The sequence below is a fragment of the Nyctereutes procyonoides genome, unplaced genomic scaffold, assembly GCF_905146905.1.
Source record: "Nyctereutes procyonoides isolate TBG_1078 unplaced genomic scaffold, NYPRO_anot_genome, whole genome shotgun sequence".
Lineage (NCBI taxonomy): Eukaryota > Metazoa > Chordata > Mammalia > Carnivora > Canidae > Nyctereutes > Nyctereutes procyonoides.
This window is the reverse complement of record NW_026575030.1, coordinates 21,064,952-21,353,309: the sequence shown is the minus strand read 5'-3', so window position 1 is coordinate 21,353,309 and position 288,358 is coordinate 21,064,952. Positions and strand designations below refer to the sequence as shown.

Below are 288,358 nucleotides of genomic sequence, written 5' to 3'. Positions count from 1 at the left end.
AAAATATGCTGACATAAAACATGGTGGCAAACTGACAATTAGTTTCCAATCTTTTAATAAATTCTGTAATAGAATATATAGTATTTGATACTTGTTTCAAAATACAGTATTTAAAGCAGGACAAGAACCATAAAAAACTATGTATGATGAAATATTTGTCATCTAAAAATAACTATCTCAAGTGTGTAATGTCTTAGAGAATAAATTGGTCTAATCTTATCTCAACATTTAGAATAACAGACTCTTTAGAATTAGAAGGAACTAGTTACAGATCATTTTGCTCTACGTGTATCCGAAAAGATCCTCCTATCCAAGGCCCCCACCCTTGTTTTATTTTTTTAATAATAAATTTATTTTTTATTGGTGTTCAATTCCACCCTTGTTTTTAGACTCTAAAATATTAGACACATTTCAACCTATTGGCAGTGCAACAAAATGAGGAATTATCTCAATTTTAACTTTTAATACCTTCTACCTAGGTCTCTGCCTCTGTGTCTCTCATGAATAAATAAAATCTTTAAAAAATATATTTTAATGTTAACTTAAACTAGACAAATAGAAAGTAAATCTGATATAAATCCTAGTATAAGAGACAACAAATTCCTCCTTCTTCCCCCACCAACCTGTTTTCTCCTTCTTACCTAATAGTATGGCTACCAGGTAAGACTCATTTCCCAGCCTCCCTTACAGCTGATTGTAGTCATGTGACAATGTTATAGCCACTGGAATATGAGTAGAAATAATATATAGAACTCCTCTTAAAGGGAAGGAAATGTGCTTCCTTCTCCCTGCTGACAGACATAACAGTAACCATCTTGGACCCCAACAGAGAAGCCGCATTTAACGAACAGCAGAGCAAGCCAGGGCGCCTGGGTGGCTAGGTCAGTCAAGTGTCTGCCTTTGGCTCAAGTCATGATCCCAGAGCCCTGGAATCAAGCCCCACCTGGAACTCCCTGCTCAGTGGGAAGCCTACTTCTCCCTCTCCCTCAGCTGTCCTCTTGCTTGTGCTTGCTCTCTCTCTCCAATAAATAAAATCTTAAAAAAAAATTAAAAAAAAGAATATCAGAGCAAGATAAAGATGTCCAGGTCATGATTCTGGAGCTTCTAAAAATCTCAGTACTGTTTACACATGGACTTTTGAGTAAACATATTTCTACCTTTAAAGCCTCTGTCATCATGGCCAAGTCTATATTTTAACTAATACCTCTAATATAAATGATTAATGAATTATCTACGTGACTACTTCCTTGGGGTAGACAAACTTACAATTATGTACAAATGTACAGTATGGTATGTTTTCTTATATTTTAAAAACTGTATGCCAAACACCATTAAATTTTACTAACAGGTCTAATTTCCCCATGTATGAAAACAGAATTTCCAAGGAAATTCTGAAAAATTTAATGTAGGTTTATATGTATTAATGATGGGTGGGTGAAAAATACAATACCCTACTGAGAAAAGGGTTAAAAGAGAAAACAACTTCCCACTTAAATTTCACTTCAGATTACATAATAAGCTACACATATTTTTCTATGCTAAACTTAAAATCTAAAATGATATCATTATTCCTCAATTTTCTCTTTAACACTGTTTTCTCAAGAAAAAAATTTAAAATCCCAAGTTTCTAACAGATACAAACACCAAACCATAAACTATACAAAAATCAACATGAAATTTTATCACCAAAAAATGGTTTCATATTTGAAAAACATAATTCATTCATAATTATGAAAAACAAGTGGTGACATTACCTGAGACTAAGGTAAAAACGAAGACTTCAAGGAAGGGAATGCTGTAGAGTTGAAAAAGAAATCATGGTTGAGTTTCTACCTTTCATAAGCTTCAGGGACCCTCAACACCACCTTAATCACTTATGCCATCCAAGTCCTGCAAAAGAAAAGAAGAGAAAAGAAAAACATACAACAAAATACATTACTTATGAAGGGAAAAAATACTGTAAAAATACAACATGGAGAAACTGGTATGAATAATGAAGTGATCATTTTTTGTAAAAAGGAAGCTAGGCCTGAATGACCAGTACAATAACTTGCTTTTAAGTCTGAAACCAGGAAAATAAAATAGGTAAGTAGTAACTAAAATAACCTTGATCTTATAAAGAATAATTTGCCTAGGTGCACCTGGGTGGCTCAGTCGGATAAGCAGTCAACTCTTGATTTTGCCTCAGGTCATAATCTCAGGGTCCTGGGACTGAGCCCCCGTCTCAGGCTCCATTGTCAGCAGGGAGTCTGCTTCTCTCCCTCTGCCACTCCCCCTTCTTGTGAAGGTATGCACGTAAGCTCTCTCTAAATTAGTTGTTTTTAAAAAAATTTTTAAAGAATAATCTGCCTAAATCTGGAGTCTACAGCTTCAGAAATATGTGACATTGAGGAAAGTTCAGAGGTTTGAGGACATATAAAGCTAGAAAAGAGAAAGCAAAGATTAAAATACCATTTAATAGTACTACTCATACCTGCTTTGCAAAGTCTATGAAAAGGGAAGCAAACACAATACCAAGCCTTACAAATAACAAATAGAACTAGTCATGTACAGAATATGTATTTATTCACCATAGAAACAAATAGTTGTAAAATTCTGTTAAATATTTATAGAAACATAATCAGCCAGGTCATCTCTGACAGGAAAAGGTGACAATAAGATGAAGCTACTCAATCAAGAATCACGGGGAGATGGTATACCAGATCCAAAAAATAAAAATAGAGAACATGAGCTATACACAATAAATCTTCCTGACAGTATTTCTGAGCACAGTAACAGACACAAGAGTTTATGGAATTTCCTACCATAGGTCTTTATTAAAAGTTATTAGATTCCTGGGGTGCCTGGGTGGCTCAGTTGAGTGGGTTAAGCATTTGATTTTTGATTTCCACTCAAGTCATGATCTCAGGGTCATGAGGTCAAGCCCCATGTCAGGCTCTGCACTTAGTGTTCCTCTCCCTTTTCCCTCCTCCATTTGTGCATAACTCTCTCTCAAGTAAATAAAAATTTAAAAACCAATAAAAAAATAAAAATATTAGGTTCCTATTTGTCCATAAGTTTTTTTTTTTTGTCCATAAGTTTATAATACTCCACAGGAAGCTTGGAGACCAGATGACATATAAAATATTCTATGACTTGAAATCAGTTTTTACAATAGTGTAAGGCAAGAAGAATGCTTTCTAACCTAAAAGAAGCCAGTAATATTTCTATCTTTGAACTTCTTGAAAGTATAATACTAATTCGTTTTTTAAAAACATTTCTACACTATATCCATATTTGTTTAAATGTTTACTTATTTGGGGTGCCTGGGTGGCTCAGTCATTTAAGCATCCAACTCTCGATTTAGGCTCAGTTTATGATCTTAGAGTTGAGAGACCAAGCCCCACATAGGGCTCTATACTGGGTGTGAAGCCTGCTTAAGATTCTCTCTCTCTTCTTCTCTCCTTCTCTGCCTCTCCCTCATCCCTCTCTCTATATATAAATAAGTAGATTTTATTTTGGCCAAAAGCCTATCTGGAAAAATAGACATGAGTATTCAGGAAAATTCTGAAATGGAACGATACAAAGGGATGAAGAGTCCCATCAGAATTTAAACTTTAGGGATCCCTGGGTGGCGCAGCGGTTTAGCGCCTGCCTTTGGCCCAGGACGCAATCCTGGAGACCCGGGATCGAATCCCACGTCGGGCTCCCGGTGCATGGAGCCTGCTTCTCCCTCTGCCTGTGTCTCTGCCTCTCTCTCTCTCTCTCTCTCTCTCTCTCTCTCTCTCTCTCTATCATAAATAAAAATTTAAAAAAAAAGAATTTAAACTTTAAAAAAATATGGATACAGGGGCACCTGAAGGCTCAGTTGGAAAGAGCATTCATTCAACTCTTGATCACAAGGTTGTGAGTTTGAGCCCCAAAAGTTCAGTGTAGAGATTACTTAAAAAATAAGGAAGGGGCAGCCCGGGTGGCTCAGCAGTTTAGCACCACCTTCAGCCCAGGGCCTGATCCTGGGAACCGGGATCGAGTCCCACATCGGGCTCCCTGCATGGGGCCTGCTTCTGCCTCTGCCTGTGTCTCTGCCTCTCTCTCTCTCTCTCTCTCTCTCTCTCTCTCTCTGTGTGTGTGTGTGTGTGTGTCTCTCATGAATAAATAAGTGAAATCTTTAAAAAAAAATAAGTAAACTTCATTTGTATTTAAAGATTTCAAAACATCTATAATGTGAAAAGCACATATTTTAAAATTTTTTAATTATGAAAATAAGAGATTCTCAATAAATGTACGAAAATTACATGGAAGAACAACACTGAAAGAAACCCTGAAATTGAAGAGTATAGTAACTAAAAAAAATATTTTCTAGAAGGGCTCAATGGCAGATTCAAAATGGCAGAAAATCAATGACCTTTAAGATGTATCTACTGAAATTATCCAATATGAAGAACAGAGAGAAAATAAGTTGAAATAAATTGAACAGAGCCTTGAAGACCAATTAATTAACATGCTGGAGTCCCAGAGGAGAGAACAGAAAAGGACAAGAAAAAAAATTTTTTTGATAAAATATTAGCCAAAACTTCCCAGATTTTATTTTAGTAAAAAGACATCAAATCCACAGGTCTTAGAACTTCAGTGAATCTCAGATAAATACAAAAAGATCCACACCTAGATATGTCATAGTCAAACTGCTGAAAGCAAACACAAAGAGAAAATAACACAAGCATAAAAAACCATCAACCTGATTAACAGCGGATATTCAATGAGAAACAATAGAGGCCAGAAGATGGTGGAATGACATATTCAAAGTAATGAAATAAAAAAGCTGTCAACCAAGAAAGTAGCAGAATCATCCTCCAATAACGAAGGCATAATAAAGAGTATCTCAGGCAAAAAAATGCTGAGAGAATTTTTTTGCTAGCAAACCTGCCTAATAAGAAATACTACAGGAAGTTCAGCAAGCTGAAAGTAAAAAGACAACAGATTTAGATACCCAGGAAAAAAAGAAGAGCACCAGAAATGGAAAATATGTGGGTTAAACTAAAGGACTCTATAAATATATTTTTCTCATTTCTTCTCTCAACATCCTTAAAAAGACCTAAGAATGTATGCAGCAACAATTGTAATATGGTATTGCTGGATCCACAGTATATATAAATATAAAATATATACAATAATAATGGCACATTAGAGGAGGGAGAAAATGGGGCTGTATTAGAGCAAAGTTTCTGTATTTTACTGACAGTGAATTAAAGTTAATATTAAGCAGATTGTTAAAATGCATAATGTAAACCCCATGGCAACCACAAAAAAACTATATTTGTATTTATATTGAATAAAGAAAAAAGATCAATGGTACACTAAAAAACATTTAACCTTGGGACACCTGGTTGGGCTCAGCAGTTAAAGCCTCTGCCTTCGGCTCAAAGTGTGATCCTGGAGTCCCAGGATCGAGTCCCACATCAGGCTCCCTGCATGGAGCCTGCTTCTCCCTATGCCTGCGTCTCTGCCTCTCTCTCTCTCTCATGAATAAATAAATAAAATATTTTTTAAAAATTAATGTAAAAGAGAAGCACTAAAGGAGGCACAAGGGAATAAAAATAAGAGACATATTAAAACAAATGGCAAGGGCAGCCCAGGTGGCTCAGCGGGTTTAGCGCAGCCTTCAGCCCAGGACGTGATCCTGAAGTCCCAGGATCGAGTCCCACGTCAGGCTCCCTGCATGGAGCCTGTTTCTCCCTCTCCCTGGGTCTCTGCCCCCCCCTCTCTCTCTCCCCGTGTCTCTCATGAATAAATAAATAAAATCTTTAAAAAAAAAAGGCAAATGACAAATATAAACCCAACCATGTCCATAATTAAATGCGAATGGTCTAAACAGCCCAATGAAAAGGCAAAGGCTGTCAGACCGGACCAAAAAAAAAAAAAAAAAAATGTCACCAAGAGATATACTTTACATTCACGACTGAAAGTTAAAGAGGGATGGGAAAGGATAGACTATAAAAACAGTAACGATAAAAGAGTTGGAATAGTTCTATTAATAGTAGATAAAGCAGGCCTTAAGACAGATATTACTGAAGACAAAGACAAATATTTCATAATGATAAAATATCAGTAAGTCAGGAAGATATAACAATTACAAAGGTGCACCTAAAAACAGAGCTCCAAAACAATGAAGCAGTAACGTTACTGAAAAAATAAAAAACTCAACAACAGTTTGAAATTTCAATATTCCAGTCTATATAATTGATAGGATAACTAGACAGAACTTTAGAAAAGATATATAAAACTTGAATCACAGTACCAACCAACTAGACTAGACCTAACTGGTATATACAAAAAAGTTCATAAACAACGGAATAATATTGTTTTCAAGCACACACGGAACATTCTCCAGGTTAGACCAAATACTAGGCAACATAACAAGTCGTATAAATTTCAAAGAACGGAAGTCATACAAAGGATGTTCTTGAACCAAAACAAAATTAAATTAGATATCAATTAAATTAGAAACTAGAAAATCCTCAAGTGTTCAGGAATTAAATTTCACACTTCTAATAATTTGAGTCAAATACAAAATTAAAAGAGAAAATAGATTATATTTTTAACTGAATGAAAACAAGAATCTCAAAATCTAAAATGCAGCTAAAATAGTATTTAGTAGGAAGTTTATAATTTCATATATTTGAAAAAAATTTCTCAAATCAATAATATAGGCCTTCACCTGAATAAAACAGAAAAAGAGCAAAACTAAATCCTGAAGTAGACAAAAGGCAATAATAAAGGTCATAGCAGAAATTAATGAAATACAAAACAGAAAATTAGAGAAAAACTTGGTTCTTTTAAAAGATCAACAAAATTGACTTCACAAAAATTAAGAGTTCTAAAACTGAAACTAAGATTATGTTATATGTTATTATACCTCAAAAAAAATTTTAAGAATTATAAAGGAAGGAATATTATAACAATTTAAACCAACAAAATTACACAACTTTTATGTAAAATGGACAAATTCCTAAAAAGACATATATTATCAAAACTGACTAAAGAGGAAATAGAAAAATCTGAATATAACAAATAAACAAACTGAATTAGTATTTTAAAATTTCCCACAAAGAAAAGAACAGGCCCAAATGGCTTTACTGATGAATTCCTTCAAATATTTAAGGAAGAAATACCAATCCCTCACAAACTCATTCACAAAACAGAAGAAAACAGTATATTCTAAAACTCAATCCATGAAGCCAGAATTACCCTGATATCAAAGTAAAGACATCACATGAAAACTACTCAGCAATGTCTATAATTATAAAATTAGATATAAAAATCCTTATAAAATATTAGCAAACATATAAAAAGGCCTATCTGTCTTGACCAAGTAGGATATATTCCCTGAATGCAAAGGTGGTTTAACATCTGAAAAACAAGTAAAGTTAATACATTATATTATGAGAATACAGGACAAAAACCACATGGTTGTTTCAAGAGACACAGGAAAAAAGTATCTGACAAAATTCAGCACCTATTCATAATAAAAACTCTCAAAAAACTAAGACTAGAGAGAATAGGTGAGTTCAACAAAGTCACAAGGAACAATTTCAGCAAGATCATAAACTATTAAAGCAATAAACAAAAATCAATTTTATTTTTGTAACGAAATAAGTTTAGTATCACAATTTACTACCATAAATTTGAATTGATTCAAGTTCTTTCTTATCCCTCAGTAGAGTCTCAAATGTTCTTCAAGTAGATTGCTCCCAGACATTTTATCTTTTTAGTTGTTATTATGAATGTCTACTTTTCCTTCCATAATATTAGTCCTAATGCCTATTATTTATATTAAAAAATTACTTGCGTAAATTAATTTCATAAGCAGTTCCTTTACTGGATTCTCTTAATACAGTATACAAACAAGCAAGCAAAAGAAAAAAAGAAATGATTTCAGACACATGCCCTTCAAAAACATGGAAATTCAGATATAAAAAATGCGGCATTTCAAATACACAAAAGAAATGCATCATTCAATGATTGGAATGGGGACAACTAGTTAGCCAGCTGGAGAAAAAGTAAAGCTAGTATTCTACATTTATTGTTTAAACCGAATATATTCAAAATAATATATTGAGATTTTAAGCAATCTAAACCATAAAAGGCAAGAGAAAACCTGTATCTCTTTTCATATCATAGTTCACTGAATCTAAAACTACCAATCTTAAGCTACATGGCTATTTTATGGATTATTAAGAAAGAAAATAATAATGTCAACCCATGACAAACCAGAGATTCATGTCTTTCAGAGATGTGACAACACAGAGGAAAAAGTGAGTCCTATTACCAATGGTGAAGATCTTTTATACTGTACACAGAAACCCCCAGCCCCAGCCATAAAAGAAAAGATCACTAAATTAATCATAAAAAATGAAAACTTCTAAAAAGGCAAAAATAAAATCAAAGAATAAGCAAAAATTTGGTGAAAATAATTTGCCTAACAAATGGCTAGGGGCTCAGCACATAACCAGAGATCACTGAAAATATACATATGGCCAATAATAATGGAAAAATGCTCAAGCTCACTCATGATGAAATTCTGGAAAGCAATACTAAACAACAAAACACTGAAAAATATTAAAAAGTTTGACACTAACTAGTGTTGTCACAGAAATAGATTCCTGATAAAGATTTTCCTGATAGAGATTTCCTATCAATAATCTTTAGTTAGGCAATTCATGCACCTAATTATCAAATGTACACACTCTTTGGCCCAACAATTTTTCCCTTAGGAATTTATACTGCAAATTTATTTCATTTAGTTTTGGTTTTTTTTTTCTTTTTGAGAGAGAAAGTGTATGTGAATGGGAATGGAGGAAGGGCAGAGTGAGAGGGAGGATCTTAAGCAGACTTCACACATGTAGCCCAATGTATGGTTTGATTTTATGACCCGAGCCAGAATCAAGAGTCAGACACTTACTTAACTGACTGAGCCACCCAGGCACCCCCTATAATGCAGTTATATTTTAAAATACATGCAAAGACATGCCCAAGAATATCGAAAATACTACCATTATAGCAAAAAAACTAAAAATCTAATTATCCCTAAATAAGTTAGTAGTTAAAAAAATAATAGTAAGTTAGTAGTTAATTTGATTATGGTATATCCAAATACTGGAACAATACACGGAATGAAATGAGAAAGAATGATATGCAAAAATATAAAGTTAACAACAAAAAAGGTATATTGTTTATGTATGGTGTAATCTCATCCATGTAAAGAATGTGTAAATACAGGTATACATATGTCTGCATATATATAGAAAATGTCTGATAGGATACCCACATACAACACACACACACGTTAACCCTGAGTAGGAATATGGAGGGTCTTTTTAAAAAATCTTGTAACATTCTCTATTGCCTAAGTGTGTAACCTCTTACAATAAACCTGGATAAGGAGAGATGTTGAACATGACAATTACTAAAATATATGGAAAAATAAAGAAATCTTAAAATATGGCCACTGTTAACTATTATTTTCACATTCTCATTTTTAAAAAAAGATTTTATTTATTCATGAGAGACAGAGAAGCAGAGACACAGGCAGAGGGAGAAGCAAGTTCCCTGCGGGGAGCCCAATGCAGGACTCGATCCCCGAAGGCAGATGCTCAACCACCGAGCTACCCAGAGGTCCCTTCACATTCTCATTTTTAAGGAATTCTCAAATCAAAGTTTATGAGAAACTTTAGAATTTTTATGATCATTAAAAACCGACATGAGACTATGTGCCATTGACAGATATGTAAATACCCTGAAAACTGTTAAATATTTAATTTTCTTTCATTTATCTGAAGGATAAATGCACAGGCCTAACATATGTACCAACATAAGCCAAACAGAAAGGAGAATCATCAATCTTCCTAAAATAAGGGAACTGGGGCCTAAAAAAAACACATGAAAGTAATCTAGTAAATAGTAAAGTAGGAAAGGATAATGATCTAAATCCTATAAAACCATTAACTCTTTCAATGTAGATATTCATTATCCATATATAGCAATACCATGCTCGCTCGCTGTCTATACACACACACACACACACACATATATATATATTATTCTTGCTTATATGTAAGTGGGTATAAAAGGAAAAGGGATTGTCCAATAGATACAGAGTACTATCCAACAGCTGTGATCAGTGCAGTTCATAAGCAAACACATGGGCATCTATCACAAGTAAAAATTAAATATTGAGTAAAACAATGTTGGATTACCCCTATGTTAGACAAATGCCCATCCCACCAGATTACTTGGCTCAAATTCCAAGCTTCTAATTCCACCCTCTATCCCATAAAAGGACAACATACAGGTTACCCTTCAAAACAATCAGGATTAGACATATTCTTAAAGTCAAGTAAAATAGCAGTATCTATATATGCTAAATCTAACAATTTCTTTCCATAGTAGATACTGTTGGAGTAAATAAAATTAGTAGTAAATGATATTCCAAGGAAATGAGGAGACACTAATTGGACTTTTCCTAATTTAATTTCTAGTTGAGGACTAAGATTTCTTTAAAACCCTGGCAATAACCCAGAATTATCTTAAACAATTTGAACAAGGAAAGTACAAGTGGATTGGTGGCTCGGTCGGTTAAGTGTTCGACTCCTGATTTTTACTAAGGTCATGATCTTGGGGTCATGGGATCAAGCCCTGTGTCGGGCTCCACACTTAGCAATAAGTCTGCTTGAGAATCTCTCTCCCTCTCCCCTTGCCCCTTCCCCAGTTTGTGTGTGCATGCATGTGCACACACACTCACTCCCTCTCTATAAAATACATATACATAAATACATAAATCTTTAAAAAATAAAAAGCACAAAATGTGTTTCATTAAAATCTTATGTTGATATTCTACATTATTCAAAGAGTATGTTTCCCAATGAAACCCCAAAGTAATGTTTCCCTCAGCTCAAAAGTCTAACTACATTAATATAGTTTTTAAAAATACAAAAACATTAAGTATTTAAACTTTCAAAGCAAAGGTATTTAATAATGCTGAAATGGTCTATACATATTTTTTAAATGCTATGCTATAATAAACCTTTTAACAGAGACTAATAAAGAAAGTTAATACCCTGTGTTGATACTGCATTGATACTGGACACATACAATTTCTTTTATGTAACTGTAGTATTTTTTCCTAGCATATGAAATGAAGATAATGAAGACTGAAAACTGAAATTTAATTAGAAACAAAGAAGAGGCCAAATACAATTTTTAATTCAGAAGTAATAAAATTTATATAGTAGCCCTAACACATTTTTAGGGATCCATAAATATCAGGAAAATCGATAAAAGCTATAAATGAAAGGCAAAACAATTAAAGAAACTTTAAATCTTTAGAAAATAACCAATATATTCATTCAAAGTTGTGTTTATATCATTTTATCAAGGTATCACAAACATGACAGCATTTTCTAGTCCCTCAGCCAGTCAGTAGCTTTGTTAGTAAAATAGTTACAAGCCAAAAAAAATCTATTTTAAAAAATTTATTTATACTAAGCTCTTAATGGCTGTTTCAAAGTTTTGTTTCCAAGAATTCAGAAAAGCATATATGCCACCTTCTCGATTATATTAATTTTTTGAATATGTATTTGCCATAAAACTATACTATTGTGGTAGACATTATTAAAAACAAGTAGAGCAAAACTCGTACTTGTACTACACTGTTATTCACTATTCTATGCTCTTCACTTTTAGAATTTTTAATTCAGAATTAGAATTTCTAAAGCTATAGGAATAGTGTAACTTGAATAGAAAAAGCATGGCAAAGTATATACAGGAAGTAAAAATCTCTTCAAATTATATATTTTAGCATTACATTATGAGTCTCTTTGAAAGTTGATTGGATATATTTACTTCACAATCAAGACATTATTACATATGCCATCATCACAGAATATGGTAAAATCTACAGACTGGACAAATGTTTTCAAAATGTTAATATTCTGTTGAAAACATTTTCACAAAAAGCCTACTCATCTTCTTGCATCACTTTTTATTGAAAGCCCTAAATTAAGTCTCTCATACATCAAAGAACATAACTAGACTTGTTAAAAGAGAATGAAACAAAAAAATAAAACAGTAAAGTGATAAGGAAAAGGAAACAAGTCTCTCTGCCACACATGCACGCACACACACGTATACACAAAATAATATAACCTCAAAGTCTAAATGTGTAAACAGAAATTTGGAGTATCATTCCCATCACCTTTCCCCTACCACAGAAACACACAATTTCCTCTAACTCACTTACCACAGTCTCTGTCTCTGGAACCCTAATTCATTTAGCATCATCTACCAATTTCACTTTTCCTTCCAAGTCTCTATCATTCCTCCTCCTCTTCCACACCTCTCCTATCAAGCTGAAACTAAGGCCCTGTAAGTACAAAAAGAGATAATAAAATAAAATACAGTTACTTGGACAACCACCTAAAGGTCAGTTATGATCTTCCACTTCCATGCTTCTCTCCCTCACATCAGGAGTTAGTGAATATTCCTTCATAGCAATTCCTCTGATTTAAGATTTTGCTGGCTAAATATTCTCTAATTATATCACTTGTGCAGATATAAACAGTGAAATTAAGACTAAAAAAATATGTTTTAAAGCAGGAGCATTATATTTATGCTGTCAATCAAGATATTTATTTTTAACCAGTCAATGACAGATGTTAATAAATCCATACTCTACTGTAAATAAGGATTTTTAATTTTACATGCTATGAACCCTCACACTTACTTAAAAATTAAGGTGATTTTTCTACCAATACCAATTTTAATGAGTATGGCACAGAAAAAAAATGAAATACTTTGCAGGAACCATTTAGCTATTGTCCTTCCATTATTTAGTTCTGAAAGACTGGCAGCATTCCTATATATCAGCAAGGGGACTGATTCATTAATTAAGCCAACATTTTGTCATTAATTGAGTTGGCATTCAACCACCCGATATGCATGTACAACATGCTACCTAAAATGCATAAGACATGCATAAACATCATGGTCTCCACTCACAGTTCATAATTTAGCAAAGATGGTAAGTATACATACAACAAAGTGTAATAATAACATGATATGGGCTATAAATGATGGTGAAGCAATTTATTATAGAAAAAAATCAAAGCAGAGAGCAATCACAGGTGCCTGGGTGGCTCAGTCAGTTCAACATCCAACTCTTGATTTCAGCTCAGGTGGTGAGATTGAGTTCCATGTCAGGCTCTGCAGTTAACCTTGAGTCTGCTTGAGATCTCTCTCTCACTCTGCCCCTCCCCACCACTCATGCTCGCTTGCTCTCTAAATAAATACATACAAACATACAATCTTTTTTTAAAAAAAGGCAGAGAGCGGGATCCCTGGGTGGCGCAGCGGTTTGGCGCCTGCCTTTGGCCCAGGGCGCGATCATGGAGACCTGGGATCGAATCCCATGTCGGACTCCCGGTGCATGGAGCCTGCTTCTCCCTCTGCCTGTGTCTCTGCCTCTCTCTCTCTGTGTGACTATAATTAATAAATAAACAAACAAACAAACAAATAAATGCAGAGAGCAATCAATTCTTCCTTTGTTACCAAATGAAAAAGAAGTAATCATTTAATGATGATTCTACATTTAAAAATGCAATGAATATATGCTTCAGACTTTGCTTAGTCCTAGTTTTTTGTAGGACTTTGCAGGTATTAATTTACTTAATCCAAACAACAAACTTATGAGATTGATACTATTATTACTCACATTTTAACAAGAGAAAAAACTGAAGGGTTAAATGACTTACCAAAGGTTTTAAAACTAGTTAGTGGCAGAACCAAGATCCTTATAATGATCTGTAAGGCCTTCCACAATCTGTTGTACTATGGTCTCCTCCTCCTCCTCCTCATCACCACCACCACTACCACTTTCACCACCTTTCAGACCTCATCTTCTATACTCTCCCCTCTGTTCACTCCACTTGAGCCTCACTAGCCAGACCTCTTTATCTCCATAGATCTTCTAAGCATGCTACTGCCTCTAGGCCTATTGTACTGGCTGTTCTAGGCCTAGTACACTTCCTCCCAGAGATACTCCTAATTAAATCTTTACCTACTTCAAGTCTTTGCTTAAACATTATCTTATTTAAGAGGCTTTTTCCTGCCATGCAATTTGAAACTGTAACCTGCCACTACATATACTTACCCAATCTCCCTTTTATCTGTCATATTCTTGCATAGTAGTTACCACCTCTTAATATACTATATGCAATCTATTTGTTTATGATTTTATCATTTTTCTACCCCCAACTATAAGCTCCACAAGGGCAGGAATTTTGTTTTGTTCAATGATCTATCTTAGGTGCCTAAAACAATGCCCTGCACATAGGAGACACTTAGGATTTTTAATGATTATACAAAGTTTAACTCCAACGCAGAAATCAAGCTCCAGAATCTTAACCACCACATGACACTATCATAGGTAACAAAACTAAAACATCTAGAAAAGTCACTTTAACCTAATGATGCAGCAGAACTTGGTATCAAAACCAGTCTAGTGAGGTTTTGGCAATACTGCCCTTCAACTTGGGAAACATCCCCAAAAGGGCTCGAAGGTCTTAAAAGTAAAGAGATTCAACCTACTAATGACTGAGTCTACTATAAGCTTTATGAAACCTTGTATCACGTAGAAAATAATTCTTAGCAATGTAAAGAACCATTTAATCCTACCTAATGTCCAATCTTTCTTTTAAAAGAATGCTAATAATGAATTTCAGAAGTACTGTTGGAAAAGCTACAAAAACTGTATGCACTTTACAATAGATAAGAAACTTTTTTACTTTTTTCATATACTTCACATTTTCCATGCTTAGTTCTACAAACCTAGGCAACTTCTACCTCATTAAGTATCTTCAAAGTATATCTGGATGTTGTTTGCTGCTGTATTTCAGCCTACCGAATTGTTTCAACTGTCATCTTTGCTTAGAAAACTAAGATTGCAAAAGATGAGGTTTTATGAATTAATGATCAAAATTCAGATAAGAAACCCCTTAAAAACTGTCAAGAGTATGAATTTCTAAGAAATAAAAATATCAAGAAATATAGTAAAAATTTAGCTCTCTTGTAAGTATTTCATTGTATCATGTACCTTAATGTTACTTCCAAATATAACCATTCCAGGAAAGCCATTCATTGATAAAAACTATAATTCTTGGTTAATTACCTCTTTTAAACCCCCCCTTTTTAAAAAAGATTTTATTTATTCATGAGAGACACAGAGAGAGAGAGGTAGAGGGAGAAGCAGGCTCCATGCAGGGAGCCCGACTTGGGACTCAATCCCATGTCTCCAGGATCATGCCCTGGGCTGAAGGTGGCGCTAAACCGCTGAGCCACCCAGGCTACCCCTAAAATCCCATTTTTAGTTTTACTGAAATGTGAATGCTTACAAGATTTTAACTATTGATGCTCCTATATTGTAAATATGGATTTTTAATTTTACATGGTTAGTCAAGTTCTAGTCTTACATTAGTTCTTTTGTGATTTAATGATACTTTCTGAATGATGTTTAAAAAAAAAAAAAAAGCTTGTCCAGGCAAGAGATTTCTATGAATATGATTAGAATTTCTACACAGTACCAAACCACAGACATACGTGTTTTTTAATTTACACTGGCTGCGTTAAAAATTAAAGTTATTAGAACTCTATGTGAATGATGGTCTAACTGTATTTTTCATCACCAGATCTTTCCCCAGTAGGAATGACAGCCCAACAAATTCAAATCAACCATCCTAGAAATTACCCTGTCCAGGTCCTTCTAGAACTTGGACATTTCCATTTCTACTCTCAACAAAAATGAGGACAAGATCTTATAAACTTTGCAATTAATGTAGCTAATCCACTTAGTTGAGGATGAAAATCCTACAAAGGAGTAATCAAATTCTTAAAAGAAAACTGAACAAAGTGAGTAAAATAAACCCATGAACTGAAAATGTTCACCTGCCCTTGACCTTTTCAAATTACCTAAACAATAAACACTTGTCAAACAAGAAACCAACTGTCCACCACAAGCATTTTTATAAACTCCTTAGACTATACATCGCTAAAGAGAGAGAACTAACCTAAATTACCTGTCGAGGAGAGACACCTCCCAAAAACTATGACAACTATCAAGGAACTATGTAATCTTTTCCCAAATTTTACTAAAAGAAATTCATTTTTAAGATTGGTAAACCACACTCTCAGTCGGTAAAGCCTCCAACTCTGGGTTTCAGGTCCAGTTGTGATCTCAGGATCCTGAGATGGAGTGGAGTGCTGTGTGTCAGGTTCCATGGTGGGCATGGAGCCTGCTTGGGATTCTCTCTCTCCCCCTCTACCCTTCCCCCTCACACACCTGCACAGTCTCTCTCTTAAAAAAAAAATTAGTAAGTAAAATTACGGGAAAGTTGCTTTTACTTGTACATAAATTTTTACTGAATGTACATCAATTTGTAAACAATCATATTTTATACAGTGATGATCAAGGTCACTCAAGCAAATTTTCAAATGATCTCCTCAAAGATGGTACAAGCATACTCTGATAAAGTACTTCATGGTATACTAAAGTGCTTTCACTTGTTGCATTTCATCTGACCCCCTATAGTTATCTAGACAGGTATTACTGTTTATCTCTGGGGTTCATGGGATTAAGTACCCAAGTCCTTCCCAAGTTAAAACATATTTAATGTTACCCTAAACAATATCCTGGGAGGGACGCCTAGGTGGCTCAAGCAGTTGAGCATCTGCCTTTGGTTCAGGTATCGAGTCCCACATGGGGCTCCATGAGGGGAGGGGAGCCTACTTCTCCCCCTGCCTGTGTCTGCCTCTCTCATGAATAAATAAATCTCTAAAAACAAACAAACAAACAAACAAAAATGTCCTGGGAGTAAAAAAAAAAAAAAAAAAGTGTGTGTGTGCATGTGCATGTGTGTGCATACATATATATAAACACACGTGAAGTATATAAATGAACATAAAAATTTAAAGTGCTATCTACAATAGTTACCATATAAACAGAAAATTAAATGCATCTGAGTTTTGTAACACAAAATTACTCCACACTAACTAAAGAAATCCTTAAAAATTATAGTATCCATTTAAAAATTAAAGTTTATTTACATTTGATTTTTTTGTTTTATAAACAAAAACGTTAAAATATTAAAAGTCAAAGATAAGAAACTGGAGTTATTACCTCATAAGAAATATAATTAAAAACTTTCATTTAAAAACTTGCAAAGGTCCACAAAAAGCCAGTTCATTCATCTTGACAATTTTCATCTTAATCAATACCACAATCATTTTTATCTCTGTCTAGAATGCATGCCCAGAATTACACTAGACACAATGTAGAGGTATGCCCACACATAAAACAAATGGGGTTTTTTTTGTTTTAAGATTTTATTTATTTATTCGTGAGAAACACAGAGAGAGAGAGGCAGAGACACAGGCAGAGGGAGAAGCAGGCTCCATGCAGGGAGCGCGACGTGGGACTCGATCCCCAGTCTCCAAGATCACGACCTGGGCCAAAGGCAGACGCCAATCCGCTGAGCCACCCAGGGATCCCCCTGTTTTGTTTTTTTAAAGGAGATAGAAGTTTACTGAATACAACACAAGGGAGCAGCAGGCAGGACAGCAGAGGAGAGGCTGTCTGCAACAAATGGCTTTTAATCTGATTAGGAAACTGATGATTTGCCATCAGAGTCATTCAGAGAATACCTCAAAAAGTGGCTGCAAAGGAGCACAGTGATTTCTCTGTAATTGTAGTAACTATATTAAGTTTGAACAATTCATGAAATATGTTTGTGAGGCTTTTTCTAAATAGAAGTCAATTTAGCAAGTCAACTCATCATTTAGAAACACAGGTTTATGCTAAAGTAGAATGGGCATTTTCTTATTTGGGCCAATTTACTCTCACTTAGAAAAGTCGGAAATTTCTGCCCTTTTATATCTACGAGTCAGAAACAGATTACACTGGTTGCATAATACAAGATTTTCAGTACTGCTCTGAAAAATGTAATATATATTTAATATAATATACCACTGGAATTATTAAACATCTTAGGTGCAAATAATTTATTAAACAAACACACCTTTGAAGAAAATATTCAGAATTTATAACCTCATTTTAACTAACTACATAACAAAATTGTTTATGTGACAGATGCCTAGTAAAATAGCACATATCTATTCCCTGGCACCGTCTTCAACAGGCTAGAGCTGACTTGCCAAAAACTTCTTAGGTGTCTGATATTCTGATTTATAACCAAAGCAAGCTTTAATATAGTGCTTAAAACTTCACAAAGCACATATCCATATACCATTATTTTCAAAACTGATATAACCTGACTGGAGATCATGTAGGTTCACAAAAATTAAGGAACTTGAACTCCCACTCTAGACAAGATGGTGCAAATCTGTTTTTCCCTGCCCCTCCTCACTATGCACAATTATAAACCACTGAAATAATACAAGAGACAACCAGAGGAAAACTGAAAATGGTAAGGAGGCAGTGAACCAGTTTGGGACAGGAAGACAAAAAAACAAAAAAATAGCAGGGTGTTTTTAGTCCCTACCCCCAACAGAAAAAGGCAATCCAGACTGGCATTTCCCGACCACCAACTTAGCAACAGAAGGCAGACCAGATAGTCACATTCCTCCCCCAAATTAAACTGGAGTCCCTCTACAATATAAGGAGGAGATCCAAGCAGAAGTCCAGCCAACAGCAAAGACCAGGGGAAGAAATTTTTCCTTATCCACTTGGCCTGAGCAACCGGTTTTCCAGCTAGAGATACAGAGACAAGCAGGCAAAACTGAGGAACACAACCAGAGCAAGCAGCTGAGTATAGGCCAAGCCACTCCTCTCTCACCCAGAGACAGGATGGCAGGGAAGAATGGGGAGACGCTGTATGAATAGTAGGAGGATCCTACCACAAACTTCTCCCATCTCAAGATACCAGAAACCCTGCATGGGGAAAACTCTTTTGCTCCCTTAGGCAGCACCAGCAAGGACTAGTGGGAGCCCAGCAGCATCAGATCAATTAAGGTGACCACAAAGGTTCTGAAAATTAAACTGCCACTGGAAACACAGCCTATAAAAGTAGGCCAAAATCTGTATGCTAAACCTAAATAGGGTATGTCTGCTAAAATAAAAATATAAATAGCACCCAGAGCCTCCTAACTAATAGATAAAATAGAAATGACTCAAGACGTCACAACGTGAGTGAGAAAAGATTATCAACTAAGGCCAACACAGAGATGAATCAGACACTGGAATTATTTGACAAGGATTTTTATTTTTTTATTTTTTAAGACTTTTTTTAAGATTTTTTATTTATTTATTCATAGAGACACAGAAAGAGAGAGAGAGAGAGAGAGAGAGAGAGAGAGAGAGTCAGGCAGAGACACAGGCTGAGGGAGAAGCAGGCTCCATGCAGAGAGCCTGACATGGGACTCGATCCTGGGTCTCCAGGATCACATCCTGGGCTGCAGGCAGCGCTAAACCGCTGCACCACCGGGGCTGCCCTGAAAGGATTTTTAAAAACTGTAATAAAAATGCTTCATCAATTATAAATTTTCCCAAAACAAGTGAGAAAATGGGAAACCTAAGCAGAGACACAGAGTTTATTTTTAAAAAGAAGCAAAAGAAAATTATACAGCTAAAAAATACAGTAAGAGAAAAATCTGAAGTCACTGGATAAACTTAGTACAAACGTGGAGATGACAGGGAGAATCATTGAATTTGAGGACAGAAAAACAGACCTTACCCAATGTGAACTACGAAAGAAACAGGAAAAAAAAAAAAAAAACCTAAATCCTGGGTAACTGTAGGTCAATAACAAAAGATCCACATTCATATCACTGGAGTCTCAGAGATAAAGTAGAGAGAGGAGGTAAAACAGTATCTGAAGAAATGATGGCTGAAAACTTCTCAAATGTGGCAAACACAAACTTACAAATCCAAAAACCTGAGCAAACCGAAGACAGGATAAACACAAAGAAATTTACACTAAGATACACTATAATTAAATGTTCAAAATTAAAAACAAAAAAACTTTGAAGGCGGCAGACAGAAACAACATACTACTTATAATAGAACAACAATGCAAATGACACCAGATCTCTCATCTGAAATCAGAAAGGCCAAGAAAAGAGGCATATATTTTTTGAATACTGGAAAAATAAAGAACTGCCAACCAAGAATTCTATATCTAATGAAACTATTCTTCAGGAATTATTAAACATTTTTTTTAAGATTTTACTTATTTATTCACGAGAGACAGAGAGAGAGAAAAAGAGAGAGAGAGAGAGGGGCAGAGACACAGGCAGAGGGAGAAACAGGCTCCATGCAGGGAGCCCGACGTGGGACTCGATCCCGGGACCCCAGGATCAGGCCCTGGGCCGAAGGCAGCGCTAAACCGCTGAGCCACCCAGGCTGCCCCAGAATTACTAAACATCTGTTTAACAATCCATTTAAGCTGCTACAACATAATACTACACAATGGGTGGCTTATACACAACACTAGTTTATTTCTCACAGTTCTGGAGGCTAGAATTCCCAGATCAGGATGTTGGTATAGTTGGGTGAGGCTCTCTTGCAGGTAACGGAATTCTCTTTGTATCCTCACAGGGCAGAAAAGGGCAAGGTAATTACTCTCTGGCTTCTTTTATAACAGCACCAATTCCAATCATGAGAGCCCCTCCCTCATGACCTCATCACCTCCCAAAGGCCCCAACTCCTAATAGAATTTCAGCATATGAATTTTAGGGAAATGCATTCAGACCACAGCAAGGAACAAATAAACCATTTTTACAAAGCATTCTCAAAACAAGAAAAACTAGAAGAATGTGTCACTTGCAGCCATACTTAGAAGGACTGGTTGAAGAAAACATTCCAAACAGGAAGAAAAGAACTATTGGTATACACAACAGATAATCTTTTCCATCATTAGTTTTATAAATCATACTTGATGACTGAAACAAAAATTGCAACACCATTTCATACCTAAGACAATTATGTTTAAAACTTGAGAAGATAAAGGGTAATATAGAAGTTTACACACATCTGTTGACGTTGTAATCTGCTGATATCTGCAGACTGTTATAAATCACCCGGGTAATAACTACAACAACCACTGCAAAAACTACACCAAGACAGACTCAAAAACATTTTAAGTAGATCTTCTACACATTAATAAAAGATGGGATCCTAAAGAATGTTCCAATAATCTGCAGGAAGACAAGAAAAGAGAAGCAAAAACCAAAAACCAAAGAAAACAAGCAAAAAAAAAAAAATTGCAGCCATAAGTGATGACATATCAATAATTACCTTAAATGCAGATACCCTAAGTAAACTCATCAAAGACAGACTGGCAGAGCAGATTTTTTTAAATGGCCCAACTGTATGTTGCTAACAAGAAATCTGATAACATATGCTGAAAATAAAGTAATGAAAAAGCTGTAACAATACTTTTCAGAAAAGCACAGTGGCTATATTAAAACACAACCAACCAACAGAATCTAAATGATATACAGTTGATCCTTGAACAAATCCCTCACACAGAAAAAAATCCATGCTTACCTTTTGACTCCCTCCAAAACTTCACTACTAAAGCCTACTTGTTGACTACAAGTCTTACTGGTAATATAAATAATACATCAACACAGAGTTTTTTATCTTACATGTAGTATATATTCCATTTTTACATAAAACTAGATAAAATGTTAGAGAAAATCATAAGGAAAACACATTTGCAGTACTGTAAACAATCCATATATAAGTAGACCAGCACAACCCAAGCCCACGTCATTCAAAGTTCAACTGTATACAGAATACTCTACCCAATGACAGCCTAACACACTTTTCAAGCACCCAGAGAACATTTACCAAGACAGACCATACCCTGAGCTACAAAACAAACCTCAACAAAAAAAAAATTTTTTTAAAGATTTTATTTATTTATTCAGAGACAGAGACAGAGAGAGGCAGAGACACAGGCAGAGGGAGAAGCAGGCACCATACAGATAGCCCGATGTAGGACTCAATCCCGGGTCTCCAGGATCACGCCCTGGGCTGCAGGCAGCGCTAAACCGCTGCGCCACCGGGGCTGCCCCAACAAAATTTTTTTAAAAAACATTTTATTTACTTCTTCATGAGAGACACACAGAGAGAGGCAGAGACACAGGCAGAGTTCAGAGAAGCAGGCTCCCAGCAGGTAGCTTGATGCACAACTGGATCCCAGGACTCCGGGATCACAATCTGAGCCAAAGGCTGCTTTTCAACCACTGAGCCACCCAGACGTCCCAACCTCAACAAATTTAAAAGAATTAAAATAATAGAGTGAATTCTGTGACCATAATGGACTTAAACTAGAAATCAGTAACAGAAAAACAACAGAAAAACCTCGTAACACACAGGAAAAAACCAAAACACTTCTAAAAAGTTGGTAGGTCAAAGAGGAAATCTCAAAGAAAAATTTAATATACACAGATACATAAAAATGAATGAAAATAAAAACATGTCAAAATTTGTGAAATGCAGCAAAGCATTAGTTTGAAGGAAATTCATAGCACTGACTGCTTACATTAGAAATGAAGATCTCAAATCAATAACCTCATTACCTACCACAAGAAACTAAAAAAAAGGGGGGGGGGGGCAAAACATAAACCCAAAGCATGCAGTAGGAAGGAAATAATAAAGAACAGAAATGAATGCAACTGAAACAGGAAAATGGAGAAAATCAATGAAGCAAAAATTTTATGTCTCTAATATGACTAACAAATAAAAACAGAAAAGATACAAATCACCAATATAAGGATTAAAAAGAATTATCTTTGGGCCACCTGAGTGGCTGAGTCGGTTGAGTGCCCAATTCTTGGTTTCATCCGACTCTTGGTTTTGGCTCAGGTCATGATCTCGCGTCATGGGATCTGGGATTAGACTCCATGCTGGGTGCAGAGCCTGCTTAAGGTTTTCTCTCTCTCTCTCTCTCTCTCTCTCTCTCTCTCTCTCTCTCTCTCTCTCTCTCCCCTCTCTGGCCCTCCCTCCATGCACACATGTACTCTTTCTCTATCTCAAAAAAAAAAAAAATTCCAAAATTGGTTTAACATCTGAAAATCAAGTAATATAAATATTATATTTATAATATATAAATATTATAATATATAAATATATTTTATATAGATATAAAAATAATATAAAATATTAAATTATTTTATATTTATTTTAATTATATTTATTTTATTAAATAAATTATTAAATATAATTATATTTATTATAAATTAATTATTTTATAATAATATAATTGTTAAATTATAAAATATAAATATAGAATATATACATAATATATAAATATATATTTTATATAAATATAAAATACACATAAATATATAATATAATATATAAATATTATATTTATAATATATTTATAATACATATATATATGTCCTATCAACAGAATAGGACAAAACCTTTATCTTTTTGTAGATCATCTCAGCAGATGAAGAAAAATGTGACAAAAATCTAACCTCTTAACAATAAAAACTCCCAGGACGTTAGGAATAGAAGAAAATTTCTTCAACCTGATAAAGGCCATCTATAAAAAATCTAACAACATTATACCTAAGGGTGAAATAATTAATGCTTTCCCCCTACAACTGGAAACAAGATGTCTATTTTCTCTTCTTTGATTCAACACTGTACTAGACATTCTAACAAGGAAAATTAGGCAAGAAAATTAAATAAAATGCATTCACAATGAAAAGGAAGCAGTAAAATGCACCTCTATTTACAGATGACATGATCTTATATACATAAAATCCTAAAGAGTATACTGGGTGGCTCAGCAGTTAAGCATCTGCCTTTGGCTCAGGGCGTGATCCTGGAGTTCCGGGATCAGGATCCAGTCCCGCATCAGGCTCCCGGCAGGGAGCCTGCTTCTCTCCCTCTGCCTAGGTCTCTGCCTCTCTCTCTGTGTTTCTCATGAAGAGATAAATAAAATCTCTTTAAAAAAAAATAATACACTAAAAAACTACATTAATCAAGACAGTGTGGTACTAACAGAGGGACAAACATATAATATAGATCAGTGCAACAGAAAACCCAAAACTAGACCAACAGATAATATAATTCAATGGAAGAAAGATAATCTTTCCAACAAATAGTGCTGGAACAACTGGACATCCATCAGCAAAAAAAGTCTTGACCTAAAATCTCACAACTTTATATAAAAATTAACTCAAAATGGATCATGAATTTAATGTAAACATAAAACTACACAACTTTAGATGAAAACACAGGAGACATCCTTCAGGACTTAAGGAAAAAGGTTCCTGGACGTGGAACCAAAAGCATGATCTATAAAAGAAACCAGACTTCATCAAAATTAAAAGCATTTCCCCTGTGAAAGAACTTGTGAAGAAGATGAAGAGATGAGCTGCGGACTGAGAAAATGTTTTGCACACCATGTCTGATAAAGTCTTTTTTTTTTCTTTTTTTCTGATAAAGTCTTATATCTGGAACATATAAAGAACTCTCAAAACTTACTAATCATGTATTTCAATTAGCAAATGAGAAAAAGGCATGAACAGACAGCAAGTAAGTTCATATGAAGATGTTCAATATCATTAGCCATTAGGGAAATACAAAATTAAAGCCACAATAAGGCATCACTATATACCTAATTAGAACAGCTAAAATAAAAAATAATGATAAAAACAAATGTTGGCAAGCATGCAGAATAAGGAGATCTTTCACACATGGATGATGAGAATGTAAAATGGAACAGCCACTCTGGAAAAACAGTTTGGAACTTTCTTATAAAACTAAATTTGCCCTTGCCATATAACCTAAAAAGCTCACTCGAGCATTTATTTCAGACAACTGTTTACAAAATCCTGTATATGAATGCTCATAATCACTTTATTTCTCAGTAGCAAAATAGTAAATATACCCAAAGTCCTTCAAAACATGAGTTTTGGGGAGGGGGAACCCCTGGGTGGCTCGGCGGTTTGGCGCCTGCCTTTGGCCCAGGGCGCGATCCTGGAGTCCTGGGATCGAGTTCCACAGTGGGCTCCATGCATGGAGCCTGCTTCTCCCTCTGCCTGTGTCTCTGCCCCTCTCTCTCTCTCTCTCTCTCTCTCTCTCTGTCATGAATAAATAAATAAAATCTTAAAAAAAAATGAGTTTTGGTTCAATGAAATATGTATTAATACATCATTCTTGAAATAACACTAAAGAGATGGAAAATAAGATTGCAAAGAGACAGAGAGAGGCTTTGGGGTGGGATGCAAACATAAAGGAGTAGCAAGAGGGGTTTTCTTTGTGGTGATGAACAGTTCTGTATCCTCACTGTGGTGGTAGTTAAATGAACTTTTATACATGGGGGGAAATGCAGAGAACCACACAGGCACACAAATGAATTCAGGTTAAATAGTGCAAAGTGAGTAAATCCGGCAGTTAATAGTAAGATTAATGTATCAATGTCAATTTCCTTGTTTTAATGTCTTACTAGAGCTTTATAAAATTTGTCACCACTGAGGGAAGCTGGGTAAAGGATACATAGGACTCTACTAATTTTGCAACTTCCTGTAAGTCTATAATTACTTCAAAATAAAGTTTTTTTAAACAAATAATATGAAAGGGGAGAAACAGGGTAGAGGTATAGATGAAACAAGAATGGCCATTAATTGCTAATTGTTGAAGCTAGTTATATGGAGGTTCACGATACTGTTTAATTTTTTATTTAAAATTTTCCATTATAAAAAGTTAACGAAAATATAAAAAGGTCATGTATCAAAATATTAACAGCAGCTTCTCCAGTATGGATTTCATTTTTTTTTCTATAAATTTTTTATTTAAAAGTTTTTAAAGAAATCTTTGTTTATAAAATCCTTTGTCGGGACACCTGGGTGGCTCAGTGGTTGAGCGTCTGCCTTTGGCTCAGGGTCGTGATCCTGGGGTCCTGGAATCAGGCTCCCCGCAGGAGCCTGCTTCTCCCTCTACCTATGTCTCTGCCTCTCTGTGTCTCTCATGAATGAATAAATAAATAAAATCTTTAAAATAATAATAATGATAAGATCCCTTGTCATTTTACTCATTTCAAAAAAAGTAACACTACCAAAAAACAATTTTTAAACATAAAAAGAACCCACTGATACATATTCCTCTGACAATACACTGCTCAATTTAAAAATATTTCATCTAAATACTCAATTTATATTTCACCCAATTACATTTCACCTGAAAGTTCCAGTATCTTTTTCTACAATTAAACCAAAGGATCCTGCTAGAACAGATTGACAATTAGCACAATAACTCATAGTTACAGGCAACACTTCAAGACACCCAAAGATGATTCCACTTTGGGTTTGCATTTGCAATGCTGCCTAAGAGATCATAATTAACTTTGAATTGTTTTAAAACTGTATTTGGTCCTTTTAAATTTTCCAAACACTTTTTTAAAAAGCAGATGCTGCCAAGTTTACAACAGTTACAAAACCATGCTGATGAATTCAACAAACACATGGGAATCTGAAAAAGTAACAATTCACTTAACTACTGAGAGTCTCACCATGCAATTATTTTGTAATTCAATTATTTATATGTATTTGTATACCAAGCAGAAATGATCAATACTATTTCTCTCAGTACTAAAATTTTAATTAAATAAATTATAATAGAAACGAGACTTGAGCTCTGCTTTATCCATGAGAACGTGTATAGGTCACAATCTCTCTGAAACCCCATTTCCTAATGTACATACCAAAAGAGTTAAATTTGTTAATTTTGCAGCTCCCAAACCCCAAGTACTGATGACCTAAAATATATTCATAACCTTTGACCTGTGATCATTCTAATGACAACTTTGGAAAAAAGTTTATAACAATGTGATACAGAGATTTCAATCACATTATAAATAACTTTTATAAATTTAAATTATTTGGGAGAATGTTATTCTCAACCTGAAGTCAGGGTTTCTCAACATCAACCTTACTGACATTTTGTACTACATGATATACTTTGCTGTAGGGCTACCATGTGCACTGTGGGATGTTTAGCATCCACCTGCTGGATACCAATAGAATCCCCCAGCACTGGCAACCAAAAATGTCTCTAGGGGTTGCCAAAATCACCCCTGGTGAAGAACTATCGTATTAAATTATTAAAAATGTCCAGGTTCTTTGGGAGATGGGAAGGAGGAAGAAGAAAGATGGGTTTTGTTTTTGTGATACAAGAGGAAAGGGATAAGAAAGGTTAGGAACGAACAAAACAAAAAAGTCCAACTGCAACTCCTATACTATGAAAAGGTAGTGCTTCGGGGGATCCTGGGGTGGTTCAGAGTTTAGCCCCTGCCTTCGGCCTAGGGCCTGACCCTGGGGTCCTGGGATCGAGTCCTGCATCGGGCTCCCTGCATGGAGCCTGCTTCTCCCTCTGCCTGTGTCTCTGCCTCTGTCTCTCTCTATGTCTCTCATGAATGAATGAACAAATAAATAAAATCTTAAAAAAGAAAGAAAAGGTACTGTTTCGTAAAAGGCACACCAAAACACCTGATAGCCAAATATTGTTGTGCGTAGCTAGTGCAGTAATAGGGAGAATAACAGAACATAAAGCTGAGAAGAAAATCCACAGGTATTCCGTCTCTACCTTTTCAGGCATCTTCAGTAAAAAAAGAGCCAAAAATTTTTGAACCAGAGAGTAATGAAGTTAACTTCATTCCTCTTCTCCCTAGCATTTGTGAGGCTGAACATTCACAAGCTACCTGCTATTCTCCAGCCACAGAGAATACCCACGTGAAAAAGTTAATTACAATAAGCATCTATCTATTTTAATCAAGTGTAAATGGGCTACAAACGCCGAGAAAAGTCAGCCTCGAGGAATATCCTAAGGTGCCTTTTGTAATTCAAAGAAAGGCCGAAGACCACGTGGAGAACTACCTTTAAATGTTGCAACAGAAAATCAAACGTTCACACATTCACTTTCTGGCTCTTTAATACTCGCTACAAAATCAACTCCGCCTGCATTTTGCACCAAACAGAAAAATACCGAGTTTCCTCAGTCTATTCTCGGATAGGTCACCAGGCTGGATATGAGACCCAGAGTCTATGCCCGGTTGCAAAACAGACTGGTAATCTCAAGCGAATTATTCACCCAGGTTAAGGTCCTGCACCCGAATCACGCTGACAATCCTGAAAATCTGCCCAGAAACAAGCACCGCGAAACCCAGGGCTTCCTCCTGCACCAAGGGACAACTGCAAACGTATTTTTAGATATATTAAATCTAAAAACCTGCATAGGATTTTATTTATAGCAACATTTAACATATCTGAAATTTCACAACTGAGCGGTGCCTTTACCATTACCCCCCAGATTAATAAATGCTTTAAAAAAAATCACGCCGTGCCCAATTTTGCAAGACTCTCTATATGCAAACTACACAATCATAATTATGTAAAACCAAAAAGAAAAAAAAAGCTGCTTTTAATGGACGGTCTGGGGACGAGGCTCCAACTGTTGCATTTCCGGAACGCACCCCGCGGTGGTTTCCCGACGCGGCAGGAAGTCCCGGGGGCCGGGCCGGGCCGGGGGGCGGGGGCGGCCGCCTCACCGCGGCTCGCGGGCCCCCTCCCGCTCCCCCTCCCGCTCCTGCTCGCTGTGCGAGTCCGGCCAAGGGCGCCCGCAGAGCACGTGCGGGAAGGGGGCGGGAGGGGGGGGGCGTGAGGGACGCCGCGGCACGCGCCGGCCGCCAGCTCGCAGGGCCACGACCCGGAAGGCGGGTGTCGCGAGGCGGGCAGCGAGGCCGCAGCGAGGCGGCCCTGCCCGCGGAGCCCGACGTCCCGCCGCCCCCGCCCCCGCACGCGGGCGCTCACGCACGCGCACACTCACAACAAAGGGAGCCTGCGAGCCGCGTGCGTGAGGCGGCGGGGCGCGGGGCGGCAGGGCGGCCCCCTCCTCAGGGCAGCGCCTCCTCAGGCCGGCGCCCCTCCTCCTCCCCCCCCCCCCCCCCCCCCCCCCGCCAAGGGAGGCCTGAGCCCCTCCCTCCCTGAACCACTGGCCGGGAGGCCGCGTCCGGCAAAGGCTCCTCACGGTAAGACACGATTCGGAAAACTCTTGCTTAGCCCTTCCGCCTGATTCTCCACACCGTACCTCACTCGTCCCAAGTTCTCCCCTGCCTTCCGGTTTTTGACCTTATTTCCCCCCAAAAAAAATGATCTCCCCCAAACCGCCTGTCCAATTTTACTCTTCAAGTTCACTTTTCTAGTATAAACAAGCTTCCTCACGAATTCCTTCCATTACTTCTCCCGCCGACCTATTCAAAACCTCTCCACAATCAACTTTTACAGTTTACATCAGCTCCCACCAAACCGACTCCTGGCTCTCTCAAAACTGCATTTCGCGGCGTTCCCTCATTCCCTCCGAGCTGATGCTCTCCAACTTAACACACAAATTTGCCCCCAAACTGCCCTCAAATTTTGTGAACCAATTCCAGAGAGGCTACTAGTCCCTGAAAAATCCATTTCCCAAGCATATACCCCCAATAACCTGACAATGATCTTTCCAAACATTCTCTACCACGCCACTGTTATCACTCCCAACTCAAGACTACCATTTCCATTTCCCCAAATTATAGAATCTAATCAAATTAACACTCTATATCATTAAATGTATCTACACACGCAGGCGTGGACGTGTTGACACACATATAAAGGCCCCTACAAAACATCAAGTGTGTAGTTCATCCTAATCTCTGGGATACCGTCTCTTGTCAAATTTACAAGGAAAACTCCTTGACGCCAACCAAGATTTTCAGGCATCCAACCTCTATCTTGTGAAGTCACTTAATCTGTGAAATTAATACAATTACCAGTAAAACCGTCTCTCTCCATTTCCACTACAATCATGCCCAATACCTTCCTTAAGATATCCATCATTCATCTAATCCGCGAACCCACTCAGATATTCAGAATATACTCTCACTCAGAGGCCAAGCTATGTCAGAGGCAGGTCCTGGAAACCACTCCAGACCAAATCAGGCAGGTTACAGCAAAAACATGAAATGGTCAAAGTGCCCTCCCTGGACTCTCTTAGGCTTTTCAAAGTTCCTGGTCTCCACAGGTCCTTCATTATTAACTTTGGTGACTGACTAAATGTAGAAGGGATGGAGGGGAGAGAGTGAAGAATGACCTAGGGCTAGATTCTGGAAGGAATCCTGAAGCAAAGCTGCACTAAGGTGGAACAGCAGTAACATGTATTTTGTGTCTTGTCATATTTGTCTCACTACCACTAAATATGCTCTCTCTGAAACGTGCATAACATCAAAAACAGGAAGGCTCAGAAAGTATTCTTTGTTCAGAGGGTGAAAGCATGAGTTAATCACATAAGGAATATAATGCAAATGCAAAGAGTTTAAAGAATACAGCGTTGGGCCAGTGAATGGTTTAAAATGTCAGCTGCCAGGACCACAGCAAGGCACTGGTGGAGAATCTCAAAAACCACAGTTGGGTCAGCACTGAGAGTCAAGCCTTTGAAAGTACAAGGGAAAAGTTGACAGACAACAAAGTGATAAAAATGAACACTACTGCAGAAGTGGACAAGCAAAAGTTTGAGAGCAAAGACAAAGCCAAAAAATAAAGAGCTTGGTCCAGGTCTTAAATACCATCAATGGAAGATGATGAAGGCTTCAAGCACTGGGATTTAAAAACAAATCAAAACAAAACAGTTTAACTATATTTTGTTTTTGGAATTGGCAATACAGCTCCTTTAAACATGTTCAATCAATAATAACTACAAACAAGCCAGGGAAGCATGTTTAGAACTGTACATCTGGGACTTAACTTCTATATAAGTAGTAAGTGAAATGAGAAAACACAACCAGCCTCCTAAGAACACTAAGAAATATATGGGAACTTTCCAGAACGCTTGGAAACGCGCTCCTTCCCGCTCTCCCACACCAGCCTCGGCCCTCTCACTGGCTGTAGAAAATGGTGAAAGAAACCACTTCCTATGATGTTGGGGGGGGTCAAACCCAATGCCACCCAGGAGGAATTGAAAAAGGCTTATAGGAAATTGGCCTTGAGTACTACCCTGATAAGAATCCAAATGAAGAAGAGAAGTTAAACAGATTTCTCAAGCTTATGAAGTGCTCTCTGAAGCAAAGAAAAGGAGGAGAAGAGGCAATTAAAGAAGGTGGAGCTGGTGGTGGTTTTGGCTCCCCCATGGAGATCTTTGATATGTTTTTTGGAGGAGGAGGAAGGATGCAGAGAGAAAGGAGAGGTAAAAATGTTGTATGTCAGCTCTCAGCAACCTTAGAAGATTTATATAATGGTGCAACAAGAAAACTAGCTCTGCAAAAGAATGTGATTTGCGATAAATGCGAAGGCCAAGGTGGTAAGAAAGGAGCAGTCGAATGTTGTCCCAATTGCCAATGTACTGGAATGCAAGTAAGAATTCATCAGATAGGACCTGGAATGGTTCAGTAAATTCAGTCTGTGTGCATGCAGTGCCATGGGGAACGGATCAGTCCTAAAGATAGATGTAAAAGCTGCGACGGAAGGAAGATAGTTCGAGAGAAGAATCTAGAAGTGCATATTGACAAAGGCATGAAAGATGGCCAGAAGACAACATTCCATGTTGAGGGAGACCAAGAACCTGGTTGAAGCCCTGTGTGGCTTTCAAAAGCCATTATGTACTCTTGACAATCGTCATCAACTCTCATCCAGGTCAGATTGTCAAGCATGGGGATATCAAGCATGTGCTAAAAACAAAGGCATGCCAATTTATCGTAGGCCATATGAGAAGGGTTGCTTCTTAATCATCGAATTTAAGGTAAACTTCCCTGAGAACGGCTTTCTCTCTCCTGATAAACTTTCTTTGCTGGAAAAACTCCTACCTGAGAGGAAGGAAGTAGAAGAGACTGATGAAATGGACAAGTAGCACTGGTGGACTTCGATCCCAATCAGGAAAGACGGTGCCATTACAATGGGGAAGCATGAGGATGATGAACATCATCCTAGGGGTGGTGTTCAGTGTCAGATCTCTTAATGGGACCAGTGAAGAATAACACTGCTGCTGGCATTTTATATGCAGTAGTGAATGAGTGAAGGACTATAATCATAGCTCACTACTTGCTATTGTTTTTGTTTTAATATTCAACTATAGTAGTGTTTTAAAAGTTAAATGAAGAATAAACTCATATATAAAAGCTCAAAAAAAAACACTAAGAACTATGAGATAAAAGTCATTTAGAAAGAAAGAAGGAAGGAAGGAAGGAAGGAAGGAAGGAAGGAAGGAAGGAAAGAAAGAAAGAAAGAAAGAAGAAAGAAGAAAGAAAGAAAAGAAAGAAAGAAAGAAAGAAAGAAAGAAAGAAAGAAAGAAAGAAAAAGAAAAAGAAAAGAAAAAACTATAGAGACTATTTGGATTTCTTAGGATACCTCCTTCTTCCTACCATCCACCCCATTCTTCCCACTTTTCACCTGAACCTCTTTATGTATACAAAAAGGACTGTCAAAGAGTGGCAAGGACTGTCCTTAGGTGCACAGAGAAGGAACAGGCTCCTGGCATTAGTTATTTCCTAGACAGAATTCTGTTTTCCCCATATTTTCTCTCTAAAGCTACTTAAGCTCTCCTCTTCATCTTACCCTTTACTCCTATTCAGGTCAACTTGAACCTCCTCATTCATTTCTGTTGTACCCTTTTACTAGCTTCTATCAGCTTATCCATGTTCTACTATCAACAAACTACTCTGTCTTTTGCCTTTAATGTTAATACACTTCTACTTTATTTTTTTTTTGCCTTGCATATGAATGGCTAGGATTTTGCAAGTATAATTTGTTTATAAATTAAATTAAATGTATAAACTTAAAAGAGCTGGTAAATGTTAACAAATCTGTTTATCCCCACGCTGTAAGTTAGACACTATCATCTCTTGCCACCCCTTGATCTTATCTCAAGCTTGGCTCTTCCTGGACAACCTATTTCTCTCATGACTTAGCTATCCATTCTCCTACTCCTTCAGCTTGCTACAACTGCTTCTTGCTCCCAAGGGCCACTACTATTACTAAAATGTATCTTGGCAGTTTACATTACTCACTTAAACCATTCCATCTGCAACATCTACCAAGGTCCAGGATACCCTCCTTCCCAAAGACTTCAATTCTACTTTGTCCCACATTCAGCCATTATTCTCAGTAACTTCAACAATGGATGCTGAAGTACTTTCTACAACCTGAGCTTCCTCAACTCCTAAAACCTTCAGCCGCACTTCAGCCACCCACACATATGAAAAAAGGAAAATAGGTCATCAATTGGAAGTGCAATACCTAGGATTATCATTCAGAGACCTTCTTTTTTGTTGTTTTTTAAACCACAACTACTTTATAGTTCTACACCTGCTCCTTATATCCTTTTGGCTTCCCTAGTCTCCCTTCACAATTTAAATCTGTCCATCAGCCATTTACTACTCTCTCTCAGAATATCATGACCTTCCATTACATTGACCATGCACCTCCCCAATGACAATCTTCACCATCTGTTTTCTTTACATCCGCACACTGGGTGTCAAGTGCCACCAGAAAGCTATGAAATCTTCCATGGCTGATTCATTCTAAATGTAATTCTCTATTTCATTGACTAATCCAAGTCATTTTCATATTTAAATCTTTAATCCCATCAAAAACTCAATCTCTTCCATAAAATTCCTTCAAATCACACCTTCTCCACCTGTAATCAAATCCTCTTTACAGCTTCTAAAATGCTGTTATCTTCATCCATCTGTTACTTCTTGCCTCTAGTTTTGGAAAAAGAGCTGTTGTTCCTCCTTCTTAAAATAAACTTAATACAATTCCTACATTCAACGTTTCCATATTCTCCCAACCCACTCAGTCCTTTACCTCCATGCACTGTGGTCTCTGAACTGCTCTCCTGAAGATCAAAAAACAATTGTATGTACCAAATCATATGACCCGCCACCCAAGTCCTTATCCCCTCTCTGGCAAGGACATGTGAACTACCTCTTTTGTTTTATGTCACTGTACCACAGGATTCTACTGTAGTCTCTCTAGTTGCTGCTTCTGTCTCCAAGAAGCACTGGTCCTCTACTTAGGCCAAATACTGGATATTTTCCCCAAGTTCTGTCCTGGAGCTTTCTCTAATTCTCTCCCCCTTCAGCGTCTCATCCCTTAACATTGCTTCTACATTTTCATTCCTCATATGGATATCCTCCCTCAGCTCCCAAAAATAACCTTTAAACCATCCCCCTCTGCTACAACCTAATGTATTCCTTAGGAACTGGAATATGTGATTATTTCTTTTTACCTGTATTCTTCAATCATTGCTTCAATTAATACCTTAATTATTAGTCCAAATAACTTCATTGCCATTATGACGCTACCAAATCCAGAATTAGTGGTAGCTTCAAACACCAACTCTAGGTACATATATTCCCAAGTCTCTACTGGACCTCCTTCCTCAGTTGAATCCGGTATTTCTAACTCTGGCTAAATAAGTCCCCTTGCATACTTCCACTGGTGCTTCACACACTGGTCATGTGTCTTAAAACCAAAGTAATTATTCTTCCTCACCAAAACAGTTCTGCTAACTGATCCAATAATTTTTATTAATGGCACTACCATCCTCAATTACCCAAGAAAAGCCCCAAAATTTCCCTTCTCTTTCTCTTTTCCTCTAGTTCCCCAAAAGCCACTTGCCATCAAACCTTCAATTCTTTCTTCTATGTATCTCATTTCTTTTATTCCCACTACCACAACTTAGGTTTTCAACACTTCACACTTCTGTCATAGCCTTTTGACTTGTCTCCTAGTCACAAGGTTCTCTTCATTGCAAAAACAAAACATAACGAAACAGGTCACCACATATGTCTTCTTAAATCACCTCATTTCCGCATCAAAAATCATCAATGGTTCCCCAATGCAAAGTTAAAAATCCTTAGACTTCCAAAAAATAGAAACTAGCCAACTCTCCAACAATCATGAAATGAACAAATACACTGTGATATGTTCATAATAGAATCCCACAGAGAAATGAAAAAGAATGAACTACTGCTATATGCATCATGGATGAATCTCACAGACATATGCTGAGCATAAGAAACCAGACACAGATGTATGATTCCACTAATAAGAAATTGAAAAACATAAAACTACTCTGTTGTGATAGAGATCAGAATAGTACAACTGACCCTAAACAATGCAGAGGTTGGGGAGCCAACTTCTCCCCACAGTGGTCAAAAATTCAGGCGTAATTTTTGACTCCCAAAAACTTTGCCAATAGCCTACTGTCAACCAGAAGCCTTACTGATAACTATAGATTAACACATATTTTGCATGTTATATGTAATATATACTGCATTCTTATAATAAATTAAAGAGAATAAAATATTAAGAAAATCATAAAGAAAATACAGTACTATGCTGTAATTATCAAAAAAAATTCCAGGGCAGCTCTGGTGGCTTAGTGGTTTAGCGCCGCCTTCAGCCCAGGGCATGATCCTGGAGACCCAGGATCAAGCCCCACATCAGGCTCCCTACATGGAGCCTGCTTCTCCCTCTGCCTGTGTTTCTGCCTCTCTCTCTCTCTCTGTCTCTCATGAATAAATAAATAAAATCTTAAAAAAAAAAATTCCACTTGTAAGTGGATCTGTACAATTCAAACCCATTGAATGTTGTTCAAGGGTCACTGTAGTTACTTTTCATTGAGCAGGACATCAACTTAGAAGTGACAAACGAGAGAGCCTTCCCAGGTTTTGGAAATGTTGAACTGGATGGCGGTTACATAAAGGTCTACCTACAAAAACTCACTGTCTTGTAACCTTAGGATTTCAGCACTTTATGTACATAAAGTTGTTAACTCAATAAATAAATGTTTAAAAACCCATTTAGACTAGATTGTGATGATTCCTCTACTTTACAGCCTTATTTCCCTCCATTCATAACATGAACCCTAAATTCCAGCTCATCTAGACCACCAAACCCTAAATGCATCCGCAACTTTTCTGTCACTCATTATCACACTCCCTCTTTTTGGAATACCAACCCTCACCACTTGCCTGCTATAATCCTTTAAGACCTAAGCTACACACCAACTCCTCTCCAAAGTCGAACCTGCCATAGGTACTTCTGTCATGGACAGATGTGTACACATTTTTGTCCCTGGATAAACTCCTGAAGAAAATGAACTGTGTCATTTATAAACATATATCCTTCACAATGCCTACCATGGAACCTTGTGCACAGTAAATATACAAAAATATTCCCTGAAGAAATTATTGCAATCCCTCAAAAGCACCCTTCAATCTCACCCCTCCTTCTCAAACCAATCCATTACTGTCTCCACTTGCAAATCACTCCTCTGTTTACATATTTAATCATTCAACAAATGATTGAGGACCTGCTATATGCAATAAACTTTAACTTCCCACTCAAACATCCCCCACTAACCTACCCCAACCTATATTCCAGTTTCAGTTGCTGCCTTTTGAACCTCAGACAGCTCTAAATTTCCAGTCATTCTCCCCTCCAGTCACCATCCAATCACATTCTCCCCCCCATCATTTCTAGTCCTACTGCTATCAAACAAATTCAAGCCCTTCTTAAGTTTCTCCAGTAGCCTCCTAACTGCGTTTCTCACCCCCCTCAATCTTACTATACCACCACACTGCCGCCAATCTCCCCTGTACAGTACAGCTATCATCAGATGAAGGTATTTAATATACAGGCTTTTATTCCATTCTCTACTCAAAAAAGTTGAGTAGCTATACGTTAATGATACATGAACGTACTTTAATCCTACGTTAGCATACTCTAATCCTCAAATCGTCACCATAACCCTTGCCAGAAGGTATAATAATTATCAATTTCTTGATGAGAAAGTGGAGTCTCAGAAAGGAAGTAATTCTCTCCATAATCATAGCACAGGTAAAACAGAAGGGCCAAGACTACAACCTAGCCTGTTTGCTTACTAAGCACAACATTAGATCAAATACAAACTACTTGGCTTAGCTTCCAAGGCCATCCATTTCCTACCCAACCCCACTGACTCTTCCTACCTTTTATCATATTATGGCCTATTCACGAACTCTGTGTTCCAAGCTATAAGTTGTGATCAATTGTTTAGTCATGAAATCAGTGTGTGAGCGACAGCCACCTTTTTTTATTTTTATTTTTTTGCCAAACAGAGCAGAATGGGAAACATACGCGTGCATCCAGCATGGTAAGGGATATGGTTGTTGAAGCTTTTTGTTTTATACATACACATATTCATACATGCATATTATTAGCTGAAGATGTGGATCATGGTAAAAAAAAAAAAAAGTTAAACACTAACTCACTATTTCCCATAAATCCTTGGCTTTCTCACCTCCAAGTCTTTGTTTTTTGCTAATCCCTCAGATTGGAATGCTCACTTTCCAGATATTTATACCAGCCAGAATCCTACCCATCTCTTCAAAGACTAGCTAAAATACCACTTGCATGCCATTAAATGTAGTCCCAGGTTTTCCCCTAGTCAAATGTTTTTTTCCTACCTTTTAACTTGAGTAACATCGTTTTCCTTCTATGTTGATCATAGTGGAGTTATTTGTGCACAAGTCCAGCTCCACTACTAGACTATAAATCCCAAAGGATTTATTCCTGACTATACTGAACAATGCTTTTACATATAGCAAATGTTCATTATCTGTTGACTGAACTCACCCCATCATTTTCTGAAAACTGTTACAAATCCACATCATAAATAAATTCTGCTATATTCTAAACTCCTGTTTATTCTTATCCTTCAAATTGTCTTACCATCTTCCTCCCAAAAATAACCATTTCAAGTAATCCTTTACACTTTCAATCTTCTTTGCTTTGCACTAAACATAAGCTATCATATATCAATAATCTTGTTCTTCTTTCATAATCATACTTTCCGTGGGATAACACCTTTCCTTCTCCATCTGGTTATCCTCCACTTTATTCCTAGTTTTCTAGCATTCATAATAATAGACCTTATATTTTTTAAACAGATTCTTCTTTCATTTTCTCTTCAACTAGACTTCCTCAATTATTTCAACTCATATTATAGCATACATTTATCTGTCAGCCCCATTAAATCCTTTGCAGAAAAAAGGCAGGTTATGAATAAATAAACTGAAACTATCAGAAACATATAGATCATTTAGAGCTCCTAAATTATCTGATATTTTCTCATTCATTCATTTATTCAACAAGCATGTGTCTACTAGACATATGCCCTCAATTCTCTGACTATTCTATTCTGTAATTCAGAAAGCAGATTTGAGAAAAGCACGCAGGAAAATGCCAGGATAGCAGAGCCAAGTTGACTCATGCTCTTCACTCACAGAGACCAAGTAATTTGTGGGGTACAGGCTCATAAAAGGAAAAACTAAAAGTTACACTAGACATAGATGGAAACAGACCCCCTCCCTTCATTGTTCCAGGGAGCTCAAAATCTACCCAGCAAAGGAGAATTTGAAGAGGAACAAACCAGTAGGAGTAGCTAAAATGAAATAGGCAGAAAGCATTTAGACAAAAATAGATCCAGACTCTAGGTTCATTCTAGGGCTGCAAGAGAAATTTGGAGCAATTTAGTTCCTCTCCTGAGATCCCTAAGGAATCCTTTCAGATATCTAGCTAAAGTATGGTACACTTAAATCCTTTCCCCAAACCTCAGCCAATATTCATTTCTCCATTCCCTGAACTCCTACAGCATTTACTGTCCATAAAACTCATTTGGGATCTTAACCATAAACCATCCTGTTCACAGTAATCAAAGTGTTTGTTAACAAATATACCCAGAATTTATTTACATATTGAACTCAGTGAGGCCCTCTGGGAGGTACCACTAGCCCATTTATTCACTCTAACCATCCAACCATCTGATGCACTTCACCAACATTTATTCGATGTTTGACTACCTACAAGTGAAACGATCACCACTGCTCAACATATTTCCAACTTCCAATCAGAGAGTGTTTTCCAAAATCAGTTAAGTCAACCAAGAAAACCATTCCTATTTCTGTGATTAGCTGAATTTAAACCAAAACTATTCTTTATTCACTCTATTTGCTATTGACAGATCTTCAGCATTTTTTTTTTTTAAGGACTTTAGTTATTTATTTGAGAGAGAGAGAGTGAGGAAGAAAAGAGAGAACACAGGCCTGGAGAAAGGGAGAGGCAGAGGGAGGAGCAGACTCCCCACTGACCAGGAAGTCCCCGTGGGACTCCATTCCAGGGTCTAAGCTGAACCCACTGAGCCACCCAGGGTCCGATCTTCAGCATTTCTAAAAATCAAATCTTTCAGACTAAAAAGATTTGTCACCAATGAGACTATTCAGAGTAACATTATGCCTCCTATTATTTATAACTGTGCCATTCTGAAGGGATAATGAACTCTGAGGGTAGGGACCATGTTTAACCCACCTTTACAAGTCCAGTCCCCCCACAGCACACAACAGGCACTAAATAGATAAATTCATAGAAGGTGCTAGAGGCTCAGAAGGGAATTCAGAAAAAGTGATCCAAAAAAGTTCTGAATGCTACTAGTAAAAATGACTACCAAAATACATAAATTCTCCTTTGGAGGCATACTTTTGATTTGTTTGTTTTTTTTTTTTTAATCAACTTTCTGAAATCTTACACTATTACTAAATTACTTCATAACTGTCTTTCTCCGCCTAAAAGGATAAAAATACTATAAATTCCTTAAGGGAGGAAATTTCACCTAACAGTTTTTTATTATCATGCCAAAAATGAATTAAATCAGACATATTCTTAAAACAGCAAAGTCTCTAAGCAGTCATTTAGGTAAGAAAATCCAAATTAAACCAGTCACCAACTTCAGATCCAGATTTAAAATTTACTCAGATTGGTGTGCCTGGGTGGCTCAGTCAGTTAAGTGTCCAACTCTTGATTTCCACTTAGGTCGTGATCTCAGGGTCATAAGACTGAGCCCTGTGTGAAGCCTGTTTAAGATTATCTCTGGGGCGTGGGCGCCTGGGTGGCTCAGTCAGTTAAGCATCTGCCTTCAGCTCAGGTCAAGATCCCAGGAGTCCAGGGCTCCCTGCTCAGTGGGGAGTCTGCTTCTGCTACTCCCTCTGCTCCTCCCTCTACTCCCACATTCCTTCCCTCCCTCTCCCTCTCTCTCTCCCTCTCGTCTCTCCCTCTCTTCCCCCCACCTCCTTCGCAGGTAAGCACATGCATTCATTCTCTCTCTCAAATTAATAAATAAATAAAATCTCTTTTTTTTAGAAAAAGATTATCTCTCTCCCTTCCCTCCCCGCCATGCTCTCTCTCAAAAATAATAACAATAATAATAATTTACTCAGCTTAAACTAGCCTCAGATCAGACAAGAATCTTTGGTCCCACCCCTTCAATGTTTCAGCAGGATTTTTCCAGTCCCATTCTAATCCATTCTCTCTTCTTCCCTTAAATCTAAAGGCTTCAGCAGTCAGCTATCCCCTTTGTCCCTCACTCTCTCAAACACACAACACACAATTTTGTCTACAGTACTCCCATGGTACTTAGCAATTTGACACAGTCCCATTATTTTAACTAACAGTGAACACTACTTTCTATCAGTCATTCAACAGGTATTTAATATAAGCACTTAAAAATCAAACTGTTTTGAGTTTCCCCACAGATAAAAGAAAGTCTGGGCTCCAGGGTAGGTTAGTAGCCCTTTCAAAACAAGGAGAGAATAATTCCCATAAGCAAATACAAGATTTAGCAGTATACAATCTGCATGTGAATGCTGTTCTTATCCAAAGTAAGGATTCTCCAGAGGTGAGGTTACTTAAACAAGACTTCTGAAAAGGGGAGCAAGTTTTCTTTCTATTCTCCCCATCTGTCGACAGACTTATTTTGTTGGTGACGTTAAACCTCACACCTAAATTTCAAAAATCGATATTTTATGAATCAACCCTAAAATATGAGCAGCATACTTTCTTCCACCATTATTCCCACCATATTAGTGACTTAAATATGCAAATTTCCTCGTAACTGCCACAAACCTCAGTCTCACCACTGTAATTTTAAATCTCTTTCACATCAACTATATCCAAATGTCCTCAGAATCCTTTACCCTTTCTTTAGCCTCCTACAAAATTATCACCACCTCCATCATACCCTGACCTTCATCCTCTTCCCCCTTTTATCACATTTCCCCAACCCTCCCTCCCTCCACAAAAAAGGAAACACATTATCCACACCAATTTATTCCTTCCTAAAAACTCCTGTAATAATTGCCACAGAAGCCTGGAAAGAACAATCAAGGGTCATTTTAATCCATTCCCAGATTCCCCACTCTAAAACTCTCCAGAAGACTGTCAAAGAACACTCACTGCACAGTCGACCTGTAACTAATTCCAAGATGAACAACTATCATTGCCGAGCAACTCCTCCTCAGATCTGTAACCAGTAACCCTTATGCGGCAAAGATGTTGTTTCCCACAACCCAATGTTTCTTACAGGTCCATCCCTTAAACTTCACTTTACCTTCTCACCCAGTCTATTTCCAGTCAAATTTTAAATGCTCTCTCTTTAAGCACATTATCTAAAGATGTAAAGAGAGCAAATAAAAAAGGTAAAATAATAACCATCAAAGGCTTGAAAGGAGAATGGGGATAACGCCAGCGACACAAATCCTTTCCATTCATAGAAGTCTTCTGACTCCTTCACAATGTCATGTTGATCAATCAAGAAATAACAGTACACGCACATTACTCGCAGACCTGAGGAAAAGCATGATAAGAACTACAAAAATTAAGCAGTAGCCTCTGGAAAGTGGGACCGCAACAGACAGGTGAGACAGGGGCTATTGCTTTTCATTATAAGCTCCCTCAGGACAATTTTACTTTTTAATTATGTATGTATATTATTTCATGCAATTTAAAAGGGAATAAAAATAATAATGACATGCTATATTTAAGTCTGTTAAACTTCAAAAATTAAGTGATAATATACAGTGCAGGTGAGGGGAAAGAAAACAGACCCTCTCATTCTGTGATGACAATAAAAGTGGTTATATCCTACTATATAATATGCTGAAACCCTTGAAGAGAGTAAACCTAAATGTACTGACAAAAGTTTTCCAAATTAAAAAAATATATATATTGGATTATTTCCATTAAAAAATTTTTTAATAAAAGCCCCTCTCATCTCTAATGCTAAATTCTCAACCTCCTTTAGATACATTTGCTAAACAAACCAATCACTGAATTTTCCCATCCCTCTCCCAAATTTCTTTCCATCTTTCCCATTAGTCCCTCCACCCTCTATCTACTTCCAGAAAATGATTTTTTTCATACCACCTTCCCCTCAGTTGAATTAATATCACAGTGTAATGTGTAGTCTTTCTTAATAATAAAAAGTGAATGATTTTTCGGGTAGATCTTAAAAGAGTACGGGTCTAGCCTCTATTTGCCTCTTGAAAATCTGGTCTGGTGGAAGCTCAGCAAATCCAAGAGGCCCTGGTTCAATTCCTGATGTGGAAATGCTAATACTCCCTGTAACCTGGCGCTCTAGAATCGTGCAGTCTCTTCAGGTTCCCCTAGACCTCGAGACAACCAGTCCTGACCTCCTTGCAACCTAAGACCCACACAGATATTCTAGGTCCTCCACTCTGCAGGCCCACACTTTGCAGGCTGATGCATTTTCCTCAACACCACAATGCCCGCCTCAGTGAGAGTACACATTCAGGAGCCGTGAATAGCAGAAGGTCTCCCACCGGCCTCGGAGTTAGGGAACCAATCCGTTCGGACTAATCTGAGCTCCAAACGCAGCCTCCAAAGAAAGGCCACCGTGCACCGACCCCCCAACCCCACCCCCCTCCACCACCACCACCACCACCACCACTACCACCACCACCACCATTAATTATAAGCCTGGGTACTGCGACCCAGGGCGGATAATATGGCATCAGTTCTCCTGGAACAGATAAGCTGAAGAAGAAAACCGCCAAGTCAAGTAATTTCCATTCCAGCGTTCCCGTTCACCCGGCCTCTAGCAGATGACAATACTTCCAAATTCGCTAAAACCTAAACTCCTCGCTCCGGGAGGGAATCCCCTGCAGGCCAGGCGTCTCCTTACCGTCTGTTTCAGGAATGCTCCTGGTCGCCGGCGGCGCAGGTCTGCGAGGTCCCAGACCACGACCTACGGGCTCACGTCGGATCGTCAGGGACCCCCGAGCACTGCGGGGCCGCCACTTACCAGGTGTCATCTACAGCGGGGCCCCAACAGGTCCAGAGCTAGGCCTCCCTGGCCCGCCTGGAGGAACTCCTCAGTCCCCGGGCCAGCCTCTGTTAACCCTAGCACTACATCTGTCTACGCTACCAGGCATTCTCCGCACAGTCTCCGGCGCCGAGCACTTCCTCTGGCTTCAATCGCGGTCCTCTCTATGCGCGGAAACTCCTGGGGTCGCCTCCTTCCCTCGCCGCGCGAGCGCCTCGGCTCCTTGCACGGCGGCAGGCCCGCGGCGGCCGCACAATGAGCGCCCCCGGGCTCCCCGGGGCACCGGCCGCGCCGGCCGCGGCCCCCGCCCCCCCGCGCCCCGGGGCACGCTCGGGCTGCACGGCCGCTGCGGCCTGCGGCGCGGAGGGCGCGGAGGGCGCTGCACCAGGCGCGGCGGCCCAGGCCGGCGGCGGCCCCCGGCCCTGCACACCCACGCCCGCGGCCTCGCGCCCGGGCCCGGACGCCGCCGCCGCCGCCCGCCGCCGCCCCCCGCCGCCCCCCGCCGCCCCGCCGCGGTCCCGGGCCTGGCCGCCCCCCGCCGCCCCCCGCCGCCGCCCCGGGCCGGCCGCCCCCTCCCCCCTCCCGGGCCCGGGCCTCCAGGCCCAGCTTTACCGCGGGCGGCCGCCGAGTCGCGCGGTCCCCGCCTGCCAGAGGCCGCAGCTCCAGCTTTCCCCGCGGCCCGGAGAGGAGGGCGAGGGGGGAGGGGAGAGAACTTCGGCTGTGGCAGCTCCGGCGACGGCTCCCACCCCTGCGCCTTTCTCCTCTTCCTCCCCCTCCTCCTCCTCCTCTTCCTCCTTCTCTTCCTCCTCCCAGAGCAGTCGAGACGCAGACATGCCGCGGCTAGAGCGCCGCCGCGGTCGCCGCCGCCGCCGCCCGCGCGGTGCATTGTGGGACGCCTCGCGCCCCGGCCGCGCTCGGCGCGGCGCCCGCCCTCGGCGGCCCTGGGGGCGGGGGGGGAACCCGGCGGGGAAGCCCCGGCGCCTGCGTGTCGCTGCGCCCCGGCCGCGGGGCCCCGGGCGGGCCGGGAGGGAAGGCGTCCGAGCAACTCGGCCGGGCCGGGCCGGGCCGGGCCGGGGCCGGGCGGGGGCAGGGCCGCAGCGGGCGAGGCACCGACTCGCGGGGCCTCGCGGCCGCCTCCTCTCTCGCTCTCACCTGCCGTCCCCCGGCCCACCTGCGCTCGTGGACCCCGCTCCGCAAACCGGCCAACGCCGTCGGTGCCCGCACCCGGGGAAGCAGGAGGTGAGAACCACCCGGCTCCTGGGCAGGTGCTGCGCAGGGCCCCGCAGGTGTGCATCCCCTCCCGACCCCCCCGCGCTTCACCTGGGCCACCTCCCCCCCCCCCCCGGCTTCACCTGGGCCACCTCCCCACCCCGCTTCACCTGGACCACACACCCCGCGCTTCCCTTGCCCCCCCCTGCGCTTCACCTGGGCCCCCCCGCGGCGCTTCACCTGGGCCACCTCCCCCCAGCTTCACCTGGGCACCCCCCTGGCGATTCACCTGGGCCACACACACCCGCGCTTCACCTGGGCCACCTCCCCCCAGCTTCACCGGGCCCCCCCCCGCGCTTCACCTGGGCCCCCCCCAGCTTCACCTGGGGGGCACCTCCCCCCCGCGCTTCACCTGCCCCCGCCCCCCCCCCCCCCCGGGCCCGGCCAGGGCCAGGCAGACGGAGCTGCAGTCGCACCGCCGCCCCTCCCCTTGGGGGTCCTTTAAGTGACCTCAGCCAAGCGGTGGTCCTCTCTGAGGACGCCCGCCTTCAGCTGAGGCTGAGCACCCGGCCTGAGCTGGGCCTGAGCTGGGCCTGAGCTGCTCGGCTCGCCTCGCCTCGCCTCGCCTCGCCTCGCCTCGCCTCGCCTCGCAGGGACGGCTCCCAGCGGCTCCTCTCTGCGTCCCCACCTCGGGCAAGGTGGACCAGGCCCGCCCGCCGCCGCCGCCCCCTAGACCTTGAGGGATCCGGAGCCTCGGAAACTCACCACGGGACGAGACGCCTTCCTCGCCGTCTCCTCCGAATACCCCGAAGATGTGTTCGGCATCCCTCTGCGATCCGTAACCGTAAGGGAAAGGAAAGGGGTCACAGTGTCTATGCGACCATTTCTGGAGTTCTCCTTCCCTCGTCCACGCCCACCTTCCCACCCCTTTGCCAACTGCACGTTCATTGGAATAGTGCTTTTTGGCGAAACTCCAAACTCCCGCATTCTGCGCTTGAGATGGCACTGAATTAGATTAGTGTCTGCAAGGTTAATGTTCCCCCAGGCCGAGCCTTAGTAAATCGCGGTGCCGGTTTAGAAATAGCGGAGGCCCCCGAGGTTCAGCCTAATTTAGACACCGGTAACTAAGAAGAGCACGGATAAGCCACAGTTCCAGCATCAGCTCTCCATGTGATTTGTCCAGTCGAAAATACAAATTTTCATAAGATAATGGTGCATCTCGTGAATGCTAATTGCAACAAAACAGTGATACAAGGTAAGGCAAGAGACAGTTATCTGGAGGACAGCCTTCTGGCAACTTCTAGCATCTGCAATGGCATGGAATTCAGATGTTAGAATATAGAACACCTCTGGCAGCAAAGAAACAGACTCTGAATATTAGGTAATAGGAAAACTAATAACTGAAAAAGGATTGAAGGCCTGGCAATCCCACTCAGTGGGTTAAAATTGGTTAGTTTGCGGTGAGGAGTAGATCTAGTTCTCTGCTCAGCACCACAACAGAAACAATAGAGAAACAATTGCCTAACAAGGGCCGACTAAAGAGCACCATAGAGGTATGACATCAGGAGTGATGATGGGGGAACGCCTGGGTGGCTCAGTGGTTGAGCGTGTGTGCCATCAGCCCAAGGCCTGATCCCTGAGTTCTGGGATCAAGTCCCACATCAGGCTCCCTGCAGGGAGCCTGCTTCTCCCTCTGCCTGTGTCTCTGCCTCTTTCTCTCTCTCCCTGTGTCTCTCATGAATAAATAAATAAAATCTTTAAACAAAAAAAAAAAAAAGGAGTGATGATGGGAACCAAGTTTATGGCTTTTCTAGGTCAAACTTCTGGAAATATTTCTCAGCCCCAATTTGCTTCTCCATGCCCCTCTAGCTCACCTCCCCAAATGCCAGTCTTAGGCATTCAGCCTCCTTCCTTTCCTTTTTTCCATAAAGCTTGAAAATAATTAGAGACTCGCAAAAAGTTGCAAAAATACTACACTCATATTTACCCTTTACCCAGCCTCCCCTAAAAGTGACATAAAGTTCAAATAAGATGTCAAAACCAGGGCAGCCCGGATGGCTCCGCAGTTTAGCACCGCCTTCAGCCCAGGGCGTGATCCTGGAGACCTGGGATCGAGTCCCACGCGAGTCCCACGCCGGGCTCCCTGTGTGGGGCCTGCTTCTCCCTCTGCCTGTGTCTCTGCCTCTCTCTGTGTGTCTCTCATGAATAAATAAATAAAATTCTTTATTTAAAAAAAAATGTCAAAACCAGGAAATTGATGATGGTATATTACCTCAAACTAGACCACAAAACTTACTTACCTTTTATCTTTTTCTTTAAGTCTGTATTTGTGTGTGTGTGTGTGTGTGTGTGAAGTCTTATTCCATGTATGGATTTGTGTAACCACCACTACAACCAAGAGCTAGAACTGTTCCATCCCCACAAAAGAACTCCCGCCTGCTACCTTCTTATATTCACAAATCCACCTCCCCTTCCATTCCTCCTATTCCATCCCTGTCCCCTAGTAACTACTGTTTTTCAGCTCTATAGCTTTGCTATTTCAAGAGTGTTATATAAATGGAACCACGCAGTATATAACCTTTAAGACTGATGTTTTTACCTAAACAGAATATCCTTGAGGACCAGCCAGACTGTTGCAGATAGCAAACATTCACTCCTTTCTATTGCAAGCTAATACTCTATTGTATGTACCAGGGTTTGTTCATTCATTCCCCAGGTGAGGTACAGTTGGGTTGTTTCCAGTTTTTTTTTTTTTTTTTTTTTTTTTTGCCATTACAAATAAAACTGCTATGAACATTTGTGTACAGGTTTTTGTGTGAACTTAAGTTTTCATTTTCCTGGCATAAATGCCTTGAGAGTATGATCAGTGGGTCATGTGGTAAGTATGTATTTAATTTTTTAAGAAACTGTCAAACTATTTTCCAGAGTAGCTATATCATTTTACATCCCCACTAACGATGTATGAGAGATCCAGTTTCTCCCCCGTCCTCACCAGTGCTTTGTATTATCACCCTTTTTTGTTAACTGTTTTAACAGGTATATAGTTCTCTCTTCCCAAAACTGGCTCCTGAACAGGATGCCAGACATCTCTGTAACTCCTCCTTTCCTTGGCATGCTTTTAAACAAGCATACAAGCTCACAGGCCCTTTTTGTTGAAGGATTTCATCATGTATCGCTGTAAAGAAACACAACTCTTAAGGGTAAATTATATTTCTTGAAACACTAAGTTTATATAGCTTATGTCTCTTTTGACACCCTTTTTGAGATAGCTCCAGGAAACCTCTGTTAAGTGGGCCTAAGAATGTCTTCTGGGAGATGTCCACATTAGACTAAGCTGCTCAGGAGACAGTCCACAGGTAGCAAACTTCAATGCCCAACAAGCTAAGCAGGTAACATGAATAGATGACACAAGCCAGATGCAAAGACAACTGACAGTGGAGGGATTATGAGGAGCCAGAGCTAATCTGAAGGGCACAGAAACTACTCATTTCCAGCTGATGATTTCCAAGTGGGATGTGAAGATCAGAAAATGAAGAAAAATCAGGAATCTGAATTTTGGGGTGAACTCTCCCAAATATCGGTGTTGGCAACTAATTCCACTTTAAAACAGGGAAGCATGTCAGACAAAACATGTTTGTGGGTCAGATTCAGCCTACAGCCAGCATTGTATCTTTTTTTTTTTTTTAAGATTTTATTTATTTATTCATAAGAGACACACACAGAGGCCGAGACACAGGCAGAGGGAGGAGCAGGCTCCATCCAGGGAGCCCGATGCAGGACTCGATCCTGGGACTCCAGGATCACACCCCGGGCCAAAGGCAGATGCCCAACCGCCGAGCCACCCAGGAATCCCCCACCAGCATTTTACCTTATCTGATGTGGACTAACCCAGAGAAGGCTGGCAGCACTGCCCTGACCGGGAATTCTGAGTGCCTCCCAGGGCCTCTTTCTGTTCCTCTGGTTCTGGAATGGCTTCTTTCAGCCTTGTGCCTCTGGCTTCTGTTGGAAAGGAATGTACCCTCTCTTGTCCCCAAAGACTTCACCAGGTCTTCAAAACCTTCTATACCAACCATCTTCCAAATTTCCTGGACTTCCCAGGCTCAGGAGTATGTGGAAGCACTATCTTCTCTACCCATGTGGTTGCCTGCGGCACAAGCTATTCATGAAGGCTATTTCTACCTAATGGGAAAACATGGGCTTCTTTTTTGCAATGCTCTAAATCCATAGCCTTGTCAGAGATTGGTCCAAAGGAGCCTGCCCCCCCCCCCACCACCACCACCCTGCTACATCTTGTCATTCCTACTAGACCCAGGGAAACAGCTTTTCCTGTTCCCATGGGCCATCTTTTCCTGAGACCCCTTCCCTTGAGTTCCTGCTGCAGATCTGAAGGGCACTTCACATCATTGATATATTCTAAAATTAAGATAGGGAAACAAAGTGCTCATCAACAGATGAATAAGTAAAGAAAAGGTAGTGTGTATATATGCAATAAAATATTTATTCAGGCTTTAAAAGGAAGGAGATCCTACCATTTGTGACAACATGGATGAACCTAAAGGACATTGTACTAAATGAAATAAGCCAATCACAGAAAGACAGCTACTGCATGATCCCACCTACATCAGCTATCTAAAATAGTCTCATTGAAGCAGAGAATACAAAAGTGGTTGCCAGGGGCTGTGGGGCAGGAGAAATATGGACTTGGTATTCAATGGGTATAAAGTTTCAGTTATGCAAGACAAATAAGTTCTAGGGATCTGCTGTACAACGTTGTGCCTGTAGTTAACAATAAGGTATTGTGCATTTAAGAATTTTTCTCTTTTTTTTTTTAATTTATTTATGATAGTCCCACAGAGAGAGAGAGAGGCAGAGACACAGGCAGAGGGAGAAGCAGGCTCCATGCACCGGGAGCCCGACATGGGATTTGATCCCGGGTCTCCAGGATCGCGCCCTGGGCCAAAGGCAGGCGCCAAACCGCTGCGCCACCCAGGGATCCCCAGAATTTGTTTTCTTAACAAATCTCAAATGTTCTGACTGCAAAAAAAAAAAAAAAAAAGAGAGAGAGAGAGAGAGAGAGAGAGAGAGAGAGAGACAAATAGACAAGGAAACTCTGAGAGGTTTTGGATATGTCTACTCTCTTGAATGTGGTCATGGCACCGGGGTTTGCATGTGTCCAAACCCAGCAAATTGTACTCATCAAATATGTGTGGTTCTCTGTATATTAATCACACTTCAACAAAGCTGTTAAAAAAAAAAAACACACATTTAAAAAACATCATGAGGGATCCCTGGGTGGCGCAGGGGTTTAGCGCCTGCCCTTGGCCCAGGGCGCGATCCTGGAGAGCCAGGATCGAATCCCACATCGGGCTCCCGGTGCATGGAGCCTGCTTCTCCCTCTGCCTGTGTCTCTGCCTTTCTCTCTCTCTCTTTCTGTGTGACTATCATAAATAAATAAAAATTTAAAAAAATATAAATAAATAAATAAATAAATAAATAAATAAATAAATAAATAAATAAAAAACATCATGAATGGCCTACTCTCTCCTACTTAGGATATATAGTTTAGGTGGTAAATCCCTCCACCCCCCCCCCCGGAGCATCTGAGTAGTGAGTGATGCTAATTTTCATCAGCTGGGAAATAACTATAGTTTTCAGGGATTCAAGGGAAGACATGAGTGAAAAGTCAAGATGCAAAGGAACACAAGAATGAATGAAAAGAAGGCCTTAGGGGCGCCTGAGTGGCTCAGTGGTTAAGCGTCTGCCTTCGGCTCAGAGCATGATCCCAGGATCCCGGATCGAGTCCCACATCAGGCTCCCTGCATGGAGCCTGCTTCTCCCTCCGCCTATGTCTCTGCCTCTCTCTCCGTGTGTCTTTCATGAATAAATAAATAAAATCTTAAAAAAAAAAAAAAAAAGAAAAGAAGGCCTTGTAACAGAATCATATTGGCAGGAAAGGAAAAAATAAAGTCAAACATTATGAGGATAATATCCTATTAGGACCTGGTGGTTAAATCCACAGCTGCAACTAAACTCTCCTGGATTTGAATCCTGCCTCTACCATTTACTAGCTTTGCAACCTTAGTAACTTTACTTCTCTGGGCTGTCAAGTGCCCCATCTAGAAAATGGGACTAATAATAGTACCTTCGTCTTAGAGTTGTTAAGAATAGCAAGTATTAATACATGTTTTAGAACAATTTCTGGCACAGAGTTGAATGTTCTGTATTTTTTCGGATACAGATGGTCCCTGACTTCCAATCACTTGGCTTACGATTTTTCGACCTAATGGTAGTACAAAGGCAATATGTATGCCAGACTTCAAATTGTGCAGTTTGATGTTTTCCCGGGCTAGCAGTGTACAGTGTGATGCTCTCTCGTGATGCTGGACAGCGGCTCCCGGTCAACCACAAGACCAGGAGAGTAAGCAGCAGGTATGCTTACAACAATTCTGCACCAGGTGACCATTCTGTTTTTCACTTTCCCTACAGTATTCAATAAATTACATGAGATATTCAACATCTTATTATAAAAGAGGCTGTTGTGCTCAATGGTTTTTGCCCAATTGTAGACTAATGGAAGTGTTCCAAGCACGTTTAAGGGAGGCTAAGCTACAATGTTCAGTGGACTGGGTGCATTAAACGCATTTTCAATTTATAGTATTTTCAACTTACAAAGGGTGTATCAGGACCTAATCTCATCATAAACTGAGGAAGATCAGCGTTATTATTCCTGTTCTTGTCATTGTTATTGTCACTGCTAAAAGGGACACAAGTATGGTGCTGAACCAAATTTCCTAAAAATAAAATTTAATGGGGAAAAAAGTCAGTTCCGCAAGTGGATTGAGGCAAGGGAAAAGAGAAACTATACAAGTAGTCCCCCGAAGATTATTTCCATGGAGAAGTATTTTACAGAATGTTTAGCATGGGGAATAAAAACGTTATATGATAGCTAGATGGAGATAGGAAAAAAACTAAGCAATTAAGCTGCAGAGAAAATATGTAACATTATTCAAAGAATTTATTTCTGAGCATAATCTTTGCCTGAATAATTTTATTTATAAGGCTGATGAAATTGGTCTATTGTGAAGATGCTTGCTATTTTCTACTCAGAAAATACCAATAAATTAAGTTCCTACCTCTTCTCTCTCAAAGTTCAAGCAGAATGAAGACAAAGTAACTACTCATATATATTAAAGCTGTGGGTTTTATAAAAAAGAAAGAATGGCAATTGGAAAGCTTTATTATTCTAGAGCTTTCAAAGATTTCATACATTTGCTGACTGCCAGATAGTGCAGTATAACGCCAGGATGAATTTTTCTTTCTTATTTTTACTATTTTCTTATCATTTAAATTAAAAAAACATGTCACAGGGATCCTTGGGTGGCTCAGCGGTTTAGCGCCTGCCTTCAGCCCAGGGCGTGATCCTGGAGTCCCGGGATCGAGTCCTGCATGGAGCCTGCTTTTCCCTCTGCCTTGTGTCTCTGCCTCTCTCTCTGTGTCTCTCATGCATAAATAAAAAATTGCAAATAAATAAATAAATAAATAATAAAAAGCATGTCAGAATTTTGGACTTCCCAGAAAATAATAAAACTACCCTGTCCATTGGAAGGCCCATGCAATAGAGTGTAGACATTTTCGTGTGCTACACCGAACACCTAATACTGTAAACATACTATAATAATGTCTCACATGGAAAAAGAGAAAATGCTGGGGTAGCAGTAAGCCATAGCTTTTAAAAATGTTTTTAGTTAAGCTTTGAGGAGAAAAAAAGACTTTTCCCCTAAAGTATCGTGTATGCACCTACAACACCCTGATCACTTTCTCTCCTTCTGGACTATATGGATAACCTGGATCACCTCTTAGAACTGGTCCTAGGGGCGCCTGGGCAGCTCAGTCGGTTGAGCATCCAACTCTTGGCTTTGACTCAGGTCCTGGTCTCAATATCATGAGATGCAGCCGGGGTCCTTGCTCAGCTCAGAACCTGCTTGAGGGGTCCCTGGGTGGCGCAGCGGTTTGGCGCCTGCCTTTGGCCCAGGGCGCGATCCTGGAGACCCGGGATCGAATCCCATGTCAGGCTCCCGGTGCATGGAGCCTGCTTCTCCCTCTGCCTGTGTCTCTGCCTCTCTCTCTCTCTCTGTGTGTGACTATCATAAATAATAAATAAAATCTTTTTTAAAAAAGATAGAAAAAAAAAAAGAACCTGCTTGAGACTCTTTCCTTCTCCCTCTCCACTGCCTCCTACTCCTCCCCCCTGCTCAAGTACACACACATGCTCCCTCGCTCTCAAATAAATATATAAAATCTTTAAAAAAAAAAAAAAAAAGAACTGGTCTTAAACTTTAGCTGCAGTGGCTGCACTGCTACGTGTGTATACATAGGGCATTGCACATTGCACATACCCTTGGATCCCCACAGTTTGGCCCCCCTCCCAGCTCCCGCTGTATAGTATGACTAGTTAGCAAGTTGGTGACCTACACAAAGGGAGACACAGCCATTTAATCTCTTGCCAGACATCACCCTCTTAGTGCAATGCTGTACAGGTCTCTCTAAAGAGCCCTTGCTACCTCTGCAGCCAATCAATTTAATGGTTTGCTTTTTTTTTCCCCCTGGGTTTTTGTTTTCCTTTCTTTTCTTTCTAAATGAGGTGTGAGAAAGCTCTAGGTTCAGTTGAAGTTCCTGATGAAGAAACACACCTGAGATTTTTTTTTTCAGTGATAAAATCTGCATATTTGTATTTCAAACAATGTTGCCAAAACTTGATGTAAATTCCCTTTTCCTTTTTTCAGCTTAATGAATTCAGCCTAAATCTTTATAACATGTGTTCCATGTCTTAAGAATATATGTACATTAACAGACAAACAAACCTGGGCACCTGAGTGGCTCAGTCAGTTAAGCGTCTATCTGATCCTGATCTCAGCATCCTGGGATGGAGCCCCACATCAGGTCGCATCTCAGTGGGGAGCCTGCTTCTCCCTCCCCTTCTGCTCTGCCCAGCCCACGTGCTCTCTCAAATAAATTAATTAATTAAAAAAAAAAAAACTACCCTGTTGCTAAACAATTGTGGACACAACACAGAGAAACACTTTTTGTTTCCCAAAAAGTGACCATTTTCCTAGCTACTGATGTTCACTATAAACATTAATTACAAACCCATGTATATGCAAGGCTCAACAAAAGAGGTAAAAGAGGTACAGGGTTACCCTAAAGTTCATCAGCTCTGAGGTAACTATGGTTTGAAGGGATTCAGAGGAAGACATGAGTGAAGGTCAAGAATGAAGTACTGGGGGGGGAAAGCTGTGTCACCCTTTCATTGATAACAATTGATGTTGCATAAAGTCAACCATTTTACACTTTCCTGAAGAAAATTGATAACAATTGATGTTGTATAAAGTCAACCATTTTACACTTTCCTGAAGAAAATTATATAGCTATGTAAGCTTCATTCTTCCCTTATGAAAAAGAGGGGAAGGGAGGAGCTCAGAAATCAGCCGATTTGGGCTTTAGTTCTGTTCCTAAGAAAATGCTTCAGTGTCACAGCTAAAGTCATTACCTGTTTAGCCTCAGACCCGCTGCCATCTGAGTCTGCACGTGTGCCCCGCAGACCTCTAGCAAGGATGGCTACGGCATCCAAAATCCTGGAGTCCCAGGGTCAAGTCCCACATCAGGCTCCCTGCATGGAACCTGCTTCTCCCTCTGCCTGTGTCTCTGCCTCTCTCTCTCTCTTTGTGTGACTATCATAAAAAAAAAAAAAATTCTGGAGTCCAAAGGGAGGGCTCCCAGTCAGCATGGAACTGGTAATATTTGTGGCATTTTGTTTCAAAGGCCAGAGAAGTGTGCAGCGTATTGGGAAAGTTTCCCTTTTTTTTTTCTTTCTAATGTTTTGGTTGTTTACAAAATTAAACATCAGTTATTTGGAATTTCCATTTATACCAAATATCACAGTCCCCGAGATGCCAGGTAGTAGAGCCATTACAGAAAAGAAATAGTTGGGATGCCTGGGTGTCTTATTTGGTTAGGTGTCTGCCTTCAGCTCAGATCATACTCTCAGGGTCCTGGAATCAAGCCCTACATGGAGCCCCACATCAACCCAACATCTTCAAGCTCCTTCCTCAGTAGGGAGTCTGCTTCTCCCTCTCCCTCTGCTCCTCCCCCTGTTCATGTGCGCGCGCGCGCGCGCGCGCGCTCTCTCTCTCTCTCTTTCTCAAATAAATAAATAAAATCCTTAAAAAAAAAAAAAAAAGAAAAGAAAAGAAAAGAAGGGCAGCCCGGGTGGCTCAGCGGTTTAGCGCCGCCTTCAGCCCAGGGTGTGATCCTGGAGACCCGGGATCAAATCCCACGTTGGGCTCCCTGCATGGAGCCTGCTTCTCCCTCTGCCTCTCTCTCTCTCTCTCTCTCTCTCTCTCTCTCTCTCCCTGTCTCTCATAATCATAAATAAAATCTTTAACAACAGAAAAAAAAAGTGCACGTTATACCAATTCTCTTCTTTTTTTTTTTTTTTTTTTTTTTTTTTTACCAATTCTCTTCTATGCAAGACCTACATTAGGACCTGTTCTGGTGTCTGAAAGAAATCCAAAGGGGATTTTTGCTTTTACCAAAAAAGGCAAAAAGTGAAAAGAGAGTTCAGGGCTCGTTCTGCAGTGAGCTGTCACCCGGCAGCATGCACCCTTGGCCCCTCAGGCTCCTTCCCCGGGGACTACACCCAGCATCTCAGCATCCAGCTGCCACAGCTCTGTAACTGTGTCTGTGACCACCTGTGCTTTCTCTCGATTTATTCTGTGCATCCGTTAGCAAGATGTGTCCCTAAGATTTCAGAAAGGCCTAAGAGAAGTCATTTTTGGGGGGGTCTGATAATGCTCAAAGCTTTTTTCATATACATTTGTGGCAATTGCTTCCTTGCTTTATACCGTTTCAGCTTACAAAAGTTTTCGAGGGAATGCTCTACTTCCAGATACTGGGGGCGAAAACTGGGCATAATAAAATGACATTAAATGTACTGAAAACACGCATGGGGTATGGATTTTAATATTAATTCAAATATTTGATATTGACCTTATAGCTACTTCACACTGAGTAAGAGAAAGCATGCCCAGATCTGTCTCCCCTCTGTGCTGTGTAGCTTTCCCTACAAACCCCGTCCTCTGTCACCAGAGGGACCAAAAGTCTCTTAGGCCACAGACAGACATTTTACCTCATTTCTGACCTCTTCCTGGGCAGAGAAGAGAGAACAATGTGATGTGAAGCAAAGACATTAGAATTTGAGCCTACCTGTCTCAAATAGCAAAACCAAAGGTAATGTCCCCAGGGCGAGGAACAACCCTCACTGCTGTCACTCAACTATGTTTTCTGAATGGCTGGTATGTGCCAGACAACGTGCTGAGTGTTAGTGACATTCGTTTCCTTGAGAAATCTGTGTATTTGTTTTCCTATTCATTAACCAAATTAATACTGCTTGTCTGGTCCCAGACACTTAATACCAGAAGTGCCATGGTAACTACAACACTCCCCCTCCCCAACAGGAGCCGGCAGTCTTCGGTGGGAGCACAAGATAGGAAGACGACACTTGCTTCAGGGGGGATGCACTCTGAGCCAGGGAAAAGCAGGGGATCCCAGACCCAGCGTCTCGATGGCTTCTCCCATATGACATTCATGCTGGACCTGAAAGGAGGTGACTTGGGGGTTCTGGTGGAGTTCTGGACCAAAAAGGAAGCAGAATGCAGTAGAGTCCTAGAGCCAGAGAGCTCAGTGCACCCGGGGACCTGCCAGTTATTCAGAATGAATGAGCGCAGGAAGTGGTAAAGAGAGACAGAGAGAAAGAGGGGGAAACTGAGCTGGTGGAAAGCACCAGTAAGCACCACAGTGGCTCACAGGCCCAGCAGAAGCATCTAACCTTTGTCCTGAGAGCAGGTTTCCCCCAAAGCATGGCTGGGGAGGCAAAGAAGAGGAGTGTAGGCGGTACACAAGCCAACACTTTTTGTTGTTGTTGTTGGTAGTTAGTAGATTTAATATGCATTTGAAAAATATATGACTCATGCATCTGACATATCACTTCTCTTAGATTATTGCTTAAGGTGAGGCTGAGTGACAAGAATGATTCAATTCATAGGCAAAATATTAAATATGATCTATTAGAGTCGGTACATGAATAATCATAAATGACTGATGTTGGGGAAAACAGTCTAAGACCAAGAGAGTTCCAGGGGAAGATTTCATGCAGGGAAGCAACCTGAGCAGACTTCCCAGTTGGAAGGAAGACTCTGGCTGTAGAGAATGCTAGAGTAGCATTTGTCAAACCTCCAGTTACAGTCCAGACTCTGAAACCAAGTTTAAAGCTGTAACTGGCAGGGAGTTTCTCAGTGAAATATAATGGGATCGAATAAATAATATCACACCGTTATCACATATAACACGACACACACACGGGTACACATACTCGCAGTGGTGTGTTCATTTGTTCATTCACTCAAGTAGTTTGTACAGAGCATATACCATACGCGAGGCACATAGAATCCAGCTGCTGAACACGATAGCGTCCTTGGGCTCACAGGGTTGACACATTGGTGAGGCGAGGACACAATGAGACGGCAACCAAATACATACATAAGACAATATTCTTTTTGCAGGAAAATTTTTAAAAGATTTTATTTATTTGAGAAAGAGAGAACAAATGGATGAGGAGCAGAGACAGAGCAGACTTCTTGCTGAGCAGGGAGCCTGATGCATTACAGGCCTCAATCCCAGGACCCCAGTATTATGACCTGAGCCAAAGGCAGATACTTAACCAACTGAGCCACCCAGGCCCCCCTGGTGTGCAGGAAATTTCTACATACATAAGACAATTTAAAAGATGGTAAGTTTTTGGTTTTTTTAATTTAATTTTTTAAATTTAATATAAATTCAATTTATTAACATATAGTGTATTACTAGTTTCAGAGGTAGAGTTCAGTGATTCATCAGTTGCATATAACACCCAGTGCTCATTCCATCAAGTGCCCTCCTTAAGGCTCATCACCCAGTTACTCCACCTCCCCACCCACCTCCCCTCCAGCAACCCTCAGTTGGTTTCCTGGCTAGGAGTCAAAGATGGTAAGATTTTAAAGGCAGTAAATCCAAGAGAGGAATGTCAGCTCCACATAGGCTGTTTCTCACTCTGTGTCTCAAGATTAGAAATAGTGCCCCGTCTATGGCCATACCACCCTGAACGTGCCCGATCTTGTCTGATCTCGGAAGCTAAGCAGGGTCGGGCCTGGTTAGTACTTGGATGGGAGAAATAGTGCCCAGAACATAATAGCTGCTCAAACATATCAGTGGAATGAATGAATGAGAGATTTTGTTGGTTCAACTTAAGGAGTAACAATAGAAATTAAGAGAAATAGATGGGTTCAGGGCACTAGGGTAGCTCAGTTGGTTAAACATCTAACTCTTGATTTCAGCTCAGGTCATGATCTCACGGTTGGTCCTGTGATCAAGCCTGGCATCTGGCTCCACGCTCAGCAGGGAGTCTGCTTGAGATATTCCCTCTCTCTCTCTCTCTCTCCCCCTCTACCCCTCTCCCTGTTCATGCACTCACTCTTGCTCTCTCTCACTCTCTCAAGTAAATAAAACTTTAAAAGAAGAAATGTATGGGCTCAAGGATATATTTAAGAGATAAAATATATTTAAGAGATAAAAATATTTAAGAGAGAAAATACACAGGGCTTAGTGTGCAAAATAGATTTAGGGGCTGAGAGACAAAAAGAAGAGGAACTGGCCTATTCTAGACATAGTAACCAGAATGATCATGGGATTTCTCTACTTAAACCCTCCCATGGCTCCCCACTGTCCTCAGAGTAAAACCCAAAACTTTACAATGGCAATCAGGCTATACGTGATCTGGCTTGGGCACCTCCCTGACCTCATCTCTAATCATCTCCCCCTCATTCTCTCTGTTCCAGCCGCACTGGCCAACTTGCTGCTTCTCAAACCCCCAGTTCAATTCCTGGACAAGGCTTTGAACTTGCTATCCTCTCTTCTTGAAATGCTATTTTCTCAAATATTCATATAACACAGTCCTCGTCCTTGGAGGTGTCTCCTTCTTCATAAGATATATTTCTGACCGCCCCGTCTAACACCACAATTCACTCTCCATGGCATTCCTTGGTCCACCTGCTCAGTTCCCCCAACGGCATTTATTGTGATACATATCTCACTCATCTCACTCTAACACGGTATATAATTTATTTATTATCTTCATCGTCTGTTTCCCCACAAGACTGTAAACTCTCCTAAAGCCTGTAACACTGCTTGGCACATTGCAGGTGCCCCATAAAATGTTTATTAAATAAGGAAATGAAATATGACGCTTAGTTTTCTGGTTTGAGCAACCGGGTGGATGGTGACTCACTGAGGCAGGAAACACAGGAAGATGAGGGATTTAGTGGGAAAAAGCAGTTCAGTTTGGGACATGCTGCCTCTAAGTGTCTTTGAGACCAACACCCAGGTGGGAATGACGTTTAGGCAGTTGCATTTATGGGCCTGGCGCTAAAAAGAGGGTCACTGGAATATAAATTCGAGGGTCTCTGGATTACAGATGGCATGTGAATGGGTGTCACTGGCAATAAAATGTATGTAGAGAAGAGAAGAACTTTGAGAAAAAGTGGGAAGGGAGAGAGACAGCATGGTCGGGAGAACCCATGAAACAGAGAGAAAGAAGAAACAGGGAATGAGGAGGAAAAACAGGAGTTGTGAAAGTCCGTGGGAAAGTCCTTCTAAGAAGGAAGTTATATTAGTTTTCTGCAGCTGAGGAACCATTACCCCAAAACTTAGTGGCTTCAAACAATGCACCTCTAATATCTCACTCTTTCTGTGGGTCATGTGTCCATGCACCATTTAGCTGGGTCCTCCGTTTTAGGGTATCCTACAAGGCCACAATCAGGGTGTTAGCCAAGGCTGTCGTCTCATCTGAAGGGCTGACTGGAAAGGGATCCCCTTCCAAACTGCTAGCAAACTGTTCCTATTATTGGCAGGATTCAGCTTTCTGAGAGCTGTTTGGACAAGGGCTTCTCAACTATCTCATCCTTCTCAACTATCTCACAACCCAGGAGCTTGCTTCAACAGAACAAATGCTCAAGAAGACTCAGAGGAAAAGTGTAAGCAAGTCTTTCATAACTTAACCTCGAAAGTGCCACGTCATCCCATCTCACTTTTGTCTTACTCTCTTCATTAGAACAAAGTTCCCAGGCTCAGCCCACACGCCAGGGAAGGGGATTACAAAAGGGAGTGAATACTAGAAGGTGGAGATCACTGTGATCCATTTTCCAAACTGCCTCCTGCAGAAGATATGTCAGCAGTGTTAGGTGTCGAAGAGTAATCAAGTATCCAAGGGATCTGGCAATGAGGGGAAGCCATTAGTTATTCTACAGAGAGCTAGCTTACAGTCCCGTAAGCCAAGGCCAGATCATAATATACTAGGGAATGAATCTGAATAGAAGAAGTAGAGACAGCAATCTGAAACAATTCTTTCAAGATGCTTAGATATGAAGAAAAGGATAGAGATAGGGTGGCAAAAGGAAGGAATGATGGGTTTTAAAAAAAAAAATTGAAAGAGATTTAAACGTGTTTAAATGTTATTGGGTAGTCATGAATAGAATGGAAGAGATTGTGGTCAGTTAGAGACAAATCACTCAGACAGTTCAATAACAAGTAGAGAAGACCAGTAGTGAGTCCAAGAGAAGATGATGAGGGCCTAGATAATCGCCTTTTATCAAGCCCTGCTTTCCAGGCTTATTGTACTATCTCTATTATCTCACTTAATTCAACTCTCAAAGGTAAGACCTTTATCACCATTGTATAGATGATCAAGAAACAGGCCTGGAGAAACTAACTCACCCAAGGTCACATAGTAAATAAGAGGAGTAAAATTTTAAATCAACCTGTAAGCCAGTAGCTCTCAAAGTGCAGCCCCAGACAAGCAGCAACAGCTAATAGGAACTTGTTAAAAATGCAAATGATCAAGTCCCACCCCAGACCAAGTGAATCCGAAACTTGAGGGGTAGAGACCAGTGACTTGTGTTTTAACATGCTCCAGAGAACTCTGAAGTCTGAGCAGCACTGCTCAAGGCCCAAACTAGGGTGGGTGAGAGAATTAGTCAGGAAGTTAAGGGAGAGTAACCGAGGTAAAGAAACCCAGGATGCCTTCTAGGTTTCTAGCTTAGATGACTGACAGAGAAATCACCAGAAGAGGGAGGAGGTCTGGTAGAGAAAGATGGTGAATTTAGTTTTGGACAAGCTGATCCTGAAGTTCCTGTAGCCACAGGTGGAGCTATCTAGCAGACAAATAAATATATGTGTCAAGTGGTTGAAGACAGGCCATGACAGAGACAGGCCTGCCCCTAATATTTGCAGGGCCTGGAACAAGAGTAGAAGTTACCATACAGGCATATGAGCTTCTAAATATTTAAAAGTTATAAGTCAAACTAACTTATTGTTAAAATATTTGGTCTCCTTTTACCTTGACCCACATATCTTCATGATGACAAAAACTGTTAAATCATGCATAAATCAATGGCTTTTATATGACCGAACGTTGGCAAAATGGCCAGGCCACCATGAGAGTTCTCTTGATGGGTTGGCAGTTAGGATAAGTCATAATAAAATATATACATAATTCATGAATTGCTGTTTATTTCCTCCATGAAATTTATTTTTTCATGTCTTCATTTCAGCAAAATTTTCAATAATGTTATAATGAGGCTTTTCACATAATTTGTGTGCAATTGATAGTGTGATTCAAAAAGTTTAAGAAAATAAATGTAATAATATTCAAAGTACCCAAAATTTTAAATAAGTTGTCATTAAAAATGTAAATCAAAGAAATAGTAGTCTTTAAATATCATCCTTCATATAAGTTTCTCAAAGTTCTTTTCTTCAAAACTATTCAAAACTATTAAAATTAAAAAGCAAAATACAAATTATAATTATTATCAACCATTTAAATCAAAACTACTGGAAGTTGAAAGTTTTAATTTTCTGACAATTTAAGTCTTATTGAATATTTTTATCAAGATAGACTTATTACCAATTCCAGCAATGTTCATTTTTTAGTTATCTTCTGCTGCATAACAAAGCACCTCAAAACTTAGTGGCTAAAAATAATCTCTTAATTTCTCATCATTCTGTGGATTGGCTGGCTGGTTCCTCTTTTAGTGTCTCTTAGGGTGGCTCAGCTGGAGCTGGGGGGTCTAGGATGATCTCATTCACATCTGTGAGGCCTTTGAGGGAATGGCTAGGAGGCTGGGACATCTCTCTCTACATGGTTTCTCATCATTCCGTAGTCTGAGTGTGGCTTTCTTACATGATGATTGGATCCTAACAGGAAAGCAGAAGTTGCTAGATCTAAGGCCCTGTCCCCAAACTGACACAGTCTATTCTGCCCTGTTCTACTGGTCAAAGCAAATCATAAGGTCATCCCAGATTCAAGTGGAGAGAAACAGACTTATCTCTTTTTTTTTTTTTTTAGATTTTATTTATTTATTTATTTATTTATTTATTTATGAGAGAGCACGAAGGAGAGGAAGAAGCAGACTCTGTGCTGAAAATAAGTCAATCAGAGAAAGACAATTATATGACCATATGATCTCACTCATATGTGGACTTTAAGCAACAAAACAGAAGATTGTAGCGGAAGAGAGGAAAAATAAAACAAGATGAAATCAGAGGGAGAAAAACCATAAGAGATTCTTAATCATAGGAAACAGACTGAGGGTCCCTGGGGGGAGGTGGGGGTGGGGTGAGGCAACTTGGTGGTGGACAGTAAGGAGGGCATGTGGTGTGATGAGCACTGGGTATTATATGCAACTGATGAACCACTGACCTCTACCTCTGAAACCAATAATACGTTATATGTTAATTAATTGAATAATAATAATAATAAAAAGACTACGCTGAGTACAGAGCCTAATGTGGGGCTTGATCTCACAACCTTGAGATCTTGACCTGAGCTGAAATCAAAAGCGGGAGGCTTAACACACTAAGCCACCCAGGCGCCCCTCCTATTTTTTCAAGTAAACTCCATACCCAACATGGGGCTTGAACTCACAGCCCTGAGGCCAAGAGTCCCATGCTCCACTGACTGAAGCCACCAGACACCACAGAGGCCAATTCTTGATGGGAGAAATGGCATGAGTGAACAAAGATGGGAAGAATTCTTGGCAGCTATCTTTGAAAATAATGTACCACAAGCCATCTGGTCGGTTATCTACAAAGCCTCACACATGTTATGCCTAGATCTACATATACACAAATTTAAAATTACCCTATTAAATGATAGGATATACGATTAATAATAATGTTTAATATTGTAAAATTCCTCCGGCACTCTGTGCTACTACTGGGGAATACCAAGAGAATCACAATTTAGAATGTGGAGAGTAGCAAGAAAATGATGTTCAGCACTACTGGGAAACACTTTGTTATGCAATAATCTATTATACTCATGCAGTCTGAGAAGGATTTGACAAATTAATTGTCTAAATACTTACCCTGCTCCAATCCTCTCCAAACCCAGAAGCAGCACGCATCTCCAATGTCAGAAGCATAAGTTTGGAGGCAGTTGCTTTTTATTTGAGGAACACAGGGCAAGCAAGGTGGAGAAGGGTTTCCCTGGGACCTGAACAGTGCTAGTTAGCAGAGAGGATGTTTAGAGATACAGGTGACACCATACCCGTGCTGAGTGCTGGATCCTGAATGATAACGGTGCCTAGGGAGTCCTCAATGAATTTATGCTGTCTGTGTTTGCACAATCAGGGGCCATTAAAGTACATAATCTATGGCAGGGCCCTCTCGTCTAAGTGTAACGGAGGTGCTGGGTAGGTCCCATTGGAAAGGGGGTAACGGGAGATTGAAAGACAGAATCCAGGAAGAGTGGTGGGAGTGAGAAGAGTGGTGGGCCAACAGAGATGAAACTCTGTGGAACAGACACAATGTTTATAGAACAGAGGGGCTGAAATAGCCATCAACAGAGAAAGTAATTAAATTATGGCATATTCATTCTATGAACTACTAAGGAACGCCTTTCTCTCATTCTCTCCCTCCCTCTGTCTTTGTCTCTCTCTTTCTATATATGAATGGACCAATTCCTAAAGTAAAACAAAAACAACCAACAAGATGTTGAACAATAAGTATAAGATGACTTACATAATATTTATTTTTTTTAAGATTTAGTTTATTTGTTGGAGAGAGAGTTCAAGCACATGAGTGGGGGGGCAGATAGAGGCAGAGGGAGAGGGAGAAGCAGGCTCTCCACTGAGCAGGGAACCTGAGCATCTCGGGGCTTAGTCTCAGGAGCCCAAGATCATGACTTGAGCAGAAGGCAGATGCTTAACCAACTGAGCCACCCAAGTGTCCCAACTTATATTTATACCACACACACCTGCATAGAAAAAGGACTAGGGAGGCCTGGGTGGCTCAGTGGTTGAGCATCTGCCTTCAGCTCAGGTCATGATCCTGGAATCCTGGGATCGAGTCCCACATCGGACTCCCTGCATGGAGCCTGCTTCTCCCTCTGCCTGTGTCTCTGCCTCTCTCTCTCTGTGTCTCTCATGAATAAATAAATAAAAGTTAAAAAAAGAAAAGAAAAAAAGAAAGACAGACAGACTAGAAGAAAATACACCAAACTGCCAAGAGTTTGGAAGTGCAAAGGCAAATTTTCACATTTTATTCAGCAACTGAGAATAATTTGTTGCCTCTGAACATGAGTTTTCTTTTATGTAAAGCAGAGATAATAGTCACCTTACGGAGTTCTTTTTTAAAAATTGAGATATAATTCACTCACCACAAATTCACCCCTTTAAAGGATATCATTCAGGTTTTTAATACATTCACCAAGTTGTGCAGCCATCACTACCATCTAATTCAGAATGTTTCACCACCCCATAAAGAAGCCCTATACCCATTAGCAGTCATTCCCTACTCCCCCCTTCCTTCTAATCCCTGGTGACCCCTAATCTACTTTCTGCCCCTCTGGACCTAGCTATTATGGACATTTTATATAAATGGAATAATATAATATTTCAAGGCTCGGGGCAGCCCAGGTAGCTCAGCGGTTTAGTGCCGCCTTTGGCCCAGGGTGTGATCCTGGGGACCCCAGATCGAGTCCCACATCGGGCTCCCTGCATGGAGCCTGCTTCTCCCTCCTCCTGTGTCTCTGCCCCCCCCCATAAATAAATAAAATCTTAAAAATATATATATCAAGGCTCATCCATGTTATACCATGTAACAGTGTTTTATTCCTTTTTATGGCTAAATAATAGTCCATGGGATGAGTGTATCACAACTTTTTTATCCATTCATCAGCTGACAGGCTTTTGGACTGTTTCCATCCTTTTGCTACTATGAATATTGTTGCCATGAAAGTTCCTGTACAAGGTTTTTTTGTGAGCATGTGTTTTCATTTCTCCTGGGTATATATCTAGGAGTCAAATTGTTGAGTCATATGGTAACTCTATGTTTAACTTTTTGAGGAACTGCCAAATTCTCTTTTCTTAAGATGTATTTATTTATTTTAGAGAGAGAACACGAGCAGGGGAGGGCTAGGGGGAGAGGGAGGGGAATCTTAAGCAGACTCTGCACTGAGCACAGAGGTCCACGCAGGGCTCGATCTCAGGACCCTCAGATCGATCTCATGACCATGTGCCACCCAGGCGTCCCTTGCCAAATTCTTTTCTACAGCGGTACTATTCTACACTCCCGTCAACAATGTGTGAAGGTTCCAATTGTTCCACATCTTTGTCTACATTTGGTATTGTTGGTCTCTTTGAATCATAGCCATCCTAGTGGGTGTGATGTGGTATCTCAGTGTGGTTTTGATTTGCATGTCTCTGACAGCTAATGATGTTGAGCATCTTTTCACACGCTTATTTTCCATTTGCGTATCTCCTTTGGAGAAATGTTTATTTCTTTTGCCCATTTTATTTATTTTTTTAAGATTTTATTTATTTATTCATGAGAGACACAGAGAGACAGAGAGGCAGAGACACAGGCAGAGGGAGAGGCAGGCTCCACGCAAGGAGCCCGACGTGGGACTCGATCCCGGGACCCTGGGGTCACGCCCTGGGCTGCAGGTGGCACTAAACCACTGAGCCACCAGGGCTGCCTTCTTTTGCCCATTTTAAAATCAGATTATTTTTCTCTCCATTACACACTGGATATTATACATATAGGATATATACTGGATATTAATCCCTCATCAGATATGGGACTTGTGAATATTTTCTCCCATTCAGTGGATCATCATTTCACTTTCTGGATAGTGTTCTTTGAAACACAAAAGCTTTTCATTTTGATGAAATCCAAATTATCTCTTTTTTTAAAGCTGCATTGATGTCATAGTCTGAAAAATAATGCCTGAGGTAAGGTCCCAAGGATTTACTCCTATGTTTTCTAAGAGTTTTAGCTATAAAACTATATGTTTTAGCTCTTACATTTAGGCTGTTGATCCATTTTGAGTTAATCTTTTTTTAAAAAAATATTTTATTTATTTATTCATGAGACACAGAGAGAGAGAAGCAGAGACGCAGGCAGAGGGAGAAGCAGGCTCCTCGCAGGGAGCCCGACGCGAGACTCGATCCCAGGACCCCAGGATCACACCCTGAGCCAAAGGCAGACACTCAACCACTGAGCCACCAGGTGTCCCTGAGTTAATCTTTACGTGTGGTGATAGGTCATAGAGTTCTTATGATGATTCTACAAAATGAATATTGCATACCCCAAGGCATATAGTAAGCTCTCAATGACTGGCAGTTAGTATTATTGTTGTATGATTTGTTTTTAGAAACCACCAAACACACAGTGGTTATTGAACAAAATGCAAAGGAAGAGCAATCTTATTATTCTGTGGTCACACCTTCTTTTTTGAGAAAAAAACAATCACTCACACTGATTGCCCACCTTATTCACCATCTTTGGCAACTGCTGCTTGTTTCTGAAGGATGAAGACTTGCCTTAAGTAGAGACTTCACAGCAGACGCAGTTCCCAAGGGCACCCCCAGCACCATCCTGGGAAATGGGCTACCTCTGGCACAAGCACAACCCTTCCCAGGGTGACTGCACAAGAAGGAAAACATGCATTTTGACGTAAGCGTGTGTCATGAAACTTCCCTGTTGCATCCTTGGGTTTCCATTTTCACACGATTGTATATTTCTTCATAGGAGTTTCATGTAGAATTAATTTTTTTTTTTTTTTAAATTTTTTTGTTTGTTTTATTTATTTATGATAGGCACACAGTGAGAGAGAGAGAGGCAGAGACACAGGCAGAGGGAGAAGCAGGCTCCATGCACCGGGAGCCCGATGTGGGATTCGATCCCGGGTCTCCAGGATCGCGCCCTGGGCCAAAGGCAGGCGCCAAACCGCTGCGCCACCCAGGGATCCCTCATGTAGAATTAATTAACTTCTGAGGATTCACCTGCTGCCCAGATGCCCTGATCATCTGTATTCCAGCTACCCAAATACGTCAAATACCTTCTCTGAATTTTCTGTATTCCCAGTGTCCCAGTGGCTCCACACAGGTCTGTCTTTGGGATAGTCTCGCTGAAACCTCAGTGTTTTTGATGGGAGGGTGGGGTTCAGTTAGGGTGGGGTTGGGGAAACTTTGCCCCCAGGGTACATTTGGCAATGTCCAGAGACATTTTTGGTTGGGACAGCTGAGGGAGTACTACTGGCATCCAGCGGGTAGAGACCAGGGACACTGTGAAATATTCTGCGATGCACAGAACAGCCCTCCAAAACAAAACCTATCCAGCCCCAAATGTCATTTGTGCCAAGGTCGAGAAGCCCCAACTAGCTGAGAGGTGATTAGGCCTCCACGTTGGACTAGGGCAGGAGGATGGGATGGTTCTCGAATCAGACATGTCTGGCTTCAAACCCCAGCTCTACCGCTGAGCACCCCTATGGCCTTGAACAAGCTCCTTAACCTCTTTGAGCCTTAGTTTCCTAATCTAATAACACATCTGATAAATACAACAATCATCTAATACATACTTAAAATTTTCTAATATATGGAATCTATGACATAGTAACTGGCACTAGCTCACATTAACACAGGTGACAATATCTTCATAAAAATAATACCTTATTTTTTTTTTTGGTCAGGTTTATTGAGTTAATGTGGTGACAGTAAATTCATTTTTTTTAAACTGTATAGTTCAATGAGTTTGGACAAATGTACACAACTGTGTAACCACATACAATCAGGGGATCAGTTCCAGTGTGCCCCCAATTCCCTCATACCCTTTCATAGAAAAAAATCCTTACTACGTTGATCTACTTTCTGTCCCTGTCTTTTTTTTTTTTTTGTCTTTTTCAAAATGTGATATAAATGGAATCACAGAGCGTGCGGCCTTTGAGCCTGGTTCTTTACTTCCATAATGCTTCTGTGATTCCACTCTGATTTTGCATGCATCCCGGTAGCTTTGTTCTTTTTTATTGCTGAGTAGTATTCCATAGTTTAATTGTACCACAGTGTATTCATTTACCAGCTGACAGCCTTTGGTTGTTTCCAGCTTTTTGGCTATTTTGAATAAAGCTGTTACAAACATTAGCATAAAAGTCTTTGTGTGGACAGGTGCTTTTAGTTCTCTTGGAATAAACCCGTTTAACGCCAGGCATGAGACTTCTGGGTGCTACGGTGAGTGTACGTTCAACTTGGTGAGAAGCCACCAAACTTTTCCAAAGTGATTGTACCAAGTCCCATCATTGATCTGCAACCTCTACAAGCTAGCTAGCACTTGGTGGTGTCGGTTTTTTGTTTTGTTTTGCAACTTAATTTTTGTTATCCTAGAAAGTAGGTGGTGGTATTGTGGTTTTCATTTGCATTTTTCCTAATAACTAGTGGTGTTGAGTTCCTTTGTTTTGATTTCATTTTACAACATACAGACCATTTTGGATGCTTTAAGTCTCACAAAAACTATATTAGGTAGGTAGAAATAAAACAGCATGTTCATCCTGAGCAGAATTAAATGTATGCCTTCTCTCCACCCCACCATCTCCAAAGGGACTGCTTCCTCATTTCCCATAAGAAAAGAAACGTCTGGTTTTGGATACTCTCTAGCAACCTCGAGCTGCGGCCAATCTGCGTCATCCTCACTGTGTAATTAGAGGCTAGGTGCCCACGTGTCTCATTTTTAGGATCCTGTGGGCTACACTTGGCCCAGATTAGGTTATACTTTAGGCATTTTGCTGCATATCTCTTCTTTCTCCCTCAATGTTCCATTTCTCAGAAGGCACTTCAAAGAACAAATAGATCTGGGCTGGAATGAATGAAGAGTCCCACTCTCTGAGGATGGTGGGGTGATAGAGACCTCCATCGGGCACATTCTTGAAGTAGGGAAGCAAAGAAAAGCAAAACCCACCAGCCCACTAGGGCACAGGGTCCTGGCCTCAAAGCCAGCAAGAGCAAGGTGCCTTGCGCCCTAAGATCATCGGTCCACAGGGATTCTGCTTGTTTCTCTAGATTGACATTGGCGTGCCCTCGGTGTCTGTAGTTCCTTCTCCACCTTCTCACATAGAACCCATCCCCCCCTCCTGGTTATGGTTTGCCAGAGAAAAGCCAAGATTTGCAGTTAAATTCCAATTTCAGATAAACAATAGATAATTTTTTTTGGTGTAAGTATATTCCCTGTGACATTTGGAGCTTTCCTTCACTGCCAGTGTTGGAGAAGTTAGCATATTTTTATTAAGGAAGTCAAGCTCTTACTTGGAGAGAGAGACAAGCACCTGATTTCTGTTAGACCTATGTTTGTTCCTGTTTTGTTTTGTTTTGTTTTTTAAGATTTTATTTATTTATTCATGAGAGACACAGAGAGAGAGGCAGAGACACAGGTAGAGGGAGAAGCAGGCTCCATGCAGGGAGCCCGATGTGGGACTCGATCCTGGGTCTTCAGGATCATGCCCTGGGCTGAAGGCAGATGCTCAACTGCCGAGCCACCCAGGCGTCCCTTGTTTCTGTTTTGTATTTTCTTCAGGGGCAGGTTCTATAAACAACTACTTATCGTCCCCACCACCGCATCAGTCATAACACTTCAGAAGCAAAAAGGACCAGAGCTGAATAGCAGTGACCTACCTTTCATTAACAATTTCTGTAAAAAGGCAAAAGAGCAAAGCTACTTCTGGGCTGGCTCTGGGTAAAGTCAGATGAACAACTGACTACCCTGCCTGTTTGCCTCACGTGGCCAGGGAGGCAAGCAAGCCGACCTCTCTGAAAGGGTCACTTAAATTCATTCCACCAATCGGCCTGATATACATTCTATCTATTTAATGTTGCTTCAACATTAAACTTTTTGAGTTATTGCACTGCTTGCGTCCCCACTAATAGCGAGCCTCCCCTACAGAGAGGGCACAAGAAAATTCAAACTCACCAGTGTCTCACACAGGTTAACAGGAGAATAAGTGCAAAGTACAAAAAAAAGCAAATCCGATGAGCATAACTTTTAAAAAAATCTATCCACTGCCTCCTATGCCCAAGTTCGTCTGTGCATCGTCCAAATGCATCCAATTTTACTGAACATACTTAGGAGTGTGTGTTATACAAGTCTGAATAGTTTAGTAATTCCCCTAATGCTAGTGGAGTAGCTTGGATTTGAATTAGGATCAGTGTCATTCTTGAATTGGGTCCCCCTCCTAATCTACAAGCTCCTAGGCCATAATTAACTAGGTGAAAGAAAAAAAAAAAAAACTAGGTGAAAGAAAAAACGTCCTAGTAAAAATGCTCAGCAGTGTTGTAGGAAAGACCTCGGTTGGTCAGCCCCATCGCACAAAGCCCGTGATTCCACCAAGTAGGCAGAGGCCACCTATGTGGCTTTGACAGTGACATGAAAGATGGGTTCCAGGTGCCACGGCCAAGGATTGTTCAAGAGGCAACCCTGGCACTCCCATCAAGTGTCAGGACTAGATACGAGCGGCCAAAAATCATTAACACAAAGGGAATGAAACTATCTTACAGTTTCCAGAGACCAGAGCAGGGAGGAAATGAGGAATCCAGGCAGGCAGGAAAATCCAATCACATTTCTAGCCACTATGAGGTGACTGTGACTCTGAGGTAATGTCTGGACCAGCCACGGCTTGGTCAGGGACCGGGACCCGTGTCCTCAGGTGTGGGTGCCAACAATAACAAGAGTTACCGCTTACAAAGCACTCTGCAGGTGCCAGGCTCTGCTGCCAGCACCGAACGTCCATTAACCATTTAATCCTCACAACGACCCTTTGAGAGAAGTCCTCTTATTCTCTTCCTTTTGTCCATGAGGAAACTGAGGCAGAGAGAGGTTAAATAATTTGTCCAAGATCCCACAGTAAGTGACAGACCCGGGATTCCAAGAGGATGGTCTGGCTTTAGAAAGTCTATGCTCTTAACCAGCCCCTGCTGCCCTGTGCTACGTATCTGCACCTGGCCAGGAGGCGGACCCAGGGGCCCTGAGAAGGTCTGCAGAAAGGGGTGAAACTATGAGTTGGAATCAGCTTAGCAAAGGAGGGCACTGAACCTGGAGGAGAAAGTCATGGTTAAGGGAGGGATGGAGAATGGGAAGCCACTGAGATAGAGAAGGAACCAGCAGAGGGGTGGGGAGGACATCAGGCTTGTGTGCTAGCAGGGGAGCAGGAGGAGGAGGAAGCTTCGGGAAGAACGGGCATCTATGGTGCCCATTGCTACAGGGAGATGAAGAACAGTAGGGTGTGAGCAAAGGACCCTGGAATTGGCACTTTGAAGAAGTTTGCATTGACACGAGGCTTATTCTGTAGAATATAGATTTGACTGCTGTCATGAAGGTCAGACGACAGTGTCAACTGTATTTCGTCACACAACAGGCCAGCATAAGGAGTTCAGGGCTGGGGCGCATGGGTGGCTCAGTGGGTGAGCGTCTGCCTTTGGCTCAGGGCGTGATCCCGGGGTCCTGGGATCCAGTTTGGTGGTGGGCTCCCTGCAGGGAGCCTGCTTCTCCCTCTGCCTCTCTCTCTCTGTCTCTCATGAATAAATAAATAAAATAACATAAAAAATAAATAAAATAAATAAATAAAAAAACAAAAAACAGTCCAGGCTAATAAGGCCATGCCGCCCTTGTGGGGACCCATGCTCCTTCCCACTTGTTTTGCTCTTGAGCAAATGGTTTCTATCTCGGATCTGAAATGACTGTTCCCACTGTCCTTCCACAGTCTAGCCAGGAGGAAGGTAAAAAGGAAAGGGGGATAGCACGCCCCTTCCTTTCAAGGGGTGACGGAAGAGGAAGACGGCCAGCTCCTGGGACACGAGTCTCTATGACGGGGGTGCTGGGTCACTCCTGCAGTTAGATGCATCTACGGGGGGGGGGGGGTTTGCAGGGAGCGGATGGGGTGAACCGATAGAGGAAAGTGCCCCCAGAGGAGGCTGGGGCGCCGTGGGACCAGGGCAAGTGAGGGGAGTCTGAGAAGAGCGGAGAGAGAGATGGGCTGAACAAAAGGGCCAGAACTAGGTATGTGAGTGGGAAAAGGGGGGGATCGAGAAAGAAGAAGAGAAAGGCCAGCTGCTGGAGAGGTCCGCGGACTCGCTCTCTCTGAAACCAGAGGGCAGGAGAAGACCATGAGGGAACACAGAGACATCCTAATGTGGGGAGCAGGGAGGTAGCCCGAGCTGCAGCTCGGGTGGCCCCAATCCCGGGCATGAGGGTCCCAGCATCTGCTGGCATCACACTCCATGGGCCCGACCACATGGTGGGCTGGAGCTGCCTCGCCTACCGAGTTAGAGCCCTTAGGGGCCCTGCTCCTCCGAACCCGGGATGCCGAGCAGGCGCTGCGCTCGCGGTTGGCTCTCAACAGCCGCCCGCTGAACACAGCATCGTGGTGCTTGCCCAGCCCGGGAAGACGTGATCCACGCCCGGCCCACGGGCCCACTCCGGGCGCTTACACTGGTTCAGGGCACGCAAGTTCTCCTCCCAGCAGAGTAATTCCTGGCAGGCGGACGTCTGTCCCGAGAGAGTCCACTTCCAAGCCTGCTCCCTTCCTCTCTGAAACCGGAGAGTGCGACGTTGGAGACATTGTGGATTTTGCCGGGCTCCATCTAGGTCCTTTGCTATGACAGGATTTGTGAGGACCCACTCGAGGTAAATGTCGGCTCCCTCCAGTGAAATAAATAGCATCGGGGCCCCTGGGTGGCTCAGTGGGTGGGCGTCTGCCTTCGGCTCAGGTCATGATCCCGGGTCCTGGGATCGAGTCCCGCATCAGGCCTCCTGTATGCTTCTCCCTCTCCCCCTGCCCCTCTGCCCCACTTGTGTGCACGCACTCTCTCTCTCAAATAAATAAAATCTTAAAATAAATAAATAAATAAATAGCATGAAGAATAGGTGGTTTTTTTTCCCCCCTAAAAGGAAAATATCCATTCAGGGAAGTCCTTTGTGTGTATTTGTTTCCAAACGCCGTCCGTCCCCACGTTTGAGATGTCAGGCAAGCCAGGGCAGAGCTCAGGAATCCAGGTACTGCAGACAGGGAAACCACCTGCCCCAACCCCTGCACCCCCGGTTTATGTGTTCATTGTTTCTTGTCTCTGTATTTCAGGATGATGAAGTTCAAGGAAGAAAATCAGATCAGATGTCCCCTTGTCAGCTGTCGAGCCCCACAAAACCAGAAAGCCTTTTATTATAAGGTGATTTTCTGTGCTGCTGTATTTGGGACCCAACAAGATGACTGGGAGCTCGGGCTGCACTGAGTCCGGTCAGCCTGGGGTCAGAGGCCCCTCCTGGGGGACGCCTGGCCCCACAACCTGGGGGACCCCGGCCCCCCCAGCCTCTCCCCGACACAGGCCCTTTCTGCGGTGAGACGCAGAAGAACATGCTCGCTGCAGAGACGCTCTCCAGGTCCAACTACTCCAACTGCAGAAATCACGTCATTTCTGACCACCCCTCGTCCCTCCGGCCTGAGGCCAGGAGGCAACGGCGTGCAGCTCTGCCCCCAGCCCTGGCCCAGCTCTGCGGGCTGCCCCCACCCTCGGAGGGACCAAGCCGCCACGGCCTCTGCCCTCCGTGACCCCTCTGACCTCGCCTCCAAGACAAGGCATCTTGAAAGTACCCGCTAGGCCCGACCCGCTGGCAGGAGCCGACGACAGGTGTGCAGGCGGCCAGGCCGCCTTCTTCTGGCTTCTCTAAGAAGAGTGACTTCTGAGCCGGCGGCTGGGCCACTGCCTCTGCTGCTCGGGGCCTCCTGCAGCCCCAGGCCCCACCGCTCTCTGCGGCCACCGACACCCACTATTGGTCTTAATCCCTTCCCGCCTTCCAGAGGGTTCCAGGAGCGTCGGGCCGGGCACCCCCCAGTCGCCCCATGTCACCTCTGTTTGTCGACAGCCCGCACCGCAGAGGGACCCACGGGGTTCCTTCTGCCCCCTGCAAGGGGAGCACTTTCTTACCTTTGCTTTTCGTTACTTTCCACCGACGGACCCCCCTCCTTTTCCGTATTACAGAGACAAGGCACAGAGCAGACCACGCGTTTTCAGGATGTTGACTAGCAACACTTAAAAGGGGCAATTGTACCAAAACTACAAAGTGGTAGTTATGTCTAATCCTTGGTACCAAATTGGCGCTAAATCTCGTCTGTCCTTCTCTGACCGCACAGTTCTGGCCACTGGAGATCCACACCTCCTGCAGGCCCCTGCCAGGGTCTCCGCTGCCCCAGCCTGCACCCTCCCGCTCCCCCCACCCCCAAATCACAGAGAATCCTTGGTACATCTTGATACTTTCTGATACAACAAACAAGGGGTGTTTCACGGCCCTTGTTTGGCTCTGGGTGTCACGTCGTGAGAAGTACATTGACAAATTTTGATAGTTTTGAGGGATCTGGAAACCGTCTTATGCTGAGAATGTCAGAGAAACTGAGGACGTGGGCTAGAGAAGAGAGCACATGGGGAGTGGGCCTGGCCAGCACAAGTGCCCCGACTCTGCAACAGGGCAGACCTACAGCTGAAGGGGCGTATTTGCTGTTTTCAGCTCGACCCAAGGATACACACTTCTTACACTAACCCAGCCACAGCGGTACAGACTGTTCCAAGTAATGGTAAGTGCCTCTTTATCTAAATTGTCCCAGCAAGATTAGCTGGCCCTCCAGCAGAGATGTTCCCTTCACCATCCTTTTGTCAGGTGAGGGCTTGGCCTTCCCAATCCATAATTGTTTATTTCTATGAAGAAGATGGAGAGAGAGTCTGGAGGTTTTGGGGTAACCATGAGCCCGTCAAACCTTGCTGCCTGCTTGCCTCTAGACATCAGTCAGCTTTTACCTATTATTATTATCCTTTGAAAATTCTGACACGCTCTCCAGGAATTTAAAATATTCCTTTCTGCAGGATGACACAGCTTTGCCAGCTTTAAATTTTAAACTTCAAATCTGCTTTGGAGCTAAAAGTTTGCTTTTACAGTTTTTAAAGGTTTCTAGCCACAGGAAAGGTGACTTGAACTTTGGAAATTTGCTTTTGAAACTTAGACCTATCGACCAACGTACTGGTGAGCCTGAACGTCCCCCTGGCATGTACACGTAGCCTGTTTGACTTACCTTTGCCCTCCGACAGACTAGGCCTGCCTCCCACGTAGAGCAGTGGTTCCTGAATCTGGCTGCGTATCAGCATCACTGGGATTTAAAAAACAGAACAAAACAAAAAGGTAAAGTAAATGACCAGGACCCCGTTCAGAGCTACTGGCTTAACTGAGCTGCATTGGACATGGGTGTGGGTAATTTTTTAAATTCTCTGGCCCATTCTAATGTGCAGCCAGAGGTAAAAAGCCGTTCTCAACAGTTTGGGGGCTGCCATTTGAGCCCATGTTCCTCTCAGACATCCCTTCAGATCAAGCCGGTTTGCCTGGATTCTAGAAGCTTAACAGTGCCGTCATATTCCAAGACACTATCCAGGAATGAATGAATTCCTTAAATCTGTTGCTTTGATCCTTAGTGGACCTCATGCCTCAAGTCCAGCAGACCCAACTATGATGGTGGAGGGACAGTGGGGTGGAGGCTGAGGGATGTTTTTACGTCCCTAATGACAAAATCGGTGGGGTCAGCATCAAGCTAAACTCAGCTACAGGTGTTCTGAGAGTTTCTCCTGCGTCCCCCTTTGCCAGCAGAGTTTCCCAATGCCTGGATGAAAATGTCTTTCTCTGAAGCTTCAAAGTTTCAGACAAGAGAAAGCATTCCTTTAAGGAAGCTTTTTGACATGCTGATGCACAGCTGTTTATATTCAAGAATAGCTATCCACTCGGAAAATCACATCTGTGCTGACTATCGGAATAGAGCTGCCCATGGGAGCTGATGAGCCAGCAGGACCCATCCTTTTGGATGGTACTAAATCCATATCATCCCCACACAAAAGTAAGCTCCACAGACCTACAGAACTCACAGGTCTTCCCCACTTTTATAGAACAGCACATGACACAAAGAGGGTGCTCAAGAAATTTATTCAACGGATGAATACGTGAATAAATGAATCAAATCATAGTCAAGGCCCAGAAAGAACTCCAGAAACTATCAAGATTGCTTAAAAATAAATAAAGTATTGATTTCCAAATTCTGGTTTCCCCAGAGCTTCATGGAAATGCTCAGGTCCCCGCAGAGGAAGACCTGAATGACTTTACATGTTAACCTGGAGAGCAACTGGGTGGCAGGACAAAAAGGGGTCAATCCATATGAAGCCTTGGATCTACCTCCAAATGCTCAGCCCAAGCTCTGTCCTTGTCAGTGTTTTCTAGCCGCTATCCCCATTGGCCTGAGTATCACAGAGTCCCCCTCCACAGAGCTGCCTCCCCCACCCCCCAGGCTCCCTGCTATTAACTATACTAACTAACCCGCTCCACTCCAGGGGTAGCCCCTCTCAAATCTACTTCCTGTGCGCCAGGTCTCAAACCCATCCCCCCACACCCTTGCACAATTCCAGTTTTAGCAGGGATAGAACACTCCGCCCTGCCCAGCTGGGTGATGCATCACTAAGCCCTCCTCAGAGAAAGCAGATTAGAAAATCTTTTTTTTTTTTTTTTTTTTGTACCTCAAAAAATTAGAACTAGGCTTGTCCGGCCCTGGCAGTGTTAGCAATCATGTGCTAGAGAAGCATACAAATTTGAGTAAAAAAAGCCAAGCAGCTGCATTCTCTCAATCTCCGGGGCCCCAGCACATACCCCATAGAGAGTAGAGATCCTTTCCTGGAATATGGAATGTGGGACTCAGTGGAAAGATCCTGACCTAACCATCTTTCTCCTGAGCTTTCACATCATCCGCCTAGAAGAGACCTGGGTATAAAGGGAAACGTTCACATCCGGTGCTTTTTAGTTTCCCTGTCAGCCCGGCCGCTGCCCACATGACTTGGCTGAGCCGAGCCGTCCTCTCTGAGCCTCTGACTGGTACAATAAGGAACCTTCACTTTGAGGCTCGCTCAGCTTTCTGATGAAAGGAATTCACTCTGTCCCCGTGTAGGTGTTGCCCGTGTCCTGTGCAGTTGGAAAAATCACATGCTTGGGCCCAAGAGTTAACGCACTGAATCTCTTCTTGTCTTCATCACACTCTCTGTTGAGGTTCAAAACGAGGGACTTAAATGCTGGCGACCTAGGCCCTGGCATTACCGGCTTCACGGATGTCCCCTCCCGGACGCATCCTTCCCACTGCGAAGGCCTGTGAATCTTAATTGAAGAGGGAAATAGTCCAGCAGCTTGATCCATAACAATAACCTGCGCTCGTGAACTACAGGTTGTGGCCTACGAAGAGCAGTGTTCAGATTTCTAATCAAGGGGCCGTTGTCACTGGGGACCATCATTCCCTCCCCGCTGGTGCCCCGCTCTGGGCCGCTCGGGGGGAGGACGGAGGAAGCCCTCCTCTGTCTGCGGCATCCTAACCTCGGAGAGGTTGGGGCCCTGAGAGGCACCACATTGAAAGTAGCATCTAGTCAGCAGCCGCCCGAGGTAGCTTTCCCCAACTCTCCCCTAAAATACACACAGACACGGAAAAAGATTAAAACTCTAAGTCATCCAGTCATTTAAAAACTATTCGTCTGGCAAGCACTGAGTAAACAGTCGCTGCTTTCAAGGAATTTCTGGTCCAGTCACTAAACCAAACTCTGCCTTCCTAACTATTGCTGTGTAACAAACTACCCCAAAACGTAGGGGCTTAAGACAACATGTATTTTCCCACAGTTCCTGTGGGTTGGAGTCCAGGAATGGCTTAGCTGGGTGCTCCAGCCATAGGTCTCTCACAAAGCTATAGTCACCCCTTTTTTTTTAAGATTCATATTTTTCTTTCTTTATTTATTTGAGAGAGAGAAAGAGAAGGAAAGCACACAGAGGGAGAGAGAGAAGCATACTCTCCGCTGAGCAGGGAGCCCAACATAAGGCTCAATCCCAGGACCCTGGGATCATGACATAAGCCAAAGGCAGGCACTTAACCGACTGAGCCTCCCAGGAGCCCCAAAGAGATAGTCATCTTAAGACTCAACGAGGAAGGACCCACTTCCTCACTCACGGGATTGTTGGAGGGATTTGGCTCCAACAAATGGTCATTGGACTGAGGATCCCTTGGGTTCTTGAAACATAAGCTTCTCCACAGAGCATATCACAGCCTGGCAGCCTTTGAGGAGTTTAAGATGGAATGGAGTAAACCTGGTGACGAGCAGGAGCACTTCTAGATTCCCCACCCATCCCCTGCTCACTGCTGAGATTTAAGGGGGGTCTTCAATATCTCATGCCTACCCTTCGGCATCTAGACTTTCTTCTTGTCCCTTCCCTCTCTGATTTTCCCATTCAGGTAATGTCGTGGGCCTCTCTCTCTCCGTACCAAGAACTATTGTAGGCAGTGAGTGAACAAAACACATTTCCAATTCTTAAAGAGTTTACATTCCCATAGAGAAGATAGATAATAAATGAAAAATGTGTAGTGGACCAGAGGATAGGTGTTGTAGAAAAAATAAAGCAGAATAAGTGGGGAGAAAGTGCTAAGGAGTGTGTGTGTATGTTATGGGAGGTTTTAATGTGAGAATTTAGCAAAGCAGCACAGGAAGGTGCAGGTCTCGGGGTGGTAGGGTGCTTGGCATGTTCAGTGAAGTCAGTGGGGCTGGAGCCAAGTCAGCGAAACATAATAGACACAAGGTCAGCGGGGTAGGTGGGTCATGGAAAGTAGTGGAGTTCACTGCACAATACCTTGAAAGGCTTCATAAACCACATTAAGACTTTGGATTTTCCTCTGAGATGGGACACAATGGGCAGATTTGGAGAGAAGCAGTAAATCTGATCTATGTAAGACCGCTTGGTTGCTAGGTTTGAGAACAAACAGTAAGTGGGCAAGAATAGAAGCCAGAAGAGCAGTGGCAAAACTACGGAAATAATCCAGGCAAAAGTGGTAAGAAGTGATTGGATTCTGGATATATTTTAAGGAAGAACAAATAGGGTTTAATGAAAGACTGACTATGGGATGTGAGAGGAAAAGGGGGCATTAAGGACAGCTCTAAAGCTTTTGGCCTGAGCAACTGGTGCCATTTATAGGGAAGAGGAGCACTGGAGGGGGAGCAAGATGGGAAGGATTTAGAAATCAAGAATTCTGTTTCAAATATGTTAATTTGAGATGCTTATTAGACTTCCAGATGGACATGTCAAGTAGGCAATTGGATAAATTAATCTGGCATTCAGGGGAATGATTCTGAGCTAGAGATAGAAATCTGGGAGTCATCAGTTTACAGACATTATTTAAAGAAATAAGGCTTGATGAATTCACTAGGAAGTTAGGGTAGATAGAAATGCGATCTGAGAACTGCTCCCTGGGGCACTCCGACATGGAGAGGAGGATGACGGGAAAGCAGCAAAGAAGTAGCTAGGTGGGAGGAGAATCAAGAAACAGTGGTGTCCTGGAAAACAAGTGGAGAAAGTATTCCAAGTTTTTGGATGTTCCTTTTGTTTTTCAAATCTAATGTGCATACAGGGTTTGTAAACAATGCCTTATTTACTTATTTTGTGGGAAATTTAAAGGATTTTCAAGGTACATTTTGACTTGGCTTGATCCCAGCTTGATCCCCATGTACTGGAAGGGCACAAGCACTGTGTATTAGAGTCAAGTGTCAGGAGGCTAGTTCATTGAATGTTTTTGGATTATTGCAATTTTTTAAACTTTTCACTATAGAGAATATCAGATGCGAAAATTAGCAGGCTAGTATAATCATATAATAGCCTCTAGGGTGTTCCTTTTAAAAAAAAAATTATTTATTTATTTATTTATTTATTATTATTTATTTATTTATTTATTCATGAGAGACAGAGAGAGAGGCAGAGACATAGAAAGAGAAGCAGGCTCCTCACAGGGAGCCTGATGTGGGACTCGATCCCCTGACCTGGGATCAGGACCTGAGCTAAAGGCAGATGCTCAACGGCTGAGCCACCCAGGCGTCCCCCTCTAGGGTGTTCCTATCACCCAGTTCAACAATGATCCATTCATGGCCAATCTTGTTTCTATTATATTCCATTCACTACCCTACCCCCAATACCACTTTTTCCCAAAACCTTTTGAAACAGACTCTCAACAGCCTATCATTTTGCCTATAAATATTTTAGTATGTAACTTTAAAAATAAAGACTTTTTTGAAAAAGATTTTATTTATTTGAAAGGGAGAGCACAGTGGGGAGGAGCAGAGGGAGAGAAAGAAGCAGGCTCCCTGCTGAGCAGAGAACTCTACTTCCAGGCTCTCCACCCCATCCCAGGACGCTGGGATCACGACCCAAGCTGAAGGCAGACACCCAACTAACGGAACCACCCAGGCACCCCCAAAAATACAGACTTTTTTTCCCATTAACACAATATCATCATCAGCCCAGCAGTTAATATAATTTCTTAATATTGTAGGAAATCCCATCAGTGCTCAGATTCTCAACCGTCTGATAAATAAGACTTTTTAAAACAATTTGACTCAGGATCCAGGCCATACATTGGGGATGTGTCTTTTTAGACCCTATACTTTCTCCCTTTCCCATTATATGTCCTCTGGGAAGTTATTTGTTGAGGGGAGAGGGCAGAGCTTCCCTCAGTCTGGATTTTGATGATCGCATCCTCGTGTTGGTGGTGGTGAGATGTTTAACACGTTTCTGATCTTCCGAATTTCCTGTAAAAAGGGAATTGAATCTAGAGGCTCGATCAGGTTTGTTAGATTTTTTTTTTTTGGAAAGACTACTTGATAGATACTGCTGTTTTTGTCCACCAGGAGTCCCTTCGGATCTGCGGGCATCTCTTTTTATGCGATTGTTAGCAGCTGTTGGTGATTGAAGTCTAGATCCATTATTACATTACAGGTCGCAAAATGATTATAATTCTATCTTTCCTTCTTCATTTATTGACTGTAATGCTTCTATAAAAAGAAATTCTCTACAATCTGTATTTGGTTTCTCAGTGATACAGTTCATACAGGAAAGGCAATATAAATGCTTGATTTCCTACCTTGATTTAAAATAATGAGTTGGTCTCTAGCACCCTCCCACAGAGACCAATCAGGGTTTGGAGGGGGCGGTAGTATCGTGAACTCACGGATTTAATTATGTGATGTGTTTCCATCCATTGCAACTATCCTGACAGACGTTCAAATTATCTGTCACTGGCATTGAAAGCCCCTTCGAATCAGTTCCTGAGTCCTTCTGATGCATATAATCTTCACTATCTGGTATGACGAGAAGTTCAGGTTTATTTTGTATGTTTCCAACCTAGGCCTGGAATCAGTGTTTTCCCCTGGAAGCCTTGGTTCCTTTTAATGGAAAAAGAATTGAAGTTGTTATGTACCATATGGGGTCACAGAATCAAAGAGCCAGGCAGTAGGTGTTGAAGATGTCACCTCAGTGAGCAAAGCTGTACTAGAGTCCTCTAGAACTCAGAATTTGACTGGAAACTATTCACACCAACCTCCTCTCAAGCTGTTGATCTAAGAAAAGGATGCTATTATCTCCCAAGCAAGAGATAATTGTTTCATTCAATCCAAGTAAGTAAAAAGAGAAAAAAAAATGGAGCCTATGAAAAAATGCTACTGAATAAGAGAAGGGACATATCCCTTCCTCCCTAACTAACGAACAAGAAGAAGGGACAAATTCCTGAAAATGCAGGCTACTGCAGGATGCAAGAAGAAAATACAGGGAAACTGTTTAGCATCCTTGATACAATGGAGGAAGAGCGGTCTTTCACAAAACATGAGCAGACAGCCACAGGATGAAAACAAGCTGAGAAGAAAAATAACAGAATGAATAGAAAGGTAGACACAAGAGTATAAGAATTCTCAGGGAAAATTAAAAACACAAGAGCAAAACCATGATCAGACTCCATGTATGTACTACTGTCATCCTCACCTAACAGTGTATGAGAAACATCTTTCCAAATGTCACTGAATATTTTTTTTACCGTGATATTCTTAATGACTGGACCGCATGGGTAATTCAATATACGAAGGGTCATACTTCATTGAACTTATCCCTTCGTGTTAGAAAATTAGGTATTTTATAGGTTTTTCTGCCATTTTGAGCAATGTGAACAGGACACATCTTTGCATGTCTTTCCATATATTCAGTAACTGTTTACTGAGCATCTAATGATGGGCTCAGGGTCAAATGCTAGTGCACATGATGATGAAAAAGATAGACATGGTTCCTGTCTCCATGGACCCTGCAGTCCAACAAGGAAACAGGACAATTCAGAAATTTCAACAGTTTTACAATAAATCATAGAGAAATTTTATAGTCATAACGAAGCACATGGCCAGGAAGCCTGAACTACTTTAGATTTTCCTGAGAAAGTGACATTGAATCAGAAAGCTGAATTATGAGAGGAAGTAAGCTAAGGAGAGTGGTGTAAATAATACCTTAGAGCAAAGGAACAGCCTGAGTGTAAAGAGAGTAAGGCACACTCGAGACAAAAGAAATTCAGTGGCAGGTCACAAAGGGACTTGTCTCTGAAGGAAGTTAGGCAGGGAAGTGTCACGGTCAATGTTTTTGTGATAGAAGCAGCACTCTGAGACACCGTAGACACTGGGTTGTAGTGTAGCATGACTAATGTAGGGAGGCCATTTCCAAAGCTGCTCGGTAGGCCAGGCAAGAAAGGGCAGTGGGCTTCCAAAGAAGCAGATAGACTTTGGAAAACATTTAGGAGAGGCTGGTCCATTTGATGTGGGTGCTTAAGGGAGAAGGACTCAAAGCTGGATCCCAGATTTCCAACTTTATCAGCCAGGTGGTACCACTTACTAGTAGCAGGAAAAAGAAATGGGAGAAATGACAGATTCAGTTGGGCAATGTTGAGTTTGAAGTTCCTACGAAATTCCTAAGTAGAAATGTCCAATATGCAGTTGGACATACAGATCTGGAGCTCAGGATCTCTCCTGAGACCAGGACTGGAATTCTAGATTTGGGATCCATCAGCATGTGAGTGATTATCAAAGCTTTAGGAGTGTTTACAGGAAGAGAGAAAGAAAAATAATCTAGGGCAGACCCCTGAGGAAGAGTGCCAACATTTAAGAGATGGGCAAAGGAAAAAAAAAAAGAGAGAGAGAGAGAGATGAGCAAAGGAAAAAGATACTTAGAAAGGGTAGGCAGAGAGATAGGAAGAAAACCAGAAAACATGCAACTTTACATAAGCCTGTGTCAAGAAGAAGGATGCGGCTAATAGCACCAGACAGTTCAAAGAAGTCAAGAAAGACAAGGGCTGAACAGACTCCATTGGGTTGAGGGACCATCTACACGCCACGACAAGGGGAGAGTCTGGGGTGAGTTGGATGTGGGGGCCAGATTTCACAGACATGAGGCAGCTGAAGTGACGAAGCAGTCAATCTCACGCATGACTTCTGGCCCAATTTGAGAATCACTGTATTTCACTCCAGGCAAGCTTAACCCACCCACGTTTATTGTCCTAATGGTTTTGTTTGGGTTTGCATCTTTCATTTTGTTTTATGCTTTCTAGTTCTTATGTTCCCTTGCTATTTCGTTTCTATTTTTTTCTGAGTACACCATTGTGTTTACTATTACCTCTCAAAGTAAACTTTTATTTTTTTTTAAGATTTTATTTATTTATTCATGAGAGACACAGAGAGAGGCAGAGACACAGGCAGAGAGAGAAGCAGGCTCCATGTGGGACTCGATCCCGGGTCTCCAGGACCTGGGCCGAAGGCAGGCACTAAACTGCTGAGCCACCCAGGGATCCCCTCAAAGTAAACTTTTAATTCTACTCAGTAGGGGAATGAGGACTTGAAGCCAGCCAGAACCCAGCGGAATCAGAATCTAGAGTCGAGTCCCGGCCACTGTGTTGTTACACTGCATCTCTTGTGACCTAAAACATCCTCATACACAATAGCAAATTAATTTGCCCTTGAGAATCGTTACACCAGAAGGGCAATCATTTCACTTCCAGAAATATACGTTCAAGAACAAATCAGAGGTTTATGCACATAGGTATTCATTGCAGCATTGTTTATGATAGCAGAATAAGTGAATGTACATAGATTTTCCTTTTTTTTTTTTTTTGAAGATTTTATTTATTTATTCACGAGAGACACACAGAGAGGGAGGCAGAGACATAGAGGGAGAAGCGGGCTCCATGCAGGAAGCCCGATGTGGGACTCGATCCTGGGACTCCAGGATCACGCCCTGGACCATAGGCAGATGCTCAACTGCTGAGCCACCCAAGCATCCCAGATTTTCCTTTTTTTAAAAAAAGTAATATCCATCAGCTGTTCCTCTTTAGTGCTTGACTTGTCTTTTAGTCTGTGTTCATGGCTTTTTGGTCTTACACCTGAATTCTGGTTGTAAATTGATCCCATCCTTTTAAAAGCTGATTGAAAAAAAAGATTTTCATTATAATTTGTGCCCCACTCTCTTTCTGAGTAGGCTGTTTCCAACACCAAAACAAGACTTGACGTATAGGACAGGAACAGCTCAGAGTCCATCTGAAGGTGGCAGAAGGAGCAGGCATTTGCTGGCATCAGAGTTGAACATATTATAAGATCTAAGAAATTTGGTTTTAAGATTTCTGGCAATGAAGCAAAAAAGAAACACAATAAGTTACATAATTTTCATTGTCCAGTATGACAAAGAATTCTAACGAATTCTTCTGTGGAGGCAGCTTTCTCTGGAGTCTAAGATCAAGCAGCCATTGATTATGCCAATCCCCAGGTAAAGGGTATCGAAGCACCGTGCAGGCTGTGACGATGATTCATAACAGGAAGTGTATATTTGGTCTTCATCCCCATTCCTGGCTCAGAGCTGCCCAAACCTTTGGAATTTCCTGAACTGGAGGAGAAAGAAGAGCATGTTTTGTTGTAATATTTGGTCTCTTGTCCTCAGTTTCTGAAATCACTTCAGTCAGAGCCAAGGGGTGAAACGAGGGTCTTGTAATTCATAACAAGTCCCTTTCAACCACAACCGACTTTATGTTACTGCGGTGACTTTTGGAAATCACCTAAAGATGGGGGGCTGGCTACCAAAGGAGCCAACCATGGGGGGAGAGCTTTTAGTCCCACCTCCCGATCTCGAGGAGGGGCGATGGATGGAGGGTGGAGCAGTTGCCAATGGGCAATGATTTAATCAGCCCTGCCTGTGTAACGAAGCTTCCATAACAGGTCAGAAGGACAGGGTTCCGAGAGCTTCTGAGTTGGTGAACGTTTGGGGATCCAGGGAGAGTGGTTTACCCAGAGATCATGGAAGCTCCGTGACCCCTCCCATCCCTTGTCCTCTGCATCTTTTTCTCCTGGCTGCTCCTGTTCTATCCTTTCATAAGTAACCAGTAATCTAGTAAATTAAATGTTTTCCTGAGTTCTGTGAGCCGTTCTAGCAAATTAATTGAATCCAAAGAAAGATGGGCAGCCCGGGTGGCTCAGTGGTTGAACGCCGCCTGCAGCCCAGGGTGTGATCCTGGAGTCCCGGGATCCAGTCCCACGTCAGACTCCTGCGTGAAGCCTGCTTCTCCCTTGGCCTGTGTCTCTGCCTCTCTCATGAATAAATAAAATCTTTTTTAAAAAAAAAAGAAACTGGAAAAGGGGGGATCCCTGGGTGGCTCAGTGGTTTAGCGCCTGCCGTAGGCCCAAGGCGTGATCCTGGAGTCCCAGGATCAAGTCCCACATCGGGCTCCCTGCATGGAGCCTGCTTCTCCCTCTGCCTGTGTCTCTGCCTCTCTCTCTCTCTCTCTCGAATGAATAAATAAAATCTTAAAACAAACAAACAAAAAACCAAACAAAGATAGCTGGAACCTCCAATCTATAGCCTGTTGGTCAGAAGCACAGGTAAGAACCTGGACTTAACTGGGCTAGTGACTGAAGTGATGGGATTGGAGGTACAGGGTGGAGGGGTTACAGTCTTGTGGGACTGTGCCCTTATCTTATGGGGATCTGACACCATCTCCAGGTAGATAGTGTCAGAACTGGGTTGAATTGTAACACCCCCAGCTGGTGTTGGAGAATTGCTTTTTGGTAGGGGGAAACATATCCCCTACACACCCACCCCCCAGAACTGGATGCTCAGATCCCTTACTATCTTTAAACAGTTTATTTTGTTATAAGATTTTATTTATTTATCCATGAGAGACACACACACACACACACACACACACACACAGAGAGGCAGAGACACAGGCCGAGGGAGAAGCAGGCTCCATGCAGGGAGCCCGACGTGGGACCTGATCCTGAGACCCTAGGACCATGTCTTGGGCCAAAGGCAGGCACCAAACCGCTGAGCCACCCAGGGATTCCCTCTCTAAACAGTTTATAAAGAAATCCCGTTAAGCCCATTTGCCTGAACGGCTCTCTATGAACCTGCCATAAACATACAGGGCAAGAAAGCTGCCCTAACCTCAGGAAGGTACTTATGCCAACAGCTGAGAGGCAGGGTGCAGGTGTTTTGTCTTCTGGTCATATTTTGTCTTCCTCCCCAACGTGGAGCTCTACCACCAGCAAGGCACTTGCAGATCCTGTGCTTCTTCAAGCTTTGCCATGAAAGCACCCTCACGTGAAGACGAGCTGGGGGTGGGTGAGAAGAGGTTGTAGCCCAAAAGGGCCAGCTGTAAGCTAAAATTTCTTTGAAGATTTGCAATTTATATTTAAAATTCATGTGAATTTTACAGTCTGTTTCATAATGTGTTATACATAAAAATGTGTTTCCCCCTTAAAAGTTCTAACAAAATTGGTGCTCTGGGAAGATGGGCTATATTTATCCTATTTGAGGATCCCTTGCCATGCTCCCCACCCTGACAGACACACCATTATTTTAATTTGATGTTGGGCCAGTGCTCTGAGAGTCTAGTAAACTGTTTCTTTCCAATATTAGATGTCTCAGAACAGAACATCATAGATTTTTCTAATATACAAAGGGTCTATGTACATTCTACTCGACAGGTGTTTTTTAAGTTGACAAAATAAACAAACAAGGAGCTCTAAAGAGAGGTCTAGGTCTATGTACTAGTTGTAAATTCTTCTCTATTTTTTGAGGGTTGATTGCATCCACCAAAAAGATAGGACCAAAGGGAGGGTCCTAGCCCTCTCAGAGTGTGATCTTATTTGGAAATAGGATTGCTGCAGGTGTAATTAGTTAAAACGAAGTCACGCTGGAGGAGTGTGGGCTCTAATCCAATATGACTAGTGTCCTCATAAGAAAAGGGACACAAAGGAAGGACAACCATGAGAAGATGGAAGCAACTGCGTTGATGCTGCCACAGGCCAAGGAACAGCTGGGTCTCCCAGAAACTGGAAGAGGCAAGGAAGGATCCTCCCCTAGAGACTTCAGAGGGAGCACAGCCCTGCCAAGGCCTTGATTTTGGACTTCCAGCCACTGGAACTGCTAGAAAATAAATTCCTGTTGCTTTAAGCCACCCAGGGTGTATTACTTTGTTGCAGCAGCACTTGTAAACCAACCCGTCAATTATCCTCAAATTGTCAAGAAAGTTTCATTGAAAGTTCGCAAGAAAGAACTAACATTACCCTGTGACTATTTATGACTTTTGGACTTCCTATACAACCAGCAGAGCAGGCCGGCGTTCCACACAGTACAAACATCAAGAGTGACCACGCTGGGCAAGAGCCAATACTTACTTCTCAAGAAGGGGTTTTTAATCTCCAGCATTGGTGATTGACCATGACCTCTCCGAAGTCCCAAGGAAAGGATGCCTGGGTGGTGTACACTTGGTGGAACTGACCTCACTAGAATAACAAGGCTCTAATGAGAGAGTGGAGATCTCCAGTTGGCATAGTTTTTTTTTGTTTTGTTTTGTTTTTAAGATTTTATTTATTTATTCATGAGAGACACAGAGAGAGAAAGAGGCAGAGACACAGGCAGAGGGAGCAGCAGGCTCCATGCAGGGAGCCCGACGTGGGACTCGATCCCGGGTCTCCAGGATCACGCCCCAGGCTGAAGGCAGCGCTAAATCACTGAGCCACCCAGGCTGCCCAGCATAGGTTTTCTGTAAGAGCAAGCACAGTTCCAGAACTTTGCAGCGAGTCATGTATCCTGTAAGCTCAGCGCTGTTCAGTTGGCCCTTCCCCTGGTGAGGCCTCCTGGGTAAGCTAAAGCAGCTCTGGAGGAAGGGATGTCGCTGTGCAAATCCTCTAGCTGGATTTAGGACTAGGCCAGCCCATCATACGTGTTTGTGGAAGGATGAGGGCCCAAAATCATTTGGGGAAAGATGTGCTGTCCTGAAATCGGAGACCACAATCCTCATGAACAAGACTTAAGAGTGTAGGCCATGAGTAGGCCAATAGGCATCTGAAAGTTCCATCTAACAAGGAAGAAAATTTGTCCTTGTGAAAAAGTAGCTAAGCAGATACTGTCCATTTCTGGCACAGAAGAACTTCCAAATGGCTTCAGCGGTACAGCTCTCCTAAGAAAAGTTTTCTCCCAATGAACCATCAAAATGAGTAAGCTACAAATTGCATCCCTAAAGAGCTAAAAGATGGAGCTGTTGGGTACCATTTTTAAAGGGTCATTTAAGCAGGGTCAACACCAATCTTGAGCCCACACAGGCTGGTTGGTGGAAAGCCCCAGCAGGAGGGAAGGGTGGATGTTTGGTCTCCAGAGCCCTCCCTGCAGGGCTGTTGGCTACCAGCCGCTGCTTGTCTTTACCAGAGGTTACTGGTCAGGGTCCTATCAAGTAGGCCTCTCCTGCAGCTAGGCCGCTCCCCTAATTCCGGCAACTACTGCATCCGCTGCCACTTCAGGTTGGGGCTGGTAAAGCGGGCCTGAGACACTTCGCCCTCCCCTGTTGGTTTCTGCTAAGCAGGAGCAGGAGGTCAGGCCAGTGTCTGGTTCTGTCGCAAAAGTCTCCTCAACGTCTCTTCTGCCTACGTCATCTTTCCCCTGCTGGGCCGCTGACTCCAGGGCAGGCCGATGAGGCTGCCACCAGGTAGAAAGTGACTAGGAAAACAACCCCACAGAGAACTGTACCTTGTTCTTAGGGCTTCTCCCTGCAAATGACACTTCTGTCTGTCCTTCACAGATCAAAGCAAGTCACAAAGTATCAGTTACGTGCTGCTGTATGACAAATAACCCCCAAACTTAGTGGAAAACAAGAAACATTTGTGGTCTCAAACTGTTTGCAGGGGTAGGAATATGGCAACAGCTTAGCTGGGTTTTTCTGGCCTGAGGTCTCCCAGGAGACCGCAGTCAAGACGCCAGGGCTGCAGGTGTCTGGAGGCTGGACAGGGCCTGGGGGATCTAAGGTGACTCACTAACACACCTGGCCTTGGTTGTGGGCGGCACACCATTGTTCCTTGCCACATGGGCCTCTCCGAAGGGCTGCTTGAGTGTTCTCCTAACATGTCAGCTGGCTTCCTCTGGAATGAGCAAGTCAGGAGAGAACCCAAGATGGAAGCCCACAAGCCTTTGTTGAACTAGTCTCAGAAGTCAGATACCATCGCTTCCAGAATATTCTGTTTATTCTAAGTGAGTCATTAACTCCGGCCCATACCATATAGGCCAAACTAAGCCCTACCTCCCAAAGGGGAGAGTGCCAAAGAACATATGGATATTTTCAAACCATCACCCATGCCCGCATCTAACTGTGGCCAGGAGATGAAGCACAAAGATTGGGGGAGGGTGCCAATGACTAGAAGCATCCCAGGAGATTTTATTGGCAATTTAAGAGTTAAAAAGAGGGGATCCCTGGATGGCTCAGAGGTTTAGCACCTGCCTTTGGCCCAGGGCGTGACCCTGGAGACCCGGGATCGAGTCCCACATCGGGCTCCCTGCATGGAGCCTGCTTCTCCCTCTGCCTGTGTCTCTGCCTCTCTCTCTGTGTGTCTCATGAATAAATAAATAAAATCTTAAAAAAAAAGAGTTAAAAAGAATCTGGATCCAAGCTTTACTGTTATGTTTATATGAATATATGAATCCTTGCTAGATGAATCTTGGGGTTATGGTATTGAAATATAATTTGAACCCGATCTGGACATCCTTCGGAGTGGGGAAAGGGGCAGTGCGACATCCACACTTCCTTGACACGATGTCATTGCAAGGGCGGATCCCCTCTGGGAAGAAGAGGTTCTTCAGCTAAGAAGATGAATTATTAAATGAGGCCCTAGGCAGGAGGAGGGGGGAATCCACTTTTCCCCCAACCAGCCTCATTGTCTTGACCTCAGACTTCGCTGGTAGAGGTGGCCGAGGTGGCCAAGGTGGCATCCACCCTCCCAGCCAGGAGGTCTGGGATCAGAGAGAAACTTCTGGAGAGAGTCACAAGTCCGCTCTGCCTAGTGAGCCAGATGGCTGCTCCCATATTACTCTGTGTTCATTTCTCGTGTGTAGCCCCGAGCTGTCGAGCTGTCGGTAGGACCCGTTCAAGTGGGCGAGGCGTGTCTCAGCTCCCGGATCGTGAGCGCAGGTGACTGCTGGATCCACACGTGGGGGCATCAAGGGGGAGCTGTGCGCGGGAGGCGGGGGCGCCCGAGAGAGCCCGGGGAGAGGCTGAGCCCTGGCTCCACGCTGCTCCTTCACTGGCAAGAGCGTCTGCTCTCGTGAGTGGAGCCGGCAGCTCGGGCTCGCACCGCACTACCGTGGCTGGCCTTCCCGGGCCACCGGCTGCCCTCGCTGGCCCCGCGACCGCACTGTCAACCAGAGGCCGGCCGGGCGCCACTGAAGGCCTTGTCCCCGTGCGCAGCCCAAGGCCGGTGGGCGACAGGTGAGCGCCACCGAGACCCAAGGCAGAGAGAGACAGACCTCAGTGCCAGGGCCGTAGGGCCACAGGGTCGGAGGCGGGTTTTTTTTTTTTTTGTAAAGATTTTATTTATTTATTCATGAGAGACACAGAGAGAGGCAGAGACACAGGCTCCCTACGGGGAACCCGACGTGGGACTCAATCCCGGGTCTCCAGGATCACACCCTGAGCCAAAGGCAGATGTTCAACTGCTGAGCCACCCAGGTGTCCTGGAGACGGTTTTTTGATCTGATGGATCCCACGCCCGACAGAGAAACGAAAACCCTTTCTACCCCGGAAGCCGTGCCCAGGATGCGGGTGAGCTTGCTGGTGAACTGCTCCTCCCCGCCACCCGCTCCCCCCAGCAGAGCAAGGTCAGAGGAACAAACGTCCTGCGGGACACTTCGAGCCCCGCTGGCCCCGCTGTGGCCTTGGACTACAGGGTCATGGCCACGTTCCAGCTGTGGAGCAGTGGTGTAGACCCGCCGTCTACACTGGGCTCATCGTGGTACCACTCGCTGATTGTATCTGTAGGACGAACAAGCTTGGTTTGTGACTAAACTGGGGTTTTGGGGGTTTTTTTGGCCTCCCACTGCCCTTTAAGCTTCTCTTCTGCTCAGCCCCTGTGCGCCCAGGTGTAGGCGAGACCCCGCCCGCAGTCCTTAGCCCTGAAGGACATCACCGGGACTTAGAGTCCTCCCCCCTCTCAACAGCTGGTGCCACTGCCTCTGGGAAGGGCTCCTTCCCGGACCCACGCCCTCGCCCCCACCTCACAGTGGCGGGCCCATCAGCAGATGAGGGAGAGGGCGGAGGAGGGAAGCGGCGGTTGCTTGCTGGGCACCCTGGCCCCCCCCGGCACCCTGGCCCCCCGGGGCGGGGCTAGAGCAGACCTGCTGCTGCGGGTGCTACTATGGGTCCTGCAGAGACTCTCACCCCTAGGACCCTCCTCCCAGAGTTCCCTTGGCCTGCAGGTGCATCTGCACCCTGGGAGGCCTCTTGTGCCATCTCACTGCGAGCCTCCCACTGAGACCCCGTGGGCTCCCTCCTGCGTGGTCGCTTCTGACCCGTGGGAAACACTCCCACTCCCCTGGATGATCCTGATGCCAGCAAGCCCCGGGTTCTGCCCTCCAAGCCCTGAGCCAGCATGACTGTGTACCCCACTGCAGAGCAGGGGGCAGCTCCAGGTTCCGCACACCCCCTCGGCTCCAGAGGCCTGGCGGTGTGGCCGTGGCCCCGTCTACAAAGATGCCACCATCTGCCCTTGCACGCGGCCCGCTCACCTATCCAGCAGAGGAACCTGCTCGCCTGCCAGAATCTGAGCTGGCCTGTGACTGCTGCCCCAGCAGCATGTGCTGGAAGGGACCTGTGGGCTGGGCCCCCAACCGGCCTGGCAGCCCCCTTCCTCCCTGTGGGCGCTCGGCCTCCATGCTGTGAGGAAGCCCAACGCCACACAGAGAAGAACCCGAGCCCCCAGCCGACAACCCGGCTGACCCCCCAGCTACGGCTCAGCGCCAGCCCGCGGCCAGGTCACTGGGTCACTTTGGAGGCGACACCGTGCAGAGCAGACTGTCCCCACTGAGCCTGGCCGGGGCTGTAGGATCGGCTGGAGGATCACAAGGCACTGGTTTTTGCAGTGCTTTGTTTTACAGCGACAGGTAACAGAAGCAGCAGGTGACCCCACGGAGCCTTTGTTGGAGGTGAAGTACCGGTGGACCTCCCGCCGGGCAGGATGAGCGACTGGAATCCCCCCTCCCCACTCACCCGCCTGGGGAGTCCTGGGAGGTGGGGCCAGTCTTCCAGCTTCTTGGTGGATCCCCAGAGGTGGAGGGAGCTTTCCCGTGAAGGCCCCGCGGAGGGAGACGCGCAGCTGGGGGCGCTGGGGCCTCGCGACCCCGGAGCCCGCACCTGGGCACCTGGGCACCTGGGCACCTGGGGACGGCTCTGCGGCGGGCAGTGGTTCCGCCCCGGCCAAGCCTTAGCAGCCCGAGCAGAGGAGGGAGTGGGGGTCCACGCTGGGGCCCGTCCCTGCCCCCTGCGCCCCGCAGGGCCCCCCAAAGCCACGCGAGTGCATCTGCCTCTCGGATGCTCACGCCGCTGCCGACCTCACAGGCGATAAGCCGGGCGTACCTGGCGCCCCCCACCTGCGCCCCCCCACCCCCCACTTGCCCGGGGAGAGGCCTGCGCGGCGGCCTGGGGGCGGGGCTACCGCCGACGCCCCGCCCCCTCGGGCCGGCCGCCAGGTGGGGGCGGGGCCGCGCTGCCCCGCGAGCCAGGCGGGTGGGAGCGCCCCCCGCGGGCCCCCGGGCTGGACCCGGGCTGGACGCGCCACGGAGCCCACGGGAAGCTCCCGCCGACGGCTCCAGGGCTGGAGACCTGCGGAGCCGAGGGGTGAGCCGGTCGCCTCCCAGCCCGGCCATCGGGACCCCGCGGCGGCACAGGTGTCTCTTCCCAGGTGCAGAGCTCAGCTCCGTAGGGCGCGGGGTCACACGCACATCCAGCAGGAACACAGCACCGGGACGAGGGCCAGGGTGCACCCCCCCTTGCTCGGGCACTCCACGACCCCACCCTGGCCCCGGACACCCAAAGCCAGAGCCGGGACGCGGGCCTGTCTGGGGGACGTCCCCACGCTCGGCCACAAGCTAGCGCCGTCCCAGGTCTCAGGGCCGAGCCCCTCACCTCAAACGGCTCAGGGTCCCTCGGAAGGTACCAGGCGGGGCGCCACCCCGAGAGCCACAGGTGCACGGAGGGCGCACGGAGGTGCACGGAGGGTGCGCGGACAGTGCACGGAAGGTGCGCGGACGATGCACGGAGGGTGCACGGAGGGTGCACGGACGATGCACGGAGGGTGCACGGAGGGTGCACGGACGATGCACGGAGGGTGCACGGACGATGCACGGACGATGCACGGACGGTGCACGGAGGGTGCACGGAGGGTGCACGGACGATGCACGGGCAACACATTTCTCCCAGGCTTCTTGCCCACCGGCCTGCGGCGAGCGCCCCGGGCAGCTGGGATGCCCCCCAGGAGCCCCAGCCCGGCGCTGATGCCCTCCTTGCTCACCTGCGCCCCCGAGCACCGCGACGCTACGTCGTCCTGAGCTGCTCCCGGTTTCAATACAGAAGAGCACCCCAGGGCGGGGGCCGGCGCGGAGGGGTCCGGCCGAGCAAGGCGGCACAGGGGTGACCTCCGGCCTCGGCTCCGCCCCCGGGGGCTGCGGGAGGCCCGGTGCGGCCTGCGCCCAGGCAGCTGCGGGGGATAGAGCGGGACTGTGAAGTTCCCGGGTCCTCGCGCTCCCCGGTTGCGTGATTGTCCCGAGGGCAGTTGCAGACATTTGCGCTAATTAGTTAATTTGATTTTATGCGCGCCTTGTTAGGGCCCAAATTCAGTCTACAAATTCCTGGCAGCTCCTATGCAAATGAGCAGAACTCACCGTCCCCAGCCTTCATGGTTTTGGTTTTGGTTTTTAAACAGTCCCCAGAGCCCAGGAACCTGCGCTGGGTATTTCCTTCTCATCTTCAAAAAAAAAAAAAAAAAAAAAAAAGTGCTTCTGATTCATAAAGCACCTAATTGCACAACTCTTGAGGAACTCTTGAGGGAAGTTCCTACTAAAATTGAAAACCAGCATCCAGTGGGCCCCTCATCACTTCCACCCTCATCAACCGCTCAGGCAACACTGTGCAGGGCTGACTTAACTGCCCTGCCCCCTGCCCCCTGCCCCCTGCCCCCTGCCCCCGCCCCTGCCCCTTCCCTCTTCTTTGCAATTTCACCGCTCTCGCCTAGGCCCATTGGGTCTGGGGAAGGGGTTCCAGGCTGGGTGTCAGGAGTGTGGGCTCAGCCCCATGGCTGGCGGGGGGGGGGGGGGGGGGTCGTGGGCAGCCACTTACCTCCCTCAGGCTTCCTTTCCCTCATCAGGACTTAGAGGCAACAGGACGGCTGTTTCTCCCGAAGGGAATGGGCAGGAATGAGGGTGGCCCTTAGGCCTGGGAGAGCAAGAGCCTCCTCTGGAGTATTAGGGCCCCCACTTGGGTTTTGGGAGGGCAGGGAGCGCTCTGGTGATGCGGGTGAGTTGATCCTGCCTAGAGGAGAGGGGTTCCTAGCATCACTGGGCTCTTTTTTTTTTTCTTCTGCCAGCAGGTGCAGCGAGGGACAGCCCCAGCCTGGGGGGGGGGCTTCTCTTCCTGAGCTATGGGGGGAGACTAGCACCGGCTGCCCAGGGCCTGTGTGTGGATGAGCTCAACGGCTCAGTCTCCCCGAAACACCGACTCCGGGGAGCCCACGCTGCCCGGGGCTGACCGTCCTGCTGTCCGGAGAGGACTCCTCGTCCCGGCCCCGAGAAACCCCTGTGGCGAGGGAGGCAGGCCTCGGTGGCCCACGCCCGCCCGAGGGGACGCAGCCTCACACTCGGCTGCCGGCCGCCTCAGCACAGCCACCGAAGGGTGGCCCCTTTGACCTGCTCCCATCTTCTCAGAGGTCAAGTGACCAGGACTGCGAAGCACCCCGGGGTCTCTGATTGGTTTCCTACTATTGGTGTAGGATGCTCTCCTTTTTAAAGGAGTTATTTATTTATTTATTCATTCATTCATGAGAGACACACAGAGAGAGGCAGAGACCCAGGCAGAGGGAGAAGCAGGCTCCATGCAGGGGCCCGAGGCAGCACTCGATCCCGGGACCCCGGGGTCACGACCTGAGCCAAAGGTAGATGCTCAACTACTGAGCCACCCAGGCGTCCTTCTTTTTTTTAAAAAAATTTTTGATTTAAACATTTACCTCTTGAAAACTTTATTGAAGTACATTAGACAAATAAGGGGCAGGCACTCTTAATACGTAGTGTGTTGGCTGCTTGGAATCACTGATTTGCCCCTTAAAAGATAGAGTCTTATTTTCATTCAAGCTGGTCAAGCAAGACATCTAGTTATTTGAGAAAATTAGACTCTCTTCTTCCTTCTGAGCTGGTATAACAAAATACCACAGACTAGGTGGCTTATAAATAACAGAAATTCCTTTCTTACCGTCTGGGTGCCAGCACGGTCGGATTCTGGGGCAGACCCTCTGCCTTCAGGGCTGCCAACTGCCAGCTCTTTGCTGCATCCTCGCCTGGCAGAGGGGGCAAGGGAGTTCTGTGGGGTCTCTTATATAAGAACACTAATCCCAGGTCGTCTGGGGGGCTCCGGGGTTGGGCATCTGCCTTAGGCCCAGGGCGTGACCTCGGGGTCCCAGGATCGAGTCCCACGTCGGGCTCCCTGAGAGGAGCCTGCTTCTCCCCCTGCCTGTGTCTCTGCCTCTCTGTCTCTCATAAATAAATAAATAAATAAATAAATAAATAAATAAATAAATAAAATCTTAAGTAAATATTATATATACACACACACACACACACACATATAAGAACACTAATCCCTTTCATGAGGGCCCCGCCCTCAGGACCAGCAGTGTCATCTCCTAATTCCGTCCCGTGGGGCATTAGGACTTCGATCTATACATGAGCTGGGATACGACACAGACCATGGCACAGACTGCAATGCTCTCTGTGGGCGCAGCAGCAGCGGGGGTCCGTGATCTCACGCTGTCCCTGACTCCTTAAACTGAACCACAGCCAACGTTACTGAGCACTGAGGCCGGCGGGCCGGGCACATCCTAATCCTCTGACGTGCGCTACTGTGTCTGATGGGACATCTCTGCACAGTAGGTGCTATATTAGCTACACTCTGCACCGAGAAAGCAGGCTCGGCCCCCTAGATAGATGACCTGAAACCACAGAATTTCTAGAAGGTGGAGCCAGGGGTCAACCCAGGCCTGAAACTCCACTTCAGTACCCCTGGGCTGCAGCCTAGGGCCTGCCCCCATCCCCCGGAGCCCCCAGCAGGGACACCCTTCCCCAGGCACGAGGCGGTGGGCCGCCCACAACCAGCGACTCCCCTGGGAGCAGCTGGGCACCCAACCCTGGACCATGCGGGCAGAACCAGCGTGTACTGGAATGTTAACAACATCCCTGTTACGCTCTATTTCTGTTGAAATATAGTACAGTTTGACAATACGAGCGTGTGCTTGTGTTCAAACCATTTGAAAAATATGCTGCTGATCAAGCAGGGGAAATCAGAGAGCAAAACCCTCAGGCTTGTTTAGGAACTCTAAAAAGAAAAAAATAAAAAAAAATTTTTAAGGATGCAGAAAAATCTCAAACTGTAACTGGAAGGCTGGGGAAATGATTAGAGGGGGTTTGTGGGGTCTTAGGTCAGAAAGAGGCAGGTCAGGGCACCCGGGTGGCTCAGGGGTTGAGCGTTTGCCTTGGGCCCAGGGCGTGACCCCGGGGTCGTGGGATCGAGTCCCCCTCCCTGCAAGGAGCCTGCTTCTCCCTCTGCTTCTCTCTGCCTCTCTCATGAATAAATAGATAAAATCTTTAAGGAAAAGAAAAAAGAGAGAGGCAGGTCCTTCCTCCCAACCATGGATGCTAGTGCGTGGGGATGGTCTCCCTAGATCTGCGAACCCCCGGGAGGGCCCAGACCAGAGGCCCGGGCCCTAGCCCCCCGCCCAGGTGGGCCCTGCAGCCTCAATTCCTGCCAAGGTGCCCCGGGTCGGGGGTGGGGGGAGCAGCAAACAGTGGGCAGAAAATTAGGGCGCATCATGCAGGTGCGGATGACTTAGGAGCACTTTCTCCTAAGGGATTTTATTGATGAAATCTGGGCTGGAAGGGTCCAAGTTCAAAGGTCTGTTTATTATCTTTTTTTTACCCTGAGGAATGTGGCTTCTGGGTTAATGTTTATTCTATTGAATAATCCAGTTTTAAGCATGTCAATAAGAGCCGGTGCTGCTTTGACCGGCCTGGGGGGGAAAAGGCAGCTTTGCCCTGGGTTCAGGTGGCGGCGAGCGCCAGGCTCGTTGGGCACACTGCCACCTGGCGGCAGGTGCGCGCGGCGTGGGGCGGGGCGGCCCCTTAGGGCTCCTCTCTCTGATTTCCAGTTTCTGCACCTTCACATGGAGACCCTAACACTTACTCTGGGGTGTGGGAGTGGGGGGGCGGTGTGTGATGATCAATGAGCTAACAAATGTGTAGTGCATAATGCATAGTACATGGTTTGGGTTTTTTTTTTAAAGATTTTATTTATTCATGAAAGACACAGAGAGAGACAGAGACACAGGCAGAGGGAGAAGCAGGCTCCCTGCAGGGAGCCCAGTGTGGGACTCCATCCCAGGACCCCAGGGTCACCACCTGAGCTGAAGGCAGACACCCAACCATTGAGCCCCCCAGGTGCCCAGTAGATGTTTAATAAACTGTTAACTTCTTTAGTCTTATCGGAAAAGAGCTTGATATCCCCCTACGAGTCTCTTCTCATCACTTGCATCCTGACTCCAGGGAGAAGCTGCAGAGGCCACGGAGCCCACCTTGGTGGCAGTTGCCGCCAAATCAGAGGCTGAGATATTGGCAAGTTGGGAGGGATGGGCGAGTCCAACAGGCGATGTTTAGCAGAGATCATTAAGGTTCTCAACGACGTATGTTGTCCACCAAGTGCACAGACATGAGGGATGCCCGGTTGTCAAAAAAAGACCAAGCCAAACACACTGAGGGATTTTAGGAAAAGATAGTTCAAGGAGTGTCCATTGGGTGATTTTGCCCTGAAAATTCTAATTTGACCCACAGCTGTGAAGAAGCGACAGGCATGGTAAGTCATTAAGATGTTCGTATGCCATGACTTGGTAGTTCCACTACTAGGAATCTACCCAGGGGCAATAATCAGAAAGAACTGTATACAAAGATGCTAATCGCAGTATGATTTATAAAAAGTGAAAAATTGGAAACAGTAAATGTCTAATAACAGTGACCAGTTCATTAAATTCTGATTTCTCCATATGGAGTATCCATATGTGTCCTCAAAATTTTCCAAGGGAACGTGCTCATTATATAAGTAGAGGGGGAAGGGTAAATCAGGATATAAATGAAAATAGAGGATCATAACGTATGGATAAACGTCTCAATCCAATGAAACATAAGGATTAAAAGCCTGCCTACACCTAATGGGATGGCTTTCAACTTGTGTAATACATGAACCGACAAAACTATAAGGATGAGTTGGCAAGTCCCACAGTGAAGTAGGAGATTTTAATACACCTTTCTCAGAGGTTGACAGATCAAGCAGATTAAAAAAAATCAGTAAGGAAAAAGGTTTGAACCCCGCAATTTAAAAGCTTAATAAAATGGTCCTACGTGGTGTACCACACACGACAGCTGAAGAAGGCAGCACGTATGTTCTTTTCAAACGCACCTGGGACATTGCTAAAACTTGGCCACACACACACACCGAAACCAGTAATTTCAGTGCCTGGTGCTAAATTCTAAGACGGGGGAGGAACAGGCAATTTTAGGAGCCAGAGGCTTTGGGGTTAGAAGCTCAGAGACCTCCCAGAGGTTACGGCTAAGATGGGTTTGCGAGGATGGTTCTCCAGGTGAAGGAGCCGGAGCTGGGGCTGAGCCCCCCGCAGGGAGCAGCAGCAGCAGGTCCAAGGGCACCGGGACTGCCCAGAACATCCCTTGCCCTCCACAGGGCCAGGCTCTCTGAGCCCGCTTCCAAGCAGCAGCCCTGGCCTGCATATCCAGGGGCCTCACCAAGAGCTGGGCTCAGTTTCCTTCTCTACCAGGAGGCAGGGGGTGGGGGTGGGAGCTTCAATTACCTCCATGCTGGGGCACGTCCCCCGACAGGAGCTGAACGCGAGAAGAGGCCACCTGGAGCTCAGGTGTCAGGCCGGCTGGGTGAGCCCACAGCAGGTGGGAAGGTCACCGGACTCCTGAGGCTCTGCCGGTGTCGAAGCCCCCCTGGCCCTCCTCCCCTGGTACCCCCAGCGCGCCTGCCAGGGCCTCCTGGAGGCTGGGCCGAGCGAAGCGCCATCCAGGGCTCAAGGCCGGTGTAGCCCTGCCGTGCCACCTGGCGGGCCCGCGGGCCCCGGGCTCAGGCCACCTGTTAAACGCAGGCATCACTGGCTTCCTGCTTGTCGCACTGACGTGTCGCATGCCCAGGCTCCTGTTAGGTGGGGACTCCAGCGGTGTCTGCGACAGTAACTGTCCCAAGTCCCTGGATGGTTGACATGCAGCGTTCATCCCAAATCCTCTTTTCTTTTCTTTTCTTTTCTTTTCTTTTCTTTTCTTTTCTTTTCTTCTTTTCTTTCTTTTCTTTTCTTTTCTTTTCTTTTTTCTTCTTTTCCTTTCTTTTTTCTTTTCTTCTTTTCTTTTCTTTTTCTTTAAAGATTTGTTAGAGACTGAGAGAGTGCCCGGCAGAGGGCAGGGGCCGAGAGAGAAGTGGGGAGCCCCATCAAGACCCCAGGACCTGGGGTCACCCCCCCCGAGCCACAGGCGGACACTCCCTGACTGAGCCCCCCAGGCGCCCCTTGAAACTTCCTTGCAGCCACCTGCGTTCCCAGCCACACAGGTCCACGGGCTGGGGAGACAGGGACCGGAGGGGAACACTCGGGAGGGAGCCCTGCCCCGAGATTGCAGCTGTCGGTGTGACTGCGAGCGCGTCCCTTCCTCTCTCTGGTCCTCTCTCCTCATTTTCAAAATGAGACAAAATCATCTCCAAACTCATTTCCTTTTTTTTCCTCTCTGTAAGCTCATTTCTAACTGAAGATTCTGGGATCCGATCACTGGAAGAACTGGGTCTGTTCTGAGGGTCAGTGAGCACCTCTTTAGCCAGAGCACCTCCTCCCCTGACCTGGGGCTGCTGGGCCGGGAAGGAAAGGGGGGGGGCGGCCCTGACCTTGCGGAGGCTTCACAAGGAGCCGCCGCCACCTGGAGCAGCAGCCACCCCCCCACACACACCAACCAGCCAACACAGCGACAGGAAGGGGACATCGGGGTTTCCCTCAGGCTGGACATTTGCGAGATGCAAGGAAGTCCTAGTGCGAAGCCAGTCCTCCGGGTGCCTCTATGATGCGCCCACCCGGAGGGAACCCCGACAGGTGTGGAGGGACGCGCACACCTGTAAAGGGATGTTTCTAGAAGGACACACAGGAAAGCGCAGCAGCGGTTCCCTCCGCGGGGAAAACCAGGGAGAGCGAGGGGCGGGAGGTGAGAGGGAAGGACACAGCGTTTCTAAGCAGGCCTGTCGCGCGACTTGGAAAAACAATCTTTTTCTTTTTTTACCACCTTAATATATCAACTTAAAAACAATGTTAGCACTCTATGGAAATGTCAAGTACGCATCTCGCGGTCCGAAAGGGACGGCGAGCCCGCAGCACAGTCTGAGTCTCTTCGTGCAAGACGTTTCCTTTCCTCCTTGCAGGTGGGAACCGCCTGTTTCCGCTGCTCAGTCTCCCAGCTGCGGCCGCACCTGCCCCACTCCCGGCCCGGGCGCAGCACCCACACCACACTGTGAGGCCCGTACCCCAGCCACATCCAGACTCTTTCCGGGTGCCCTGCCCCTGAGCCCCCAGCTGTGGTCGGCGGCCCCCCGGAATTCCTCTTCAGGGCACCCTGGGCGTCCTTGTCATCGTCTTTATGTTAGATCTCCTGCCTCCTCTCCCCATGGCTTCCTGACCCTCGGTCTATGTTCCTGTTTTATTTCTATTTTTTTTTAAGATTTTATTTATTCCTGAGAGACACAGAGAGAGAAGCAGGGACACAGGCAGAGGGAGAAGCAGGCCCCATGCAGGGAGCCCGACGCGGGACTCGATCCCGGGTCCTCAGTCTCAGGCCCTGGGCCGAAGGCGGCACCGAACCGCCGACCTACGGGCCGCCCTATGTTCCTGTTTCAGTGAAACATCCCTTAGGAGCTTCTTGAGGAAGGGTGCCGAGGGCAGGGATTCTTGTAGGAGCCCGTATTCAGAGGGGTCTTTGTTCCGCCTCACACTCCATCGACAGTTCGGCCATCGGGTTGGCTACCGTGTGTCTCCAAAATTCTGAAGGCATCACTCTGCTCTTTCTCGGTGTCCAGGAGATTTTTCTTTCGAGAAGTCTGATGTGACTCTAGTGGCAATTCTTGGTGTATATTAACTGTTCGCCCAGAACAGTTCACTAATGTGGGGTTCCACAGTAATGCGCAGTGGTGGCCCCTCAAGCATATGCAGAAAAGGTTAAGACCTGGACGCATGACTTGCTGTTTCATCCCCGACCTGGAGGCCCCTGCCTCCCACCCCTTGCACCCATCTTGCCCATCACCCCACTCACTTCTCTGACAACCATCAGTTTGCACTGTTTCCGCTTTTTGCTCATTTATGAGCTTTGCTTTGTAGATTCCACATATAATCTAATCGCTCCTGCCACAGACTGCCAGCCGATGCTGTCCTCGCCCCTTTTAACCTCACTCATGATCCTTCTCCCTAGTAGGCCCGTTTCCTCTAATTCCTGAGTCTTTCTGGGATTCAGCTGTGTAAATCCGCTTGTTTCTCAGTAGTAGCCTCGGCTGCCGGCACGGAAGTTTCAGGGGCCACCATTTTGCTGAGTCACTTAGCACCTCCTCCATCTTTTTATCTTGCAACGTTTTGTGAACATTTATTTATTGTACACGCTTGTATTTTCTTCCATTGCCTTGAATGGTACTTTAAAACAAAAAACTTGGGCACCCGGGTGGCTCAGGTCATGATCTAGGGATCCTGGGATTGAGCCCTGCTCAGCGGGGAACCCGCTTCTCCCTCTCCCTCTGCTGCTCCTCCTGCCTTGTGTTCTGTCAAACAAATAAATAAAATCTTTAAAAACATTTAAAAAAAAAAAACTCCTTACTATCATCTTAGAGAAATTTCGAGAAGGCACGAAGAGAAACTCATGTCTGAATGACTGTATTAATGAGAAGTCTTCCATGATGTTTGATGAAAGCCTCTGTAGTACTATGTTGGTTATTACCATATTATTTTCAGTCTTAATTTTTAAAAAATATTTTGTTTATTCAGTCTTAATTTTTTATCATTATTACCCATCTACACATCTTTATATCATTAAGGTTTCACATGTTTTAAATTTAGCTTTTGATATAAACTCGTAAACTTGGAACTAAGAAATCAGTGTTGCCTAATTTCTTTTTTCTTTTCTTTTTTTTTGGTATAACTGCATTTGCTAAATAACTGCACCTAAACAGGTCTGGATTTGGCCAAACCATTAGCTTAATAGCTAGTGATATTTCACATTTTATATCTATCTATCTCTCTCTCTCTTTATTTGACAGCTTGCTACTCAAAGTCTGACCAGGAGCACTGACATTAGCTGGAAGCGTGTTAGAAATGCACACTGAGGCTCCACGCCAAACTACTGAATCAGGAGTCTGCGTTTTACCTAGATTCCCCCAGCAATTCACCAGCACACGGCCTAGGTTGGAGAACTAGTATTTCCCCGCAGACTGCCCCATTCTGTTCCCCCCTCCTCTCACACTCCTCGTGGTGCCGAAGGTACTTTCTTGTCAAATATCTTGCAGTTTGAGCATCATGAAAGTTACCTTTCCCGTCCTTCCCCCGCCCCTCATGGGTCTGTCCCAGAGCCTCTCCTCTAGGTATCTTGACACTAAAGTCCCCTGCTTTTCCAAAAGAGAGAGAGAGAGAGAAAAAAAAAAAAAGCTCCAGAAAGTCCAGGCTCTGAATCCATGCTAGTTGGGTTCAAACTCTGGCTCTCCCGGGTACTAGCTGGGGGACTTTAGGGAAGTCACATCACTGCACTGTGCCTCAGTTTCCGCTCTAGTAGTAAGCATTTGATGCATGTTAAGCTATGTCCTCTGAAATCAAGACCTTACTTAGCAACTGAGTTTTTAGGATTTTCTCCTTGTCTTCTGCTGAGTGGTGCTTCTGTCACATAGTTACATAAAAGGGATGTTTTATGCATTTGGGCTTTTTGCCGCTGAATCAACTAGTTTCACCTTCATCTGGGGATGGTTTTATGATTGGCTTCTGAATCAACAGATGCCCTAAACCTTCTGGACTTGGGATTGCTCACCTGGTGAACATAGTCTCTGAGCTTCAACGATGGGGCATCCATCAGCTTCAGAGGTCAACAAATATTGAGGAAAAGGATCAGCAATGAGCATAGGAAGCAACAGGGGATGGGGATAGTTTCAGGAAGGTTGGGATGAAAGCTGGACGAATGTCAGCAATGGTGGGACAGACGGAAATGGGGACATATACTGTGTAGTGCGCTGTCCTGTGATGGACTTGACGTTCCCAACATTACATGTTAGCTACAGCTTTTCCACAGGTGCCCTTTATCAGAGTACGTTGCCCTCTATTCCTAGTTTGCCGAGTTTAGTTTTTTTTATTGCAAAAACGAATTTTTTTTTCGAATTTTAATCTTTGATCTTTAGTTTAACATTGCTCTTAGTACGATGCTGACGCCAGTTGTGCAGAAAGGGCTCCGGAGAGATGTTCACAGCAGCGCACAGCTGCGGCTCTTCTTTGGTCTGGAGGCTCCAGGGCAGCCGATACGGCTCCGTCAAACACACCCCCTAGGCCTTGTGTGTGAGGGCAGGGCGCTCCGCTCCTTGACCGCCTTCAGGCCACAGGCCAGCTTCTCAGCAGTCTCTGCAGTGACAGGCTTCTAGAAGTGTGTTCTTGGCAAGTTTCTCAGTCGTAGAGGGGTCATCTCGGAGATCAATTTGGGTCCCAACAAGCAAGAAAGGAGTCTTTGGACAGTGGTGAGTTACCTCAGGCACCCACTTTTCCTTCACATTTTCAAATGAGGATGGAGAGACCCCTGAAAGACAGGCTAGAAATACGTCTGTTTTTGGCTAACTCAGCGGTTGTGATCTGCCATAATCCTCTTGCCCTGTAGTATCAAAGTCCAAGGGTACATGGCTCTCACCAATGGCTCTCACCAATCCTGACCGTGACTGCATAGTTGACAAAAACAGTCGGTGCACTCAAGACGGAAATTTGCGTGTTGTGTAGGATACCAGGAGACATGTTTTACCAATGGCACCATCACCCACAACGCACTTAATTGTCTGCATTGTTCGAACAGTTGTGTATCCACCTTAAATATTTCAAATTCGATGATGACCTCAGCTTCTCTGCGGGGGCGTTGGCAGCACTGAGAGTTTGCTGAGTTTTAAATCATAAATCAGTGTTGAATCATTTTTTCTTACATATATTAAAATGATAAGATACTTCTCTTTATTCTGTTAAGATGGTAGGTCATGGTCATTGACTTTCAATGTTAAACCAACCTTGCATTCTGACATAAACTCTACTTGATCATGACGTGTGATGCTCTGATTGCTGGGTCCAAGTAGCTAATTGTTTAACAATTTCTGTGTCTATGATGATATTGATGTGTTACTTTCTCTTCTTGAGAAGTTCTTTGGCCAGTTTTGGAACTGTGGTAATAGTGTCCTCATTAAAATAAAAGCCGGGGGGGGGGAGGAAGTATTCCCTTTTCCTTATTTTCTGAAAGTTTGAAGCTTTTCCTTCCCTAAATGTTTGATACAACTCATCAATAAAGCCATCCAGACGTGCACTTTTCTTTCACAGGAATATTTTTTATAATAAATTTCTTCGGCATACGTTATTCAGATTTTCTATTTCATCTTGTAATCAGTTTTAGTGAGCTGTATTTTTTAGAGGAATTTGTTGACTTCATCTAATTTGATTTAAAGTTGCCCATAAAAAAAAATAAAGTTGCCCATAATATTCCTTGTTATTCTTTTAGCATAAGATCTAAAACGTCTGTAACGTCTGTAACGTCTCCCATCTCATACTTGATAGGAATAATTTGTGCTTTTTCTTTTTCCATTGAGGTTTGCTAGAGGTTTGATTTATTAATCTTTTCAGAGAACCACATTTTGGCTTTATAACTATTTTAATGCCTTTAATTTTGCTCTTCCTTTCTTCTATTTACTTTGGATTTAATTTGCTTATTTTTTCAATAGCTTATTTCTTCCTTTTAAATATATAGGCATTTAAAACTATATAATTTAGGAAGAAAGTATAATATCATTGATTTTACCTTTTATTACTTTATTTCTCTGGGCTACTCACCCTTGAAAGAAATTCCCAAATCTTTTTTATAGGGAAAACTTTTTATGAGAAATCAGTAAATTCGACCCAGGGGGAGAGTATGCATATAAATCTAAAGAATGATTATAAGGATATAAAAAGCCTAGCATTCTTGTTACATAACTCTTGGTTTTTCGTTCCATTCCAAGCTGGGTGTGTGTTTATTCTAAAGATGCTTGAATTTTAAGAACCCGCAGTTCCTGTTTTGGATGCTATGTTGTAATTACCAGTGACTCATTCAGACATACTCAAGTTTTGGATGTAAATGAAGGTTAAGTATGACTTCAGTTAATTTTAATGCTTTGACTATACCAACTGCATCACTAGTGCGCTGTCAAAATGAAATCTTCCTCTGTTACTATTTACATTAATGTAATGAGTCATTTTTCTTCAGTCATCGCTTTTATTTTTATATTTAGCTTTGAAGATTTAAAGCTCATCCTTCTTTAATAATTCATTTTAGCATTCTGATTTTTAAATAGTGAAAAGGGTTATTGCAGATTATTTTCTTTATATTTATTCTGCATAGTACCAAAAATGATCTCCATCATAAAATTTCTTGAAGAGTTTGTTTGTTTGGGGCAGTTGCCTGGCTGGATCAGTCGGTAGAGCATGCAATTTTTTTTTAAAGATTTTATTTATTTATTCATGAGAGACAGAGAGAGAGGGGCAGAGACACAGGTAGAGGGAGAAGCAGGCTCCCTGCAAGAAGCTTGCTGTGGGACTGGATCTGGGATCCTGGGATCGCACCCTGGGCCGAAGGCAGATGCTCAACTGCTGAGCCACCCAGGCGTCCCGAGCATTCAACTCTTAATCTCAGGGTCATGAGTTCAAGCCCCACGCTGGGCATGGAGCCTACTTAAAAACAAAACAAATAAAAGAACAAAAAACAAGTTTAAGAGAGTTTTTTTTCGGTTGTTTTAAAGAATGATTTGTGCTGGGGATCCCTGGGTGGCTCAGCGGCTTAGAGCCTTCCTTTGGCCCAGGGTGTGATCCTGGAGTCCTGGGATCGAGTCCCACGTCGGGTTCCCTGCATGGAGCCTGCTTCTCCCTCTGCCTGTGTCTCTGCCTCTCTATGTCTCTCATAAATAAATAAAATCTTAAAAAAAAAAAAAAGAATGATTTGTGCTATCAAAGGAAACTTTTAAAAAAGTAAACCCAAGTCAAGGTATTTCTAAATAAACATACAACCCAAGTGAGTATTTGCATGTTTTAGAAAAAATATTTTTCCTAATCCATCTTTTAAAACATAGGTAACAATGGCCTTCTCAAATTAAGTTAGCTAGTAGAAAAAAAACTAATACATTTTACATTTAGTATAAGGTTAGTTTCCGGGAGAAGGCTTTTAATTTTTTATTTCATGAGTTGTGAGATAATATAATTCAATGGAGTGAAATGAGTACCTGCAGATGATCTTTGCTTCTAACAATTCTTTTTTAAAAGCAGTAAAATTTTAAAAATTGAATCTCTTTTCAGCATCTTATTTTTTGAAAAACCCAACGTTTTGGCCTAAGATAAATGTACACAACCAAATGTACACAAATGTATTATTTTCTCACAGGGCATCAGATACTAATATATATAGATCATTTTGTTAAAATAACAAAATCACATGAAAATCAGCACAATACTTCATTTATTTATTGTATAAGTTTGGCAAATGGCAAACAGCACAAAAATCCAGCAACATTTTAAACGTGTAAAAAAGTCAAATGCTGAACAGTACTGGGGCTTTTTCTTACATAATTAGTAATAATGAGAACCCATTTAAAATACTGCAAAGCTAGCAAAATGAGGCGCTTGGCTTCTGAACATATACTGCAAACATACACACACATTCGCACACACATACACAAACAATATAATTTAACTTTACAAAAATTACAGCCAAGCAATAGAAAAGAAGGATGTTAATAATGAAGATACTAACACATATGTTCACTACATATATCTTATACATTGAAATGCTACATCTTGTACCCTGAAATGCCACGTGTAGAGAGCCAAGCAGAGTAAATTTAGGCTCATCACTGAGGTTAAGAATTATCTGAAAAGAATTTAGTGCTTATAGGTAACATATTCAATTAAAACTTTCTATATAAAAAAACAAACAAACAAAAAAAACTTTCTATATAGCAATTCCTGGATCATAACAATGTGTTCCACTATATATCTGAGAAGTTGAATCTTCTTTGTTGGCAGTATAAAATTTCTGACCAGTATCAAAATTCTGGTAAAACACATATTGAAGGCATTTTCTAGTGTATGCAAATGTTATAGGGGGCATCAATGAATGTGGGAGAAAATCTTAGATTTCACACTAAGTTTCTGCTGAGCTTTGTCAAACCAAACAGCTCAACTATAAGGCAAGAAAAAATACCCCCCTATAACAGATTAGTGGGTCTTACCAAGTAAAGATAGGAATTCAATCTTAGGAAAAACTCCCTACATAAACAGATCAGAAACAATTGGCATTGAAACAAACAAATTACCTAACATCTTAACATTCAGTCATTGGTTCAGAAGCCTGACAAACAATTTATTGGTATATATTATCAAATTAACTTTTTGGAATCAGCACCAGTCCCCAAAACCTCAAATTATAATATTTAATATTCATTAAAATACATCCTTTTTTGTGCTATATGAACACAACTATAATCAAATTAAAGAAAGTTGAATTTATTCAACTTCTATATTTTTGTGTATACTGGGTAGCAACTTAAGTTTTTTTTAATTTACTTGTGCTTCTGTTCTGGGGCACTTTGATTGAAGAGAAATTCATTTCACAGGATTACATCTTGCTAAAGCATTCCTTAGCATTGGTCCAAACTTGAATTCCCTTTTAAAAAGAAATTAAAATAAATAAGTAAACTTTATTTTTTTTAAAGATTTTATTTATTCATGAGACAGAGAGAGAGAGAGAGAGAAAGAGAGAGAGAGAGAGAGAGAGAGAGAGAGAGGCAGAGACACAGGCAGAGGGAGAAGCAGGCTCCATGCAGGGAGCCTGATGTGGGACTCGATCCCGGGACCCGGGGTCAGGCCCTGGGCTGAAGGTGGCACTACACTGCTGAGCCACCCGGGCTCCTCAATAAGTAAACTTTAAAATAGGATTTTGGACGAATTCTGAAAACCAGAGTATTTGGCTTCCTGGTATAGTAAATTTCACTTTTTGGAGTAACTAACAAGTCCAGCAAAGATGGCACTATTTTTCTGGCAATGGCTAATATAAGTCAATGTCTAATGCTTCTGAAAAAAGTAAGAGAATCACTTGCATAGCCTATCTTCAAAATGGAGAAAGAGCTACAACAACTTCTTTTTTGGAAAACTGAGTTTTTCAAGGTTCATAACATAAATTTATTTACTCATATCACGTTTGCATCATTTCTATTTGTAAACCAAACAAGTTTTCAGGCACTTTCCCTATGTAATACTTGAAACAAAAGAAAAAAAAAACGTTATTAGTTCAACAAAAATGAATAGACTTAAAAAAAATTAATGACTTATTATTAGTCTAACAACTAATGTTTTGATAAAAACCAGTAACAGACTAACTTATCAAATCCTTCTCAGTGGTCTTAGCAGGCTTTAGCACAAAGTTAATATGATTGATATACCTAATATGCTTTAACAAAAATGCATGTATATAAACATATAATAGTAAAATCTAACGAAGTGGTAGAAACAAAGGTATTTTTTTTTAACAAACAAGATTCTCCAATAACTGCTAATTTATGAACAAACAACATTTTAATACTTAAACATTAAAGTACGTCAAGGCTTCAAATATTAGAAAAAAATCAAGAATGTTTTTATTTTTTTCCTCCTGATGAAATACAAAAAGCAAATTTATAAATGTCTCAGACTGGCTCAAGTACTATCTAATAGAGTATCCGTTGTCAGAAAGAATAAGAGATCTTATGCGCTGCCATAGGAAGATATCCACGAGACATCAAATGAGCAAACGAAAACAACACACTAGCACGCAACACAGTCCTGTTTTGGTGGGGAAGAGAAAAGTATATTTTCTAAACGATTGTGAATGTATAGAGGGGAAGAATTTTCACCTAATATGCTTTTGAATTTTTTAATTTTTTGCAATGAGAGTATGTTATTTTTGTGATAATTTTTCCGCTCTAATCTTTATTTAAATTTCCTACCTTCTACTAATCTTGGGCTTTGTTCTTTCTCTAGTCCCTTTTGATGTAGTTAGATTGTTTGAGATTTTTCTTGTTTCTTGAGGTCGGCATCTAACACCATAAATTTCCTTCTTTGAACTGCTTTCACTGTGTCCCAGATTTTGGACCATTGTACTTTCATTTTCATTTGTTTCCATGTATTTTTTAATTAACTCTGTGATTTCTTCACTGACTCACTGGAGGTTTGGTGACATGCTGTTTAGCCTCCACCTGTTTTGTGTTTTTCCAGTTTTCTTCTTGTGATTGATTTCTCGTTTCACACAATTGTGGTCAGAAAAAAATGGTATCATTTCAGTCTTCTTAAATTTTATTGTGCTTATTTTGTGGCCTAATGTGTGATCAATCTATCCTGGAGAATGTTCCATGTGCACTTGGAAAGAATGTGTATTCTGTTGTTTTTAGATGGAATGTTCTATATATATCTGGGGCCAATGTGTCACTCAAAGATACTGTTTCCTTAATTTTCTGCCTCAATGATCTATCCTTTGATTAAGTGGGGTGTTAAAATCTCCTACTACTATTGTATTACCATCAATTTCTCCCTTTACGTCTGTTAATATTTATGTATTTCAGTGTTCCAGTGTTGGGTAAATACTTAAAATTGTTATTTCCTCTTGTTGGATTGACCCCTTTAACATTATATAGTGTTCTTTTTTGATATAAGTACTGCCACCCTGAGTTTTCTTCCCATTTCCACAGAATATCTTTTTCTATGTGATAATTTTTAAAATTTAAAAAGATAAAATAGCTTAAAAATCAATCAAGTATTTCTTAAAAGCCTCAGTCCTCCTTGATTCAACAAATTAGAAAATCACTATCAAAAAGGTTGATGAAAATAACTTAGAAGTGATCCTGACTTTTAAGTGCTGATAATAATACTTTTTATATAAAATATGTTTTGGTTTACTACTACTACAATACAGCCATTTGATTATATTCAATTACCACTTTGGATAGCTGACATTATAACAAAGTATGGCATATTTTAAAAGTTAATATATAAGTAAAATAAACAGAATATAGATACCCACATTATTCTGAGAAAAACTAATATCTTATCTTCTTGTACTTAATTTTAAGTTTCTACAAAATAATAAAAAAATACTGCAGATTTTCAAATATAAAAATCTTTTCAACTTAAGGAAAAGAATAAACATGATGAAACTTTATAGTATTGTTCTTGGGAAATAAGGTATACACATTTTTTTTAATCTCATGTGAGTGAAGTATGGTTTACCATGGTTATCTTAGGACACGAGGAGACAAACAAGACATCCAACAGTATATCCAAATACACCTACAACGGTATTTTTTTATTCAGAAATCAATTTCTAGCACTCTCAACCATCCTACCCTAAGTAAAGTGGGGAGAATAGTTCTTTGAGCCACTACATTCTACTTTGGAAAAGCAGCAAAGAGAAGATCACAAGGGGCTTATATAAGAGTCTTTTATAAAAACAAAACAAAAACAACTCTAAAAAAAACTTGTCTTATCTGATCTTTCAGACCTCCTGAGATTAAAAAAGGCAGGTTAGAAAAAAAAGACAAAATGTGGAGCAATCTGTGAATCAGGGAGGCAGCAGGAATTGGCAGGAAGACAGTAACAGATAAAAACATTATCAAGTTGTGGGGCTCTGGGTGGCTCAGTCGGTTAGGCGTCCAACACTTGATTCTGCCTCAGGTCATGATCTCGGGTAGTGAGATTGAGCCCCACGTCGGGCTCAGCACTGAGCATGCTGTCTGCTTAAGATTCCCTCCTCCCCTGTGCTCTCTCTCCCTCTCCAAAGAAAAAATATGGGGGCACTTGGGTGGCACAGTTAAGCATCCAACTCTTGACTTTGGCTCAGTTTATGATGTCAGGGTCATGGGATCGAGTCGCATGTCAGGCTCTGTGCTCAGCGTGGAGCTGGCCTGGGATTCTCTCTCCCCCTCTGCTTTTCCCCTCCCTGCTTGCACACTCACTCGATCTCTCAAATAAATAAGTAAATAAAATCTTTAAAAAACAAAACACTATTAAGCTGCTACAATTATACTTACCTGTCAGCAAGTACAGACGGATCAGTCATGATTTTAACTTCTCTTAACTAACTCCAAAGATCCACTACGTGAAGTAACTTACAACACTTTAACTGAGGCATAAATACGAATTTGCCCAACACAAAAGGAGCCCACATGACCAATGCTAGAGTCTAGTATTTACATCTCAAAATATCTTTGTTCGCTATGCTATTGCTGGTGATACCAAGTGGAAAGGGCTAGGGAAGTGATGGTGCCTAACCAGTAAACACACATTTTGGTTGAATTAAATCACAGATTGTTTATAGGAGTATGATTTTTCCCTCTAAGAAGGTCTTCATAACTGTAAGAAATAATCTTGCTATATATGATTTACTGAGATAACGCATGTTAAATCTCTTGGTAAGTTGTGAAGTGCTAGACGTATGTAAAGCACTGGTACTAACGGACAGACATACAGGCAGATCATGGGTCATAAAAAAGGAATTAGAAAAAGATTTAATTATCGATTGATTGATTGGTTCAGCAGAGAGAGAGAGAGAGAGCAAGAGCAAAAGTGCACACGCGCACACAAAGGGGGGAGGCAGAGGAAGAGGGAGAAGCAGACTCCCCATTGAGCAGGGAACCTGCCTCAGGACTCAATCCCAAAACCCCAGGGATCACGACGACCTAAGCTGAAGGCAGACACTTAACTGAATGAGCCACGTAGGGGCCCCAAGAAGGAATGTTTTATATTTTGTTCTTACATCAGCATTTTAAAGATTTCAGCATTATCAAAACACATATTGAAACAGGATAAGCCTCCATGTTCTTATCGTCTACTACGGATATCAATCATATGAAAAAGACTTACGATGGCAACAAACCATATCATAACCAAATTTTCCCCAAACAACGTTTAAGGTATTTTCCAATCAAAGTACTACATATCACTGTTAGGACAGTATCTTATGCCCCATCCAAGAACATCATATAATTTAAGTAATGTTGTTGGTATGTATTTTCAAATACAAGATACAATAAACAGGGCATACAAATTTGGAACGTTAGGTGAATGAAGACTCAGTAATTAACATTCTGGTTGTAATATTCTTTCAAAGTTAAGAAACCAGAAAATATTCCAATATTTTTTTTGAGAATGGGTTCTAAAACAAAAATAAACACTCTGGTTCAAATAAATCAGTTTTAAAGGAATTTGTAAGCACTTTTGAATATACTTGTACCTTCACGTACCTTTTTGCACATACTGATCTGCATGACTGCATAGCTTATGAGGGCTTCCTTTAAATCATGGTTCTTTTGTTCTTTGAAGCGTTCAATATCAGCCCAAGCATTTTTCACAAATTCTCTGAAATAAAATGCATAATTACTATTACTCTTATTCAAATTAAGAGGACTATATATTATAAATTCTAATAACCAGTTCTCATTTGCATTGGCTTTTATTTATCTATATGAAGGAAAAAGCTATTGTCTGTATAAGATAGTTCTATTTTTCCCTTCCTAACAATTATACCACAAGAAGAAGCAGAGAGACGGTCATATTATTCATCTATATTTTAATAATCAATATTTTTGCCACAAGAATCCCGGCTTCAAATTATTCCTATAAAACAGCTGTTGATGGCTCTCTGAACCGGCTCACAAGCCCAACAGATGCCATGTGAAGTTGCCTTCCAAGGGTCACTGGAAAATATACTTTTTGACAACACAGATTATGTATCACAATTATTATACATCCGCTCTAAATGACAACTAGAGCTTTAAAAATTCTGAGAGGCATTTGTCTTTTTAATTTCATTCATAAAAGTTTACTTCTACTTATTTGGTGCCAGCAGTTCTAAAACTTAACAAAATTCCTCAAAACCAGTGAAACATTCTTGGTCTGCCTTGACCTACTCATTATCAGATAAAAAACAACAATAAGAAAAATAAGCCAAACAGTGAATTTCTAAATTCAGAAATGTTTATGGAACAATTACATGCCAAGCCCAATGCAAGATGTTGAAACATAAAGATGAAAAGACACAGCACTGACTTGGAAGGGCTCTTGGGTTAGCCAGGGACAGTCACAGAGAACAAGCCACCACCCACAACAAAACTACCCCATGCTCTTGTAGCATGAATCAAGTGCAAGGCTAGGAGTAAGCCTCACAGAGGAAGTAGCACAAGAGTTGGGCAATGAAGAATGATCAGGCTTTCGTCAGGTGATGGAGAAGAAAGGGCGAAGGGAATGTGCAAAGGACAGAAATCAGGAGAAGCGCAGGAAAATAGTATTATAAAGTTGAAATTCTTTCTTCTTACTCTTCCCCCCCATACGAAAACTGTTTTTATATAACATGATTTTTAATAATTGAAATTTCTTAGGATTCAATCACTATATTTATTTTATTTTGTTTTTTTAAGATTTTATTATAATAATTTATTAATAATTAATTAATTATATTCACGAGAGACACAGACAGAGAGAGGCAGAGACACAGGCAGAGGGAGCAGGTTCCATGCAGGGAGGGTTCCATGCAGGGAGTCCGACATGGGACTCAATCCCGGGACTCCAGGATCACACCCTGGGCTGAACGCAGATGCTCAACCGCTGAGCCACCCGGGCTGCCCGACTATATTTTATTTTAAAAATTGACTGATTTGAGAGAGAGAGAGAGAGAGAGACTCAGAAGCAGAATCTGCACTCAGTACAGAGCCTGATGGTGCTCAATCCCACAACCACAATATCATGACCTGAGATGAAACCATGAGTCTGATGTTTAACTGCATCACTCAGGTGTCCCTCAATCACTATGTTTTAGAAGAACCAATAGAGGGGCTCCAGGCTGGCTTAGTCAGTGGAGCCTGTGACTCTTGATACCACGGATTTAAGTTCGGGCCCCACACTGGGTGTAGGGATTCCTTAAAAATAAAACCTTAAAAAAAAAAAAAAAAGCCCTAGGAGAATAGGCTATAATGCAAAAATGTTAATGAAGATGGGAAATGGTATTAAAAAACAATCTGCCATGTAGTACATATGTGTAGCTTTGTTCAACATCTCAGCATTTTTACCTGCCTTCCAGATTTTTAGACTTTAACTGCTGTTCTCCTTCATTTATTTGTTCTTCTAGCACCTTTATTCTGGCTTCTCTCTGCTCTGGAGTTTCTTGACCAAAGAGCTTGGTGGTCATTCCCTTCAGAGAAAATGTTCTCACAGTCTAAAAAGGAAACAGAAACAGGTGAGTGGATAAATAAAATATGGCACATACACACAAAGAAATATTATTCAGCCTGAAAAAGGAGGGGCATTCTGACACAAGCCACAAGGATGAATCTGAGAACATTATACTAAGTGGAAATAAGAAAGTCACAAAAAAACAAATATGATATGATTCTACTTAATTTACGCTTTCTCAAGTCAGAAAGACAGAAAGTAGAATGGTGATTGCCAAGGGCTGGAGGGAAGGGACAGAGCTGACATCTAATGGTACAGTTTCCGTTTTCAAGATGAAGAGAGTTCTGTAGGTTGGTCGCACAACAACGTGACTGTATGTACTACTGAACTGTACCCTTCAAAATGGTTAAGATGACCTTTAGTATAAACCATTCATTAACCTACGCCCTCAAAAAATTGCTCTTAATTTATATCAATGTAAATTCAATAGCCGTACTAAATTTTTTCCCATTATTTTGTAAGTCTGAAATCGTAAGAGCAAAGATTATTTTTTAAACAGAAAAGTAGGAACACCTGGCTGGCTCAGTTGGTAGAGCATGTGACTTGATCTCGAGGTTGTGAATTCGGACCCCACACTGGGTGTAGAAATTACTTAAAATCAACATAGATGTATAGATACATATATATTCATAAACAGAAGAAGGAAAAGAAGAAAACAGGTTAAAAATGGTTAAGATGACCAATTTTGTTATGTATATTTAAACCACGATTAAACTTTTTTTTTTTTAAGGTAACAGAAAACTTTTGCCATTTCCCCTCTACCTCAGATAGAAGCATTGTAAGTCTTAAAACCAGGGGGCTCCTAAAAATGATTACTAACACTGGAATAATAGTCAAATAGTCAATAGAAAAATAGAATAGTCAAAAAGAAAAAAGAAATTCTAACCAAACTTCTTAACCAAATGGAAAACTTCTGGGTGAAGTTATTAGGCAAGTTATTTCTTTAAAGGTCATATTTTTTGAAATTTCTCTACAACATTAAAAATAGGTAAAATTCAACAGGTCACAAAGGAAATAGACCAAACTAAAATAAACAAAAAAAAAACATTAAAATCTGCATAACACACACTGAAACTTGAGTATCGTTCAATAAAATAGGATGCTTTCCCTTGGAAGGAAGCCTCCAGCATCACTGCCTTACACTTCCTTACTCTCTAGAGTTTACGGAGAGAAACATTTTTCCCTTTACATGTAGGAGTAGAGAACCATGCTCTTTGAAAATGGCCTGGAAATTTCCCGAGCTCTAAAAATAAATCAAACCTAGTGCATACATGTTTTGTGGTCAATGGTCTTTTCCCACATGTATCTGTGACTTTTTAGGCATACCAAAATACTTATTAACTATGAAGTGACTGATAAATGGTGGCACTGTCACTATTTCATTATTTCCAGATTGTATATTCTTACTATAATAGCTACTTTATTTCAATAAAATGGTTGGACAGTAGAAAGCTGATTATAAAAACAATCTAAGGTTCATACCATAAGATACAGAATTTTCTTCACAAGGATTCACGGTATACCAAAAGCTCCTTCTTAGGAGAGTTGCACTGATTCTAATTGGGTAAGGCTTTTCAAAATAAGCCAAAATTTTTATCATATACTTTGTAAAATTAAACCTGACAAAGGTCATTATTTCAATCACAAAGAATGTTTTTTCATCTGGACTTAACATAAATGAAAAGACATTTACTACATAGAGCAATGTTGGCAGAATTGTTTTGCTTTAAGATTTTATTTTTTAGGTTATCTGTACACCCCATGTGGGGCTCAAACTCACAACCCCAAAGTCGAGTCACAAGTACCACCGACTGAGCCAGCCAGGTGCCTCGGTAGAATTTCTTCCAATGCTATATAATACGATGTTTACTGGCCTATGTCTTTTTATAAAGATCACAACCCAAAGAATTATAAATTATTACCCTATAAAAGCTACAGGCATCTTGAGTATTACAGCTGCAACTCACTCCTTGTATGGCTTGCTGCAATGATATGCACTGAGACCTAAATGGAAACACTCACCCCAGTTGCCAGTTCCTCACATTGCTGCTTTTTGGATGCTAAGTCCTGAGCAGCCATCTCCAAGTCATACTGCATAAGCTCATGTTTCCTGCATACAGCCCTAGGATGAAAAAAAGTGCTGCCATTTAATTTTTGTGGTTTCTCTTTTAACATATTAAAAAAAAAAATTAGGGACAGAGGGGTAGGATTCACAATGTCTTAACAGGCTGAGAACTTGTGTACACAGGATTTTCATGTTTAAAATGTAGTAGCCCAATATAAAAATTAAATCTAGCATGATGCCTGGGTGGCTCAATGGTTGAGGGTCTGCCTTTGACCCAGTGATCCTGGAGACCCGGGATCGAGTCCCACATCGGGCTCCCTGCATGGAGCCTGCTTCTCCCTCTGCCTGTGTGTGTGTGTGTGTGTGTGTGTGTGTCTCATACATAAATAAATAAAATCTTTAAGAAAAAAGAACTATATAGAATCCACTGTATTCAGCAACTTTCTTTTGCTTGGTAACTTGAAAATACCTTGGTGAAACTCCTGACTACTCAGAGAATGAACAAGGCTAATAATGTGTGGATGTTTTTACACCAGTTACTAAACAGCTAAAGGAAAACAGGTACTCTGCTGTACTAACAAAATTCTTACATTGCTTTTAAAAGTGACAGAAAAATAACCAAAGTGGCTGTGACCAAAAGCCATCTATTCCAAGAAAATTATTCATTTTTCAAAATTGGGCAGAAAAAGTATACTAATTTCTTCTTAAATAGAACTGTGTACCAGAGAATGTTTAGCTCCGTAGGAGATACCATAAAAAGAGAAGACAAAGTGCTGATATTAAGAACGAATACAACCTTAAGAGGATAAGCAGATGTGGAAAAAACCACAGAATAAAAATGGCAACATATTGCCTAGTGACAGGGCTACCTACACTCAATCTGTATTTTGCAATCAATCTTCAAACTTAAAAAAGTAGAAAGAACAACATACAGAAAGACCTGGAGACTGACGAGTTTTATCAAAATTATGTTTCAAGAATAGGGCTTGTCTTTTTTTTTTTTTTAAGATCTTATTTATTTATTAGAGAGACAGAGAGAACAAGCAGAGGGAGAAGCAGGGGGAGAGGGAAAGACAGACAGCCCACTGAGCTTGAAGGAGGGAGGCTCAATCCCAGAATCCCAAGATCATGACCACCGAGATGCCCCAAATAGGGCTCGCTTTAAATATCTATGCCTAGCACTCTGCAATACAGAGGAATACAATGAGACCTCATTCAATACCTGGGGGGTGAATTCACTCAAAAACCACCTTACTATCTTTACTTTCTGGAAATGTATGAAGAGAGTGGTGACCAGCCACAGGGCTGCATCTGAACATTTACTATACTTACCGCAATGCTTCTGCATAAAACAGATACTCCTTTAACTGATCTGCATAATGTTCTTCATCTTCCAAAATATCATCTATAGAAGATGCATACCTATTTAAAAAACGATGCACACAAACTTTTATCACAATACAAAGTATTAATGATCAGAAGAAGCACTATTCAAAGTGTGGTCCACAGACCATTTGCTACCCATCAGTAACAAAAGTAAGTACACAAAGTGGCAATAGCATTCAGAAACATTCATGGCAATGTTTAATTACCATAAAAATTTTACTGAATTTTACCAAAATGTTTTAATCAGCAATGGCTTGGAAATAAAAAACAAACAAAAAAAAGGTCCTTCTTACAGGCAGCTTAAGAAGCACCATAAGACTATACTATCTTTTGTTCAAAGGTATTTTATGAAAGGGCTACAAAACCTGTAGAAAAAATAAGAGTTAGTATAATCGTTGCTCAAATGTTCCTGGCAGCAACTATATACAGTAATACCAAAAGCTACAAAAAGGAAAAATAGAGTAAAGAAGATTACAAAAAACTTGAGTAGTCTTATTTTATAATAATTTCCAATAGCAACTTCTGTTTTGACACAGACAAACCCCTCATTATTATCCCATTCTCGTTCCTGAACTTGACTGAGTCCTTCCTTGTACAGAAAAGTGCAGCTCTCCACCCTGTTTCTCCAAATCTTACAAGGACATATCTCAGCACCTCTAGGAAATCTTCCCAGACTACTTAAGTCCTTAGTCATCACTCCACTTTTAATCTTTTATTTTTTAAAGATAGTTTATTTATTTGAGAAAGAGAGAGCACGCACTCCCATGAGTGGGGGTGAGGGACAGAGGGAAAGGGAGAAGCAGACTCCTTGCTGTGCAGGGAGGGCTCAGGTCTCGATCCCAGGATCATGACCTGAGCCAGAGTCAGCCACTTATCCAACTGAGCTACCGAGGTCCCCCGCACCTTCCGATCTTTTATCAACAATTCAGAACCTAAATTTTATCAAATGTCTCATGAGTTGGTTTTATTTCTTCAATCATATTATAAATTCCTTAAGGACATGGGTTATATCATGTACTACTTCTGTATGGTATAATAGGCAACTTTTTTTTTTTTACTTTTTTTTTTTTTTTCAAATTAATTCTGATTTGTTAGCATGGGAAGAAAAGAAAAATATACCCTATGTCTCCAGACCTGCTTCATCTTCTCTAACACTAACTCCCCAGGAGTTCTTATCTTTTGATAAGCAAAATGTTTAATTTTGATAAAGAACAATTTATCACTTAAAATTTTTTTTCTTTTCATGTTCTCTTTAAGAAGTCTTTACTAATTTGAAGGTTGCAACAACATTCTCATGTATTTTCTATTAAAAGCTATACTTTTAGCTTTTATACTTATGTATATGATTCAAATTGCATTAGTTTTTTTTTTTTAAGATTTTATTTTTATTTATTTGACACAGAGAAAGAGCGAGCACACAGTAGGTGGAACGACAGAGAGAGAGGGAGGGAGAAGCAGGCTCTCTAAGCAGAAAGCCCAGTGCAGGGACAGATCCCAGGATCCCGGGATCATGACCTGAACCAAAGGCAGGCACTTAACAGACTAACCCACCCAGGTGCCCCTAAATTGCATTAGTTTTTAGTAACATATGAGATATAGCTCTAGGCTAACTTTTTTTTTCCCATGTAGATAATTCCAGAACCCATTTCTTAAAATGCACTATTCAAAAAAAATATATATATATATATTTATTTATTTGAGAAAGAAAGAGAGGAGTATGAGCAGGAGGAAGACAGAGAAGCAGGCTCCCCAGTGAGCAGGGAGCACGATGCAGAGCTCAATCCCAGGACCCTGGGATCATGACATAAACCAAAGGCAGACACTTAACTGGACTGAGCCACCCAGACACCCTGAAATGTACTATTTAAATGCCAGTCTATTTTGGGACTTTATTCTGTTCCATTGATCTGCTTCCCTTTATGTCAATACTTATCTTGATAAGTGTATCTTTATAGTAAGTCTTGAAATCAGGTAATATATTCCAGGTTTGTTCTTCTTCAAGACTGTTTTGGCTACTCTAAGTCCTTTAAATTTCCACGTAAGTTTTAGAATTAGTATACCAATTCCATTAAAAAGTTATCAGAATTTTGATTGGGACTGCAGTTTGGGAAGAATGAACATATTAACATTAACACTACTGAGTCTTCCAACCCATGAACACATATATTTATTCTCTCCATTTATTTAGGTCTTTAAAACTTTCTCTCAGTAGCAGTTTTTTTTAAAGATTTATTTTTTCATGAGAGACAGAGATAGTAGCAGCGACAGAGGCAGAGGGAGAAGCAGGCTCCATGCAGGGAACCCGATGTTATTTATATATTAAGTTTTCAGTGTAGAGGTGTAGAGGTATTTCACATCTTTCACAAAATTAATCCGTAATATTTTGTTTTGATGCTATTAGAAAAAGTAGTGTTTTCCAATTTTCATTTTCCAATTATTGTTGCTAGTATATAAAAACTTGTTTTTATATATTGATCTTGTATTCCGCATCCCTGTTAAATTCAGTTGTTAGGGGCAGTCTGGGTGGCTCAGCGGTTTAAGCGCCTGCCTTCGGCCTGGGGCATGATCCTGGAGACCTGGGATCGAGTCCCACGTCGGGCTCCCTGCGTGGAGCCTGCTTCTCCCTCTGCCTGTGTCTCTGCCTCTCTGTGTGTGTGTGTGTCTATCATGAATAAATAAATAAAATCTTAAAAAAAAAATTCAGTTGTTAGTTCTGTAATATTTTTGGCTGATTCTTTATGATTTTCCATGTAAAAGATCCTGTTAACTACAAAAAAAGATATTTTTAATTCTTCCTAAGATTTATGCCTCTTATTTGATTTCCTTGCCTCTTTCTTGCCTGACAAGGACCTCCAGTACAATGTTTACTAGCAGTGGTAAGAGCAGACAACCTTGTCTTCCTCCTTGATCTTAGGAAAAAGCATCAGTATTTCACTATTAAGTACAATATTATCTATAAGTTTTCAAAATTTCACTATTAGGTACAATAGTAGCTTTAAGTTTTAAACTGAAGAAATTCCTTTTATTCCTAGTTTGATGTGAATTTTTATTATGAGTGGATGTTCAAATGTTTTTCTACATGTATTGAAATAAATATGCATGTTTTCTTCTTTATTCTACTAATATATGAATCAGACTGATTTTTTAATGTTTTAAATTAACTTTGCATTCCTGAAATAAACTTGTGTAAGTCAGATCTGGATACACAGCGTATAATGTAAAAGTCAGCGAACTTGAGAAAAAACAAAAGAATCACTAACATTTCACCACTAAACTTTACCTTGGGTTTTACCTTAAAAGCTCTAGGTACTTACACATCCATATGGTGACCAGCACTCTGCAGTCCATCCCCCATTTCTTTTTCTATGGCACTCCACTCACTAGGGAAAAAAAGATAAAATCAAACAAACCATGAATTAGATATGGAATATTATTAAATGGAATATTTCATAAGGTTTTTTCTTTCTAGCTTTTAGACAATATTGGATTTGGACTTATTTTCTGTGACCCAAATATGTTGCTTTCCCCTTAAGTCTAACAACTAAATGCAGGTGAAAGCTTTAAATTGTTAGTTCAAAAACTGCTATCTGCTGCTGCTAAGTGCAAAGTATCACACAAAAACAGCTTCTGCTTATAGACAACTTTCTCAGCTAGGGTGCCTGTTTAAGTCAATTGTAGAGTTTTAAGAAACTATGCATGCTAATCTTGCTCTTGATCTACTTAATCAGAATCTCTGGGGATATGTATACTTTCTAAAGTTCCATGGATGATTCTGATGAATGCATTTCAGCTAACAAAAAAAACAATTGTCCAGAAACATTAGGTACGCAGTAAAGCTTCAGTAGTTGTACTAAAATAGATGAGAAAGTCTACTAAAACCACAGATCATTTTGTTGTCATTTCTTTAAGATTTTATTTATTTATTCCTGAGAGACGGGGGGGGGGGGGGTGTGTGGCAGCAGGCGCAGAGACACAGGCAGAAGGAGAAACAGGTTCCATGCAGGGAGCCTGACGCGGGACTTGATCCCGGGTCTCCAGGATCATGCCTTGGGCCAAAGGCAGGCTTTAAACCGCTGAGCCACCCAGGGAATCCCAATATTTTTTTTTTTTTTTAATTTTTAAGTAATCTCTATACCAAACGTGGGGTTTGAACTCACAACCAACCCCAAGATCAAGAGTCACATGTTCTAGCAACAGAGCCAGCCAGGCACCTCTTGTTATTTCTATGGAATGCTTCTCATAGAAACTCTTTTTGGGGAGTTAATTATGTATATTATAGTAAACTAAAAAAAATAAATCTATATCCCATAGCCCAAGAAGTTACATAATTTGATATATTTCCTTACAGTCATTTTATTTACTCATTTTAATTGGCTGAGATCATATTATATGCAATTTTGTATCATGCTTTTCTCCACTCAGTGTTTTCCCATATTATTAAAACAATTTATTCTAACATTGTTTCATATGGCAACTCAATTTTTTTAAACCATTTCCTAGTATTGCATGCAATTATTTGTAATTTTCCTCCTACCTAAAAATTACATAAGCCTCTTCAATTGTACCAAATCAAAGAAAAAAATTTAAACACTATTTTGTTAATATGTAGTGTTTAAACACATTTTTGTTGCTGAAATACCAGATTATATACTTATAGTGTTAGAATGAAGAAAATCTCACATGATTTTTAGTACTGTCAAAGCAAAACAAACATAAATCACCTACGCACAATATTATGGTTATGATTAAATAACAAAACAGGTAAGGCTCCCTCTAATAATTTTCTTTCCTTATATGTTTGTAACTATTCTCAAGACAGTAATAGCAACTTTTTTTTTTTTTTTTTTTACTAAAGCCACATTTATAATGCTTACAGGACAACTCTGTTTTTATATACCTCTGTCATCTCAAATTCAATATATCCAAAGCCCTGTTATTCACATGAAAAAGGAGCCTATGGGTTTTGGCAGATGACAAATATAACTAGCCAAATATGAAATGCAGCACAGTTAATGTAACTGTAGGTTACACATAAGATTCTCTCTCTCCCTCTTGCTCTGTCTCTTTCCCTGTCCCTACCTCCCTCTAAAAAAAGAGAAAATAAAAAAGAACTAAGAATAGTCCAGATCAAATGTCTACTGGATATCCCACAAGTACTTCATTCATCTAATTAATCTTTGAACACCTTACTATGCACTGCCAACTCAAGGGCAACATAATCAAATTTAATTCCTTTGTTTACCAAACAAGACTAAAAACTAGTTCAAGGAAGACAGAACTTACACTTTATCACATATGTATGCCTAGTAAGTAATTTATGCCTAATAAATACATATTTATAGCTTGTAGGTAAAATGAAAACAATAAGTGAATTAACAAATGTGAAGAGGGAAACATGTACTGTGTATTAGCACAAGGCCTCTCCCCTCAAGGTACATATAGTCCTAACCCTCTGCTACTCAAACTGTGGTCTAGCAATAGCATCACCTAAGATTTCATTAGAAATGCAGGATCACAGGGGTGCCTGGGTGGCTTCATTGGTCAACCATCTGCCTTTAACTCAGGTCATGATCCCAGAATCCTGGGACTGAGCCCCAACTCAGGCTCCCTGCTCAGCGAGGAGTTTACTTCTCTCTCTCTCTCTCTCTCTCAATAAACAAACAAACAAACAAATAAATAAAATCTTTAAGAAAAAAAAGAAAAAGAAATGCAGGATCACAGAACCGATTCCAGATCTACTGCATCAAAATATTCATTTTACATACCTCTATCACCTAAAATTCAATATATATAGCTCAAGATAGTTCTCCAGGTGATCGGTATGCCCATTAAAATTTAAGAAGCACTGCTAAAAAAAAGATTCTTTTTTTTTTTTGAAGGATTTTATTTATTCACGAGAGACACAGACACAGGCAGAGGGAGAAGCAGGTTTCATGCAGAGAGCCCGACATGGGACTCGATCCCGAGTCTCCAGGATCAGGCCCTGGGCTGAAGGCGGCGCTAAACCGCTGAGCTACTCGGGCTGCCCTAAAAAAAGATTCTAATCTGGGGTTCAAGGTTATGTCTAGGATTGGAAATAGAAAAAGTTAACCAGTTTATTGGGGAGAGGAGGAAATCACTAACATATAAGGAACTATTAAAGGGTAGTTGACTTAACATCAATATTATAAGAGGAATAAGGAATGCCTGGGTGGCTCAGCGGTTGAGCACCTGCCTTTGGCCTGGGGCGTGATCCTGGAGTCCTGGGATGGAGTCCCACATCAGGCTCCCTACATGGAGCCTGCTTCTCCCTCTGCCTGTGTCTCTGCCTCTGTGTGTCTCTCATGAATAAATAAATAAAATTTAAAAAAACCCAAACCATAATCACTGAATCTTAAAGCAGTTTAATGAGTAATTGTCACAGATGAACCGTATCAAAAAGGGTCTTGGATCTTTTGTACAATCTGAAGACAATTATGGACTTTTTCCCTAAGAAGGAAAAAAAATCATAAACACAAAATTTGGAAGAAACTTCTGACAACCTGAAGTCCATCTTCACCTCTTAAGGGGTGCCTAGCTGGCTCAGTCAGTAGAGCAAGCAACTCTTGATCTTGGAGTTATATATTCAAGCCCCATACTTGGTGTAGAGATTACTTAAAAATAAAATCTTAAAAAAAGACTTATGAATTATAAAAACCACCAAGGCCCCTCCTACTCCAGCACTTTACAATTCCATTAAAAGTAAGAAAGAAAAAGACTTCAAAAATGCCCAAGCATCAAAATTTAGGACAAGAATTGAAAATATTATTTTAACAAAAATAAAAGTTTAGAAATAAATCTACTCAACCAATCAGATTTTCATTAGGGATAGAGGTACAGAGGGAAAGTCTCCAGCCTAAGCAGATCTGTGGTTAATAGGTTTGATGTTTACAGTGCTATAGAAGATTTCATGTAAACATAAAGTTCCATACTAAGAAAGGATCTGGAAATCACTCCCTATGTAATCCCAAAATTGGATATTTAAAATCAGGTTCATAGATCTAACACTAATTATTCCAAGTCAGGCAGCTGTTCAGACACAGACCTGAGACTAGAATCAACTGCCAATAGTGTTCTATTAATCCCAAACTATGATATTTCCTTTTTTGTTTCCTTAATCAAAAGAATTCTTTACCTCCCCGCAATGCATATAACCAAAAAATTAAAAATACATGATCATTAAATGAAATAGATCCTGTGTCTGTGAGCATGCATGACAAGTGCATGACAAGTTTTGTGTATCCATGATCATGTGTCTTTGCACATGGCTTTCTGAAATAAATTTCACAAAATCCCTTGTAAGGAATTATACCAATTAAATCTGAAAGAGATTTTTTTTATTGCTTCTATATGGATTTATAATCTATGAATTAAGACGAGTATTTTTATTTTTATTTATTTATTTTAAATTTTTATTTATTTATGATAGTCACACAGAGAGAGAGAGAGGCGGAGACATAGGCAGAGGGAGAAGCAGGCTCCATGCACCGGGAGCCCGACGTGGGATTCGATCCTGGGTCTCCAGGATCGCGCCCCGGGCCAAAGGCAGTCGCTAAACCGCTGCGCCACCCAGGGATCCCAATACGAGTATTTTTAAAGGTTCAACTAATAGAATCCACCAATTCAGGCTATGAGCTCCTAACACCTTTCATTAGCTACAAATGCAGTTACCAGGACTGAAAACTCTTTCCCCTCTTTTTTCTAAGTCTTTTTTTTTTTTTTTAAGATTTTATTTTTTCATGAGAACACAGAGAGAGAGGCAGAGACACAGGAAGAGGCAGAGGGAGAAGCAGGCTCCATGCAGGGAGCCCAATGCGGGACTCGATCCCAGGTCTTCAGGATCACGCCCTGGGCTGAAGGCAGACGCTCAACTGCTGAGCCACCCAGTTGTCCCTTTTCTAAGTCTTTTGGAGAGTGAATCCCACCTATGTATTCAGTCCAAATCCAAACAAGTGGATCTGAAAGTTCCTAGCTCAGTCTAAAACTAGTGAAAATAAATGTAAGTCCTATAAAGCACCTATGGGGAATGGCCCTTTGGCCTATCCTATATCAGATCAAGTGCTGTAATGCAGGGAGAAGCTGCAAAAAGGCCAGGAACTCAAGAAGAGCACAACACCTGACCTACAAAAAAACAAAACAAAAAACAACAACAACAAAAAGAAATTAACAGCAATGTATAACAGAAAATATTATAAAACTTTCCCCATATCCTTTCTGCGCACCTAATTCCTGCTTATTTCTTCCACATATTTTCACATCAAGTGCATGTAAGTCAAATAAGTATATGTCTCATCAACTGTCTTCTTAACCTGGACAGTCTTTTTCCACTCACAAAACAATGCATCTTCTTAGTCCATCCTCTCACTCCAATCTCTCATTTAGCAACAAGCCATAATTTTATAAAATTACCTGAGATATAGGTTGAAAAATTTTAATTAAGAAACAAAGCTTAGGGCAGCCCGGGTGGCTCAGCGGTTTAGCACCACCTTCAGCCCAGGGTGTGATCGAGTCCTACATCGGGCTCCCTGCATGGAGCCTGCTTCTCCCTCTGCCTGTGTCTGGGCCTCTTGGTGTGTGTGTCTTTCATGAATAAATAAAACTAAAAAAAAAAAAAAAAAAAAAAGAAAAGAAAAGAAACAAAGCTTATGTGGGGAGGAGGGGGGGGCACCTGGCTGGCTCAGTGGGTAGAGTATGCAATTCTTGACCTCAGGGTTCTAACTTTGAAGCCCACATGGAGTGTAGAGATTACTTAGTATCTTTAAAGGGTGGTTCAGTTGGTTAAGCACCTGACTTGTGATATCAGCTCAGGTCTTGATCTCAGGGTTTGAGTTCAAGCCCCACCTTAGGCTCCACTTAAAAAATAAAGGGATGCTTGGGTGGTTGAGCATATCTGTCTTTGGCCCAGAATGTGATTTCAGGATCCTGGGATCGAGTCCCACATCGGGCTCCCTGCAGGGCGCCTGCGTCTCCCTCTACCTATGTCTCTGCCTCTCTCTCAGAATAAATAAAAATAAAAAAATAAAAAATAAATAGCCTTAAAAAAAAAAAAAAAGAAACAAAGCTGATGAAAAGCAGCTTTATATTTCTTCCCCTCTCAAATTTCAAACCAAAAATAACAACAAATTAAGTTTTTTCCCAATTATTTAACACTCAACTTGAATTTTTTCATTACTCTTACAGGTCAGTGGCATTGAAAAAGATAAAAAACATTCCCCTATCAACTGGCACTACTCAGAGATCCTCTCTCACATTCCTGATTAATACCCCGAACAGTGCTTTTCAAACTGGGATACTTCATAATGGATATTTGAAGCCATACGATAAACATGGCACAATTGTTCTGAAGAATGAATTTTACTTTCACATTTGAGGAGTGGAAAGTTTTACATATATATGTAAACAACTGTAGATGTTTTATGCAATAAGATGCAAATTTAGCATGTACTGATATAACTCAAGCCTTCAAAGAGATTATGCTCTTGCCACAGGTCCTTCCAGCCAACCCCCGGTGAAGCTGGTAAGGGGAAGGAAAGCATGGTACACCAGAACCTGTGTTACCAAGTTTAAGACTTCTCTGCATTTGAGAGAGACTGCTCTGTATCACACCCCTCGAGCTTTCTAACCAAAGAACCACCTGACTTGTTCTCACCAGAGACACCTGCTTCACTGAGACAGAGGCCAGCTAATGTTGCCTCCTACAACTTAACACTCCTCTGCTTTAGGAACTCTGTATCTTCCCTGTCTTCTCTATCTACCCTTTCCCCCCGGTTCCCCCATGCAAAACACAACAGGTTCTGTTTCTCCCCTTCAAGAAAAACCCCTTAAAAGTCTAATTAGTAACTTACTGTCTTCCCTTCCTTAATACTTTCCTTATTCTTAGAATTACTACAATATAACATCATACCACTTAAATAAATTGCTCTCCAAATTAACACCAAAGATTTACTTACCATTTCCCTTTTTATCAGACTCAATTCCTCTACAGAAGGACTCTAATTTCTTCTTTAAGTGTTCCCTCACTTGCTTGACACTGCACACTTCTAGTTCCTCACCAATTTTCCAATGTCTTCCTCACTGGTTCTTTTTCTTTGCCGGATCCCCCAGCCCTCCCTTTTTTTTAAGATTTTAAAAAATAATCTCTATACGCAGTGTAGGGCTCAAACTCACAACCCTGGAGATCAAGAGTTGCATGCTCTACCAACTGAGACAGTCAGGGGCCCCTCTACATGATCCTTGAACACAAGAGGTATTTCCCAAGGTTTGGCCCTGAATCTCTCATAGACTTACTCTAAACCCTTAACATTATTACCTAACTCTACAATTTCCAATATCACTCTATTAAGATTCATCCTTTATACATAATTCATATTCTCACCAGCCTCTTACACTGCAGATCCAAATTTCTAATTGCTTGACAGAAATCTTTTTTTTTGACAGAAATCTTTAATTCAAATGCAATCTATCCAAAACAGAACCCTTTCATGCATCCCTCAACCGTGCTATTTCTCCTATATTGTCTATCACTATCTCTCTAGTCACTCAGCTGCTCCCAAGTTAAATCTTAGTATCCCAGCACCTACATGGTAGCAGGAGTCCAGCAAATACGTCTACTAGGAACCACTCTGGTTCAGGCTCTTGATCACCTGTTGAAGTTACCTCAACCGTGCTGGTCTCTTTGGCTCACTTTTTATAAAATATTTTAGATCTAAAATGGTTTTCTATTAACTTATTGAGTTGGCAAAAAGACCAAATTGTACAACATTTCATCATGAGAAATTAATGCAAATTATTCTCTTTGAAATTTGATTCAACCAAGTGACCTTTTATCCACTTGTTTCTCAAATTAATACAAGTCCATTTTTCTAGTATAATAAATGTGCTAGCTTTGGGAGTATCAGATTTATGTTAAATTTTTTTTCTTGCTGGTTTTATTTTTTTAAAATATTTTATTTATTAGAGACAGAAAGAGAGAGAGAGAGAGAGAGAGAGAGAGAGAGAGAGAGAGAGGCAGAGGGAGAAGCAGGCTCCATGCAGGGAGCCTGACATGGGACTCAATCCAGGGTCTCCAGGATCACGCCCTGGGCCGAAGGTGATGCTAAACTGCTAAGCCACCAGGGCTGCCTGCTGGTTTTATTTTCAAGCAAGCTCTACACCCAATGCAAGACTCAAACTTACAACCCATGCTCTATGGACTAAGCCAGCCTGGTCCCCCCTGTTAACTTTCAAATGAGGTTATTCCCAAGCTTAACTGGAGTTCCACTCTGGGATTATTTTAAAAATCAGGGTGGATGCATGTGCATAAGTCCAAATGCAGGGATCCCTGGGTGGCGCAGCGGTTTGGCGCCTGCCTTTGGCCCAGGGTGCGATCCTGGAGACCCCGGATCGAATCCCACGTCGGGCTCCCGGTGCATGGAGCCTGCTTCTCCCTCTGCCTATGTCTCTGCCTCTCTCTCTCTCTCTGTGACTATCATAAATAAATAAAAATTTAAAAAAAAATATATCTAAAAAAAAAAAGTCCAAATGCAACTGTAGGTAAGTCAAACATAATGAAGAAGATGACTACTATCTATCTTTCTTCCCATTATGCTATTCCTTCACGTTTAGCCATATATTCCTGGTTACATGTTTATAGTATCAATACACTTTTATTTATTTATTTATTTATTTATTTATTTATTTATTTATTTATTTATTTATTTATTTATTTATTTATTTATGTCTCACAGAGAGAGAGAGAGAGAGAGGCAGAGACATAGGCAGAGGGAGAAGCAGGCTCCATGCACCAGGAGCCCGACGTGGGATTCGATCCCGGGTCTCCAGGATGGCGCCCTGGGCCAAAGGCAGGCGCCAAACCGCTGTGCCACCCAGGGATCCCTACACTTCTCTTCATTAAAAAATATCTCTTCAACAAATGGCATTGGGGAAACTGGACAGCTATATGCAAAAGAATGAAACTGGACCACTCTCTTACACCACACATAAAAATAAATTCAACATGGATTAAAGAAATGTGAGACCTGAAACAATAAAAATCCTTGAAGAGAGCACAAACATTAGTCTCTGATGTTGCCATAGCAATATTTTTCTAGATAGCTTCCTGAGGCAAGGGAAATAAAAGCAAAAACAAACTATTGGGACTACAACACAATAAAAAGTCTCTACACAGAAAAGGAAACAATCAACAAAACTAAAAGTCAACTGTCAGAATGGGAGAAGATAGCTGCAAATGATGTATCTGATAAAGAGTTAGTATCTAAAATAAAGAACTGATACAGTTCAATACACAAAAAAACAAATAATCCAATTTAAAAATGGGCAGAAGACATGAACAGACATTTCTCCAAAGAAGACATACAGATGGCCATAGACACATGAAAAGATGTTCAATGTCACTCAATATCAGGGAAATGCAAATCAAAACCATGATGAGCTATTACTTTGCACCTGTCAGAATGGCTAAAATCAAAAACATAACAAACAGCAAGCGTTGGTGAGGATGTGGAGAAAACAGAACCCTCTGGCACTGTTGGTAGGAATGCAAACTGGTGTAGACACTGTGAAAAACTATGGAGGTTCCTCAGAAATTAAAGATGGAAATACCATATGATCCAGCAAATATACTACTGGGTACTCACAAAAACACTAACTCAAAGGAATACACGCACCCCATGTATTGCAGCATTATTTATAATAGCAAAACTATGGAAGCAACCCAAGTGTCCATCAAAAGATAAATGGACAAAAGAAGATGTGGTATATATATATAATGGAATATTATTCTGCCATAAAAAAGAATGAAATCGTGCCATTTGCAATGACATGGATAGAGCTACAGAGTATAAAGTGAAATAAGTCAAAGAAAGACAAATATCATATGATCTCACTCATATGTGGAATTAAGAACAAAACAAATAGGCAAAACAAAACAAAACAAAAAGAGACAAACCAAGAAACAGATTCTTAACTATAGAGAACAAACTGATGGTTACCAGAGGGGAGGTGGGTAGAGGGGTGAATCAAACAGATGATGGGGATTAAAGAATACATTTCATGATGAAAAAAAATGTCATATACTCCTTTTTTTAAAAAAAGATTTTATTTATTTATTCATAGACAGAGAGAGAGAGAGGCAGAGACACAGGCAGAGGGAGAAGCAGGCTCCACGCAGGGAGCCCGATGTGGGACTCAATCCCAGGTCTCCAGGATCACACCCCAGGCTGCAGGCGGCGCGAAACCGCTGCACCACAGGCTGCCTGTCATATAATCAAAATATTGTCCCAACCTGCATTTAGTTTCAATGTACTGATCAACCAAAGACTTATGGATAATATGCTACTCTCATAAGTTAAATAAATTTGGCTCCATATCTCGTATCTGACATTCAAATAAATTTCAGACGAATCAAAAATTTATGAAACCACAAAAAACGTAGAAGGAATGAGAAGTAGTTTTGTAATCCATAGTGAGCAAAACCTCATTAAGACCTACACAAAAACCAGAGGCTACTGTTTTTGAAAGGAGAAAAATTAATCATCTATATGTAATTGAATGTAATTAATATATTTCTGTATATCAAAAGCCACCATAAGAAAAGTCAAAATACATATGACAAAAGTGGGGAAAAAAATTGCAAATCATTTCACAAAGTTCTAATTCTCCCAAAAGATAAAGAACCCCTATACATCAACTAAGAAACCAATTAGCCCATCATCACTCTCAGTGCAGTATGCTTGTCCCTCTCCTTCCTCCTCCTGCTCCTCCTCCCATTTGTGCTCTCTCAAATAAAAATTAAAAAAGAAAAAAGAAAAAAAGAAACCAGCCCAATAGAAAAAAAAAAAAAGAGAGAGAGCAAAAGATAAGTACACGCAGATTATAAATTTTTTTTAAAAGTTTGACTTCATTCATAATTAAAGAAACGCAAATACAACTACAGTGAGGAATCATAAAAAAAAAAAAAACAGTGAGAAATCATTACTCATCATCAGTCTGGTAAAGACAAAAGTTTGCTAAAACTCTTGAGGAATGGTGTAAGAAAACAGATACTAATACGTTGCTGGTGAGAGGTTAATAGCTTTTATACAGGTAAATTTGGCAATATCTACCAAAACTACAAATGCAATTACCCTTAGAGCCAGTAACAATAACTGTAGAACCCATAGAATTTTATCATACAAATATGCTAATACATGTAGAAAATGACACAAGAATATTATTGCAGAAAACTAGAAATCATTAACAAAAAGAAATTAGTTAAGTAAATTATGATCCTCCTTCTCCTCAATAAAACTCAATACAGTTATTTACTGATAACAATCTATCTTGCAGAGCAATTCTTAAGGAAAAAAAATAAGGCAAAACAAGTGAACATAGCAATGTATACAACATGCTCCCTTTCCATTAAAAAAAAAAAGAAAATGCAGGTGTTTGTATATTAATATATTTATAGTTTTAGATTTTACTAAGAGGGATACATAAGAAACCAAAAAACTAGTATTAGCTGTCTCAGAGGAGACCTGGATGGTTAGCAGACAAAGGAGATTTTTCCCTTTATTTATTCCTGTTGAATTTTGTGCCATATGAATGTATTACTTATTTAAAAATGTAAAATGGATCATTTTTAAACTAATTCAATCAAAAGGACTTATAATGGAACTTTAACAAGGACATTTTCTTATAAAAAGATTCGAATAACCACTTCTTAAATGTCACCACCAAAATAAAACACAGAAAAAAATCGCAAAAAGAAAGGTTCAAAAATAACCAAAATATGTAAGCACTATACACAAGTAGATATTCTAAATTACTTTACACTAAAATTACCCCAAGATGGAAAAACTCATCTTGCAAAATCCTTCAGAAATTATAAAGTAACACCAAGAAAGAAAAGAAAATCACTAATTCTATAAAACAGTGATTTCTAATGAAATCTTCTTGGGAATTCTCCCAACAAAGTAAAGAGCACTGGTCACTGCTGCAGAGTAGTTTCATTTTTATCTGCTCAATATATTGGACTTGTGTTTTTTTACACTTTTAAAAAAAGATTTTATTTATTTGTTTGTTTGTTTGACAGGGAGAGAGAGAGAGAGAACAAGCACAAGCACGGGCAGGGGGCTGGCAGAGGGAGAAAGAGAGAAGCAGGGAGGCTCCCCACTGAGCAGGGAGCCAGATGTCCTGGGATCATGACTTGAGCTCAAGGAAGACACTTTGAGCACCTACACGCATCAAGGACTACTTTTTCTTTTCTTTTTTTTTTCTCTAGATTTTATTTATTTATTCATGAGAGACACAGAGAGAGAGAGAGACAGAGGCAGAGACACAGGCAGAGGAAGAAGCAGGCTCCATGCAGGGAGCCCAACGTGGGACTCGATCCCGGGACCCCAGGATCACGCCCTGGGCTGAAAGCAGCACTAAACAGCTGAGCCACCCAGGCTGCCCAGACTTCTTACTTTTTATTTAAAGAAATACTTTAAAACAAAAACTTTTAAAACTACTACTATAGGACATCATTTCAAAACAAAACTCTGATTTTTATATCGTAAAGCTAGTTATTTGAAAAGACAGAACTGGTATATCTTTAGCCAGACTCAAGAAAAAAGAAAAAAGAGACTCAAAATCAGAAATGAAGGAGGAGAAATAAAAACCAACATCTCACTCACACACACACACACACACACACACACACAGAAATCAGTAAGAAAAAATTAGTATAAATCAACACCACAATGAAATATCACCTCATACCTGTTGGAATGTCTAAAATAAAAAACACAAGAACTAACTACAAAAAAACCCCAACACCACAGGTATAAAAAGAATTATGAGAATATTATGAAAAATCATATATGCCAACAAATTGAACAACCAGGGAGAAACTAGAAAATTCCTAGAAACATAGCCCTCCAAAACTGAATAAGAAATAGAAAATTTGAACAGATTGATTATTAGCAAAGAAAATGAAACAGTGATTTTTAATAATCCCAACAAACAAAAGTCCAGGATCAGATGGCTGCACAAGTGAATTCTATCAAACACTTAAAAAAACAGCTAATACCTATTCTTCTCAAACTATTCCAAATAAATAAAAGAGGAAGGAAAACTTCCAATTCATTCTGTAAGGCCAGCACTGCCCTGATACCAAAACTAGACAGATACTTCCAAAATAAAACAAAAATCTGATATTTCTGATGAGAACACAGATGCAAAACCCTCAATAAAACATCAGCAAACCAAATCCAACAATACATTAGAAGGATTTTTCCCCACAAACGGGGTTTATTCTAGAGATACAAAGGTAGTTCAATATTCACAAATCAATCAACATGAAATACCATATTAACGAGAAAGAATAAAAACCAAGCAATCATCTCCATAAATGCAGAAAAAGCAATTGACAAAGTATTACACCCATTCTTGATATTCCCCAGAGAGTGCGTTTAAAAGGAACATACCACAATATAATAAAAGCCATATATGAAAAATCCATAGGTAACATCATACTCGACACTGAAAAACTGAGATCTTTCCCTCCAAGATCAGTAAAGGAACAAGGATGTCAACTCGCACCACTGTTACAGTACTGGCAGTCCTAGCCACAGAAAGCAGACAAGAAAAAGGAAAGAAAGTCATCCAAAGGTGCCTGGGTAGGTCAGTCAGTTTTGTCTGACTTTGACTCAGGTCATGATCCCAGGGCCCTGGGATTGAGTCTCACATTGGGCTCTCTGCACAGTGGGGAGTCGGCTTCTCCCTCTGCAAGCCCACCGCTTGTGCTCTCTCTCTCTCTCTGAAATAAATCAATTTTAAAAAATAGTAATAATTTTAAAATGTTTTAAAAGTCATCTGAATTGGTAAGGAAGAAGTAAGAATTTCACTATTTGCAAGTGACATGAAACTATACATAGAAAACCTTAAAGACTCTACCACAAAACTACTAGAACTGCTAAATGAATTCGGTAAAGTTGCAGGACATGAAATTGATATACAGAAAATTACTATATATTTTTTAATATTTTATTTATTTATTCATGAGAGACACACAGAGAGAGGCAGAGACACAGGCAGAGGGAGAAGCAGGCTCCACGCAGGGAGCCTGATGTGGGACTTGATCCCAGGACTCCAGGATCATGCCCTGGGCTGACGGCAGATGCTCAACCGCTGAGCCACCCAGCATCCTGCTATACAAAAAAACTACTACATTTCTATACACCAATATCACAGCAGAAAGAAAAATTAAGAACCATTTATAACTACACTAAAAATAATAAAATACCTAGGAATGAACTTGACCAACAAAGTGAAAGACCTGTCATCTCTGAAAACTATAAAACATTAATGAAAGAAATTGAAGAGGACACATAAAAAAGACATTCCCTATTTGTGGCTTGAAAGAACCAATATTGTTAAGATGTGCCATACTACCCAAGCAATCTATAGATTTAATGCCATCCCTATCAAAATGTCAAACAGTAGTTTTTCATGGAACCAGAACAAATAATCTGTAAAATCTGTGTGGAACCACAAAAGACCCCAAATAGCCAAAACAATCTTAAGAAAGAAGAACAAAGCTGGAGGTATCACAATCCCAGATTTCAAGACATATACTACAAAGCTGTACTAATCAAAACAATATGGTACTGGCACAAAAACAGATACATACATAGATCAATGGAACAGAAGCCCAGAAATAAACACACACTAATATGGTCAATCTGCAATAAAGGAGACAAGAATATACAATGGAAAAAAAGACAGTCTTTTCCACAAATGGTGCTGGAAAAACTGCATAGCTACGTGCAAAAGAATGAAACTGGACTACTTTCTTTTACTATCCACAAAAATAAACTCAAAATGGATTAAAGACGTAAACAGGAGACCTAAATCCATAAAACTCCTAGAAGAAAACATAGGCAGTAACATCTTTGACATCAGTCAAAGGAAATATTTTTTTTCTAGCTATGTCTCCTCAGGCAAGAGAAAAAAAAAAACCTAAAATAAACAATTGGGACCACACCAAAATAAAAAGCTTTTGCACAGTGAAGAAAATAATCAACAAAATGAAAACTCAACCTGAGAGAAAATATTTTCAAATGATATATCCGATAAAGGGTTAATATCCAAAACATATGAAGAAGCTATGCAATCCAACAGCAAAAACCCACAAATAATCCAATTAAAAATAAGCAGAAGACTTGAATAAACATTTTTTTCCAAAGACACAGATGGACAACAGACACATGAAAAGATTCTCAACATCACTCATCATCAGGGAAATTTAATCAAAAGCGCAATGAGCTATCATTTCACATCTGTCAAAACGGCTAAAACCAAAATGACAAGAAGTAACAAGTGTTGGTGAGGATGTAGAAAAAAAGGAATCCTCCTGCACTGTTGGTGGGAATGCAAACTGGTGCAACCACTATGGAACACAGTAGGAAGGTTCCTCAAAAAATTAAAAATAGTATTACCATATGATCCAGGGATTCCACTACTAGGTATTTACCCAAAGAAAATAAAAACACCAATTTAGAAAAATATAAATGCACCTCTATGTATATTGCAGCATTATGTATAATAGCCAAGATATGGAAGCAACCCAAGTGTCCCTCCATGAATGAATGGATAAAGAAGATGTGAGCTAGATATATATAAATATAAATACAAACCTAGCTCACACAATGGAATACTACTCAACCATAAAAAAGAATGAAAACTTGCTACCTGCAACAACATGGATGAACCTGGAGAGTATAATGGTAAGTGAAATAAGTCAGACAGAGGGAAACAAATACTATATGATTTCACTCATATGGGGAATTTAGAAACAAAACAAAACACAAAAGAGACAGACAAAAAAAAAAAACCCAGACTCAAATGCAGAGAACAAACTGATAGCTGCCAAAAGAAGGTGGGGTTGGTGGGAAATGGGTGAAATATGTGAAGGGGATTAAGAGTATAGCTATCAGGGATCCCTGGGTGGCGCAGCGGTTTGGCGCCTGCCTTTGGCTCAGGGCGCGATCCTGGAGACCCGGGATCGAATCCCATATCGGGCTCCCGGTGCATGGAGCCTGCTTCTCCCTCTGCCTGTGTCTCTGCCTCTCTCTCTCTCTCTGTGACTGTCATAAATAAATAAATTAAAAAAAAAAAGAATTTAAAAAAAAAAAAAAAAAGAGTATAGCTATCAGATTAGCACTGAAAAATGTAAAGAATTATTGAATCATTACACTGTATACCTGAAACTAATAATAATACTGTATGTTAAGCTTACTTGAATAAAAAAATTAAGTAATTAATTATGTCATTACATAAAAAAATAAAAAAAACTAAACTTAAACATTTCAGACCCAGAAATTTTCAAGAATTATAGTTCTCAGGCAAAAAACTAATTAGAGCTAATCATTATTTTAAAAGTTTATATAATGCTTACCTGAAAACTCGTCCATAATTCCCATGCACTTTATATACACCATATAGTCGATCTGCTACTCGCTGGAATAAATTTTTAAAAGAAATTACTATTTGGTCAAAGTTATATACAGATTACTCTTTAAAAAAATCATCATTAAAAATGCTTAGTACAATAAACTTGGAAAATATGAAAAACTTAAATTTCCCAAAGTCTCATCACGGGGGGAAAAAAAACCTACTGCGGTCATATTTATGCAATTGCTTTCATTCACACACACAAACACACACGCACATATAAATACATACACATATATAAAAATAAAGAACATATATATATATAAACATGTTTTTTTATATAAACATGTTTTAATTATTGTTTTAAAATTTCCTATATGAAAAGTGATAATATTTTTTATCTAGCAGATCAATATTATTTTTAATAACTATTACATTAAATAGCTGCATAAAAATCCACCTGGCAGTGTAAAAAATATATAAGCACTCCTTGTTGGATATTTAGCTATCCCTAATTTTTTTAGTATTATAATGTCATAATAAATATCTGAGAGTAAAGTTTTTTCTAAATTTCACATTGTTTCCTTATGATAAAGTCCTCAAAGTGAATTTACCAGGGGGAAAAATAAACATTTTCAATTTTATTGATATTTTTATACATAAATGCTGAATACATACAACATACTTCTATGCTACTTTATCAAGATAACTCCTAACCAACACATTAGATATTTTAATAAAATTAGAATTATAATTTAGATCAAGATGAAATATACTTCCTAGCTATTCACACAAATTTTACAAAAGACAAACACCACATACTCTCTTGCAAAGTGCTGTGGACATGAACTGAAGACCAAAAGGTAACCCCACATAAAACCCTAAACAGTAAAAAAAATTCCTACTATGCAAAATAAATTCTTGGTACAATTTCTAAATGTAAACCCTGAGGAGAAATTGCATCCCTGATTCCTTACTCAAATGTGAATAATCTGAGGAATTAAGCATTAACCATACAACAAATCCTACCACTTTCAATACCTTAACTCAAAGTGAATGAACCAGCACTATAAATACTTGGAACAGGTATAAGAGGAACATAAAATGTTTTCCATCCCTCCTTGGTTTGCTCTACAGGAACACGTACCTACTAGACCAGAGAGCAGCACACTACAGGACTTCAGCTTGTTTCTATAAAGCATTATAAGAACATTCATATCAGCATGCTTGCTGATATGGCTGCTTTCATAGCAGAGCTGAATAGATTTAACAGGAATCATATGGCCCAAAAAGCTGAAAATATTTACTATCTGGCCTTCAGTAAAAGTCCTCCCATCCCTGCACTAGACTAGGGACAAAGCTCATAGTCTTCATTCTGCTCGAAACACTCCAGAGTTGTCCCCAGACCTCTCAACTGATTTCGCTAGGATGTTATTTCCCAATTATTTTTTTAAACATATATATTTTTAAATTTATGATAGTCACACAGAGAGAGAGAGAGAGAGGCAGAGACACAGGCAGAGGGAGAAGCAGGCTCCATGCACCGGGAGCCCGATGTAGGACCCGATCCTGGGTCTCCAAGATCGCGCCCTGGGGCCAAAGGCAGGTGCCAAACCGCTGCGCCACCCAGGGATCCCCCCAATTATTTTTTGAGTCCTATACAATGTCAAAGGTGGTTTCTTTTAAAGTTGTTTACCAAGTAAGTCTGGGAAACACTGAGATAACAAAATTTAATACTTTTCTTTTCTGGAGGACTTTTTAGACTTTAACACCATATATGAATCGTGACTATTCAAAGAGAGAGATGGTTAGCACTAGAAAACATCATATAGGACTGGCATTCCACAGAATAGAAAATGCCATTCTACACCACTAACTTTTCTAGTTCTTTGTACTTTGAAGATCAAACCTCTTCTTTTTTTTTTTTTTTAATTTTATTATAGTCACAGAGAGAGAGAGAGAGAGAGAGGCAGAGACACAGGCAGAGGGAGAAGCAGGCTCCATGCGCCGGGAGCCCGACGTGGGATTCGATCCCAGGTCTCCGGGATCGCGCCCTGGGCCAAAGGCAGGCGCCAAACCACTGCGCCACCCAGGGATCCCGATCAAACCTCTTCTTGAAAGCTGAGCATTTTATCATCCAGTAAGATATTAAGTATGGAAGAGAGGGAGAGCACTTATTAATAACCACCTAAGAACAGAAACTACAAGCAACTTAAGTACAAAATGCAGATCCAAAACAAATGGTCAAGACAAAGTTTGTAAATTCCAAGGATTTAACAGTTTATTCCTTTAAAGTATATCTATCACTCCTGGCACCTGGTAAAAGAGGAGCTTCTACCATAGTAACTAAAACTCTGAAAAGTAATTTGGCCCACAGAGCATGCCCAAAAGACGCAAAAGTCTTCCTACACTGAAAAGGTGAGCTACCTACCCAAGAACCAGACAACAGACACTCAGCAGTGGTTATGAGACCAGCAATATTTCTGGTATCAACTATTCAAGGAAACAAATGCATCTAGCCAACTAAAACATGAAATGACTTGTACCTAGATCATTAGGCAGTGGGAAGGAAGATGAAACAAAAAAAAAAGTATAACCAAAAATTATCATTTCTAGAGAAAAGGAAAAGCAAAAATGGCAGAGAAATAAAACAGCAATGATTAAAACCTAAAACCAAATTAATTCATTAGTCATCGGTAATCAAGAATACTGGTATCAGGGTAAAAGTGCTGTACCCAATGGTTTAATCCAGACTGCTACTCAATTTCATTTCTGTTGACAAGTCTTTCTTTTTGAAAACTGATCATCTGACAACTGACAGGGAAAAAGTGACACCTAGCAAATTCTATGACAGCAGAAGAAATATGACAGATTCATCCCATCATTCTACCCAACTCAGAATCATTTGGAACTGTAGGAATGCCTTTTCTATCCTCACTGAACTAGTAGCTGATTAAATATTAAAAAGGACAGTTTCCAGACATTCTATTAGGTGATTCTGAAAATCTAGACATGCATAGCTTTTTCTTTCTTTTGAACTATTCTCCTAAGGATAGCTCAAGTTAACTTTATTTTTTTTAATTTTTTTTAATTTATTTATGATAGTCACACACAGAGAGAGAGAGAGAGGCAGAGACACAGGCAGAGGGAGAAGCAGGCTCGTTGCACCAGGAGTCCGACGTGGGATTCGATCCCGGGTCTCCAGGATCGCACCCTGGGCCAAAGGCAGGCACCAAACCGCTGCGCCACCCAGGGATTCCCTCAAGCTAACTTTAATGTCAAAGTTTCTGAAGCCTGTTCTCATAAAGTTTAGGATGGGGGTGCCTGGTTGGCTCAGTCAGTAGAGCAGTCGATTCTTGGTCTCGGGGTTGTAAGTTACGGCCCCAAGCTGGGTGTAGAGATTACTTAAAAATAAAATCTTAATAAAAAGACAAATAAAATCTTTACTCCTTTCTTTTTTCTTTTAAATAAAATCTTGAGTGCCTGGATGGTTCAACTGGCTACGCATCTGCCTTGGGATCAGATCATGATCCTGGGGATCATGGGACTGAGCCCTGAGCAGGACTCCCTCCCTGCTCAATGGGGAGTCTGTTTCTCCCTCTGCCCCTCTTGCCCCGCTTGTGCACTCACACACGCACAATCTCAGCTCCCTCTCTCAAATAAATTAATTAATTAAATCTTTAAATAGATAAATAGAATCTTAAGCAAAAAACAAGCCAACAAAAGGCTTGGGCTAAATATCTATACACAGAATTCTCTTACTTAGGTATTACAAACTCGTTGATGACAAGGTTGTTTTCTTCAAAGGTTCTTTTCGCATATAAATTACCACCAGTTCTCCCTGGTTGGTTATAGTTAAATTCAAGAAACAATTTATCTTAACTATAGAGAATAAACTGATGGGGGGGGGATGGGAGGGTTAAATAGGTGATGGGGATTAAGTAATGCATTTATCCTGATGAACACTGGGTTATGTTTGGAATTGATGAATCACTATACTGTACACCTGAAACTAATATAACACTGTATGTGTTAACCAGGGGCACTGGGTGGCTCAGTGGTTAAGCATCTGCCTTTGGCTCAGGTCAATCCTGGGGTCCTGGGATCCAGTCCCACTTTGGGCTCCCTGCAGGGAGCCTGCTTCTCCCTCTGCCTGTGTCTCTGCCTCTCTAGGTCTCTCATGAATAAATAAATATAAATACAATCTTTAAACTAAACTAAACAAAAACACTGTATGTTAACTAGAAGAAGCAATTTAACTGTTTTTTCAGATTTTTTTTAAAAGATTTTATTTATTTATTCATGAGAATACACAGAGAGGAGAGAGAGAGGCAGAGACACAGGCAGAGGGAGAAGCAGGCTCCATGCAGGGAGCCTGACGTGGGACTCGATCCCGGGTCTCCAGGATCACACCCCGAGCTAAACCGCTAAGCCGCCGGGGCTGCCCTATTTTTTTCAGATTTTTTTAAACACAAAAATGTCAGCATATATATTCATTTGTTCACTCATTCAATGAATTATATAGTGAGTGTCTACTAAGAGTTGGGCATTATTCCAGGGATTTAGCAGTGAGAAAACAAAGCTGCTCTTGTGGAGCTCACATATACTAGAAGGGGGGATAATGAACAAGTTAATACAGAACACAACATCAGATAGTGTTGCTATAAAGACAACAGCAATGACAGACTATGACAGAGGAATGCATAAAATGATAGAAAATTGCATCTTATTTTATATAAGACACCCAGGAAAGATTTCTCTGAGGGAGGCATTCGAGGTGAGAAATGAATGACAAAAGAGAATAGGCCAAGACAGGTTCTTGAAGGTGAGGCATGTAGGAAAAGTGATACGGGCATGAGGAAGAGCAAATAAGAGTCCTAGGGCAGAAACAAGTTTGATATGGTTGAACTTTGCCATAATCTTCAAATGTGATTAAATATTAATCACATTTAAAAATATACTTTTAACAGAAAACAAGACATAATCACCATGGTTATCTTGCCTTGTAACACTTTTCTCACTTGTTCTATGAAAGCAATCATGTATACCTTCCTTCCAGCTAAGTGATCTGTAACACAGTCTCACAGTAATGACAATCATGTCTCCTCTGGGTTTCACTTAAATTTACTACCTATACTTCACGGATTTTCTGAGTGTTTAACTGTTACACTCTGTTCAATTCACCACTCATCTCGGAGATTTCTAATAAATCTGATTCTAGCAGGTTTGCTGCTTTGTCCTTTAGTTTTCTTCTGGGTTGGAAAAGCTGCTTAAGAACCTCTCAATAGCTGAAGCTAGTCATGTGAGTGCAAATACTACACCTCTCCCTACTCCAACTCCCAGAACTGTTAACCTTCCTGCTAAACAAGGTTTTCTACAGTGTTCTCTGCCCTTCCCTTTGGATGAAGGCCTTTAAAAAGAACACAGCTTTCATAATCAGCCAGACCTCTAATTTTAAATCGATTCTCCAAGGTTTCTAGCATAAAAGACAAAGCTGAATGAATTATTCTTCCAGTCTTCTGGGGGTATCTCTGCCCTCCTCTCCTAACTTTCGACAACAACTGTTGTCTAATTACCTTATCAATCTAGTTTCCCAATATCCCATTCTTGATTCTAGCCTACTAATTCTCACAGGTATCTTTTCTTTTATTAGAAAGTATCTCATAATTTATTTAGGGAGTCTAACAGTATTCTGATGGTTAAACAGGAGACTGAGCCAATAAAGATACACAAAAGGATTTTTCCCCTTATTTTTTATACTTTCTATTATAGAAATCTTCAAAAAAAAAAAAAAACAAACAAAAACTGGAATACAGAACATACTTCCATTTCCAACACGTACCTTCAACAATTATTAATTATATGGCCAATCTAGTTTCATCTAAAACCGCCCACTTTCCACTCCTCACCAGTAGACACTCTCATTAAAGCATATCCCAGATAATATATTTCAAGAGGATTCCAGTCATTGTAAGTTGTGATCCTATTCCTGGTATGCTGGTGTCTTTCAGTCTTTAGTACAGGCAAGTTCTAAGGGTTCCAGGTCTACCACACCAAACCATATGACTAGTCCAGTGATCATGCCTTGATTTCTAATTTTTGTCATGGCAAACCATTACCCTAAATAAATTTAGGAAAAATTAAGAGCACAGACACAGGATAGCCTAACATATATAACTATTTCACAAACCTTTAAAAAAAAAACCTTTAAAGTAAAAGGATATCATTACATGTAGATCTAATCTCCCATACGTACTTAATTATATTCCAATACTGAAATGGTAGGCCTTTGACAAGACATCAAAATAACCATATACAAACAACAGAGAAAACAACAGGCTAAAAACTTTCAAGTTGTGTATGCCAGAAAAGACTCCACATTTTTTTTTTAAAATGCAGTTTGGATGAACACCACACCAAATCAGAATGCAAAAATCAGCTATTCATCATAAATGCCATCCATTATTTAAAAACACGATTAGGGAGATCCCTGGGTGGCGCAGCAGTTTGGCGCCTGCCTTTGGCCCAGGGCACGATCCTGGAGACCTGGGATCAAATCCCACATCGGGCTCCCGGTGCATGGAGCCTGCTTCTCCCTATGCCTGTGTCTCTGCCTCTCCCTCTCTCTCTGTGACTATCATAAATAAATAAAATTTAAAAAAAAATTAAAAAAAAAAAACAAAACACGATTAGGGGGGATCCCTGGGTGGTGCAGCAGTTTGGCGCCTGCCTTTGGCCTAGGGCGCGATCCTGGAGACCCAGGATCAAGTCCCATGTCGGGCTCCCTACATGGAGCCTGCTTCTCCCTCTGCCTCTCTCTCTCTCTGTGTGTGTGTGTGTGTGTGACTATCATAAATAATTAAATAAATAAAATAAAATAAAATAAAATAAAATACACAATTAGGTGAGAAGCACTTCCTTATAAATGTGCGTCAAAAAGCTCCTGGGGACCACTTACAGCTCTGACTCGAAGAAGATGGGAGATGACAGACTGGAGTTCATCACTGTAGTGTTTTAGTTCTGTAAATCTCCTAAAACAGGGAAAAAATAAAACATTATTTTTTCTCATGAAAACAATCAAAAAGCGAAAAACAAAACAGTAGTACCTGACAATAATGAAACTGATTCTACTGAATCATACGCTGGCCTTAAGTACACTCCAATAAAAATTCAAAAAACTTTAAAATAAAACAATCATACTGTCTTTTGATATTTGTCAAGATAAGATGACCTACTTCATAATTTTTACTATGGAACTGAGATAGCGATAAAACTTGTTTTATGAAAAATTACTTGAAAATATTTATGGTGCTAAACTCATGGTCTCTAAGCTCAATCAATCTGCATGCAGAGGTGAAACTTCTGATACCGCTCCCTGTCACTCTCCAACCAAGCTTCACATATTAAACACGGCCATTAGTAAGATCTCCTGCCAATAAATACATCTACACCTGGTGTTCCTTCTTCACCCGAGGACCCTTCTTCTCATCAATACTCTAGATTCTACCCAACTCTCTCCCATATTCCTAACTTCCTTTCTCTGTGCAAGCTCCTCCTCGTTAGCGTATCAATTAACTCTCCTATATTAAAATTCATACATACATTCCCCTGACAACACACCCACCTGTTAACATCTCACACTCAGCCCTCCCACAGGTACAATTTGGTAAGGCATTCTCTCAACCAACAACCACCTCCCATTCACGGTGTAACCCAGGGCAATTTAGATTTGCCTCCAGCATCAGAGTGGAGAAATCCTCCTGACAAACTCACTAACTAGTCTCATGTTGCTAAAATCCAACGATATCCTTTAGTCCTCAGTCTTTCTTGGTCCTTTCAGCAATGTAACAACTGATCTCACCCTCCTCAAAAATTTGTTCCCTTGACATCAGTTTTATTTTCTCAAGATTTTCCTTTTACTCTCTGATTATGCCTGAAGTCTCTTTTGCAGTACTCATTTCCTTCACCCACCTACTATACCTCCAACTTTAGTGTGCAAAAAACCCTGAAGTGTTTGTTAGAAACACTACAGAGGGCCTCTCAGCAAGAGCAGGGTGTGAACAAGCAAAACTGTACACAGAAGCCCTAGTGGAACTCAGGAAGCCGAAGGTTTAACAAGCTCAACCTGCAGGATTCAAGATGCTACTGATCATTCAGATTACACTTTGGAAAACACCCTCAAAGTGATGGTGGCACTCCTTAGGGTCCAATCCTGGGTCCTCAGCCATCTTAATAATCAATCTTTCAATCTGTACACTCTTATGTATTCATAGAGCTTCACAATTATAACATACATGCTACTGAATTCCAAATTTCTACCTCCCGCCCAAATCTCTCTCCTAAACACCAGATCTACAAAGCCAACTGACTAGCACACGTTTCTACTGGCTTACATACCCAAAGCTCAACTTATCTTCCCCTATCCCTCCCAATCTCTCTTCCCCTATGTTCCCAAGCACTCTAAAGAATGAAACCTGGATGCTACCTGTATGGTTCTGGCCCTCTCTTTTGCCCCATTCATTCTACTAATCACTAAGTCTACCTCCTAAATATTGCCCAAATATTGTCTAAATATTGCCACATAAAAGTAGAAGACTCGAGGTCCATCTCCAAACTGCTCTTTAACTGTCTAGTTTGAAGAAACATATTTAAGTTCTTTTTTTTTTTTTTCAGTAATCTCTACACTGAACATGGGGCTCAAACTCACAACCACGAGATCAAATGTCACATGCTCGTCCAACTAAGCCAGCGAAGAAGTCAGTTTGAAGAAACATGAAGCTAGTTATCATTTTGGTAAAATGATACTCTAAAAATCTTTCTAGTTTTCTACATTTTAAGAAAGGACAGAATAAAAGTATTTTAGTGCTACAAAATATTTTAGTAATGGTATGAATAATATATATTGGGCCAACTAGACCCAGTATAAAATATATATATATATATATAACATATAGCTGGAACAGAGATTCTGTAAAAGAAGAATCTGTTTTTTTTTTTTTTTTTTATGATAGTCATACAGAGAGAGAGAGAGGCAGAGACATAGGCAGAGGGAGAAGCAGGCTCCATGCACCGGGAGCCCGATGTGGGATTCGATCCTGGGTCTCCAGGATCACGCCCTGGGCCAAAGGCAGGTGCCAAACCGCTGTGCCACCCACGGATCCCCTGAAGAATCTGTTTTAACAATAAATGATACAGGGGTGCTTGGCTGGCTCAGTTGGGAGGAGCATGTGACTCTTGACCTTGGGGTCATGAGATCAAGCCCCATGTTGGGTGTAGAGATTACTTAAAAATATGTAAATTGTTTTTAAAAACCCAATGAATGATATAGACAATCCCCTTAACTACATTTATGGCACAAATTCCATTACTAATTATACATTAATTACACACTTAATAAGAACAGGAGCAAAAAACTGCCTTGGTTATATTATTGGTCATATCAACTTTAAAATTTTATATATAATATGGATATTAAATAAAATTTTACAATCCAAGAACCTGATTTTGACCAGAGAAGAAAAACAACAGTCAATTGATAATATATTTTTCAATTTAATTGACAAAATATTAATTTAAAGAGTTTCCTCTACATGCTTGTTCCTCTAATGAATGTACATCCACCAAAGTCATAAAGCTAGCTTACTAGGTTTTTCAAAGCTTTATTTGGAGTGCGACTTAAAATTGTAGTTCTTTACCTAGAAACATCTCTTCTATACCATGCATGTTATTATAACCCTTAGAGTGGAACCTTAAATGCCTATTATTAAGTGAAAAAAGCCAATCTGAGAAGGCTACTTAGTGTATATGACATTCTAGGAAAGGCAAAACTATGCAGATCACCAGTTGCCAGGGGGTGGGAGGGAAGGATAAATACGCAGATCACAGAGGATTTTTAGAACAGTGAAAATAGCTTGGGGTTTTTGTTTGTTTGTTTGTTTGTTTGTTTTAAGTAGGCTCCCTGCTCAATGTGGGGTTTGAACTCATGACCCAGAGATTAAGGGGCACATTCTCTAGGGAGTTTGCCTGCCAGGTGCCCCAGGACAGTGAAAATACTTTGCATGATATTATAATGATGAATACATGTCATTATAAATTTGTCAAAACCTATAAAATATACAACACTAAGAGTGAACCCTAATGTAATGTCTTTAAGTAATAACAGTGTGGTCAATATAGGTTCATCAATTGTAACAAATGCACCATTCTGGCAGGGGACGCTAATAGTGGGGGTGACTGTGCATGTGTGGGGGCAGAGGGTATATATGGGACCTCTGTGCTATTCACTCAATTTTTTTTGTAGAACTAAAACTCTAAAAAAGTCTATTAAGGGGTACCTGGGTGGCTCAGTTGGTTAAGTATCTGACTGGATCAGGTTGTGATCTCAGGGTCCTGGGATCAAGCCCCGCATCAGGCTCCCTGCTCAGCAGGGAGTCTGGCTCTCCTTCTCCCCCCTCCCTCTGTCCCTATCCCCACTCACGTTCTCACTCACTGTCTCTCTCAAATAAATAAAATCTTTTTAAAAATAAATAGGTCTATTAAAAAAAAAAACCCTCAATGGTTACCGTCACAATTACCTGATTACCAAAACTTTATTTACTTGTATTTTACATTCAAAATTTGTATTAAAAACCAAAGGCATTATGTTATTGTGTTAGGATTTATAAAGTCAGGCATAATATGTAATGCAAACCTGGCCTCTGGCAAGAATTTATACCACACAGAAATTAATACTGAAGGCTTAACTAAAGATATTCTAACAGCCCTCATGAACTTGGTAGCCAAAAAGGGAAAACCAAATCTGCCTGAGCACTTTTCTAACTGAAAAATTTAGCTGAATCAAAGGTAAGGCTAGTTACAGGTCCATTACTGAAGAGCCTGAATTATCCACATAATTCAGAGAATAAGTAAAACCAAATATTAAGAAATGCCTAGGTTCCATCCTAAGGAAATTTTTTTCTGAATTCACAGACTTCTTTTATTATAGAAATGGTCTCACCAACACTAAACTGACATTAATGAAGTCAAGTAATTATCATATAAATATACCTCCAGAAATTCTTAGTATGCATTTATCTATCAAGTTCTCTTGGTATACAAAGTAGATTGGTATCAAATACATACATAATACATAATCCTCCTGAGCTTTGGACATATTTGACAGGTAAAGCCTATTTCATATTTTAAAATTATTTCTCTCATTTTTCTATCTTCAACAACATTTTAATAAATCTTTCTAGGAAAAAGCAGTGGTTTAATTTTCTAAAACTTTAGTTACTTCCAATCTTAAACTCAATTAAGTTACCAAATCTCAAAATCAGTTTCAGACTGTAAGAGGATTTCACTAAATGTGAATTACTATTTAAAATAGTTAGCAAATAAAGTGCATACATTCAGAAATGAAAAATTAAATAAATTGATAGGCACCATTCAAAACAACATTGTAACTGTTATTAAAACAAAACCTTACTTGTCTGGGTTTTTCACTCTGAATGTTGCATTAAGCGCTTTTAACCTGGAGTCTGCCTGGAAAAAATAATTTGTTTATTTAATACAATTACATTTTAGGGTACAAATCCAAACAATTTTACTTTCCCTTTAGAATTAAGATGCTTAATAAATATAGTTTTCTTCATATCATTTGTGTCACGCAATAAACGTATCTTAAAAACAGCTTACTTAAAAAAAAAACAGCTTACTTATTTTTTGAAAATACTACAAAAACAATATTTTAATAAATTAAACTGAACACATGCCATTCAATAATACCAAAGTAAAACAATTATAAACATCAACACACTAACAGGTGTCTATGTATATATACACATACATATATACATATATAGTTCTGCAGTATCACAAGTCAGAATAAGTCATGTGAAAAAAAAGTAGTTTACCTTTCTCTAAATCAAGAAAAGCAATGATAAACTAAATAAAACTACTGCTCTAAAGCAAATGCATTACTGCAGGTAGTTCTCAGATGGAATCCAAACCAAATATACACTGTTTTTTTTTTCACTGTCATGATCAGTACTTAAAAAAAATATATGCAAATACCTGTACTAAATACTGTAGACTGAAGTAAACCAAGAAGACTTCAAATTACTTTCTAGTTGAAAGAAAATGTTACAAGACAACATAACTTTTTAACTATCTTTTTTCAACTTTTCAATTATTTTTACTTATTCTAAGTAATTGCTCTCAGAGGAACAGAGGGATCAGCATGAAACAATAATTGCATTCTATAAAATTTGAACTTAATAGATCCAAATCCTATCCTAAGTTCTCACAAACAAAACCAGTGAATTCTGACTGGGCACAGAAACTACAGTGTTCATAAAAGGTGGCTCAATCAGGAATTAATTTTATAATGTAGTCTGAATCTCCCAATCAGCTTGAAAATTTTACATTATTCCAACTTCCAATCCATAATTACATAAACTCCCAAGTTAATAAAACAAACAAGACAAAGCAATCCTAGGATCCTCAAATTACTTGGCTAAGAAAATAAAAACAAATGCAACACATAAGTTACTCCACAAACTCAGCCTCTTAGAACTTCAGATCACAAGAAATTCAAAAACCTATCAAGAATATCTATAGAGGGGATCCCTGGGTGGCTCAGCGGTTTGGCGCCTGCCTTTGGCCCAGGGTGCAATCCTGGAGTCCCGGGATCGAGTCCCACGTCGGGCTCCCTGCATGGAGCCTGCTTCTCCCTCTGCCTGTGTCTCTGCCTCTCTCTGCGTCTCTCATGAATGAATAAATGAATGAATCAATGAATGAATGAATCTTTAAAAAAAAAGCATACCTATAGAAACTTAATTTATCACTTATTTCTTGGGATCCTCTTATTTCTAAAATCAGTATTTCACCAATTCTTAACCTTTCTCACTTCTCAAGGGCAAACAAGCTAGTGCATGTGAAAGTCCTTACATATAAAAATACCCATGAATTTAAGGTATATATTACTCCTTCATGTTCTTTTAATTCATTAAAATAACTAAACACCAAGTGTTAAAGACTCTAATATTCACATACAAAGGTGACTCTTTAAATGATGATGAAATTACATAAAAACTATGAGTAAAGAAGGATATTTTCATCTGTACCTTTTCTGGAATCTTAAATTCTTAACCGCACCAATTTATTTTTTACTTTTAATATCAACAGTTTACCAATTTAGAAGTCATATAAAATGTTAGACGTGAGCATCCTAACCTTTGCTTACCCAATATTCTGTTAGGTCAGGTCCATCAGAATACCCAACTCACACTGAGGGGGGCACTTGACGGGATGAGCACAGGGTGATATGCTATATGTTGGCAAATTGAACTCCAATAAAAAAAACAAAACAAAAACAAAAAACAAAACAAAAAAAAAAAAACACGAATACCCAACTCAGCACGCTCACCATTTCATGAGATTTCATAAACCAGAAAGTTGCCTAAAATGTCCCCAAAGCCAGATCTCAAAAAAAGTACCTGGACTATTCCAAACCTAACAGTTTACCAACCCTCTTTCAGTTTCCTCATTAAATACCTAAAGAAAACCCCGGTCCATCACTGTTTCATAGAACCTTCCTTTCAGGGATCCCTGGGTGGCGCAGCGGTTTGGCGCCTGCCTTTAGCCCAGGGCGTGATCCTGGAGACCCAGGATCGAATCCCACATCGGGCTCCCGGTGCATGGAGCCTGCTTCTCCCTCTGTCTATGTCTCTGCCTCTCTCTCTCTCTCTCTGTGACTATCATAAATAAATAAAAATTTTAAAAAAAATTAAAAAAAAAAAAAAAAAAAGAACCTTCCTTTCACTTCCTTTAAAACAGCACTACACCAGGACACCTGGGTGGCTCAGCAGTTGAGCATCTGCCTCTGGCTCAGGGTATGATCCCGGGGTTCAGGATCGAGTCCCACATCGGGCCCCCTACTTCGCCCTCTGCCTATGTCTCTGCCTCTCTCTGTGTGTCTCTCATGAATATATATATAAATATTATATATATAAAAATGAACACTTATGAATTCTCATGAATATTATATATAAATTAAAAAACCAGCACTACCTGAAATCATCTTAGTTGTTTACTTGTCTCTTAGTTGTCCACTAGAACATAAGAGCCAGGGGATCCCTGGGTGGCGCAGTGGTTTGGCGCCTGCCTTTGGCCCAGGGCGCGATCCTGGAGACCCGGGATCGAATCCCACATGGGGCTTCCGGTGCATGGAGCCTGCTTCTCCCTCTGCCTGTGTCTCTGCCTCTCTCTCTCTCTGTGACTATCGTAAATAAATAAAAATTTAAAAAAAATTTAAAAAAAAAAAAAAAAAAAGAACCTTCCTTTCACTTCCTTTAAAACAGCACTACACCAGGACACCTGGGTGGCTCAGCAGTTGAGCATCTGCCTCTGGCTCAGGGTATGATCCCGGGGTTCAGGATCGAGTCCCACATCGGGCCCCCTACTTCGCCCTCTGCCTATGTCTCTGCCTCTCTCTGTGTGTCTCTCATGAATATATATATAAATATTATATATATAAAAATGAACACTTATGAATTCTCATGAATATTATATATAAATTAAAAAACCAGCACTACCTGAAATCATCTTAGTTGTTTACTTGTCTCTTAGTTGTCCACTAGAACGTAAGAGCCAGGGGATCCCTGGGTGGCGCAGTGGTTTGGCGCCTGCCTTTGGCCCAGGGCGCGATCCTGGAGACCCGGGATCGAATCCCACATGGGGCTTCCGGTGCATGGAGCCTGCTTCTCCCTCTGCCTGTGTCTCTGCCTCTCTCTCTCTCTGTGACTATCGTAAATAAATAAAAATTTAAAAAAAATTTAAAAAAAAAAAAAAAAGAACATAAGAGCCATTAAAAAGCACAACGTGAAAAAAAAAAAAGCACAATGTGTTGGGGCACCTGGTGGCTCAGCTGGTTAAATGTCTGCCTTCAGTTTAGGTCACGATCTTATTCTCAAGTTCTCCTTTAGTCCCCACTTCCTTTTCCTCTCTGGTTCCTATTCCATATTTCACTTTCCTTGTCCTGGATCTTGTCTTCCCTTGGTTATTTCATTTTCTGATTCTTCTCTTCCCCCAAACTTTGCCTAGTAAACCACCACCCAGCTTGGGCCTCTCTCTAACATTACTCTTCCCTAGCTCCCAAGTTGACTCCTCTGCACGTTTCTTACTCCTGCCTCAGCTCAAATGTTATCTCTTCAACCATGTGACCCAATTTACCCAGGACAGTGCTGGTTTATGCTTGTTGTCCTAGACTCATTATTAATACTGCCCCTTTTTGCTCTTAAAAGTGTCCCCATTTGGACAGTAAGATTTATGGTCACTTATCTCAAAATAATCCCTGGGGAAAAAAATCTCTGCTGTTATACTCTTTAACATAGATGATTTAGAACTATTTTAAAGGATATTATTTAAATGTTAATTTAAGGTCTCCAACTTCTAAAATATAAGCTCCATAAGAACATGGGAGTTTACGAAGTTTTTCTGCTCATTCATTACTGTTTCCACAACACCTAGAAAAGCACCTGATACTCTGTAGGCACCCAGCATGTGGAGTCACTACAATGGCTCTCTCAGTGTTTCTGTGTAAAACAGAGATTAGCAGAGATTTTAAATGTCCAGACTGTGGACATCAGCATCTCTATTCCAAACAACAGACAGGGTTCTAGATTCCTCTGAGTCAACCTAAAATCATTTACAGTTTGGGTATATGGATGACACTTCCATGTAAGTAATTTATTGAGTTAATGGGAGTTAAAACAATATAATCTTATACTAAGGTAATTAATTTAAATGTTCATTACTCTAGATAACTTTTTCCTCTCCTTTCACTAAATTGGTTAACATGAATATTCATATAAATATTCAAGACAAAAAACACCAATGTAAAGCAGTGATGAAACAGTTGTTGCTCATGTTTATATTAAACAAAGCATTGATAAAAAAGAAACTAGAGGGACGCCTGGGTGGCTCAAGTGGTTGAGTGTCTGCCTTTGACTCAGGTTGTGACCCCAGGTCCTGGGATCGAGTCCCATATCCGGCTCTGCATGGAGAGCCTGCTTCTCCCTCTGACTACGTCTCTGCCTCTCTCTGTGTGTCTCTCATGAATAAATAAATAAAATCTTTAAAAAAAAATAAAAGAAACAAGATTTTTGGGGCACCTAGGTGACTCCGTCAGTTAAGCATGGGACTCTTGGTTTCAGCTCAGGCCATGATCTCAGGATCGTAATACTGAGCCCCACACTGGGCTCTGCACTCAGCAGGGAGTCTGCCTGAGTCTCCCTCTCCCTCTGCCCCATTCCTCCTCTCTCTCTCTTTCTGAAATAAAATCTTAAAAACAAAAAAGGAAACTAGATTTGTACAATTATCTTGCTGGGTACAATAATTACTCTAAAAAAACTTAAGAAATATCTAGTAGGCCAAAACTATATATTAAATTAAACATGTGTGAAAAAAGGAAAATTAAAGTAAGCTGACATTTCAGTTTGAGAATGACAATCCAAAAGCTAGGGCCATGGGGATCCCTGGGTGGCGCAGCGGTTTGGCGCCTGCCTTTGGCCCAGGGCGCGATCCTGTCGACCCGGGATCGAATCCCACGTCGGGCTCCCGGTGCATGGAGCCTGCTTCTCCCTCTGCCTGTGTCTCTGCCTCTCTCTCTCTATCTGTGTGACTATCATAAAAAAAAAAAAAAGCTAGGGCCAAAGTCAAATTTTTTTTTTTAAGTAGACTCCATGCCCAGCACAGAGCCCAATGCAGGGCCTGAACCCACAACCCTCAGATAAAAACCTGAGCTAAGATCCTGAAACAGACACTTAACTGACTGAGCCACCCAGGCACCTGCCAAGGTCAAATGTTCTTATAAAATATAAGTATTTGGCCTGATTTAGTACAATCTCATTTTCACAAAAATAGTTTCCAATATTCCCTTTATTTTTTTAAAAGATTACTTATTCATTTGATAGAGAGACAGCATAAGCAGGAAGAGCAGAAGGCAGAGGGAGGAGCAGGGGGCTGGATGCAGGGCTCTATCCCAGGACCCTGGAATCATGACCAGAGCCAAAGGCAGACACTTAAGTGACTGAGTGACCCAGGCATCCCTTAATACTTCCTTTACCAACCATTTTTACATACATTAATTACATAATTTATAAACAAAAAGAGAGGTAATATGGGATGGTAACATGTATGTACATGACTCTTATGTACATGTTTGCATGTATGCATGCATGTACATACAAGTGTGAGGTTGTCTAAAAAAGATTCCATTTCACTGATGAAAGAACTTAAGAAACACCCACAACAAAATAAGGAATACCGTAGGACTCAAGGATTTCCAAAGTCTCTTCATACATCTTATTTCTACTCTATTTCATTAAAAGTCTGACTTTTCAAATTATTAATACTGCACGTTAAGTATTACCTTTCAAAGGCTTTATAAAAGTGAAACTGAGATTTCACCATAAGGCAACCCAAATATGAAGTATTTTAACTAAACTCTTAAATATCACCTATAAACAAGATTCAAAGCACTCAGTGAATAGCATCGTCTATATAAATGAAGAAACTCAAGAACTTTCTCAAGGTCACCAAAATCATGGTCAAAAACTGGGTTCAAAAAAAAAAAAAACTGGGTTCAAAGACAAACAACTGTTAACTAAACTAATGACTAAATCGATGACTATTACATAAAGAGAAGTCACCAAAACAACTATGCTTTACTTTTCTCTTTTCCTTAATATTAGCTCCTAACATCTTGGACTAGTGGCTAGAAAATCAAAATATAAACATTTTTTAAAGTTTTGAGTTACTTCAAATCCAAATCTAAATTGAAATTCCAGTATTCTGTGTGCCATTAAGTAATGAATTATAGCCAAGAAAATTCTAATTTTTTCATACAACCTGTCAACAAAATATTTATATATTAGAATCAGCTTGACAGAATTAAATACTTGATTATACTTTCCATGCAGAAACAAAATTTTCTCTTCCTAGTTTTTTTGTGCTACGTTTCAAATACCTATGTGCCAATATATAAATCTCTACGGGGTGTTTCGAAACTATTGTAAAGGCATTTTGTTCTTGTTGCCTAGGTCTATTAAACTTTTGTTACTATATTACCATGTGAATTCTTTATTGATTTATACATCAATTTACATAACGTTTTTCTACTTACCTGTTCAGTTTACACAAGAGATTGAAAAATTTCAAAACCTTACCAACAATTTAGGTTACATTACTTTTGAGGACAACAGGGAGGATAGACAGGAGTTAGGGTAGCCATCACACCATACAATGCTTTTCAATTTTTAGATAACAATTTCATTCCCAAACATGAATTATAATGATTAAATTTGAAAAGCTACATCACTAACAGACACTAATTCAAAATGACTCCTATGCCCACTCAAAGCTGATCACTATTACCCAGTAGACAGAAGAATGACACATGCCTCATCTTTCAGTCTGCTATGAATGGGAACCCTAAGCTCAATTCTTCAGAAGTGTCTTTCATATCTGATAAAGAATGAGCAAGTGTGTGGGCAAGATTGTGAGTGGAAATGGTAAAGACGGAGTAAAAAAAAGATGTAAAATATATGAGCATACTGCAGAAAAAAATCTACAGCTCGTGTCTAAATTACTGTTTCAAAATGTTCCTTCCGAATAGAATGAAATTCATAAATATAGCCTCACTAAATTATGTAAATCCAAAGTGAATTTACAGTGTTTCTTTGAAAACCTTACTAATGACATTAGACACAAAGTCTATTTCAACATTCACGCATTCAATAAATATTGAATACACAAGTATGCACTAAGTGTGTGGAGCTGTGCTAGGAAAGGAACTTGTATAAAGGAACTTGTCAAATTATTTCATACAAATATTCTCACCTTCAGTTGAAACCCAGTTTCATTCACGGTCTCCTTCCAGTTACCTTCCTAAAAAGTTAAAGTTAATTTTAGAAATCATTGCAAAATAAACCCATGAGGAATACCCAAATTAAATAAACTACATATCTATCATCCTGTTTTGTTTCAGGGAAAATGGGAGAAAGGTTAAAAAGAAAGAATTCATGTCAAAATTAAACATATAATCCAGATTCCAAGATTACCAAAAGACAGACCCAAGATTTTATAGATCTGGGCTTCAAAAACCTAAAGACTAACTTTGATTATCATTTAAGTGATGCCCCAAAATACCATCTTTAGTATCTTTAAGTATAAAAATGTTAGCCGAGTGATGTCACTCACTCTGTAATTCTGAAATTTAAAACAAATTAAGAAACACAATTAAATGCATATACATTAATAAAACTGCTCCAAAGAGATACTTAAGCCAAAACATTCTAGAGTTTAAAAGGAAACAAAAAAATCAAATGAATTTTTAAAAAAGACTAAAAATAAAAGAAAAATACCTGTGTTAAAAACAAATAGAAGATCTTGTCTCTACAAAGGATGGGATGCGAGGCAACTCTCAAGAGAAAGTTTTCTAAACCAATCCTTCGTCTTTCCACAAAATCCGGGTCCATGTTGTCAGCAGAGAGTTTATGCCAAACAAATTCTGCCTAGGTAAACAAAACAATCATGAACACTAGTCTCAAGGCTAAATACTACTGAACTATACTATTTCATTTCTTACCCTTTTTTCTGGTAGAGGTGGCACAACAACATGTGGATAGTAAACTAAAAGGTAGTTTCTCAACAATTCAAATTCACTATACCGCCTCCATAGTGAGTCTGTTAAGACACTTTGGCCATCAGTGTGATCAACTGACCTGAAAAGGAACAGCAAAAGATCTCTGTTACTTTTAAAAAATACAAATATATGCACACAACCTCCATTAAAATTTGTACTCCGTTTACTAAATGCTTATGAACCAGGTACTCAGTAAACAACCTTTTCTAGATTATCTTTTTTAATCCTTATAACCACCCCATGAAGCAGGGATTATTATCCCATTTTGCAGATGAGGAAGAGCCATTCTTGCTACAATCACAAAGATCTCTGGATAAAGCACTCAAATCTATCTGATTCCAAAGCCCTCACTTCTACCCACTTTTCCTTCTGTTGCAGAAAACCTATTTATTGAACTCCAGAGAAATAGTCCTTTTAGAAACATTCTAAAAGCCTCAATGTATAATAATTCAATTTGTGTATAAATATTGATTTTACAATACAGTAAAATCTGGCTTAGCTACTATTTCATTAAATAAAAACTATTTTCAACTACACTTCTGCCACAATGAGCCAAAAACATTTAAGCCACAGTCCAAGACACTGCAAAAACTTTGATTCAAAATTATAAATGCATCAGATGCATCCATGAACCTGGAAATATCCTCAAAGGCAAAACGTTAACTCAGAAAGGGCAGGGGAAAAAAGATTTGTAAAAATTCATTTCTAGTCTTATCTTTAACATAAAGAACTATAGGCAATGCCATATGAAAAAGTTCAACTTCCAGTTGGGAGAAAGTTTGCTTAAAATCACACCAAGGACATTTGAAGTTATTTTGACTTTATCTTGACTACCTAAGATTTCTATTAACATAATCATTGTTAGAAAATATCAGTCTTCTAAACATTACCAGGGCCTTCTTACTTTCTAACTGGTTGCTTGATAATCTCAGGCCCTCCAAAAAATACACATATCACCACAATGTACATTTGTATACTAGGGCATAAAGGCACAGAAGCTAAATCAGTCTTAATGTAGTCTTAAGAAAGTATATACATCATGCCATGCTAAGCACAAAAGATGTTTAGTGTTTTTATCATTTATATATTAAGCTTGCCACTAAATTTCCTCATTGCCTATCAATAAAAAGGAAGCAAAATATGACATTCAAACTGTACAAATGTCTCCCATGGCACACAGATTATTAAATCGTAATTCTTTTTTTTTTCGTAATTCATTTTAAAGAGTTAACCCAAACATTAGCCAAAACTAATACTATTCCAATTCAGATTCTCAAACTTTAGCTCAAAAATATCTGGGTTAATATCAAGTTTCAAATTATTCAAAATTATTATCAACAGAACCCACATCTTACTAATAAGCAAATTAATGTAGATTAATATATAGAAATACACCTATAAGGCTGTTAGAAGACCTGCTTAAGTGGTCTGGTTTTCTTCAAAGGCCATTTAAGGCAGTCTAGTCATTGGAGACTGATTAACCTCATAGAGAAGGCTTACTCTAGACCCTAAAACTAACCCATTTATCCAATCATTCGACAAATATTTAATAGCACATAACTGGTTTTACATGTAGTATTTAACGCTCACAATACACTGTATCACTAGCCCCATTTTACAAATCAGAAGACTTAAGTAATGACATCATACTGCCTCCAAACCATCAAGGCATTCTTACCTATTCTAAAAGAGGCAAATTTTAAGATTTTATTTATTTATTCATGAGAGACACAGAGAAAGAAGCAGAGACACAGGCAGAGGGAGAAGCAGGGTCCTTGTGGGGAGCCTGATGCATGACTTGATCCTAGGACCCCAGGATCACGGCCTGAGCCAAAGGCAAACGCTCAACCACTGAGCCACCCAGATGCCCTAAAAGAGGCAAATTCTTATCTACCTTAAAACGGTTTCAAAAAAAAAAAAAAAGGGGTGGGGATTCATATTTAATGAAGAGAAAAACATAAAATCTCTGGAGAAATTAAAAACCAGTGACTTTAGCCTTATTAATCTTAGCCTACAAAACTGTAACACTATGGACTTTCTACTTCTACCTAAAGAGTAGGTAGGTAAGCTAGATGATAAAGTTGAACTTTTAAATATCAAGGCTCAGGGATGCCTTGGTGGCTCAGTGGTTGAGTGTCTGCCTTTGGCTCAGGTTGTGATCTTGCGGTTCCGGGATTGAGTCCCGCATCGGGCTCCCTTCCCTGCAGGGAGCCTGCTTCTCCCTCTGCCTGTGTCTCTACCTCTCTCTCTCTCTGTCTATCATAAATAAATAAATAAAAATAAATCTTTAAAAAAAAAAAATTAAAAGTATGATCCAGGACACCTGGGTGGCTCAGCAGTTAAGCGCCTGCCTACGGCCCAGGGCATGATCCTGGGGTCCCGGGATCGAGTCCCACATCAGGCTCCCTGCAGGGAGCCTGCTTCTCCCTCTGCCTGTGTCTCTGCCTCTCTCTCTCTCTCTCTGTGTCTCTCCTGAATAAATAAATAAAATCTTAAAAAAAAAAAAAAGTATGATCCATGGTCTACCTATATAAAAAACATCTGGAGTTTTGGTTAAAAATGTAAATTCCTGGACCTTATTCAAAACCCTGCAGCTTAAAAATGCTTCAAGTGATTCCTATGTACTTTTAAGTTTAAGAATCACGGTCTTAAATTTATGATTTCATGAAAAAAATTGTGGAAGATAAATAAATTTATAATGAAATTCAATTGTGAAAGTCAACCCAGTAATTCTTCTGTGTACCACACATTTACCAATGATCCACTTAAATATTTATTCAGAGGATAGCTACATTACTCAAGTATGGTCACTTCTAACCCTGTTATAAATTATGATGCTCTATTCAGTTCAAAGTCAAAAGTGAACAATTATAAATCATTCTAGATTATTCAAATTAAGATTCTCTTCCAGCAGTAAAAGTAATCAACAGCTTATTTCATTGCTCAATTGGGTGATAAAATAACACTAAAAATAAAAATATCCTTTTTAGTTTTATATTTAAGAACTTATAGCACAGTGACTACAGTTAATACTGTATTGCATATTTAAAAGTTGCTAAGAGAAAATCTCAAAAGTTTCCATTACAAGAAAAAATTTTTTATAACTATATGGTGATAGACATTAAGTAGACTTATGATCACTTCACAATACATACAAATACTGCAAGGTAATGTTGTGTATCTGAAACTATTATGAAGTTATATGTCAATTATACCTCAAGAGTAAAAAGAAGACAGGAAAAAATAATTTACTTAGAAAGCTAAAGTTAACACTAATTTCTAAAGTATGATTTTTTTTAAATGGCTAATTTAACTTTAAGAAAGAAAAAGAAACAAAACCCTCTAATAGGACCAAATTTTTTTAAATCACTTTAAAAATCTCTGTAAGGGATGCCTGGCTGGCTCAGTCAGCAGAGCATGCAACTCTTGATCTCAGGGTTGTAAATAAAGCCCCATGCTGGGTGAAGAGCCTACTTAATTAAAAAAAATTTTTTTTTTAAATCTCTGTGACACACATATATAGATACATATGTCACAAAATGACCTAGTTTTGGTAGCAGAATGTGTTAAATAGGTGATTAAGGAGTGCACTTGTGAGGAGCACAGGGTGATATATGGAACTGCTGAATCACTGCATTGTATACCTGAAACCAACATAATACTGTATGTTAACTGGAATTTAAAGAAAAACTTAAAAAAACACAACAAAACCAAAAATGACCTGATTTTAAAAAGATTGACCTTACCTCTTTCTGTTCCTAAAGTTCCTATTGTACATAAATTTTCTCTCATTTTGGAAAGATTCTTTCTGTGTTGTTTTTTTTATCTTTTTGGTGGAGGAAGGAAAACTACACTTACAAAGAGAACTTTCAGAACTGCTTATAGGTTAAACATTTACCAAGATTTTAACTCTGTGTAGAAACACAGACCTGGAGAAAGCCTTAAAAAGTCACAGTGTTCAGCCTTAAGACAAGCTCAATTACTTTTGGTAAATCCATGGAAATGTGGGGCTTAAAAATTTTTTTCCTTTAAGAATGTATTCACATTAAAACATGGTTATATCTATCTATATCTGGTAGTTTTATTTTATTTTATTGGCTGTAAAAAATCTCACATATGTCTATATTTTAACTGAAAGCATTTTTGCTCAGTCTCTGCAGAGAGAAAGGACCAGTTAGTATACAGCCTTTACATAAACTGTTTATAACTAGCAAAATAAGGGATGCCTGGGTGGCTCAGCGGTTGAGCGCCTGCCTTGGGCTCAGGGTGTGATCCTGGATTCCCAGGTTCAAGTCCCACATCAGGCTCCCCGCATGGAGCCTGCTTCTCCCTCTGCCTGTGTCTCTGCTTCTCTGTCTCGCTCATGAATAAATAAATAAAATCTTTTAAAAAAAATAAGAGTCTTATCTTGACTTTCTCTAGACAAAACAGTCTAATTCCTTTAACTTTTTCCTTATGAGGTAAAAGACAATTTTCCTGGTGAGTTTTGGTTTCTTACTCTACAATTTACTCTTTTCAATTTTATCCCAGTTTAAAGTTCTAGTCTCAATCATTTCTTTCCTGTTAAATTCTTAATGACTTAGACCATAATCTCTCCTTCTCTCCTCCTAAACTTCTCTGCTAACCATCTTACTTACCTAAGTCCACTTCATGCATACCTGGGAACCTGGTCTCCTTTCCCAAAATTGTTATATCTAACAACAAAAATTCTACCAAAGCATGTATCAAGTAACATTTCCGATCCCAAAAGTATTCTACTAACCTTCTCTCTACCTCCAACACAAGTGCATTAAAATATAGCTATCAAGAATCCTCTACCAAAAGACACACCTGTTTACCTGCTATAAAGTAAAGAAACAGGGGTGCCTGGGTGGCTCAGTTAAGAATCCATCTGCCTTCAGCTCAGGTCATGATCCCAGGTCCTGGGATCAAGCCCCACACTGGGCTCCCTGCTCAGCTGAGCATCTGCTTCTCCCTCTCCTTCCCCCCACTCATTCTCTCTCTCACACAAATAAATAAATAAAATCTTAAAAAAAAAAAAAAGTAAAGAAACAGGGGCACCTGGATGGCTCAGTCATTTGGGCATCTGACTCTTGATTTCAGTTCAGGTCATGATCTCAGGATTGTGAGATTGAGCACCTTGCCAGGCTCCAAACTCAGTGTGGTGGGATTCTCTCTCTCTCCATCTGCCCCTTCCAACTCAGATGCTCTCTTTTAAAAAAAAAAAAAAAAAAAAAGGAGGGGGATCCCTGGGTGGCTCAGTGGTTTAGCGCCTGCCTTTGGCCCAGGACGCGATCCTGGAGTCCCGGGATCGAGTCCCATGTCAGGCTCCCGGCATGGAGCCTGCTTCTCCCACCTCCTGTGTCTCTATGTCTATCATAAATAAATAAATCTTTTAAAAAAAAAAACAATATCTAAAAAGACAATGACCTATAAACAATTCCATTATATAACATAATCTGCATCAATAGCTACCAGACAAAACTTTCTCTATCTAAATCTAGGCCTAATTCTTATCACCTACCTTGTTTCAATGAGGTAAGCAGTATATGTTTCCTGCATGTTCATGGCATTTCTTCCAGTTCGCTTTTCTGCTTCTGAAACACTAATTTCTATCTTCTTCAACCAAAAATTATTTTCAGTCATCTGGGCAAAAACAAATGGAAGAACAATAAAACTTTAAGACAGTATTTGAAAAAAAACAGTGACTGTAATAAAATCCATTATTGGTAGGTATTTCAAGCAAATTTCTTCTATTTCTTGAGTTGCAAAGTGTTGCTAAATGATAATAGCAAATGATATATATCTCATTAGCAGCATTTTGTAGCATATTAAATTCTTCTAAAAGCTATTTTAACATGTATTACATATTTAATTATTAAAACATAGACATTTTGTGTGACCAAGAATCAATCAATATAGAAGTGCCTAAGAAAAAAATCTAAAAACATTTTATACAAAGATGAATAATCCTCAATACTAAAATCTAGGGATGGATTGGTGGCACAATGGTTAAACATCTGCCTCTGGCTCATCGTGATCCTGGCGTCCTGGGATCAAGCACCACATTGGGTTCCCCCAAGGGAGCCTGCTTCTCCCTCTGCCTGTGTCTCTGCCTGTGTCTCTCACGAATAAAGTCTTTTAAAAACAAATTAAAATCTAATTTTCAGTTTTACCAAAGTCGAATCTCTCAAAAAGAAAACACTATACATGTGCCAAAAGGCAAGATTTTCAGATTAAATTTAAATACAAAAAAAAATAACAAGTCATTTTAGATTCAACTTTAGTTTTATTTTTTTATTATATCCAACTTTAAATTTGCCTAAACATTTTGGCAGTGGTTAATAAGCTCCAACTGTGAGACAGCAGCAAGTTTAAGAGCAGACCCCTTTCTATTCCTGCTAAACAGTCCCCAGGCTTATGCTAACGAACCAAAAAGAACAATACACATACCCCTATTGGTTCAAAGGCTGTTATGTGTGCAAAGTGTGCCACTGAGGAAGGTTCTTAAAAATGCCAGCTAACTCCAAGTATAAACAAGAAAGACAAAATGAGACCATGTGATAACTGCTCTTTGGGTTTTTTCCCTTTGTTCTCTCTCAGAATTCAGAGGTGGGTTTTAATTAAAAATGCTGCACTACATTTTAGCTGGGGGCAATTTGTAAAGACAAACATGAAAAACTGATATGAATGGAACCATTTTAAAAGGGAGCCAAGTGACCACCACAGAGAAATGGCCTTATTCCTCTGTTTGTACCAGGCAAAAACCTCTGGACTAGGCAAAACAGTAAATGTTTTAAGCAACTGCTTGATATGTCAGAAGAACAAATATCCTGACCACAAGTCCACAAGATTATGGACTTTCTGAAAACAGAATCTGTAGTAAATCTGTAGTATCTGTAGATACTGTAGAATCTGTAGTAAAATAATGTATAATTAAGAGTTTAGCCCTTTTTTTCTCTTAACTCACGTACCTGCCCCCATCCTTTCTTTTTTCTTATAAAAGCTCCTTACTTTCACCCTAGAAGCAAGATACCATTTGGGTTTCTACTGAAACAGTATTCCCCAACTGCAATTCTTTGATCCCAAAAAACACTTGTTTGCCTCCCACTGTGGCTCTTTATTATCAGGTTAACAAGAGACAGAAGTAGAAAGATGGATGCATCAAAACATAAGAGGAAAAAACTGTAATAAAACCCATGGTGATGATTTATACAGAAAATCAAACCCATGTGCTATAAGGAGAGAAAAAAGCTATGTGATACCATAAAAAATTAAATGATGAATAAATTAATGATTTAAGTGCCCCCAAAATGCTGAAAAAAAAAAGTGAGAAGATAAAAATGCTAAATGATGATAAAAAGGACAGAGAACTAAGAACCAACCCAATGAAATTATTAGTCGAAAAACAGAAATCACTCAGTTGTCAAGTAAGACATTTTTATAAAGTATAAGCTGTATGTTTAGGTACTGAGAGAAAACAAAAAAATATGAGGTTCCTTGCTCAGCAGGGAGTCTGACTCTCTCTCTCTCCCTCTATCCTTCCCCCCAGGCTCATGTGCGGACTCTCTCAAATAAATACAATCTTTAAAAAAACAAAAGAAAGTTCAAGAAATCACATAAGCACAAAACACCAAACATCATGCTTAGGAAGCCCTCGATGGTTGATACACATATAATTATAAATAATAACTTTGGCCCATAGCCAAACACTTTGATTTACCACCATCTACTCCAGTGAAAAATCCCTCCAATATTGTAAACACGACTGATAAAGCAAATTATCTCCCCAGCCAAAAAGATAATGCATATGAGTCATGAATTTACCCTCATCCCATCCAATTACACAGAAGGAAAAAAGAAAAGAATAAAATCAGCTAAAGAATGAAAACAGGAACACAACAATAACAACGTTAAGGACTTGAAAGATGATATAAATTGCTTATCCTCTCAGTAAAGCGCAGAAAGTGCCAAGAATAACCCAACTAGAAGCATAATTGTTAGGATACATTCAACAAATTTAGAGATAGACTGACTTGACTGGAAGATGAGCCAAGGGACGTGTTTTAAAGAGAGACAGAATCAGTTTAGATATATTCAAAGCAGATTTCTCATCAGAGTAAAGAATATCATTCAAGAAAGAGTGATGCTATACTCTGACTCAAGGAATAATGTCCAAAATGTAGATGTTTGACATGTGAGTCACTACTTTCTACCTAAGACTAAATAAATAAATGTGGAAGAGGGACATACTTAAAAGACTAATGAAATTCTTTATTTCCAACTCAAAGAATGAAAATGAATACAATCCATTTAAAGTTTTAAAAATGTTGCAAACCATTAAGAAACAAACAGTAAAAAGCAGATAAAAGTGATAAAAAGAACTATAAGAAACTATTAATTCAATAAACATGTCTTAAGTATATACCATGCCAGGCATTAGCAATGGAAAGAAACTTGATGCCTGACACTTCAGGAGTTCACGGCTTGCATGAAGAATTCTTAGCCCGCATAGTGACCCTCTTTAAGATTAAAGACAAAATGAAAGCTAACCTGAATATAACTTTATGGATTAAATATTAAAAGAGTCAGTATTTATAGCATTTGATTTAATTTTATTTAAATCACACACTAAAAAAAAATGTTTATTGTTACATTGAAAATTATAGGAAAAAGATAAAACCGGCAAAAAAAAAAAAAAGGCCAATTGAGATGGAGGTTGAGCTAATCAGAAAAGAACAATGCAAAGAAAAATAAAATATACTGGGCAGTAAAACTGACATTGCAAGAAATCAAATCAGTAAGAATATGACATAGTTGGGAAGCTTCCACAGAATGGTGATGAAAAAAAAAGATCCAAAAACAGGTAAAAATGATTTAAAACAATTAGAAAAACCCCAAAGAACCAACATTTAACTCATGTTGGCTCTTAAAGAGAAATTAGAAGAAAAAGAACAGAAATAGTAATCATCAGGGTAATTTAAAAGAAAAAGAAACAAGCAAACAAAATCTTTCCTGGACTGAAATAAAGTTCTAAGTTTTCAAACTGAAAGGCATGTGGTTCATGTAGAATGAACTGGAAAATTTAAACATCCCAACAGGATTAAGGCAGAAACATAAGAAACAAGACCACCACAAAAGAATAAATATCAAATCTGCCTTAGACTTCACAATAAATCCCAAATGACAAAGGAGCATCATGCACAGGACATGCTTGAAATCTTCAAACATATTAACATACTGTTGCTTCAAAAATCCTAGCAGGATTTTTTGTAGAAACTGATAAACTATTCCTAAATTTATATGGAAATACAAAGGATCTATAATAGCTAAAACAATTTTGGACAAGTTGCAGGACCCAATTTCAAAACTTTTTAAAAAGTGAAAGTAACCAAGACAGTGAGTATAGTACTGGCAGAAGGAAAATCAATGGAACAGAACTGAGAATCCAGAGATAAATCCTTACATTTAAGGTCAATTGATTCTTTTTTTTTTAGGTCAACTAATTAAAAAAAAAAAAACACACACACACACACAAAGGCAAGTCAATAGTGAATGGAGAGTCTTTCAACATATGGTACTGAAACCACCAAAGGTCCACATGTCAATAAAGGAAAAAAGGGATTCCCTGGGTGGCTCAGCGGTTTAGCGCTTGCCTTCTGCCCAGGGCGTGATCCTGGAGTCCCGGGATCGAGTCCCACGTCGGGCTCCCTGCATGGAGCCTGCTTCTCCCTCTGCCTGTGTCTCTGCGTCTCTCTGTGTCTCTCATGAATAAATAAATAAAATCTTAAAAAAAAAAAAAAAGATTTAGGCCATTTAACTCACAGTATAGGCAGAAATTAACTCAAAATGGCCCAGATATAAGAGCTAAAACTGAAATTTCTAGAAAAAAAAACCTAGGAGATTCTAAGAGAATCTAGGAGATTTTTCTCCTAGAAAAAATATCTTTTTTCTCCTAGAAGAAAAATCTTTGTGATCTTGGGATATGCGCAAGTTCTTAGATATAATACCAAGAGCACAATCCATAAAAGAAAAAAGGGATATACTAGACCTCATCAAAATTAAAACTTTTACTCTTCAAAGGACACCATAAAAGAGGGGTATCTGGGGTGCCTGGATGGCCAGTCAGTTAGGCATTACTTCAGTTCATGGTCTCATGGTCCTAGGACTGAGCAGCACATTGGGCTCCCCACTCAGCAGGGCGTTTGCTTCTCTTTCCATCCCTCCCACTGCTCGTGCATAAGCATTCTCTCTCTCTCTCCCTCTCTCTCTCAAATAAACCTTTAAAAAAAATTAAAAGCTAAAGCAAATTTCATGTTGTATGTAGAGATTACTGAAAAAAGAAACTAAAAAACCAAACATAAATTGACCACATAACCCAGTAATTACACTCCTACAAATCTTAACTCCAGAGAAATGTAAACATACATCCACACAAAGACTGTATATGGGTGAATGATCACAGTTCAATTCAATTCATAACAGCTAAAAACTGAAAACAACCCCAATATCCATATAATAGTGAATAGATTAACAAAATGTGATATATTCATACAATCAAATATTATACAATATTAAAAAGGAACTCATATATGCTATAACATGGTTGAACCTCAAAAACATTGTAAATATAAGCCAGACTCAAAAGACAACATATTGTATGATTCTATTTGTATGAAATACAAAAAAATCCAAATTTATACAGAAAGCAGACAGTGGTTACCTATAGCTAGGAGTGGGAAAGGAGATTAACCACAAAGGAAAGAGGGAATTTGGGGGGATGATAGGAATGTTCTAAAACTGGATTGTGGTGATGGTTGCATAACTCTAAATTTACTAAAAATTACTGAATTAGATACTTATGAGTGAATTTTATGGTATATAAACCATACCTTAATAAAGTTATTTAAAATAAAATCTGAGTCCACTGAAATAGACAAATAGAAAGTCTGATGAGGAACAAGATATTTTCAGTTCCAATGTATGTCCTACAAAATATTAATTACAAAAGGGTCAAGAGAAACTTGATATTGAAGATGACTGGAAATAAAAGTGATTCCAAAGTATTGGGCAAATACAAATCACGTGTGAAACTCTTGAGATGCAACCAGAACACAGCATCACTTTCGTGGCAATTTCTGCAAAAGCAGCATAACCTGAATTTAATTATAAGAAAACATCAAGCAAACCCAAACTGAGAGGCATTCTACAAAATAACTGGTTTCTAATCTTCAAAAGAGTCAAAGTCACCAAAGCAAAGACTGAGAAACTCTGCCAAACTGAAGGAGACTAAAAGAGACAATACAATTAAATGCAATACATGGGTCTGGACTGGATTATTTTGCTGTGAAGAAAACTACTGGAGCAACTAGCAAAATTTAAACAAAGTTTGAGGATGAGATAGTAGTCATTTATCAATGTTATTTTCCTGATTTTTGATGGCAGTATTGCGGCTACATAGGACAATGTCCTTGTTTGCCCCTAAATACAGAAAGGTTTTTAGTAATCTCTATACCCAACGTGGGGCTCAAACTCACAACCCCAAGATCAAGAGTAGCAGGCTCTACTGACTGAGCCAGCCAGACAAGACACCCCTCATACTGAAAGTTTTGGGAATGAGATGAGGGAATATGATACTGGTTCACTATCAAATAGCTCATGGGAAAAAGGATCTTCATACTGCCCTTGCTTATAAATTTGGTGACACTCCTGTAAGTTAATTTCAAAAGTTTTAAAATAGGGGATCCCTGGGTGGCGCAGCAGTTTAGCACCTGCCTTTGGCCCAGGGCGCGATCCTGGAGGCCCGGGATGCATGGAGGCATGCTCCTGGTGCATGGAGCCTGCTTCTCCCTCTGCCTATGTCTGTGCCTCTCTCTCTCTCTGTGACTATCATAAATAAATAAAAAATAAAAAAAATTAAAAGTTTTAAAATAATCATTTTATGCACATAATTTTTATTTCAATTATGTTTGGGGGGAGAAAAAAACAAAGATACATGCCTTCCAAATCATTACAGAGAATAAAACCAAAGAAATTATCGCCCACAAAGGAAAAACGCAAAAATAGAAACCAAAATAAGAAAGTATAAAACCTCAGAGAAGAAAATCAACTAAAAATAAAGCCAGTTAGGATAATGCAAATGTTTTAAATTCCCTATGATAAAAGAAAGATCTAAAATATAACACAAGGCATAAAAATTACAACATGGACAAACACAAGTAAACTGAAATAAAAAGAAATCAGTGTAGCATCAGACCAAGTAAGTAATCAAAATAACTGGAAATCAGAAAAAAAAAAAAGTTGATGATTAGAAGAGCCAAGAATCAATTCACCCTCAGATTAAGGGCCAGTTTGCCAGAATTTGAATCCCATCTCAGCCACAGATTAGCTGTGTAACTCTGGGCTAATTTTTTAATCTCTCTGCCTCTCCTCATCTGTAAAATGGGGATAAGAGTACTTACCTCATAACATCAGGAACATTTAATGAGTTAATGGAGGTAAAGAGTTCTAAAAGTTGCCTGGGTTTAAGTTTTTTTAATTATGAAAATAATATACTCTTAATGTATAAAAATTGAAAAATAAAGGAAAAGTTAAGTAAATATTAATCACTTGTATCCCACAACCCAGCAGTAACCAGTTAATATACTATTGTTGGTGTACTTCCTTACAATCTTTTTTCCTAGATTTGATGCTTCTGTGTTCTGAAATAAATCAAAGATCTTAAGTTTAACAGCTACCCAAAGAATTTACTTTCCTTGGTTAGGGTATTCATCTACAATGGTCAAATGTAGCAGGCAATATGTTAAAAATAATGTCTTTACTTAGCCTGAGTAAAGCTTATCAGTTATAGATACTAAGAAAAATCCAGTTAAAATACATGACCTGTTTTCTTGTGCTTTTTTTATCTTTAAAAATATGTATTTTAAAAACAACAGTGGGGATGCCTGGGTGGCTCAGTGGTTGGCCCAGGGCGTGATCCTGGAGACCCGGGATTGAATCCCACGTCGGGCTCCCAGTGCATGGAGCCTGCTTCTCCCTCTGCCTATGTCTCTGCCTCTCTCTCTCTCTCTCTGTGACTATCATAAATAAATAAAAATTAAAAAAAAAAAGAAAGAAAAATCTGAGAGCTACTGAGGGTAGAAAATGAGGAAAAAGTTGTTTTCTTTTTTTTTTTTTAAGATTTTATTTATTTATTCATGAGAGAAGGGGGGTGGGGCAGAGACACAGGCAGAGGGAGAAGCAGGCTCCGTGCAGGGAGCCCAACGTGGGACTCGATCCCGGGACCCCAGGATCACACCCTGGGCTGAAGGTGGTGCTAAACCGCTGAGCCACCCTGGCTGCCCAAGAAAAAAATTTCTCGAATGTGATTTAATCACCTGCTACTGAACAGGTATATTCTGTAACTACACCTGTATATTTTCTTTTCCTTTTTCATGCTATTCTCACCCACACAAGCTTCAAACCTTGCTCACACTCAGAGAACTCTCTGCTGCCAATGGTGAAGATGTTGTGGCACCAGTTGCACAAGAACTCTCTGAGGCCCACGGGTACTCCCAGGCCTAGAGTGCACTCCCTGAAAAATCACTCATGACTCCCTCAGGCAATGAATTTTCTCTGGACAAACACTTAACTATCAATGCAATGGAATCTTCTGGCCTGAAAAAAGTTCTCTTGCTTCCATTCCCATTCCCTTGCTGTTTCATCCCTCTTCTGCCAGGACTAATTGCTACTTTCTTTTTTTTTTTCTTTTTTTTTTAAAACATTTTTATTTATTTATTCATGAGAGACACACACACAGAGAGAGAGAGAGAGAGGGAGAGAGGGGCAGAGACACAGGCAGAGGGAGAAGCAGGCTTCATGCAGGGATCCTGATGTTGGGACTCAATCCCTGGACTCCAGGATCAGGCCCTGGGCTGAAGGTGGTGCTTAAACCGCTGAGCCACCAGGGCTGCCCTAATTGCTACTTTCTTGGAGGTTGGATTCCTCTCTCATTTTTTCATTTTCTAAACTATTTTAAATAGATCTGACAATACTTTAAAAGAAATGCACTCTTCCCTACAGGGGAGAAAGTATGAAAGGAAAAAAAAAGGAGACTTCTCATCCAACAATGGAAAGGAAAAGGACTGAAGGACTCACAGAAAGAAAAATAAGACTACAGAAGAGCTGATAGCAGAATTTTAAAAGTCCTGATTAGTGACATTTAAAACCAAAATAGATTTGAGATTCAGGCAGTGATTGTTTCTATTACATCTTTGGGTTTTCAAAGTTACCCCTAGGGGCAACTGGTATAAATTACTGCCCAACTCTGTAGTCAAAAATAAGCACAATGAGGCAAGCTTTCTGCATCTCTACACACCATCTGCACAGATATTTTTGTGGTACAAAACTGCTTGATAAATCCACACATCTTTCACCCTTTTTCTCCTTAAAATTGCAACTTAAACTAAAACACTTAAATCCAGTATCGGAGCAATTAACAAGTCTATTTTTAACTTTTTTCCTTGGAATGAAGCAGCATGGCTTACTGGAAAGAGCACTGATTCCAAAGCCAGGACGACCTGGGCTCAAATCCCAGCCATACCACTGACTCACTTGTGACCTTGGCGAAATTACTTCTCTCTGAACCTCTGCTTCCCCATCTTTATCGGTCTTTTGGGAGTAATTTACAGATTTCTTTTTAAAGATTTTATTTATTTATTCATGAGAGACAGAGAGAGAGGTAGAGACACAGGCAGAGGGAGAAGCAGGCTCCATGCAGGGAGCCCAACGCGACACTTGATCCCGGGACTCCAAGGATCATGACCTGAGCTCAGGTATAGACCGCTGAGCCACCCAGGGATCCCCAATTTACAGAATTAAATGAAAAGTAGAGCTTACTGTCCATTGCACACACAAACAACAAATCTAACTTACCTTTCTGCTCAGACCACAGTCTTATCAATAACAGCAATAATAACATGGCAAAGGTTATTGCAATACTTCTCTACTGGAGAAGAAGAGGAGATAGAAGAGAAAGAGTAGGGGCGCCTGGCTGTCTCAGTTGGTACAGCATACCACGGCTCTTGATATCAGAGTCATGAGCTCAAGCCTCATATTGGGTATGGAGATTACTTAAAAATAAAATCTTAAATTTTAAAAAATTTAAAAAAAAAAAGATGGAAAGGGAGTAGATGACCCTCTAGTGGTGGGCTTGGGGGTTTTGACAGGAAGGAGACAAAACATACAGTATAAGTGAATGTATGTGTTTAAACTCCTGATTCTGAAATAATTGATTCTGAAAATATTCGTCCAAATGGACTGGACAAATCCATTTAGAATCACTAAATTAGGGCAGCCCCAGTGGCGCAGCAGTTTAGCACCGCCTGCCGCCGAGGGCGTGATCCTGGAGACCCAGGATCTCTGCATGGAGCCTGCTTCTCCCTCTGCCTGTGTGTGTCTGCACCTTTCTCTCTCTGTGTCTCTATGAATAAATAAAATAAAAATCTTTAAAAAAAAAAAATCACTATAGGGAACTGCTTTAAGAAACCCCATATGGGTGGCTCGGCGGTTTAGCACCACCTTCGGCCCAGGGTGTGATCCTGGAGACCTGGGATCGAGTCCCATGTCGGACCCCCTGCATGAAGCCTGTTTCTCCCTCCGCCTGTGTCTCTGCCTCTCTCTCTCTGTGTCTCTCATGAATAAATAAATAAAATCTTAAAAAAAAGAAAAGAAAAGAAAAGAAAAGAAAAGAAAAGAAAAGAAAAGAAAAGAAAAGAAAAGAAAAGAAAAGAAACCCCATAGGTTGGGGTGCCTGGGTGGCTCAGTGGTTGAGCATCTGCCTTCAGCTCAGGTGGTGATCCCAGGGTCAGACCAGAGCCTGCTTGTCCCTCTGCCTATGTCTCTGCCTCTCTCTCTGTATCTCTCATGAACAAATAAATAAAATCTTAAAAAAAAGAAAAGAAAAGCCCCATAAATCTGGTCACTGATGAATGGTACATTTACAAACATTTTTCTAAAATGTCAGGTAATACAATTTTTACTGTAGGATAGCAACTTTGGGTTTTCAAATATCTTAAAGTGAATATACATAAGTTTTTTTTATACATAAGTTTTTTAATGAGGTATTTATAATCACTTTTAAATTAAGATAAACAGAGTTTATACTATAGTTGTGACTTCATGTTAATTATCTAAAAGCTTTCACCAAAAAAATTACCAAAAAAAAAAATCTTTAAAAAAATTTTAAGTAATCTCTATATCCAACGCGAGGCTCGAACTTAGAATCATGAGATCAAGAGTCACATGCTCTACCAACTGAGCCAGCCAGGTGCTCCAACAAAATTTTTATCATCATGATCAAATCAAAATTAAACTCATGATGTTGTCAACGAAAGATGTGATCCTTGCCTTTTGAAACAATCTAAAATTGCTTTTCCATAAACCCAAGAGATTGGCAAACATTTTAAGGTCTGAAAATATTAAGTGTTGATAAAGACAGAAAGTGTCAGGCACTGCTGATGGGAAAATAAACTGGTAACATCTCTTTGGAAAGGAATTTGGTATCACCTACTAGAGTCGAATGTGCTAATAACCCACAATCCAGCAACCCCACAACTAAATCTATATTAGACATTTGCACCCAAAAGATATGGAAGAAGTTAACGATAGTAATTTTTAGAAATAGCAAGGATCTTGTAATAATGTCTGTAAACACAAGAAGAAATCAACTGCAGAATATCTATAAAATGGCAGAGTTGTGAATATAAATGAATTAAGCCACATTTTGGATGAATCCCAAAAACATGTAGAGCTAAGAGGAAATAACAAAAAAATTATATCACTTACGTAAATTTCAAAACCAAGTAAAACTAAATAATATGTTGTTTAGGGATGCGGGGGGGGGGGGGCGGCTGAGTGGTTGAGTGTCTGCCTTTGGCTCAAGTTGTGACCCTGGGGTCCTGGGATCGAATCCCACGTCAGGCTCCCTGCATGGAGCCTGCTTCTCCCTCTGCCTGTGTCTCTGCCTCTCTCTCTCTCTGTGTCTCTCATGAATAAATAAAATCTTTTAAAAAAAAAAATACGTTGTTTAGGGATACATATGGTAACATACATAAGAAAAGCAAAAGAACCAGTTAATACAAAATGTAGATTACAGATTACCTCTGTGGTGGAGGGAGTAAGCTGTAACCCGGGAGAACACAGGAGGGCTTCAGTTATTTTGTGGGATAATTACTTATTATTTTGTGAGATACCTTCTCTGCAAGGATGATGTACTTCACAATAAAAGTTCTTTGTTTTGTTTTGTTTTTTTTTTTAAGGGGAAACACAAAAACTAAGTCACAGATGGAAATGCATAAAGAGCAATTCATGGGGACACCAGGGTGGCTCAGCAGTTTAGCGCTGCCTTCAGCCCAAGGCCTGATCCTGGAGTCCCGAGATCGAGTTCCACGTCGGGGTCCCTGCATGGAGCCTGCTTCTCCCTCTGCCTGTGTCTCTGCTTCATTCTCTGTGTCTCTCATGAATAAATAAAATCTTTAAAAAAAAAAAAAAAGGCAAATCACGTAGGAGCCGAATTTATGAACTACGGAATACACATACTTCTCTCACATTTAATATGCAATCCTGACCTTTCCACAAATAATTCTACATTTTTTGGGGAAAAAAATTAAATGAAAAACTTAAAATTCACCCAAAAAAGTTTTCATGGTGACCTATATGCACCCACATTTCCCCAAGAAGGCCAAATCTTCTAACTACTATGTATGAAGTTCCTGGTTATCTGGTCTCTATAAACTTTTTAAAAGAGTCTTTCTAGGGCAGCCCGGGGGTTCAGCGGCTTAGCACCTGCCTTCAGCCCAGGGCGTGACCCCGGGGTTCCGGGATCGAGTCCCACATCGGGCTCCCCGCATGGAGCCTGCTTCTCCCTCTGCCTGTGTCTCTGCCTCTCTGTGTCTCTCATGAATAAATAAATAATTTTTTTTTTTTTTAAAAAAGAGTCTTTCTAGTTACATTCAGCAAACAAGTGCAAGTCCCTTTATCCATCTACCGTAAGAACGGGCGGCCTCGTCACAGCTCTACCCCTGCTCCCGGGCCGTCGGCGCGCACCCCTGTACCCGGCCTACCTACCCTGCGGTCCGCGGGCAAACACCTTTGCAACCCAAGCAACCACAGACACAAAATGCTGCGTTTTCTCGTCCCCTCACGCAAGGAACACCGTAGCTGCCAGGGGCTTCCCAGGGCAGGCGCAGGGGCACGGACGACCGGCCTCCACCGGGAAGCACCGGGAAAGGCGGTCCCGGCCTCCAGGGAGGAGACTGCGGGCAAACGCCGAGTTTAACTTGTGCCTCTTCTGGAATCCGACACTCGCTTAATTCCCTGGCGGCGGCGGCACCGAGCCCACCTTTACAGGCCCCCACGTGGTCCCCGGGCCCCTTCCCTTTCCTTCCGCCGCCTCCGCACGGCCAGAGCATACCCCCCCCCCCCCCCCCCCCCCCCGGCCCGCGCTCCGCCGCCGCACCTGCCGCCGCACCTGCTGCAGCCCGGCCGGCCCCGGGGCCTCCACGCGGCCGACTCTTCCTCCGTCCCGCGGCGCAGGGCGCTCCCCGAGGACCCCCCATCCCCACGGAGCCCCCCATCCCCACGGAGCCCCCCTCCCCACGGGGCCCTCCTCCCCGAGGGCCTTGCTCCCCACGGAGCCCCCTCCCCGAGGCCGCCCTCCCCATGCAGCCCCTTCCCCACGGAGCCCCCCTCCCCACGGAGCCCCCTCCCCGAGGCCCTGCTCCCACGCAGCCCCCCCTCCCCACGGAGCCCCCCTCCCTGAGGTGCCCCTGCCCCCCACGGAGCCCCCTCCCCGAGGCCCCCTCCCCACGGAGCCCCCCCTGCCCCCCACGGAGCCCCCCTTTCCGAGGCCCTGCTACCCACGCAGCCCCCCCTCCCCACGGAGCCCCCCTCCCTGAGGCCCCCCTCCCCACTGAGCCCCCCTCCCCGAGGCCCCCCTCCCCACTGAGCCCCCCTCCCCGAGGCCCTGCTCCCCACGAAGCCCCCCTTCCCGAGGCCCTGCTACCCACGGAGACCCCCCTCCCCACACAGCCCCTTCCCCACGGCCCCCCTCCCCACGCAGCCCTTTCCTCACAGAGCCCCCTCGCCGAGGCCCTGCTCCCCACGCAGCCCCCCCCCCACGGAGCCCCCCTCCCCGAGGCCCTGCTCCCCACGGAGCCCCCTCCCCGAAGCCGCCCTCCCCATGCAGCCCCTTCCCCACGGAGCCCCCTCCCCACGGCCCCCCTCCCCACGGAGCCCCCCTCCCCACGCAGCCCTTTCCCCACAGAGCCCCCTCGCCGAGACCCTGCTCCCCACGCAGCCCCCCCACGGAGCTCCCATCCCCGAGGCCCCCCTGCTCCCCACGCAGCCCCCTCCCCGAAGCCGCCCTCCCCATGCAGCCCCTTCCCCACGGAGCCCCCTCCCCACGGAGCCCCCCTCCCCACGGAGCCCCCCTCCCCACGCAGCCCTTTCCCCACAGAGCCCCCTCCCCACGGCCCCCCTCCCCACGCAGCCCCCCCCACGGAGCTCCCCTCCCCGAGGCCCCCCTGCTCCCCACGGCCCCCCTCCCCACGGAGCCCCCCTCCCCACGCAGCCCCGTCCCCGAGCACCCGGCCCCGCCCGGCCACCGCGGCCTCCCCGGCCGAGCCCACGGGGGAACCCGCTAGGCCCCGACACCAGGCCCCGCGCCGCCGGCCGCCCGTCCTCCTCACCGTGCCGTCCCCGGGGCCCTCCTCTCGGGCCCCCTCCTCTTCCTCACCGGCCGCGGCCTGCAGCCCCGCGTCGGGGAGCCCCAACGGCTCTAGGGGCGCGGGCTGCAACTGCCGCGGGGCGTCGGGAGGTGCCTGCTCCATCGCTGCAGGTCGGCGCGGCGCCCCACTGCGCCTGCGCCGCCGCGCCTCGCGCCCCGGCCCCGCCCTCCTGGCTCCGCCCCCTTCCTGGCCCCGCCCCCGGCCCCAACGCCGACCGCCCGCGGGCGGAGAGGCTCCGGGGGCTGGAGCTGCTCGGCTGCTGAGCGGGGGGCGGGAAGGGGGGGTGGGGGGCGGAGGGGCGGGGGGTGAACACCGAGGGCAGCCTGCAGCCATCGCGGCTGGCCGGCCGCGACAAGAAATGGGATCTCAACAGAGATCGGAGGCCGCAGTCTCACCTCCTCGCCCTCCGCCTCTGGGTCTCCCGCCTGGCCGGTTCCAACTGAAAACTTTCAGCAGGTGGAGCAACACATTCAGCAAAAAGGCAGCACCTGCGAGTTTTTGGAGACAAGTGAGGAAGTGGAGCGCTTGGCACAAGCGGCGCTTGAAATCTGTTGAGCTTCATGAAACCCTGGAGATCTCTGATCATTTTCTTTTTTTTGTTTTTAAGATTTTATTTATTTATTCATGAGAGACACACACACAGAGAGAGAGAGAGGCAGAGACCCAGGCAGAGGGAGCAGCAGGCCCCATGCAGGGAGCTGGGTGCGGGACTCGATCCCAGGACCCCGGGTCACGCCCTGGGTAGAAAGCAGGCGCCAAACAGCTGAGCCCCCGGGGATCCCCCCTGAGCATCTTCTATAACCATCTCCTACCGAATTTTCAGAACCCACTTCCTTGACAAGCACTCACCGTGGTTACCTAAGGGGAAATGCTCACTGGGTGCACCAGGCTGTGTGGTAGCTCGGGTTCCTTCCATACCAAGTCTGGTCGTCAATTTTTCAAGGACAGAAAGCGATCTTTCTGCCCAAATCCTTAGCTGTTTCAAGCTGTAACATTCCATTTGCTCTTCCTGGATTCCTTTCTCTGCCCCGTCCCTCCACCCGGCGAGTTTCCCATTCATCCCTAAAACCTCAAGTCATAAAGTCCAAATGCTAATATCACTTTGTTAATAAATGGGTAAAGACCTTTCTCGTATTATTTTACAATTTATTTACATGTCTATCTGCCCCAACTGGAGTTTGGACTTTTTTTAAGGCAAGGGACCTGTCTTTTTTTTTCCCTCTCTGGCCATTTACTCATCTTTCAAATGTCATTTTGTCAGTTTATCAAGGATTACTCATGCTAGGCAAATTCTCAGGAAACATTTTTTTTTAAAGATTTTATGGGGATCCCTGGGGGGCTTAGCAGTTTGGCACCTGCCTTTGGCCCAGGGCATGATCTTGGGGTCCCAAGATTGAGTCCTATGTCAGGCTCCCGGCATGGAGCCTGCTTCTCACTCTGCCTGTGTCTCTGCCTCTCTCTCTCTCTCTCCCTCTCTGTGTCTCATGAATAAATAAATAGAATCTTTAAAAAATAATAATAATAAATAAAAATAAAAGATTTTATTTGTGAGAGGGAGAGAGAAAGGGCGCCCAAGAGTGGGGAGCAGCAAAGGGAGAGGCAGACACAGGCACCCCACTCAGAACTCTGGGATCGCTACCTGAGCCAAAGGCAGATGCTCAACCAGGTGAGCCACCCAAGGCACCCCAGGAAACATTTTTTTTTAAGATTCTATTTTTAATTATTTATGATAGACATAGAGAGAGAGAGAGGCAGAGACACAGGCAGAGGGAGAAGCAGACTCCATGTGGGGAGCCCGATGTGGGACTCGATCCCTGTCACCCGGGATCCTGCCCTGAGCCGAAGGCAGATGCTCAACCGCTTAGCCACCCAGGCGTCCCAAAAATTACTATAATTTAACATTATTATTCTCTATAGTTATAAATTTTAAAGATTTTATTTATTTATTCATTTGAGACAAAGAGGAAGAGAACACAGGTAGAGGGAGGGGGACAGAGGGGGAGGGAGAGGGAGAAGCAGACACCCCACTCGGCAGGGAGCCTGATGTAGAGCTTGATGCCAGGACCCTGGGATCACGACCTGAGCTGCAGGCAGATACTTAACCAACTGAGCTACCCACGTGCCCCAAGATTTTATTTTTAATAATTTCTACACCCAACATTGGACTCAAAACCCTGAGATCAAGAGTTGCTCCACTGACTGAGCCAGTCACACATCCCTCTATACTTACCAATTTAAGTTGATTTCAAGCTTTACCTTTATATACAACATTGCCATGACCATCCCTCTATATTAACATCTTTGTGTACCTAAACTGTTAGTTCCTTAAGCTAAATAGGAATTGGGAGATTTTAAGAAAAATTGTATTTAAGCTTTGATAGTGCATGAGGAATTATTTCTGCTCTATTATAAAATACAATATTCCTCAAAAATTATTTGTATCCACTAGATAATATGTCTCACCTTTGGGGCTGCCTATAAGCTAACACTCTTTTTGACAGAGACAATAACTAGTGTTTAAAAAGCCTAGGGTAGGGACGCCTGGGTCGCTCAGAGGTTGCGCATCTGCCTTTGGCCTAGGGTGTGATCCTGGGGTCCTGGGGATCGAGTCCCCACATTGGGCTTCCTGTGAGGAGCCTGCTTCTCCCTCTGCCTGTGTTTCTTTGTCTCCCATGAATAAATAAGTAAAATCTTAAAAAAAAAATAAGTAAAATCTTTAAAAAGCCTAGGATAGGAGAAGAGGTGGTGTCTGCAACTTCTTCACCATCTTTTGCACAACCTGCCATGCGGTTTTATGGGTTTCTTTAAATTCAAACGTCAAACATCTTTTTAAATTTTTATCTTATTTTATTTTAAAATAAAGCTCCATGCCCAATGTGGGGCTTGAACTCATGACCCTGAAATCAGGAGTCACATGTTCTACTGCCTGAGCCAGCTAGGCAGCCCTGGCCTGAAGCTTTTTTTTTTTTTTTTTTTTTTAATGTATATGGCGTTTTTTTGTTTTTTTTTTTTTAATTTTTATTTATTTATGATAGTCACACAGTGAGAGAGAGAGAGGCAGAGACACAGGCAGAGGGAGAAGCAGGCTCCATGCACCAGGAGCCTGACGTGGGATTCGATCCCAGGTCTCCAGGATCGCGCCCTGGGCCAAAGGCAAGCGCCAAACCGCTGCGCCACCCAGGGATCCCTGTATATGGCGTTTTAACATACATTTTCATGATGCTCCTTGCAAGAGAAACATTATTTCCCCCATTTCACGGGGAAAGAAGCAGGCTTGGGTAACGTTTGACACACAGTGATCAAATAAGGGGAAGACCTGAGATTCAAACACAGACTTATAGGACATCAGTATCCAAGCATTTGGGCCATGCTGCTCTGCATGGAGGAGAGGAAGAAGAGAGACTCTTCTGGGAAAGGAGGAAAATAATTGGCAGAAATTGAGGTTTGATTTCTTACCACATAACCTAGAGGTAGAAGTATATTTCTTTGGAAGATAAAGGAAAAGTCACTCTAGTCTGGCTGAAGATTGGGAAAGTCCAATGCTAACTCTATAGACATTTTGGATACAGATGCTCCCTATTCTTCAGATCGACAGAGTAAGCATAGCCACCCCCCCCACACACCCCTTACTGAGGGAGGGCTTGAAGTTATTCCCTCCAGGTGAATGGGAAAGGTCTCAGGAGGAGGGATGACTCGCCAGGCTGGCCCTAAGGATGAGTCAACCTCTGTGGGGACACATTCCCCACGTCATCCAGCCAGAGGAACTTCAGTATCCTTCTATCTGAATGGCGTGATCTATATTTCCAGTTTGTTATGAATTTAACAAGTATGTATTGAGCTCCTGTGTTAGCCAAAGAACACCATGGAACACCTATTCTCTGCTCCTCACCATCCAGGTTCGGTTACCCACTCCCCGAGATTCCCCTGCTATCTTCCTGGCCACCCAGGGTTTCTGAAGGTCATGTTCTTCTTCCTCCCAAACTACAAACAACTTCTCCTTCAACCCTGACCAGCAACCAGCCCCAGCCCCACCTCATCTCTCACTTTAGTGTCAGTGTGGATGACATTCATCCTTGCTCACAGCGTAATATCTAATTTGCCCTTTCCCATTAATATTACCCCCTTCCTTTCTAGCAAACTCCCCATTGTGTGAAGCCTCCTTTGGGAACCAAGTCTTAGTATGTTCCTTCCAGGCTCTCACTGCAGTTGAAGAGCTCCGACTCTTCTTTTGCTACCTGTGGGCAAATTACTTCAACTCAGCCATTCGGATTCTGAAAGTCCCGGAACTTTGAATCTTGGGTCAAAAGGGATGCTGGAGATTAGAGTCACCATCAGGCCAGTCATGGTGCAAGGGTCAAATTGTTCTCAAGCCATGAATTTCCTATAGGTTCTGTGCCAAGTCTCCAGAGCTACCCTGATTCTAAAATTTTCTACCCCCAGATCACCTGCCTTAATTCTGTGAGTTCCTGATACCTTTCCAGGATTTTCTCTGTTTGATATGACTAGTATTTGGTTTCTGTTTTATGCAGCATAGAGCCACAACTGACATAGTGAAGCTCCTATCTATTCAACTAAGCACGCAATAAATATTTATTAGACACCTGCCCAGGCAATCTCATTGTCTGCCAAAGTGATCATCTAAACTGATTCATGGCTGTATGCCTGTGGAGAAGATTGGAATATACATGCAAAACCTACAGAACCATACCCTAAACCCCTATGGCTTGAAAAACTCCCTGAAAATTCTACAGCAAGCCAGGCACTAGAATTTTCAGCAGCTAAAAATCATGAAAGTTGCCATGGGATAAAAATATTTCTCCCCAGGGCATCTGGTTGGCTTTAGTTAGTAGAGCATGAGACTATTGATCTCAAGGTTGTAACTTCAAGTCCTATATTGGATGTAGTTCTTAAAAATAAAATATTGGGGAAAAAATACTTCTCCCCCCCAAATTATTTTTTTTATAAAGATTTTGTTTATTTATTCATGAGAGACACAGAGAGAGGCAGAGACACAGGCAGAGGGAGAAGCAGGCTCCATGTAGGGAGCCTAGCTGGGGACTTGATCCTGGGCCTCCAGGATTAGGCCCTGGGCCGAGGGCAGGCTCTAAACCACAGAGTCACCCAGGCATCCCCCCTGTCAGATAATTTAAATACACTTTGATACAGGTCTTCTGAAGCAAATAGTTTTTTACAAGCAGGAAACTGAAACCAGATAGGTTGAGAGGGAGCTCTGTGGCAGGTCATCGGCCAAGGCGCTTTGGCGTAAGTGAATCTAATGGTGTCCATCAGCTAATATGGGTAACAGCCTATCTACAGGATAAATAGGATATTTTGCAAGCTCAGAAGAGCCTGGAGAATGACTCTAGAAATGGAGCGGGGGGGTTATATTCATAAGCTATCAGACCACCCGATCTTTATTTGAAATCTAGGGCTTCCTAAAAGTTCCTAAGGATTTATTACCTGATTCTGTGTGTGTGTGTGTGTGTGTGTGTGTGTGTGTGTGTGTGTTTTGGGTTTTGTTGTACTTTCTTTTTCAAAATCATACATCAATCGATTTGGGTGTTTTGTTTTTGGAGATTTTTTATGACTTCTTTATGACTTCTTAGAGGTCATAATTATTCCTCTCCCCACCATCCCAAGTAAATGTGTAGAGACTACTCTGAGAAGAATAAAATAGATCCCATTCAGGGGAAACTAGCCTAGAGGTTGCAGCATTGCCGCCAGAACAAAATCTCATCCAACTATGTTTGTTTATTCTGAACAAATTTAGTAGAAGGAGAGATCTAGGTACATGCATATGTAGCCACTGTTGTAACAGCGGGAACTGTTTTATATGGTGAGACATGCGGACACAGAAACGAGTGCCATCAAAGAAGTTTTTTAATGCCACAGATCCCTAAAAACAGGAGGCACAGCAATCCCAGGAATAGGGACCAGAGAGAGGCAGAGTTAGGGGGAAACAGCTCGGAGCCTTTATTGTGGTATCTGTGGGAAGAAATGTTGCCGCGGAGTATAAAAAGGTTTAGGATTGGCTAGCTTAAATAAATTCAGAGGGCTCCGGGGCTATAGGGGTTTCCCTAGTTGTCTGGCAGCTGGCCCTGGGGTGGTTAGGTAGGAGAACCGTGGCCTGGGGTATAGGAGCCCATAAAGGAGATGTTTGCGGTACGGGCTCTGGTTTGGTTGGTTTGCCTTTAAGCATAAGCTAGAAATTGGCTAGCCCTGGGAGGAGCAATCTCTCAAGGATCAGCAAGGTCCCCACGATGTTAAAGCACTAAAAATACAGAATAAAAAAGACACTATTTTCACAGCACACAAAGGCACAATACATTCACAGACACACAGACTTGCACTAACATTTACAGAGTCATAAGGTCACATATATAGTAACATCGGTCTACAAAAACGTAAAATCCCAATTAGATTAGAAGGAAGTTCAGAAGAAATCAAGTCCACCTTGCTCCCTGATGGTAAACTTCCTGCCAACAGGAAGGGTCCTGCCACCATAGAGCTATCCAGACTAGGGTTTGTAAACACCACCATGGACAAGAATTGCACTATTTCTTTTGATCATTAATTTTACTCTTGCTTCAGAAACAACATAAACCATCATTTTTAAAATTCAGGGTCTCAGTCAGTTGAGCACCCAACTCTTGATTGCGGCTCAAGTCATGATCCTGAGATCCACTCCTCGTCCACATTCAGCAGGGAGTCCCCTCCTGTCCCTCTCCCCCTACGTGGGCATGTGTGTGCATTCTCTTTCTCTCACAAAAATAAATAAATCATAATATCAAAATCCAGAAACAATCACTATCTCTATTTTTTTTATTTATTTTTTATTTATTTATGATAGTCACACAGAATGAGAGAGAGAGAGGCAGAGACACAGGCAGAGGGAGAAGCAGGCTCCATGCACTGGGAGCCCGACATGGGATTCGATCCCGGGTCTCCAGGATCGCGCCCTGGGCCAAAGGCAGGCGCTAAACCGCTGCGCCACCCAGGGATCCCACTGTCTCTATTTTTTGAACAGTCTTTCCCCACCATGGACATGTACACAAATATAATCCATAAAAATAAGAATAGGTCTTGTACAATGTTTTGGGGCATCTGGGTGGCTCAGTCGTTAAGCATCTGCCTTCAGCTCCAATTGTGATCCTGGAGTCCTGGGGTCGAGTCCCGCATGGGGCTCCCTGCTCAGTGGGGAGTCAGCTCCTCCCTCTGCCTCTCTCCCTGCTCATGCTCTCTCATATATAAATGAATGAATAAATGAATAAATGAATAAATAAATAAATAAATAAATCTTTTTAAAAAAATAAAACAATAAAAACTCCTGCACAATGTTTTTGTATGAAACCTGTTTTTTTACCCTCAATACTATGCACACCGACACTCACTCGGTCTTGCCCTTTGCCCATATAGGAAGCTGGATCTAAGAAAAGAGGGTGCATAAATCCCCACTTTTAACAGACATTGCCCAAGTATCCTCTGAACGGTTGTATATATTGTGTATCTTGAGCTGTCTCCAGAAAAACTTCAACTACTGTTAGCTCATATTTTAACAGATCTATTTATGTAGCCTGCATTTATATTCATAAAGGATATTGGTCTAGAATTACCTTTTTTTGTAATTTCTTTGTCAAGTCTTTTTTTTTTTTTAAAGATTTTATTTATTTATTCATGATAGTTACACACACAGAGAGAGAGAGGCAGAGACACAGGCAGAGGGAGAAGCAGGCTCCATGCAAGGAGCCCGACATGGGATTCGATCCCGGGTCTCCAGGATCGCGCCCCGGGCCAAAGGCAGGCGCCAAACCGCTGCGCCACCCAGGGATCCCTCTTTGTCAAGTCTTGATATTCAGGTACTACTGGCTACACAAAATGAGTTCAGAGTGTTACGTTCTCTATTTTTCAATAAAGTTTGTGTAAGGTTAGTGTTACCTCCTCCTCAAATTTCTCGTAGATCATCACTGAAACAGTAGGTGTGTGGAGCTTTCTTTGTGGGGAAAGTTTTGATAATTAAAATTCTTCCATAATAGATATACGGCTGTTCAGATTTTGTCTCATTTTGTGTCAGTTTGGGTAAAGTTCTACTTTTCAAGGAATTTGTTTCATCCAAACTTTCAAATTCATCTGTATAAATTTATTGTATTTTCTTATCCTTTTAATGTCTGCAGGATCTATACATAACTCCTTTTTAGTTCTGATATTTGTATTCTGTAACTTATATTCTCTTTTTTTTTTTTTTTCTTGGTCCATGAGGTTAGGGCTTCACAACTTTGTTGCTGGTTTTCTCAAAGAACCAACGTTTGGCTTTGATCCTTTTCTCTCTGGTTTCTCTTTATTCATTTCTGTTCTTTATTATTATTATTGTTATTAATTAATTTATTTTTCTTGTCTTGGGTTTACTTTTGCTTTAGTTTCTTGAGGTAGAACCTTAGGTCATTGATGATAAACGTTTCTTCTTCTTTTTTTAGTAGGTTCTACACCCAACATGGGTCTTGAATTCACAGCCCCTAGATCAAGAATCACCTGCTGTACCGACTGAGCCAGCCAGGCACCCCAAACCCTTCTTCTTTTTTAATATAAGCATTGAAAGGTAGAGGTTTCCTTCAAGAACTACTTTAGCTATATTCTACAAAAAAAATTTTTTTAAGCAATCTCTCTGTCCAATGTGGGGCTTAAACTCATGAGATGAAGAGTCTCATTCTCTACTGACTGAGACAGCCAGGCACCCCTTATATTCTATTAATTTTTTAAAAGATCTTATTTACTTATTCATGAGAGACACAGAGAGAGAGGCAGAGACACAGGCAGAGGGAGAAGCCGGCTCCATGCAGGGAGCCTGACGTGGGACTCGATCCCAACACCCCGGGATCTGATTTGAGCCCAAGGCAGATGCTCAACTGCTGAGCCACCCAGGTGCCCCTAAATAATTTTTTCTTAAGTATGGAAAGTCACCCTTTGGTATCCTTCCAAGTGGGAGGAACGTTCTTTATCTCTATAAACTCATCTCTAACATTTGAAATGTTACAATGAGCATCAGTTGGTTTTTCCATTAAAAAGCAAGGCATTTTAAAAGAAAAAAAGCGGGCAGCTATAAAGCTGGTGGCGGAGGGGAGGCCCGCGTACTGCCCTTTCGTGGCTCGCTCCTTTGCTCCCTTTCTGTGGTCACGGTCATGGTCACGTTGGGTGCCTGGAGGAGGAAACAGAGGGACAGACGTGGAGAGCACAGTGCTTAGTCGTCCCACAGCTCTCTCACCGCGCTGGGCCCTCCCTTTGAATGCAGAAGCCTGCTGGCCAAGAGCTGTGGGAACTGTTGCCTTGGGATCTATTGTCCTTCTCAATATGTTGATCAAGCAGAGTTGGCAAAACATGATGGTGTAGATGCTGGAAAGTCTACCCTCGGCTTGGGCCAGGCCAAGCTGGGCTTCTGCACACACAGAGAAGTTATCGGCTCTCTTTGCCGGACTGTGGTTCGGTCGTACGGAGACCCACAGCCTCTCGTAGGACTGCACTGGGCGCTGAGAAGTCGGAACAGAGAGCATCATCGACAGATCAAACCCCGTGCAGGCTACTTTGAGGCAGCTCTTAGAGGAGTCGGGAAGCGCAGGTATAGAAGGAATATATGCGTGCGGTGGAGGCGCAGCTGCGGTCTTCAGTGCAGGTAACTGGATTGGGTGCAGCTCCTGATGGACGGTAGGCCCTGGTGGTTGCGGGAGATGTTGCTGCATGTGGCCCAGGACGTGCTAGACCCACAGGTGGAGTGGGAGCTGTTGCTCTGCTAATCGGGCCAAATGGGCCTTTAATCTTTGGCCGAGGACTTGGTGGGACCCACGCAACATGCCTATGACTTCCACAGGCCTGACGTGCTTTCGGATTATCCCGTAGTGGATGGGAAACTCTCCATACAGCGCTACCCCAGCGGCCCGGACCGCTGCTGCACAGAGATAAAAATCGTGTCGCCAGTGGCCTGGAAGCCTTTGGGGATGTGAAATCAGCAGATGCCTGCCCCGACGGAGATGTGGCAAAGGCCTCTCTGGAGCCTTGAGCTGAGCCCCTCAATCAGAAAACCAAGGCATCTTTGCTCGTGTCGAATCAAAATGGAAATACGCACACATCGTGTTTCTGGCTCCCTCGGTTCTGTTCTAGCTCAGTCCTCCCCTCAGCAGCTGGCAGGAGGGAGGACTGGAGTGTTCTCTCACGGTTCCGGCGTGGCTGCTTCCCTGTGCTCCCTCGGTCACGCAAGACGCCACACCCGGGGCTGCTCTTGATAAAACAACAGCCAGTTTAGGTGACGTCAAATCGAGGCTTGGCTCAAGAACTTGTGGGGCAGCAGATGTCTTTGCTGAGAACACGAAGCTCAGGGAGGACACTCGTCACCTGGTCAGCTATATTCCTCAGGGGTCAGTAGACTCCCTCTTTGGAGGGACCTGGTACCTCGTCGGAGTGGACGGAGGCGCCTATGCCCGGCGTCCGTCGCCCAGTGGCGATACTCTGGGTGAAGGAGCAGGGCCCGGACGTTCCAGCGCAGCCCCTGAGCACATCCACGTCCTGCCGAGAAGGTGCCAGGCCTCCCTGCCCGGCAGCACAGCCCGGAGCCGCCGTCCCTAGTGAGGCCTACTTCCACCTCAGCGCGGGTTGGGGTCGGGGCCGGGGGGCCTGTGTGGGAACAGTTCTGGGAGCGGGACGTCTGGGGACAACTGTGAAGGATTATGCGTCGTGTAGCTTTTATGTGACTGACATGAAGCCTGGAAAACTATCGTGTTCTTGGCAGAGCCTCTGCCCAATTTGCTCACCCGCTTCCTACTGTGGTCCAGCCGGGGCCACACGCTCGGGAGTGATGCTGAAGGGCTCCGCACGCCTCGCCTCTCCGGCTATTCGTGTGGTGCAGCTTAGCTTCCAAATGTGGTGTCATGAACCGTGTGCTTCAGGCGAAGAAAGCATCAGACGTTTGTACTTTGAACCAACAAGCTTACTGAAGGTACCTGTGGTTTTTGGAAAGAAAAAAAAAGTTTCTAATTTAGGGGATGTAGTCCTAAAATGTGCTATGCACAAACCCTCTTTAAAAATGGCAAGACAAGCACACTCTTTTTTTCCTATAATTTATAAATCCTCAAGAGGGAGAAGAGTTGGGATGGTAATACTGGTTCTGGAAACTGGAATGCTGCTTCACGTGCAGGCCAGCGGTGTCAGTTATTGTAATGACCTCTGAACAGAGAGATGCCAGCACCGAGCAGACGTCTGGCACACACAGCGTGGTACATGGACTAAGGACGGAGCTCTGGGTCTGCTTCGGGCTCGCTGGTCCAAGGTGGAGATGGCAGTGCAGCGGTGTAAGGAAGCTGTTGCAATCCTTCTTTGCGCCATAAAGAATAAATGAAACATTTTTTTCTGGCTGTTTTTTAAAATTTTATTTTTTTTATTTTTATTTTTTTAAGATTTTATTTATTTATTCATGAAAGTCACAGAGAGAGAGAGGCAGAGACACAGGCAGAGGGAGAAGCAGGCTCCATGCAGGGAGCCCGACGTGGGACTCGATCCTGGGTCTCCAGGATCGTGCCCCGGGCCAAAGGCAGGTGCTAAACCGCTGCACCACCCAGGGATCCCTGTTTTTTAAAATTTTAAAACAAAATAGAAGGATGGGGTGCAGGACATTATTAGGTTACCTGTGATGCTTCAGTGCTATAAATTCAACTTACAGACTGACATAAATCCACGGGGTCAGTGTTCTTTTCCTCTTTTCTGGTATCTTTTCAATGAAAAGAAATAAAAGGGGCAGTCCGGGTGGCTCAGCAGTTTAGCGCCTCCTTCAGCCCAGGGCCTGATCCTGGAGACCTGGGATCCAGTCCCACGTCGGGCTCCCTGCATGGAGCCTGCTCCTCCCTCTGCCTGTGTCTCTGCCTCTCTCTCTCTCTCTCTCTCTCTCTCTCTCTGTCTCTCATGAAAAAATAAAATTTTTTAAAAATAAAATATTTTAAAAAATAAAAAAATAAAGATCAATGGGAAAATGGTGCATGTAATACTTTCACAAGTATTGTGAGTTTGGTATGTTTCAAAAAGAGTAATTTAACTTTTGGGTGTCAGGAAATGGGTTTTCCTCAAAGTCCATTCCTGGCAACGGGCAAGCCTCATAATATTGGCACAGAGCATTAACTGTACACCTTATTAACAGAGAGGTGAATAACTTTGGATAAAATTTTAGAGAAATAAAAAAAAAGAAAAAAAGCAATGATGATATTATGTAATAAGCATAGGAACACAGAGGAGCCCTCATCCAAACAGGAATGGTAGCAAGAGAAGGAAGAGGGAAGAATTTACATAGGTCAGGAGGTGGAGTGAGTGGGGTGTTAAGGGTCATGGAAGCACCGTGGGAGAAGCACTAAAGCATGAAACAGATATATTTTGGGCAAACATGATATTATCATGTCCCAGAGTATGAGGATGAGTCATACCGGGAAATGATGGAGAGATGGCAGGAAATAAAAGAGATGGCAGGAAATGATCCATTTAAGCACAACCATTAGGCATGGTCCAGGCTCGCTGGTTATCAAATATTTAGCAAATAATATTAACTGAATTATATAGGACAAGTCTCTCCTTTTGGCCTCAGAATTCATACTCACCTGCACACTTCAATTCACCTCCACTATTTTTTTTTAAGGTTTTACTTATTTACTCATGAGAGACAGAGACAGAAAGAGAGAGAGAGAGAGGCAGAGACACAGGCAGAGGGAGGAGCAGGCTCCATGCAGGGAGCCTGATGAGGATTCGATCTCGGGACTGCAGATTCGTGAGCTGAGCTAAAGACAGACACTCAACCACTGAGCCAGCAAGGCATCCCTGTCTCGTTATCTCCAACTCTCTCTCAAATAAAGTCTCAAAAAACAAAAAAAGGTAGTCCTTTAAAACAAAACAAAAATGGCTTCAGCTTCTCAACTCCAGTCCCTAGCTTTCCTACTACCTTGAGCCAACCATGATAGGATTTTTCCAGAATTGGAATTACTTGTTTTTAGAAATATTTCAGCCTGGTATCTGGGCTGCACAATATCATCCCAATTTGGAAGAAGCTACATACAACGCAGGCTACCTAAAGGTCTGCTCGCAGAACAGGTCTAAAGGGAGTAAGTATAAATTTTCCCCAAAGCTCACCTAAATGGAAAATTCAGTTTCAAATGTTTAAGAGAAATGCCTATTTTTAACAGTAAACTTGATTAAAATTATAAAAAGTCAAAAGTTCTGATGGGCCAGACCTTACAGCTAAGAGCTTGCCCAAAGTAATAGAGTAAATACTGAAACCTAAGATTTCTGACTCCCTGCTTAAGTACTCTCTCCTTTATTGCACTTGAGGGTAGTTCTGAAAACCAGGACAATTGGAAAGTAACCGTGGGGTCCCTGGGTAGCTCAGTTGGTGAAGCGTTTTTGGCTGAGGTCATGAGCTCAGGGTTACAATTTCAAGTCCTGGGGCTCCACTTGGTGGGGAATCTGCTTCTCTCCCTTTCTTTCTGTCCCTACCCCAGCTCATGAGCCGTCTCTCTCTAAAATAAATAAATGAATCTTAAAAGTAAAAGAGGAAAATATAAAAAAATAAAAAAAAACATTATAACAACTGTGAATGGAAATATAAATCTCAAGTTACCACTGCTTTTAAATAGCCAAGGGAACATGGATACTCTAGCTCTGAGCCCTGTTTAACTAGAATCTTACTATAACAAAAATAAAGTTTTTCAGAGAGTACATTCTGTATGATTACATTGTATGAAGTCCAAAATAAGCAAAACTAATATTCTGTGATAGAAATGAGAACAGTTACCTCTGGCAGGGTGGAGGATTTGACTACAGGGGGTCCTGAGGGAACTTTTGGAGTTAAGGGAAAAGTTCTTTTTTTATTTTTATTTTTATTTTTTAAAGATTTTATTTATTTATTCATGAGAATACACAGAGAGGAGAGAGAGAGGCAGAGACACAGGCAGAGGGAGAAGCAGGCTCCATGCAGGGAGCCTGATGTGGGACTCGATCCCGAGTCTCCAGGATCACGCCCTGAGCTGTTGGCGGCGCTAAACCGCTGAGCCGCCGGGGCTGCCCCTATTTTTATTTTTAAAAGTTTTTTTTTTTTTGTTTTAAGATTTTTTATTTATTCATGAGTGACACAGAGAGAAAGGCAGAGACATAGGCAGAGGGAGAAGTGGGCGAAGAGAAGAGTTCTATATCTTGATGTGATGTATTACATGGGTACATACAATTGTCAAAACTCACTGAATTGTACACTTAAGGTACATACACTTTATTAATAATACATTAAACCTTGATTAAAGAGAACTTGAATGAAATTCATTTGAAAACCAAGTGAAAGTTGCTTACTCTGAGATGCAACTTTTGGCCTAATACAGAGCCAACCATTCATCTATAGTCCTTTGAATACGTATGTGATTGGTTCACCAGTGATTCATTATTCACCAAAGGAAGGAAGGGCTCAATAAATTTGGAGACCTGGAACATCTTTGTGTCATTTCTTCAGTATGTCTGGGTTTTGCAGGAACTCATCAAGCTCTTAGCAGTGATCTGCTCTCACAGTTGGCATGCTAATACTTTGTATATTTGAGAGATGATTTGCAGTTAAAGCATTTATTCATCCATCACCATGCTGAGCTTCAAAACACCTTATATAAGGCAGGTAAAATAAGTTTTGTTATTCTTCATTTTACAGTTTGTGAAAGTTAAATAAAAAAGATCCCACAGCTATTATTTTTTAAATTCATAATCGTCCCTTGTGTCCTCCCCCGCACCCCCACCCAGCTATTAAAAGACAGAGCTGAAATGTCAAGTCAGGTTCAAGGAATTTGAAATTAGATATGTAGAATTTTTTCCACTATTTCATTGCAGAAGAATCTAGGTCTCTCAGAGTAAGAACTAGATTCAGAATGACAATACTGTGACTTCCAGGAACACAGTGAATTCAGTATCATAATGCACGGCCAGATTAGGATAAGGCAAAGCAAGGTACTCAGGGTGCAAAATTTAAGAAGGTATCTCTCAGGTTCAGGCACGTACCAATCCTTCTTGGATGTTAACATAATCTTGTTGTTAACAATTTAAGGAAACTCTTAGAGGTAGGTTAGATGACTAATGTCTCATAAATGGAAAATAGCAGAACAAAAAATTAAGAAGGGGACTTTAGGGGGCACCCAGGTGGCTCAGTGGTTGAGCATCCGCCTTTGGCTCAAGTCGTGATCCCGGGGTCCTGGGATTGAGTCCTGCATCGGGCTCCCTGCAGGGAGCCTGCTTCTCCCTCTGCCTAGGTCTCTGCCTCTCCCTGTGTCTCTCATGAATAAATAAATAAAATCTTAAAAAAACAAGGGAGGGCTTTAAGCTTCAAATTCTACTAGGGCTACTCTTCAATAATGCTTTGTGATTTAGCCATAAGGAGGATTAAGACCATGAGGTTTTTAATTTATTATACTTTTAATAAACAATTGACCAAATGGCTTTCAAATTCAAATGCAAAATTGGGCAACAATAACCATCCAACAATTCCTTTTGTTTTATTTATTTATTTATTTATTTATTTATTTATTTATTTATTTATTTATTTATTTATTTATTTATGATAGTCACACACAGAGAGAGAGAGAGGCAGAGACACAGGCAGAGGGAGAAGCAGGCTCCATGCACCAGGAGCCTGACGTGGGACTCGATCCCGGGTCTCCAGGATCTAGCCCTGGGCCAAAGGCAGGAGCCGAACCGCTGGGCCACCCAGGGATCCCCATCCAACAATTCCTGATTAAAAACTCTCAGCAGGGCAGCCTGGGTGGCTCAGTGGTTTAGCGCCACCACCTGCAGCCCAGGGCCTGATCCTGGAGACTGGGGGATCGAATCCCACATCGGGCTCCCTGCATGGAGCCTGCTTCTCCCTCTGCCTGTGTCCCAGCCTCTCTCTCTCTCTCTCTGTGTCTCTCATGAATAAAATCTTAAAAAAAAAAAAAAAAAAAAAACCTCTCAGCAAAGTAGGAACTGAATTTCCTCAAACTGATACAGTTTCTATGAACTCTACAGCTAATGTCATACTTATTAAAGACTGCTTTGCTCTAAGATCAGGAACAAGGCAAGATGTCTGCTCTCTCTACTTCTATTTGATTTTGTACTGGAGGTTCTAACCAATGCAATACAGCAAGAAAAGCAAATAAGGCATTCAGATTGGAAAAGAAGAAAAAAAACTGTCTTTATTCAAAGATGACAAGAACTTCTATGTAGAAAATTATAAGGAATCTACAGAAAAGCTATGAGGGATAATGAGTTAATAAGCAAGGCTGTAGGATACAAGCTCAATATACAAAAATAAATTGTACTTCTTGTATATATTAGCAACAAACAAAAACTGAAAATGTTATTTTTAAAGATTTTATTTATTCATGAGATACATGGAGAGAGAGGGAGAAGCAGGCTCCATGCAGGAGCCCGATTTGGGACTTGATCCTGCGTCTCCAGGATCACACTCCGGGCTGAAGGCGGCGCTTAACAGCTGAGCCACCCAAGCTGCCCTGAAAATGTTTTAAAATGTCATTTATAAAATTAAAAAATATAAAACACTTAGAGATAACGCCAAGAAATGTAAACCTGTATAATAACCACAAAATATTGCGAGAGAAATTCAAGAAGACTGAAATAAATGGAGAACTACACTGTATTCACAGTTCAGAAGACTCAATGTTGGTAAGATGTCATTCTCTCCTAACTGACCTATAGACTGAGATAGCAACAAAATCCCAGCAGGCTTTTTTTAAATAGAAATTGACAAGCTTATCCTAAGATTTATATGGAAATGCAAACTAGAATAGCCAAAACAACTTTGAAAAAAACAAAACAAAACTGGAGGACTTGACACTATCTGACTTTAAGATTATGAAGCTAGGGGCAGCCCAGGCGGCTCAGTGGTTTACAGCCACCTTCGGCCTAGGGCCTGATCCTGGAGACCTGGGATCGAGTCCCATGTCGTGCGCCCTGCATGGCGCCTGCTTCTCCCTCTGCCTGTGTCTCTGCCTCTCTGTCTCATGAATAAACAAAATCTTAAAAAATAAAAAGATTATGAAGTCATAGTCATTGAGATAGTGCAGTATTGGTATAAAGAGAGAAACCAATTTGATGTAACAAAACAGGGTCTATAGTAGACCCACACATTTATAATCAGTTGATTTTAGATGAAGGTGTAAAGGTAATTCAATAGATAAAGGATAGTCTTTTTTTTCTTCAAATATAATTGATATACAATTTCCTATTAGTTTCAGATGTCCCTCATACTAATACAGCATCTTTTTTTTGTTTTGAAGTTATTTAATTAAGTTGCTTTTTTCCTCTGATGTGTTGCTCGGGAATGTGCTTTTAATAGCTTCCAGAAAAGGAAGGACAAAGTTGTCTAGGACAATTGCTAGGACAAAGTAGTTTTAAAATGTTGCATGTCAGTTTTGTCTTTTGGCTGGGGATAAAATTCTAGGCAAAATTAGAGGGATTTTCCTTTTGCCTTTTAGCTTTCAGTAATGTTGAGAAGGGTTCTCTTTATTTTTAGCATTAGGAAATTTCATTATGATGTGCTTTGGTTTGGGCTTTTTTTTTTTCCTAGTAGGCTTCATGCCCAACATGGGCCTTGAACTCATGACCTTGAGATCAAGTCACAAGCTCTACCAACTAAGCCAGTCAGATATTTTTCCCTTACTGTGTAGGATATTCATGGCATTTTCATTTGGATTCATGTTACCCAGCTCTGGGAAGTTTCCCTGCCTTCTACATATATATGTATGATTTTTCAGTATTTTTCCTTCCATTGGTTAATTCCTTGAATCTCAGTTACTAGCTGTAGGTTAGATTTCCTGGATTGCTCTTCTAATTTTCCTATTTTTCGCCTATGTCCATCTTTTGTCCTTTTGTTCTATTTGCCGAGAGCTTTTTCTTATCTTCTAGAACTTCTGTTGTGATTAATTTGAGCTATCATATTTTTAATTTTCAAGACCTGTTCTTATTCTCCCAGTCCATTTTATTTTTAAAAAAATTATTTTTGGTGGGCAGCAAAGTTTCTGGAGTGATAATCAGCAAAGTTTGTTAAGAGTACAAAGCTCCCGATGAGGGAGGGGACCCGAGGGTTGCCCCTGAACAGTCCCCTTTAAAGATAGCATTTTGAGAGGTGGCTAGGTGGCTCAGTTGGTTGTGTCCAACTCTTGATCTCAGCTCAGGTGTCAATCTCATAATTGTGAATTAAAGCTCGACATTGGGCTCCACACTTAATGTGGAGCCTACCTAAAATATTTAAAAAGATAACATTTTACTCATGTTTCATAGAAGTAAGATCATCGCTCATGTCAGATTTAATTTTTTCTGAATTTATTTCCTACCATTTTCCAAATTATGTTTCTTCAAATTTTTTTCCTGTTTAACCATTTTTATTCATGTTGGAATCTTTCCTCAAATGTCTGATTATTAGCAGTTAAAATGAGATGTCTAATTGTCTATATATACAGTCTTTTGGTGGGAATATGGATATGTAGTTTCTTGGTGAAAGGGTAGAGGATTGTATCTTAGGAGCTGCTGACTTGGCTTTAATTAACAGGGTTGTCAGCTGAGAATTTTTTTTGTTAGTGGACCCTCCAAATATTATCTGTAGTACTTTTATCTGGAGTTGTGCCCCCCAAAAGAGTATTTTAATCTCTTGCCTAAAGGTATAAAGCCTGACTGCCAATATTTTGGGAATATGACACGGGAAGGGTCTGTGAGGTCTCATCCTTTAGCATGTAGACTTTTAACTTGTTCCTCATTTTATCAACTTACATTCCTGAATTGGAAATCTCTCTGGGGATCCCTGGGTGGCGCAGTGGTTTGGCGCCTGCCTTTGGCCCAGGGCGCGATCCTGGAGATCCGGGATCGAATCCCACGTCGGGCTCCCGGTGCATGGAGCCTGCTTCTCCCTCTGCCTGTGTCTCTGCCTCTCTCTCTCTCTCTATGTGACTATCATAAATAAACAAACAAACAAACAAACAAATAAATAAATAAATAAATAAATGGAAATCTCTCTGGTTCATTCTCTCTAGTCTTATAGGGTAGAACAAGGGTTAGTCACCTAGTTGCGCTGTTTGGGGCTTCTTAGTAGACTTTGAGCTAAACCCCCCCCCATTTTTTTTTTAAATTATTTTATAAAGTAAGCTCTACATCTAATGTGGGGCTTGAACTCATGACCTCCAAGATCGAGAGTCGTATGTTCTACTGACTGAGCCAGCCAGATGTACCGCCCCTCCCCACAACCTCTCATTTTCACTTCAGTGATCAACTGCCTTCCAAAGTCTCTAGGTACCATGGTGCCTTTCTGGGATTTGGAAAGACCAGGTAGCCTTGCCCATGTCAACAATACATTCTCAGGAACTTAGGTTTTGGTTTCTTCCTTCACCTAAGTCTGTAAGGGTAGGGGTAGTATTTGCCACATCAGAGTCCAATGCAATATCTGGCCCCAAAGGAACACTTAACAGATGTTTGTTGAAGGTCTAGCTAAGTGAATTGAAGTGAGCACAACTTTCCAAGCAATAATCTCTTCATCTGCAAAGTTGGCACAGTCATCCCTGACTGTAATTTCACAGTGTTACAGTGAATATCAAATAGAGAAAACATACGAAAAGGCTTAGTAATAATGTAAAAAAAAAAAAAAAACAAACAATGTAGCTTGGTTTTTGGACCAACAAGTGATTTTATGCCACTACAATATATATTTTATTAGAATTTTCATTTTCTTATTTTTTTAAGATTTTTTTTTTTAACAAATACAGCATTTTTTTTTTTTTTAAATTTATGACAGGCACACAGTGAGAGAGAGAGAGGCAGAGACACAGGCAGAGGGAGAAGCAGGCTCCATGCACCGGGAGCCCGATGTGGGATTCGATCCCGGGTCTCCAGGATCGCGCCCCGGGCCAAAGGTAGGCGCCAAACCACTGCGCCACCCAGGGATCCCCTTTTTTTAAGATTTTATTTATTTATTCATGAGAGACACACACAGAGAGAAAGAGGCAGACACACAGGCAGAGGGAGAAGCAGGCTTCATGCAGGAAGCCTGATGTGGGACTCGATCCCGGGTCTCCAGGATCAGGCCCTGGGCGGAAGGCAGGAGCCAAACCGCTGAGCCACCCAGGGATCCCCTAGAATTTTCATTTTCTTGTATAGAACTTGTCTTTTATATCCCCATCTGGGAGAATCATTTTCTCTTTCATCTTCCACCATATCTGGTGAATCACCACTCAGCTTCCAGTCACTGTAGTAGCTCTAAGGAATCCCTCCCAAGTATGGATTCCAGAGTGATCACACTGATTTATCTTTCTCTGGGGGAGCACACTGAACAGAAGTTAGTCTTCATCTTAAGGCAGTATTTTAAATAAAATTTCATGCATATTTAATTCATTAATAAATACTTTAAGAATTCATCTATAAAAGCTGGTTCAAGTATCAGATATTTATTATCAAGAGTAAAGAAAGTATTTGTTCTAGGATTATGGAGTGAGAAATTCAATACTTTTCTTCATCTTCTCTTAGAGTGCAAGTAGGCATTAGAGGTGATGCTGGTCACGATGGAGTACGATAAATTGATAAACAGATGCCATATCTTACCCAATTCATAATCTAAAAATTACTTTTTAGGGCTTATAAACTGTCTACTTAAAATGCAACTGATTGGAGTGATTATGGACCTTAAATGAAAATATTTGACAAAAGGTATAAGGTGGTGTTGTCACCATGGGAAGAAAAAAAAAGAAAAAGTCCAAAAACATGGCCAGAACACTGTCTTTCTGTCACTTCTGCTCTTGGACTTCTTACCACACAATTCTTAATAGCCAGAAGAAAAGTGCACTTTGAAAACGTTGACCTAAAAGAAAAAGATACTAATAAGTAGCAATTGCTACAAAGACTGGCCAATTATTAACAAGAGTGAATAAAAAAATGAAACAGAAAAGGCCTCTTTCTCTATCTGGTAGATAAGCTGCAGCAGGAAGTGAAGAAGAAAGAGACAAGGTAAAGTAATTACCCAAAGTAGTATTAGTGCACTCTTGTCAAAGAATCCACCCAATAATTTCAATAATTCTTAGAATGGTCAATAATTCAAAGAAATAAATGGGTATTCAAACGGTTCAAAGAACAAAAATCTCTAGTTTTACATTCTTGCTCTATTTCCTGTATATTTAAACATTCTCATTTTTTAAGAACTCTTACTAAATTTACTTCCTTTTTCTCTCTAGGAGATTCCTGAAAGTAAGAATGTAAAGAGAGGGATGCCTGGGTGCCTCAGGGGTTGAGCATCTGCCTTCAGCTCAGGTTGTGATCCCAGGACCCTGTAACGGGCCCCCGCGTGGAGCCTGCTCTTCCCTCTACCTATGTTTGTCTGTCTCTCTCTTTCTCTCATGAATAAATAAATAAAATTTTTTTTAAAAAAAGGACAAAAATCAACATCCCTCTCAAATGAACAGGGTGCTAATTCCACTAAATATAAACTTTCTATTTCTCTCCATTCATAAAACAGACAAAGGCATTATTGTTCTCTAGTTTTATTATTTTTCAATCTTCCCAACACATGTACTATAACTCATTTTGAGATTCTTTTCAGTGCATTTCACGGCAAAAATGAACAAGGGAATCATTAAAATGGTTGTACATAAACCAGTTATTTTCTTATAATTTACAATTTGTTGAAAAAAGTTATTGTTTTGCTGTTTTCATCCTATTAACCTCTTCAATAAAACACAATTTATCAGAGCACAACGCTTAAACTTCTTATGATGATGAAAGAGATACAGTCACCTACGTGGCTGATGAATAACAGGTATGTTACACACAATGATTGGAAGACCACATCAGAAGAAACAGAGTAAGGCACCACTCTTGGAAAATTAAGGTAGCTTGCAGTAACAAGTGTTGAGCACCATAAGTAGGTGCTCAATAAATACTTGAATGAATGATGAAAGCCATAATTAGCACTATCCTTTTAATTGCCAGCAATTCTTCAACTTCAATAAAATACTTACTGGAAAAAAAAATTTGTACCTGAATACAACTTCCTGATATCTTATTTCATATTCTTTCTTCAGCATTTGAGTTTCCTTGAAAAGAGAACCATACCATACATGCACTCAGCCATCTATGTAACTTCTGAATTACTGACAAATATGAATAGTTGTTTCAAATTTGAGTGAACAGAGGTAAGATGAAGCATACTTATCCAGAGGGATAGCACATAATACTGGATATTAACCTACAAGTGGAAAAAAAGGTAAGGAAAAAAAGTAACAGTTTTATTTTTTAATGTCTGCATGTTCTTTAATGCCTCAGTTTTTGAGAAAGGCCAAAATCTCATCATATTGACATGAACACATTTAAAAAAATTGTCTCTCAAGTGTAGTATTTAATAAAACTAGGTATTGAAAAATGTTCTGAAATTTTTCAAGTCAATGTTGTTTTCAAGTATATTAAAATGCTCAGAAGAAAAAAATTCTCCATGGTTATAATTCTAATCAATTTATAAATATACTTTTTAAAAGAGAGTTCCAACAGAGGTGGATAATGGATAAGCTCCTCAGACACAGGCACACAGTCTCTCTGAAGGAATAGAATGCCTTGTTACTACAACCTGGTTGACTCTTTTAACACTGATTTCAGGCACAATGGCTGAATCCACTTCTGGGTCATCGTCCTCCTCCTCCTCTTGGTTTGTTTGTAAGAGTAGTGAATACTTCAGTTACTGACAGAAAGCAAAGCACAAACTCTGAAAGAGACTTCACTTTTCACTATAAAGAAATAAAAAAATCACTGAGTTCTCGCTGTTGTGTGTATCTGCCACCCCCATGTGAAAATGGGGGGTTCAAACTTAGCTTTAGGAGCAGGGACTGGATAAAAGATTAATCACCTAAGAATTCACGTGAAAGGTTTTCAGATGATATTGCTCGTATCACATGAACAGACTGGTGAGGCCCATCGTGCTTCTTCAACACTTTGGTCTTGCTGCAGTTCTACGGTGCCCTAGTAGGTACATTCGTGTTTAGCTAGATTGAGTCTGTGCAATCAGGAAGCAGGTCACTCAGTGCAATGACTCCGTTCTCAGAGGGTTTAGGGTAAACAGAGAGGAAGTTCATTTGGTCGAGTCTTAGATAGTGGGTGTCACTCTGCTGGTTGTGTTGTTGGAATTATTTTCCACAGGGGTTTATGATAAACCCAGCCATCACCCTGAAACAAGTAGAAAAGTAAATTAAAGAGCTAGCTGTTTAATACCTTCACAATCGGTAACCCAAACTAGAAGCAACACCTTCACTGGCGTGGAATTCTACTCTCACACTTAAGTTTTTTGTGACAGGGAAAAAACAAATCTCTGTGCTTAGGACATTAAATAATGCCGTTGGTTTAGCTAGGATTAGGGGAGAAGTTCTGGTCTGGGGGCACCTTAGTCGATGCCCCATGATCACTTTTTTTTGCAATAGTCATTTGTAGCAGTTCTGCCAATTTTGCCAAGACAATGCAGTCTGAGCCTCACTCACAGAGTGACCAGCAGAAGGCAAGTGGAGCACAAAGAAACGGTCATCAAGGTACTAGCTGTTCCCTCCACCTCATCTGGCATCTCTAGTATCTGAATATTGTTTTCTAGTTCGTTCCTGACTTTACTCCCCTCAGTTTTCCCTGGCTCCTGTGAATAGAAAGATACTGCAAGGAATTAAAGTTAGAGTCAGAGAATGAACTACAACCAGGAGAAGACCAAGTGAGGAAAAGAAACGCATGAAGCCAGATCTTGGGCTGCAGGACTTGATACAGACTGGAGTTCAGTCTTCACTGGACTAGGCGAACAAAGTCAGATCTGAGCCTCTCCTTAGCTTGTAGCTCCTTCAATTTATTTACATTTAATATATATATATATATATACACAAACATATATTTACATTAAATATATATATATATCATATATATTATATATATATGATTTTATTTATTCTTGACTAGGACTCATACATGGCCTACTGAGCCCAATTTTAGCAAAGAATCCTAAGCCAGTTTACCAAGAATCTCCTCTACCCCAAATCCTCAATTTCAAAACTCCTCCTCTCCCACCCCCATCCTTGACATCTAACCAAGATTCTTTTTCACCCACTCCCTCGCATTTCCATTTGTCCCTCTACCCAGAGCTGAGTTCTATCCCTCTTATCTATTACAATAGTCCTAAATGAAGATTTCCTTGATGTTTCTAAAAAGTATCAAGATAATTTTTCTTTAATAATAGCAACCATAAGGTTTATATTAAATCACCTGGCTTCTCAACTCCTATAGTACTGATCTTTGAAAAAAATGTCACCTAATCACATCACAGAATGCTAGACTGGTAATGTTCTATCTGTCCAAGAATAAATGAGAAGTAGCAACTTTAAATGTCATGCTATTAGCAAGAATTGGGGTGCCTATCTTATAAAATTTCATAAATTGTATCTTTTTCTTTTTTTTAAAGATTTTATCCTTAAGGAATTTTTGTGCCCAACGTTGGGCTGCACCAAACTGAGCTAGCCAGGCACCCTCCTATCTTTCAGCCATTACAGCACCCTGCTCTTGGACCTCAGAATTCTCTTCTAATGATTTACAGAGGTCCTCGCTTAGAAATTCTTCTCCTAGAATCTGCTCCTGGTACATCTGTTTTCTTCAAAATGAAAAACTCCAAAGTTATCAGATTATAACTTTGAAGAATCATTAAGAAGTTTTATTTTTTCATATGAAAGAGTAGATATGTAAAGTACTTTCCCTTTATTATTCCTACCCATGAAAATGGCCAGTATTTGTAATACCCAATGATTAGAAAAATGAAGGTAATGGAGCTACTATAATAAACTACGGATTTTTAAAGTTAGTAACTATGCAAAAATCAAGATCAAAATACTTTTTGCAAATTCCTTCCTAATAGACCACTATTAAAACTCAGTGGGCTCTTTGAGACTTGGCTATTGACAAGAAAACCTTGTTATCCTCTTTAAGTAATCTCTATACCCAATGTGGGGCTTGAACTCACAAACCCGAGATTGAGAGTTGCATGCTCTTCTGACCGAGCCAGTCAGATGCCTCTGACAAGAAAACTTTTCTTGACATCAGCTCTGGTCTGCTATTCACCTTACTCTGAATTCTACCAGAAAGTAATAACCAAAACAAGTATCTTTACATTTAGATAATATTCCAGAAATTATTTAGTCCAGCTGCAAAATCAGTGCATCAACGCCTTCGCCATAAATCATGGTCTCATACAGGACTAACAATGTATTACTATAAAATGTACTCCCTTATTATTATTGGGTATTTTTGACTGTTGTACAATTTCTTCTTATGCTAAGTTCAAAACTCCAGGTAGGTTGGACCTACCTCGGGACTGCTACAATCGGATAAAAAATTTCTACATGATACAGCACACATATCCAAAGGTCACAACAAATGGCCCTAATTTTTTGTTTCCTAGGCTAAACATCCATTTTATTCTTTTTTTTTCTTTAAATGTTGCAAGGAGTCTAGCCACTTTACTACTCTTTGTGTAGCTAATTAAGTTTCTTGTCTCCCTTTAAAACGTGTTCTCTGGAAGTGAACAGAGTTTCAGTGTGGTTCAAAAGACAATAAATTACAAATTGTACATTCTATTACTGTGATTGGAGACTATGTTAGTTTAGCATTTTTCTTTGTGACCAATTTAATCCCGAAATCTACTTCATCTGAACTGCTGGTAAATGATTTTACTTTGGCAAATTGTGAAAAGCTCATGAAATAGCACATGGTTAAGCTGGTCTTATTTTAGAAATAAAGATGTACAAGTGATAACAATTCAAGAAAGCCAAATTAAGACTTTCACACCAACTAGAATGGGTATAATGGGTATAAGGCAGGCAATAACAAGTAAGCTAAAGTTTTCCCTAAATAGATACTGAGTTTTAGTCTGAAGACCTGTAGAACAAACCTCTTTAATAAAATATTTGGTTTTCCAGGGTGTGCCTGTTTCAGTCCGATGCCTTTCTTCGGTCCTCTGGCGCTCTTCCAGGGTATGTTTATGCTCTGTGGCTTTATCAATCTCAGATTCCCTCAGAGAGTCTGTTACATTTTTCCACAATCGCCTATAATTAGAAATACCACACATCTTATAAGCATTCTTTTAAAAAAAGATAATTAAATAGAACTGATACCCTTGAAATTAACAATAATTTTTTAAGATTATGTTTCCTGAATCAGATATATAATTTCATATTTATGAGTTATAAGAACACTGATACTATGGTGCTGATACTAATGTCCAAGATGCTGCTGCCTCTGCTTTTTCTTTACAAATTAAAAATAGGGCAGCCTGGGTGGCTCAGCAGTTTAGCGCCACCTTCAGCCCAGGGCATGATCCTGGAGTCCAGGAATCGAGTCCCACATCGGGCTCCCTGCATGGAGTCAGCTTCTCCCACTGCCTGTGCCTCTGCCTCTCTCTGTTTCTCATGAATAAATAAAATCTTTAAAAAAAAATAACTTGTGTTTTTCCAAGTTATAGAAAGATTTTTATCTTTAAGAAACTTAGGAAGTAATAAGCAAAAAGATAAAATACATTTTTTTTTTTTTTATTTATTTATGATAGTCACAGAGAGAGAGAGAGAGGCAGAGACATAGGCAGAGGGAGAAGCAGGCTCCATGCACCGGGAGCCCGACGTGGGATTCGATCCCGGGTCTCCAGGATCGCGCCCTGGGCCAAAGGCAGGCGCCAAACCGCTGCGCCACCCAGGGATCCCCTAAAATACATTTTTTAAAGGCTGAAAGGTAGGAGACAACTTCTACTTTTGGACATGATGAAATAATAGGGACCACACTTACCCTCCTGCCTTTAATCAGCTAGAAAACCAGACAAAATATATTGAAATGACAGAAGCTGCAGACAGTGAGCAAAAGGCAGCACAGGACAGTGATTCCTTAAGTAGGGAAATAAATGAGGGGAGTTCTATGGGTGTTCCAACTCACTGGCCAGAGTTTATAGGCACAGAAGAGGGAGGAAAGCTCAACCCCAAGCAAAAGAAAACTAAGACAACTCTTTAGGAGAAAGAATAGTCTGCTCAACAAATGGTGCTGGGACAAATGGATATCTACAAGCAAAAAGAGGAACTTAGACCCTTACCTCATAATAAAACTTTTACAAGAAGATATAGGAGAAAATCTTTGAGTCTGGATTAGGCAAAGATTTCTTAGTATAACATCAAAACCACAATCCATAAAAGAAAACCATGACTATTTCATATCACAAAAAAATAAAAACCTTATACTGAAATAAAACACTAAAAAAATTTTAAAGTGAGCACAGGCAAGGAGGAAATATCTGCAAAACACATATCCAATAAGGGATTTGTATCCAGAATTCATGAAGAACTCCAACACAAGACAATCACACATTTCACCAAAGAAGATACAAAAATGGGTAATTAATTAGCATGTGAAAATATATTTGATATAATTAGTCATTTGGAATATGTGAATTAAAACCATAATAAGACTTTCACACCAACTAGAATGGGTATAATGGGTATAAGGCAGGCAACAGCAAATGTTGATAAGGATGTGGAGAACTGGGACACTTACACATTGATGGCAGGAATATAAAATGGTATAGCCATTTTGGAAAATAGTTTGGCAATTCCTGAAAAGTTAAATGTAAAACTTCTGACAATCCAGCAATTGCACTTTCACATATTTACCCAGAAAATGAAGACATATCCACCTAAAGATTTGCATGAGAATGTTCATAGTGGTATTAATCATTATGTCCAAAACTGGCAATGTCCATCAATTGGTGAATGGATAGAGAGAATGTGGTTCTAGTCAATGGAATACTTTTCAGCAATAAAAAAAAAAAAAGAACTACTTATACATATCATATCATAGATGAACCTCAAAAGCATTATGCTAAGTGAAAGAAGCCAGGCACAAGATATCACATACTATATGATTCCATTTATCTGAAGTGTCCAGAAAAGGCAAATTTATAGAGACAGAGAGTAGGTTCCCTGAGACTGGGGGGAAGAGGAGTGGAAGGGACATTAACTGTAAATAGGAATGAGGGATCTTATGGCAGGATGAAGATTGTGAAAAACTGATTTAAGGTGATGACTGCACTGCTCAGAAAAGTTCCTAGAAATCACTGAATTACACACTTGAAACAGGTAAATTTTATAATATGAAAATACCTCTTGATAAAGCTTTCAAGTGGCAATTTTAGTATTAAAGTAGAATTCAAAGCAAGAACTATAACCAGGGATAATGAAGGTCATTTCATAATGCCATGTGTCTGTGCATCAAGAGGACATACAATCCCAAATGTACATGCTCCTAATACAGGTTTCAAATAACATGAAGACTTATATAACTACAAAGAGAAATATTCAATTATAATTGGTAATTTCAATAACTCATCTCAACTGATAGAACAAGTACACAGAAAATTAGTATGACACAGAGTTCTAGAAAAATACTATCAACCCACTTGAGCTAACTGATGTTTACACAATACTGTCACCTAACATCAACAGAACAACATTCTTGTCAAGTGCACTTGAAACATTTACCAAGACAGAATGAATTCAGAGTCATAAAACAAAGCCCAATAATATGAAGGATTAAACCACACCAAGTATATCCTTTGAACAAAATTAAATTAAATTAAAAATTAATAACGGGAAGATATCTAGAAAATATCCAAATATTTGGAAATTAAATAATATATTACTAAATAACTTCATGAGTCCAAAAAAAAATCACAAGGAAAATCAGAAAACACATATCAAAAGTTCAAAAGTTGTGAGATATAAAGCAGACTTAGAGAGAAATATATTAAATATTTATATTAGGAAAGAAGAAAAACCGAAGGCCTCATCAGGGGTCAAACTATGGCTGGCTACTCATTTTTTTTTTAATATTTTATTTATTTATTCATGATAGAGAGAGATAGGAGAAGCAGGCCCCATTCCGGGAGCCCGACGCGGGACTCGATCCGGGGACTCCAGGACCGCGCTCTGGGCCAAAGGCAGGCGCCAAACCACCGAGCCACTCAAGGATTCCCCTGGCTACTCATTTTTGTGAAAAAATTTTTATTGTAACATATGTTAGTTTTTCCATCTATCCTTCCACTGTCTGTGGCTGCTTTCATCTTCAGTAGCAGAGCTGAGTAGCTGTGGTAGAGGCTATCTGGTCCAATAGGCCTAAAATATTTGCTCTCTAGCCTATTAAAGTTTGCTGATCCCTGATCTAAGCTTCCCTTTCAAGTAATTAGAAAAAGAAAAAGCAAATAAAGAGGAAATAAAAAAGAACAAATCAATGAGTAAGAATATAGAAATACAGAAAAAGCCCAATGAAACCAAAAACTGGTTCTTTGAATAAAATTAATTATTTAATCCTTTAATAAATAATCCTAATCAAAACCTTTAATCACATTAATCAGGAAAAAATATTACCAACATAAAGAATGAAATTAGGGACATCACTAAGATCCTACACATGTTAAAACAAAACTAAGAAAGTATGATAAACTATATGCCAATAAATTTGACAAATTAGATGAAATGAATCAATTCCTTAAAGACACACTACCACCTTTTACTCAAAAAGAAAGACAATCTCAGTATCCCTATCAAGATACTGAATTGTAGTTAAAAATCCCCTCAAAAGAAACAGGCCAATATCCCCCATGAATGTAAATATAAATCCTTAATAAAAAATCCAGCATTCTTTTTTTTTTTGTCTGCTTTAATAATAGCTGGATTCTTACAACTGTTTCTACATTCAATTTGTTCTATTATTTTAGTTAAAGTATATAAAGAAAATCTAGGGGCACCTGGGTGGCAGTGGGTTAAGTGCCCCAATAAAAAGAAATCTTAAAATCTGGCCTCAGGACGCCTGGGTGGCTCAGTGGTTGTGCATCTGCCTTCAGCTCAGGGCGTGATCCCAGTCTCTGGATCGCATCCCACATCGGGCTCCTTGCATGAAGCCTGCTTCTCCCTCTGCCTATGTCTCTGACTCTCTTTCTGTGTCTCTCATGCATAAATAAATAAAATCTTTAAATACAGAAAAGAAAATCAGAAATCTGGCCTCACACCAAATACACAGTTGGAGAAGAGGATATTTTAACCTATTTTTCAAGTAATTTCATTCTTTGGTATTATATCAGATTTAGCAGGTGGTATGTATGTATGTATGTATGTATGTATTGAGAGAGAGAGAGAGAGAGAGAGAGAGAGAGAGAGAGAGAGAGAGAATATCTTAAGCAGACTACTCTGTGCCGGGTGGAGGCCTTATGCAGGGATCAGTATCACAACCCTGAGATAGTGACCTGAGCAGAAATCCAAGAGTCCAATGCTTAACTGAACTAAGACACCCAGGTGCCTCAGGCGGTAGTTTTTTAAAGGTTGCCTGCAATGTGGAAACTGAAAGATATCAATGAATTTTTTATATTGTGCTACATGGAAATTCGCTGGACTAATTGGCATCCTGACTGGATATTTCTTTTAATTTAAAGGTAATTAACACACAATGCAGTACTGGGGTAGAATTCAGTGATTCATCACTTAATTAACAACACCCAGTGCTCATCATAACAAGCACCCTCCTTAATACCCATCATTCATCTAGCCCACACTCCACCAACCTCCCTCCACCAACTCTGTTTGCTCTCTTATCGTTCTGTCTCCTATGGCATGTTTCCCTTTCTCCTCTTCTTTTCCCCCTTCCTGTAAGTTCATCTGTTTTCTTTCTTAAATTCCACATGAGTTAGAGCATATGGCATCTTTCTCTGATTTATTTCACTTAGCATAATACACTCTAACTCCATTCACATCATTGCAAATGGTAAGATTTCATTATTTATGATACCTGAGTAATGTTCCATTATAGATATCTACTTAGATAGCTGGACATCTATATCACACCTTTATCCATTCATCTTGACTAGATTTTTGAATGGATCTTGAATGATTCTGTAACATCATTATTCATTTGAAAAATAATCTCTCAAAAAAAAGAAAGAAAGAAAGAAAGAAAGAAAGAAAGAAAGAAAGAAAGAAAGAAAGAAAAAAAGAAAAATAATCTCTTAGGAGATCCCTGCGTGGCTCAGCGGTTTAGCGCCTGCCTTTGGCCCAGGGCAGGATCCTGGAGTCCTGGGATCGAGAGTCCCATGTCAGGCTCCCTGCATGGAGCCTGCTTCTGCCTCTGCTTGTGTCTCTACCTCTCTCTCTCTCTCTCTGTCTCTCATGGATAAATAAAATCTTAAAAAGAAAAAAGAAAAATAATCTCTCAGATGTTGACATTTTATTATGTAATATATAAAAAAAAAAAATCACATTCATTACTATCATCACCAATCTCACCAGAAAACTTTACTTGGGAAGCTTTCATACTCATGTGGCAGATACAAGTTCTCCAAAAATCTGATTTTTGCCTTGAAGCTTAAATAGTTTTTCCAGTTTAATTGAGATATAATTGACCTACAGCGCTGTTACGTAAGTTCAAGATGTACCGCGTAATAAGTTAACTTACATATACTGTGAAATAGCTACCACAGTGAGTTTAGTTAACATCCATCATTACATACAAATACAAAAGAAAAAAGCTTTTTCCCCCTTGTGATTAGAGTTCTTAGGATCTACTCTTCTAACAACTTTCAAATATACCACATTGTAATGCTAGCCGTAGACATATTGTACACTATATCCTTCAGTACTTGTTTATCTTATAACTGGAAGCTTATACCTTTTGATCATCCTCATCCAATTCTTCCAGTCTCCATCCCCCTATCTCTGGTAACCTCAAATCTGATCTCTTTTCCATGAGGTTTTTATTTTGCCTAGATTTACACATAAGTGAGATCATACAGTATTTTTCTCTTTCTCTGACTAGCAGAATACCCTCAAGGTCCATCCATGTTGTCACAAATGGCAAGATTTCCTTCTTTTTAAGGGTTGAATAAAATTCCATATTGTGTATATATACTACAATTTTTTTTAAGTATAAAAAAAAATTTTTTAGTAGTCTCTATACCCAACATGGGGTTCAGCTTACAATCCTAAGATTAAGAGTCACATGCTCTTCCAACTCAGCTAGCCAGGCATCCCTATATACTACATCTTCCTATCCATTCATCTGTTGACAGACACTTAAGCTGTTTCCATCAATCCATCCAGCCATCCACCCACCCATCCATTTATTTATTTTCCACTTTCTCCCCTCTTCTTCCTTTACTTTTTAAAATATTTTAAACTTGGGGATCCCTGGATGGTTCAGCGGTTTAGTGCCTGCCTTTGGCCCAGGGCATGGTCCTGGAGTCCCAGGATCAAGTCCCACATCAGGCTCCTGCATGGAGTCTGCTTCTCCCTCTGCCTGTGTCCCAGCCCCTCTCTCTCTCTCTCTCTCTCTCTCTCTCTCTCTCTCTCTCTCTCTCTCTCTCTGCCTTCGGCTCGGGGCATGATCTGGGATTGAGTCCTGCATCAAGCTCCCTGCAAGGAGCCTGCTTCTCCCTCTGCCTGTGTGTCTCTGCCACTCTGTGTGTCTCTCATGAATGAATGAATGAATGAATGTTTAAAAACAAAACAAAACTTAGCATCTTATACAAATACACGTACATGCGTGAAGAATACAATGACTACCTGTACAGTTGTAAGCTACTGCATGATTACTGCTAAACTCAGCAGTGCTACCCACCACTGCTTATGCAACACCAATGCAAGTGCCAACAGAGTGAAAGGGCAAATAACATCTTAGCATTATTATGAAAATAAAATTGAACTTGTAAGCCTCCTGAAAATCTCAAGGACAGCTGAGGATCCACAGACCAAACCTTAAGAACCTCTCCTTTAAAAAAAAAAAAAAAAAAAAAAAGAACCTCTCCTTTTGATTCACTGTACAGTACCTAAAACTCATTTTGCATTCTATGTTAACCATACTGGAATTCAAATAAAAAGAACGTCTCCTTTAAGATAAATCCCTATAAGAAGAATTTTCCGTAATCCTTACTGTTTTATTTCTTGATGATCTGAGTCTTTGGTTAATGTATATTTAATCCCTTTACACATATAATTATAAATGGTTACTTCTAGTTGTATTATCTTACGTTCAATGCTTCGTTTTTATTCCCCCCCCTTTTTTTAATTGATATGCTTGGGTGGCTCAGGGGTTGAGCATCTGCCTTTGGCTCAGGTCATGATCCCAGGGTTCTGGGATCGAGTCCTGCATCACGCTCACTGCAGGGAGCCTACTTCTCCCTTTGCCTATGTTTCTGCCTTTCTGTATCTCTCATGAATACATAAATCTCTTAAAAAAAAAAGAATAATTTGTCTTACTGTTCAGTTTATATTTCTTTAAATTCTAATTACACTGAATAATTTTTCATTCTTAGTGGGTAGTTTTTTCCCTACTTTTGAATTTCCTCTTTTTCTATTTTTCTATTGGGACGTCTTTTTGTTAATAATCTGTAAGTTTTTATGATAAAGATAGTAATACTTTGACTACAAACTGGGGAAGTGACTTGCTAATAAGGTTGCAAATTAGTGAAAAGGCTTAGATTAAGATCCAGAGTTTCTGACTCTTTCCTGGATAGATGTGAGGATGACATACCTGGATTCAAACGGATCTTGCTTCTCCAGAGGTCTTACTCTTTTCTTTGTAACTGCCAATTTAGTCAAGTCCACATACTTTGTCTCTCCATTGCTATAAGTGAACTCAAGAACACTATTCCATTCGCCTTGCACTCTGCATACCACAGTATTGGTGATGTTGTGCTTTACTTCACCTGTAACCCTAGAAGCAGGTAAAAAATAAAGATATGCTCTAATTAGTGAAATTAGGCTTTTTTTCTTAGCCTTCTGAAACCTAAAAATTCACCTTCTGAATCCTCTTTAAATGGGTTATCCAGCTTACTTCAGCTTGTCAGTGCCAAAGTCAGACTCTGTAAGTCCCATGAAAGCATACTAGATAATTTTTTTCAAAAAATTATGATAATGTCAACTTTAATCTTTTAGAAAGAATACGGGGAATAAAACTAGAGACTAAATTACCATAAATGATCACAAAGTAATTTTAAATGCTTGCTACAAACAAAACTGCAATATTAAAACTAAATAGAAATATGAAAAATATTAACATTTCTTTTTTATTACAGTTTTTAAATGTTACAATATTACAATTTAACTTTTTAAAAAGAACTAGTCCTATTTACTTAAAAGTCTGGAGTGCCTATATTTGAAGTTCTGGATATACGGATTCTGTATAAAAACCACATTAGCCTAATTTTAAATATAGAAACAGCTAAACCAGTAAGAGGTAGAAAAATTGAAAAAAAAGTATTAATATTCTCTTGCCAAAATAGAAAAATTAGGAGTACTGGTATACAAAAATTATCATCATCAACAGAGAACTCAGAGAGAACTTAAACACTACTGTTGTTGACATTTTAATTAAGAATAAGTCGTCTGGCTAGTTTATCAACAGACAGGATGCAGCTCAAATGAAGATCAGAATAAGAGGTCTAAAATTTTTTTTTAAGATTTTATTTATTTATTCAGAGAGAGAGAGAGAGAGAGAGAGAGAGGCAGAGATACAGGCAGAGGGAGAAGCAGGCTCCATGCAGGGAGCCCGACGTGGGACTGGATCCCAGGTCTCCAGGATCACACCCAGGCTGCAGGCGGTGCTAAACCGCTGCGCCACAGGGGCTGCCCAGGTCTAATTATTTTTAATGAAGCATTTTGTGTTCACTGTGGGACAAAAATAACACAGGGTCAGGTAAGAGAGAGGTTCAGGACTTCGAGAATGGCAGGCAAATGTTAGTGTCTAATCAGTGTGCCACTGACTATTGTTTATCTGGATTCAAGAGGCAATCCACCGGACCAGAGCCCACTGATTTGGGCTACAGGAAGCCTAAGTAGTGTTTGTCAGGTATAAGCCCAGGGCCTAGGAACCAGAGGGACAAGTGAAATTTAGGAAGCCCATCTATCATTTTTAGTCAGGAGAAGTTAACGAAAGGTCTGCAAAGTCAGAACTCAAGGCAGAGATGTAGGTGCCAATAAGCAAAATGATCTGAGTCAGATTTTGCAGACCGAGGTAAGAGGGGTTTGGAATCTAAGAGCAAACCAAACATCCAAAATCAAAAGTTATACGTAACGATAGTTCACTGGACACAAGGAATACCAAGACTACCAGTCTGCTTGGTTACAATACAGGTGGGAACTCAATTATACTTCAAAGCATATGAATTTATTAAAATAATTCTACTGTGAAGAGTTTCTTGCCTTACTGAATGTTTCTTGTGATGTCCATGTTTCCTCTCTGACCCCACTTGACAACATTGTTCCCTTTTTTGAAAATTTGTTTTTAACCAAACAGGATACGAGGAGATGACACTAAATACTTATCTCTTCCCTTCTCCATCCACACATACCCAGAACCAAATTCTAAGATTTAGGGACCACTTGATCTTTTCCTCACTTGATCTTTTACTCACAGCACAATCTCTCAAGTTATCATCTCCCTCACATGCCTTTCCACTGGAAAAGAGCAAACCCAGGCTCCTGTTCATGCATGCTGGGCTATGTGGGGTTTTTGTTGCTTAGTACAGCTATAGAGCAAGAGCAACACAAAAACTGGAGCAGGAACAAGAATCACACATACCAGAGGTATGAGACGAGGAATATGAAAAGCAACACAAGGAACAGGAAGGGGCTCACCTCATTCTGTTTATAATAATTCTTCCTTTTTTAAAAAAATACTTAATTTATTTATTCACGACAGACACAGAGAAAGAATGAGAGAAAGGCGAGGCGGGCAGAAACACAGGCAGAGGGAGAAGCAGGCTCCATGCAGGGAGCCTGACGTGGGACTCGATCCCGGATCTCCAGGATCACGCCCTGGGCTGGAGGCAGCGCTAAACCTCTGAGTCACCAGGGCTGCCCATAATAATTCTTCCTAATAGCCTAATGCAGGGTTGGCAAACATCTTCTGTAAAGGACTGGGAAGTAAACATCAGGATTTGCAGGCCAGACTGTCATAACTACTTAACTCTGTCACTGCAGCATGAAAGCAAGTATAGCCAATAAGTAAACGAATATCTAAATATAGGACAAGCATGGAGATCTAGAGGCGACTAGATGGCTCAGTCAGTTAAGCATTTGACTCTCGATCTCAGCTCAGGTCTTGACCTCAGGGTCATGAGTTCAAGCCCCGTGCTGGGTCCCATGCTAGGCATGAAGCCTACTTAAAAAAAAAAAAAAGGAGGGGGCATATAGATGTAGATTTTGTATCAACCAATAACATAGGATATGTGCCCCTTAAGATACGAAGTAAAGGCCTAAATCCTAAGTTGTCATCCTACTCATCTGGTAAGTGAGCATTCCTCACTTCCTAAACAAATGATATCAAGTAAGCCTTTTAAATAATCTAGACTGTCTCTACAGCTATCTTAATACCAGAAAAATCCCTGGATATATTAATTTGGCTTCAACAGAAAGTTTTCATTGACTGGGGAACCTGGCTGGCTCAGATGGTGGAGCATGCAACTCTGATCTCAGGACTGTGAGTTTGAGCCCCACATTGGGTGTAGAGGTTACCTAAAAGTTAAAAAAAAAAAAAAATAACATAAATAAATATATAAAGTTTGGGGATGCCTGGGTGGCTCAGCGGTTAAGTGCCTGCCTTCAGCCCAGGGCATGATCCCAGGATCGAGTCCCACATCAGGCTCCCTGCATGGAGCCTGCTTCTCCCTTTGCCTATGTCTCTGCCTCTCTCTCTCATGAATAAATAATAAAATCTAAAAAAACAAAAAACAAAAAACAAAAAGCCACTATATAAGGATACCTGCAACAAATCCCTTTAAAATTTAATAGCAAGAAAATAGTTTGTCTCTCTTGAAAAAGTGACAGGCTTCCTTTTATCAGACAATGAGAAGTATGTTGAGCATCAAGTTTCTTTTTTTTACTTTAACACGAGTCAGGGGCAGCCCCAGTGGCTCAGTGGTTTAGTGCCGCCTTCAGCCCAGGGCGTGATCCTCGAGACCCAGGATCAAGTCCTGCATGGGGCGCCCTGCATGGAGCCTGCTTCTCCCTCTGCCTGTGTCTCTGCGTCTCTGCCTCTCTCTGTGTCTCTCATCAATAGATAAATAAAATCTTAAAAAAAAAAAGTCAGAATTAATTTTTATTTTCAGGTATAATAATTACCTAATCCTTTTTCTATTGCTATGATTATTATAATAATAGACTGTTTTATTATATATAATATTTTTCCTAAAAGCCTTACAAACATTTCCAAAATAGGGTGCTGGATTCTAATACTATATTGAAAGCTTCTTGGAGGCAGAAGTAGTCTTTCTTTCTACTCTGTACCTCCAGTATGCAAGAAAGTGTGTCACTTAGCAGACAATTCACACCTTAATACCATACCACTAGATAGACAGAGTGCTGTATCTATTTACATATACTGATAATTCTGACCTCACTTTAGGGTATTCTATAAAATCATTAGCATCCTAAAGTAAATGTGGAAAACGGGATTAGGACACAGACAGGAGCATGAGGAATAGTTAAGTAGGCTCACTTGGCTGCATTGGAGAGAGTTGTGGAAAATGAGGGAGTAAGGGAAGACAAGTGGAAGGTAATATATTCATATCAAATGCAGACAGCAGATAATGTGTCTGCTCTGATTGCAGATAGCAGTAAAAAACTAGGCTGTCTGAGGAGAGAGGCATGGCCATTAATAAAGATGTGAAAGAAAAAAGCCTTCATTATAATATTCTGTAAAATCTGAAGAGAAAAGATATCAAAATTAGAAAAGTCTCAATCTAATAGTAATCTTTTAAATGACAAATTAGGTAAAACCACCGGTCTTGGGAGAGATTAGACTGGAAAAAAAGAGGATATGTTAGAGTCAGCTAAAAGTATCTGTTCAAGAGCTATGAAAAGAGTGTACATGTGAATGCAAAGGAGAGAGACTATGTTAGAGAAAAGGGCAGGGCTTTCAAGTGACAAAAATCAAATGAGTGTGGCCTTGTGAACAGGTTAAGAGTATGAAGGCGGAAAAGAAGTCAATTTAAGTAAGACATTGAAAAAAAACAAGACAGCAAATATGATGACTGACCACTAACAAAAATGAGGATGTCAATTCTAAATTATTAGGAATCTTCAATGGGTGCCTGGGGGGCTGAGTCAGTGAAGCATCTGCTTTCGCCTCAGGTCATGATCTCAGGCTTCTGGAATGGAGTCTCAGGTCGGGATCCTTGCTCAGTAGGGGGTCTGCTTGTCTCTTTCCCTCTCCCTCTGCACCTCCCCTCTACTTGTGCTCTCTCCCCAATAAATAAAATCTTTTAAAAAACTAAAATTATTAGAGGTCTTCAAAATGTCAATATATGAAAATCAGGTATCAAAAGCCAAAAAGGCTTTTAGAATACTGGTAGATGCTTCCTCTAGGAATCTAGCTGCCAAGGCAGAAGGAGCCCCAGTCACGCAGAGAGGCCATATGTGGGCCCTTTGACTGACAGCCCCAGCTGGGCACCTGGTCAACAGCCACATCTACTGCCTCCTCCCACACGAATGACCTAAACTCAGACATCCAGGTGGGGCAGGCCCTCAGGTGGCTGAAGCCTCAACCAGTATGCAAGACCCCATGTGCAAATCACCCAACTGAGCCTAATCAGTCCACAGAACTGTGAAAGATAATGAATTGTTTCAAACACTTAAGTTGAGAGAAGTTTATTTCTAGTGGTAAATAACTGGGAGGTCATCCAAAGCTATCTTAGATGCCCTCTAACTCCTCTACATCCTGTTAGTCCTTGAAGGGTCAACTCTGAATGCCTAACCAGTCTTCCTTCTTCTAATTTCTATTCATTCCCCTTGCCCCCCTCCCAGTCCATTCTTCACCTATCACTAAATATACTTAAAATATATCATTTCCAGATGCAAAATTGCTTAAGGTTTTCTTGTAAAACATGCATAACTTGAACCTTAAAAAAAAAAGAATAAATACAAACCCAAACTGAGAAGCATTCTATATATTTGATCTGTCATTATCATAAGAGGCAAAGAAAGGTAATAGAAATATTTCAGAAGACTAATGGGACATAACAATGACATGAAATGTATGATTCGGGGTAGGAGAAAAAGTATTATTGCCAATTATTAGGAAAACTGACAAAATGTAATATGAACTGTACATTAGATAATAGTATTCTATTATGTTAAATTTCTCAAATTTGACAACCATTCTATGATTGTATGAGAGATTTTTTTCTTAGGAAATTCAGGCTAAAATATATTTTTTTAAAGATGTATTTATTTTAGAGAGAGATGGAGAGGTAGAGAGTGCACTTACACGTGAGTGGGGGAAGGAGCAGAGGGAGAGAGAGAAAGAATCCTCAAGCAGACTCACTGCTGAGCAAGGAGCCTTAACACGGGCTCAATTGCAAGACCCTGAAATCAAGACCTGAGTCAAAACGAACAGCCAGTCGCTTAACCGACTGAGCCACCCAGACACCCCAGACTAACATATTTTAAAGTGTCAGGAGATCTTTAACTCTCAAATGTTTCGGGAATAATAATGATATGTATAGGGAGAGAAAAAAAGAGATTTTGATAAAGCTAATGAAGCAAAATGCTAACTAGGCAAAGGGTATATGAGAGTTTGCACAACTCTTCTGTAGGTTTGAAATGATTTCAAAATAAAAGATAAAAGTAATTAAATAATATATATCATTTCTATGCTTAAAATTTTAATTGGCTTCCCACTGCCTTCAGAATAAAAATCAAATTTGTCAGCACAATAGTATATTGTATTCCTCTATCAGAGTTAAAAGATACATGCAAATGGCAAGGACTGAACAGAAATACAGATAAACATATCTAATTTGAAAGTAAAAAAAGGTACCATGAGTTGGGTTGGATTTTTACATTTTAGTTCTTTTTTTTTTTTTTTAAGATTTTATTTATTCATGATAGTCACACAGAGAGAGACAGAGAGGCAGAGACACAGGCAGAGGGAGAAGCAGGCTCCATGCACCGGGAGGCCGACGCGGGACTCGACCCCGGGTCCCCAGGATCGTGCCCCGGGCCAAAGGCAGGCGCCAAACCGCTGCGCCACCCAGGGATCCCTACATTTTAGTTCTAACTAAACATTCCAACAAAACTTTCTGCACGTGTCAGTGTTTGCAAGCATCAGTGTCTCCTGACAGGCCGATTAACCCATGTTGTTAATATCCACTGATTTAGGGGATCCCTGGGTGGCTCAGCGGTTTAACGCCTGCCTTCGGCCCAGGGCATGATCCTAGAGTCCCGGGATCGAGTCCCACATCAGGCTCCCTGCATGGAGCCAGCTTCTCCCTCTGCCTGTGTCTCTGCCTCTTTCTCTTTTTGTGTCTCTCATGAATAAATAGATAAAATCTTAAAAACAAAAACAAAACCCACTGGTTTACTCTTGCCTATTGCTCTAGTGTTTTCATTTCAGTTACTATCTGGCATTGATAACAAAACTACCTTCTTAGTCCTTCATTTCATTAAGAATGATTGTCAAAGAAAAGATGTTAAATTGCAAAAAGAGAAAAATGAAGAGAGCCTGCAACAGCTGTCTTCAAACCTCTGCATGGCTATGCTAGAAGAGGAGAGGGGATATCAACTGAGTGAAACTCTAAAAAATCAGACCTAAGAGTTCATATTTAAGAGATTAACAAGTAATATATTAAAGGAATAGGTAAAATTTCATAGGATAGATTAGATTCTATCTTTGAGAGAAACTAACACCTAATCATATTTCCAAAGAAAAATATACAAATATTTACAGATCACTTACCATGTCCATAGCACTGTACTGATGCAACAGAAGGCCTAAATTAGTACAGTTTTATCAGAAAGCTTACAGCCATGTAGGGGAAATAAACAAATCCATCAAGAGAATAAGTTCGTGTATAAATAACATTTTATTTATTTATTTTATTTTTAAAAAAGATTTCATTTATTTATTCATGAGAGACACAGAGACACAGTCCCTCCATGTAGGGAGCCCAATGTGGGACTCGATCCTGGGTCCCCAGGATCAGGTCCTGGGCTGAAGGCGGCACTAAACCGCTGAGGCCCTCGACCTGCCCATAAATAGCATTTTTTAAAAAATGTTTTTACGGGGCTGGATCGAGTTTAAAAAAAAAAAAATGTTTTACCCTAGATCGAATCTCACGTCGGGCTCCCTGCATGGAACCTGCTTCTCCCTCCGCCTGTGTCTCTGCCTCTCAATCTCTCCCTCGCTCTGTGTCTCTCATGAATAAATAAATGAAATCTTTTAAAAAATAAAAATATTTTTACAGGTAATTGAGTCCTGTAGGATTTCAAATAATACCCACACATATGTACATGCACATGCATACACATATGCAGATACACCTACACTCTCAGAATGGAGTTTCAGGGACCAGAAATAGTTGCAAAGAAGACAACTAAAATCACTCCATGTCTCTTTATTCAGAAAATAATACTTATGAGATAAAAATAAATAACGTGCCACTAAGAAATACCTCAGTGTCAATGACAATAAGACAGTGCTGGCACTGGAAGATTTATCACTGTAGGTGTTTCCCTTAAGCACTCTACTCAGGCATACAGACAGACTGAGGAATTCTTTCACCAAGGAAAGAATGTTACAGACTTTGGCTCTAACTTTATATAAATAAGAGGAGTCTAAATGGACTGCTTGTCCCACATTTACTGTGAGTTTTGTGCAAAAATTATATCTTAACACATACTGAACAGATCCGTTATCAGGCATGTTGTAAAGGGATATATACACCTAGTAAATGTTGGTCTAGTGACGTCCAAAGCCCTTGCTAGTTGTAAGGTTCGAATCCTGTGATTGCTATAATGCGAGTAAGCAGAAGCACATAGAGCAAAGTGTTAACCATAATACCTTCTCCTAAGGGTAAAAGGGGACTATTCTTGTTTTTTTTTTTTTTTAAGATTTTATTTTTTATTTATTCATGAGAGACACAGAGCAAGAGAGAGAGGCAGAGACACAGGCAGAAGGAGAAGCAGGCCCCATGCAGGGAGCCTGATGTGGGACTCGATCCCAGGACTCCAGGATCACACCCCGGGCTGCAGGCGGCACTAAACCGCTGTGCCACTGGGGCTGCCCAAAGGGGACTATTCTGACAACATCTAGTGGTTCTGTTTTGATAATATGTGTGTATGTTTTAATTCTCTGCTTTAGTGTTTTGAAGTCTGTATTTTTAAAGGCCCATTCAATGTCTGGGAACCAATCAATCTCTCTTTCTACTCCTAAACTTGTTAAGTACCAGTCATCTAAGAATGAAAAAGTAAAACAGCTATATGCAGTTAAAAGTCTCATACATGCCTGGAGGGAGTGTACTTTGGTAATAACCACGTAAAACTGTTTCTCAGTACCTACTCAAGTCCAACTGCCATCTCCTATGACACAATAATTCCATTTCTATGTATTTATCCAACAAAAATTCATACATACACTCAACAAACAATATTCTAGCAGCACCATTTGTAATGGTCCCAAATTGGAAACTTCCCAAATGCCCATCAACATTAGAATGAATAAATGAATTGTGACATAATCACACAATGTAATAGTCTTCAGTAAGGAGAATGAACCATGCTACACATGGATGAATCTCAAAAACATAGTATTGAGCAAAAGTCAAAGATGAAAGAACACACAATATATGATTTCATTATAATATATAGTTCAAAAACAAGCAAAGCAAATCAATAGTGTTAGCAGGATAGTGGCTACCCTAAAAGGGAAAGAAGTGTGTATGTTCGTGTGTGTGTGTGTGTGTGTGTGTGTGTGTGATTGTAACAGGGCATGAGAAGGGTCTCTAGGAAGCTGGTAATGTTCCATGTCTAGATCAAAGCACTCAAATTTTTACTTTGTGAAAAACATCAACAAGAGATGGATTTTTCAATAAGGATTTATAGACAGAGATAATGATCCCAACTTTAGGGACAGTCAGAATAGATATGAAGGGGGAACCCTGGGTGGCGCAGCGGTTTGGCGCCTGCCTTTGGCCCAGGGCGCGATCCTGGAGACCCGGGATCGAATCCTATATCGGGCTCCCGGTGCATGGAGCCTGCTTCTCCCTCTGCCTGTGTCTCTGCCTCTCTCTCTCTCTGTATGACTATCGTAAATAAATAAAAAATTTAAAAAAAAAAAAAAAGAATAGATATGAAGGGCTTAAGGAAAAGAGTATCCTTTTCAGGATTCTATTAGACAACTTGTCTCCATGCAGTTTGGATGATCTGGACCAGTGCTGAAGAGACTGACAGAAGCTGAGAAGGGGGTATAAGAACTGGCCATTTCCTAGACGAGATGAGAACAAAGCCACTATTCACAGTATTAGTACCTAAACACAGTGGCTTCCATCTTTGTGCTGCCTGAACTACTTCATATGATTAGATATATTTTCACACTAACTTCTACCAACAGCTGCCTTCACTGAGGCCTGGATCCAGTCTGAACCTCTTTAAAGACAGAAATTGGGCCACCGACCAAATGTTCACTTGTTAGGAATTCTACTCTACATCTTGTTAGGGATCTGTCACTTAAAAACTAGATCAGGATGGGGGGGCACCTGGGTGGTGTCTGACTCTTTGTTTCAGCTCAGGTCAGGATTTCAGGTTGTAGGATGGAGCCCGGCATTGAGTCTGCTTGTCACTCTCCCTTTGCTCCTCCCCACCACTCTCACTCTCATTCTTGATCTCTAGAATAAATAGATAAAATCTTTAAAAAAAACTGGTTCCCCTGAGTGACTCAGTGGTTGAGCATCTGCCTTTGGCCCAGGTTGTGACCCCGGAGTCCCTGGATTGAGTCCCACATTGGGCTCCCTGTGTGGATCCTGCTTCTCCTTCTGCCTAAGTCTCTGCCTCTCTCTCTCTCTGTGTCTCATGAATAAATAAATAAAAATCTTAAAAAATCTTTAAAAAACTAAAATAAAATAAGCCTGAAGCAGGATGTCCAGAATGTCTTGAAAAAATAAACATAAATAAAACTCCAACTCCACCCACATAAAGCAGAAAAATAAGGAGTTATAATACAAGACCAAACTGATAGAATAAGAACCAGGTATCATTAAAATGTTCTTACCGGTGTAGTTTGCCACCATAAAATGGCTTAGTATGAAAAGTGATGCTGGCTGAATATCCAGTTTTTGCACAGTTGACACTGACTTTACCACCCAGTTCTACCCAAGGAACAGTTAAAATTGACCGGGCATATGCACAAGGTAGGGAAAATGTATACTCTTCTCCATGCTCCAAAAGACTGAGGATACCTGAATGTGAAAACACGAAGGTGGTTAACATCTTTTTTAAAAAAAAGGCAGTATTAAAACATCCATATTTTTTCTCAAGTCTAGTAAATAAACATTATTTTGCTGTGTTTTCATTTAACTTTGGATTAAACTAATTTCACTTATAATTGTATTTGCTAACATTCCTGGTAATAATGAATCTAGGTCACTTTCATTATGACTTTGCTATCCATCTGGGGTTTATGGGACGAGAAAATATTACAGTGGAAATAGATCAAGATTTCCCTCTAATAGACTCTTAAAAAAATAAAACATTAAGTCACATCTTAAGAACATGTTATACTGGGATCCCTGGGTGGCGCAGCGGTTTGGCGCCTGCCTTTGGCCCAGGGCGCGATCCTGGAGACCCGGGATCGAATCCCACATCGGGCTCCCGGTGCATGGAGCCTGCTTCTCCCTCTGCCTGTGTCTCTGCCTCTCTCTCTCTCTCTGTGACTATCGTAAATAAATAAATAAAAAACCTTTAAAAAAAAAAAAAAAAAAAAAAAAAAGAACATGTTATACTGCATCATGTTATGGCCTGATCATTAATACTAATAATTTTTTCAGTTTGGGAAAAAATGTCTAATGCTATACAGTCACAGAACTTAGTTTTTAAGATTTTATTTTATTTATTCATGAGAGAGAGAGAGAGAGAGAGAGAGAGAGAGAGAGAGGAGAGAGAGAGGCAGAGACACAGGCAGAGGGAGAAGCAGGCTTCATGCAAGGAGCCCAACGCAGGATTTGATCCTGGGTCTCCAGGATCAGGCCTCGGCTGAAGGTGGCACTAAACCACTGGGCCACCGGGGCTGCCCTAGTTTAAATTTTTTTTTTTTTAAGATTTTATTTATTTGAGAAAAAGAACAAGTGGAGAGAGGGGTAGGGGAAGAGAGAGGGGTAGAGAAAGAGAGGGGGGCAGAGGGAGAAGCAGACTTCCCACTGAACAAGGGTATATTTTAAGGGTTTAATAGTAATTGCTGATTCATTTTAAGTTAGAAAAGATATGTTTTGATTACTTTCTAAAAATATATCTTACAACTAGGTTTCTGATCTCTGATCTCTAAGAATATATTTAACATAAGCATTACATACAATACAATTTAAAGTCTGAAGAATTTAAAAATCAGTCAGTTTTGAATGTATATGAGGATAGACTAGTTAGGATAACAAAGACAAAGAATTCTAAAACCTCACTTATTTCATCATTAAATGGAATTTTTCCCCAAAAAATAAAAACAAAACATGGCTATAGAACAAAATGAATTGTTGTAAGTCTCATTGCCTGATTTTATTTATTTTCTATTGAGGTGACTATAAAAATTTGATTTCTATAAGGCAATCCATAAATATAAAATTAGCACATAAATACTAAAAATTACCTATTTTATACCTCCTTCATGATTAATGCAAGGTTAAGATATGAATGCTTATCCTTACTTCCCAACGTACTTCCTTTCTGAAGAGAATACTATTACCAGATTTTCAGTAAGAGCTAAGGGTCTTCAGGGACAGTATGTTAAAGGAGGAAATTCTAAATCTGGCTATACCTTAACTTTTGTGACCTTGAACAAGTCTCATTACCTCTAGACTTTTTTCATATATAAAATAAATTGCTTTATGATGATCTTTAAGCTAATGTTATGAAGCTTATAACTGAAGATGGCAAATATTTTTAGTCACATTGTTGCATTTTTAAATTTTTAAAAATTTTATTTCAATTCAATTAATTAACATATAATGTATTATTTGTTTCAGAGGTAGAGGTAAGTGGTTCATCAGTCTAAAAAACACCCAGTGCTCATTACATCACATGCCCTCAATGTCCATCACCCAATTACTCCATCCCTTGCCCTCCTCCCCTCCATTGACCCTCAGTTTGTTTCCTATGATTAAGAGTCTCTTATGATTTGTCTCCCATCGATTTCATCAAACTTTTTTCTTTTTAACTATTAAAACATGAGTACTTTCTAATGTTATAAAAGTTTTGATTAACTGAAAGCATTTGGAAATCAGTAAGACTCATATCACAACATATCTTAACAATGAGGAAAACTGAAAAGGGGGGTATTTTCATCACACTACATACAGTAACACTCAAAATGTTAGTATCATAGGCTTAATTATGCCAAATTAACATTGTAATTTTACAGTTTGAACAAATTATTCTGTGCATAAGAGTTTTCCTTTAACATTTAAATGGTATGGTTTTTTTCTGCCATTATATTTTCAATAACTCTGCAATGATTTCTTTAAAATATTAACCTGCTCAGGAAATATAAATGATTAAGCTAGAAGATGTTTCTACATAATATATCTCTTTAGTACTTTTTATATAATAATGAAAATATAAAAACTTCAATATCTAAAGAGAGTAAACAGTTAAATAAAAGATGGTAATTATCTCATTTCATAGGATATTATACACTTACCAAAACATCTCTTAAAGTACTATGAATGAGAAGGGGAAAATGAATATTTATTGCAAACAAAAAAAAAGGAAACAAAACTATATAGAGAGAACTAATCCCAATTTTACAAAACAAAAATAAAAGTATGAACATATACACAATAGAAAAAATATAAAATGCTAAATTTAGCCTTCTCTAGATGGAGGTATTAGAGATGGTTTATTTTCCCCTTGATACTTTTCTAAGTTTTCCAAATATTCTATAATAGAAAAACTTTTTTTTAAATCAGGAAAAAGGGATCGCTGGGTGGCGCAGCGTTTTAGCGCCTGCCTTTGACCCGGGATCGAATCCCACGTCGGGCTCCCTGCGTGGAGCCTGCTTCTCCCTCTGCCTGTGTCTCTGCCTCTCTCTCTCTCTGTGACTATCACGAATAAATAAAATCTTTAAAAAAATAAATAAATCAGGAAAAAAATTTAAAAACATAATTTGTATTTGTCCATAAATATGAGCCGCCTTTCCCATCATTCTGGAACATCCTAAAAAATGGAACAGGGATACCTGGGTGGCTCAGTCAGTTAAGCATCTGCCTTTGGCACAGGTCATGATCCTAGGACCTTGGGACTGAGCCCCACATCAGGCTCCCTGTTTAGCAGGGAGCCTGTTTCTCCCTCTCCCTACAGCTCCCTCTGCTTGTGCTCTCCCTCTATTAAATAAAAAACCTTAAAAACAAAATAAAAAAGTAGCACATACATTTCAAATTTATAATATCAAAAAACCACAAATTTATAATATCTAGTTTCCCCAAATTTAAGATTATCATTTGGTATTAAAAATTAAAGAACAGTTTTTCTACTTACCTTCTCCAACCATTGTCACGCCTATCGACATGCCTAAAAATTTGCTTTTAGTCCAAACATGTGCATTTACACACATCTTCCTCTCCGCACATTCTGCATAAAATCCTGAGACTGGAGGATGATGGGAAACCTGCTCAGCAACAAATCTGACTGTATAACAGTCTGATCCCACCTGGCTCAAAGTATCCTCCAACAGAGGAGCATGATTTGTGACTGCCTGGGTAGAAGAGCTGCTGGTAACACTGGATGACACCTCACTTTTTGGTATCCTCCAGGAACAGTGAAATGTTTCTCCAATGATAGGATTGTACGGTTTCTTAGCAATGGCTCCCTTACGGCCTTCATGAAATGAGGTAAGGTAGTACTCAACGAAGCGAATCATTCTGTCCTCAGCTGTGGCTCCGTTAGTGATGGCTATAAATAGGTCTGGGTGAGACATAAAGTCTGCATACATTTCCAGCAAGGAACGTTTCTCTAGGATAAATGTAGGAAGCACCACCTAAAACAAACAAACAAAAAACGAAATCAATCAAAGAGGGAAATTTTAATCCATGTATATCTGTAAAAAACTATTCTTACCTTTCCAAAAACATTTCATTCTTGATGAGTGTTAAAAACAAAGTCACAAAAGTATCTGGTTTCATTAAAAAATAAGCATGCTTAAAAGGAAATGAAAATCAAGTGGTTAAGATTAAATACCAATTCAGTATTTCAAGAGGGCCAGGTAGAAGACATTCTTTTTTTTAAGATTTTATCTATTTGGGGATCCTGGGTGGCTCAGCGGCTTGGCGCCTGGGTGCGATCCTGGGGTCCCAGGATCGAGTCCTGCGTCGGGATCCCAGCATGGAGCCTGCTTCTCCCTCTGCCTGTGTCTCTGCCTCTCTCGCTCTCTCTATCATAAATGAATGAATAAATGAATAAACAAATAAATAAATCTTCAAAGAAAATTTTATCTATTTATTCATGAGAGACGAGACACACACACAGAGGGAGGGAGAAGCAGGCTCCCCAAGGGGAACATGATGTGGGACTCAATTCCAGGACCTGGGGATCACACCCTGAGCCAAAGGCAGATGCTCAAAGACTGAGCCACCCAGGTGTCCCGGTAGAAGACATTCTTTAAAAAAAAAAAAAAAAATCTCAATCTTAAAAGAAAAAACTCACCTAGACTGGATAAGAGTATCATCAGGGAAGTGGTGGTAAAACTCAAATGCTAGTCATGCCTTTTTTCCTTTCCTACTTTAAAAATAAACAGATGCCTGATCAAAATATGACATATCCGCAGTTCCTGGAAATAGACTGAAGAGATCACTGACCAAAGCAAAAATTTTAACCTACACTTAATTTTAAGCACAAGAAACCTGTTTTCAAGAACAGAATTTTTGTAAGTAGGCTCCACACCCAACAAGGGACTTGAACTCACAACCCTGAGATCAAGAGTCCCATGCTCTACTCACTGAGCCCGCCAGGTGCCCCTCAAGAAGGAAACTTGCTTTTCACGAAGATGGTGCCAAAGGCAAAAAGAATCTCGTTCCCTCCCACCCCGTCCCCCGGCCATCAAAGCAAAGGCTATGAAGGCCAAGAAAGTCATGCTGAAAGGTGCCACAGTCACAGGCCCAAAAGAAGAAAATGTGCATGTCACCGACCTTCCAATGAATCAAGACACTGCATCTTTGAAGGTAGCCCAAATATCCTTGAAAAGGTGCCCCCAGGAGAAACAAGCTTCACCTCTATGCCATTATCAAGTTCCCCCTGACTACTGAGATAGCCATGAGTAGATAGAAAACAAGCCATGAGTAAATAGAAAATAATATCATGCTTGTATTCACTGTGGATGTCAAGGCCAAAAAGCACCAGATCAAAACGGGCTGAGGAAGCTCTATGACCTTGAGGTGGCCAAGGTCACCACCCTAATCAGGCCTAGTGGAGACAGGAAAGCATAAGTTTAACTGGCTCCTGATGCTTTGGATGTTGCTGACAAAATTGGGATCATCTAAACGAAATCCAGATGGTTAAATCTAAATTTTTTCACCGAAAAAACAAAAGAAGGGTACTTTTGACCCTAAAGTCAGGTAAGTGTAAGGAAGATTCACTTTTTTTTTTTTAAGATTTTATTTAGAGCAAGAACATACACACGCATGGGAGAGGAAAGGCAAAGGGAGAGGGAGAGGGAAAGACAGAATCTACAGCAGACTCTGCACTGAGCACAGGAGCCAGATCCAATAACGCTGAGATTGTGACTGGTTTGAACCGAAATCAAGAGGCTGATCCTAAACCTACTGAGGATTAGTAGGCGCCCTGTGACGCCCTGTGGATCAGTTTTCTTTACAGCAGAATTAGAGGCCCTGCAAACTGGTACAACAAATTGAGAAAGCAGTGTGCAATATTTTTCAAGAGCTCAAAGATGTTCATATCCATTTAGCCTAGTATTCATTCTTGCAGAAATAAGGCCTTAGGAAAGAATATGAATAAAGAAAAAGAAATGCGAAAATAAAATTAAAACCTATGCTTTTGGGGTACCTGGGTGGCTTAGTTGATTAAGCAGTTGCCTTTGGCTCAGGTTATGCTCTCAGGGACCTGAGATTGAGCCCTGTATTGGGCATCCTGCTCAGCTAAAAGCACAGGCTCCACCCATATGTTCAAAAGTTAAAATCAAGTGTTTAGTTTCCCCACACTTAATCATGTGCAGAAATCCAAGAAATGTGGGATTGCTGAAAAAAATCTCTAATTAGGAATACAAAGACCAAAATTAAAAACAAACAAACAAACAAAACAGACTTGGAAGTAACAGAAATCTCACTAAAGGGGAGGGAAAAAAATCCTAAAAATAAAAATATCTTCAGAGACTTGAGAAGACATTAGATACATGAAACAAGTATCTTTTTGAAAAGCAAAAATTTAGAAGACTTTAAAACACGGTAACCAAAATTAAAGATCAAGAGAAGGATCAGAAGATAAAATAGAGAGATCTCACAACACATAGGAGACAGAGAAAAGAAGGTAAGAGGGCCAGACAAGGAAGTCCAATGACCATGAAATGAAGATTTCAGAGAACAGGAAAAAATGTTGGAGACAAAGTCATCAATGAAAAAATTCAAGGGAATTTCAGAGAACTGAAGATATGAGTTGTCATACTGTAAAGGCCCACCAAGTGCCCTGAGACAATTTCAGACTTCTGGGGACAAAGGACAGATTCTAAATTTCAGAGAAAAAAGAAACAGAACAAGTCACAAGCAGAAGATGATGAACTGGAATGACATCAGTCTTTTCATCAGAATGCTGTAGCAAGGATGCAATATTCTAGAGGAAAATAACTGCAAGTTAGAAATTCTATCTAAACTAGCAATCAAACATGAGGACAAAATAAACACACATTTCCACATTTTGCCTCCCACAGATCTTTCTCAGGGGTTAAAGGAAGATGAGCTCCACAGAAATGCCTCTCATTCACCAGAAAAGAAGAAAGGAATGAATACAGGAGACAGATCTAGCATAGGATGACCATGAAAGGACATTCCAGGAAGAAAGCTGTACAGCAGACACAGGGAAACTGGTCCAGATCAGAGTGATGTGATTCGAGAGACAGACATGGAAGACTGTCATCCATGTGCTTCATTATGCCTCTGTTACCATCTTTTGAAACCTCGGGGCAGAAGCCTCGAGGGAAACAGGTCCCATCTGCATCTGCTTTTGGCTTCTGGTAGGCATCTGCTGAAGTGCCAACTCTCCTTTCCATGCTGTGCTGTCCGGGCTGGCTAAAGATCTTCATTTCACCTAAGGACATGTTCTGGCTTTAATCTACTGCTGAGACTTGGATGTGGGTCACGGTTTGCTTCGTGGTGGAAAACAATGAGCAGATTCTTCCCTCTGCCCACAATCCTGCTAAATGGCCAGTATCTGGCTCACACCAAATGCTCTAACTTTGTGAGTCATATATTTCACAAGACTCACTCAGAATTATGCTTTCTTATTTCTTCAGAAAGGGCTCTTCTCAACTTTCTCAATAATCTATACAAAACTGAAGCCAGGGACTCTGTTTAGCTTATCTTCTCCTGGGAGCCTTCTTCTATGAATGGTAACAGAACCGTTTCTTTATACAGCTAAACTTGTGCGAGCTATTCACTTTTTCCTAAAATAAAGTAACATATACAGGTGGTAAAACTATATATATATAAAAACCAGGCAGGGAGATGACTGACATGAATGTCAAGTAAGTGGTTACATCTAGAAAACAGTAAGCAGGGCAGCCCCGGTGGGGCAGCAGTGTAGTGCCACTTGCAGCCCAGGGCGTGATCCTGGAGACCGGGATCGAGTCCCACATGGGCTCCCTGCATGGAGCCTGCTTCTCCCTCTGCCTGTATCTCTGCCTCTCTCTGTGTGTCTCTCATGAATAAATAAAATCTTTAAAAAATAAGTAGATAGATAGATCGATAAAACTGAAACAATCATTAGTTTAAAAAGAAAAATAAAGAAAACAGTAAGCAGTAGGGGAATATAGCCAGGAAGGGCCCACAGTGAGCTCCCAAGGTCTGGAAATGTTTCACGACCTGGTATGTTGGTACATGTTTCACTGTTGTTTAACTGTCTTTACTGTGGTTCTTTAAACTGTTTATATACATGGAAGACTGTGTGTATAATGTTTCGCAAAGAAAGAATACTAATTGAAAAAAGGAAACGTAACAAAATTGGAAATAAACTATATTATATGAACAAAGATTGAAAGGAATTTTCAAAACTTAGTGTTGTGTTGTTAGGGTAATGAAATCATAGATTTTTTCCTTTTATTTTCCAAAACTTTCTGTAAACTGTATAATTCTACTAAATTCATAATATTATTTAAAAAGGAACAAAGTGAACAGTTATTACTTATTCACAACACACAGGCTAGGACCACAGTTACCTTCTTTGAGGATATAGTCCCAGCACCTAGCACAGTGTCTGGAATATAAGAGGGGCTCAAAAAATATTTGTTCTGGGACGCCTGGGTGGCTCAGTGGTTGAGTGTCTGCCTTTGGCTCAGGGTTTGATCCTGGGGTCCCAGGATCAAGTCCTGCATCAGGTTCCTTGCGTGGAGCTTGCTTCTTCCTCTGCCTGTGTCTCTGACTCTGTCTCTCATGAATAAAATCTTAATAAAAAAAAATTCTGTTCCACCAGTGTTATTATTATAAAAGAAGGTAGATGTGATGGCAGTTTAGTCACCAGATTTTTAAATGTTGCTCAAAAAATACCATTATTTTCAACATTTTGTGAATGCTCATAATGCATGGTTGGTCATTGTTAATGATTTTATATATAAATACTGCATACGTATTTATATATTTAATTAACAAGGAACAAATGTGGAGAAGCTATAATCTATATGGTTACCATGCCTAGAGAAAGCTTTACCATCTGGATTATTATCACAGCACATTCTTTTCAAATGGTCTTACGCCTCACAAACCTGTTTTTATGTCTTATAAACCTAAATCTACTAAGGAACAGCAAACACCAGAATAACCAAACCAATCTTTCATGTCATTATTCATTTTAGCTGACTTTACAACTACTAGTCTTTTCTGAACCACTAATATGAAAATACTTCTAGAATAGAAATGATACAAAAAAAAATAGAAATGATACCCAGTTGAAATATTATGGTTAGATGAAAGAGGAAAGGTTAATGGGTTTTTTTAATAATTCCTAAAATGTCTGTTTCTTAGCAGGCTTTTAATTCAATTCATTTCCTTTTAAACTCCCTTGTAATCACTGTAAGTCTAAGTAAACAAAATAATATGTTTTGATTTTGAGATGCTTCAAAGTAAATGCTAAAGGCAAAATGCTTTTTATTTAAAAGTTACATTTAAAAAAAATAAAAAAGTTACAGTTTAAGTCACTTTTAATCTACATTTTCACTATCTTCAATGACAACAAAATCCTTAATTTGAAATATACGTCCTGCTGTCAATTCTGAAATTCCATACTAATGCAAAGTAGTGTCAGTAGTAATTCAAAGTACATAATCCCACAGTAGTTAATATCTGACATAGGTTTTTTTTTTTTTTTCTTAAGATTTTATTTATTTATTCATGAGAAACACAGAGAGAGAGGCAGAGACACAGGCAGGGGGAAAAGCAGGCTTCATGCAGGGAGCCCAACGTGGGATTTGATCCTGGGTCTCCAGGATCACACCCTGGGCCAAAGGCAGGCGCCAAACCGCTGAGCCACCAGGGATCCCCATACATAGGTTTTAAAACCTAATTTCCTTTTCAAATTAACATCATAGATTGATTGCTAAAATAAATTAAGACACGCTAAGTAGATAAACTGGAAATGGAAAAGACTGGCCTAAAATTAAAAACTACCGTTAGTATTTCTCAAACTTTATATACGAACAATAGGCATCTTATTAAAATGTAGATCTGAGGGGGGATCCCTGGGTGGCTCAGCGGTTTAGTGCCTGCCTTCGGCCCTGAGCGTGATCCTGGAGTCCCGGGATCGAGTCCCACATCAGGCTCCCTGCGTGGAGCCTGCTTCTCCCTCTGCCTGTGTCTCTGCCTCTCTCTCTATGTCTCTCATGAATAAATAAATAAAATAAAAAAATTTAAAACAAACAAACAAATAAAATCTTTAAAAAAAAACACCACATAGATCTGATCCTCTAAGTTTGGGGTTAGGGGCTGAGATTCTGTACTTCTAACAAGTTCTCCAGCAATGGTGATGTTATTAGTCTTCAGACAATATTTTGTTTTCCAGTTTTACTAACGTATAATTGACAAATAATATTGTAAGATATTTAAAGTGTATATTGTGGTGATCTGATATGTGTACATTGTAAAAGAATTCCCACATCTAGGGATCCCTGGGTGGCGCTGCGGTTTAGCGCCTGCCTTTGGCCCAGGGCGCGATCCTAGAGACCCTGGATCGAGTCCCACATCGGGCTCCCGGTGCATGGAGCCTGCTTCTCCCTCTGCCTGTGTCTCTGCCTCTGTCTCTCTCTATCATAAATAAATAAAAATTAAAAAAAAAAAAAAAAAAAAAGAATTCCCACATCTAGTTAATTCAGACCACACTTTTAAAGTAAGCAAGGCTACAGACCAGGGACTGCAAATTATGGCCTTTGGGGAAAATCTGGCCTCTGTTGTTATAAATAATACTCTGTTTGAACACAGCCATGCCCAGTCCAACATATCATCTATGGCTGCTTTCATACTATAAAGGCAAAACTGAATAGTTCCATCAGAAACCTGCATCCACATACCCCAAAAAATCTATTACCTGGCCCTTTACAGAAAATGTTTGCTGACCTCTGTTATATATTAACACCCAAGCTGCATTATGCAACATGCGAAGAGTAAAGTAGAAGTATCAAGTTTTTCATGGTTTTCTGGGATTTTATCCTTTCTTTTAGATTCTCCAGTTCAGTATACCAATAAACCTCTTTAATTTGTACTGAAACAAGATTATAGGCATTTACTTGTCATGTGACTTCCTGCTACACAAGATAATTGTCACTTTTTTTAATGAAATAAGAAATGTTGATTAAGAGACTAAGGAACTAGGGGCACCTGGTTGGCTCAGTCCGTGGATCTTGGGGCTGTAAATTAGAGCCCCCAACGCAGGGTAGACAGATTACTTGAAAAGTAAAATCCTAAAAAAAGAGAGAGACTAAGAAACCAATTCATAAAGAATATAAAGCCCTGACAACAATTACAGGTAGTCCTGACCTAGTGATCTCCAAAGCTAGTTTATCTCATTACTTACTCTTGTTAAATCCATGCCCAGCTTAAGCTGTGACAAGAGATGTAGGATAACACTACGTTGCTCTTCCACAGCTCCCAGGTCATCTTCCTTATTGTCACACGTATCCTCTACCTCATCATCTGCATTTATTTCTTCAGGTTCCTTGAAGTAAAACAAAGCAAAAGCCTAGTGTTAGAAGTGCTTATTAAGGGATCCCTGGGTGGCACAGCGGTTTGGCGCCTGCCTTTGGCCCAGGGCGTGATCCTAGAGACCCCGGATCGAATCCCACGTCGGGCTCCCGGTGCATGGAGCCTGCTTCTCCCTCTGCCTGGTCTCTGCCTCTCTCTCTCTCTCTGTGACTATCATAAATAAATAAAAATTAAAAAAAAAAAAGAAGTGCTTATTAATATCCATTAAAAATAAAAGTCTCAGGGCGCCTGGGTGGCTCAGCGGTTGAGCGTCTGCCTTTGGCCTGGGGCATGATCCTGTGGTCCCCGGATGGAGTCCCACTTCAGGCTCCCTATGGAGGCTGCTTCTCCCTCTGCCTGTGTCTCTGCTTCTCTCTGTGTGTCTCTCATGAATAAATAAATAAAATCTTAAAAATAAATAAATAAATAAAAGTCTTTTCTGTCACTTTCTTTGTGCAAGAAGACTCTTGTGTTTTTCTTTTCAATATAGGAATCAGATTAAATAGCAAGCTTTGCAAACAACAGACAGGAATGCTAATTAAAGGACAGACTTCACAGTTACCTTAAAAAAAGAAAAGTATAAACAACATACTTGAAGACATTTATTTTTTATTACTGTTATTTTTAAAAAATATGAATATACCTCTGAAGAGGTACCATTATATTTGGAGTCAGAACCTAGGACACAGATTAGTAATGCAAATAACAACCTTAACATTAGTATATGATACAAAGTTTACTTTGTAGTTTGGAACTTCCTCTAATGAAAATAATATTAAAGAAATATAACATAATGTGGTAGAAAAATTATTTAAAAGATTACAGTTTTTGTTTTTACAAAAGTCGTCATTATTTATTGTAATAGAAAAAAAGGAATGCTATTAATTATTTACTGATTCTAAATCTTGGTGTGAATGTAAGAAGTTGGAAGCTCTCCTTTTTCTTTTTAAAAGATTTTAGTTTATTTTAGAACGCACACAAGTGTGTATGTACACAAGCAAGGCGGGGGGTGGGAGTGGGAGGGGGGGCAGAGAGGGAGAAGCAGACTCCCCACTGAGCAGGATGTTCAATGCAAGGCTTGATCCCAAGACCCCAGGATCATGACCTGAGCTGAAGGCAGACATCCAAACAAATGAGCCACCCAGGTGCCTCTTCTTTCTTTTTGAAATGTCTCTTCTTAGAGGTCATCACCTTTCTTAAAGAAAAGCTTAAGATAAAAGCATTACCAAAATTCAAATGAATGTGCTTGAATATATAATATCCCTACAAACCCAGAATGGTTAGCAGACAGTGGCAAGAACTCTTGAGTTTCTAGGAATTCATATTTGGAGACTGCAAGGCAAAGAGAAAACACCAGTATTTCACCAAACTCATATTAATTCCACCTCTGTCCTTCTGATTTCTGACATGGCACAAAGGAACTGTGTGGGCTTCATTGTAGCCTTATTAGGATTTACTTTTCCATCACTTGGCAGCAAAATCTCCACTACTATATGTCTGTCTCCAGCTTGCATTAACACTCATATTTCAAGTAGGCAGGTATGAAATTTTTAGAAAATTCAGGTCTATTCTGATATACTTGAGTAGAGTCTAGTGTCTTTTGTAAGTAAAAATAGTATCTATGTGCTTATTTCTTTCTACTTACACTAGGTGATATATCTGGTCTATTCACTACTTCAAAAGATTTGGAAATAAATCACAATGTTCTCCTCTGCATCTCTGTGTCCTACCTTTAACTAAATGCCTCTCTAACCCCCAATATGCTTTGTATTCTCATTGAGAAGAGTGAAGATGTTAGAGTATATGACTTACAGTTTGCGATTTTCACTTGGAAATTATGTCTCTAGTCTTAATCTCGCTCCAAAGCTCTGGTTTCATTATTTCTAATTGTAAACGTAATATATGTTTACAATTATATATCCTCCTCTCACATAAAATTCAACATGGTCAGGGGTGCCTGGCTGACTCAGTTGGTACAGCAGGAGACTCTTAATCTTGAGGTTGTGAGTTCGAGTCCCACACCAGGTGGAGAGATTACTTAAAAATACAATCTGTAAAAATTCAACAAGTTCATAAACCATACCAAACCTTTTCTCTGAAAAGACTCTTTTTGGACACTCAGGTGGTTCAGCGGTTGAGCATCTGCCTTTGGCTCAGGGTGCTGCACGGAGCCTGCTTCTCTCTCTGGGTCTCTGCCTCTCTCTCTCTCATGAATAAATAAAATCTTAAAAAAAAAAAAAAGACTCTGTCTTCCTAATTTTCCTATCTTTGTGAATAGCACCCCAATTCTACCTATAGTTGTTTAAGCTCACAAACGTGGGAGTTATCTTTCATCTAACTCAACATGTAGTCAATCACAAGTCCAACTGATTTTCATCTAAAATGCGTATTTCCTATTCATTTGTCTTCATTTCTACCTCCACAGCCTTCTATCAACACTTTAATTCTAGGTCGTATCATATATATCAATCTTAAACATATCCCATGCTCATGATTTTATCATCTATTACATTAATACTAAATTCTTCTGTATGATTTTTATGTTCCTTCGAGACACAGTTTACACTATATTTTATGGAGCAATGGTTCCAGGGATTATCAATCCCCAGAGAATGCAGCACGAATGGTTATCTGGATTTGTAAAATCCAACCATCCTGTGATCACTTTCCATAAACCAGGTGCTCTGCTAAATTCATTTTATGTTCATAACAATCTTTATAAGATATTACTATCTCCACTTTACAAATGAGAAAATTGAAGATAAATGGTTAATTATTGGTCCACATGTCAGTAAATGACAGGATCTGGGTTTAAAACCATCAAGCAATGGGATGCCTGGGTGGCTCAGTGGTTGAGCACCTGTCTTTGGCCTAGGGCGTGATCCTGGGTGCAGGGATCAAGTCCCACATCGGGCTCCCTGCATGGAGCCTGCTTCTCCTTCTGCCTGTGTCTCTGCCTCTCTCTGTGTGTCTTTCATGAATAAATAAATAAAATCTTAAAAAAAAAAAACCAAAAAACCCACCAAGCAAGCTTTCACCACAATAAGCATATATGCTTTAGTATCCCTGCTCTGGTATTCATCCATCCTGAGAGTATCCTACTACTCCTCTTTTCTCTTCAAATCCTGTCTTCTTTCAAAGCCTGATTCCAATTCCATTTCCTCTCCAAAGCATTCCTTATCCACTCTACTGAATACACCTCTCTTTCTTTCTCAGAATGCCCATATCCTAACACCCTAAGCCATAGCAATTAAGATGGAAAGCAAAATGCTGCTTCATGTTTATCCTCTCATTGTTTTGGTCTATATGTTATTGTGACTCCAAGCAGATTATAAGTCTCTTCAGTGAAAGAACTATGTCTTTGATTTTTTATGTCTCCTCTAATACCTAACATTGGACTTGTCTGTCATACACTAAATAGCTTAATAAATACTAGCTGCTTGACTAGAAATGAGCTGGTCAAAAAGTTACAGGAGGGGAAAAAAAGCATTTCCTACTGTTTTTTTCTTCTCTCCCATCTACACTGCTGCCATTGCCTGCCTCATTAAACCAAGGTCTTGGCCAATTTTGGAAGTCTCTGTATCGTGTATTTTTCTTTCTTTCTTTCTTCTTCTTTCTTTCTTTCTTTCTTTCTTTCTTTCAATTTCTTTCTTTCTTTCTTTCAGATTTCTTTATTTATATGAGGGGGGGAGGGGCAGAGGAAGAGAGAGAATCTCAAGCCAACTCCCTGCGGAGCACAGAGCCCAGTGCAAGGCTTGCTCCCAGAACCCTGAGATCATAACCTGAGATGAAATCAAGAGTTGGGATGTTTAACCGAATAAGCCACCCAGGTGGCCCCATGTACTTCTTTGAAGAAATAATTTGCAAATATATAAATAATCATAAGCTGTGTGTTATTCTTGACTCAGTAATTCTACTTGGGACTATAAACCTCAACCTTTATATTCCCCCCCAAATAAAGAGGAGGAAAAAAAAAAAGTAGACAAGATGATACAGTGTAATTTATAATAACAAAAAATAACAAAGAGCCTAGATATTTAATAGCTTATTTCAACCTGTAAAATTTTAATTATATAGGCCAGAAAAAATGCTTATGAGAAGTTTCAAATAAAAGAGCTTAAAATAAAACTACGTAATTATGATAACCATAAAGATAACACAATAGGCAAAAGACCAATATGATTTTTTTACAGTGGTGGAACTATGACTAGAATAAAAAATGCTTTAGCATCTGAGAAATGTGGAATAAATAATACTTATAAAAACATAAAACCCTGAGACTATGCTATTTTAAGTAGAGTAACACTTAAACTGGTTTGGTAAAGTGCTTACAACAAAAAAGACTTAATAGTAAATTTTTAAACTTGCAAATTTAATAGTAAACATCAATAATAATGTTACATTAAGATTTAAGATAAATATATTTCTTATCCTGCAAATAATTACAAATCTTATATTGCAAAACTTATAAGTTATTTTCTAGAAAAATAAAAATATGCAAAATGCAACTTTTCAATACAGTTTTATCAAGCAAAAGTGAGCCCAAACTACAAAAGGCACATAATTTAACCTGAAAAACACAAAACATGCAAGTATTATACAACAGACCTCTTCAAAAGCCACTGCTACTTAAATTAGAAAAACAATGTCTAGAGTCTGCAAGAATGTTGCTCTGGTGTTAGAATGACTTGCATGCCCTGACAATGAAAAGAGAACTGAACCTCCTCAGTGATTCCTAGTTGTTTTTTTTTTTTTTTGATTCCTAGTTTTTACATCAAAACTGTATTTTCACATTACCTTACCCTTGCTAATGGTCCAGATTCTTCAACACACTGCTCTTCTGGGACCGCCACTGGTTTACTTTGCTCAGTTGCAAAAGGCTGGTCAGCTCCATTTTTATAGTGGTTTGATAAAGGTATCTTTGGTTCTAACCACTCGATTGTCGTTCCTGATGAAGTAAGAGAAAACTTTCGCTGAAACTTGCTCATAATCTGGAAAGTTCAGCAGATGTGGATTTTATTAAACAATTTTGTTTTGAGCCCACAAGACTAAAAGCAATTCAACCTGTTAAGAGACTCTGCAAAACAGCCACTTGTATCTCATTAGCATGAGCATCATGATTGGGTATGTTACAACAGAGCAAATTGCGACTTGAAATCAGATACCTTTTAAAAGAATCAACCCTAAATGGAAATGACCTTCTTCTTGGGAAATCTGTAAATGATAATGTATTCCCACCCTTAACGTTGATTTGCTACCTTTTCTGTAAAAACACGGTCCTTCTTCCTAATGATCAAAAAGTATGCAATTAGGCTTTAGGGAGCCACAATTACAGGAGGAGCCTGGGATTTTGAAACAGTAAAATTTTCTTCATTTTTGGAATTGAACCTTATTTTCAGTAGCAATTTTCTAACCGTTCAAAATAGCCATTTTGGCCCAATATAAGTACTTTACATTAGGGATACATGTCCATTCTTCTTGTTTTTTAATCATGTAAAGAGGTGAAGATACTTTTAAACTGAAAGGCTTTATTCTACTGAATAAATTATAGGTGACCTAGTGAAAGACAGTGGTCACATTTAGAGACCTGTCATCTTCTCAGTTAATGACTCAAATGTCTCTTATTACCCTCAACTAGTTTAACAAAGTGGATTCTATGCCTAATCAATAATGGAAAATGTTCCATTTGATTTCAGAGGCTGATCTAGGTTTCACAGAAGCCTGGTTATTAGAGTGCTACAATAAGGGATGCTCAGACTACTACAGCAGAAATTACAAAGAGTAGGTCATTCACTCAATCTATAATGAAATGCCAGACTTCAGTAGTATAGTGATAAATTACTAAGTACCCACCAGACTACCAGAGCATCCTGCCTCGCCACTCAGGCCAACTTCTCAGGGAATGCCCTGAGTAAGTTCAAGAGGCCAGTTTCAAAATTCCATACAAATGAAAACATTTTGCTCCTACCTTAAAATGTTCATTCTTAATATCAAAATCTAGATGTCTTTACCTCTATTTTTTAAAAAAGATTTTATTTATTTACTTGAGAGAGGAAGAGAGCAGAGAGAGAGAAGGAGTGGAGTGGGAGCCGGACTCGGGGCTCCAGGGACCATGGGATCACGTCCTGAGCTGAAGACAGATGCTTAACCAGGTGCCCCCAGATATCTTTATTTCTAAAAGTAAAATACTCTTTATCAAACCAATCATCTGGTCTCATGATCCCTCTAAATCAATGATCCTTTGGATAACATACATTAAGACCTCAGAGGACTAAAAACTAATTTAAATTTAGATTTCATTTCTTGTGTCACTTCAAAATTTGAGTGAAAGGTAATTGTTTCTTTTTCTAGTTATATTTTTATTCTCAAATGACTGAAGAATACATTTCTACAGACCTAATTTGGAAAATGACTATTTATAGTAAGAAATACCGATACTAGCTAATCAATTCCACCAAATACCCATAAATCTATGCCCCAAAACATAGTAATGAGGAAAAACAGCTTTTACTTTAAACACGTCTGTAAAGTTTATAGTCTGTACCATTTTTTAATTTAAAAAATGCAAATTTATATTGTACATGCTTCACTAAGCCTGCAGCCAATCATTTAAAAATACAATCATTTAAAGATACAACTGTGGGGGATCCCTGGGTGGCGCAGCGGTTTGGCGCCTGCCTTTGGCCGGGGCACGATCCTGGAGACCCGGGATCGAATCCCACGTCGGGCTCCCGGTGCGTGGAGCCTGCTTCTCCCTCTGCCTATGTCTCTGCCTCTCTCTCTGTGACTATCATTAAAAAAAAAAAAAAAAGATACAACTGTGTATTCTAACTCCACAAATGAAATTTTAAGAATTAGAAGAATTATATATATTTAATTAACCAAGTATTAAGTATGTGGTATTTAACACTGCGCTACTTGATGTGCTTTGTAAAAATTAAGTAGCATTAACTAAAATCAAACTTTCATTTACCTGACATTATTATTACAAACACCAGAATTAACCCAAATCTCAAAGCTCAAGGTAACTCATGTAATGTTCAACAGGAGAACAGTCAAGTAAACCAAAGACCTATCCCTTCAACGGAATATAATGTAGCCAATAAACTCTGTGTTTACCAAAAGCATAACAGAAGTTGGAAAAATTACATGAAAAGTAGAAGATAAAAACATATTTTCTAATAATAATGGGGTTAAAACAAAAACTAGGAAAGAAAGAAAATCTGGTGGAGTATGTACTAATATTAACAGTAGCAGTTTCTGGTTAGTAGGATAATGCATGATTTCTTTTTTTATTCAACTGTATAATAGGTCCTCAGTTTTTTATAATGAGTGTATGTTGCTTTATTTTTTTTTTTACACAGGGTTTAAACTCACAACCCTGAGATCAAAATCTGAGCTGAGATCAAGATTTGGATGCTTGGGATCCCTGGGTAGCACAGTGGTTTAGCGCCGGTCTTTGGCCCAGGGCGCGATCCTGGAGACCCGGGACCGGATTGAATCCCACGTCAGGCTCCTGGTGCATGGAGCCTGCTTCTCCCTCTGCCGTGTCTCTCTCTCTCTCTCTCTCTGTGACTGTCATAAATAAATAAATAAATAAATAAATAAATAAATAAATAAATAAATAAATAAATAAATAAATAAATGAATGAATAATAAATGAAAAATAAAAATAAAAATAAAAATAAAAATAAAAATAAAAAAAGATTTGGATGCTTATCTGACTGAGTCACCCAGGCATCTCAAGTGTGTGTTGCTTTATAATAGGAGAAAATTTATATACTACCTACAATTCCTCCAAGGCCCTGGTCCATGTTCACAACTCACAACTTATGCCAGTCTATCTCTTTCAAGCACCCTCTCCTCTCTCTCCACTGGCTTTTGGAGCTTTTCTAGGCCTTTTTCCAGACTTTTTTTGTCAGAAGTATTGGTCCATTCATATATTCTCCCAAAGTATTTTGTTCCCCTTGTAAACAGTACTTTCCATATTACAGTTAAGTATTCTCCCAAAGTATTTTGTTCCCAATGTAAACAGTACTTTCCATATTACAGTTAAGTTTATATATTCATTCCCAAGTGGACCATGAGTTCCTTATGGGACACATGCATGGCTTACTAGCCATTAAACATAGTTAGCTTAAAATATTGATTTAAAAAAAATATTGATTTAGCTAGGCATACATGAGGACAGAAGCCATATCCACATCAAGACTGGACTATGGTAGGGGTGTGTGGGTGACTCACACTCTTAGTTTCAGCTCAGGTCATGATCTCAGGGTCATGAGATCAAGCCCTATGCTGCGCGCTCCCCACTCAGCACACACTCTGCTTGGGGTTTTTTCCTCATCCTTTTCCCTCCCCTTCTGCTTTTCCTCCAGCTTGCATATACATGTTCTCTTTCTCTCTCAAATAAATAAAATCTTTAAAAAAAAAAAATAGATCGGACTATGGCAAACTTCTTCCTGGGCAGACACTCAGTATCTTTCTAAAATAACTTTCTTCACAAGCAGGGTTAGTTGAGTAAGAGGACAATGAATTGGTATGAACTAGTAAGTTACTACTATTAAAACAAAGTGATAGGAATGGGAGAATCGAGATGTTAGAGGGTGCAAAGTTACAACTAGAAGATGAATAAATTCTGGGAATCTAATGCACATCATAGTGATTACAGTCAACAATACTGTGTTAAGTACTTCAAAGCTGCTAAAAGACTAGATCCTAAATGTTCTCACCACCAAAAAAGTGATAATTATGTGATCATATTGGTGGTAATCATATGGCAACATGTGTATCAAATCAATATGCTATACATCTTAAACTTAGAGTTGTATGTCAATTATATCTCAAAATGAAAAATGTGATGAGTTTACTTATCTCATTAAATAGAAAAACTCATTTTTTGTCTTCCCATACAATGGCACTATTTTCCTTGATGGATTAATTTCAACAAGTCAGTGCTCTCAAATACTGTATGTACACCGTATTTTTGAAACTGAAAAGTGACTGATCGACTTTAGTATCTCTAGTTTAAAGTGCATATAGTGAACAGTGGACTAAACCGTAAGTTAAGAACTGGTTCCAATATTTCTATAAGGTTGACTGGATGAATAACAATGCCACCAATTTTAGCAGAAATGTAGGAGATGCAGGTTTTGAGCTGAGTTTTCAACATGTGAAGTTGAGGTCCCCAAAGGGATATTCAATTATATTAAACATTGGGCCTAAAATCATTTTAGATTCGAAAAAGGACAAAATAAGAGTTTAACATTTACATAATAATTAAAAATCAAGAGGCTCACTGATTTTCTTTTATATTATTATTATTATTATTATTATTATTATTATTAAGATTTTTTAGGAGTTAGAATTACAACAGACACAACCTTTCCATGCTTTGGCCCTTAATATTAAGTCCTGCTTTTAATCTGCAACTTACCGGAAGACAATGAGCCCTTCTGATGTGATGCATGCTGCAACTGGAGAATATGAAAGCAGTCGTTTAAGCAGTTCATAGTTGCCATGGAAGTAGCTTTGAGCATTAAGAGATCCTGGTCCAAGGAACTAAGATGGCCAGAAGCAGGAAGGCATTCAATTCGCCTAATTAAGTCTCTCTGTTGTCCTTCAGCATGAGACATCATCTAAGGAAAACAACAGTTCCATGTGTCCCACTCATGATTTCTGTGTATCATGCATACATAGTTTTCATTCTCATTACCCTATTAGCTTCTGAGCCATTTTTAGGATATATTAGGCTTAGAAATCTATTTTATGTTTGGCTATTCTCAATTAATGAGCACTATTTAGTAGTGCTTATCAATTGTGCAAAAGATGGGTGTCTTTGGCAGCTGCACTTTTTCTTTGGAAGCAACAAAGCTCAAAAGCCTTGACAAATCTTTTAACAGTATACATTTGTACAAGTCATTAAAGAACATCCAAGATCATCTTCAACAGCAACATTAAATATTTCATTACAAAGTAAAATTAGTTCCCAGTATGGGCTCTTAACCTCTTTCTTCTCAGCACCTCTGGTCAGGCTCAATTTGAACCTACACTGAGAACATGATGGTTCTCCTGCTTCCTTTTCTCTAATCTAACTTTCTGGTCCCATTAGTGTGATTTGTAGCAAGTACTGGATATAAGCTTTTCCGGTTAAAAGAGTTTAATACATCCTGCTTTGATCAAGAGTTCTGTTCACTTTTCCTAAGAGAGCCAACAGAATAACAATGCTTGATAAGCAACTCAAAATTTTAAAATGAAAACTGAATTTATTGTGCTTAATTACTTTATTGAATTTATTTGCTTAAATACTCAATTGTGAGCAGAACAGTGTCAGACTGCCTATCTTTTAAGCCACTATTTTAATTCACATAGAAACTCTATAATGAAGACACTTTTAGCTTTCCGAGGCACTGTTCCAGACAATTTTTTTTAAAATTTTTATTTATTTATGAGAGAGAGAGAGAGAGAGAGAGAGAGAGAGAGAGGCAGAGACACAGGCAGAGGGAGAAGCAGGCTCCATGCACCGGGAGCCCGACGTGGGATTCTATCCCGGGTCTCCAGGATCGTGCCCTGGGCCAAAGGCAGGCGCTAAACCGTTGCGCCACCCAGGGATCCCCACACAATTTTTAATGCGGTTCATCAGAGGGCTAGTGAAAGAAAGATGCAATTATCCTACCCAACAAATCAAGTGTGTCATACATTAAAGAGCCCCTGAATACAGGTCATAGCAATGGATCGAACGTTCACCCTTACCAGAGAAAAGGTTTTTAAATGAAAAGTGTGGATATGAAGATAACTATATGTACATATTTATACATGCCTATATATGTGTGCTTTGTGTATATAAAATGTTTTGTATATAAATGTTAGGACTAACTTCCAGTAATCCAAACTTATGAATAGTAAAACCACTCTGGCCAACAGTTAGGCAGTATTTAGCAGAGTTAAATATACACGGTTAAGGGATCCCTGGGTGGCGCAGCGGTTTGGCGCCTGCCTTTGGCCCAGGGCGCGATCCTGGAAACCCGGGATCGGATCCCACATCGGGCTTCCGGTGCATGGAGCCTGCTTCTCCCTCTGCCTGCGTCTCTGCCTCTCTCTCTCTCTCTGTGACTATCATAAATAAATAAAAATTAAAAAAATAAATAAATAAAAAAAAATATATACACGGTTAAATAATTTATAATCTACAATTGAACAATTATACCCTTAGGTATATAACCAACAGATATGTATATATGTGTTTAGCCCCATCTGCCAACCTCTAGGGAGGAGAAAAGGGCTGGAGGATGAATTAATCACCAATAGCTGATGATTTAGTCAATTGTGCCTACCTCATGAAGCCTCCATTAAAAAAAAAAAAAAAAAGAGAAAGTTCAGAAGCTTCTGGTTGGTGAACATTTGGAGGTACTGGGAGGGTAGTAGACTAGAAAGCACATGGAAGCTCCATGCCTTTCCCCCTTATCTGGCCCTATGCATCTCTTACATCAGCCTGTTCCTGAGTTAATTTATAGCAGGTTGGTCAAAGGCACAGGTGACAACCTGAATTTGCCCCTGGTGTCTAAAAGGGGGGCAGTCTTGTGGGATCCAACACTATCTTATGTAGATAGTGCCAAATTGAATTAAATTGTAGGATGCACAGCTGTTGTCCACAGAGAATTAGAGAATTGCTTTGCGGTGGGAAAACTCCATACATTTGATGACCAGAATAAGAATACAGAAGCGTACAGTGTTATAGCAAAGCAGAGGAGAAACACAGGAGTGTTTTGCATTATAGAATGACTGTTAGAAACTAAAGATATTCAAACTTCAAGGCAGTAGTAGGCATTTCCTAAAAATTAAATAAAACAAACCTATCACTTCAAAACAAACAAACAAAAAAAGACAACAGTATTTATTGCCAATTATAAAATCTGAGCTTTAAAATAAAAAATAACGGATCCCCAGGTGGCTCAGTGGTTTAGCGCCTGCCTTTAGCCCAGGGCGTGATACTGGAGTCCCGGGGTCGAGTCCCACGTCGGCCTCCCTGCATGGAGCCTGCTTCTGCCTCTCTCTCTGTCTCTCATGAATAAATAAATAAAATCTTTAAAAAAATAAAATAAAATAAAATGAAAAATAAGAATTTTGGAAAACCTTTATCTATTATCATAAGCTGGACAACTTCCCAATACTGAAAGCCTTCTCTAAAGAGATTGGTGAAGACGTTAATGAATGGGAACTTTTGATACAGTATGATAAAACAGATCAATATCTCCAAGACCTGCATAACTCTGTGAAATGATATTTTCCAAATGACTAATGTGTAGAGTCATAAAATGATGCATAGATTAAAGATACTTTCTAAGTGTAAGACAAAGCAATAGATTTCCATGCAACAGAATATGAAAAGTTCATGAAAAAAAAAAGTTCATGGATTATATATTAGATTCCACACTGCATCTAATTTCTAATTTCAGAAAATGCTACTATTAAGTTTTCATGCAGTTCTCTGAGGGCCCTAGAAGACACAAATAAGATTTCAAATTCTTTTGTGACAGAACCAAGCAAGTTAGACGATTTTGTGCATTTTAATTTGACTTTAATTCATACTCACTTCTCTGACTTCCACAAGATGGTCTGGAGGTAAGTGAGCTCTTTTGTTCACTGATTGTAGTTTGGAATGTCCAACATTAAAAAAAGAAATGGCATTTTGACTTGGTCTCCTCTGGGATATAGGAGAATTACCACTAGATGCAAGTGAGAAGCTTCGTGATTTCAGAGGAGGATTATTCTATTAGACAAAGAAAATAATTTGTTTTCAAAAAATTTAGGCTAAGCCTCACATATTAATTACATATATACTTTAGGTCTACACCATGAACAGTTTTAAAAATTAAATTCACCTCAGAATTGACTACAAGAACATTTCTTTAAAAAATGCTAAAATTTAAAACACTCAAAGTTTAAACATTTGACACATCCAACAGTAAAGTTGTAATTTATTTAAAAAATTGATTATGGGTTTGTGCCATTGAGAATATTTTTTCACATTTTACAAATATTAGAATAAGACATTTCTAATTTCAGATTTTTAAACACCATAATTGAAGCAAAAATACGCAGTATAATACATTTTCTAATGTAACATGCAAGTATCTTTGGAACAACTAGTACCTTTTGATCACTGCCAATGACTACAATCCTGCAGTAGGAGTAAAACTTTTGTTATGAATTTCCTGAAGACTGGGCAGTAGGCCTAAATCACAAACAACTTTTTAAAACTTACTTATGGAGAAAAAAAAACTAGGAAAAAACATCATTTTTTAAAGTCAAGCTATCACAGAGGTATGGAACTCTTGAACTATACCTCTCGGATGGTTTTTAGATATCTCTAACTCAGATTTCAAGTACTCAGACCATCCTTTCCACCTTAAAAAAGAAAAAACATTCCAAAAAAGATTATACAAATGATCAGTAAGCATAGAGAAAGATGTCGAACATTATTAGTCATTAGGGAAATGAAATCAAAACAATAGTGAGATTCCATTTCACATACACAGGATGCCTATTACTGTTAAAAAAAAAAGTGGCGGGGCAGTAACAAGTACTGGTGAGGATGTGGGAAAACTGAACCCTCATACATTGCAAGTAGGAATGTGAAACAGGACAGCTACTCTGGAAGACAGTTTGGTGGCTCCTCAAAAAGTTAAACAGAGAACCACCATATGGCTCAGTAATTCCACTCCTAAATACACACCTCAGTGAAATCATGTGTTCACACAAAAACCTAGACATAAATGTTATTCATAATAGCCACAAAATGGAAACAACTCAAATGTCTGACTGATAAATGAATAAACATGTGGTGTATTCATACAATATATTATTTAGCCATAAGAAAGAATAAAATGATCCATGCAATGACATGAATGAACCCTGAAAATACTATGTGTACATAAAAGACTAAAGAACAAGTAAAATTGGACATATAATAAAATTTGCTTCTAACTCTGAAAAACATCATGTGGAGTCTAAGAAGCCAGAAATAAAACCTCATTTTGTATGATTCTATTTATATAAAAGGCTGAGAGTGGACCAACCCATAGAAATAGAAAATGGATTGGTTTTGCCAGGGGCTTGGAAAAGGGAGAATAGTAAGTGACTGCACAGAGATATGGGTTTTCTGGAGGGTGATGAAATGTTCTGGAACTAGATAGTTGCAATGGTTGCACAATCTTGTAAATATATTAAAACGAATGAAAAAAATAAATAAATAAATAAATAAATAAATAAATAAATAAATAAATACTAATGGAACCGCACACTTTAAAAGGGTAAATTTTATGGTATGTGAATAGTCTTGCAATTTAAAAATATAAAAAGATAATAAGTAGTCTTTCCCTCATTTTTATGCATTAATATCATATAGGAATCCACATACCTTCCCGATAGCTTCAGTGTGATGTTGTGTACATATCTGAAGTCTGCTAACCCAATGTTGTCGCTCTTTAGCATCTGTGGCTGTTAAAAAGAACCTAAAAGTTATTCACTTTTATATTTATTTTTGAAATACAATTGTATACAGCATGAAGAACAGATAATTGAAAACCAGAGATTGTTCCTACTCTCCCTAGAGCAAATGTCCCCCCTGGAGGGAGGGAGGGAGGAAAAAGGCCCAAACACCAACTTTGTTAGGTAACAACAGTAGCTGGATATGGATGGATATTTCAGAAGGAGGATAAATTATATGCAGCTAGACAGGGATATGAGACTTAACATGTCCTAAGTTTCTCATAAAAATATGCTGTTACTTAAATCATCTTTACTAAGCATTTGATGTGTACTCAGTATTTTCAGATCTCTTACAACATGCTCAGTTAGTATTATCATTATACTTTATATGCATTAATTAAATGAAAGACACAAGTTAAATTTACCTGAACAAAAGTTATATTTTAAAAATGAATATGCAGATTTTAATAAATCCCAACGATGTGAATTAGTCACTAGAAACCTCAAAAGAGGGCATGCAAAACAAATCAAGAAAAGAGGTAAAATACAAATCTGTGGCAGACACAAAAAATACAATTTAAAGAAGCTATGTTCTTAGATTTTTCAGTAATCAGGTTTGTCTACACAAATATTTTGCAGGGGCCAAATGTAAATACACTTGTTTATTGTGCCACTTGAGAAAATGTATTTATTAAAACAGATTTCATAAACTCATAAGCAATTCTACGATTTACAATCTTATCTACATCATCAATGACAGTATGTTACCAAAACTCAAATGAAAGCAGAAAAGTACATCAACTTCTCAAGGGAAGAAGAAAATCACACTATTAATTCTCATATCTTGATCATACCTCTAAGTTTATACTGTTCCCCACTGGCAGCATTTACAGTGAAGGTGTGGGAGTCCTCATCACTAGGTGATATTACAGCTCCTGCAAGCTGCAAAGTACCTCTGGGTTTTTGATTTCTAGATTGTTCATTCACAAAGTACTCCAATAACCCAGCTTCATTGTTTAAAACAAAAAACCTGTAATGATTCAAAAAAAAGTCATAATTTTTAAACATTCCCCCTTGTCAAACTAAAGCAAACTAAATTTCAATCATCATCACTCCAGCAAAATTTGGAGTTTTTGCTACTAAAAAACTGAATTCAAGAGGTGCCTGGGTGGCTCAGTTGGTTACGTGCATGACTGTTGATTTTGGCGCAGGTCATAATCTCAGAGTGGTGAGATCCTTTCTCTCTCCCTTTGCCCCTCCCCTTAAAAAAAAAACAAATAAATAAAATTCAAAGGGCATTCAAGAATTGGAAACACGAGGCCAAATTTCCTTGCAATAAAGCTTATTGAAAAATTGAATGAATTTAATAATGACATAAAACCTTCAATGAGGCAGGCACTTAATACAGAAGAGGCATACCAGATAATGCAAAAAGGAAACAAAGAGTATCCTTTCAGAGGAAGATTTCTCTCCAGAATTCACTAACAGGAAAGGTAAATTACCCAAACACAAACTGTAGTGAGAATTTTTATTTAAAATTCATTGGAAACAGGGACGCCCGGGTGGCTCAGCAGTTGAGTGTCTGCCTTTGGCCCAGGGCATGATCCTGGAGTCCAGGGATCAAGTCCCACATCAGGCTCCCTGCACACAGCCTGCTTCTCCCTCTGCCTGGGTCTCTGCCTCTCTCCCCGTGTCTCTCATGAATAAATAAATAAAATCTTAAAAAAAAACTCACTGGAAACAAATCAAAACAAGAGCTCTGAGGATAATTAAATGCTGGGTAAGAATCAGTGAAATACACAATGAGAATAATGTCAGGGTAGAAAGATTTTGTGCATGTATCATTAAATAGGTCACAACTAAAGATTACTTATCCTGTTTAAAAATGTAAAAGCTGCAACTGGAGATGGAGAAACATAAGGAACTTGAAACTAAATGATGAAATACTGATACGTTTTGGAAAAGAATTTGATGTTATGATTTGGTTCCAGATTAACTATTTTATTAAGATTCCAAGTGAAGTAGTTTAATAGTTCTTTTAAAAAACTCTAAAAAGTTTAAGTTAAAAAAATTAATGTTTGGGTTAGGAGTAGTTTGGCGTTCTATATATTACTGAGTTCTAGAACACTAGACCATTTGATCTAGTTCACAGTCCTAGAAGATATTGTCTTAAGCAACAGGCAACCATATCCTATCAAACTGGGAGAAAATGAAATCAGCCTTCTCTTCAAGGAAAGAAAAACTGCTAAGAAGCAAGCAAAAGTTGAAAGTGATTGCCTGAGAAGGCAGATGGGAAAGCAAAGAACTATAGTTTTTCTTGTTCATCTTATAGTATGCTTCTGACTTTTAAGATTATGTTCCCATATTTAGATTTTTAAAAAAAATCAGCATTTTGGAGAGCTTTTAAACTTCCATTTCATTCATTACTAGAAGAATCATATACTTTTTCACGTGTTTGTTGACCATCCATAATTCTATTTAGTGAACAGCTCATCACATTTGGCGCATTTTTAATTAATAGGCTTATCTTTATTTCCAAAATATTTGAAAAGATTATTTGAATTAACACAAGATAGTCACCGACATCATTGTCAATTTCTAAAACATAAGCATAAAGCACAAAATACATATATGATTCTGCTATGGTCCAAATGTGTTCCCTGCAAATTCGTATGTTGAAATCCTAACCCCTAAGGGAACAGAGCCTTTGGGAGGTGATCAGGTCATGAGGGCAGAACCCTAAGGAGTGATGTTAGTGCCCTTCTAAGAGAGACCCAAGACCTCTTCCTTGACCCTTGTTCTGCCATGTGAGAATGCAATAAGAAGTCTATGACAGGAAGAGGGCCCTGACCCAACAATGCCGGCCCCATGATCTTAAACTTCCAAGCTCCAGAACTATGAGAAAGGTTTATAAGCCACTTATCTGTAGTATTTTGTTATAGCAGCCCTAATGGACTAAGAAATGAATCTACTATAAAAAAATTCATCTAATAAACAGAAAAATAAACAGAAGGGGTGGGTTAGTAAGAAAGCTATCTCATCAGTATACTGAAAACCATTGAGTTGTACACTTCAAGTGGTGGGCAAACTGTATGGAATGTGCAATATATTTCAGTAAAACTATTAACAAAAAGAACAAAAATAGAAGGAAAGTAAGAAAGAAATCTCTTTCCACTGTTCTAAATTTTAAGTACATTACAAAAAGGCAAAGGAAAATGACTGGTTTCTTCTTGTAAAAGTAATCAAAGAAAATTTAGAGTACAAAATGTTTGGAAATCTCAAGTTTGCTGTGAACACATATTTCTTCTTTTTTAATTTTTTTTTTTTTTTGGTGTGTGTGAACATGTTATTTCTTATCCCAAAAGCATTACCATAAATTTACAATACGAGAGGCATTCACCTAGATATACAGAAAATAATGGCGAGGAGTGACTGGTGAAATCATAGAAATAGCCAATAACTGCACAGCATAGTGTTAAGTTGATATCATTAATAATACTGTATTACATATTTGAAAGTTCCTAAGAGAAATCTTAAAAGTTCTCATCATAAGAAAAATTTTTTGTAACTATGTATGATGACAGATGCTAAACTTATTGTGGTGACCACTTCACAATATATACAGATATCAAATCTCTTACTCTGTTCCCCTTCTGAGAGTTTCTCGGTATTACTCTGTATTAGATGAATGACAGTTGTTGGGTGTTGGGGGAGAAAGTTAACCTATCTTCCTTTAAGAAAGAGAACAAAATATAGTGCTAAACCCAAAGTGACATTAAAATTTTAAAAATTAATATTCTGGGGGCACCTGGTTGAGTGGCTCAGTCAGTTAAGCACTTGGACTCTTGATTTTGGCTTGGGTCATGATTTTGGGGTTGTGAGGTCAAACCTCATGAAAGGTTCTGCAGGGATTTTGCTGGAGATTCTCTCTCCCTTTGTCCCTCCTCCCGCTCACTCTCTCTTTCTTTAAAATAAATATATAAAATCTTTTTTAAAAGTTGATATTCTGGGGAACGCCTGGGTGGCTCAGCGGTTGAGCACTTGCCTTTAGCCCATGGTGTGACCCTGGGGTTCCAGGATCAAGTCCCACATTGGGCTCCCTGTGAGGAGCCTGCTTCTCTCTCTGCCTATGTTTCTGCCTCTCTCTCTGTCTCTCATGAATAAATAAATAAAATCTTTAAAAAAAATTGATATTCTGTATGTCATCTGAATGTATAAGCCTTCAAAAAATTTCAAAAACCTGAAGTGAGGGATCCCTGGGTGGCGCAGCGGTTTAGCGCCTGCCTTTGGCCCAGGGCGCGATCCTGGAGACCCGGGATCGAATCCCACGTCGGGCTCCCGGTGCATGGAGCCTGCTTCTCCCTCTGCCTGTGTCTCTGCCTCTCTCTCTCTCATTCTGTGTGACTATCATAAATAAATTTAAAAAAAAAAATTAAAAAAAAAAAAAAACCTGAAGTGAAAAACAACATGAAAAGACTCCCTTGACTTTACTTCTTCTTCTTTTTTTTAAATAAAAGATGGGAACCCTGGAGAACTGCCCTTTTTACTTCAATAGGGATGATTTCCTTCTAAGTTTTCATATGCAGCTTTGACCTGTCAAACAATCTCCAACTTCCTGTATATCTCTTTTATTTGGATTACCTGATGTACTTTCAACTAAACACAAACCAAACTGCCTTCTCTGTTAAACGATCACATTTTTATCAGTGCTTCACCTATTCTTTTAAATCTTTTTTTAATAAATTATGTCCCATTTTCAAATTGTTTAAGGGAGGAAAGCAAATTCAGCCCCTGTTATTTTGTTGTGGCCAAAAGTAGAAATGTCCAAATGATATGTGAATTAGAAGCAGGATGATGATAATGTAAAAATATAGCCTTTGGAGTCAGAACTGGCTAGATTCAATTTCCAGTATTATTATTTTTTAAGTTTAAAACCAACAGTGAGATACCACTTCGTACCGATTAGGCTATTATTAAACAAAAAACAAACAAACAGAAAATAACAAGAGTTGGTGAGGATATGGAGAAGTTAGAACACTTGTATACTGCTGGTAAGAATGCAAAATGATTTAGCTGCTATGGAAAACAGTATGGAAATTCCCCCCAAAATTAAACATAGATTACCATATGATCCAGTTAATTCCACTTCTGGGTATATACACAAACGACAGGAAAGTTAAGACTTGAACAAATATTTGTACAGCAGTATTCATAGCATTATTCACAACAGCCAAAAGGTGAAGCAACCCAAGCATCCACTAACAGATAAATAAAGAATATGTGGTACACACATGCAATAGAATATTAAAATCTTTATTTTTTTTTTGAATATTAAAATCTTTTAAAAAAAAGAGTATTATTCAGTCTGAACAAGGAAGGAAATTCTGACACATGCTACAACATGGGATGGACCCTGAAGATGCTATGCTCAGTGAAATAAGCCAGGCACAAAAGAACAAGTATTGTATGATTTCACTTATATGAGGTACCTAGAGGAGTTAAAGTGCAGAGAAAGTAGAATAGTGGTTGCCAAGGGAGAGGAGAAATAGGGAATTATTATTTAATGGACACAATTTCAGTTTGAAAAGATGCAAAATGTACTACAGATAATGCTACAGACAGTGGTGATGATTGCACAATGAATGCGTTTAATGCCACTGAAACAAACACACATGTGGTTAAAATGAGAAACTTTATTTTGTGTATATTTAACCATTATAAAAAAAAAAATAAGTTGAATCCCTCTACTTCACAACTACCAATTCTACCCTGACTTTGCTCCTGACTGACTACCTGTGTGACCTTGGACTGTTATTCAAACTCTCCAAAGTCCCAGAGAAGTTTCAGAATCCTGCGTAAAATAGGCACCTAAACACAAGTTTGTTTGCTGCCTCCAAACAACCGTAAAAGCCTAATAACTACAAGTATTTTTAAAAGCCCAGGGCAGGTGAACAAGTAATTATAATCTTAATAGTAACTTTTGTCTATTGTCAACACTTCAGAAAGTGTTGGGGAAACTGGACAGCCACACACAAAAGAATGAAACTAAGACCACTTTCTTACACCATATACAAAAAACACAAAAACAAACTCAAAATGGATGAAATTTCTTCAAAAAAGACATAGATGGCCAACAGGCACATGAAAAGAGTTAGTACCACAAATCAGAGAAATGCACATCAAAACCACAATGAAGTATCACTTCACACCCGTCAGAATCACTAGAATTACAAAGACCAGAAATAACACATGCTGGCAAAAATGAGGAGAAGAGGGAACACTTGTGCACTACTGATGGGAATGCAAATCGGTACAGTGACTATGAAAAACAGTATGAAGGTTAAAAATAAGAAAACAAAACTGGAGGCATCATAATTCCATACTTCAAGTTATACTACAAAGCTATAGTAACCAAAATAGTATAGTGCTGGCCCAAAAACAGACACACAGGATCAATGAAACAGAACAGAAAATCCAGAAATCAACCCACAATTATATGGCCAATTAATCTTCAATGGAGTAGGAAAGAATACACACACACACACACACACGCGCGCGCGCGCGCAAAGAATATATATATGAATAGAATATATATATGAATATATATTTATGAATAGAATATATATGAAAGAAAATATATATGCCAAGAATATATATTCTTTCCTCCTCCCATTTTATATATATACTTGTATTTATATTTATATATATATACACACACACATATAAATAATACACACACACACACACTGAGAAAAAGACAGTCTCTTCAACAAATGGTGTTGGAGAGACTGGACAACTACATGCAAAAGAATGTTACTAGAGGGATCCCTGGGTGGCTCAGTGGGGGGTTAGTGCCCGCCTTCTGCCCGGGTGTGACCCTGTAGTCCCAGGATCGAGTCCCACATCAGGCTCCCTGCATGGAGCCTGTTTCTCCCTCTGCCGGTGTCTCTGCCTCTCTCTCTCTGTGTGTCTCTCATGAATGAATAAATAAAATCTTAAAAAAAAAAAAAAAGAATGTTATTGGACCACTTTCTTACATCATCTATAAAAATAAATTCAAAATGGATTAAAGACTTAAATATGAGACTTGAAACCATAGACATCCTACAAGAGCATAGGCAGTAATTTCTCTGACACTGGCCACAGCAACATTTTTCTAGATGTCTCTTGAAGCAAGGAAAATAAAAACAAAAATAAATCATTGGGACCACATCAAAATAAAAACCTTCTGCACAGCTAGGTAAACTTTCAACAAAACTAAAAGCAACCGACTGAATGGGAGAAGGTATCTGCAAATGATATATCTAATGAAAGTTTAGTGTCCAAAATATATGAAGAACTGATACAGGGGATCCCTGGGTGGTTCAGCGGTTTGGCGCCCGCCTTTGGCCCAGGGCGCGATCCTGGAGTCCCGGGATCGAGTCCCGCGTCGGCCTCCTGGCATGGAGCCCGCTTCTCCCTCCTCTTGTGTCTCTGCCTCTCTCTCAATCTCTGTGTCTATCATGAATAAATAAATAAATAAATCTTTAAAAAAAAAAAAAAGAACTGATACAACAAGTGTTGGTGAGGATGTGGAGAAAAAGGCACTCTCTTGTATTGCTGGTGGAAATGCAAACTGCTATAGTCACTGTGGAGAACAGTATGGAAGTCCCCAGAAAACTAAAAATAGAATTACCCTATGATCCAGTAATCACACTACTCGGTTATTACCAGAATAAAAACACTAAATACAAAGGGATACATGCACTCTATACGCTTACTGAAGCATTTTTTACAATAACCAAATTATGGCAGCAGTCCAAGTGTCCATCAACAAATGAAGGGATAAAGAAGATGTGATACAGGGGCACCTGGGTAGCTCAGTTGATTAAGGGTCTGCCTTTGGCTCAGGTCATGATCCCAGAGTCCTGGGAAGAAGCCCCTGCACAGCAGGGAGTCAGTCTCTCTCCCTCTCTCTCTCTCTCTCTCTCTCTCTCTCCCCCCCCCCCCCCCACTCATGCTGCTGTCTCTCTTTCTCTCAAATAATAATAATAATAAAAAAAAGAGGACAGCCCTGGTGGCGCACCGGTTTGGCGCCGCCTGCAGCCTGAGGTGTGATCCTGGAGACCCGGGATCAAGTCCCACATCGGGCTCCCTGCATGGAGCTTGCTTCTCCCTCTCCCTGTGTCTCTGCCTCTCTCTCTCTCTCTCTCTCTCTCTCTCTCTCTCTCTCTCTCTGTGTGTCTATGAATAAATAAATAAAATCTTAAAAAAAAAAGATACGGCACACACACACACACACACACACACACACACACATTTTGGAATATTATTCGGCCATCAAAAAGAATGAAATCCTGGCATTAGCAACAACATGGATGGAACTAGAGAGTATAATGCTAAGTAAGTCAGTCAGAAAAAGAAAAATACCTTATGACTTCATTCAAACAAAACAAAACAAAACAAAAAAGAGAGAGACAAACAAAGAAACAGACTCTTAACTATAGAGAACAAACTATAGTTACCAGAGGAGAGGTGGGTGTAAGGGTGGGTAAAATAGGAAAAAATTAAAATTAAAATTAAATAAAAATAGAACTACCATATGATCCAAAAATTCCATTTCTAGGTTTCTATCTGAAAAAAATGAAAACACTAATTTGAAAAGACACATGTACCCTACATAGGGTCATTGCAGCATTTACAATAGCCAAGATATGGTAGCAACCTAAATATACATATTTATAACTTTTTAAAAATTTATCTAAATTCGACTTAATTCACATATACTATACTATTAGTTTCAGAGGTAGCTAAACGTTTCTTGATGAATGGATAAAGAAGATGTGGTATAGATATAGATAAATGCATGTACACACAATGGGTATTACTAAGCCATAAAAAAAGAATGAGATCTTGCCATTGGTGACTACATGGATGAATTTAGAGGGTATTATGTTAGCTGAAATAAGTCAGAAAAATAAATACTGTGACTTCATTTATGTGTAGAATCTAAAAAATAAAACCAACACATAAAAGAGAAACAGACTCATCAATACAGAGAAAAAATTGATGGTTGTCAGAGGAAATGAGGGATGGGAGGATAAACAATATAGATAGAGGACTAAGAGGTACAATCTTCCAATTATAAAATAAGACAAAAGGATATGGCATAGGGAATATAATCAGTAATACTATAACAACTTGGTATGTGACAGATGGTAAATGGACTCACTGAAGTGACCATTTTGTAACATACATAAATACCAAATCACTGTGTTATACACCTAAAACTGTATGTCAATTATTCTTTAATTAAAAAAAATATTAACTTCTGAGGCATTTGGAGGATGCCATCTGAACAGATGGCAATTCTTCTCATCCTCTAAAAAGGAGAATTCATCAGACTCTAAATAACTGTATATCATTCTTCCTATCCATGTTTGTACAGAAGTAGTATCAGAATATATAATTATCAGCCGTATTTCTGGTCTCTTAGGAGAGGAATGTGACATAGATCATCACTTACCTGTACTGCCACCCAGTGACAAGGTTGGTGTACTTCATTAGGTAGCCATATACATTTTCCATATGATCACTGAAAAAGATCAGAATGCACCGGTCAATGGAAATTAGAAGTATCAGGAAATTAACTCAACAGTTTTAAAAATAGCTGTAGACACATGTGTTCTACAAATGCCTCAAACTTTCTTCATAAGTAAAATTTATAGGTTAACAAAGAGGTATTTAATCCTCCAAACTTGCTATCCATAGGTCTTTATTCTACCAGAGTTCTTCAGAACAAGTATAAACTCCTGTAAGTTATACACAATATTTCAAATATAAAATCATTATATAAATATAAAACTACATAAATATAAAATGAATGTACTACAATTATAAATAAAAATATTTTATAATTCAATACTAAAGAAATAAAAGTTTTATGGTTCTAGAAAGCCAGAAAAGGTCTCTAAATTGAATAGTGCCTCCTCACTCTGGTGGGACACACAAGAGGTCATTCTGTTCTGTTTCTGATTCCTTGGGCTTCCAAATAAAGGTCCTGTTTTTGATGAGATTTAAGTTTTGCCACGGGAAAGATTTTGAGGCCTGTATCATTTGCCTCTATTACAGTTGAGTTTCTTTACCTCCTACTCCCTTTTTTACTTACTACACGGAGGTTCTACTATAGTAGGTCATAGAAAATGCAACGGCTCATTGATATCTCTTTTCCAATATTTTAAGGTTCCTTATACTTAATGAAAAGATCTAAAGTTAGACCTACACTGACATCTTGTTGATATATTCATTTTTTAATTTTATAATTTACATTAGAATTCCTTTAAAACTCATCTAAAGTTTTCACTTTACACTATAAAATGCAGTGGATAGTTACCATTAATTTTCTTTGCTATCCCTAAGTCACAGAACATACTTGGCAAAATTTCAGCTGAACAGCATGAAGGAAACCAAGTGTACAGTAACTGGCAACCTTTAAAACATGGATGTTAAAGACAAAGAGCAAGGAAGAGCTGACACCACTAATAGAACAAAGTTCAAAACAGATTCAGGTTGATCTCAATGACAAAACGGGCTCAAGGTAACAATTCTGTCAGGAAAATGAAATGACCTGATTATAAGACTAGCAGTTATTACTAGGGAGAGGGGAAGGGGGATACCTTAGGAATAAACTGTGTCAAGTGTCTTTCTCGTATCATTTCTTCCAAGTACTTGAAAATAAAAGATCAAATCTAAACATAAAGAATTGATCCTTGGGCAGTCCCGGTGGTGCAGCGGTTTAGCGCCGCCTGCAGCCCAGGGCATGATCCTGGGGACCCAGGATCGAGTCCCACGTCGGGCTCTCTGCATGGTGCCTGCTTCTCCCTCTGCCTGTGTGTCTGCCTCTCTCTCGCTCTCACTCTCAATGTGTGTCTCTATGAATAAATAAATAAAATATTTTTTTAAAAAGTCACATGCTCTACCAACTGAGCCATCCAGGCACCCCTAAGATAAACTTTCATTAAAGTATCACATATTAAAAAAAAAAAAAAAAAGAATTGATCCCTTAACTACGTTATTTTTTTTGTTATCTTTCATTCTAAAACTAGCAAGCAATACTGTTTATTAAGTGAAACTACAAACCCTTTGGGTTTCATAAGGTCACTAATATTTTTCTTTTTCTTTTTTTAAAGATTTTATTTATTTATTCATGAGAGACACAGGCAGAGGGAGAAGCAGGCTCCACGCAGGAGGCCGACATGGGACTTGATCCCTGGACTCCAGGATTACTTCTTGGAACGAAGGCAGGCACCAAACCTCTGAGCCACCCAGGCATCCCATTTAAAGTCACTAATCTCAAGACAACGGCTGTCCACTTCGAAAATGCCAACCCCAACTTCTGATAGTTATATATTATGTCATGTTAAAACTGACAGTACCAGCTGAGTTCTCGTTTCAGTATTTTCTAAAGCCCACATCTAGAGGAAAGAATTCTTCTCTGGAAACCCAGTCCCTTGGGTTTTTGCTAGAGTTCCTCTAGGAGCAGCCCCAGGTCACAGTAAAGCTATTTCTTTCAGTTCTACTGGTACTTAAAAAAGCACGAATATATTCTTCTTGTCTAGCTCCCACATCTTTCCCAGGCTTCAGTACAGTAATGTTGTGTGTTCAATTTTTAAATGTTAATGTTTTGTTGATGCTTATATCTAAAGAGTTAACTTTCTCACAGAAATTACAAGGGCAATACTGATATGGCTTATTTGACCATAAAGTAAAGACAGCCCCAAAAGAACTAGAAATTCACATGCAATTAATTATAAACTGTTGCCCTGCATTTACTTCATAAAACAGACATCTAAGACTAAAAAGAATCAACTTAAGGAACATCTTATTCTTTGAAACAGCTGGTTGGCACTGTCCTGCTTTCTGTCATCCTTCCCTTTCCGCAGTCAGTACCACCAGCAGATGTGGAACAACTGTACCATCTGGTGGTCAGTATCAAGAGTTGTGTGAGCAAACATCTTTTGTTCACTATTCCTTTTCTCCTCTCCCTCCTTATAACTGATTCCTCATATATTACCTCTAACCCTCATGCATTGCTCCTGTTTAAAATGTGTGAATCTGGGACACCCAGGTGGCTCAGTGGCTAAGCGTCTGCTTTTGGCTCAGGGCGTGATCCCTGAGTCATGGGATGGAGTCCTGCAAGGGACTCCTTGCTGGGAGCCTGCTTCTCCCTCTGTCTGTGTCTCTGCCTTTCTCTCTGTGTGTCCATCATGAATAAATAAATAAATAACATCTAAAAAAAAATTTTTTAAATAAATAAAAAATAAAATATGTGAATCTAAGAAAGGTAAGATGGCAGGAGTAAGGTCACCCCAAGCTTGTCTCCTCCCTCCAACACAGCTAGATAAATATCAAATCTTTCTGAACACCCAAGAAATTGATCAGAAGTCTTTTTTTTATTTTTTTTTATTTTTATTTATTTATGATAGTCACAGAGAGAGAGAGAGGCAGAGACACAGGCAGAGGGAGAAGCAGGCTCCATGCACCGGGAGCCTGATGTGGGATTCGATCCCGGGTCTCCAGGATCGCGCCCTGGGCCAAAGGCAGGCGCCAAACCATTGCGCCACCCAGGGATCCCTGATCAGAAGTCTTAAAGATATCAGAAAGGGACACAGAACATAAAGACTTCTAACTCTGGGAAATGAACTAGGGGTGGTGGAAGGGGAGGAGGGCGGGGGGTGGGGGTGAATGGGTGACAGGCACGGAGGGGGACACTTGACGGGATGAGCACTGGGTGTTATTCTGTATGTTGGTAAATTGAACACCAATAAAAATTAATTTATAAAAAAAAAAAAAGAAGTCGTAAAGAATAAAGCTGCACTTCTACAAACAAGAAAAATAAAGGAGGGAGTTTGTCAGAGAAAAGAGCCATGGGCACCACCTAGTGGAGGGAGCCCTGACAGTGGTGGGGAGCAGTGAGAGAAGAGGAAGAGGAAGAAAGCGCCTCCTGGAAAAGGAAGGAAAAAAAAAAAGTAAAAACACGTACTGAGAATTGCACAAGAAAACTATTCTCCAAAACTACTGATAGTGAAAAAGGAGTTTACAATACTGCCAGCTTTCTATAAACACTGATGCACGTTTCAAAGTTTCAGGGGTCTAAGACATTGCCCGGTTTGCCCCTAAGGAACTGAATGGCGCTGCCATGGGAAAGCAGCGTTGAGCCCCAGCAGCAGGCAGCCTGAGGATCCCCAGGGTCACACGGGAAGAAGTGGTAATCCTGCCTGGAGTACATTTGGTAAAGGTGACAAGGTGTCTCCACAGGCAAAGGACCCTACAGGCACCATCAAGGTGTCCGACTCACTAGTACAAGAGCAAAGACTCAAACTGAGGGCTGCAGAGCCTGGCACTAGCTGTATGTCCTGATCTACCATAAACTGAACTGCTGGGAGACTGTGCAGCTGTCTCTTGCAACAAGCTGACACTGGCCACAATGCAGGGAGATCCTCCCCCAGAGGATCAGTGTAGGTCTGTGCCCCGAGGGTCTCTGAAGGGTGGGGCTTTGTTTTGTTTTGGAGGGTGGGTTTTTGAAACAGCCACGCCTGAGATAAAACACAGGAGTGCTGAGCTGTTTGGCAGGAAGACAGCTAGTATACAGGGTGAAGGCAGGAATCTGAGGGAAACGAGTAACACAGTCAGGTTCACTGTTTGGGCATCTGTGAGGGCTTACTGAAGAGAAGGGGTGGCAGGCATTTCCCGGCTCTGAAAGAGGAGAGAACAGGTTAAAGTCATTTTCCTCCTCCCCTTCCCCCACCAGCTTGATCCGTCTCAGTGAGCTGAACAGCATCACCAAGTGGAGAACGGAACCACTACACCAAACCCTGGCCCCCTCTGTCCTACAGGAGCATCTCCACTACGGCAATTCCACCTGAGAATCAGAGCAGCAGGCCCCTCCACCAGAAGACCAACACAAACACGCCTCACAAACCAAGTCTACTGATCACAGAGTGCTGCAAGGCTTCAGTGTTAAGGCAAACAGGATCTAGCATCCTTTGGGTTTTGTTTCTTGTTTTTGTTTTGTTTTATAGAAACAGAAATAGCATTTTTTAAATTTTATACACATATTTTTAAATTTTTAATCTTTTTGTTTCTTTCTTTCTACCTTTTTATTTTTTTTAATATTTTATTTATTCACGAGAGACACAGAGACAGGCAGAGACCTAAGCAGAGGGAGAACAGGCTCCCTGTGGGGAGCCGGATGCGGGACTCGATCCCAGGATCCTGGGATCATGACCTGAGCCGAAGACAGACGCCCAACCACTGAGCCACCCAGGCATCCCTCTTTCTACCTTTTTAAGAAAGATTTATTTATTAGAGAGAGAGAGAGAGAGAGAGAGCATGAACAGGGAGGGGCAGAGGGAGAACGAAAGAGAATCCTCAAATAGATTCTCTGCTGAGCACGGAGCCTGATGCTCGGCTCCATCCCAGGACCCTGACTGAGATCATGACCTGAGCTGAAATCAAGAGTTGTCCATTCAATCAACTAAGCCATCTTTTTTCTATCAAGCTTCTCATAACAAGTAGATCAAAACATATCTAGGACCTAGGTTCCTTTATTCCTCAATTTTTATTTTTATTTTCCTTTTTCTTCTCTCTCCAAAATGACAACACAGAGAAATTCACCTCAAAAGAACATGAAGAAATGATAACCAGAGATTTATCAATGTAGACATAAGATGTCTGGACTAGAATTTAAAACAACAATTATACAGATACTAGCTGAGTTTGAAAAAAAACATAAAAGACACTACAGAATCCCTTACTGTAGAGATAAAAGAACTAAAATCTAGTCAGGCCGAAATTAAAAATGCTGTAACTGAGATGCAATCCTAAATGGAGGCTATAAAAATTAGGATGGATGAAGCAGAGGAGCAAATCAGTGATATAGAAGATAAAATTATGGGGAAAAAATGAAGCTGAAAAGAAGAGGGAAAGAAAGGTAATGGACTTCAAAGGTAGAATTAGGGAACTCAGTGACTTATTAAAGTGTAATAACATTTATATCATAGGAATTCCAGAAGATGAAGAGAGAGAAATGGGGGCAGAAGGTATATTCGGATAAATTATAATTGAAAACTTCCCTATATCTGGGGAAGGACACAGACATCAAAATCCAAGAAGCACAGAGAACTCCCATTAAATTCAACAAAAGTTTATTGCCAAGGCATATCATAGTCAAATTTACAAAATACACAGACAAGCAAAGAATCCTGAAAGCAGCAAGGGAAATAGTCTTTAACCTACAAGAGAAGACAGATCAAGTTTGCAGCATGTCTGTCCACAGAAATGTGACAGGTCAGAAGAGAGTGGAAGGAAATAGTCAGCGGGTTAACTGGGAAAAAATATGCAGCCAAGAATTCTTCATCCAGCAAGGCTATCATTCAGAAGAGAAAGGTCACGGACAAAGACTTTCCCAAGCAAACAAAACTAAAGGAGTTTGTGACCACTAAACCACTAAACCAGCCCTGCAAGAAATATTAAGGGAGGACTCTTTGAGTGGGAAAAAATGAGGGGTCTATCATTCAAGAAGATCTAGCAATTATAAATATTTATGCCCCCCATGTGGAAGCAGCCAACAGTATAAATCAATTAATATTAAACATAAAAAAACTTCATTGATAACAAAACAACAATAGTAGGGGACTTCAACATCCCAGTTACAAGAACGGACAGATCATCAAAGTATAAAATTAACAAGGAAACAAAGGCTTTGAAAGACATACTGGACCAGATGGCCTTAACAGATATATTCAGAACATCTCATCCTAAAGCAGGAGAATACATATTCTTTTCAAGTGCATATGGAACATTCTCCAGAAGAGATCACATACCAGGGCACAAACCAGCCTTCAACAAATAAAAAAGATCAAGATCATACCATGCATATTTTCAGACCACAAAACTAAGAAACATAAAGTCAAACACAAGAAAAAAGTTGGAAAGACTTCAAATACATGGAAGTTAAAGAACATGCTAAAAAGAATGACTGAGTTAACCAGGAAATCAAAGAAGAAATTTTAAGAAATATATGGAAGCAAATGAAAATGAAAACACAACAGTCTAAAACCTTTCGGATGCAGCAAAGGCAGTCCTAAGAGGGAATTATACTGCAATACTGGTCTACCTCATGAAGCAAGAAATGTCTCAAATACACAGCCTTTCCTTACATCTAAAGGAAATAGAAATGGAACAGCAAATAAAGCCTAAAGCCAGCAGAAGAAGAGAAATAAAAAATAGAGCAGAAATCAATGATAAAGAAACAAAAAAACCCACAGTAGAATAGATCAACGAAACCAATCACTGGTTCTTTGAAACAACTAATAAAATTGACAAATTCCCACCCAGACTTACCAAAAACAAAAGAGGACTCAAACAGATAAAATCATGAATGAAAGAGAGAGACCAAAACCAACCCCACAGAACTACAATTGTAAGAGAATACTATGAAAAATTATACGCCAACAAACTGGGCAATCTGGAAGAAATTGTTGAATTCCTAGAATCTTACTATCAAAACTGAAATAGGAAAAAAGAGAAAATTTGAACAGACTCATAACCAGCAAAGAAATCAAATTAGCAATCAAAAATCTCCCAAAAAACATACATCCTAGGCTGGATGGCTTCCCAGGGGAATTCTAACAGACATTTAAAGAATTGCTAGAACTAATACATGAATTCAGCAAAGTTGCAGGATATAAAATCAATGCGCAGAAATCTGTTGCATTTCTGTACATCAGTAATGAAGCAGCAGAAAAAAAAAAATCAAGGAATCAATCCCATTTGCAATTGCACCAAAAACAGTTAAGATACCTAGGAATAAACCTAACTAAAGAGATAAAAGATCTGTTCTCTGAAAACTATAGAACACTTATGAAAGAAATTGAAGAGGATACAAAGAAATGGAAAAGCATTCCATGCTCATGGATTGGAAGAACAAACATTGTTAAAATGTCTAAACTACCCAAAGCAATCCACACATTTAATGCAATCCCTATCAAAATACCACCAACTTTTTTCACAGAGTTAGAACAAAGAATCCTAAAATTTGTATAGAACCACAAATATCCTAAATAGTCAAAGCAATCCTGAAAAAGAAAAACAAAACCAGGGGGATCACGATTCCAGATTTCAAGCTGTTATTACAAAGCTGTAGTCACCAAGACAGTTTGGTACTAGCACAAAACAGACACATAGAACAACGGAACAGATTAAGAGAACCTAGAAATGAAAAAAATAAAAATAATAAAAAAAGAGAACCTAGAAATGGGCCCAAACTATATGGTCAACTAATCTTTGACAAAGCAGGAAAGAATATCCAATGGAAAAAGGACAGTCTCTTCAAATGGTGTTGGGAAAACTGAATAGCAACATACAGAAGAATGAAACTGGACCACTTTCATACACAAAAACAAATTCAAAATGGATGAAAGATCTAAATATGAGATGAGAAACCATCAAAATCCTAGAAGAGAACACGGGCAGCAACCTCTGTGACATTGGCCATAACAACTTCTTACTAGATACACTGCTGGAGGTTTAAGGGAAACAAAAGCAAAAATTAACTATTGGGACTTGAGATAAAAAATTTCTGCACAATAAAGAAAACAATCAACAAAGCTAAAAGACAACCTACAGAATGGGAGAAGATATCTGCAAATGACATATGTGGTACAGGGTTAGTATCCAAAATCTATAAGGAACTTATCAAACTCAACACCCAAAAAACAAATAGTCCAGTTAAGAAAATGGGCTAAAGACATAAACACTTTTCTAAAGAAGACATAGAGATGGCTTAGACACATGAAAAGATACATCACTTATAATCAGGGAAATACAAGTCAAAACCATGAGATACTACCTCACACCTGTCAGAATAGCTACAATGAACAATACAAGAAATAACAGGTTTTGGTGAGGATGCAGAGAAAGGGGAACTCTCATGCACTGTTGGTGGGAATGCAAACTGGTGCAGACACTCTAGAGAAGAGTATGGAGGTTCCTCAAAAAGTAAAAAAATAAAATTACTTTATGATCCAGCAATTACACTACTAGTATTTACCCAAAGGATTAAAGAATAGATTTGCACCCCTATGTTTATAGCAACATAATCAACAATAGCCAAAATATGGAGACAGACCAAATGTCCATCAACTGACACTGATAAATGGATACAAAAGATTTAGTATATATACACAATGGAATATTACTTGGTCATCAGAAAAAATGTTATCTTGCCATTTACAAAAATGTGGATGGAGCTAGAGCATATTATGCTACGTTAAATAAGTCCATCATAGAAAGACAAATAACACATGATCTCTCATCTGTGAATTTTTTTTTTTAAGATTTTATTGATTTATTCATGAAAGACATAGAGAGGCAGAGACACAGGCCGAGGGAGAAGCAGGCTCCCTGCAGGGAGCCTGATGTGGGACTCTCGATCCTGGGACCCCAGGATCATGCCCTGGGCCAAAGGCAGATGCTTAACCAATGAAACCCAGATGCCCCTCATGTGGGGAATTTAGGGAGGAAAACAGATAAAACATATGGGAAGGGGAAAAAAGAGAGAGGGAAACAAACCAGAAGACACTTCAACAGTTGAAAATAAACTGAGGGCTGATGGAGGGAGGGAGGTGGGGGATGGGGTAGATGGGTGATGATGCTGTAATGAGCATTGAGGGTTGTATATAAGTGATGAATGACTCAATTCTACCCCAGAAATAAATATTGCACTATATGTTAACTAAGTAAAATTTAAATTAAAAAAGGGGGTGCCTGGGTGGTTCAGTTGGTTAATTGTCTGCCTTCAGTTCAGATCATGATCCCAGAGTCCTGCAATCATGCCCCACAGGGAGCCTGCTTCTCCCTCTCCCTCTAAAGCTCCCCCTGCTTGTGCTCTCTTGCTCAGTCTCGAATGAATGAATGAATGAATGAATGAATGAGGGGCACCTGGGTGGCTCTGTCAGTTAAGCATCTTAGTTTCAGCTCAGGTCATGATTTCAGTTGTGAAATTGAGCCCCACAGGAGGCTTCACTCTCAGCATGGAGTCGGCTTGAGATTCTTTCCCTCTTTCTCTCTCTCCCCCTCTGCCCCACCCCTCATTCATGCACGCTCTAAAATAAATAAATTAAATCTTTAAACAAATAAAATGTGTGATGTTTTACAAGATATTTTTAATGTATCTGTTAACATGAATAAAAACTAGTTCAAGTGGGAACACATATGTCTGATCATATTACTATTTTGTTCTTTGAAGTAGAAATGATGGTCCCAAAGACTAATACACTGAAAAACAAGCTGTGAGAAGTTTAATTTCTTTTTCAGTCCTTCAGGAACCATACCACTGAACAAACTGGGTATATTCTGATCTTCTAAACTTGTTAGCATTCCATTTCAATTAGTACTAGAGGCTGATAGTCTATAAAAACAACTAAATAACTGAACTATGCCAAGTGGCATTATTGTATTTAATGTGAGTCTCATCTTCTCTGAAATAACTCGATAATGATTATTTCAATTCCTAAGTCTTCATTACTATAATACACTTATTTTTCCCCCTTCTTTTTTTTTTTAATTTTATTTATTTATGATAGGCACACAGTGAGAGAAAGAGGCAGAGACATAGGCAGAGGGAGAAGCAGGCTCCATGCACCGAGAGCCCGACGTGGGATTCGATCCCGGGTCTCCAGGATCGCGCCCTGGGCCAAAGGCAGGCGCCAAACCGCTGCACCACCCAGGGATCCCTCTTCCCCCTTCTTGATCATACATAAAAGCTTTTAGAATTAAGCGACTTTCTGAAATCCTCATTTCAGTTCAGCACAATTACTCAGTACCTCCTAAATGTCATGCATTCTGAAAATCCACTGAAAAAGATGGGAAAATAAAGAAGACAATTTCTCTCCATCCCCAAAACATAATCTAATCTAAGAGAAATAGATCTCCTTGAAGAAAAAGACAATGACAAGGTCTCCTATTGGAGGAGAGACACACTGGGACTGTTTTTAGCTGTCATACAAATTGGAAAGTTATTTCATTAAAGACATAGGATTCACTAAACAAAGACACAGGAGTCAATAGTGACTGAGGCTGAAGTGACCGGATTTGACTGACTAGATGTGAAGTGAGAAAGAAATGCAGAGTGAGAATAAGGGTAAGACAGAAGGGAAAGAGCCAGCTGGAACAACTGTAGAAATACTAATACCTTCACTGGGAAGTTTTGGGTTTGTTCCAGTTTTATATGTTGAATTTCAGGGATCTGTGGGACATACATAGGTCAATATCCAATAAGGTAGCATGATTTGGGTGGGATGTATAGATTTGGTAGTAACCAGCATATAAGCATGTAACTGATTTTGAAGCCATTAGAGCAAATAAAACCACCCAAAAAGGATTATAAAATGACAAGAGATGGAACAGAGTCTAAGAAAGAATCCTAAGGAAAAGTTTTAAAGGCCAAGGGAGGGACATCTGGGTGGCTCAGCAGTTGAGAATCTGCCTTTGGCTCAGGACCTGATCCTGGGGTTCCAGGATTGAGTCCTGAATCCGGCTCCTGCATGGAGCCTGCTTCTCCTTCCTCTGCCTATGTCTCTGCCTCTCCCTGTGTCTCTCATGAATAAATAAAACTCTTAAAAAAAAAAAAAAAAAGGCTAGAGGAGTGCAGAGAAGTGATAAGAAGTAGCTGAGTAGCAGGAAGAAACCCAGGATCAAACTTAAATAAGTTTGTGGTCAAGCATGTTCAAAGCTACCGAGGGGTGAAATAAGATGAAGACTGAGAAGTTTCTATTAAATTCAACAACCAAGAAACAACAGATCAATGGAATGATGAAGGCACAGCCAGCTGGCAGTAATTAAGAGAGACTGGGAGAAACATGACTGATTCAAAGGATGTGGGTAGTTCTAAGTTCCCAAAGAGAAGGAGACAGAAACACTTAAGACTCAGGAGAAAGAGGGAAATGGGAGAGAGGTGGCTTCCAGAGCCCAGGTAGAGAAATTAGTCTTGGACACCTTAACGCATTTCACTGCAGGCAGGAATTTATTCAAGCTGTAGTCAGTATAAAGCAGGTGCCTGTCAAGCCACAGATCAAAATTCCTACTTTCTGCTAAGCGAAAACTGTTCTCCAAAGTTAGCTTAGTTGTGGTTCACCCCCTTGATAGCATAAATAGCATGATGAAGGGAGAGAGCAGCCTGTTTAGCTAAAGAAAAAGTAACTGACAACAGATGGGAGCAACTGCAACACATGTACCTCCTTCTGCTGTAAAGACATTCTGCAGAGCAGTGACTGCTTCTTACTCATCCTCATATTCCTTGTAGCACCTAATGTATAGCCTGGGATATAACAAGTGTTCAAGAAATCTCTGTTTAATGATTTAGGCAATGAGAAGATAGAAGTGGAATATTTCTATAAAACCACAACACAATTCTGAATAGCTGGAAAAAAAAATCAACTCACAGCCTGTATACTCAAATAAATCTCATATAAAACAAATTCTAAGTCCAACTGTGTTTTAGTCTATACCTGAAAGTATAAAGTCAAGTTGAAAGGTACTCCCTTCCTGCTAAGAGCCTTAAAAACATTAATGCTCTTTGCACTGCGTAATGTAGAAAATTGCTGAATCACTATATCATACACCAAAACTCATAACACTTTATGTTAATTATACTGGAATTAATTTTTTTTTAATGTCAACGTTCTTGGGCCCAGTATTTTACTTCCAGCCATCTAGTCTAAGAAAACGATTAGAAATGTAGACAAAGATAATATGCAACTGTGTCCACTGTAGCACTATTTACAATAATTAAAATAATAATAAAAAACAAAGAGAAAAAAAGGAAATGGAGAGGAAAACAAGCTAAATGAATGACATTAGGAGAATGATTAAGTATCATAGATTACATGATATGTTAACTCACTGGAATTTAATACTCTAAAAAAATAAAAAGAAGTATCCTAGAAGAGTATTCAGCAAGTAAAATGTCTATGAGTTTCTTTTCTTTTCTTTTTTCTTTTATTTATGATAGTCACACAGAAAGAGAGAGAGAGAGAGACGGAGAGAGAGAGAGAGAGAGGCAGAGACACAGGCAGAGGGACATAGGCAGGCTCCACGCACCGGGAGCCTGATGTGGGATTCGATCCCGGGTCTCCAGGATCGCGCCCTGGGCCAAAAGCAGGCGCCAAACCACTGCGCCACCCAGGGATCCCTGTCTATGAGTTTCTAACAACATGGGAAAGTGCTTTAAGATCATTAAAACTACAGGCTACCAAATTTTATATAGCCTATAAAAAATCTGCACAGAATAAAACTATACAAAATAGAAACTATGGCGATTACTGGATGGGAAGAACCGTAATTATACTTTACTGTTTCATATTTTCCAATTTTGATATCTTGTTATTTTTATAATAAAAATATTTAAAAAAAATATTTTTAAATGTTCAATTCTCTTGAATAGGTGGCATAGTTCAGGCATAGAGCTATTTCCATCTATTATTAGATATAGATTACATTTTTTAAAACTTTCCACTACGACCATATGACCACTGCTCTTTTGGGATATAGAACTGTGTTTCCTATAAGTACTTACTTCCCAAATTAAGTTACACATACCCAAAACGGGGCTGGGTGCCTGGGAGAACAGGGTAAAACCAGACTACATTCTAGGGCAAATTTAGGGGACTACAAGAAGTTAAAGCATTTTTAAGAAAATTCTCATGTATGTTAAGAAAAATCTTGCTCCCTCCTGACATATTTTTATGTGGAGAACTTCTTCAGGGAGCTCCTGTCCTCCCCTCCCCATTCTTACCGTGACACCTTCCACAGCTTGGCATCAACAGCGCACTCTTTCTGAGCTCTTTCCTTGGATCTGCCTCCTACCCAAAAAAGACAAATTCTCCTCTGCTCTGACAGAGGTAAGACCTGAATATTCCAAACTGCCTGTGATGAGGTAAATAAATGTGGCCAACTCCAGCGTGGAAACAGCACACCTACTTGACCACGTTAACTGCTGTTTTCTTCAGTGAGCTTTTTCCAGTAATAAACTATTTCTTCACATCATAGGATGTCTATTATCAAAACCAAAAACAAACCAAAGACAGAGATAACAAGGGTTGGCAAGGAGGTGGAGAAATTGGAACGCTTCCGCATTGCTGGTGGGAATGTAAAATAGTACCGCTGCTGTGGAAAACACTAATGGTGGTTCCTCAAAAAATTAAATGTCAAATTACTATATGACCCAGCAATTCCACTTCTGAGTACATACACAATAGAATGAAAGCAGAGACTCAAACAGATATTTGTATACCAATGTTCACAGTAACATTACTCATGATAGCCAGAAAATGGAAACGCAAAAGTACATCAACAGACGAATGGATAAACAAAATGTGGCAAATACGTTATTTAGTCTTTAAAAGGGAGGAAATTGTGACACATGCTGCCACATGGATGAAACTTGAGGACATTATGCTAAGTGAATTAAGCCAAACACACAAAGTGACAAATATTGTATGATTTCACTTATATGAGGTACCTAGAGTAGTCAAAATCATAGAAACAGAAGATGGAATAGTGGTTGGCAGGAGGTAAGGGCTGGGGTGGGGGAACGGGGAGTTGTTAGTTAATGGATATGGAGTTTTAGTTTGGGATGATGAAAAATTCTAAAGAATAGTAGTGACTATGGCACAACAATGTGACTATACTAACTATACACCTAAAAATTAGTTTAGATGGTAAATCTTACATCTATTACAATTTAAGAAAAAACCTGACAATTGTGTCCTGTCTGATTCTTGTGTCCTCTTTCTCAAGTGGTCCTGAACTTGGGATATTATTTACTGACCTCTTAAAGCAACATTACACAGAATATAAAATCGTCATGAATTCTGAATACAGAAAACTCTCATGAAAGTTATACCAGACAAGGACTGCTTTAAAACACATACTAGATCCATTTAAGGTACCCACTATCTTCTATGGTTAAAGGAGAGTTCAGGACTAGAGGCAACTGGGTGGCTGAGTAGGTTAAGCATTTGACTTTAAAAAAAAAAAAGATTTTATTAATTTATTCATGAGAGTCACAGAGAGAGAAAGAGAAAGAGAGGCAGAGACACAGGCAGAGGGAGAAGCAGGCTCCGTACAGGGAGCCCAAAGTGGGACTCAATCCTGGGTCTCCAGGATCAGGCCTTGGGCTGAAGGCAGTGCTAAACCACTGAGCCACCTGGGCTACCCTGGCATCTGACTCTTGATTTCAACTCAGGTCATGATCTCAGGATCTCACAACCCTGAAATCATGACTTGAGTTGAAATCAAGGGTTTGGGCTCCATGCCCAATGGAGAAACCTGCTTGAAATTCTCTCCCTCTCCCCATCTCAACTCTCGCTTGTGCGCGCACCCGTTCTCTCACCCGCCCCCAAAAAAAGATTACTCAGGAAGAAAGTTTGAGAAACACAGCTATAAAATATTTGCCTATATAGACCAAAAAAAAAAAAATCCTATGCATAATTTGATTGCTATAGACAACTAAGAAATCCCTCATGCAGATAACAGGTCATTTGACAACAGAGCTTCAATGAAGATGGGACAGAAAAAATTTCTAAATGGAAAAGTAGAAAGTCCTCTAACATTCTGAGAAAGTTAGAAAGGTGTTTATTGTAACAGAAAAAATATGGCTTAGCACCAAGCAATACAGATATGAACTCCAATGTGACTTTAAGCAGGTAAGACCTCTGGTCTTGAGTTTCCTCATCTGTAAATGAGGATAAGAACATCTAGCTTGCAGATTTATAACGAGGAAAGAAAAAAAAGAGATAATATATTTCAACTCCTTTATTACTGAAGTGTATTTCAATATGGTTAATGCTCAACAAATACTGGTTCTCTCCCACTGCTGGAAGTCAATTCCTCCATAGGCAAATTCCTTTGATCTAGGCTCATTTTCTAGATCGGTTTTCTAGATCTGTCTTATCTTCTTAAACCTGACATTATCAACTCAGAATGACAGGATGTAAAAGCAATTACTGTATTTTCCAGTACGTATCTTGTGAAGAATAATGAAGGGTCTGAGCTGTTACCCTACTTGCAAGCTACCAAGTTAGCCCAGTTTCATGGATGCAGGCAGAAGGTGTGAGACTCCTGAGTTAGAGACAAAAGACTTCAGTAGCCACAGCAATAGCCCCATCACATAGGGCAACACAAAGAGGACCAGAGATGCCTGCACATGCAGGAGGTTGTGGTACAGATGAGGAACCTCGTGTACAGGGAACCTAGATCTTCTATTGGAGAGTAAGTCAGCCTGACCTCTGCAGGAGGGAGACCTTATCTTTATTATACTGGATGGTAAATAAACCTGACTTCTGCTTACCTCTGTCAGAGCAGAGGAGATACTCTAGCTTCCAAGGCTGTTCGCTATATAAACTGGGGGGGGGGGGGGGGGGGAGTAAGGAACAAAGGGAGAATTGTCTCCCAACAAGTATTACTGTGTATTACATTATCCAACCCTGTCTCCCAACCACCAGTTCCCCTCCTCAGAGATAAGGACTTCTCTCAATTTCTTGTGTACTTCTTCGGAGATATTCTATGCACCTGTAAGTGCGCACAGACACACACACACACATTTTATTTTTTAAACAAATGGCTGCAATTATACACAGAGTTCTGAACCTTACTTTTCTCAGTTTTCTTAGAGACGGTTTCATACTGACACCTATGGCTCTAACTCCTTCCCAGCATCTGCATGGTAATCCATTTTATGGCAGTATCATAGAGTTAACCAGTCCCCCTACTCACATAGTTTTCTTTCAAGGCTTTTATTATTACCAATAATGCTGCAACACAGTTGTACATATCTCTATATACATTTGCTAAAAGTGAAATTGCTAAGTTTATTTGTTTTTAGTAGGGTTTTTTTTTGGGGGGGGGGGTTAGAGAGGCAGGAGGAGCAGAGGGAGAGAAAAGAATCTTAAGCAGGCTCCAGTGCAGAGCCTGACACAGGGCTTGATCTCACAAACCAGAGATGATGACCTGAGCTGAAATCAAGAGTCAGACACTTAACTGACTGAGCCACCCAGGAGCCCCTGTTTTTAGTTTTTATAGATATCACCAACTTGCTCTCCAAAGGGGCTACAACCAATTGAACTACCATCTTTCAATGGAGAAAGAGGACCTATTTGCTCACCCCAGCTGAAGGCAAGAATTGCTTGCCAACAAAAATAAGGTGTAGCTTTAACTACAACAAGACTTTCAGACATTACTGGTAGGTTTTTCAGTACCCCTTAATGTTCAAAATTAAGTTTCTAAAACGTATTTCAAAAGTTAGTTTTGCAAGATTCCTGGGTGGCTCAGTGGTTGAGCGTCTGTCTGCCTTCGGCCCAGGGTGTGACCCCGGGAGTCCCAGGATTGAGTCCCACGTCCGGCTCCCTGCGGGGAGCCTGCTTCTCCCTCTGTCTGTGTCTCTGCCTCTCTCTGTGTCTCTCATGAATAAATAAAATCTTAAAAAAAAAGTTGTTTGCAAATAAAGGCCACATTATATTTATAATTAAAAACTTTTTAAATAGAAAGCTTTTCTGATGGATGGATGGAAGGAAGGAAGGAAGGAAGGAAGGAAGGAAGGAAGGAAGGAAGGAAGGAAGGAAGGAAGGAAGCTTTTCTGGGGCAGGGATGGATGGATGGATGGATGGATGGATGGATGGATGGAAGGAAGGAAGGAAGGTAGGTAGGTTTTCTGGGGCAGCCCCAGTGGCGCAGCAGTTTAGCGCTGCTTGCAGCCCGGAGTGTGATCCTGGAGACCTGGGATCGAGTCCCACATCAGGCTCCCTGCATGGAGCCTTGCTTCTCCCTCTGCCTGTGACTCTGCCTCTCTCTCTCTCTCTCTCTCTCTGAATAAATAAAAAATAAAATCTTAAAAAAAAAAAAAAAGCTTTTCTGGTACAGTATTTCATTCACATAGTAGTGTTTCCTTATCCCTCAGATACCTTCAAAAGATCTTCACAGCAGCCATTTCAATAAGTCCAAGTCACCAGAGACCAAGAGAATACGGAGGACGTAGAAGCCTCACTGCCCTCCTCCCTATTTACATCTACTCTCTCCTTCTATTTTCCCATGTCTCTCTCTCTGGCTTTTCCCAAATACACTTAGAATAACATTTAATTTTTGTCTATAACTGCATAATCCAAGAAATGAATATAAAGAAATGTTTTTCTTCCTTCAGACCAATTCTTTCTAAATTGAAAGTAAAGGGATCCCTGGGTGGCGCAGCGGTTTGGCGCCTGCCTTTGGCCCAGGGCGCGATCCTGGAGACCGAGGATCGAATCCCACATCAGGCTCCTGGTGCATGGAGCCTGCTTCTCCCTCTGCCTGTGTCTCTACCTCTCTCTCTCTCTCTCTCTCTCTCTCTGTGACTATCAATAAATAGATAGATAGATAGATAGATAGGATAGAGACAGACAGATAGATAGATAGATAGAAAAAAGAAAAAGCAGGAAAGGACTTTTCTTCCTTCATATTTGAACAAACAAGAAAAAAAAGGTGACAACCACACAAGACACAACAAGCAATGTTTGCTTTCATACATTTATTACCGGACTAAAAGTTCATTCTTCTTTGGAAATTTCAAATTTATGATCCAAGTAACAGCAAATTCAAATACTCAAGTATTTTTTCCCCCTCACAGTACCTATAAATATCAATTATTTTTTAAAAATACAGAAAATAAGAAAGCTCTTTTATTTCAATAAAAGAAAAATCTCTTGATTTTTTAAAATAAGTTTCAATTATTCGTAGCAATACATACACACACAAACTTTCAAACTCTCCATTACCGGAAGTAGATCCCCTCCTAGTTATAAATATCTATATAATCAAATGATTCCATAATTTGTATATCTATAAAATTATGTAAATTTTTTAAAATATTACCTTAAAATACACATTGCACACTCTAAGATGAAAGCATATCCCTGAATTACCAAGAATCTAACAATAACCAAAAAGTTTAAGACAATTGCTTATTTTTAAACCTGATTCACTATTTACCATAATGGCAAAACAGGATAAAATCCCATTCAAGGAGCGCCCAGGGGCTCCGTGGTTGAGCATCTGCCTTTGGCTCAGGGCATGATCCCAGGGTCCTGCGATCCAGTCCCGCATCAGGCTCAGTGGGGAGCCTGCGTCTCCCTCTGCCTGTGTCTCTGTCTCTCTCTGTGTCTCTTATGAATAAATAAATAAAATCTTAAAAAAAAAATCCCACTCAAAATTTTATGCTAAAACCTCACTCGTAATAAGACAGAGCAAATTAAAACTACACTTGAAACACCGTTTTTCAACCTAACAAACTTTTACATTTTCTCCAATTTATTAACCCATTACACCGGTAAGGCTGATGGAAAGTAAGCACTCAGACACTGGCACTGTACACCCCAATAAAGAGAAATCTGACAATAACTATCTGAATCACAAACTAACTCAGTAATAACCACCACTGGGTATTTTCCTCACAGATACATTTATATGCTTGCAATATGACCTTACATATAAGCCCGGGGCCCTTTATGAGGGGATTAGTGCCCCTTTCTGTCTTTTCCTTCCTCCCTCCCCTCCAAGTGAGGACATAACAAGGAGGAGGCCGTATGCCAGGCCTGGTAGACAGACCTCACCAGAACCCAACAACGCTGGCAGCAACCTGATCTCAGGCTTCAGCCTTTAGAAAAGGTAACAGAAACAGCCAGTGCACAGTATTTTGTTAGAGCAGCCTGAACTAACACATATTAAGATACCTTCTATGGTAAAACTATAAGTGCGGCAAAACATATATTTTATTTGCTTAATTCTTTAAAAAAAAATCTCTGGAGGGGCACCCAGGTGGTGCAGTCAATTAAAAGTTTGATTCTTTGTTTCAGCTCAAGTTGTGATCCCAGGGTCATGAGATGGAGCCCAGGGTGGAGTCTGTTTAAGACTCTCTCCCTGGGGCACCAGCCACTGAGGTGGCTCAGTGATTGAGTGTCTGCCTTCCACTCAGGTCGTGATCCCGGGGTCCTGGGATCGAGTCCCACATTGGGCTCCCTGCAGGTAGCCTGCTGTGCCCCTGCCTCTATCTGTATCTCTCATGAATAAATACATAAATAAAATCTTTTTGTTTAAGATTTTTAGGGATCCCTGGGTGGCGCAGTGGTTTGGCGCCTGCCTTTGGCCCAGGGCGCGATCCTGGAGACCCAGGATCGAATCCCACATCGGGCTCCCGGTGCATGGAGCCTGCTTCTCCCTCTGCCTATGTCTCTGCCCCCCTCTCTCTCTCTGTGACTATCATAAATAAATAAAAAAATTTTAAAAAAAGATTTTTATTTATTTATTCATGAGAGAAACAGAGAGAGAGGCAGAGACACAGGCAGAGGGAGAAGCAGGCTCCATGTAGGGACTCAATTCCAGGTCTCCAAGATCACCCTATAGGCTGAAGGTGGCGCTAAACTGCTGAGCCACCTGGGCTGCCCAAAATATCTTTTTTTTTTTTTTAAGATTATATTATTTATTTATGAGAGACACAGAGGCAGAGAGGCAGAGACACAGGCAGAGGGAGAAGCAGGCTCCATGCAGGGAGCTTGATGCAGGACTCGATCCCAGGACCCCAGGATCACGCCCTGGGCTAACAGCAGGTGCTAAACCGCTGAACCACCCAGGGATCCCAAATAAAATCTTTATATATAAAAAACTCTCTCTCCCCCTGCCCCTACCCCACCCTCTCTCCCTCAAATAAAAAAAAAAAAAATCCCTGGAAGCACACACAAGAAGCCATTATTAGGTAGGAGGAGCCTTTTTTTTAATAATTTTTTTTTAATTTTTATTTATTATTTATGATAGTCACACAGAGAGAGAGAGAGAGGCAGAGACACAGGCAGAGGGAGAAGCAGGCTCCATGCACCGGAAGCCCGACATGGGATTCGATCCCGGGTCTCCAGGATCGCGCCCTGGGCCAAAGGCAGGCACCAAACCGCTGCGCCACCCAGGGATCCCTAGGAGGAGCCTTGAACCAGTAGAGGATGGGAAGAGATTTTTCATTGGATACCTTCTAATTATTTTGTTTAATAAAGTGAACATATTACCTAGTCCAAAAAATTAATATTTAAAAATATGCTTTTCATTTATGTTAAAAATGTGAAACATCTGCAAAACTGATAATAAAGTTTTCTTTGTAGCACTGAGGGTTTACAAGCTCAGGCAGCACTTTAAAAAGGCCTTTATCAAGGTTAAGAAAGCTGTTTCAGAAGCAACTACTGGGGGCATTTCATCTCACTACTTACACCATTGTCATTCCCTCCCTCTCTCCTTTTCTTTCTCTCCCTGTTTCTATCTCTTTGCTCTTTCCTTTTTCTTTCCCTATTTTCCCTCTTGCTTTTCTTTTTCTCTCCCTTCCTTTTGACTAGGGCTTCCAGATGCATCCAGCAGCAACCAGACTTCAGTTTCTCCCCTCCAGAGCCCTTCCGACCAATCTCAAGATCAGCAATGGAGGGCGCCTGCGTGGCTCAGTCACTGAAGCATCTGCCTTTGGCTCAGATCATGATTCCAGGGTCCTGGGATCAAGTTCCGCATCAGGCTCTCCACTCAGCAAGAAGTCTGCCTCTCCCTCTGCAACCCCCCTCCACTCGTGCTTTCTCTGTCTCTCTCTCTCAAATAAATATATAAAATCTTAGAAGAAGAAAAAGAGCAATGGAGGTAAATGGCAAAGGCAGCCAGAACTCAAGTACAGGGACATACTGAGTGGGAAATCATGCTTTGTTAAAATATCTAGTAAACCCAAAAGAAAATTCTTTCACCACCAAACTAAGTTGTTTTAAAACTCAGATGGTAATGCCAAAACAGTAATGTAACTATTTAATCATGTCATTTAGTTTTAACTTTAACCTGAATAATTCTGGACACAAATCATTTTATTAAACAAAATCAATCAATACAAGGGAAGATTGTCAGCTAGGGAAGATGTTCCCTCAAACAAGGGAACCAAAAATGTTCCCTCTGCAAAGCAGTACAATTACATCAAGAATACTCCTTACTATTTTCAAAAACAAGAGTCTAAAAACAAGAGTCTAATAAGACATAATTTCCACAAATCTATTTGCCAAGCAATTTCTTCTGGAACCTACACTATGCAATTTATTCAAAAAGAACTAAAAATACTAATTTGCATGTTCTAACATTAATCTGTTTGTATAGTTTTGATACAGTAGAACTTCTATGTAAAATATGAACTCAGAGGACTCCTGGGTGGCTCAGCGGTTGAGCATCTGCCTTAAGCATCTGCCTTCCGCTCAGGGTGTGACCCTGGAGTTCTGGGATCGAGTCCTGCATCAGGCTCCCTGCATGGAGCTTGCTTCTTCCTCTCCCTAGGTCTCTGCCTATCTCTGTGTCTCTCATGAATAAATAAAATCTTAAAAAATAAAATAAAAAATAAAATATGAACTCAAATGCACTGTATATTTAGACCTATAAAGCTAAATATAAAACACTAAGAAATCAGAGCATACCATAATAAACCAAACCTTTTTCCTCAAGATTTGGTATAGCTCTCACTAGATTTTTGGAACAATATTTTATGGTTTTTAGTTACATGCCTCTAAGCAGCCTTTCTCTATTTTTACTAGCACTGACAGCAAATTTCAGATGAGGAAAACAAAAACTAGGATACAGATATATTCAACTTTTAACCCCAACAGAGAAAAAAATCAAACACTCAAGATTTCTTGAAATCCAACTCCAAAGAAGCGGTCACACCCTGAAGACAGTAAATGTTGGGTTATATGTAGGCAGATCTTTCTCCATTTGCAAATAAGTACTTTTCCTTGTAACAAGAGTATTCACAGCAGTAAACACCAGGTCTGATCATAAAAATTATATTACACATTTGTAGACTTCTATCCATTTAATGAAACCCATAACTATTTGCTAACAAGGAAGAGACCTGCCTGTTTGTTAGTAGTTTCAAATCTAGATGACTGATGTCAATTTTTACTTCCTTCCCTCACTACAACTCTCTATCCAATCAATCACCAAGTTCTGTCAATCTTCCTCTAACAGTTTCCTTCTTTTCCAGCCTACTGCCCGTTCCCTGTATTATCTCATGTCTAGATCATTGCAACTGAACTTCTAATAGCTCCTCTTATTCCCTGACAGATTCAGTCCCAAACCCTCAGCTTTAACAACAAATTTCCAATTGCCTACTTGTCAAATCTATCCCAACAGAAGATGACAATCTTTTTTTTTTTTTTTTTTTTTTTTTTTTTTAGAAGATGACAATCTTGAGTCTATTTATACTAACTCTGTAATAGACACCTTCTTGCATGGCTCCCAGTGATCCCCAGCTGCTGGTTTTCACACCTTGTTGGGCTGACCCTCCTCACTTACTTCTAATGAATACTAAAAAGTGCCGGGATTTCTCTTCCATGTTTAAGTTACAAAGGACTGTGACTTCCATCTTGATAGCATTCTCTTGCTTTCTCACTTCCCCACTCTGCTGAAACAAGCTGCCAAGTAGTAAGATGCTCTGTGGAGAGGCCCATGCAGCCAGGAACCAAAAGAAGCCACCAGCCGTCACTTTATAAAAAACTGAGGTCTTTGTCCAACAGGCAAAGAACTGCACTCTAGGGATGCCTGGGTGGCTCAGCGGTTGAGCTCCGCTTTTGGCTCAGGGCATGATCCCGGAGTCCTGGGATCAAGTCCCAAGACTCCCCGCAAAGAACTTGCTTCTCCTTCTGCCTATGTCTCTGCCTCTCTCTGTCTCTCTCATGAATAAATAAATAAAATCTTTAAAAATAAACATCTTTCTATAATCCAAAGTGAAAGTTAAAAATGAGTGTAAGAGTTCTGACTTATAAAAGTTTTTTATATGCCTGAAAACATGTAATAAATTAAAACACAGCCAGGAAAATCTTTGTACCAAGTTTAACAAATAGTTTAACAACATAAATTTAAAATATGTTATATGTATGTGCATATTTATTACATAAAGAACTAATATAAATTTCTCTGGAAGTACAGTGAAAAAAATCAGTAATACATAGTGACTTCAGGAAGGGAAACTGGGTGGGTGGGACAAGTATGTAAAGTAAGCACCTCACTGTATATATTTCTTTTACCTGCTCAAAAAAAAAAAAAAAAAGCAACAAAATATCTTTAAAGTAATATTGATAGTAAAAACTAAAAATATTCATTGATATGTAATATTCAATATACTTCAAGTATATATTAAGAAAAATACTGAGAAAAAAATTAATAGAAAAATGAACACATAAGCAGATAATTCACAAAAGAATATAACTGATCATTAAAAAAAACCTCAAAATGGATCAGAGCCCTAAATATATGTGCTAGGATATAAACTCTTTGACAAAATCATCTGCATAAATCTTTGCAATCCCAGACTTGGCACCGGTTTCTTAGATGTGACACCAAGCATAAGCAAAAAACTAAAAAATTGATGGGGTTCATGAAAATTAAGCTTTTGTGCTGTAAACAATATTAAGAAAGTGAAAAGATACTCCACAGGAGAAAATATTTGCTAACTATGTCTCTGATAAGGGAAATGTATCCAAAATACATTAAAAAAAGCTCTTACAACTCAATAATAAAAGGACAAAGAATCCAACTTAAAAATGAACAAAGGATCTGAATAGACATTTCTCCAAATAAGATACACAAATGGCCAATAAGTACATAAAGAGATACTCAATGTTATGAGACATCAAGAAAATGCAATTCAAAGCCACAATGAGATACCATTTCTCAACCACTAGGACAGTCAAAATAAAAAAGACAACAAGTGCTGATAAAGATATGAAGAAATTAAAACCCTAATAGACTGCTGGCAAGAATGTAAAATGGTGCAGGTGCTTTAGACAAGCCTAGCAGTTCCTCAAGAAATTAAACATAAAGTTACCATACCAGCAATTCCATCCTAGATATATATACCAAGAGACTTAATAAACATATCCACAAAAAAAAAACATATCCACACATAACCTGAACACAAATGTTCAAAGTAGCATTATTCATAATAGCCACAAAACAGAAACAACCCAAATGTCCATCAACTGATGAATGGATAAGCAAAATGTGGTATACTCATAACAGAATATTATTCAGCTATAAAAAATGAAGTAATGATACATGTTACAGAATTTATAAACCTTGAAAACATTATGCTAATTAATCTTCTAAGTTTGCAAAGCCAAAGCCCAGGATCTGAATCATAAGGTCTTTACTGACTTTCAACTACTCCATAAGTCATGATGAAAAATCTCCATTTTAAAAAATAGGATAGGGGGATCCCTGGGTGGCGCAGTGGTTTGGTGCCTGCCTTTGGCCCAGGGCGCGATCCTGGAGACCCGGGATCGAATCCCACGTGGGGCTCCCGGTGCATGGAGCCTGCTTCTCCCTCTGCCTGTGTCTCTGCCTCTCTCTCTCTCTGTGTGTGTGACTATCATTAATAAATAAAAATTTAAAAAAAAATAAAAATAAAAAAAAAATAAAAAATAGGATAGGGATCTCTGGGTGGCGCAGCGGTTTGGCGCCTGCCTTTGGCCCAGGGCGCGATCCTGGAGACCCGGGATCAAATCCCGCATCGGGCTCCCGGTGCATGGAGCCTGCTTCTCCCTCTGCCTATGTCTCTGCCTCTCTCTCTTTCTCTCTCTGTGACTATCATAAATAAATAAATGAATGAATGAATGAATGAATGAATGAATAAATAAATAAATAAATAAATAATAGGATAGTAGCAAACTATAGGTAGAGAGGTGGATGTATTGACTCCCAAATTCCAGAAATAGCTGAGGCTATGGAAGAGAATGAGATACGAACAGAAAACATGCATCTTAAGGAAAGATGATGGAATATCACACCAGGTTTTCAGGGAAAGGAGCCAACCAAAGATACTGAGAAAGGTACAGAGGGATTAAGGAGAAACCAAGAGAGAATAACAAAGTCAAGAAAAGAGGGACGGCTGGCTGGCTCAGTCAGTGGAGCATGTAACTCTTGATCTCCAGGTTTTGAGTTCTAGCCCAACATTGAGTGTAGAGATTGCTTAAAAATAAAAATCTTTTTAAAAAATTTCAAGAAAAGAGTCAGAACAAATACACTTAGAAATAAATGGGAATAAATATCTTTAAAAATTCATCATTTTTCACTCATATCCCTGGTAAGGACAGAGCCAACTGTCTTGAGTTGAGCAATAAATGAGGAAAAGGAGGCAGTTGAGTGTAAATGTCCTTCAAGAGAAAAGGATTAGGCTAGGTTTTATTATTGTTGTTGTTTTTAAAGTCTAGAGACTGAGTCTCAGGGGAAGAAGCCAGGAAAGAGAGAGCAACCCAAGACAATGGAGAAAACGGCTTGATCAATGTACTAAAGGACAAAGGGACAAATGAGACTGAGAGCTAGGTTGAAGGATTAGCCTTGGACAAGCCTCGTTAAAATAAAAATATGTATGTAAATGCGGTAATGCATTACATATCTGCCCCCATGGGGAAGAGCTTCATATAACTGCATTTTCCAGATATTTAAGCATCTTTTCTTTCAGCTATTTCCTTTGAAATTGTTCACCACTGTATCATACAGTTCTCTGCCTTCTTAAACACACGTGCTCTCCTGAATGACTTAGGTCATTGTGACTGATTACTGCACTAGGAAGTACTATCGCTGACTCTGCATGTTAATTTTTCAAATCTTCTTGGACTGTCCTACAATGCCAGTTGCCATTTTCATTGGTACATTTCCTGAGATAACCTTGTGCTTACAACAGATTCTAGTTTCAAAATTACATAACCATTAAATAATACCTAAGTAAGGGATGATATGTTCTGAATCAAAGTACAGGAGTAAAGTACGCCGTTGTACAACTCTCTCCAGGACTAAGAGACCTGTTTCACTTTTCAATTCGATTGAGACTAGGTTTCAAAGAGTTGAGGATTTCAGAAGACTTGACTTGGAATATTACTTTATTGTGCTTCCTAAAGTCATATCAAAATATCCCTACCAAGTAATTGATAATTTTATATGATTAGTCTTAAGCCATCAAAAAAAGAGAAGATCAGCCTGATTCCCAAAGTGAGCCTCAACATCTCACAGTAACTAAACATACTCTCTTGCCCTATAATCACTAACCAATAAAAAGTTATAGTTTTCTATGCTTCATTGCTGTATGCTAATATAGGCATGTATATTTCACATAGATGGATATGATAAATGTGTATCCTTCACAAAATCTTGGCTTTAATCCCAAATTTCACGCAAATTTCACAACTACAAACAGCACAGGTCTGAAAAGGATCAGAATTAGGTACATAGTTAACCAAAATTTAAGAATTCATTCCTTTGGTTTCAACCATGAAACAGACTGATTTCATTCATTCTTAAGATTCTGTGATCTAGCAACTCTATTTCTAGGAATTTATCTGGTAAAAAAACAAAAACAAAACAAAAAAAAAACATTAACTTGAAAAGATTATCTGCACCCCCATGTTCAGTGTAGCATTATTTATGACAGCTAAGACACAGAAGTAACCTAAGTGTCCATCAAGGGACAGACGAATAAAGAAAATGTGGTATATAAAATGGAATATTACTCAGCCACAAAAAAGGAAATCTTGCCGTTTACAACAGCATGGATGGACCTTGAGGGCATTATGTTAAATGAAGTTAGACAAAGGCAAGCAAATACTGTGCAGTCTCACTTATTTGTGGAATCTAAGAAAACAAAAAAAATAAATAAAATGAACCCACAGATAGACAGATTGGTAGTTGCCAGAGGGGGTGGAGGGGTGAAGGGTGAACTAGGTGATGGTGATCAAAAGGTACATGCTTCCAGTTACAAAATAAGTTCCGAGGATATAATGTACAGCATAATGACTATAATTAATGATACTATATTGCATATTTAAAAGTTTCTTAGAGAGAAACCTTGGAAGTTCTCATCACATTAAAAAAAATATTGTGACTATCGGCATGCCTGGGTGGCTCACTTGACTAGGTGACCGACTCTTGATTTCAGCTCTGGTCCTGATCTCAGGGTGGTGAGACTGAGCCTCACAATGGGCTCCAAGGACTCCAAGCTCAGCGGAGAAGTCTGAGATTTTTCTCCCTCTCCCTCCTGCTGTCCCTCCGCTCACTGCTCACTGGTGCTCATGCACTCTTGCATGTGCATATGTGTGTGAGTGTGTGTGCGCTCTCTCTCTCTCTCTAAAATAAAGAAATAAATCCTTTAAAAATACACTGTTATGATATATGCCAGATGGATGCTCACTAGACTTACTGTGATCTTTCCAAAAACACATACAAATAGGCAATCATTATTTGTATGCCTGGATCTATTAAGTCATGTGTCAAACAAATCTCAAAAAGATTCCGGATGGCTACATCCCCCCTATACTTTACGCATCAAAAACAAAAATAAAACCACCTTTATTTCTCCACACTCTCTTGCCTATTTCTTCCAACACTTCTCTTTCGTGTTAACAACAAATCAACAAATGTAGAATTTCTCAAGACACAGTTTGCAAATAGCCTGACCAACTCAAACTGAAACATCTCCAGGCTGGGTTAGAGTATGCTATTATGGGGGATCGCTGGGTTAGAGCATGGTATTATGGGGGATCCCTGGGTGGCTCAGCGGTTTAGCACCGCCTGCAGCCCATGGCGCGATCCTGGGGTCTCCGGTTCGAGTCCTGCGTCGGGCTCCTTGGGTGAAGCCTGCTTCTCCCTCTGCCTGTGTCTCTGCCTCCCCCCATCATTCATTCATTCATGAGTGAATGAATAAATAAATAATCTTTAAAGAAAAAAAAAGAATATGGTATTATTAAGGCATTGGCATCTGTACCTTTGCCCCATACTCAAATTACTTATGTCTGGTCTCCCCTTCTAAGTCAGAAACTGAGGGCAAGAATCTCTTCTTATTCAAGAAGGACTCCGTTCAATCCCTGGACAAAGAACGCTGGGCACACCTAGCACTTGCTAGCCTCGGGGGAGAGCCGAGTTAAGCAGCAGCTCAGGCCCTTCCCGGTCAAGCAGAAGGAGGCAGGCAGGCAGGCCTGGGGACAAATTACAACAGAGGCAAAAACAACAACAACAACAAAAAAAAAAAACAGAAGTGAGAACAGAGAAATTAAATTGGAGGGGGGGGGGGATCCCTGGGTGGCTCAGTGGGTTGGTGCCCGCCTTCAGCCCAGGGCGTGATCCTCGAGTCCCAGGATCGAATCCCATGTCCGGCTCCTTGCACGGAGCCTGCTTCTCCCTCTTGCTTCTTTCTCTCCCTGTGTCTCTCGTGAATAAATAAAATCTTAATCTGAGGAGGGACTGACTGTAGGGATGCAGAGGAAGGAAGTTCAAGGATCCGCTCGTGTGTTATCCAAAAGGCCCTTCAACGAAATACCTGTTGAATGGACGCAGGAGTGAAAGAGCTAAAGCCTTGCTAAGGAGAGAGGAGAGATCCCGGGCCCCAGGGAGGTGCAGACTCGTAGCTCCTGGAAGTCGGCGGTGGCTTCCCCGGTCGGTACCTGCAGACCTGCACCCTCCCGGGGTGCGGGGGGAGCATCACCTTGCAGAAGGTGCCGTACCTGTACTGCCAGCCTTTGGCACTGCCGCCGCGGCTGCTGCTGCTGCTGCTGCCGCCGCCCGCCCCGCAGCTGCTGTTGCTGCTGTTCTTGTTGGGGGTCCCCGCCGCGGCCGCCGCCAGGCCCTCCAGCTTCCCCTCGCTCTCCGAGACTTTCAGCGCCGACACGGGCTCGCTCCCCTGCATCTTCGCTCCCGGGGCCGACCCCGCCGAGCGGCGTCCGGACGCGGGCGGGTATAGGGTCTGCGCGCCGGGGGGAGGGGGGTCCAGGGGCTGAGTTAGCGGAGGGTCATCGGACGGGTCGGGAAGGGGCCCGGCAGCAGCAGGGGGAGCAAAGGACAGGGGGGAGGCGGCGGGGGCAGCCGGGAGGCCCGGGCGGAGGGCGCGGCCTCACCTCTTCCCCGGCGGGGCCGTCCCGCCGGCTCCACGGTTCCCGGAGCGGCGGCCGCGGGGCAGGGCCCGGGAAGGAGGCCGCCGGGGGCGGGACGCCGGCTCCCAGGGTCGCTCTGCCCCGGACAGCGGCGCGCCTCTCGGGCCCACGTGCTCCGACGCCCCCGGCCCCGGCACCTCGACCCGGGCTCCCAGGAGCCGACGAGTCCGTTACCCTCTCTCCGGCCCCGAGCGTGGGCGCCACAGCCGCGGCCGCTGCCCCACCCACGGCCCCGCGGCGGGTCACCCGCCCGCCCGCCCGCCTTCCCTTCCGGAGCAGTGTGAGCTCACTTCCGCCCGGAGCAGAAGCGCCGGGAGCCATCTTGGCGCAGGGCACGCGGCCCTGAAGGGGGCGGAGCCTCGGGACGGCGGTGCCGGGGCGGTTGCCCCGGAAGAAGGAAAAGGAAAAGGGCAGAGGGGGCAAGGCGGTGGGAGACTTCCGGCCTTCCTGGCTGGGCCTTGTCTGGCCGTCTGAGGGCCCCTTCCAGGCATTTTAGAAAGCAGGCTTAGAAAAATAGTGTCATAAATCAATAAAACAATAAACAATAAATAAATAAATGAATAAATAAATAAATAAAAATAAATTTCTATAAGAAATTACAGCCCCCCCCCGAAAAAAAAACATTGAGGGCCCCTTCCAGGCACTTTAGAAAGCAGCCTTAGAAAAACAATGTCATAAATTAAATAAATAAATAAACAAATAAATAAATAAAAATTTCTATAAGAAATTACAGCCCCCCCCCAAAAAAAAGGAAATTACCCAAAAACTCCTCTTCATTGTAGTAATTCTGCAAAACACATGACATTGGAATGGGGCAAATCAGTATGGAAATCAGAACTCTCAAAAATCAAAGCTGGGTACTCTTTCTGACCCCAGACAACTCTTAAACTCTTTAGACTTTGGGTTTTTTTGTGTCTGTAAAGAGTAATTGGTCTTGACAGGTGATTTTTTTTTTTTGCATCCTAATTATAAATTCTAGTTTCAGAATTAATTATGAATTCTAGTTTCTAATAACATGATTTGTGACTTGACTGTGTATACAATCACTGTAAACATTGAATGTTTACAGTATGCAAAGCACTATGGAAAATGCAAAGAAGTATTAGTAAAAAAAAAAAGCAAAGTGGTAAAATAAATGCAGGTATAGAGATAATTAAAGCTATGAAGAAAATTATAGGAGATGATTTAAGAAATGAGTGGGATGGGATGGAGAATCTACTTTAGGAGAAAAGTTGAGAAAATTCGTCTATAAGGAGATAAAATTTAAGGTGAGAAATGAAGAAAGATGAGGGAGCTAAAGGAAAAGTAAACTTTATTTGTTCTGCTAAATGGGAGACCGGGCAGCATGGTGAGCAAGAGAGAGCGGCATAAAATGAGAGTGAAAAGGAAGGTAGAGAAATTTGGATTTTATTGTAAGTGCAAAGGAAAGTTAAAAGCTTTAATCAGAGAAGAGTTGTGATCTGATCTATGTTTTAAAAAGATCTCTCCAGGGATCCCTGGGTGGTGCAGCGGTTTGGCACCTGCCTTTGGCCCAGGGTGCGATCCTGGAGACCCTGGATCGAATCCCACATCGGGCTCCTGGTGCATGGAGCCTGCTTCTCCCTCTGCCTGTGTCTCTGCCTCTCTCTCTCTCTCTCTCTCTCTCTGACTATCATAAATAAATAAAAGTTAAAAAAAAAAAAGATCTCTCCAGTCTTTTCAAAAAATAGTGCTAGGTCAACTGGTTATCTATATAAAGAATCAAATTGGACCCCTACCTCAATATTACACAAAAACTAATTCAAAATGGATCAAAAGCCTCGATATAAGAGCTGAAACTATAAAACTCTTAAAAGAAAAACAGAGGAGGAGGGCGGAGGGGGGTGGGAGGGCAATAAAAAAAAATTTTTTTAATTTAAAAATTTTTAAAAAGAAAAACAGAGGAGGAAATCTCCATGACCTAGAGTTAAGCAAAGTCTCTTAGATATGACATCAAACCATAAGAAACGAAAAAAGTAG

At 40.4% G+C, this 288,358-nt stretch overlaps 3 protein-coding genes and 2 pseudogenes across 5 annotated transcripts in view; 1 reads left to right on the top strand and 4 right to left on the bottom strand.

The window, feature by feature from the left end:
* Positions 1–44,044, bottom strand: part of ZNF148 (zinc finger protein 148) — a 120,844-nt gene extending 76,800 nt beyond the window's left edge. Inside the window, exons 1-3 of one of the 3 annotated variants that reach the window (XM_055316006.1) lie at positions 43,865–44,044; positions 12,275–12,397; positions 1,755–1,890 (exon numbers count right to left, since the gene is read on the bottom strand). The gene's annotated coding sequence lies outside the window, so the exon portion shown is untranslated. Of the gene's footprint in view, positions 1–1,754; positions 1,891–12,274; positions 12,398–41,619; positions 41,744–43,864 lie in introns of those variants that run through there. The other 2 variants (XM_055316005.1, XM_055316007.1) reach the window with 2 other exon arrangements.
* Positions 44,045–103,906: 59,862 nt separating this feature from the next.
* On the bottom strand, positions 103,907–104,489 carry LOC129503940 (cell division control protein 42 homolog; annotated as a pseudogene).
* A 2,664-nt stretch (positions 104,490–107,153) lies between these two features.
* On the bottom strand, positions 107,154–177,420 carry SNX4 (sorting nexin 4). Its single transcript, XM_055316352.1, has 14 exons — positions 177,266–177,420; positions 163,063–163,184; positions 157,482–157,617; positions 157,258–157,407; positions 156,734–156,781; positions 149,319–149,374; positions 144,810–144,882; positions 137,856–137,917; positions 121,732–121,797; positions 118,364–118,453; positions 116,989–117,088; positions 114,804–114,949; positions 112,983–113,097; positions 107,154–108,376 (listed from the first exon to the last, which is right to left on the bottom strand). Exons 1-14 carry the CDS (start codon positions 177,404–177,406, stop codon positions 108,329–108,331), a joined length of 1,353 nt encoding a protein of 450 aa, XP_055172327.1. The 5' UTR covers positions 177,407–177,420; the 3' UTR covers positions 107,154–108,328.
* An 8,372-nt stretch (positions 177,421–185,792) lies between these two features.
* On the top strand, positions 185,793–188,280 carry LOC129504029 (hydroxymethylglutaryl-CoA synthase, cytoplasmic-like; annotated as a pseudogene).
* A 10,565-nt stretch (positions 188,281–198,845) lies between these two features.
* OSBPL11 (oxysterol binding protein like 11) lies at positions 198,846–286,590 on the bottom strand. The gene is made up of 14 exons (XM_055316342.1): positions 286,325–286,590; positions 285,935–286,173; positions 256,828–256,896; positions 248,177–248,352; positions 247,252–247,331; positions 245,425–245,601; positions 242,269–242,470; positions 237,635–237,780; positions 232,666–232,806; positions 224,923–225,421; positions 221,453–221,639; positions 210,938–211,120; positions 203,277–203,430; positions 198,846–200,533 (listed from the first exon to the last, which is right to left on the bottom strand). The coding sequence occupies exons 2-14, from the start codon at positions 286,114–286,116 to the stop codon at positions 200,468–200,470; spliced, it is 2,262 nt and encodes a 753-aa protein (XP_055172317.1). The 5' UTR covers positions 286,117–286,173; positions 286,325–286,590; the 3' UTR covers positions 198,846–200,467.
* Between the last annotated feature and the right edge of the window lie 1,768 nt (positions 286,591–288,358).

Excerpts from the sequence above, each read along its gene's own strand:
- SNX4 (XM_055316352.1), bottom strand. The coding sequence starts at position 177,406 with ATGGAGCAGGCACCTCCCGACGCCCCGCGGCAGTTGCAGCCCGCGCCC. Across the intron at positions 144,883-149,318 it reads AGAGTGAAAAACCCAGACAA|GAGATTTACAGAACTAAAAC; the intron begins GTAAGGTTTTGT and ends TCCCTGTTTTAG. Across the intron at positions 114,950-116,988 it reads GTGAGGAACTGGCAACTGGG|ACTGTGAGAACATTTTCTCT; the intron begins GTGAGTGTTTCC and ends TTTCCTTTTTAG.
- OSBPL11 (XM_055316342.1), bottom strand. The coding sequence starts at position 286,116 with ATGCAGGGGAGCGAGCCCGTGTCGGCGCTGAAAGTCTCGGAGAGCGAG. Across the intron at positions 242,471-245,424 it reads ATCTTGTGGAAGTCAGAGAA|ATGATGTCTCATGCTGAAGG; the intron begins GTGAGTATGAAT and ends TGTTTTCCTTAG. Across the intron at positions 232,807-237,634 it reads AATCTGGACCATTAGCAAGG|GAACCTGAAGAAATAAATGC; the intron begins GTAAGGTAATGT and ends TTTTACTTCAAG.